Genomic DNA, 288,358 nt, shown 5'->3' with positions numbered 1-288,358 from the left:
CTTTAACGCCTGTTTCACATCGTAAGCGTCAGTGGAGCGTGAGCAGCGAGTGTTTAGTCTGACAGCGTTCACATCGGAAGCGTGATGATGGTCGACCACCATATTGTAAAGACAACATCTCCTGCTCCACTGACACTCGCGATGTGAAACAGTCTTAATAGACATAGCTGAATCGTCATTCAGGAATAAGATCACGTGGGCGTTTGAATCAAGATCAGAAGCCAGTTTTTAATGATTAATGGTGCAGCTCTAATGTAAACATTGCAAAATATTTTGCGAGGATATCGTCACGTTCTCGCAAGACCAGTCGGATCTCACGAGACACATCGGATCTCGTCACATCCCTAGTGTATGTGTGTGTGTGTATGTACCTACTTAACCATATTTTGGGGACAAATTTGTACCCAAAAGTGAGCTAAACCTGACAAAATCTCCAAAAACCTCCCTTTGGGGACATCCTCATTTGTAAAACCGGTTTTAAAATAAAGAAAACAAAGGTTTTTTGAAATTGTAAAAATGCAGAAAGTCTCCTGTAAGGGGTAGGGTTGGTGTAGGGCAATAGAAAATACTGTTTGTACAGTATAAAAACCATTATGCCTATGGGATGTCCCCATTTAGATAGCCAAGTAAACACGTGGGTGTGGGTGTATATATGTGTGTATATATATATATAAATATAAATAATATTATTTTAAAGGAAGTTGGGCTTCTATCTTTCCCAACTTCCTTTTCAGGAGAACCAAAGCATGACGTAAAAAAAAACAAAAAAAAAAAAACTGATTCTCTCACAGTCACAGAAGAGAGGGATAATTGTTAATGCTTAACTTACTTGAGTTTGTCCAGATGTTTGAGTGTTTCAGAGAGCAGCTTCACTCCTGATTCTCCTGGGTGATTGTAGCTCAGATCCAGCTCTCTCAGGTGTGAGGGGTTTGAACTCAGAGCTGATGCCAGAGCAGCACAACCTTCTGCTGTCACCATACAATGAGATAATCTACAACAACAAGTCCAATTCTTAAAATAATAAAATATATATACAAGATAATAGCCAACAGGGCTCTTCAACTGGCAATCAATGTGGCAAATCTGTGAACAGTCATTGTTATAAGGCTCTCTAAATGATTTTAATGAAATGATGAAGCTGTCTGATAAATGAGATTCTCTGTGCAAAACTCACCAGCGAGATAAAAAGAGTTTAGCAGTCATCAATTACTGGCCACCGACTAGATCCAGACCAGAAAGTGTATCTTGTCATGCTTATAGGCCAGCATTAGGCATAAATATTCAAACACATTTTACTTAAGTGTGTAAAACACCATTGAACCTGCAGGTAAACATTCAGTTTGGTTCTTCGTGCAGCTGGAGAGTAAATTTTATGTGTTCATTACTGAACATCTGCTGAAATACCTGCGAACTGCTCTGACTTCAGTGAACAAATTCATTGTCTCTGCAGGACATTTTTTCCTGATTAAATAAAACGTTTATAGGAAAAAAAGAGGAATGAAAATTTATTTTACTTTTGTTTAATTGTTTTGTTTATGCAAAATAAAAGCTCTACATTAGATGTAGATATTGTATATTCGGTCTTCAAATCAGAGCCTGTTGTTCATGCCCAGGTCTAAGTACAAGTGTAGAGGTGACCGTGCATTCTCGGTAGTTGCCCCCAGACTCTGGAATAAATTACCTGTCACAATTAGACTTGCTCCCTCTGTATCTGCTTTTAAGTCTAGCTTAAAAACATATCTGTTTGCTAAGGCCTATAATGTGTATTAATATTTTCTTGTCTTACATTTTGTTTTATCGTAAGTGGTGTATTTTACTTTTCTCTATTTTTCTGTTGCTGTAAAGCACATTGGACAACAATGGGTTGTAATTAATAGTGCTATATAAATAAATTTGACATTGACATTGTATCAGATCTTTTAAATGCTCTTCCTCAGTGTTCCTCATTTCTAAACAACAGCGCTAAAATGATCAATGATCAATAAACTTCAAAGTAAAGTTTTATTATAACCCATTTTTAGTTAAAGAGATAGTTAATGAGATTTCCCCACACTTTCCATTGTTTTACTTCAATGAAAGGTTAGAATTTTGTTAATTTTTTAAATTAAAGATCAGAAGGATTCACAATGCAGATTTATTTCCACAGCTGTCTTTGCTCATATTTACCAAGGGTGACAATATTTGTGGAGGGCACTGTATGTACTCAGGAATACTCTACACTGTGAGTTAAAAACCCCATTAAATACCTCAGTATGTTGAGTTGACAGTTTGGACTCCTCAGTCCAGCACACAGCAACTTTATTCCTGTATCCTGAAGATCATTGTGACTCAGGTCCAGCTCTCTCAGGGGGGAGTTTGATGATTGTAGAGCTGAAGCCACAATTTCACAGTGCTGATCAGTAAGATTACAGCTGGCCAATCTAAACAGGGTAATGAAAATCAAAACATTACATAGGCACTGATTAAATATAGTGTGTTAATTGTAAAATACTTTACTAGGACCACTTTATTAATATTGGGAAGGGCCTCCAAGTGCTCTCACAACAGTATGAATTCCTCATGTCATTAATTCCACAAACAGAAACCAGTGTTTCCCCTGCCATTATATTACAGGGGCACCCCGCCCCCCCTTGAAGGTCAAGTTAATTTTATTTAATTTTGTTTTCTCTATAGCCTATATCCAGTCATAAAAACAGAATTTACTGTAACGCGGAATGTCACGGAATTTGTAAAACTTTAAATTAATTAATCAAAAGTAGGTGATTACACAAATATGGACTGGTATCTGTAAATATAAATATATCTGTAAATAAGCCACAAAACGACTATTTAAACATGAATCCTGCATGTTCTGCGTGTCTGTTAATGAATGGCGCAGACACACGGTTTCGTTTACTACAAACATACTGAACATGCGCGTGGCAATTGTGTTGATTTCAGCGTCTGCCGTCTCTCTAAATGAGGACATACTGTAAAATACATGAACATCTCCAGAACTGCTCTGAGAGTCACTTCATGAGCATTTTACAGTTTCATTTGAGTAAAAGTAGTCTCATATCAGACAGAAATTTAAAAGGTATTCACAGCAACCCATCAAAATAAAAGTTCGGTTTAACTTGAAGACACTGTGCCAGAGATATTGTTCAGCAGAATGTACATAATACTACTAATACTATTAGTACTACTACTAAAATTATTAAAACCTTTATTAAAAAATATTTAAAGGAATAATCACACAACATTTCTTCCATGTTTTATTGTTAATTGTAAATCTCCTTTGTTTGTCAAAAAATAAAGTTTGATTAATTTTCTATTTTTTAATTAAATAAAATTAATGTATTATGCCTTCATTTGTTAACTGGAAAAATTTAAATACACAACACGGAATTTCTGAGGAAAAAAAAAACATTTCATAAGGCTATTTTAAGAGTAAATTTGAGAAAAAATAAGTTTTTATGCATTCAAATTATTAGACATGCTAAAACAGAATTTGGTAACAAAACATATGGTGAGAAAAAATAAAACATTTCATAGGGCCCTAAGCATGTATTTTTTTTTTTTTTTTTTTACTTTTAATATATTGATGTGAAATATATAATGTACAAGTTTCATGATTTTAATTAGACATGCTTTTTGATTAATACAATTTAAATTAACCATTAAAAAGGAGTCCAGAAAAATCAAAACAGAAAGAACTGAATTTGGAAAAAACATAAAACGGAATTTGGGAAAAAATTTAATTTCATAGGGCCCTACACAGGTGAGCACACTTCCACCAGCGCACAGAGAGCGCGACAGAAAATGTGTTGCATCAAATATGCCACCCCCCCCAAACAATCCAAAAACATTGCTTTGAGATTCTGATCCATAGTGACATGATAGCATAATGCAATTTATGCAGATTTGTCAGATGTATGTTCATGCTGTGTATCTCTCCTTCTGCAACATCCCAAAAGCTACTGAATTCAGATCCGATCATTGGGAATACCAGTGAAGAACAGGGAAGTCTTTGTCGTGTTCATATAACTTTGGCTTTGTGCCATGGTACATCAGGGTGTCTACAGATATGAACAAGTTAGATTTAAGACCTTTTTAATACCACCATATGTAAAATTTAAGACCAAACCTGTGAAGGAAATACACATTATATTACATACGTAAATGTAATATTTAATGTGTTTTAAATGTCAAAAATGCTATTTATTATTACGATATACAGAGAACTTTTCATATCTGCAGACAATATCCCATACAAAATATCCCTCAAAAGCTCCACATCAGCAATATTTTTGGTGGTGTAAATGAAGCAATATTTTCATCAGTTTTCTATTCAGCATTTACATATTTAAATCTGCATGTTTTTAATATTTACCCCAGGTTGTTATTTACCTCCCTAAAGTCCAATATTTTTTAAACTTATTAAATGTATGCATCATCTTTCATGTCAAATTCTTACAACTGATGAAGAAATTTAATACACACAACAGCTGTTAGCAAACAAATTAAATTTGCACTACAAATTTACAACCGCAATAAATAATGTTATGAGATTAATGTTTCAAATACATTTTTTTGAATATACAAATAAGATGTTGGTGGAAAAAATGCATACTTTTAAACTAACTAAAGCACCAGTAGGTGGCGGCAAGTCACTTATTCATTCAACAGATTCATTCAAAACACCGAATCATTCAGGAACAAAAATGCTTGGAGAATGTGCAACACTTCTGATCTTTGTTTGGAACTATTTTCATTGGTGAAATAGAACAAAACAGTCAATATTCTGTCTGAAATGTAAGTAACTACTTAACTACTTGTTTCTTGAGCCAAAATCAATGTAACGTATTTAGCAAAATAGGCCCCTTGTCATGGTATGTTATCAGCATCATCATCATGTTATAAATAAACTAAACATTTTGAATTTTTACCTCGGTATGTTCGTTCTGTGAGTTTCTTTGTTTGCCGTTATGCTCATTTGATTTGATTTCTCCACATAAGTCTCTCACAGAGACAGGCAGCATGAGCCTCAACAGCGCAACATTGATACCAGAAATACACTATCCATAATCGCCGTTTACGCTGAATGTAATAAAATGTCACTTAAGTTTTAATCAAGCTATTTGTCCCGTCGGGCAAGTAAAATCCTCGAGCAATTTTTCAGTAAACTTGCATTAACCCATTTAAAGCAGCTAGGAGGCTTGTCAGCGAGCTGGTGGTATTCGACCTGCATTCTGCGACCGCAACTCTCTCTGATGACGCAGTAACTACGGGGGTCCTTCCGTCTGTCCAATGATTGTAAACAGTCACTGGGTCCGTCAGACTGGTGAAACTTTTGCGGTAATGAGACCGAAGATATTTAAGACCCACTGAATCTGAATTTAAGATATTTTAAGACTTTTTAAGGCCTTTAAGCAAAAATTTATTTAATACATTTTAAGACTTTTTAAGGCCTTTAAGCAAAAATTTATTTAATACATTTTAAGACTTTTTAAGGCCTTTAAGCAAAAATTTATTTAATACATTTTAAGACTTTTTAAGGCCTTTTTAAGCAAAAATTTATTTAATACATTTTAAGACTTTTTAAGGCCTTTAAGCAAAAATTTATTTAATACATTTTAAGACTTTTTAAGGCCTTTAAGCAAAAATTTATTTAATACATTTTAAGACTTTTTAAGGCCTTTTTAAGCAAAAATTTATTTAATACATTTTAAGACTTTTTAAGGCCTTTAAGCAAAAATTTATTTAATACATTTTAAGACTTTTTAAGGCCTTTTTAAGCAAAAATTTATTTAATACATTTTAAGACTTTTTAAGGCCTTTTTAAGCAAAAATTTATTTAATACATTTTAAGACTTTTTAAGGCCTTTTTAAGCAAAAATTTATTTAATACATTTTAAGACTTTTTAAGGCCTTTAAGCAAAAATTTATTTAATACATTTTAAGACTTTTTAAGGCCTTTAAGCAAAAATTTATTTAATACATTTTAAGACTTTTTAAGGCCTTTAAGCAAAAATTTATTTAATACATTTTAAGACTTTTTAAGGCCTTTAAGCAAAAATTTATTTAATACATTTTAAGACTTTTTAAGGCCTTTAAGCAAAAATTTATTTAATACATTTTAAGACTTTTTAAGGCCTTTAAGCAAAAATTTATTTAATACATTTTAAGACTTTTTAAGGCCTTTAAGCAAAAATTTATTTAATACATTTTAAGACTTTTTAAGGCCTTTAAGCAAAAATTTATTTAATACATTTTAAGACTTTTTAAGGCCTTTAAGCAAAAATTTATTTAATACATTTTAAGACTTTTTAAGGCCTTTAAGCAAAAATTTATTTAATACATTTTAAGACTTTTTAAGGCCTTTAAGCAAAAATTTATTTAATACATTTTAAGACTTTTTAAGGCCTTTAAGCAAAAATTTATTTAATACATTTTAAGACTTTTTAAGGCCTTTAAGCAAAAATTTATTTAATACATTTTAAGACTTTTTAAGGCCTTTAAGCAAAAATTTATTTAATACATTTTAAGACTTTTTAAGGCCTTTAAGCAAAAATTTATTTAATACATTTTAAGACTTTTTAAGGCCTTTAAGCAAAAATTTATTTAATACATTTTAAGACTTTTTAAGGCCTTTAAGCAAAAATTTATTTAATACATTTTAAGACTTTTTAAGGCCTTTAAGCAAAAATTTATTTAATACATTTTAAGACTTTTTAAGGCCTTTTTAAGCAAAAATTTATTTAATACATTTTAAGACTTTTTAAGGCCTTTAAGCAAAAATTTATTTAATACATTTTAAGACTTTTTAAGGCCTTTAAGCAAAAATTTATTTAATACATTTTAAGACTTTTTAAGGCCTTTAAGCAAAAATTTATTTAATACATTTTAAGACTTTTTAAGGCCTTTAAGCAAAAATTTATTTAATACATTTTAAGACTTTTTAAGGCCTTTAAGCAAAAATTTATTTAATACATTTTAAGACTTTTTAAGGCCTTTAAGCAAAAATTTATTTAATACATTTTAAGACTTTTTAAGGCCTTTAAGCAAAAATTTATTTAATACATTTTAAGACTTTTTAAGGCCTTTAAGCAAAAATTTATTTAATACATTTTAAGACTTTTTAAGGCCTTTAAGCAAAAATTTATTTAATACATTTTAAGACTTTTTAAGGCCTTTAAGCAAAAATTTATTTAATACATTTTAAGACTTTTTAAGGCCTTTAAGCAAAAATTTATTTAATACATTTTAAGACTTTTTAAGGCCTTTAAGCAAAAATTTATTTAATACATTTTAAGACTTTTTAAGGCCTTTAAGCAAAAATTTATTTAATACATTTTAAGACTTTTTAAGGCCTTTAAGCAAAAATTTATTTAATACATTTTAAGACTTTTTAAGGCCTTTAAGCAAAAATTTATTTAATACATTTTAAGACTTTTTAAGGCCTTTAAGCAAAAATTTATTTAATACATTTTAAGACTTTTTAAGGCCTTTTTAAGCAAAAATTTATTTAATACATTTTAAGACTTTTTAAGGCCTTTAAGCAAAAATTTATTTAATACATTTTAAGACTTTTTAAGGCCTTTAAGCAAAAATTTATTTAATACATTTTAAGACTTTTTAAGGCCTTTAAGCAAAAATTTATTTAATACATTTTAAGACTTTTTAAGGCCTTTAAGCAAAAATTTATTTAATACATTTTAAGACTTTTTAAGGCCTTTAAGCAAAAATTTATTTAATACATTTTAAGACTTTTTAAGGCCTTTTTAAGCAAAAATTTATTTAATACATTTTAAGACTTTTTAAGGCCTTTAAGCAAAAATTTATTTAATACATTTTAAGACTTTTTAAGGCCTTTAAGCAAAAATTTATTTAATACATTTTAAGACTTTTTAAGGCCTTTTTAAGCAAAAATTTATTTAATACATTTTAAGACTTTTTAAGGCCTTTTTAAGCAAAAATTTATTTAATACATTTTAAGACTTTTTAAGGCCTTTAAGCAAAAATTTATTTAATACATTTTAAGACTTTTTAAGGCCTTTTTAAGCAAAAATTTATTTAATACATTTTAAGACTTTTTAAGGCCTTTAAGCAAAAATTTATTTAATACATTTTAAGACTTTTTAAGGCCTTTAAGCAAAAATTTATTTAATACATTTTAAGACTTTTTAAGGCCTTTAAGCAAAAATTTATTTAATACATTTTAAGACTTTTTAAGGCCTTTTTAAGCAAAAATTTATTTAATACATTTTAAGACTTTTTAAGGCCTTTTTAAGCAAAAATTTATTTAATACATTTTAAGACTTTTTAAGGCCTTTTTAAGCAAAAATTTATTTAATACATTTTAAGACTTTTTAAGGCCTTTTTAAGCAAAAATTTATTTAATACATTTTAAGACTTTTTAAGGCCTTTAAGCAAAAATTTATTTAATACATTTTAAGACTTTTTAAGGCCTTTAAGCAAAAATTTATTTAATACATTTTAAGACTTTTTAAGGCCTTTAAGCAAAAATTTATTTAATACATTTTAAGACTTTTTAAGGCCTTTAAGCAAAAATTTATTTAATACATTTTAAGACTTTTTAAGGCCTTTAAGCAAAAATTTATTTAATACATTTTAAGACTTTTTAAGGCCTTTTTAAGCAAAAATTTATTTAATACATTTTAAGACTTTTTAAGGCCTTTAAGCAAAAATTTATTTAATACATTTTAAGACTTTTTAAGGCCTTTTTAAGCAAAAATTTATTTAATACATTTTAAGACTTTTTAAGGCCTTTTTAAGCAAAAATTTATTTAATACATTTTAAGACTTTTTAAGGCCTTTAAGCAAAAATTTATTTAATACATTTTAAGACTTTTTAAGGCCTTTTTAAGCAAAAATTTATTTAATACATTTTAAGACTTTTTAAGGCCTTTAAGCAAAAATTTATTTAATACATTTTAAGACTTTTTAAGGCCTTTTTAAGCAAAAATTTATTTAATACATTTTAAGACTTTTTAAGGCCTTTAAGCAAAAATTTATTTAATACATTTTAAGACTTTTTAAGGCCTTTTTAAGCAAAAATTTATTTAATACATTTTAAGACTTTTTAAGGCCTTTAAGCAAAAATTTATTTAATACATTTTAAGACTTTTTAAGGCCTTTAAGCAAAAATTTATTTAATACATTTTAAGACTTTTTAAGGCCTTTTTAAGCAAAAATTTATTTAATACATTTTAAGACTTTTTAAGGCCTTTTTAAGCAAAAATTTATTTAATACATTTTAAGACTTTTTAAGGCCTTTAAGCAAAAATTTATTTAATACATTTTAAGACTTTTTAAGGCCTTTTTAAGCAAAAATTTATTTAATACATTTTAAGATTTAAAACTTTGCAGGACGTTTTCATTTACTTAGAGCTGTGTTACACACTGCATGAAAGGTGATTTAAAAAAATCATAATAGGGGCACTTTAAAAATACCGTTTAGTTATTTATTTGTTTCTTGTTTTATTTAAATAATAGGAACAAAATAATACAATGTGCTCATGTTTTGAGCACTGTTAAATTTGCAAAAATCTGAGTGAGCAGCCCTCAAACCAGAACACAAAGCTGCATATGGCTTAATTCAATTTTATGTCCTCAGAAATGGTCGCGATATAACAATTGACCGCAAATCAATTATTTCTTTTGTAAACAGAACACTGTACTTCATTTGTGTCCTAATCCATATTTGTTTTGCCATACCCCCACAGTTCGCCAATTGTCACACTGACCAGCACAGCCATAACTGCAATTGATTATGTTTTATGCTTGTGAACACAAACCCAGAAAATATTAATCAAACCTCTATCACAACCTCTTTCAAACTATGTTTGTATTGCAATATGATGTTCACACTCACACAGCTTTTCTGCAGTTCCTCACATCAGGTACCAGTCTCCTTTTGCCCTCTTTTGATTTGATGTTGTACTTATTGAAGTCTAGCTCATCCAGCACCTCCTCTGACATCAGTATCATGTTTGCCAAAGTTGAGCATTGTGCAAGAGACAATTTTTTTCCTTTTTGTTTTAGAGTTTAAAAATGCCTGCATTTCTTTAACAACAAAATTATCCTTCATTTCAATCAACAGTGTGACAGATTCATCCATTTTTCAGGACTAACATCGTTTATTTTACCTCATTTGAAATAATACAATGTGCTCATGTTTTCACTAAAATTAAGAAAGGAATTTTAAAAGTTCATTGATTTCTTAATTCGAACTCATGTATCTTAGCCCAGGTCATGTGCAGGAGTACTATAGTTCTTTTTCAGGTTAAATGGAGACAGATAACAAAATATGTCCATGACATATATTAATTATTAAATGTAAATTTTAATTTTAATTTTTAAATTTTAATTTGTGATATTATATTAAATATTAAATACTGTGACAACAATGACATTCAGCATATCCACATGTGCTTCCACTTTTAATGCTCCGATGCTCCGAAAGTAAACTCTCTTCTTTATTTTATGGTAATGTAACATATAATTCAGTAATATAAATAATACTGCACAATAATAATACTGTTAAATTTGTAAATCTAAATTACAGTGTAGTACTGTGTAGCAGAGTAAAACATAAGCACAGGGTCACTGTCTTGACATTTACTATGCTGCTTGAATTCATTCTGAATAACAAACACACAAGTTCATAAGTATTAAATTTGCTTCTGTGAAGATTAATTATTTTATCTAGTTTATCTTTGATTATAGACCGACTGCAACAAATTTATCCACTACCACAGCCCTCAACGAGCCCAACGGCAGAGCACAATACGTGAAGGAATGAATTCAAGCACCACTTAGCAATAAAAGGCTGCAAATACACATTTCTATTGTTGCCGCCACATTCTGGTTGAGTAACATCTGTATATGTACTGTAACAATGGATGGTTTATTTTAAATGACGTCCTGGATATTGGATTATATGTTTGTCTGGAGCACTTTGTTGCAGAATGTTTGTTGTAAACTAGGCACAATGTAATGATATAAAGATGAAGCATCCAACTAATCTGACAACAGCTACATTGCAAAGTGTAAATGAACTATTTTACAATGATTTGTCTGTAAATAACAGACAGATAACAGGTTTTAGCTCTCTTCTCTCCTCAGATTCTTTCAGGCGATACTGGAAAAGTGGGACACTTATAATGTGTATATACACTTATAAATGTAATAGTTCATTTTCCTCATTTAAAAAAAAAAAAACCTAGACAGGGAACTGTACTTGAAATGAACATATTGGACAAGTCAATGTGAAAGCCAAACCTCAGTACGTTGAGTTGACAGTTTGGACTCCTCAATCCAATGGAGAGCAGTTTCACTCCTGAATCCTGCAGGTGGTTTCTACTCAAGTCCAGCTCTCTCAGTGGGGAGTTTGATGATTGTAGAGCTGAAGCCACAATTTCACAATGTTGATCAGCGAGATTACAGGCTGTTAAACTGAAAAGAGGGGAAAACTTTGGTTAAAAGACATGCTCGTATGCTGGTGTTTCCATAAGATTGCAAGACTTCCATGACATAAGAACTTCACCATAAACTCATTCTTGACCATTCCCTGACTGGCCTTCTCTCCTCAGGAAAGTCCAGCCAATAAAATAGATGTGATTCATATTTTATGAACATCATGTGTATGATGCTTCACTAATTTTGTTTTTTTCTTGTTTATACAGAACTTTATTGTACATAGCCTTATTAGCCAAGTGTCATTATAAATATTTTCAATAAAATGTTTTCCTAATAGAACTAATTACATAAACCAGTTCTATTGACTTGATTATATTTCTCCTGTGGGAACATATGTGCTTTTAATATTTCCAGTCTATATTGTTCTCATACTGCATTACATACAATCATAGTTTATATGCAAGGCTGAACTACTATCTGTGTCTGTTAGAACTGAAAAACAAGTACATGGTGCACCCGGGAACTGGGACGTATGCCAATGCTTGAGCAGGCAGAGAGAAAGATATATGTAGTTGTGATTTCTATGTTCTTGGCCACTTCTCATGGGCCACTTCTCATCTGACACTAGTAAGCGACATTAATAAAAGACACTTCATATCCACCCCAGACTCCCTGTATTTTCATTCATGATCCAACACCCCGCAAAGATAAATGTTTCACCATATATCCCACTCTGCACTTTAAGAGGGCTGTGGGACACAAGCTGAACAGAGCCCACCTCTTGTTTCAGATCTTCATAATTTCTCCCAATGGTCAGAAAAGTTAATTTAATTAATTAAAGATCCTGGTCAATGAGTGATGAGTGGTCAATGATCTTCCAACTAGGGGTGTGCAATATATATCATCTGCGATAATATCATAATTGTTGTTTTAACGATATGTAATTTGACATTATCGAGTATTTTGCAAAAACCAAACAAAACACCTACAGAGTGCACGCTTACATTATGTGATGAAGTCTAGACTAGAGCGCGTGCGCATTTACGAGTGTGTTCTTTCACTGCATGATTCAGTCTATTAAAATGCACTAAGAATGATCACAAAATTCAAGATATGGGGCAGAAAATGTATATGTGTGTATGTATACTGTATATATTTCATATCACACGAAGAGTGACGATTTTTCTTCAAAAATAAACATGATTACAAATGTGATATTGATTTTATACAACAGTTCAATAAACAATAAGTTAATATTAAGAGACTTGCGTTTTAGACACCATATTGCCTGTTTTTGCTCCATTTCACCGACAAAAAAATAATTCCAAACACAGCCACAGCACTTATGTCTCTGAGCATCATGAGAGAGTTTAGTTCCTGAATGAATCAACCCTTTAAATGATTCTGTTCAAATCGCAATGACTCACTTATTTACAGTGACTTACTGTCACCTACCGGCGATTTTAATTTCACATTCAAAGTATCTTTTCATTTTAAAATAATTTCAAATATCAGTATTCGATGTTTTATGCTTAAAATATTAAAACATTATGCATTTGTAACTGCAGGTTAAAGCACTCCATGTCCCTCTGAGCTGCATTAAACAGTTTGTAAATGCCACTTCAGATGCAACTTCTGCACAGATTAATTTTTGTTGATACTGGTTTCATTTGTTTGGTAACAGCCTAAATATCTTATTATTCTAATTGACTGATTAAATGTAACAATTTGACTCAAAAGATGCACACTTTTAGAAAAAAAAGGCTTTATTAAAGGTAAAATTGCCCATGAAAGGTAAAAATCTATTTAAACTTTTATGAAAAGATTAATTTCTATCACTAATGTGAACTGACCACACAGAATATGAAGAATATCAAAAAGTGCACACTTGGCAAAATATCATCTAATTATCGTTATCGAAAAAATCCCCAAAAATATTGAGATTTTTTTTTTTCAATATCGCACACCCCTACTTCCAACATGCTTTCAGTTGTGTGCTCCTATTCTATGACACATGGTAAATCAAGTAGGGATGCAATGATTATAGATTTTGTTGGTACAATTATAGTCTGAGGAATAATCACGGTTACACGATTATTACGATTATTATGCATGTATTCATTTCACAACATAAAATCACATAAACACTCTTTAGATATTAAAGTGTTATTGATTGCTGCCTTTTGAAACAGAAATAACACAGTAAACAATAATACAGCACAAAAAAAAGTACATCTCTCCTATTGGAATTAAAAAACGTGACCTCTGCTCTGTAAACATCCATGTCATTATTTCCCTTTTGAAAATAACGAATGGAAATAGATCACAAATGTATTTGGTGTTTTCATTTTGTATATTCTTTCTAAATTTCTTTTGGACCTGAGGTACAGAACTTGGAAAGATGGTGAAAAATAAATTGACTTATGAATAATACTATAACAGGGATGACTAATATTAACTTTATCCCACAGAGGGCACTGTTACTAATGAGGGGAATAAACTAAACTATTATTGTAATCAACTGTCATCCATACTTATTCATTTTAATAATATTTATTCATTTTACATATGGCCTGAGAAAATGTCTATTATTTTGGTTTGTGAGATCGAGATCGAGCTGCCCACACAAACATTTAGGAGGACAGAAATGTGTTGTCAACGCTGCCCAGCGACTTTCATTAATAAAATAGCTTATAGAGACTGGATCGCTACATTATATTAATCAGCAAAGAGGGGGTAAAATGACTGTTTAAATAACTAAACTCAAATCTTCATTGCTTAAAGTGACGCGCAGATGCAGGTAGGCTAATTCACACACGCGCTCGCGCTCTCTCTCTCTCTCTCTCTCTCTCACTGCACTATTTCATCTCTGAAGCGGGCAGAATGTTAGAGCTAACGAACTTCGCGTCAGGTGGTCCTTGCCTTCACGTCGTGCATTAAAATCATTTACTGCACAGGAGAACAGGTTGGCTAGCCGTGCATTATCCCTTATGTATTCGCTCTTTAGCAAATTTTACGGCACTATTTAAATGACGCCTGGTCATTCTTGGTGTATGCGAAATGGTCCCACACTATCGACTTCAGTCATTTCTCTGGTGGAAATAAAGGATCACTGTTTGGTTCCTCTGTCATAGTTAATCTAGTAGCCTCCGTGTCTCTGATAAGCACGGCATTTTAAGATGGTGCACCGCTAGTGTAACTTTGTTTTCGTTTTGCTCTTGTTTCAACAGTTCCATTCCGTGCAACAGAAACACTCGGTGTAGCGGAGCCTTTACGATTAATTAACCGTGACGTTTTAAAGCACGGTTAATCGTAAAACCGGTTAATCGCTGCATCCCTAAAATCAAGACCTGTTAATCTGAAACATGTTCCAAATGAGAAACAGTGGCTGATTGGTCTCTACTAGTCCTGTCAAAATTAACGCGTTAATACCGCGTTAATGCAAATTCATTTTAACAGCACTAATTTTATTAACGCGCGATTAACGCAGCGCGCATCTTCTGTTTGACCCGTGGCACTAGCCTGTAGTTGGAGAAAACGATGGAGATGCTGACAGTGTTGCCAACTTAGCGACTGTTCAGATCCCTTTAGTGACTTTTTTTATTTTCTTTTTTTTCCAAAAAGCGCCTAGTGACCAATTTTTAGGGTTTGCTCAAACCTTATTGAGTCTCTGAGACTCGCTGGTAATGCCGCGTGAGCGTGAGGTCTCTCTTTCCCAGCACGTACTCTTTTCTCTCTGCATCTGCTCTGTTCAGTGAACGGCTGAGAGGAGCTGCGCTTTCAGTTGAAACACAGATATTATGTTGCTTCTCTAATTTTACATGGAAGTATAGCTGAAATCACAGCACAGCTATTGTCTTTATCTTATGTGTAGCTTATTTTATTTTATCAGACGACAGCTCGATTATAAATCAGGATTTTTGTGCAGATTAACATCTTGGAAGGGAAAGCTGGTTATGCAGTCTTAATGGGTCACGTTTCAGTCACTATTTCATATTCATTCCGTTGTCTGACAACAGAAACAGTAAAATATATCAATGAAAACAGTTTTATTGAGAATTTAGCTGCATCAAAATACAGTATGTGGGCACAGAGAGGCAAACAAATGTAATAATAAATAATAAATGTACATGTTTAGAAGAAGTGAGCTGCCCTGTCGTGCGAAAATGTAAACAGATTTGTGTATGTAAATTGCTCAGTGCAAAGAAAGAGAAGTAATAGGAACCTGGTATTTCTATGTTATTTATTTTCATGTGTCTAATGAACAAGTTCTTTGAAAAACATCTATGACCTATGAAACATGTCTACTCTTCATGCTCTATGTTAACTATGGTTTCACTATTAATACACATATATTGCATAAAGCATCCATATTTGTCCATGCCAATGTTGATTAGAGTACTAAAAACTTGAAAAGTATTAATTTAAGGTGCATTTAAAACCGCTAAAAATGTGCAATTAAGTTGCGATTAATCACGAGTTAACTCATGACAATCATGCGATTAAATATTTTAATCGATTGACAGCCCTAGTCTCTACACATTGCCCCAACCCCCCATACCCATCCGGCACTGCCACTCGGTAGCACACACACAGAGTACGTGTGATCACAAATCTCGAAAGTGAAAGTAAAAAACGAGTGTGCATTCAAAAGCGATTTTAATGGCCCACATATTAATAGTGGCTCCCTGATGCCAGCAATATATATACAGTATAATTACCCAATTATATAATTGCGAGAGAAAGTACTAAAATATATTTTTTCCTCCCATCTCGTACTTATTCCCTTTAGGGGTTCAATAGTACACATCATTTTCTTTCCGAACACAGTATTCGGATTCGGCGAGGTGCGGGAGGAGGGGTGAGGGGAGGAACTACGTTGCCAGCTCAACATCGTGATGTCTGTCAGCCATTGGCCAACGTCTATCGTGCCAACCCTAGTGTCATCATCATAAAACAGTAAGATCCTGGAAAACCTATAGCTTTAGCAAAGCAGCATGTCCTGTCACTCTGCGAGTATTATCTCATGCTATCTTACATTGTGATTGAGCTAATTTTAATCAAGACCACCTGCTCTAAATAAATATATGCAATCTACTATGGTTTTCATATGTTTAGATACAAGCTAAAATGTGGCGCAAAAGCCAAACGTATATACTGTTTACATGTGCTTCGACAGCACTTGGTTTAGTCTGTAACTGAAGCAGTTTATTGTATTCTATCAGTTTAAAGTGTTAACAACCTGAAAACCAATGAATTTTTCATTCAACAATGATGCTGCTTAAAAAAAAAAAAGGTGAAAGTGGAGAAAAATATTAATATAGTATTTTCATTACAGTTTACAATACTGGTTAACTAAAATTAATAAGATAAATTCTTCACTGGTCTAAAGTGTTTTTTCTCCCAGTAAAGGATGCGCAAATGAGACAGTGAGTATTTGGAAAAAGAAACAAGAGACCCCTTATTTAGTGGAATAACTTATGGAATACTGTTAAATTTGCGAAAATCTGAGTGACCAGCCCTCAGACCACAACACAAAGCTGCATATGGCTTAATTAAATTTAATGTCCTCAGAAATCTCTCCCATTCAGCAAGAATTCAAATGTTTCCATGGTCGCGATATAACAATTGGCTGCAAATCAATTATTTATTTTGTAAACAAAACACTGTACTTCATTTGTGTCCTAATATCCATATTTGTTTTGCTGTACCCCCACAGTGGGCCAATTGTCACATTGACCAGCACAACCATAACTGCAATTGATTATGTTATATGCTTGTGAACACAAACCCAGAAAATACTCATCAAACCTCTATCACAACCTCTTTCAAATTATGTTTGTATTGCAATATGATGTTCACACTCACACAGCTTTTCTGCAGTTCCTCACAGCAGGTACCAGTCTCCTTCTGCCCTCTTTTGATTTGATGTTGTACTTATTGAAGTCTAGCTCATCCAGCGCCTCTTCTGACATCAGGATCATGTTTGCCAAAGTTGAGCATTGTGCAAGAGATAAATTTTTTCTTTTTGTTTTAGAGTTTAAAAATGCCTGCATTTCTTTAACAACAGAATTATCTTTCATCTCAATCAAGCAGTGTGACAGATTCATCCATCTTTCAGGACTGACATTGTTTTTTGTCCTCGTTTGAGGTTTTGAATTATTTTCTTGATGCTCTCTGGGTTGTTCTCTGTGTGTAACAGTACATCCTGTAAGAGTCTCTGATTGGACCCCAGTGAGATGCCATGAAGAAATCGAAGGAAAAGATCCAGGTGTCCATTTTCACTTTTCAAAGCTTTATTCATTGCTTCTTTTAGAAACACATCCAGAGTAATATTCTCACACGGAGTTCTGGACTTTCCTGTCAGAAACATTTTCAGAACCTCACTGTTCTTGTGTAAATAGCAGAAAAACACATACAGTGCTGCAAAAAACTCCTGAAAGCTCAGATGTACGAAGCTGTAAACTTTCCTGTGATAAATCACAGATTCCTCCCTAAAGATCTCAGTGCAAATCCCAGAATACACTGAGGCATCAGTGACGTCTATGCCACTCTCTCTCAGGTCCTCCTCATAAAACATCACATTGCCCTTCATCAGCTGATTGAAAGCCAGTTCAGCAAGTTTCACAATAACTTCTCTGTTGGACTGCAGGAGTTTCTCTGGATCTCTCTCTTCATACTTCTGGTTCCTCATATTTGTTTGAATGAGCAGGAAGTAGATGTACATTTCAGTCAGAGTTTGAGGGATTTCTGCACTGAGATCTTGTTTCAGGATGTTTTGAAGCACAGTGGCTGAGATCCAGCAGAAGACGGGTATGTGGCACATGATGTGGAGGCTTCTTGCTCTTCTGATGTGTGAGATGATTCTGCTGGCTTGATGCTCGTCACTGATTCTCTTCCTGAAATATTCCTCCTTCTGAGGGTCATTGAATCCCTGAATTTCTGTCACACGGTTGATGTAGTTAGAGGGGATCTGATTGGCTGCTGCTGGTCTGGTGGTGATCCAGATGAGAGCAGAGGGAAGCAGATCTCCTTTCATGAGGTTTGACATCAACAGACCCACTGATGAAATCTCAGTCACATCAGAAACTTTCTGACTGTCTGAAAACATCAGTGAAATTCTGCTTTCATCCAGACCATCAAAGATGAACACAACTTTACATTTATCATAAATCTTTGAGTCCAGATCTTGAAGTTCATGATGAAAGTCAAGCAGAAGCCTGTGAAGACTGTACTGATGATCTTTAATCAAGTTCAGCTCTCGAAATGTAAGCACAAAATGAAATCTACATCCTGATTGGCTTTTCCCTCGGCCCAGTCCAGAATGAACTTCTGCACAGAGACGGTTTTTCCAATTCCAGCGATGCCTTTAGTAAGAACAGTCTTTATTTTGTCTTTCCTCTCTCTTCTCATCTCCTCACATCCTGGTTCAGGTAAAGGATTAAAGATGTCATTGCAGTTGATTGGAGTGTCTTGGAGTGTCCTGTAACTTTTCTCCATCTGTAGCACCTCATGTTCTTCATTCACTCCTTCACTCTCTCCCTCTATGATGTACAGCTGTGTGTAAATCCTGTTCAGGAGAGTTTGATTCTCTTGTAGTTTGACTCCCTCAAATAATCTCTCATACTTGTTCTTCATGCTGGTTTTGTGCTGGTCTTTGACTCTCTGCAGATCATCATGCACTGGTTGATGAGAATCAAGCTGCAGAGCTGCTTCTGTGTCATGATGATTGATGTGGTTCTGATAGTAAGAAGATGTGAAGGTCTGAAAGGTCACATATCTGTTCTGGTCAGCGCTCCAACCACTGAAAAGATATTAAGCAAAACAGACAAAAAACAAACAGAAAAGGCTTTTATCAAAACAAAGAAAATATTTCAATGAATATTTCAAAGATTTTTTTTTTTTTAATTTTTGCCATGTTAGGATAGGACAATATTTCAAACAGGAAGCAAAGTGGAGAGAGAGAGGGGGTCGGGATAGGGAAAGGTCCGCGAGTCGGGACTCAAAGTGCAATGGTGCTCTACTGCATGTCAGTGCGCTGCCACAAGGTTACTGGCGCCGATGATAAGCTCATTTTGTGGCCAACAGATTCTTCTTATTACTTTCAATATTACACTGATGCAGAAATCCCACTTTGCCCCTTCATTTTTGCATAATTAGACAAAAAGGGAATATACATAAAAAAGCACACAATAGCACTATTTAACGAAGTATATGCATTAAGCCTATTGACTTTTTCTTTTCAGTTTTCTTTCTTTATATCATGATTTTAATTTTTTTAGTACTGTATTTGCTATAAAAAAAAAGAGAACATAATTTCCATTTATTTTTTCTGTCTAAAGAACTTTATTGCAGAAATAAAATAAAAATGCAACTATTTCTCTCTTGTTAATTATGTGTACATTGTGTTCTTGTGTTGAAAATCTCTCTCTACATGAATATACTCACACAGGATCAAAGGTCACTGCTCCATCACTGAGATCAGGGGGCTGCAGTGGAGAAGCTGCTCTCTTTCTCTTCTTGCTGATGGTACTGAGAAATATAAAGAGACAAAAAAGAAAAAAAAAGAGAAATATTGTTTTTCTGCAAATTATCCGTCTGCTCCAATAAATTTACATCAAAACTGATGTGAACAGGTCTTGTTAACCTACGGTTGAAAACTAGGAAAAACATGAAAATTAATCTTTCAGACTGGGATTAACTACTTTCTCCACGCAAGTGCTGTGCCCTCTGTGCCAGATGCTCCGTGATGCTGTGTCGGGGAAAGTTACTTTTACAAGTAATGCATTACAGTATTGTATTACTCCATAAAGTATCTAATCACATTACTTAGTTACATTTTATGGAAAGTAATTAGTTTTGTTTGTTTGTATGTTTTATTTGACAATTTAAAACATAATACAAAAAAAAGTCCAAAAAGACTAGTTCATACACAAGTTAAGTTACTTTTGCGTTACTTATTAAATCTGGGCAGGGCTTGCTTGTTTGTTTTTAATATATAAAGTTCTATTTTTGCCAGATGTAAAAACCCTTTCACACTAAAAGTCAAATGAATAAGCCTCAGGCTGAAGGAAATGTAAATTTACATCTGTACAGTTGAAAGCAGGAGAAGAAAAAGTCCAACAATCTTAAGCAATAAAAAAAAATGAAAACCAAATGTTATGTTTATCTAAAGTAATTTTTGCTTATTAGTATAGTTGAATAGGATCATCGAAGGTCAGCAGTGAAGACACTGGTTAAATACATAAAGTACATTTAAAATATTTAATTATTGCAGGTTTGCGCCATATCCTGAGTTTGCATTTCACTGTTTTTATTCATTTGAGGAACACTGAATCTGTTTTTGCACAGGTAAGACAGGGCTCTACACTCATTCTTCCCACTGGTCGCTCTTTTGCGACTAACTTTCTCAGTTGCATCACACGAGCACATCATTTGGTCGCAATATTTTTTTCTTTTTTTCTTTGCTACAACATTGGATTGATCAATGTATGCTGATGAACTTTCATCATAGTTTATAGTTATATGGTAACGAAAGTGGTTAACATTTATCCCGTTCTTTTTCATCTGTAGTATTATTTGCGGTTTGAATTTTGTGAACTGAAGTTCCTCGTTTGCTATGTTATAAGCCGGGCTTCGGAATCTTTCGCTTTCAAATTTGCGATCTTGTCACGTTTTACAAGAAAAGATAATTGTCTGTTTTGGTTACACCTTACATCTATACACCTTTCACTTTTTAAGACTAAAACAAAAGATGGATTTATTGTTATTATTAATTAAAAAGCACAACAACAATAAAACAGTAGGCTACAATGATAAACAATCGGCAATCAGCCTTTTTTGTTTGTTTGTTTTATTTCAGCCCATCTCTGTTCTGGACTTGCACAAACTGCATTGCAATTATTTTCCAAAATGTCAAAATCTCATTTATGTGGAAATATTATGAAGTCTGTAGATGGCTGTTAAGAGAGGCCAGAGATGCTGAAGACGGGCGTAACGTGAAAAATACTGCAGCAGGCAGAGCAAGCTCACCGTTTGTGATGCGCTAAATATTGGAAGAAAATCCTAAATATTGATTTGGGGGTTTATGAATGTGATTCGGAAGGGGAACGGACTGTCTTCAGAAAAGCTTAGATGGTATTTTCTTTTCATCTCATCATAATGAATATTGAAGTAGTGTATAAGCACAGTGCTGCTTTTTTTTTTACAGTGGTAACCAAGGAAACGCTGCTATCGCTGCTGTTCCATAAGTGCCACCTGCTGTCAGAGAGTGAATCTGCGTTCTCATTTAGTCCGTCTGCTTTTTTTGTTTCGTTCAGTCATGTTTTATGTAGCATCATTTCACAAACCTTTTTGCAAGAGTACTGTAATTAAATGATGAACTAATATTAAATAATTGTAATTACAGATTTAGGTTAAATTAACATGTCAGTCTTTTTTTCCCCCTTCTTTGTAGGGCAGAAGTAACTCTAGCAGCAAATCAGTCATCTACATCAAAAGCTGCAGGACAGCCCAAAATTCAGCCCAAAACATTTGAGAAACGGATCAAAGAAAAAAGAAACAAATACTACAGTTTCAAATATTCTGTATGTTGCTTAAAAATAAAATATATGGTTTAAAGCGAAAAAAGTTCTCTTTTCTTTCTGGTTTTTATTTTATTTTAAAAATACTGTGATAGAGTGAAGCTCTGATATATCTGCTTAAGGTTATCATACCATTAAAATCTCATACTGGCCCATGCCTAATCTATATCATCAGCTCTGTTGGCCTAGAGAAGCAAAATGTATAACAATTTTGTAGGAAATTTGAAACAAAGAAGGGATATGACTACAAAGAAGTCATATTTTCCCTTACAATAATCAAATATAGCAGAGCAGAACATAACAGGCACTATTGTGAACAAGATAAAAGGTCATTTTCAGTTTCTCAGAGTATATGAACTGCTGAGAGGGGTGTGATTCCCAAACTGTTTGACTTGACTTGGACTCGTGAACAGCTGACTCGAGACTTGACTTGGACTCGTGACTCATGAGACTCGTAAAAAACGCAAGTCATTTGGTATGGGAGTTTATATGATTGTATCTCTGAGGGGACTTGACTGTCTTTAGAAACGTTTAGATGGAATTTTCTTTTCATCTTGCCTCCGTATAATGCATATTAATGTAGTGTTCATAACCTCAGCGCTGCTTTGTTTACAGCGGCAACCAAGGAAACGATGTTTAATTGATGTTAAAGTGCCACCTGCTGACAGAGAGTGAATCTGCATTAATTCAGCCCGTTTTGTTTCGTGCAGATGTTTTATGTAGAATAGTTTCACAAAACTAAAGTCAGACCATTTTGTTTTGGCTTCAAATTTCGAAATTATACAATCCAATTTAGATTAAAAACTAAATACTGGATGTATGCAACCTCTTTGTTTGGATTGTGTTGTTTAAAATACAGTGGTTGCCTCTAATTTTAAATGGAAAAAGAGCCTTAGTTTGTTTATATGAGATTTATTTCATTTGTGTAATTAATTTGATTAATTGGGCTTTGTTTTAAAATTTAGTTTTGTTGTTTGACATTATTTCAATTTTACAAAGAAATGTGCAGCATTTGATCTGACAATTAATAAATGGACACCCTTTCATTTCTAATTTGTCTTAAATTTTGTTAAATTATTTTTTGTTGTTGTTGTTGCTGAGAAAATCACATCGTGAAATCAGTATTTCAAAACTGATTTGCCTCAATAACTAGCTGAAAGAACTGTTGCTAATAAATACAGGTGCATCTCAAATTAGAATGTCGTGGAAAAGTTTATTTATTTCAGTAATTCAACTCAAATTGTGAAACTCGTGTATTAAATAAATTCAATGCACACAGACTGAAGTAGTTTAAGTCTTCGGTTCTTTTAATTGAGATGATTTTGGCTCACATTTAACAAAAACCCACCAAATTAGAATATGGTGACATGCCAATCAGCTAATCAACAACAGGTTTCCTGAGCCTTCAAAATGGTCTCTCAGTTTGGTTCACTAGGCTACACAATCATGGGGAAGACTGCTGATCTAACAGTTGTCCAGAAGACAATCATTGACACCCTTCACAAGGAGGGTAAGCCACAAACATTCATTGCCAAAGAAGCTGGCTGTTCACAGAGTGCTGTATCCAAGCATGTTAACAGAAAGTTGAGTGGAAGGAAAAAGTGTGGAAGAAAAGATGCACAACCAACCGAGAGAACTGCAGCCTTATGTAGAACCTGGTTGAAAAGAACACACACATATAATCTCAACTCGGCACATTCCACGGAGTTTCAAAATTAACAAATGACCAACACAACGCCACAATTCTCACAAGTGTCCGGCCATACTCTCCTTATCACCTCGAGAGACTCCTAAACCACGATAAGTTTGAGGATGAAATGACCGCGCTACATCTGCATGGATTTAAGAACAAAGAACTGCTTACTGGGAGAGGTTCCAGAGTCAGAGCGCTCGCGATACTGCGACCCCCGCTTACCATAAACTACACTTCTGATAAACAAAAACGATTGACTTATAGCTTCGTCTGAGCTAAGGAAATCACCAGAGCTACACAACGTGACACTCCTAATGAACTCAAGACCTCATCTTTGTTCTCGCGCCTTCCAAAGGAATGCGCTCTTTTTCTCTTCTTATGCAAAGAACACCAAAACTCTTGTGGACTTATCAATCAGTAAAAACTGCTGCTATTAAAGCAATATACTCAAGAGACAATATATATTAATGTGGTATTTTATGCCTTTTTAGATTGCTGTGGTTATTAGGACTTAGGATATTTTAATCTATGACTTAACCCGTTTAGTAGGTAAAAATATAGGTATTCGGTATGACAAATACCTTATGCTTGATATTGAATTAGAGCTTATTTTTATAGCAATAATGTGATAAGGATGAATGTTCACTTTTAGCATCATAAGGCATGATTATAACACCTTATAGAAATCTGCTAGGATATTTCCTCCATGTGACATATTTATTAGCAGATAATATATGCACAGAATGAGGCCGTGCGGGACGGGGCTCTGCCCTACAGAGACAATGTGATTGGATCAAACAGTGAATGGGATGGACTCAAAGCAGTCCGATAAAAACAGACACCCAGCTTTGCATAGGGATGGAAAACTTTGGTCTCGCCTCACTGATCACGCTGTGAAGCGCCTATCGATTTAACATCAGGTCGGTCATCTAAGACTTCAACACACTGTCAACTTCTGACCAAAGAAACTTGCAAACCCTGAAGCAGCGCAAGAACTTCAAAGCCTTGCCATTCGCGTGCTGCCAGGAAGCCAACCAATCGTAGAAGGGATTCCGCCAGTGACGTCACGCGACAACGACACATCGGCAGCCAAATCAGCCTTCGGGATTCCCTCAAGCAACCACCCAGAGAGCAAGCCAGCCTGCAACTCATCTTAAAGCAAGTAAACAAACAAACAATCTCCATGTCTTGCTGAGCTGGTTTGAATTAATCTTTGAGTAACTGCTTTCATCTTGCCAGAATGTGTGTATGTGTTTTGTTAGTATTATATCATAGAATAGCAAATAAACTCTCGTTTCATTTATAAGGAATGGTCTGGTGCCATGATTTTCAAGTTTGAAATTATTTGCCAAAGATTTTGTTACCTGTGCTCTTTAATTTACCCAACCAATTCTGTATTATTGTCGTTGCCACGAAATAAACCAAATTGCTAAGATATACTGTTTTAATGCTTGCTGGACGAGTCATTAATAAGGTATAAATTATACATTTCGATTAATATCAATTAGTCAGATCAATATCGAATCTGTACGATTCAATTACCTAAAGCTAAAATTCAGAATAAAGCTTAAATAAAAGTTAATTCTATTACACTTATGAGGATTGTCAAGCAAAATCGATTCAAGAATTTGGGTGAACTTCACAAGGAATGGACTGAGGCTGGTGTCAAGGCATCAAGAGCCACCACACACAGATGTGTCAAGGAATTTGGCTACAGTTGTCGTATTCCTCTTGTTATGCCACTCCTGGACCACAGACAACGTCAGAGGCGTCTTACCTGGACTTAGGAGAAGAAGAACTGGACTGTTGCCCAGTGGTCCAAAGTCCTCTTTTCAAATGAGAGCAAGTTTTGTATTTCATTTGGAAATCAAGGTCCTAGAGCGTGGAGGAAGGGTGGAGAAGCTCATAGCCCAAGTTGCTTGAAGTCCAGTGTTAAGTTTCCACAGTCTGTGATGATTTGGGGTGCAATGTCATCTGCTGGTGTTGGTCCATTGTGTTTTTTGAAAACCAAAGTCACTGCACCCGTTTACCAAGAAATTTTGGAGCACTTCATGCTTCCTTCTGCTGACCAGCTTTTTAAAGATGCTGATTTCATTTTCCAGCAGGATTTGGCACCTGCCCACACTGCCAAAAGCACCAAAAGTTGGTTAAATGACCATGGTGTTGGTGTGCTTGACTGACCAGCAAACTCACCAGACCTGAACCCCATAGAGAATCTATGAGGTATTGTCAAGAGGAAAATGAAAACAAGAGACCAAAAACTGCAGATGAGCTGAAGGCCACTGTCAAAGAAACCTGGGCTTCCATACCACCTCAGCAGTGCCACAAACTGATTACCTCCATGCCACGCCAAATGGAGGCAGTAATTAAAGCAAAAGGAGCCCCTACCAAGTATTGAGTACATATACAGTAAATGAACATACTTTCCAGAAGGCCAACAATTCACTAAAAAATTTGTTGAGATAGTGAATTGGCGGGTTTTTGTTAAATGTGAGCAAAAATCATCACAATTAAAAGAACCAAAGACTTAAACTACTTCAATCTGTGTGCACTGAATTTATTTAATACACGAGTTTCATAATTTGAGTTGAATTACTGAAATAAATTAACTTTTCCACGACATTCTAATTTATTGAGATGCACCTGTAGAACAAAGACTTAAGACTCGACTTGGACCTCAGACTTGTGAACATGTCTGTTGTGATCTCATGTGAGTGACAGATTGTTCTGCCCTCGCACCTTTGATAATAACAATAATAATAATAATAATAATAATAATAATAATAATAACTAATAATGCGTTTCATTTATATAGCGCTTTTCTGGGTACTCAAAGCGCTTTACATGGAAGGGGGGAATCTCCTCAACCACCACCAATGTGCAGCATCCACCTGGATGATGCGATGGCAGCCATATTGCGCCAGAACGCCCACCACACACCAGCTTACAAGTGGAGAGGAGACAGAGGGATGAAGCCAATCAGTGTATGGGGATGATTAGGGGGCTGTGATGGTAAGAGGCCAATGGGCAAATTTGGGATTTTTAATGACCACAGAGAGTCAGGACCTCGGTTTAACATCTCATCAAAAGGATGGTGCTTTTTGTCAGTATAGTGTCCCCATCACTATACTGGGGCATTAGGACCCACACTGACTGCAGAGTGAGCACCCCCTGCTGGCCCCACTAACACCTCTTCCAGCAGCAACCTAGTTTTCCCAGGAGGTCTCCCATCCAGGTACAGACCAGGCTCAACCCTGCTTTCACAGTAAAGGATTCACTCTTCCACACACGCTACACTTCAGCACTAGAAAAAAAAAAAAAAAGTTTGTCGTCTAACACTGACAGTGGGAAAAGTACATCTTATCTCTTTTTTTAATGAAAGACACCTGGCCTAGTAAGTGTTTTAGGCATACAACTGAGGGTGAAACTGTGTGTCTGTTAGTGTCTGTGTTACAAGATGACAGAGGAAGGGAGAGATGCTTTCTGGGAGGTGTTTTGGTGACCAGATGGGGAAAATATGACATACAGAAAAGCAGATTTGGAAACTAGCTGGGTCACACAAGTGCCTAAACGGAGATCTCCAGCTGTCATGCACTAATCAATGGAGATATGCTACAAAGATGACCATGTTTGCCTACTTTTCAAGTAAATCTATACCTGATCAGAATCATGAATCCTGAAGTAGTGATGTAAATTGCTGATTGCTGATAGGGCCGTGACGGTGGAAGATTTCTTCACCACCGCAGTGGTAATTGACCAACTACCGACGGTGACGCTGTGTTTATATATTATTTATAAAACGGTTAGTTCCATTCCTCGATTCTGATTGGTCAGCAGTTGTGTTTTATTCACGATACAACACGGCTATGACCGCTTCACCCAACCGTTCTGTGTATCACTGAGCAACACCCTTAGCAACATAAACAATCAATAATATAGCATCAAAACGGTTTCATTTATTATGTATTTCGGCAGAATTAACTGTTTGTTATTTATTTAATGAAGTATGAGGGACCCCTGCTAGCGTTATGTTGCATCTTTCGTCCTTAATTTTGAGACCCTGCCCTTCCCCGTCTAATAAACACTTCTCATGTCGAGATATGTTGATGTGTGTGCGGTGCGCCTCTGAGTGAAAGACTGCAGTTTCCGAAGTGAGGAGGGAATACTACTGTATTTATTAGTTTTCTGTTTCAGGTATGATTCTGTATGTCCATCAGTTTACACTGTAATGCTTGCAAACTCGCGTGGTGCCGCGAATCGGTCTGTTTTAAACTAAAAGACTGAAAACAGACGTATCCTCATGCTGAAGAGATAAGCAGATGTTAATGAGAAAATATTATATATGGTGTTAAAACAAACGACACAGCGGATGATAAGACCTCTGTTTTTATTTAATCTCCATTAGATGAGAAGCATGTTCGGAACATTCTCTTGCCGTTTACTGTTGCTGTCAGGAACTATTTTTTAGTGTAAGGACAGCATTTAACAAACTTCTCAAAAAAAGTAACATTTCAAAACATAAATTTATGGTTTTACTATATTTTTTTTATTGTATGGTAACCGTTTTATAAACGCAATAAGGTACTCGAGGCCGTGCTATATCGTGAATAAATCACAGGTGAAGGGGTTGCAGGCACTCGGCTTCGCGTCATGCCTAACAACGCCCTTCAGCCATGATTTATTCACGATACAGCATGGCCTCTCGTACCTTATTGCTTATATATATATATATATATATCTTTTAAATATAATTTTGAAACAAAAAAATTAATAAATGCGGGCACGGCTCAGACATCTATTAACAAACGTACGTGTTTATTATAGCACTTCCGTCCGTGAACAAATCTGTATTGGCCTGATAACAATTAGAACGTAAACACTAATGCTTAAGCCTACCTTGGCTTTTATATAATGTTCGATTTAAAATTCCTTGACAGAAGAACAAACATGTTGATATTGTCCGGTTTAAGGGAGGACCTCAATGGTGTTACGATGTTTCCAGCCGCACTGAGGTTCAGATGGTGTGCTTGTTGCGCAAATACATTTTAAGCAACTGTGGCCAGGTATCTTGCTTCATTATTCCACCACCAAGCAAGCAGGCCTTCACTGGAAATGCTTAAGGAAATGGAAACGGCATTTATGGTGTTTGAGGTAATTCGTGAATTTTGTGAATCAACAGTCTAAATAAAAAAATGTTCAGCTAAATGGTATATGCTATAAATACCGAATTCTATTGTAACTGTAACTATTATTGCACTTGCATACAAAACTTTGTATTTTATGCTTGTTATAGAGTGTGTGACGTCACACGCATTACTGCCGGTGGCAATCAACCACCTCGGTGGTGACGCGGTTGTCATGGAGACCATCACAGCCCAAACTGCTGCTGTATGTGATGTGAGCAAAGCGGCCTATGAACTCCTTGCTGAGTGTTGAAACTGACTTCTGCTATTAAAGGGGTGGTTTACTGCTTTTTTTCTTTGCTTGATTGTGTTTATGGGGTGCAATATAACATGTCTTCGTGTTTCGTTTGTTAAAAAATGCCTTATTATTCATATATTTCACCTTTATTGTAAGCCGCTTTCTCCTCTGTCATTTGAACAACCGGTTGACTTCCTGTTTCTGTGAAACCACTCCCTCAGAAACGGGCGATGGGCTCAGATTGGTTAGTTGTGATCGGTGTGTTGTGATTGGCTAAACTGCGTACTGCACATTGTCCGGAAACTTCACGCCCATTACCTTCACGGGCGACAGCTGCATGTGCTGCGGTCAAATGTAAATAATGGTGTCAATATTGCTGTATCAGTTTGAGCCAGAATCAGACTCAGAAAGCGGTGAAGAGAGTCAAGCAGAACTTCCGCAAGCACGGCTCTTACAAACGTTTCTGAATGAAGTTTGCTGTTGTGATTACATATCATTTTCTGAAGTTTGTACACGTTTGTCTTATACACACAAAATAGCCTCGAACTAACTGGCTACTAAAACCAAACAGCGTTGGCTTGTGTTTACGTTCTTGATCAAATCGAAAAATTACATCAAAGTATACATGGAAAATACATTTACAAAATTAGTACATAATTACAAATTCGGGTCCAAAATGTTTGTACGCGTTTGTCAAAGACACACGAAACATCATTTAACTAACTGGCTACTAAAGCAGCGTTGGCATTTGTTTACAACCTTGATAAAACTAAAATATTACGTCTGAAATTATACATGCAAATACATTTAAAATTATGAAATCTTACTTACAGGTTGTGGCCCAACAACTGCTGCCTCTGGTTTTAAAGTTGGAACCGCTCCATGTTTTAGTAATAGTTTCTGCATTGATCTCGTGTAGATTCTGGAAGCTGTCTTCCGTAAAATGCGCAGCGCAGAGAGCTAAATTAGATGGGCTTTACATTAGGATTGTAATTGTCAGGAACATAATCAAACATAAATTTTAACCATTGTTGACGAACTACAGCATCTGTAGGAAGCCCGAACACAGAAGACCTGACAGCTGGGTGAAAATAACACCGTTTCGACGGCATGACTACAACTCTCCACTACAACTCTTCCTCTTCGACACAGCCGCAGAACATGGCCTTGACCCCTTTTTTGCATGTTCCGGAGGGAGGGGTTTGATGGGTTTATTACGTATGCAACCCGGGAAGTATCTCGTTGTAGTCCCATATGAGTCATTTTTGTAGGCATTAAACTTCCTGATTTTTAAAAGACGATATCTCTGCTTACGTTGAACTTTCAGCGCAGCAACTTTGAAGATACTGTTCATGCACCAACAGCAACATTACACACCATTTAAAACGAAAAAAGTGAAATCGCAGTAAACCACCCTTTTAAAACTGCAAAGAACATTCTTTTGCACTTTCAGATGCAGTCAAGCTTTAAGTTCTCCTGGGTTTTCTGCCAAAATAAAAGCTTTATGGTTTAACATTTGAAAGCAAAGAAATTTACAGCCATAAATTAGTATTGCAATTTTTGCAAATTATTATTTTTATTATTATTATTATTATTATTAAATGGTCTTCATATTACATTACAATAGGGAGTGGTTTCATATCTTTTTAATATTATTATTATTTTATTTAGCTGATCTCATACCTTATTGTTGTTTCCACTTTAGCTGAAGCAGGGGCGTAGCGTCTGGGTATGCACATGCATATGGGCCCAGGCTGACTGGGGGCCCGCCGAGGGGGACCTTTTAATTAAAATGAGGTTATGAATTCATGGCCATATATAATTTACATAATTTCTTGTGTGCATTTGTTATACTGCTGCTGTAAAACTGCGTAATTTTTTTTTTTTAAACTACTGTACGTGCAAACACTGCATTGCCACGGCCAAATAAAATAATAATTAATAATTAAAAAATAAAAATCACTTGTGTGAGGCTGTATAATGCGTTGCTGTATATAAAGCACACAACGAAGGATTAAAGAGTTCTCTAATAAATCCAAGGACAAAACACAGGGGGAAAACAACAACCATACAAACATAATACTGGACAGAGAACATCTCGGTTACGTATGTAACTCTCGTTCTCTCTCGTGTACTCGCCCTCAAGTAGCCAGTGAATCAGAGAGACTCCTCGGTGTCTCGCTTGCTGCGCCATTCCCCTCTACGGACCGGATACATACACTTATTCAGCTCTTCAGTTCAGTTCCCCCACAAGGCGAACCCTGTGGAGTTCCTCTGTCACCCTCGGCAGCCGGACGTGGCGGAGCTTCCCAGGTGAAAAACAAGTACACTTCCATAATATACTTAAAGTGCTCTATTTTCGCGCACTAATTTTGTACTTAATATACTAAAAATGATCCTTTTAGTACTTCTTAAGGTCAACTTTAGATCAGCTAAGTGTACTCAACTGTGCTATTTTGAGACACCATGAATATGAACTAAAATGCACTTTTAACATACTATCTTTGTATTTAAAAAATGTATTTAGCTACCACTTGTAGTACACTTGAACCCATCTTTCATACACTAGTACTCTCAAGTGTACTACAAGTGGTAGCTAAATACATTTTTTAAATACAAAGATAGTATGTTAAAAGTGCATTTTAGTTCATATTCATGGTGTCTCAAAATAGCACAGTTGAGTACACTTAGCTGATCTTAAGTTGACCTTAAGAAGTACTAAAAGGATCATTTTTAGTATATTAAGTACAAAATTAGTGCGCGAAAATAGAGCACTTTAAGTACATTATGGAAGTGCACTTGTTTTTCACCTGGGTTTGAGAGTAAAAAAACAAAAAAACATGTTCATGTTTTTTTTTTAACTCTCAAAGCTTTGGAACCCACTGACCGCCGTTATATGACTGACAGACTGCAACGGTTTGAGTTAAAAATCTTCGATTGTGTTCTACTGAAGAAACAGTCACCTACATCTTGGATGCCCTGGGGGTAAGCAGATAAACATCAAATTTTCATTTTTGGGTGAACTATCCCTTAAAGAGCACTGTACTTATCGACAGAGTTCTCAGCTCTGCAGACTGCAACGGCTCAAAGGGAGCCCTCTGCAATGCCGTAAGCACCAGAGGGAGCTCCCAAGAGGGTACTGGGTTAGGGCAAGGAGGATTTAGTCTCTTCGCGCCCCTCAGGAACCTGATGAACAGCTCGTGCTTCCCCAAAGACTCACCGTCTACAGGATCGTGATGTGCGGCAATTGCGGCAACATACACTTTCAGGGAGACAGCCTTTGCTCCAACTCCTCCTTGAGGAAGGAAAGCACAGCTCTGATCGGGCATCTCCAGGGTCTTCCCAGTGAGAAGAGCACCATTCAACGAACAGGTTCCACTTCAAGGTATAGGCCACGTTCACACAGCAGAAGAATACGGTTGTCAGTCCTGTATTTGAGTCCTTAAGACGTTAAGTTCACACAAAGTTTGGTTATTTGACAACCGCATTCTGTAACCAAACTCACACCTGTAAATTTTCAGGCATTCTCGGAACACATGCTCTGTGTGAACGGAACAGGACTGGACAACTAGTTGTCCGTCACATCACACAGTAAGAGAGAGCCGCTCTGCCACACAAACGCGCGTCTACCGTGTGTTACGTGTTTTCGGTAACCTACAGTGACGGAGAAATGAGCTGAGTTTCATCTGAAAGTTTTAGATCCAGTCAGTTTTCCACCGGAGCCGCTCCCCTTAGTTTTTTGTTCTGTGTGGGATTCAAATACTCTGCTCTCCACCCAAATTTAAAAGCTGCTGTGGCTTAATGAAGATTTGATGAAAGAACTCGCGACTAGATTGGACTCTTGTCATGTCAGAAGTGATCAAACTTTCAGTATTTCTTTGATTTTACTTTGGTCAGTGTCGCTATGGTTACTGGTGAGGAATACAGGCTTGACTCCTGTTGCACGTTCATACAGACAGTATTCCAAACACAACTGTAAGCTGCTGTGTGAACGAGACATTTCAAGACTCACACCTGTAAGTAAATGCGGTTGTCAATCCCAAAAACTGACAGTGTGAACATAACCATAGGCGCGCCTCGTAGAGGGTGCTCTTGCCAAAGTGATGGTGTCTCCACCGCCTGGGGTTGATCACCTAGGACCTCAAGGAGAAATCGAACATGTGTGGAGCCAAGTAATCAAAAAACCATAGAAACTAACAAGGGAAAACAAGCAGGCATACTGAAATGGGAAGACTGAACCAAAGCAGAACTAAACAGAACTAACACGTAACAAGTTGGTAGCTAGCAAGATAAAAAGACGACTTTTCCAAACGACTTTTTTGCCCCCCTGAAGTAGGTGCGTGCCGCCGGAAGGGGACTCCATTTGTAGGGACGTTCCAAACAAAAGTGAACAACTGATTCCCTTCACGAAGGGCCCTTCCAGACGTCTGTTAGCAAAGGGAACATGCAATGGTCACTTCACGGAAGTGATTTCCGTTTGTGATCATGTGATCTTCAGGTAGGAGATCTTGTGATGTGTTTTAAAGCAAAGTTGGTGTTGATTTTCGACTTCACATACAAACGCAAGTAGAATAGGCTAATTAAATTTGTCTATTTTAATGTAATACAAAATATATTTATCAGTAATAGAACGTTTTAAGGGTTAAGAAAGTTTAGTTTGAAAAAGTTTAATGGTAAATAAGACACAATTAGACAATATTTGAATAAAATAATAAGAAGAAGAAATATTTATTTGCAACAACTGATGAATTACTGAATGCTGCACACATGCACTGCGATGTCAAGGTAACATCTGGTCAGTCATTCCCTTCACCAAGGGGATTCCAATCGCTTATTCCAGACAGTAATGCCCTACACCCTAAAAAGACACTGCCCTTCGAAGGGAGTAGGGCATAGGGATGCTCACTTCTGTTTGGAATTTGCCCTGTATCACAACTGTATCACATCTATAGCTTTAGCGACACTTGCACCGTTTTAATTCTTTCTATCATTTTAATTATCTTTTATCAAAAGACTATCGAAAGTCACCATTCTTTCCATTGAGAAGATACATGAAGCCTTAAATTTTACACCACAGACATTGTGGATGAATTTGCCAAAAGAAAGGCCCAGAGAATTAAATTAAATAAAACTAAAATAAGTGAGCCATTTTTTCTTTATTTCTGTGTTTTGGCGATTTGGACCACTGTGTGTTTGGGCCGTGTGTTTGCAAGTAATTTAGTATATATGGTGGCATTTTAGTGCCATAATATTTTTGGAATAAAGTCAAAATTAAGAGTTGTGTTATATTGAGTGAATAAAGTTAATTAATCTGAAAATTCCACCTACTCAAAAAAAAAAAAAAATAAAATAAAAACCTCTGTGGCTAACTGACTGATTATGAAAATAAAACAACATTATCAAAATTATATTGTTGCCATTTCTGAGGTAAATGTTATGCTATGATTGCTTTTAACTATTCACAAGCTGTTTTATTGACGATTTTTTAAACACTGATTGATCGATTACGAGACATCCGTTTTATTAAGTTGTTATGATTTTTTCAGGTGAATACAATGATCTCACGCCACATTAAAGAGTGGAAAAACACATTTATTGTTTGTATTTCATAATGAAATTGACAATTTAAAGGCTAAGATTTGTGTTATATTAAAAGTAACAAAACACATTTATTGCGATTATTGGGTGGCTGGCTCACTACAAATAATGAATAGACTTGAAAGCAACTAAGCATTTATACACAGCTGTTTTATTTACCTGCAGAAAAGACAACAATAAAGAGCATTGGAGGCCACATTAACCTATAACATTTGGGGGGGCCCATACAAATATGTTTGCATATGGGCCTGGGGTTGATTTGCTACGCCACTGATAAATTTCTTAGCATGGTTTTCATTTCAGTGATCATGCAAGTAGGTCAGGTATTTAGGTAACTAGGTATTTAACTAGTTAAATGACTCTAATGAGGAATCTTTATTATTATTATTAAAATATTAAAGGAGAAGAACCTCAGTAAGTAAATCATCATTTAAGAAAAAAAAGAAGAAAAAAAAAAAAAGAAAATCACATCCATTCTCATGATACTCACTCAGGGTCAAAGGCAACAGCAGGTCCATCACTGAGATGAGGGGGCTCAAACATGGATCTGTTACTCTTCACAGACACACAGCTGAATCCTGGAGATGTTGCTCTCTGAGCATCAACATCACTGAGATAAGGGGGCTCAAACATGGAGTTGTTACTCTTCATAGACACACAGCTGAATCCTGAGATGTTGCTCTCTGAGCATCAACATCACTGAGATAAGGGGCTCAAACATGGATCTGTTACTCTTCACAGACACACAGCTGAATCCTGGAGATGTTGCTCTGAGCATCAACATCACTGAGATAAGGGGCTCAAACATGGATCTGTTACTCTTCATAGACACACAGCTGAATCCTGGAGATGTTGCTCTCTGAGCATCAACATCACTGAGATGAGGGGGCTCAAACATGGATCTGTTACTCTTCACAGACACACAGCTGAATCCTGGAGATGTTGCTCTGAGCATCAACATAACTGAGATAAGGGGCTCAAACATGGATCTGTTACTCTTCACAGACACACAGCTGAATCCTGAGATGTTGCTCTCTGAGCATCAACATCACTGAGATAAGGGGCTCAAACATGGATCTGTTACTCTTCATAGACACACAGCTGAATCCTGGAGATGTTGCTCTCTGAGCATCAACATCACTGAGATGAGGGGCTCAAACATGGATCTGTTACTCTTCACAGACACACAGTTGAATCCTGGAGATGTTGCTCTCTGAGCATCAACATAACTGAGATAAGGGGCTCAAACATGGATCTGTTACTCTTCACAGACACACAGCTGAATCCTGGAGATGTTGCTCTCTGAGCATCAACATCACTGAGATAAGGGGCTCAAACATGGATCTGTTACTCTTCATAGACACACAGTTGAATCCTGGAGATGTTGCTCTCTGAGCATCAACATCACTGAGATGAGGGGCTCAAACATGGATCTGTTACTCTTCACAGACACACAGCTGAATCCTGGAGATGTTGCTCTCTGAGCATCAACATCACTGAGATGAGGGGGCTCAAGCATGGATCTGTTACTCTTCACAGACACACAGCTGAATCCTGGAGATGTTGCTCTCTGAGCATCAACATCACTGAGATGAGGGGCTCAAACATGGATCTGTTACTCTTCACAGACACACAGCTGAATCCTGGAGATGTTGCTCTCTGAGCATCAACATCACTGAGATGAGGGGCTCAAACATGGATCTGTTACTCTTCACAGACACACAGCTGAATCCTGGAGATGTTGCTCTCTGAGCATCAACATAACTGAGATAAGGGGCTCAAACATGGATCTGTTACTCTTCACAGACACACAGCTGAATCCTGGAGATGTTGCTCTCTGAGCATCAACATCACTGAGATAAGGGGCTCAAACATGGATCTGTTACTCTTCATAGACACACAGCTGAATCCTGGAGATGTTGCTCTCTGAGCATCAACATCACTGAGATGAGGGGGCTCAAACATGGATCTGTTACTCTTCACAGACACACAGCTGAATCCTGGAGATGTTGCTCTCTGAGCATCAACATAACTGAGATAAGGGGCTCAAACATGGATCTGTTACTCTTCACAGACACACAGTTGAATCCTGGAGATGTTGCTCTCTGAGCATCAACATCACTGAGATAAGGGGCTCAAACATGGATCTGTTACTCTTCATAGACACACAGCTGAATCCTGGAGATGTTGCTCTGAGCATCAACATCACTGAGATGAGGGGGCTCAAACATGGATCTGTTACTCTTCACAGACACACAGCTGAATCCTGGAGATGCTGGAGTGTCAACAGGAGCCCCCTGCTTTCTCTCCTCACACACACTCATTTTACATGCTGCTCTTCTGCTCCTCTTCTTCCTAGAAAATAAACTTGATTTCAGGCCTGTATGTGGAAACAGAAAAATGAAGTTAAGCGTAAGCTCTGTTAGAAAGGCTCTAATGGCACGTCACTATATAAGCACTGCACTCACTGTTTCATTTTTGCAGTCGTTGCTGCTGACGTTCCTACTCAGTCAGGGAAACTAGCTTGAAACTTTAGCCCGGGATTTCATGGTTCATAAAATTACTGACATTTAATTTAAATTTACCTTCTGTGATCGATTGCGTAAAGGGGGTCCCTTTAACGATTCCAGCTATTTTATTAATATTATGCAACAAACTAATCACACAGTAAACATTTGCAGTTGTTTGAACATCCTACTATGATGTAAAAATGATGTAAAACCCGTTTTCCAATAAAAGAGAATATTTAATGACGTGTTTTTACTCATTCACATCCAGTGTTTGAAACAATTGCCCATTGTTATCTGATATGGCTTAATTTCATGAGAATTAATTATAGACCAATATAATATTTTATGCTGTTAAAGACTGTTGTTTGCATTATAATTTCTTGTAAAATGATCCGATGTCTAGCATACTGTTAAGCATCAGTTGTCTAATCATCATATGTTTGTCTTTGTTCCTTCAGTCATTATGTTCTATCAATATTAATTGCAAAACGTGTTCAGCATTCTCCAACAAATATTTTATATTTTCATAAAGTGCTAAAGTGCTAAAGTCATAAAATGAGCAGGACATTTTATTTAACGTAGCTTATGACTTCGGCAGGCATGTATCATCATACAGTGCCTAGAACTCTCCAGCGCCCCACAAGTGTCCAGTAGGGGTGTGCGATATTGGAAAAAAAATTATATCTCGATTTTTTGGGGGGATTTTTTCAATAACGATAATTAGACGATATTTTGCCGAGTGTGTTATTGTGCTGATATCTGACTACCATGGACAGCTGCAGTTTTTGATATTTTTCATATTCTGTGTGGTCATATTTTTCATATTCCTTTTATGGGCAATTTTACTTTTAATAAAGCCATTTTTCCCTAAAAGTGTGCATCTTTTGAATCAAATTGTTATATTTAATCAGTCAATTAGCATAATAAGACATTTAGGCTGTTACCAAACAAATGAAACCAGTATCAACAAAATTAATCTCTGCAGAAGTTGCATCTGAAGTGGCATTTAGATGCATTTACACACCGTTTAATGCAGCTCAGAGGGACATGGAGTGCTTTAACCTGCAGTTACAAATGCATAATGTTTTGATATTTTAAACATAAAACATTGAATACTGATATTTGAAATTATTTTAAAATGAAAAGATACTTTGAATGTGAAATTAAAACCGCCAGCAGGTGGCAGCAAGTCACTGTTAACAAGTGAGTCATTGCGACTGAACCGAATCATTTAATGGTCGATTCATTCAGGAACGAAACAACATCTTCATGTTGCTCAGAAACGCAAAACAGTGCTGTAGCTAAAAAAACGACAGATCATTTTCATGTTTTTGCCACAAAATTACATTTTATTATGTACGGACAGCACATACTCTCTCTCCCGCTCTCCCTCCCTCACAGACTCGCATACATTTTTTGCACACACGTTAACACATGTTGTTAGCGCTACTCTGACGAATTTATCAGTAACGTCAACTTAAAAACTACATGACTTCTCACAAGCGAGGTAACAATGGTGCTGTTCATGAAGAAAATGAACTTAAATTTCACTAATAGTAGAGACACTGCTGCCGAACACTTTTAAGAGATGCACAGACTCACAGAGGTAATCTCTCTCTCTAATAACTAAGATATTAACTGCAGTCTGTTATCAACGGCTCAAGCCTCCGTTACTAGGTTTAAAATGACGTTTTGGAATTAGCAACGAAGGCATTGTATGAGATGCAGAAAAAATGAATCCTACTCGTTTTAAGTACAATGTGCATGTGTGAGGGGTGGGGCATGGGCATAATAAAGATAATGAAAATATTTGAAGACTGTTGTGAAAATGAATGTTAAAAATCTAAATATGACATGAAAACATGTCTATGAAAACATGAACACATGATTAGAACACTTTTAGATTATGATTATGTTGCAGCAATTTTGCATCTAAAAAGGAATAGCTGCCTGAAATGAAGCTGACTTTATGCCAATAAACTGAAGCCCGTTCTATGACACTTCCTATGATATTAATCAGATAACTTAGATACATAACATAGATGTAACATTACAACTTGTATCTGCACAAAAGGATGCAAATGCCAGTAAACTTTAAGTTACGTGCTATAGCGAGAGAGTGAGAGAGAGAGAGGGAGAGAGAGAGACTTCTACCTCGCAGAGACATGCCACAAAGGATCATCAACGCCATTAACACAGAGATGGCTAACATCTGTGCACCAATACCGAATGTTCACATAGCCAAGCATCAGCAAATCACACATCAGCATCTCTACGACCATATCCACATCCACCGAGAGAGCACGAGACTGTTTGCAAAAACCATCAAGGCATCGACCCTGAACAGCCCTCAGAAGACACATCCGGACCGTGAGGAGAGAGCTGGGCAGCTTCCCGGCAGCTACGCCGCTGTAGATCAGACTCCACTGACCTCATCCAGATAAAAAACATGCTGAAAATTATATGTGATAATCTATTAACTTAAGCACACGATGGGTCTATAGTCAAGAATGATCATTATTTCTTAATGACTTGTTATTTGTTTATTTATTAACTTATTTGTTTTGCTTATTTAATTGTTTATTTTTGTAACATTTGTAAAATGGATCCACTCACTGTATTTCTCTATATTCTCTATATTACCTTTTTAATTGACTCATCTATATATTTACATGATTGTGTCATGAACTCATACATTATTCTGGTAATTACAATAATACTCAAAGTCATCGTTTAAAATCACATTACAATATTCAAGGGATGTTCTCTTCAGCTTTTGGGGAGAAAATTACTAACTCTGATTTTGTTAATATTGTATATAGTTCAGATCAGTGGGGATTTCTTTAAGACTGCAAGCTCAGCTTCCCCTATAATGTCAAAAAAATTAATGGTAAAATATGTACTATTGTGTTAACATTTTATTGACTAAAAATGCGTTAGAACACGTTCATCTCGAAGATGAGTTCGTTCAGAATCAGCTACATACAGCAGGTCGCTGACTCGATTTCCTTCTCATACATTCCCGGAGCTTCAGTGTATTTCTCTGTTGAAGCTGAGCGTCCGTCCATTGACTTCAATGGGGCTGCTTTGAACAGTTTTTTTCAGCGCTTCCAAACTAGACGGTCATTGGATAAATGCTGCGATTATGTCCCGCCCCCGGACGCTCAGCGTCTCTGGGGGTGAATGGAGGAGTGGGCTGGCCTGGACTCCGGGCTTCTGCGTGATGATTGGAGGGTCTGTATCTCCTTTTGATTGACAGCGATTGTGTACAATAAAAAGTCGCTGACGCTAAAGCTATTCGAGCTCAGTCCCATCGCGACTTTGCACTTGGTTCTTATCAATCATTATATATATTTTTTTATTTATTTATAATGTTATGTTTTAATATACATGCTGCTAACTCGGAAATTTCAAGATATGCGAGCAAAAAATGCTCCTGACACTTAGGCAATACGACACGAGCAAGAGTGCTGTTTTTGTTTCGTTTCTGTGTTTGATCCAAATCCGCGTCGATTTGGGCGAATCACTGATTCACTGAGCCATTCATAAAAACAGTCATTTGATTCGCTCCTGAAGGATTCAGCCGTTTTGAAAGAATCATTTGAATGACTCAGTGATTCAATCACGAACGTCTGCCACCTGCTGGCCGTTTTTAAGTTTCCCGTCTAAAAGTAGGCATATTACATTATTTTCCAACATATTTCTATATTCAGAATTTAGTATTTAAAACATTAATCTCATAACATTATTTATGAAATTATAAATACGGTCTAAATGAATAAATGCCACATCTAAATGTCACTTCATGCAGCTTCTGTGCATTATTCAGTGCTAAGATGAGTTTTGTTTAGATCATTTCATGGATAACAATAGCCAGTCATTCATTCACATTAAGTATTCAGAGAATAATATTGTCTGTTTTCACTTACATCTATTTATTTATTAAATTTTGATTCATTTTGTAGAACTGAATTATAAATTAAGCTGGTATAGTATTGTAAGACATTTTTATGGTATCGTGACAACCCTATTATACACCACATTCTTTGTTTCAGTTTAACCTAATTCTCACATTTCCTCTGTCGAGTTTAATATCTTTTTTTTTAGATTGTTTGTTCATTCATTCATTCATACAGTAGGCTAGGCTAGCGTCACTGGAAAAGACGCCTAGTTGGTACGAAAGGGTCATAGAGCATTTTCTTGAAAAGGAACGTAGGGCAGGATTTACGTATAAATAAATGGACAATTTTTTATGATGTAGGCCGAAAATGAGCTTCCCCTCTTTGAAAGACCAGCAGCCGCCACTGGTTCAGATATAATTATATTACTTAAGACGTGGAGTCGTTTAAGACTCCAAATCCTACACCCCTCCAAACTACAGAGAGCTACGTATACCATCAATCAAACAGCCTAATGTTAAAAACGGAAGAGATTCAGGAGGAATCATAGTTTGGTTCAAAAACAATCTGTGGCAGTATATTCAGTCTGTGAAAAAAGGAAAAACACATATTTGGATAAAACTTAAAAAAGAGATTTTGTGTTTAGATGAGGACCTGTACCTATGTGCCACATATATCCCCCCACGTGAGTCGCCTTATTATAATGAAGACATCTTCTCAACTCTACAGTCAGAGATCATATACTTTCAGTCTCTAGGCCCAGTGCTGTTAATGGGGGATCTGAACGCTAGAACAGGGAGAGAAGCGGACTACATTAGTTCAGATGGAGATAAATATATTAACAGTTCACATACGTACCAACAAAAACATTTTACTAAAGCACGACAGAATTATGACAACACAGTAAACAGACATGGAAAACAGGTCCTGCAGCTCTGCAAAAGCCTGGGTCTAGGGCCTGTCTCCTATCTGGGCAGCAGCACAGTAGATTACACCATTACGGATCTAGACCAAAGTAAAATCAACTATTTCACAGTGATGCCACAGCTACCGTTTTCAGACCACAGTCACATAGTCCTCAGTCTCAACCAGTCAGTGAATCCTCTGCCATCTTCAGAGCAGAAGGTCAAACTGTACCCCCTCCCCTCCAAATTTATATGGAGTAAAGACAGTCCTGCCCAGTACGAAGCCGAGCTCCACAGCACTCATGTGAAGAACATGATAGACTCATTTCTACTGACTTCATTTGGTGAAGAGAAGAAAATTATCAATTTAGCAACAGAACAATTAACTACAATTTTCTCTACAGTGGTCAGAAAAGCCCTGAGAAAAAGAAAACATTACAGATGTAAAAAGGAAATTGCTAAAGCTGGTTGGTTTGATAAAGAATGCCAAAAACTAAGAAAAGAATTACGATCACTATCAAATAAAAAAAACACAGAGACCCTGCAAACCTACAAACACAAGCCACATATCAACAAACCCTTAAAAGTCACTGCTAATACAGAAAAAAGCTGATCACATGAAAATAAAGCTCAACAAGATTGAGGAGGCAGTCCATCAAAATTCTTTTTGGGAATTATGGAATAATTTAGATAAATCCAGAGAAGCTAAACACATTCCCATCCACGACCCAAACATCTGGACTGAACATTTCGGAAAACTCTATTCACAAAATGAACCGACCCTTACCCAAAAACATCTGACCTCTGAACTACACGACCTAGAATTCACCATTAAAGAGCAGCTAAACCATCTAGACAAACCCATAGCATTAAATGAACTAATAGACAAAATGAAATCCCTAAAAAATAAAAAATCCTGTGGCTTGGATGGAATATCTAATGAGATGCTGAAACACAGCGGCTCCAAACTGAAAGATGCTATTCTGAAATTATTCAGTCTCTTACTAAAATCAGGACACTTTCCTGAAATCTGGAAAGAAAATCTAATAACTCAATATTTAAACAAGGTGAGAAGTATGACCCAAACAATTATAGAGGCATCACAGTCAGCAGCAACCTCAGAAAACTATTCTGCTCGATTATTAATGACAGATTAGTTCAGTTCATTCAAGAACACAAAATTATAAACAACTGTCAAATTGGATTTATGCCTAAACAAAGAACATCAGATCACATTTACACACTCCACACTCTCATACAAAAACACGTTACGCAGACAAAACAAGGAAAAATATTTGGTTGCTTCATTGATTTCCAAAAAGCCTTCGATTCGGTGTGACACGATGGACTTTTCCTAAAACTTATCCAGAGTGGAACAGGAGGAAGGACATATACAACGGGAACAAATGCTGAGTCAAAATCAACGACAAACAAACCGATAATTTCAGTCAGACGAAAGGAGTCCGTCAAGGCTGCAGCCTCAGCCCGACTCTATTTAATATCTATATTAACAAACTGGCATCAGCACTTGATAAGTCCTCTGGTCCTGGTCTGACCCTCGAGGGCAGAGAAATCAAATGCCTCCTGTATGCAGACGATCTTCTGCTCTTGTCTCCTCATGAAGAGGGGCTGCACCAAAGCCTCTCCATTCTGGAAAAGTACAGTAACGATTGGGCCTTACCGATAAACATGGAGAAGTCAAAAATCATGATCTTTCAGAAAAAGCCTCGTCTTGCTGACAAAAAATATGAGTTCACAATTGGAGGAACAATTCTTAATCACGTCACCTGTTATAATTATTTGGGTCTGACGATCTCAGTCTCTGGACAGCTCAATACTGCAATCAAAGATCTGACGGATAAGGCACGCAGGGCTTTTACAGTATAAGACGACCCCTGTTCAAATTCAACCCACCCATTAAACTGTGGCTGAAAATCTTCGATAGCATCATCAAACCCATTCTCCTCTATGGCTGTGAAATCTGGGGCCCCAAATTTAAATTAAACTATGAATCATGGGACAAAACCCTGTTGAAATTTTCCACCTTGAATTCTGCAAAAGCATCCTGGGAATTCACAGAAACGCCCGAATCTCGGCTGCAGGGCAGAACTGGGCAGATTCCTCTGCTCTCTGAGATCCAGAAGAGAGCAGCGAAGTTCTGGATCCATCTTTCAGACGCCGACAGATAGCTGCCACCACAGTGCTTTCACTTATCGGCAGAAACACCCAGAGACTGACCACTTTCACTATTTAGTGGAAAAACATCAACTCAATTCCACAATTCAGTTAAAGAATTCACAAATTAAAGAAACAGAAAAAATAACCCAGGAAGAATACATTCATGATTGGCAGCAAAAAGTAAAGAAATTAACTTACTTCCACAGTATAAAATCTGATTATAAATTAGCGCCATACCTGAGCAGTATTAAAGAGTATGGTCAGAGAAAGCTGCTGACGAAGTATCGTCTGAGTGAGCACAGTCTGTGTGTGGAGACGGGCCGACACAAGCAGAGCTGGAGAGCCAGAGAGCTGCGACTGTGTTCTCACTGCACTGAGGGACTCGTAGAGGACGAGCTGCACTTCCTCACGGAGTGCAGCAAATATAAACACATCAGAGATGCCTATTTCAAACAAATAGCTCTAGTTTCACCTGAATTTAACCATAAAAGCAACTTAGACAAACTCTGTTATATTCTGGGAGAAAAGGAAAAGTGTATCCACCTGGCAGCGCAGTATGTGTCCTCCTGCCATCAAATGAGGGACAAAGGCTGATCCCCCCTTTCCATTTATAACTGCTCTCTGTATTCATTTAATCATTTATTTATTTTTTAATTATAATTTTTTTTTTTTTTACCTACATGTATATGGACATATGTGTTTCCTCATGATTTTATTTATCTGTATAACATATGTATTGCTTTGGCAACATTGTGATGCTACACAGTCATGGCAATAAAGCTAATTTGAATTGAATTGAATTGAATTGAGAGAGAGAGAGAGAGAGAGAGAGAGCTCTCCCTCCATTATAAAAGCTGAAACACGGGCAAGAAAAGCAGATCGAATTTACTATAGATTTCACATTCTATAAAGTTTTCATTATAATGCTTACGGCATTAATGTTTATGGCAGATTTGTGCCATATTTTCATCAAGTGACTCCTGAAATCGCCTGCGCATTTTTGAAGTCATACGAAGTACGAAAACCATTTTAATTGAAGCATTTGAGCATAAAACTGAACACTGGTAATATGCAGTGCATTCAGCATGTTAATAAATGTTAAAGGGGTGGTTTACTGCTTTTTTTCTTTGCTTGATTGTGTTTATGGGGTGCAATATAACATGTTTTCGTGTTTCGTTTGTTAAAAAACGCCTTATTTTTCATATATTTCACCTTTATTGTAAGCCGCTTTCTCCTCTGTCATTTGAACGACCGGTTGACTTCCTGTTTCTCTGAAACCACTCCCTCAGAAACAGGCAATGGGCTCAGATTGGTTAGTTGTGATCGGTGTGTTGTGATTGGCTAAACTGCGTACTGCACATTGTCCGGAAACTTCACGCCCATTACCTTCAGGGGCGACAGTTATGTGCTCCGGTCAAATGTAAATAATGGTGTCAATATTGCTGTATCAGTTTGAGCCAGAATCAGACTCAGAAAGCGGTGAAGAGAGTCAAGCAGAACTTCCGCAAGCACGGCTCTTATAAAACGTTTCTGAATGAAGTTTGCTGTTGTGATTACATATCATTTTCTGAAGTTTGTACACGTTTGTCTTATACACACAAAATAGCCTCGAACTAACTGGCTACTAAAACCAAACAGCGTTGGCTTGTGTTTACGTTCTTGATCAAATCAAAAAATTACGTCATAAAGTATACATGGAAAATACATTTACAAAATTAGTACATAATTACAAATTCGGGTCCAAAATGTTTGTACGCGTTTGTCAAAGACACACGAAACATAATTTAACTAACTGGCTACTAAAGCAGCGTTGGCATTTGTTTACGACCTTGATAAAACTAAAATATTACGTCTGAAATTATACATGCAAATACATTTAAAATTATGAAATCTTACTTACAGGTTGTGGCCCAACAACTGCTGCCTCTGTTTTTAAAGTTGTAACTGCTCCATGTTTTAGTAATAGTTTCTGTGTGAATCCGGCATTGAACTCTGAACTCTCTTGATTCTGGAAGCTGTCTTCTGTAAAATGCGCAGCACAGAGAGCTAAATTAGGATTGTAATTGTCAGGAACATAATCAAACATAAATTTTAACCATTGTTGACGAACTACAGCATCCGTAGGAAGCCCGAACACAGAAGACCTGACAGCTGGGTGAAAATAACACCGTTTCGACGGCATGGCTACAACTCTCCACTATAACTCTTCCTCTTCGACACAGCCGCAGAACATGGCCTTGACCCCTTTTTTGCATGTTCTGGAGGGAGGGGTTTGATGGGTTTTTTACGTATGCAACCCGGGAAGTATCTCGTTGTAGTCCCATATGAGTCGTTTTTGTAGGCATTAAACTTCCTGATTTTTAAAAGACGATATCTCCGCTTACGTTGAACTTTCAGCGCCTCAACTTTGCAGATACTGTTCATGCACCAACAGCAACATTACACACTATTTAAAACGAAAAAAAGTGAAATCGCAGTAAACCACCCCTTTAATATCCCAACGGATCCTATCTTAGATTAATCAGATATGTATGTAGCTAAACCAGACATCACTACGTGACTTTGTAGCCATGCTTCTCTCTCTTCTCACGTATATACTTTGGACCACAGGCTGTGGCAAGCTAAACTCAGAGTTTAGGGTGCCGCCCAAAGTGCTGCTATAACCAATCAGAAAAAAAAAATAATAATAAAAAAAATAAATAAAAAAATCACAATCATCGTTTTCATGATCGATCGTCGCTCTCACAGCCGAGTACTCGATCGCTGTTGCACTTCCCTGTTCCTTACTTATATTTTTGCTTTCTTTCATCATAAAATATAGTACGTTTCTCTTGACTAGCCACTGGTGGTGTTTTTAATTGTTTTTCTACTATATCTTTGGCTTAAGTCTTCACAAATACTTCCCATCATATAACTGGCCTATCATAGCCTTTCATCTCTTTGTTCACAAGCATGGCCTATCGTGGCCATCAGGTAAGATTGATTATTGTTTTATGTAACAGGGCAGGCGGTTTCCTTCAGAGATATTTTCACACCAGGCCGTGTTTTGACTTTGTTTTGTTTGTTTATTCAATGAAATCATTCCCTTACAAAGTTTAATCATCACATTAAGCCATATCATGATTCTTGTCTTTCCGTCCTCAAGTTTCAAGACATCTTGAAATTATAATAAAGTCTTTTATTGTACCATTTAAGTCTTTTTATGTCCTTAAATTTGAAGTGACAATGACGATTAATGACGATTAAGTTTTTGCGTGGGGGAAACGACACGTCAGATTCATGACATTCCATTTTTAGTAGCATGAAAAACAAAATTGTTATTCAATTTGGGATTAAAACATACAGAAACGTGCAACAAACATTCCCCATCACTGAAACAGATGATTTCAAGTCTACCACTGAATCTCACCGTCTAGACAGCTAAATGAGTTTCTTGTTTAGGCTACATCATTTCTGCACCGTTGTTTATGATGAAAGTGTTGGAGAGAGTGCAGAATACATTCAGTGAGCGCATGATCTGAACACAACTGTAGCGTTTTGTGGATTTTTCCTCACTGGTGACTAATCTAAACGCCTCTGAATGGCCATTGCATCCATGCGCTCAACACTAACGTGTGTGATTTGTTATAATGCTCAACGCTGGGGGAAAAACGTGCATAAAGAAATCTGCATTGTGAACGGATCTAAATGTATGCCGCAATAAACACTTTTCATTCATTTTCACATTTCACTTTAATAGCAACAGTCTTAAAAGATTTAGTTTTACTGAGCAGGAGCATTTTTGTTTACCTTGTATGTGACTCGAAAGCGCAGACTCTTCCATGAAAAAAAAAGAAAACAGACTTTACAGGAGGCTACTCAAGTATTTAGTTTTAACCATAATTTGTATTTGTTGTTTTCAAGCCATCACTGACTGAAGCAGCAAAAAATGATGAACTATTCAGTAAGAAAACGAATTATTATGAAACCAATGCAACTGCATTTAAGCACTTTCAAGCACTTTCTCCAAAATCCAAGCATTTTTCAAACCTTAAAAACACTACATTAAAATTCAAGCATTTTCAAGGAATTCAAGGACCCGTACGTTATATTAATGCTTTTAAAAAATATTTTCGGCCTGCCAGTATGTCAGTGAATTTAAACTAATGCTTGCATTCAGAGTATAGGTGCGTGCGTGCATGTGTGTTATTTGGCCAAGTGCCACTAATGTTGTGTTTTTGTAATGTTAAATAAAGGAGTTAATATTTAAGTATTATTGTTATTTTTTCCTGTGGTATCGAGTATCGTGTACTGTTAGTGGTATCGGTACCGACTACGAGATTTTTGGTATTGTGACATCCCTACTGTAGGTTGAAGACAGAGAAAGTAATTTAAGAAAATACTTAATTGCATTTCACATACATTAGATTACATCACATGTATATATCACAGTTATACTACATTAAAATTGTTACCAGAAAAATGTTTTGCCAAATCAACAAGAGCTCTTGAGTGGAGCTCCACTCGTCCCTTAAGTCTGTAGCCAGCCCCTGTTGAAGTCTTCAGAAATCACCGTTAACAGATGAAAGGACAGTACGAGCCTATCGGACATTCAAACTAATGTTTTATTGTGAATTTGAGATTGAGTTTAAGAATGCTGTATCATTTCCGTTTGTGTAGGCCATGATTTTCAAGCTGGTTTGGCGTAAGGCCTATTTGATAAAAACGGAGAATATAACGGCCATTAGCGCGAATGTTAAACGTATGTCTAATATAAAACTAATTAACCGCAGTGTTGAACTTTTAGATGTGTTTGATTAGGATTGGGGAGACTCGCACAGAAAGCACAAATTTACAGGCCTAGAGTCGGGAGCTGTCCTAACAGCGCTGCTCTCGTCTCTTTATCAGCAGAATAAACGAGAAGCATCTTTAACGTCTTTGAGTTCAACAAACGGTCTGTTTAGACGCGAAATGTCCTTATTGATATTACATCCCAATGAAACGTTTTAACGAACTTACCTTTACATGTTATCTAGTCTTTGGATGCGATCGCTTTCGGTTTCTCTTTGAGTCACGTGACTTCAGCTTCATTCAGCGACGCACTGAACGTGATGACATATGAATCCATGCTACGTGCTATGTCCCTGCTACAGGTGTAAATTAATCAATAATAAAAGTTACAAATGACAAACAATAACAATCACAGTATTTACTCATCTCAAAAGCAAAAATCAAAATAAATCACTTTTTTAACTGACAGATAAATTGACCAGTGAATTAGAGCAATGTGAGACATGTGATGTTTGTGATGTATTCATGCAATAAAATGTGAATTTAAACTGTGAAATTACATTTTAAAATATAAAAAAAAGTCCTATTTTACTCATGGCTTTTCAAAATATAGTGCATTGATTTGGAACACAATAATCTTGTTGTGCTTCAGATGATGAAAACAGTGAGTTCAATAATAATACTTCCAGCAGAGTGATCTGATCTCACTTAATTATCCTAATATTCAAGACACATGGAATCATTGAATAACACCCATGAATTACATTCAGTAGGCCTTTTAAATTAAAAAAATACAGTAGTAACAACATGACTCTGTGGTTGCTAGGGTGTTGCTAAACAATAGAGTAGTTACTAGGCACTGAGATGGTTACTTGATAGATTAATCAATATTTTTTAATAGAGGGGGAAGTTAACAAGTCTGGATGGCAGACAAGTTTAGAATAAAATATCTGACCCGTCTAATATTTCAGCATTGTTAGAACTGGATTACTGCATGGATTTAGTCATTCATTCATTCATATGTTCAATCATTAATTATGTATTGTCTTGCCAATAACCGGTCTGAATTTAAATCGCTGCTTAAAACTCACTTGTTTTCAGAATGCTACCTTTCTTAAGTTGATTTCTGTTTATTATGTTATGTAATCTATATATTACTCTATATGTCCGATTTTCGAATTACTTTCTGTATTATTGTTTGATGTTACTCTCACACTTCTGATGTTTATTGTAAAGTGTCCTTGAGCTCTGGAAAGGCGCTATATAAATAAAATGTATTATTGGGGAAGTCGTGGCCTAATGGTTAGAGAGCTGGACTCGCAATCCAAAGGTTGCGAGTTTGAGTCTCTGGCCGGCAGGGATTGTAGGTGGGGGGAGTGATTGTAGCGCTCTCTCCACCCTCAATACCACGGCTGAGGTGCCCTTGAGCAAGGCACAGAACCCCATAAATGGGTGCCCACTGCTCCAGGTGTGTGTTCACTGCTGTGTGTGTGTGCACATTGGATGGGTTAAATGCAAAGCACAAATTCCAAGTATGGGTCACCATGCTTGGCCGTTTGTCACGTCACACTAAATTATTTAATTGTTTCTCTTTTGTACTCGTAGGCTCTGACATCTACTCTGTTCATCCTGTCATAAGACTACAAGGAGTCCGGTTGTAAAGGAGGTAAGACATATGTAAAATCATTTGTTAAGATATTGTTTAATTCTGCCTTTATTTATCTTCAAAGTAAGCCTTGTATCCAAGATGTGGGTTTTCATCTACATATTTTCTAATGTACCAACAGGATATCCTCGCTGTCAGCTTTTCTTCAACAACAAAATCCAGAGCAGCCTGAAGAAGAAAAAAGTTCATTACTGAGTTACAGGAAACAGCAGAACATGAAGAACTGAGGAAGCTGAAGAGTGACTTCACCTTTGCCAGGTGAGCTGCTACACCTTTACCCCTGTGTGATTCAGGAACCTCTGTAGAGATCAGCTCCACCTGCTGATCATGACTGACAGTGTACTTCAGGATTGCGCTACTCACTGCTCCTGATTCACATGACAAGGGAAATTTTTATTATATAATGTCATTGTTATTGTTGTTATTGATACACAATCACGTGGAATTTGAATCGAGCCTAGAGTCCGTCTAATAACCTAGAGTGCTGACTAACTAGTGGTGAGCACGTTGTGAATCATCTGTTTTGATGGTCAGAAATGCTGTCTAAATAAGCAGCTCACTGTGTTTTGAGAAACAACATGGAAAAAGTCATGAAGCATTTGAAGCATGCTCAAATTTTCTCTTACCGCCGCAGTCAACTGTGAAACGCTGATTCTGTCTATCGTGTATCACATTTGTATTCGAGAAGTTAGTGCATCCACAACATGTGCCTTTGCTGAGTCGCTGACTGTTTTTATATCCTTGAGTGAACCGACAGATAACGCTTTGAGACGATGTGTAGCGCGCCATGATGGGACGCCACCGAACCGTAACAGTCCAGGGTTGCCAGGTTTCCTCAGCAAATCCCGCTCAATTGCTACTCAAAACTAGTCCAATCGCTTTTCAGTGGGGATTCCCGGTAAAAAATCGCGTTCCGGTGGGGTAAAATACACGTTTTTTGTCCCCCTGATAAAAGTCGCATTCCAGGAGCTAAATATCACGTTCCTGGGGTCGATTCAACCCGCGGACATGAAAAACATCCCGCGGAAAGAGTGTTAAAGTAGCCCACTTCCGCGGGAAAACCGCGGACTTGGCAATACTGCAAGAGGAGGGTGCTAAAAATAATATTTATTCCTCTCACCAACACCATCTGACCAACACCAATGAATTACTGCCTTAGATCCACACATGACATATTTAAATATTACATATGCATTTTAAATACACTAGGAATAAAATAATAAACTAGATTAGATAGATAGATAGATAGATAGATAGATAGATAGAAATTTCTAATTTGAGCACTAGGCCTACAGCACAGTGACATATTCTTTAATTGTATACAAAACCTATAGGCCTGCAGTTTTTTTTTTTTATTATTATTGTTTAGACACTAAAAGTGGTACTTGAGGCACATTACATGCTTTAAATTCAGTTTGTTATTGTAAAACAAACTTTGCAAAACTGGCATCAAATGGGTTCTATCAAATACCAACAGATAAAAAAAAAATCAATTAGTGACTGACTCTGTTAGAAATCTTATAATGGGCCATGTTTGGATCTTCCAACTGTACAATAATACAAACACAAACCTCAAAAACAACACAAAAATGGGTCACTGAGCACAAAACCAAGCTTCTGCTGGCCGTCCCAGTCCTCTGACCTGAACCCTGTAGAAAATGAGTGAACTGAAGAGAAGAAGCACCAACATGGAGCTGGGAATCTAAAGGGTCTGAAGTCTTGGATGTCTCCACCTGTAACGCTGGAACTGGGGAGGAAGGATGTCATTAATTTTCACAGCCTTCTTTGATCATATTTACCAAGGGTGCCGATATTTTTGGCCATGACTGTATATATATATATATATATATATACACACACACATTGTCATTATTGAAGATTTAGTGCGGGAGATGGAACTAAATGAGTACAGAGTTATTCCAACGGTAAGTTTACCAACGATACCTTTATGGATTTTACCACAACCAAACATTGATTTATTCTTATTGGAAGCAAGACAGGCTGCAGATCAGGAGTTACTAGAGGCAGAATTGACAAAACAATATATTGGGATTAATTATGAACAGTATGTTCAAGTTTTTACAGATGCATCTAAGAATTCACAGAATGGTCAGGTGGGGGTAGCGTATGTTATTCCAAGGTTGAAAGTGTCAGGAGGGAAAAGAATATCAAATCACGTGTCAGTGTTTACAGGAGAGTTGCTAGCAATTTTGATAGCAATGAATAAAATATATGAAATGGGGATAAATAAAACATTAGTATGCTCAGATTCAAGTTCAGCTTTATAGAAACCATCACAGAAATTCCAGTGGTTTCCATTAAAATACCATTATAAACCATTAGCTTTTTGCAGAAAAATCATTATAAAATTCATTTTTGTAATGATTTTACATTTTTTCCAATAGGATTTAACATCCCACCAATAGAATCCATCACATACCAGTAGACACCATTATAGTTTCCATTAAAACCAATACAATTCCCATTAAAACCATTACATTTTCTATTGTGTTTTGGGCAGGATTCAATTGTTTTTTTCAGCAGGGATTGTTTTGGAGATCCTTCAGTTATTATATATGTTGCAGCAGATAAATGGTTCAGTTCTTGTGGGTTCCGGCACATACAGGAGTGGCAGGGAATGAGGAAGCAGACCAATTAGCTAAATAAGTAATGACAAAGAAAAATATAGATATGCAAATTCTGTATAGTAAAGCTGAATTTAAGTCAATCATTAAAAAGAGGACAAATAAAAATTGGCAATTGTTTTGGGATAATGAGTTAAAAGGCAAACATCTACATTCAGTACAACCAATGGTAGGTAGAGGAAGGAATTCAAGAGGGAGAAGAAAGGAGGATTGTGTTCTTTCAAGACTAAAGTTGGGACATATTCGAATTCAACATTGCACATAATAGAGAAACATCCAACAGGACTGTGTGATTGGTGTGGAGTCAGAGAAACCGTAGAACATGTACTTATTCAGTGTAATGGATATACGGAGGAGAAGTAAGCTAATCGATGAACTTCAAAAGAACGGTGAGCAGTAAGTAAAGTTAAAAGAGATTTTGAATCCAGTATAGGAGGTGATAGTCTGTTAATACAATTTCTAAAAAGAACTCAGTTAATTCATAGAATATAGATTATTATTATTATTGTTATTCCTCTTCTTTGGGCTGTAGATGGAGGAGCTGAACACGCAGCAACATGGAAAGCTTGAGTCCTGAAAGGTCTGGGAAAAGGGAATTCAAGTCTCTGATCCATTGCTTCAGTAGATGGCGGTAATGCTCAATTTGTGATTGCGAGCTGCCAACAAAAAACCGAAGAAGAAGAAGAGCCTTATAAAGATCTGTTCGTTATTGTATTAATGTGGAAAGAACTGTTAACTTTTCCACATAATGGAGTCAGTCATAAAAATTAATCAAGGTTTTTCGTTTCTTGTTTTTTTATTTATTTATTTATTTTGCTGCGAAACTGATTGATGTGTTAACTGGTGATTTGTTGTTTTAACATTTAGCGGATACTAAATGGGACATACGCCATAAAGTATGGAACTACATCGAAGTGAAAAACCTGGCCTGTTTCCCTCGACCTGTGCACAACAGAATTCCCAATTTCAAGGTAACCTTAAGATCAGCAAAGGCCCCCTAAAGAGCAGACCGGGGCTACACAATTTTTATTTACACACTGGTAAATATTTCTCAGCGACAGGGTAGGTGCTATTTGTAGACGGTTTAGAAACAAACCTGACTACTCAAAAATAATCTTTTAAGTAAATAATTTAATTTGAGCTGCAGAGTGAATCGGGTCGACGCTGTCCTCATACAGTTTATGCTATTTTCATTTCGCAACAGTTTGAAATACAAAATGGTTTCTAAAGTTAAGAAAAGTATAAACATAAAAAAAATGCATCTAAACCATATTTGTATTTCAAATACAGTTGCCTATTTAATGGCTTTTCAGCAAAAAAATTAATAAATAAAGGTTGAAACACAAAATTATTAATGAGCAACAGTAATATACATAAAACAACTTGTATATCTGAACAGAATTTTGTAACAAGGATTCTGTGGACTGTTGGTTTAGGAAGCAGCTCATGCCTGTAACAGACTCACAGATCTGCACAAGTTTAGATTCAGTGATCAAAGTGAATACGGACAGACCTCAGGAACAAGCAAGTTCCAGTGAAGTGATATTTAATCCAGTACTATCCCCGAATTCAGGGTGCACTGGAGGCATGTGCCAAGGTGTCACTCTTAGAGATCTTCACCAGTGCCGCTGTGGTCAAGGTAGCTCCTGATAAACCACTAGAGGGAGTTCGACTAGCTTCTTTGCAGGTATATTGTTTATATTGCTTGCTATCAACTGCATTTCACATCAGCCTGTGTGGTATTCTGCATTGTATGTATCATTTTAACAAAAAGAATTGACTAATACTATGGCATATTTCATATTCCATTTTATGTTTGATTGTAGGCAAGAAAAACATTGCTTGTTCCAACACCTCGGCTAAAAACTGGGTTATTTAACAGGATCATTCCACCAAAAGGTGCAACCAACAAAGACCTGCGTGTTTGTTCTACGTCTCAGGTGAAGTCGTGTATATTCAGATGTTGTATGATGTGTTGTGTGTCTGCAGTCCCTTACATCGGTTTCAGCTGACAGACTCTTTGTGCTTCAGGGTATCAAAGAGTTCAGTGTTCCGGTCGGGTTAGAAGACGAAGTTCAGGTGGATCTTGTCGTAGTTGGATCAGTGGCTGTATCTGAAAAAGGTAACTCTACATCTTACGACAACTTGAGAATTGCATCTTATCATAATGCAATGATGCTATCTAATGTCAATAGGCTACAGAATTGGAAAAGGTGAAGGCTTTGCAGACATGGAATATGCTATGATGGCATGCATGGGAGCTGTGTGTGAATCCACTGTGGTTGTCACCGTTGTTCATGATTGCCAGGTAAGCAGGGGCGGACTGGGACAAAATTACAGGCCGGGAAATCCCATAAACCCACAACAAAATTTGAAACCACAGACAACAATATTTTTTGTATCATCATCATCACATAAAAAAAAGTTTAAATGCCTAGGCTGAGGCTGTGTAAAATAATTCGAGGTTATCACTTGAACTTCCATTTTCCTTTTTAGTCTCTTCATTTTCTCTGACATCTCTCTGTCCTTTATGTGTATGTTTACTTTTTTCACTAATTTATTTCATCACATCTCCACCTTGTTGCAAACTAACCACCTCATTATAATTTGTTTGCACATAGTCTACTTTTATTTGAGAAAAAATTAAGTATTACATTAGCAGATGCTTTTATCCAAAGCGACTTACAAATGAGGACAATGTTAAGGAAACAAGAATTCTGCTCTCTAAGAAAATCCTGAACAGAATGTCCTGAGCTGAAGTTAACGTGCAAATATGATTTTTTTTTTTTTTTTTTTTTATCCTCGCATTTTTCACATTTAAGCTGATTCTGTGTTTAGGTTGTGGACATTCCAAAGGAACTCATTGAAAGTCATGACCTCACAGTTGACTTCATTCTAACTCCAACAAGAATCATAAAAACTGAATGCACACACCCAAAACCACAAGGCATCATTTGGTCAAAGGTATGTGCATCTACATCGTCTTAAAACGGTGTGACTGTTTAACTTTTCAAGGCTTTTAGCTTGATTTCTCTGTGTGTGTGTTAATTGTTTAGGAATCACCACTGTCAAAATGCCTTTTCCTATAATAATGCAATGCTAATTGATTATGAAGCGGCGTCCAATCACCAACATAAAGGCAAGACAGTGGAATCCTCCGTGACTCGTTCGCTGTCGGTCATCAAAGAGTTTTTACAAAACTTTTACAAAATTTTAATTTGCTTTTTATTTTTTTTTAATTAAACATATGGAGACGTGATACAAATCATACTGAAGCAACCCGCTGCTCGCCCATTCCTACAAACAAACAATCCGCCACATGAAATAAAGGAAATGAAAGTGATCACCAGTGCACCCTTGTGACAGTGAATGACCAACAAGAAACAATAACAAATCAATGCTCCTACAGATTATATGTTTGAAATGCTAAAGAAAATTGTGGATGCTCAGTTTAGGGAACAAGTCATTGCTCGAGAATTAAAGCAAAAGTGATGAAAACTAGTAAGTAAATGAAGGTGGCACAGACAGAAGGCTGTTCTTATGTTACAGAACACGCGTGTTAGTTTGCAGTCGGCTGTAGTCTGTGCGGTGTGTTCAAGCGCAGCTTTTTGGTCCAGACGCTGCCGATGCAAGGTGACAACACCTCTGGCTTTTGTCGCCACTAGTTCTTTGAAGTTGAGCTGGCACTGGATACGGATAATTGGCTAAACCTAAATGCTCTGCAGTGAATGTACCCCTTATTCTGAATCTCTTATTGGGATGGAAGGCAGGGGAAAGAGTGAAGGACACCTTTGCACCTGAGATGACTTGAGTATCATATGTCTGACTGTTCTCAAGGAGAGATTCTCTAGCTGTCCACTGAGTTTGAGTTACTGTGCTGCATTGTGAAGTAAGATGGTATTCTCTGAACCATCGTCCAGAATGGCATAGGTCTTCAAAGTACATTTGCCATGGTGTAACAGCATCTTGCTGAGTTTCAGGAGAACTTTGCTGCCACCTACTGGACTATCCAGGAGTAGCATTTGACTCTCCTGTTGTTCAGAATCCTTCTGTTGCAGACCTGCTATTTATAACATGCAGGGCTGTTAGATGCTTTCCCATGCAAACTTTACATGTGGCTTTCATTCTGCACTGGGCTATCTGATATTTCCTTCCACACCTCCAGCATTTTTTGTCCGCTCACTAGTTAACTTTGGAAAATTACTACACTGGTTAAGAAAGTGCTGTTTATTGTCACAGTAGTGACAGTACACAGACCTGCCAGGGGTTTCTTTCTGTGGGGTTTTTGCATCTGTTATGCTTGTGGACTGCTCTGCACCATACAAAATGGCAACTGCCTGTGGAGAGTATCTGCATGGCTTCGGGACCTCTTTCTGCGAAGCACCACAAGAGGATAAACATACCTTTTGAAATTGGCCCGAACATCATGAGGCAGTTCAGCTACACTGAAGTGGTTTATTTGTTATCCTGAATGCCACTCTGAATATTAGGGTTATGCATTAGTTCTGTAATGCCAGATGGTGGGGCTGTCTAATAGTGCTCAGTCAGAGATTTCATGGTGCAAGTATAGGTATAATGAGTGTTACTACAGGAGTCTGTGATTTAGAAGGGCCTCAAATCTCAGAATCTGATATTTGAACTGTTCTGTGGCATCGTGTGGCAGCAAATTCTCAAGTGATATCTTCAGCTGAGCGAACTGTCATGGGTCCTCTGATGTAAAGTCAGGAATGGAGGGTGTAGGACCTCTGAATAGGAGGTGTACAGCCATCAGGGACGAAGTCTTTGAATGGGTAATGAAACCTTGTGACATAATCTGGCCATTCTCTAAGTCTAGGAACAGGTGAGGGGGAACGATAAAGCATCCATGGCTGGTGTGGGGCATAATTACTTTAGCCTTTTGGTCTGCATACTGGGTATGCCCGGGTCATATGTTGTGACTGAGGATGGCTAGGGGAACTTGAACGATAGGGGGCACACCTGCCCTCTGTCAGAGACCTAGATGGCAGAAACGCTAACCTGTTCATCATCTGGAGGCTTAGAGCATTCATAGCCTGTCCATGAGTTATCAGTCTCTTTAGCAGCCTGTCCACTGCCATCTGCAATGAAGGACTTGAGATCGTGGAGCTGGTATGGGTGTGGGTTTTTGGACAGGATGCTGTAGTTCATACATGGCCGAGGACATGCTTGTATTACCTTTCCACGAATCAAACTGATTTAATCAGTCCTGGCTGATTATTGGCACTACGATGGCCATCCTGAGTTTTTATGAGGGTTTGATGAGATGCATGGGATGAGGCAGCTTGAGGCCTTTTTTTTTTTTTTTTTTTTTCTAGGGATGTTTGTAGCTAAGGTTAACAAATTAGACCTTATTGTACATGTTACCAAAACTTTTATAAGGATTTTTAAAATGATTTTAATGATCTATAAGCATTAGTGAAATAATTATATAAAACTACATTACCAGTACAGTACACACTTATTTTATATATTTGTTTGTCATTCTAGCTAATGGATCTGATCAGTAAATGATCAGGCTTAAGATTTCCTATCCTATGAGTCAGAGCTAGGGTAGGATATATAAAACTTTTAGTGATTTGTATAAGATTTTATAATTATTTTAATGCTCTATAAGCATTTCTAAAATAATTACATATCAACTGATTCTATGCATTTATTTAAAGAGCAGGTCATATGGTTTTTTTAAAGTGTCTTAATATTGTGTTGGAGTCCCCTACAACAGGTTTAAATTCATCTAAGGTAAGAAAACATTGTAATTATCGCAGAATATACATTTAATATTAGAGTCATTTGTCAATGATTACAAAAGGATTCGTTCAAAGCAGTTGTGAGCTTAAGGTCTGTAAACTCCTCCCTTCCATAAGCCTATTCTGCTCTGATTGGTCAGCTGGCCAAGTTTGTTGTGATTGGTACAAAGAGGAGTACATGAGCAAGTTAGCGAGCACTAAAGCACCTTTGCATAAAACGATAATATAGTGTTCCAATCCATTCTTAAAATAATGGCATAAAAACATTTTGTTTAACACTTATGCAAGAAAATTGTGCGCACAGCTAAAGTTTAGCTGCTAAACTGTAAACACTTAACAAAACAATAATGGTGGATACATTGGCCGAGTGTTAACATGACTAATTAATGAAACCGTACAGTTTGTAAACCAACAAAAGGTTGTGTGCATTGTATTGCTGTGGTGTCATGGGGAAAAATAATAATTTAACCAACTGATCCTTCACATCATCTTTCGGCAATGAAACATAATGTAAACACTAACTAGCGGAAGTGTTTGTGGGTAGGTCAGAGTGTTCGTATTTCACAGGCAGGCGGGGATTATGCAAATGTGTTACCTAGTGACGTATACTGGTAACAGGCTGAATATTCAAAAATATTACGACTCCTTAAGGCGGCTCAGAGTTGACTCTTTCTTTTGAGAGACAATATCTTTATTTATCATGCACTTTTTGAACAACTTTGCAGACTGTTTACATTGAAGGATAGCTAGGTTACAAACTGCAGAACAGGTATTTTTCGAAAACCCATATGACCTGCTCTTTAAAAAATGGAGAATGAGATGAACAAGATTAGGGTTAAAAGATTTCTTATTTTATGACTCCATCTCGTGGACAACATTAGTATTACAGCCTTCGTCTGTCAGCTGAAATGTCTAGTAGTTTTTAATTTTCTGTTAGTTTTTAAAATTTTCTGTTGGCCCTGAGCATTGCAGATTTATGAAACTAAGCATATTTCCTCAGAATGACCATATGAGAAGTTCTGAAGAGTTTGGATAATGCACTTTAAAAATAAGAAAATTACTCTTATCTTTTTACTCTTAAATACGGTTTAATAAATTGCCATGGCAACACCGTTCAAGATATCCAACATCCATTTGCAACTTAGCATTTTCAGTATCTTTGCATTGTGTAGACAAAATTTGATGTGATTTGCATGATGGTCCTAGGAGGAGTATGTATTTATTAATTTATAGCCTGATTTGCTTCCTGTTGGTCATAGCTAATGACTGTAAATTAGAAAGTTGTCTGGCTCGAGGAGAACAAATTGTTCTGTACAGAGTTTGGTGACTGTAAAAAAACAAAAAAAACAACCCCTCCCTCCCACACTGCTGTCAAAAGGTGGCGCTACAAAGTGTCGTCTCCATGCACATTTCTTAGCTTTTGCCAGTGTCTAACTGTCCTTAATAATGATTTGTGTGTCAAGTTTCAGGAAGTTCTAAACCTGTTAAGTGCCTTAAAAACACCTGAAAAGAATATTCAAGGTTGACACGTTGCCATGGCAACAGTATTTAAAATATCAAGAGTCCCTTCACACTTTTACATCTGCCAGGTTTTGACATTATTTTGATGAAGTTTGAAGCAAATGGAGTAAAAATAAGAGGCTGATGTCAAAGCATTTTGAAAATGGCACACTTCCTGCTGCCAGTTGGTGGCATTATCCGCTTGTTAAGTCTGACGTCACACATCACCGCTTTTGTGGCCAAACGCTCTATTAGATACCACGAGAAAACAGCAAAAGGTGCTAATATACACTCACAATGTGATCTAATACTACCAAAAAATTAGATTCCTAACCTCCATACCGAAATCCCAGATAGCCAGACAATGAAAATATAAATATAAAAATTATTTGTTGTTTGCCGCTTCACCATGATAATCCGTTCAAGATATAAAAATCCCATGGCAATTTTTCATCCTCAGCAAACGAAAATCCTAGGAGTATTGCAAATTCTAGAGCATGCACTTTTCACAAAACCTTGAATAGCCAACTTCCTGAAAACTGTCAGGCTTGATGAGTTCAATATGTGTGCAGAGTTTCACATGTATATGTGCATCCTCTGTGGCATCCTAATGAGTGCAGAATCCAACATGTGCCAATTTTCAAGAGTTTTTGAGTGTGTTAAGGACCCCATAAAGCCCCGGATAGTTGGGAAAAGAAAAACAATAGGAACTTGCGCCTCTAGTGATGTGTGCCGTAATAAACAAAGCAATTCCAAGAGGGTCCTCGCACCATTGGTGCTCGTGCCCTAATAATATAAAGTAATTTTTTAATAATCGAGGTAAAATGTTTCAATTAATCAAGATTTAGATTTTAGGTCATATTTTCCAGCCCTACCTTAACAGCCCAACCTAACTAAACAAGAAAAATAAAGCTTTATTCAGATGATCGCTTCAGATTATCTTAATTATAATAATTTACTAATGCTTTCAGTTACACACAGGAATACTGAAGAAAATACCCATTCTGAAGAAACTAAGAACACTGGAGCAGGAAGCTGGGGAAATGTGCTGCTTTAAAGACGACTCCTGCTAAAGAAGATGAAACTAAGAAATCCAAAGAGGTGAAATGGCAGCTTAATTGTCAACATAAATCTGAGCTGCAATGTGAATATTTAGCTTCTGAAGATAACACATGTGCTGGATTTGAGTGCAAATTTCTTAAAAGTTCTGTCACTATATGCCCGAGCTGGGCTACGTGTGAGTGAGTTGAAGGGCTTGCTCAGAGAACATGAAGCTGTTCCTCTGAGAATCAGCTGGCGGGGGACAAAGCAAAGAGCGTTCCTGCTGTACGCTGATGACACTGATGCAGAGCACACTCTCGCCACTTTTCAAAAGCTCTCCATTAATGGCCACACCCTACATGCTGAATGTGTCAGAAGTAAGGGGCCAAAGACCCTGAGAGGATACCAAACAGGCTGGTAATAGACTCCATGCTCCTTTTGGAGGATAATGTTTTTGATCCAGAGTTCTGTTCTGTACACCTTTCTAAACAAGAATTAAAATTATGCATAAATGTCTTGTATGCTTGCCATTGGCTCACACAAAGAATCTATAATATAAGGGAAAAAATGTGTCATGAAAATGTGAGTTTTGCTAAGGCCTGAAGATAGTGTTTTTAAAGTGTCTATTCTTATGTATTTCTTGATTAGATAAACAGTGTTGGGTAAATGGGTATATTTTATGATATAAAGGTATGTTTATGCGTGTATACTATAATTGTATTGATAGTAGTTCTGTCAAAATTAGCACGTTAATGCAGGCTATTATTTATTATTATTATTTTCGGAATAACAGCGTTATCTAAAATATTTAACGCAGACTTTTCAGACATGCACTCCACTTTGCCTCAGTGACAGGTGTTAGTCAAATGAGCGCGGAAAACGATACAGGTGACGGGAGCTTCAGTAGAACAACGGTGATCTGCGATCAGATGAAATTTTGTCAGACCGTATGTCAGTAAAACGAATCTTCCCGTCCTGTCAGCCGTTATACTGTGCTCGTAGCACGTGCTTATCAATTGCAACCGCAAATACAGCGGCATGTGTTGTAGCCTGTATCATATAGCAGCCAAATAACTTAATAACCCAACTTCTGTGATGTCTGTTAATCAAAGGACAAAATAAAAAAAGAGGGAACCAATAACCTTTTAGCTTTGATTCATCTATATTTAATTCAGTGTTAATTATGGCAGGCATTTTTGATTAAGTCTTAGTCTTTATCTTGAGACGAAAATGCTTAATAGTCTTAGTCACGTTTTAATCATTTGAGTCTTTCAGAGTTTAGTCGACGAAAAGTCATTGCATTTTTGTCAACTTTTAGTCATTACTCTATATCTCATCTGACCGATTCCCAATCCGCAGAAAATTTATCGGATCGATGCATTCCAATTCTGAATGCTCTAAACTGGGTTTTCATTAAAGCTATGTCAATATTTTTGTCATGAATCCTGTCCATGGACTTACATCTGCTTGCCACCTGAGGTTGCTCTTCCGTTACATTGACTCTCACACTACATGTCACTCCAGACTACAGACTTTTTTTACTTTTGCAAGGCACTGTGTATGTGTGTGTGTGTGTGTATATATATATATATATATATATATATATACACGTTTATAATGAATTTGTGTTATTTGTCCATGCATTTAAATTATGTAATATACATAAATTATAATAGTATACATTGTTTTTCTTGTAATACAATGTATGTATATTTACAAATAAAAAATAATTTATTTGACAAAATACAACCATGTGAATAAACAGATCATTGACTGATTTGTTAATTTATTCATTGTTATTGCTGGTATTGATTAGTGATGTAGTAATTTATTAAATATTTCTAACAGGAAAAAGTAATATTTATTAATATAATAAATTATATTAGCGCATCAGCTCTTCAGCACGTGATTAATTCTAGCCAATGAGAGCTGGAACTCTGCTTCCTTAATGAGCTGTCATTCCGGATTCAACTGATACCGCTCAGCTCTGCTCAACCAGGTAAGATTTTTACATTTCTTTGTTTAATTTCTGAATTTTCTATTAAAATTGGTAAAATTCGTTAAAATGGTTGTCAGTTAAATTACACATATTTTAGTGTTTATTTTGTTTGAGTGTTGCTTGTCTCGTTTTTTAATGGCCGACTATCCTATTTAGATCGTTTTCTGAGGTAAAATATCCTTTAAAAGTGCACATGAATTCATTAAATTAAATTATTTTACGTCCATTTTGGTGTTAATTTGATTTATTGTTGTTTTTCCTTTGCTGTTTTGCTGTTGTTTTGATTACTTAGTAAAATGGAGCTAAGTCCGTATAATGTCTTTGTTATAAAGTCCTAAACAGCAACATAAACGAGGATTTATAGCATAATACAATACCTCGGCTACACACGCTTATTAAAACTTGTTACATTTAGCGTTAATGTATGGCTGTTCATAACTGATAGACATCGGTTAACTGACAGGTAACACGACAACTTCACAAACGATATACATTCGCTTAAAGATTAGTACAAAGATAGTCATATTACTGTCATGTTAATGGTACTTAAAAATAATAATTATAAATATCTTTGTAGGAAGAGTTGCGCGTCTCACACACGAGAGAGAGAGAGGTCAGCGTAGCATACTGTATGTACCCATAAAGATGGTCACTGCCGAATGTAATTAGCCATCAATAATTAAACAATTAATTATTAAAATATATACTGAAAGTAAAAATATAGCCCAGGAAATAATATTAAGGTAACTTATTAATGTAATTATGATTTCTCTTGACTGTATAGTAGCATGTTCATTCATACAAACCTATGTAATATTTGACTGATGCATTTTTTTTTCTCCCTTTTCCATTCTCAGATATTATACCATATATTAAATAATTTTTTCAACTTTAGTTTGAAACCATTAACATAATGTTTGTCTTCTGTCTTCTTTTGAGTATTGATTGCCATCTCCTGATTGAGAGTTTAGCTCCAGCCCCAATCCTGTACTGCTGAAGCAGCTGATCAAGGTCTTCAGGATTACCACAAACAGCCAGGCAGCTGTGTGGACAGACCGCAGATAAACTCTGCAGGATGCTGGTCCTCCAGGACACCAATGTTGTAAGTGATCAACCTAGCAGTCATCCTGCATCTCTTCTCAATTTCACTGATTGATTTTTTCTCCATTTGGTTTGTGTCAGCTGCAGATAAAGAGCCACCAGGAACAGGTCGCTGCATCTTTTGTCATGTAAGTAGTACTAAGTACATTTACATTTATTTGAAGCTGCATATTCATGCATCAAGTTAAAGTCATTAGTAATTTCTTAAAGTGAAACTTTTTCCAAAAATGAAAGTTCTGTTATTTACTCACTCTCGTTGTTTCAAACCTTTATTACCTACTTACTGTATTACAATAATAATCCATTTTCATCTGTGACTCAGACATCCTCTTGGGACATAGTCTCAAACCGAATGAACACAAAAGAATATAGCCAGAATATAACTCAATCTTGTGTTAACACCATATTTAATTATGGGGATTGATTTATCTATAATTATCTATAATATCTATTTACTGTTCTGATGTAGTTATAATTGGTCATTGTTCTGTTTTATAAAACTATTCAATATTGTACTGTTCAATAGTTTGGGTCAGAAAGTTTTTTTTTTTTTTAAAGAAATTATTTGTATTCAGCAAGGATGCATTAAATTGATAAAGCGGCAGTAAAAACGTTTACAATGTTGCTCAAAAATTCTATTTTAAAGGGGTGGTTTACTGCGATTTCACTTTTTTCATTTTAAATAGTGTGTAATGTTGCTGTTGGTGCATGAACAGTATCTGCAAAGTTGCTGCGTTGAAAGTTCAACGTAAGCGGAGATATCATCTTTTAAAAATCAGGAAGTTTAATGCCTACAAAAACGACTCATACGGGACTACGACGAGATACTTCCCGGGTTGCATACGTAACAATCCCATAAATTTGCATCAACCCCTCCCTGGGTTGCCAGAACATGCCAAAGAGGGGGCAAGGCCATGTTCTGCTGCTTTGTTGAAGAGGAAGAGTTATAGTGGAGAGTTGTAGCCATGCCGTCGAAACGGTGTTATTTTCACCCAGCTGTCAGGTCTTCTGTGTTCGGGCTTCCTACGGATGCTGTAGTTCGTCAACAATGGTTAAAATTTATGTTTGATTATGTTCCTGACAATTACAATCCTAATTTAGCTCTCTGTGCTGCGCATTTTACGGAAGACAGCTTCCAGAATCTACACGAGTTCAATGCTGGATTCACACAGAAACTATTACTAAAACATGGAGCAGTTACAACTTTAAAACCAGAGGCAGCAGTTGTTGAGCCACAACCTGTAAGTAAGATTTCATAATTTTAAATGTATTTGCATGTATAATTTCAGACGTAATGTTTTAGTTTTATCAAGGTTGTAAACAAATGCCAACGCTGGCTTTAGTAGCAGTTAGTTAAATGCTATTTCGTGTGTCTATGACAAACGCGTACAAACATTTTGGACCCGAATTTGTAATTATGTACAAATTTTTTTAATGTGTTTTCCATGTATACTTTATGACGTAATTTTTCGATTTGATCAAGAACGTAAACACAAGCCAACGCTGTTTGGTTTTAGTGGCCAGTTAGTTCGATGCTATTTTGTGTGTATAAGACAAACATGTACAAACTTTTAAAAAATTATATGTAATCACAACAGCAAACTTCATTCAGAAACATTTGTAAGAGCTGTGCTTGCGGAAGTTCTGCTTGACTCTCTTCACCGCTTTCTGGGTCTGATTCTGGCTCAAACTGACACGGCAATATTGACACCATTATTTACATTTGACCGCAGCACATGCAGCTGTCGCCCGTGAAGGTAATGGGCGTGAAGTTTCCGGACAATGTGCAGTACGCAGTTTAGCCAATCACAACACACCGGCCCAACTAACCAATCTGAGCCCATTGCCTGTTTCTGAGGGAGTGGTTTCAGAGAATCAGGAAGTCAACCGGTCGTTCAAATGACAGAGGAGAAAGCGGCTTACAATAAAGGTGAAATATATGAAAAATAAGGCGTTTTTTATCAAACGAAACACGAAAACATGTTATATTGCACCCCATAAACACAATCAAGCAAAGAAAAAAAGCAGTAAACCACCCCTTTAAACAAAATGCTGCTCTTTTAAAAACTTTATTCAAAGTATCAACAGTAAAATATCACTGTTTCCACAAATGAAGCAGCACAACTGTTTTCGAGATGATAAGAAATGTTTCTTGAGCACCAAAACAGCATATTTTAATAAGTTCTGTTGGATTGTATGACACAGAAGACTGGCGTAATGGCTTCTGAAAATTCAAATTATATATTTTTAAAATATATTAAAACAGTTATTTAAAATTTTTATATTTCATAATGTTCACATTTCATATTGTTATTCTGTATTTCTGATCAAATAAATGTAGTTTTGGTGAGCATAAGAGACTTTATTATTAAAAAAAACATTTCTAAATCTTACCGATCCTAAACTTCTGCATTTTTTACATGGCCATAAATAAATGAAAGTATTCGAAATGTATGACTCTTAATTTATTACTATTTCTCAATTACCGTACAGCCCTCAATGCTGCAAGATCCTCATATATCTCTTCTACTATTAAGATTTCCATGTGCAGGCCCAAATCTGTGGTTTGCTATGGTCAACAAACTCACTAACCCTCCACATGTTATTTCTGGCTCTGAGGAGCTTGTGAATAACTTTTCTCATTACTTTTCTGACAAATTGAAGTCAGTCACTGAATCCATTTCCAAAGACACCCCTCATACAACTGACTCAAATGTTCACTTGATGTCACCTGACTCGGCTCACTCAACATACTCTCTTTCTGCTTTAACTCTCACTACTTCTGCTGCCATAAGAGATCTAATTGTGAAGTCAAATTCTACATCCTGCCAGTTTGATCCTGCACCTACTGTTTTGCTTAAGATGTGTGTTCATGAGGTTGAACCTTTCATAACACACATGATTAACTGTAGTTTAGCATCTGCCATTGTTCCAGCAGAATTAAAAATGGCTGCGGTGACCCCCATACTTAAAAAAAAAAAAACGGTTCTTGACCATCTAGACATGAACAATTACAGGCCAATCTCAAATTTATCATTCTTAAGTAAAATTCTTGAAAGTTGTGGCTTCACAATTAAGATCTTACTTAAATGCTAATGGCCTTTTTGAACCTTTTCAGTCAGGATTTCGTTGATCACATAGCACTGAAACTGCTCTTCTTTGTGTGGTCAATGACATTCTTCAGTCCATGGATTCTGGGTTAATAAACATCTTGATTCTTCTCAATCTAAGCTCTGCATTTGACACAGTCGGCCATGAAATACTCATCTCTCGTCTTTCTGATATCGGTATCACTGGCTCAGCTCTTTCCTGGCTCATTTCCTACATTAGCGATAGAAAATATTATATCACCATACAATGGTATAAATCTACCATTGCTCCAGTTTCACAGGGTGTTCCTCAAGGTTCAGGTCTTGGTCCACTTCTGTTTATCATTTATATATATCCACTTGGTGACATCATACGCATGCATGGACTTCAATTTCATTGCTATGCTGATGACATTCAAATTTACCTAACCACCAGCTCTGATAGGTCATCACTGCCCGACTCACTCACTGCATGTATCAGGGATATCAAGCACTGGATGTCCTTAAATTTCCTTAAACTAAATAATAACAAAACATTTGAAATATTTATGATTGGCTCTGCAGTCAAAAGGATGGACCTGTCCTTTGAAATTGACAGGGTTCATGTTAAGCCTTCTTCATCTGTCCCTTAAGCTTGGTGTCTTATTAGACTCATCTCTATCTTTTGCCTCTCACATTTCTTCTGTTGTTAAAACCTCTTTTTTCCATCTTCGTAATATTGCACATCTTCGATCTTCTCTAATTCTAGCTGATGCTGAAATCTTAATTCATGCATTAATCACATCACGTCTGGATTATTGCAATGCGCTATTTCTTGGTCTGCCTAAAAAACATATTGCAAGGTTACAGTAAGTTCAAAACACAGCAGCAAGAGTTCTCACCTCCACCAGGCGTTCTGCTCACATTACTCCTCTACTGCATGATCTTTACTGGCTACCTGTTGCATCACATATTCATTTTAAGATATTACTTCTAACATTTAAGGCATTAAATGGTCTTGCGCCTCCATATCTGTGACCTACTGTACTCCTCCTCTCCTGCCCGGTCCCTCAGATCATCGGAGCTTGGTCTTTTGTCCATTCCTCGTTATCGGCTGTCCACTGTAGGTGGTAGGTCATTTAGTGTTAATGCTCCTAAATTATGGAATTCGCTACCCCTTACACTTTGTCTACCTTCAAGACTCAGCTAAAAACTTATCTTTTTAATTTGTATTTTGGATAATGTGGCTATATTTGGCCTTATGTGTTTGCATTGTCTATTTGGGTGTGCAAATGATTTGTATAGCACTATGTAAAGTGACCTTGAGCAATGGAAAGGTGCTATTTAAATAAAACCACCTTCTTCTTCTTCTCACATTTCCCTCCAAAGTGTGGGCATACTGTGACGTCTATTGGGGCCCTAGGTACACATTTTCGGCTGGGACGCTACTTGGCAGGACCAAACTACATTTGTTATTTGTTAAGGACAAATAGAGGGCATACTTTTGGCCCACAGTATTCCCACTCTTTCCCCATTGTGTCCATACCCAGCCCACAGTATTCCCTCACTTGCCCCACTGTGTCCACAGTAGAGGTCTTCTTGGGTCCTAAAATCTGTACCTGACCCGAATCGACACATATAATTTCTTACCCGAACCCGACGTGCATAAATATATATTTTTGAAAGATCGACCCGACACAGACCTGATGAAATTAGACCCGAGTCCGACCCGACCGCATTTATTTTCGAACCCGACTGGACCCGAATGTAAACGGCATTGACGTGTGCACAGCCTGCAGCCCCGCATTGGTCCGGAAAAATCCCGGGGTCCTGCTGACTGATTTGGCCGCTGCTCCATTACTTTCATTCAGTTTATTTACTTATTTATTAGCCTATTACTTTATATTTTTGCCTGTCTGATGGATACATGTTATTTCTGAAATTCTGAGTTTGGCTTTCAATTGTAACCAGTGGATTTGAAATATAAATGTGATTTAGTTTTATAAAAATTAAATTGATAGGTTAAATCGTGGATTTGCTAGTTTTGTCTGCAACGTTATTTACCTCATCTCCGGTGAAGCGCTTCTGCACATAAAAAAAGAAAAGCCTTGCATTGACACGCAGCGTAATGAAGTGGATTTTCCTGATGGATCTCATATCTGTAAAATGGATTTCTGAGATTACAAACGTATGTTCCTTTTTTATTTGCGTTTCTCAAAAATGAACTTAACATGAACGCACAAGTAGGCTACGCATCCGGGAAAGTTTAAAAGAATTCGGGTCTAATCGGGATCATTTGGGGGTCATTTGGGAAAAGCACATTTATTTTAATTACTCAAGAACCGAGGCTGCTAATACCGAACCCGACCCATGTCCGAGGCACTCGTAGAAGTTTTGGACCCGAACCCGCTTGGGTCTCAGGGTCGGACCTCGGGTTTTGGGATCCAAGTGGACCCCATAGTCTAGCAGAGTGGGCCCATAACATGCCCACACTGTGGGCTGGCCCCCAAAGGGGCATGTTTGCTGGGATGTGATGTCAACACAGTGCGGAACAATAACAGCAGAGGACGCTGTAATGCTGTTTATTCATCGGTCTCATCTGACCAACACCACAGAACTACAGCCTTTCATCCTTTTTAAATATTACCTATGAATTTTAAATACACTAGTAAATAAAATGATAAACTTAAATAGATAGACAGATATTGATTTCAGGTTTATTTGTTACTTTTTCTCCAAACAAGAGCAGTTACAGCAAATCCACAGTCATACTGACCTGATAATTTTCTTCTAATTTGAGCACTACAGCATAGTGACACATTCTTTAATTGTATGCAATGTAGATAAGCTCTAGTAAAAACCCATTGTCCTTCAGTCATCAGGCGTCTCTACAGCTGCAGTGTTTCTGACTCCTGCTGCCATGATGGCGAAAAACAGGTTGGGGAAGAGAGATCTGACATAAAGAGCTGCTTTAGGGATGGAGCGGGCCATCAAAATCTCCTTCTTCTTGCTGCTCAGCGTCTTCAGGAGCTCAGTAGCCATCTCTTTAGGGGTCACACCAAGGGACTTGGCTTTGAAGTCTGCAGTTTCCAGCCAGTGTCCAAACAGAAAGTCCAGGGCAATTTAGTGAACAAACAAATAAGATGTTAGGAGGTACAAACCATGTACAAAGGCATTATGATCATATCAGTAGGGCTGGGTATCGAGTTCCATACTTTTTAGGCACCGACTGAATTGCCTTGATACCATCGAGTATTAAAAAACGTCTCATCGTACGGTACCAAATTTCGATACCTAAGGGGCTAATCTCATCAACATCAGTGAGCCAATAAGCCTGCAGCACTAGGTGTGTTCGACTAGAAGCGGTGCGACGCAGATCGATCAGTGTTTGACATTCGCGAGAGCAATTCGAAGGCGTATGGAACAGTCTGCTCTCTATGGTACTGTAATACACCAATCGGTCCGCATCAAGTCGAACACACCTACTAGTTTACACCGGTTACACTCAGAGATGTGGCGCAAACGTGAGGCTGTAGTGTGAATGTGTCCCAGCCCCCTTAGATGTAAGGCAATGAAAATGAAATGAAAACGATCCTCGTCACACTGGCGTTTCCACAGCGTTTCAAGCCGGCTTTCCACTAATTCTGACAAGCGACAGATCGGAAGTCATTCATTTCCAATGGAGAGCGCAGGAGCTGCGTGGAATTCCGATCATAATCATATGCAGATGTCTGTTCATTACACGACCGAAAGCGCATTACGTGACCATTTACGCACACTGTAGCATCATGCTACATAAGACAATAAATAAGATTTATATTCCGCTTTTACTCAAAGCTCATTTTAAACCACCACCGAGTGTTTGTAATAACTTCCGATTGCCGTCTATTAAGTGTTTTGACCATGTAATGTTGCTGAAATTAAATGTTATTGTCAGAGCAGCGATCATGGAAGAGAGAACACAGGCAGACAGCGCTGGGAGCTGCTAATGCTCATCAGTAAATCATGGAAAATTAATAGAAATTATGTTTCTGTCTGAGCTATGCATTTTAAAACGAACACACACTAGTATAAATGCAGCCTAACAGATGTGTAAACCGAAGACTATTTGAGCTTTATTAATACTATTTGCACTGATTTATTGTGTTGGTTACATTTTGTTCCTTTGTGCAGTGCCTCAAGAGATGAGACTTGTGTCTGTATAAACATCAACAAGCTGAAAAATAAAACCAAAGTTTTTTTTTTAGATAATGTAATCTTGTTAAAATTGATTTAATAAAATTGATATCAAAAAAAGTATCGTTCAGGAACCGGTAATCGAAGTCAAGGTATCGGTATCGATATTGGAAATGTTTGAACGATACCCAGCTCTACATATCAGTGAAGTCGACTCACCTGTCCACTTGGATTTTGCTGTGATTTCATCCTCTGAGTTTGTGCTGGGAGTTTTTATGAAGGTGTGGTTGACGGTGCTGATGGTTATCCCATATTCCTGAACCTCAGCCCGCAGACAGTCAAAGAAAGCCTGAACGGCGTGCTTGGAAGCAGCATCTGAGAAACACAGATCTTACACTAAATATTCAAGATATTTTGATATATTCATTACTGTTTATTAGTGTTATGGACATTTTTATATTCAGCAACATAAAGGTAAACTAGTCACAAACACTCACAGGTGGCGCGGAAAGGCACTGTTAATTTCCCCTGAATGCTGTTGACTAGAAGAATGTGACCTGTTCTTCTGGAGATCAGTGATGGGAGAACACCTGTGACGATAAATATATAGTTCAGTCATGAAACTCCAGATGGCACAGGCTGACGGGTCTTTTCCAAGCAATCTGCTAGAAATCACATAATTTACTACATGGCACAAGCTGATTGGCCCCTTTTGTATCTTCATCCACTGAGCTATTCAGCATTTAAATAGTCTGGTTTAATGTTCATTGTAAGCTGGTCCTTCTGAAACCCTCCACCTCCCCCAGCTCCACCTGTCTACAACTACTACCGGACTATTCATGAACATATCTTACATGCTCACAGCAGTGTGTCTGTATGTTTAGCTATTGGAAGTAGCAATACTTGCTCAGCAGCAGCAGTATAGCAAATCCAGTCCACCAAAACAAAAATTAATTGACATTGTCATATCCATGAACATCCTAAAACTATTCAGAGAGTTTGATTGAAATACTCTGGTGTTTTACCCTTAACCAGCGTGATCGGCCCAAAGTAGTTCACATCCATGACGATCCTGTCCATCTCGAGGGACAGACACTGTACAGGAGCCTTCACCTTCATACTGCTATTGAAGATGAGAACATCCAGACAGCCGTAACACTCCAGGATCTCCGAGATCACCTCAGGAACGCTCTCCATGTCACTGAAGTCCAGCTCCACTAGTTTGGGCGGAAATGTCTAAGCGGTAAAGTAACACAGAAATGACACACATCTCCCCACATATTACAACCAAAATCTTAACGAATACATTTCTAAATGTTTCAAACAATGTCCAGTCATATTGTTACTGCACTCACAAGTGTTGGATCTGATTCACTTATCAGCCTCTCAGCTTGAGTCTCCAACTTTTCCCAGTTACTTCCACAAAGGATCAGTCTGGCTCCTCCGGTATGGAAGAGTTTTGCACATTCTAAAATGATCACAATGTAAACAACTTAGTTTAAACAACAAATATGCAACCCATCTGCAAACATATCAACATAGTCTCACAAGGGCATTTATTTTAGAAGAGACCAGTCTGTCATTCCTTTCCTGCACTACATTGTATGTCTCAATGTGATATAATGGATATAATGAAATGCATCCTATATATTATTTTCAACATCAGATTCCATTCTGTTAGTAATTCCTTTTAAATTTATGACATCATCCTCCAGGAAGAAACAACAGCTCAAACACTAGTAAGTACTGAAAATATATTTGATATCAAATATTTGTTAAAACTACAGGAATAGTTGTGAAAATATTTCAAAAGATGATTAAAAAACAATTACTGACGCACTCATAACTCTCAATACTTCACTTCAGTGACTTTGTGCTATATTTTTTATCCTGCCAAGTTGTAATAATTAAAGTTAAGATCATATTTCTAAAAGGTCTAATTTACCCTTTTATACTTCCTTAAATGACAATATATAGCTGGCATATTCATTTTTAGGTTACAGAATTGCATGGCAGCAATGATCCAGTTGTTCTGAAAGAGCAGCACCATTTCCAAGTGTTGACAGCGAATCTGTAATCAGCACCACTTTGTTCCTCACAGTTGTCTTGGCTAAATGCCTGAGAATCAGACTGTAGAGATAAAAGACACCAGCTGTGACCACCACCACTGAGAGCACAAGCCAAACTGAGGTCACATCCAGCCTCTGAATAAGACATTAAAACAGAAAAAAAAAAAAAACAATGCAAATGCAATAAAGTTACTTAATGGAATGATTACAGAAAAATACAGAATTTTCAAATGGGTCATATAATTTTGAACAATTTACTTCAAATTGTTTTAATATAATATACAGTTTCTTACCATAATGTCACTTAAACCCGTGGTGATGTTGTTTCAGTGACGTTAGACCTTAAACAATGGGAAAATTACATACATGAATATGAATTAAAGCCATTTATAAAGCATTATAAAGTTGACTTCACATCAACTTTCAAACTCTGTTTTTTACTGATTCGGAGTTTAGCTGTTAAAACTGGACAGATTATATGAGACCTGAACTGAATTCTTAATGCATTTTACCTTTGTAAATCAAATTAGTAATGATTCGGTCATTTTTAATTACAATAAAACTAGTTCATTTAGAAAAGCACATTTTTAGGTTACCTAGAGATATTTTTGATAACCTATACATTATATTAAACAATACCAGTTTGTAAAGTCACAAAGTGAAACGCTCTGAAGTCTATCAGGATGGCTTCATGGAAGCTCTGTGTTCACACTATTTGAGAAAAGCTCTAAATATATTCCAGCCTAGAATTAGCCAAGGATTGCCAGCCTAAATATGGATTGCAGGACTGACTAAGAAACATACAAACAAAAAAATCATTACAAATAATATTCAGTCAATATTAACAACAGTGAAATAACATGTTTTGAACACAGGACAACAAATCTACACAACTAGACAGTGCTCTGGTATTTATTGTTGTTCATCACTCACCTCTAACATGAGTCTATAAGCACCTCTGATGTAAACGGGTTTTTAGCATTAGCCATCAGTGGTTGTGATCGTCTCCGAGTGTCTCTGCTCACTGCACAGCTCTGAACACATGCACGCATAAATGGCAATACTGCAGGGTTTGAGTGCTTTTATTAGCACACAGCTGAAGCCGTCCTATGCTGTATTCATAGCAGCCTGGGAAACTGTTGTTGAGTTTCTGGAAGTAAAGCTTTAAATGGCTTGAGTCTTTCATATAAACTGAGCAAGCCCCAGTTAATTACCCATATTATATGATCAAAAGCTTAAAGTTGATGTAATATTAACAGAGATCAACTGGAAGAAAATCTCAAATCTGATGTGTCTACATTTTTACAGATCACATCACTAGACTTTTCATTTATTATAACCAAAAAACCATTCCTCTCTTTAAGGGATGCATCTCACCACTCTTTATGAATTATACTGTAAAAAAATTAGTTGTAATTAAACAAAGATTACTGGAGTATGTTTTACAACAAAATACTATTTCAGTCTTTCAAGATTTTCACATTTTAATTCAGTGTGTTACTTGCTGTCTTTGTAATTAATTGTGAAATTTACTAGAAATTTCTTACTGAAAATAAAAATTGGAAGTAAATCCTACATCAATTTCCCCCTTGTTTTGTTCTTAATTCAATGGAAGAGTTTAGCAGTCAGCTTTGATCATGTGAATATTTCTTAATTGTTTTTTAAATGGCCTCTCTCTATAATTTGAAAATATTCTTAAATAGCCTCTTGTATTTATACGAGTAATTGGAAAGTTAAATTTAGCCAGAAATAAAGAATACCGCAATATTGTAAATAAATCCATTTGAATCTGAAGCACTTTATTATTATTTTTTCTTTTTCACTAACCAGTGTTTAATATAACAAAATATTTTTGTATACAAAATATTTTGCTTATGGAATTTCCAGTATCAGTTATCAACAAAAAGGAAAGATCACATAATTTCCAATTTCTGAGAAATTCCAGAATGAATCCAGATCTTTAAAGTAGACTGTTATTAGTCAAAGATAGTAACTGAAAACCCCACTATTTTTCTGCAGATTTCAATGGGCTCTCAAGGTCAAGTCTTCTTGCAACATCTTAAATCTTTCTATTTGGGGTTGAAATTACAAGTTTATTTTTGGCTATAATTATGCCCAAATATTTAACCTGAGATTTAGCTTGTCTATTACAAATGAAAGGTGTTAACATTTAATAATAATTAGCTCACTATTATCTGCTATGGAAACATTAACGGCATGTCCAGATATAAGTTGTATTCTCTACCTAATTTTGAAATCTCAGTTTGTGTAGTTAAACAGCTATAATTATGTGTTTCTTCCTGCTTGGAAGTAACAAGATTGTAGACCAATCGCAAGACGCGTACCCGCTTGTAACTGTAACTGACAACAGTCTCGGCCAATCAGAATAACCGCAGTACACGCCCACAGCGATTAGACCCGCCCACACGCCTGACCTGCAGAGAGAAGCGTTCTCGTCTCGTATCAAACGGGATTGATTTCCTAAACAAACACGTCCTCTTCACATGGTGCCATCGCGTCAGCGTTATCAGATGAGAAAGCGGAAGCTCTGTAGCGGTCACCATCAGAGCAGCGGCTGTGTTTATTAGTTATTATTGCTCATATGACCGCCTGCTCCGTCAGGTCTGATCATGTCTGATTTCGAGGAGTTCGAGAAACAGCTGCACGAGAATCGACAAGGTAAAGACATCCGCAGCGCTCAGTCCTGTGTGCAGGTTTGGCTGTCAGTCTATCAAACAGCTGCCTTTCATGCCCCTCATGCACATAAACAACAACGACTTTGACGAACGATGAATATATGATGCAAACTGTCACCAGGCAGCTGAGTTAATATAGCCATTTTGCAGTCACTTTATTTTTATTCTTAATATATAACATTTAAACTGTTTGCAGTGTTGTCATCTGTCACTCACATGCATTTAATCATAAAAACACACATATTAAAGATTAAAGAATGCATTCCTTGGCCTATATTATTATACAGCACTAATTTACAATATTTGCACACATTTAAAGCTTTTACAGTGGCCCGAAAAGTCATATTAAAATATGAATAAGAATTTCATTAGATAGGTAACAAAATATCTAATCAAGTGTTACCTGTGTGTCAAATGCAATAGGATATTTTCCTCACTTTTCAGTTTTTGCTCAATGACTATTAATTAATTGATGTTTTGGTGATTTTTAGTAGATGTATGAGGTCAGTTCTCCTCAGATTCACAAAGGTGTCCAAGCAGAAGAACCACAGCTTTACATAACCACATTTACTATCACTAATTGCACAGTTGTCATTTTTATTAATTTAGCTTGACTTGGCAATACAATTTATTAAGACATACTAAAACAAAGTCAGATTTTGATAAAAGTCACCTTATAGAAATGGAAAAGGCACCGTTTTATGGAACGGCCTCCCTTTATGATAATATCAAGTGTTGCAGTTTATGTTATGTTCACAATGACATCTGAAATAACATGCACATGATATTGAGCTCTTTGCATATGCAGTCAAATATAATGAAAGTAGGCCTTATAAATGTATAAACAAAACGGATACAATGTGCAGTTCTTTCATAAATAGGTAAAAAATAAACATATGACATATGGTATTAAATGCATAATTATTATTATATTATATTTGTAATCTAATAATAATGTTATAAACAATCCCTTTGTTTAAATAAGTAAAGCATAAAACAAGTGAAAAATCTCATAGACTTCGATTAAAATAGGAACTCGGGTCATATCTAGAGAACAGAATATCTTAGGGACTTTTGACTTGATTTAGTAAGCAGCCACTCAGAACAGCATTGCAATACATTAACCACAACTAGTGATGAGAGAAATCAACCTTTTCCAAGCTTCGAATCAATTGAACCAGTTGCTTTGCAAAATGATTTGCTATTTTTAAGCACTCGAAACGCCACACGCTAGTGACTCCAGCTGGTCAAAACTGTGTAAATGCACCAAAACATGCATAAAAACTGCTTTTACAAACCCATTGCAAATGTTTTATTATATCAAATGCAATAAACGAATCATCTGATAACAATAAATATAAATGTCTGTATAATATGTGTTGTTTTGTTATTAAGTTGTGGATTTTGCATGGTTTGTTTTATGTAGAGCTTAGTTAATCAGGCCAAAAAGGACCTACTCTTTCTTTTAATTACACAAATATCTGCTGGTTCAGTGATTCACCACTAGGGGCGATCTCAGTAAGTTTGCATGATTCATGGGTTCACAGAGATGTGATGTAAAAAAGCCTCGTTTACTTAAATCATTTGACTTTGTCTGTTTGATACGTGCTCCGAACCACTGGTTTAAAACAAATGATTCACAAACTTTCAAAGCTTAAGAAAACGTTGTTTTAAAAGCACCCATCCATCGCTAACACCCTAGCAACTGCATGGCAGGATCTTGGTAACCTCCATCATCCCTCTATGATTGTGCTGGTGACTTGCGCAGGGAACTATCTAGGTATTTTTTCTAGATCTGGATGAATGGCAGAATTCTGTTTAGAATGTGCTGTTGACTTCAGCATGTAACGTTATTCATGCAGAGCGAGAGCGGGAGAAGCACAAGCGAAGGAGTCGCAGTAGCTCTGCTGGTCGCAGTAAGAAGCAGCGCAGCTGGAGTAAAGACCGAAGCAGTCGCAGCAGAGGAAAGCGCAGCCGCAGTCGAGAGCGTAAGAGCCGAGACCACAGGAGCAGCTCCAGAGATCATAAGAAACACAGGTGACTGTAAACAACACGCTACACCAGCCTGCCATCGTCCATCACAACCACAACAACACTTGCTTATTGAAGTTTGCAGCATCTTCTCTAGGCACTGATTTTTTTTTGGGTTCTCAGTTATTCTCCACGCCGAACAAGGAAGAAAAAGGCATGCAAGTATTGGGACGTTCCCCCTCCAGGCTTTGAGCACATCACTCCAATGCAGTACAAAGCCATGCAAGGTGCAGTACGAGTAATTCAATATCACAGTAAGCGTACATGTCTTGATCACTGGTCCTTCTTTTTGTTGCACATGTGTAGCTGTGCACTTCTGATCTCGCACAAACACATGCAGAAAAATTTCAACGCAGCAAAGAGGGCAGGTGCAACGTGTAGGGAAAGAAACTAATACATTAACAGTTGTCTTAAACTTAAAGGGTTACTCCACCCCAAAATGAAAATTTTGTCATTAATCACTTACCCCCATGTCGTTCCAAACCCGTAAAAGCTTTGTTCGTCTTTGGAACACAATTTAAGATATTTTGGATGAAAACCGGGAAGCTTGTGACTGTCCCATTGACTGCATAGTAAATAACACTGTCAAGGCCCAGAAAAGTATGAAAAACATCGTCAGAGTAGTCCATCTGCCATCAGTGGTTCAACCGTAACGTTATGAAGCTATGAGAATACTTTTTGTACACACACAAAAAAAAACAACAATTCATCTCCTCTGTGCCAGCATAGCATCATTTTGGAGAATATCTGCTGGATGCAAGCAGCATACGCTGTTCTATCAGCCACGCCACAAGGATACGTCTTCTACATTTGTTTACGCTTTGATTTGAACGAAAACAGTGTATCCTTGTGGCGCAACTGACACAGAACAGTGTACGCAGTTTGCGTCCAGCGGATATTTTCTATAAAATACAAAACTTTTCCATGCAACATTTGAATGGAAAAAAAATCTTCAGAAATACTCCTTTTGTGTTTTATTGAAATTAACAGCATAGTGTTGGTGTGTCATAAGAGTAAGTAACACTCAAAAAATAACTAATTAAAATAAAATAAAATTTAGGCTTAAATTTAAGATGTATGTTTTTGACTAAACTATGTGATGCATATTTGTCAGGCATACATAAATGAAACGTGTAAGAAACAGGTAAGATTTAAAAAGCACTCAAAAAACCCATGGCATACTGTGTTATTACTAACTATTGTCATCGACTTGATTTTATTTAAATAATCAAATTTTCAAAATGTATTTATTTGATTTGCTTAGAATCTGCATAAATCTGTTCATTGTAAAAACAATTACATTTATTCCTGTAAAAGTATGAATATGGTTAAATATGGCTAGCTGTGGAAGAAGCAATATTCAGTTAGTTAATATGTATGAGATAAAAGAAAATTTGATTTATTGATAATAAATTGGTGAATAAACCTGGTTATTGTGTGCTTAAAACACATTCAGATTATTTGTACTATCACAGAAATCTTTCTTGTTTCATTTATGTATATCTGACAAATATGCATCACATTAAAGGGTTACTCCACCCCAAAATGAAAATTTTGTCATTAATCCCTTACCCCCCATGTCGTTCCAAACCTGTAAAAGCTTTGTTCGTCTTCGGAACACAATTTAAGATGTTTTGGATGAAAACCGGGAAGCTTGTGACTGTCCCATTGACTGCCAATTAAATTACACAAAATGCGTACGCTCTTCCGTATCAGCCGCGACACAGGGATACGTCTTGTACGTCGATTTACGCTTTGATCTGAATGCAAATAGCGCATCCCTGTGTCGCGGCTGTGTCGCAAGCCTCCCAGCTTTCATCCAAAATATCTTAAATTGTGTTCCGAAAACGAACAAAGCTTTTACGGGTTTGGAACGACATGGGGGTACGTTTATTGGTTTATTCTTATATTAAAGCTGTTTAATCAAAGTGGATGGAAATTTTAATGCAATTGAAATACATCTTAAATTCATGCTTAAATATTTAATGAGTGTAAACAATAAAATAATTGTAATTTTTGGTGAACTACTGCTTCATTAGTTGTGTTTGTGCTGTAGCTGCTGGGCAGATCCCCAGCATTGCTCTACTGGCTACATCCACTAATGCTGGTTTGGCAGTTGCTCCCACACAAGTGCCCATCGTTGGCAGTCAGATGACCAGGCAAGCGCGGCGTCTGTATGTTGGCAACATCCCCTTCGGTGTCACTGAGGTAAGCGTCCCAGAATAGTGCATCGCAAAACATGTTGTTTGTACAGCTCAGTTATCATCCTGTTGTGCATGATAAATCAGCTTTTTCATCTGAAAGTTAGCCATGAAAACACCTGTTTGTTTTTCTTTTCCAGATGAGTTGTGATAGCTAACATTCTCAGTTTGCCTTCCTGTACTACAGAATTAATGTGTGTCTTGATGCAAAGAGTTGTGTCAAGTGTTTCTCCATATTCAACTATGATAATGAAAGACATTTCTCTCGGAATGCACTGCCTTTGTTTTTGTGTTTTAGGAGTCTATGGCTGAATTCTTCAATACTCAGATGAGACTTGCAGGACTGTCTCAAGCTCCCAGCAATCCTGTGCTCGCTGTGCAGATCAACCAGGACAAGAACTTCGCTTTCTTAGAGGTGAGACACAGATTTCACTCACTTAATGCAACCTCAAACTCATCTGAACTGTTTCAATGCATAACAGCCTGCGACTCACCAAATGATAGAGAATATAGGAATATATTTCTATAAAATAAGAATATTAAAGGTGAAGTTAGTAAAGTTGCATGCATTTCCAGTGTAAATTGGTCCATAGGAATCCATAGTTTTAATTAAAAGTCTTGTTTGCAATCCCTTTTTGCTTAGCAAACAACTAATCCATAGTCCTACTGGCATAAAAATATATTTTCATATTGTTGTTCTAGACATTTCCATGTTGTGCATTTTGAAAACACAATAACATTGGAAGCAGAAGACAACTAAAGCTTTACCAAATCCTCTGAAATGAGGTTGAAAGCAGCCACTGAGAAATGTGTTGGTGATGCACAGGAAAACATTTCCATTTAATGAGACTGGGATACTTAGGGCTACTCTTGAGTGAAGCTGACTGTCTGTCTATCTTCCACAGTTTCGATCAGTGGATGAAACCACTCAGGCCATGGCATTTGATGGCATTATCTTTCAAGGACAGTCGCTGAAGATCAGACGTCCACATGACTATCGCCCTCTGCCTGGCATCTCTGAGCAGCCTGCTTTTCATGTTCCAGGTCAAGGCTCTTGTCACATTCTGTTGTTGTTGTTTTTTTTTATGTCTGTTTTAGATCACTTGAGTATTAAACTCTATAGAACTTTCAACAGCGCTCTTGACTTTTTTAAAGTCTGCAGTTTATGCACCACTAGCAGCATTTCAATGCATTGTTTTCCTGGATTGAACAAAACAACGATGTGTCAGTTTGGGGTGGGATCACCTGTCTCTCTGACTCGCCCCAAACTGACGCCATAGGTTGAGTCAGGCAAATTCATTCTCTGCCAGCAGGAGGCGCTTTTGTAGCGGCAAAAATAGAGGTTTCCTCGGTAAAGGCTGTACACAAAGCAGTGCTGCGCTCATGAATGCTGCTTTATTACACCGTGTCTACTCCGGACGCGAGAAGCGCAGCAAAATACTCGACAGTAAACAGCTGCCACGTTCTATTTATGACATATTAACACAAATTTCAAATGATTTTCAGTGGTCGCTTTGTCGGGTCCAGTGTAGACAGACTGTTGCGTCGGGTGTAGACACAGTGTCAGGCATTAAATGCAAGATGAAATGAAAAGTGACATTGAATGTTTTCTGAAGAGAGTCGGTTTCCTTCAGAGATACAGTGATATAAAAACACCAGCACTGTGTTTTGATTTTGAAACGTGCAGTGCTCATATTTATTCAAAAGTCAAAGCCTTTTGGAAAATCTCTTTGTGGCGGTCAGTTTTGATATTGTGGCGGGCCGCCACAAATAAATCAATGTGTGGGAAACACTGTATTTTATTGATTGATTTGATTGATTTGATTTTTCAGTGCATTAAAATCCTGATGTCTTTTGTTTTCAGGTGTTGTGTCCACAGTTGTGCCGGACTCCCCTCATAAACTCTTCATTGGAGGTCTGCCAAATTATCTCAATGATGATCAGGTACAATCGAACTTGCTAATCAAAGAATGAATTAATTGTTAAGACACATTTACAGCCAACTATTTGTGTTTAAGGGCATTTTACACGTATCAGTATTTTCCCATGTGTCTTACATCTTTAGTCACAAATTTCACCAATAATATCCTGAAGTAAGAAACATAAACAGGTTGGAAGTAACAAATATTTTTCCTAAACATTGATCATCAAGACATGCATCATTTATTACTTTTTACATTATTGTAAATGTCTTTACAGAGACCTATATTCTGTGGTTGTCTACACTACAACAAAGAGTAGCCGAATTAACTGACAAATTGTTTTTGTCAGTACATGACCAAAATTGTGTGTGGAATTAGTACATATTATTTTATTGACGTACAGACAGCCTGTAGCTGAAATCCCTCTAGTGTAACTCATCATCAGCCATGACACTCAGATACATTTTAACCTAATAGTTAGTTCATTTTTTAATTTCTACCTTTTGAGACCACATTGAAATAGTGAAATAGATATGTGATAACATTTTAGCTACGTTCACACTGCAAGCAAATGTGCCTAATTTAAATGTTATGCTAAAATCCATTCCAAATTGTTGACTATAACAAAAGTATACCCATAGGCCAGGTTATTCTGCAATTATAATAATTTTTGCCTGTCCTTCATTCACTTTGGCCCAGTGTTTTTAATTGTTAAATAACAATAAAAATAAAACTATGTAATTGAAATTAAGCCGAAATAATATAAAATAAAATATATTACACTGAAAAAATTTTGCCTTATAAACTAAGTGAAATGATAGTTAAAGTACTAAAATTACTAAAACTGAAATTCATAAAATTCATTAAAAAAAATCTATATATATAAAAAAAAACAAGACAAAAATGGCAAAAGCACTTAATAAAATTACTAAAAACTTAAACTAAATGTGAAATGAAACCTGAAAATAAAAAAAGAGAAGCTAATTCAAAGTATGAATAAATGCTATAGTAGTATATAAATAATATTAAAATAATTAACACTGCTTTAGCCATTTGGTGACGTTGTGATTGGCCCTGATACGCTGTACTTTATTAAACTGATATGGAGGTTTCATGTCAATATGTTGCAAAAAAGCGGCCTAACTTCCTGTGTCAAATTCATTGATGTGTTTGATTATTTGACTCAAATTTCTAACCCCTTAATCTTAAAATGGTGTGCCAGACGTTTTATCATGCATTCTAATGTCTGTCAGTGCACAATAAAAATGTGAAGATATGCATATAATATTTTATTTTTTTTTGCTCCACACTGTCATACAAAAAAAACAGATGTGTCAGATGAGAGTGATTTGTATGGAAGCCCGTTTCCGCCACTGAATAAAAAATTAAAAAGGTAATTGCGACTTTTTATGTGATATAAACTTGCAATTGCGAGTTAAAAAGTTTCATAATTGTGAGATATAAACTTGCAATTCTGAGAAATAAAGTCAGAACTGCAAGATATAAACTCACAATTCGCAATTTTTCTCGCAATTTTTTTCTCAGAATTGTGAGATATAAACACGCAATGGCGAGTTATAAAGTCAGAATTGTGAGATATAAACTCTTAATTCTGAGAACATATCAGTCTTCCCCTTATCAGACTTTATAACTCACAATTCTGAGAATATAAACTGCGAGATACAAACTCGCAATTGCGAGAAAAAAAGTCAGAATTGCGAGTTTTTATCTCGCAATTGTGACTATAAATCGTAATTCTGACTTTATAAGTCACAATTGTGAGTTTATATCACGCAATTCTGTGAAAAAAAAAAATTGAATTGTGAGATAAAAAGTCGCAATGACCTTTTTTTTTTTTTTTTTTCAGTGGCGGAAACGGGCTTCCATAGATTTGGGCCACATTCAGCTGCAGTGTGAACAAAGCTGATTAGACTCTTGATAGGATCTGTAATTACAGCAACAGTTAAAGATAGAAAAAAATTAAGTTACAGGTGCAGATGTAAGTAAAGATAGAAGTCAAACACCATATTTCAGAGGTCTGCTGCAAAAGTTTCTTGTTTCTGTTGCAGACACTACCGAGGGGGTTTGGGTAATGGTGCACCTCATTGATCTAATTGGAATGTAGCTAAACTAACTTAATCAATTGGAGCTTAATGTACCCTGGTATTCATTTCTTTCATATTCTCATATATTTTCTTTCTTGCAGTCACTGTTACTGCTTTGAAACTCACAGCTCTTTCATTTTTTGTTCCCCCACTTTGTCCCCCAGCTAGGGGCCCGTAAGATCGTTAAGTCTGCGCTCATAATTTGTTCAGTAGTTCTGATCTACTGCTGCCATGCCAACATGTAACACAAGGCAAGTAAGACATTGCGTTCCTCACACGGATGCACCTCCTGTCAGCAGGGACCCTCCCCTCGCTGTCCTCTCTCTTCCTTCACTCTTTCGGAGTGCGAGCATCATAAAGGGGCTCTGGGTAACCGGGATGGGCTTTTGGAGGAGTGTGAATGTGAAATGTTTGGAAAGGTTGACGCAAATTCAGTTCTACAGTATGAATATAACAAACGGGGAAGTGACTTAGAAGTCCCATCACAGTGATGTTGGACCACCTTATGTCTACTGTAGGGCTCATAGTGACTGGTCTGAGTGATTTGAAATTTGGAGGGGAAAAAAATGACTTCCTGAAACTTTATTTGTAAATGAGTTTGAAAAAACTATGTTTTTACCATTGCATGCAAAGAAAGGACCTTTCTTTATGAACTTTTCTTAAATTATTTAGTATGTGGTTGTTTTAAGGGGTGCTCACACTAGATTTCAAGCATGTAAAATTTTTCACTGCGACGGACAAGATAAGACATCACACTTTGTGGTGCCTTTTTTTAAAACATAAATTCAACATCATAATTGAAAATATGCCTAATGGAAACACGTAAATTTCACGAAAACTCTCATATATCGCAAGTTTTGTGCAAATCTGTAATGGAAACCTGGCTACTGAAAACCTCCAGCTTTAAAGCTTGTGTTTGTGTTTTTTTTTTTGTTTTTTTTAACTAAGAGGTTGCGCTGTGACATTCTTTTGGTCACACATCTTAGGGCCAGTTTTACTAACAACTTGTGCTGGCGCAAATTGTCTTTTGGTGTTAAAATTGTACTGTCAGGTTTAACTAAAGATGTGCAGTGAAGAATTATATTGGGACACAGTTATTTTTGCACCTGACCTTATTGAATATGCATTTGTAGGAGTTTCCCTTTCAGACGCAAAAGTTATGGGAGGAGAATATTCAAATGAAAACCTGTTTTACTAACATTTGCGCTCGTCAAATTACTGGCATTTGCGCCATTATTTAACATCCAAAAAAGCATGTCTTAAACTATTTTGCGCTTGAAATGGCTGCAATTATTGTTGCTAGGAGGAGGCACCGCAGAGAACAGAGAGCGCGTGGTAGAAGGGAGAGGATTTTTTTCCACATGTATTAATTTATTTTGAAAGCCAGAAGAGCATATTACCTGAACATATCGTTTGCCAAGCCATGTTATTTTTTATTTGCTTCAGGTAATAAGACGACTTTGAACCCTCAACTAGGAGTCACGCAATACCAGGTCTATCAAAACTTCTAGCGACCCTTAATTTTTGGCCTCCGGTTCTTTACAGTGTGCTATGGTTTCTTTATTTCTTTATTCTTTATTTGCGATTGCGCTAATTTGCGCTGCGCTTGGTATTTTGCGTTGGTCGATATGCAAATGAGATGTTGCGTCTGTTTTCTTTCATTTGCGCGTTGTTAGTAAATCACCCACAGAAATTTTCCCTCCCATCGGCGCTGTTTTGGAATTGCGCTCTCGTGCTAATTTGCCCTGTTTAGTAAAACTGGCCCTTAATGTTGTACAAATTTGCAACTTTGTAAAAACTCTGGAACGCAGCAAAATGAAAAACTTCTCCACATGAACTTGAGATTCTGGTGTCACATTCGTATTCACGTTCACATTCGTATGAATGGAAGTCAGATGAATGAAGTGTAGCGTGACGCCCCTTTAGAAATATAACTTTACTGAATAAACAGATAGCATAAGTCATTTTCTTCTTTACATATGTTTACTCAGTGATTATTGTAATGTTGAGAAGGACTGGAGTGAAGACATTAGAATCCTCCCTTCTGCATTCAGAAAAAGAAGGGAACATTAAAAGAATGTTTTCTTATGTTATGAACATGTATGCTGGTGTATCTATGTACTGCAGATGTAGAGCACAACAGCTGACTTCTTCAGTGGCTTGGTTACGGTTTCTATTCATTTCTCCAGAGGAATTTAAAATATTCTTTAATAAAGTGTAATTAAAGTATATAAATTATAAAAAAAATTATTAAATACCAAGAACTCATTGCAGGGTAGGGTTGTATTGTTTTGACAAAAAACATTGTTGATTATTGCTCTTGATATTGTTATAATGATTATTAATGTTGATTAATAGAATACAGTACATAAAACTTATTTTGTTTGGAAATGGCAAATCATATTCTAGCTACACAGACAAAACGACTAACAAAGAACCGTTCACGCATTTTATTACTTCTAATGAATTAAAAAACTTAAGATTTCACAAAACAAAATGCTTATTCAAACTGGGAATAAATTGTGTACAGAAAGTGAGGAAAGAATGTTCCCCATCATTGAAGTGGTTCATGACTTCAGTCTAGCGCGAATTCAGCACTCTTACAAAAACCCTCATTATAATCACTGAAGCTGTGTACACTGCAAAATGATTTTCTTACTTACAATGTATCTGCACTTTGTTGGTTATGATGAGAGAATACATGAGTGTGCAGAATTCAGTCAGTGACCGCTGGCACTGAACAACGCTTTGGCATATTCAGCTGTGACTAATTTTAATGCCACTCATTGGCCATTACATTTTTAAAGGGACAGTTCACCCAAAAATGAAAATTCTATCATTAATTACTCACCCTCATGTCGTTCTAAACCTGTAAGACCTTCATCTTCAGAACACAAATTAAGATATTTTTGATTAAATCCAAGAGCTTTCTGACCCTGCATAGACAGCAAGGGTCCTACCACTGTCAAGGCACAGAAACGTAGGAAGTAGTGGTACTCACGATATTAGCGGCAAACTGTACCAGAAGAGAAGTAATCACTGAATAAAGTCATTATTTTACTTTTCTTTGCACACAAATATATTCTTGTAGCTTCGTAAAATTACGGTTGAACCACTCATGCTACATGGACCATTTTAACGATGTCCTTGCTACGTTTCTGGGCCTTGACTGTGGTGGTACCCTTGCTGTCTATGCACGGGGCTTGTCTGCTGCTTGTCCCTTGAAGCATCTCGATTGATTAAACTATAAGTATAAAATATAATGGATTTTAAAGGCATAGTTCACCCAAAAATGAAAAATTCTGCCATAATTTACTCACCCTCAAATTGTTACTAACCTGTATGGGTTTCTTTCTTCTGCTAAACACAACATAAGATATTTTGAAGAATGTTGGTAGCCATTGACTTCCATATAGTATGGGAAAAAATGCTATGGAAGTCAGTGGCTTCCGTCATCTGTCTGATTACAAACATTCTTCAAAATATCTTCTGTTGTGTTCAGCAGAAGAAAGAAACTCGTATAGGTTCATGACAACTTGAGGGTGAGTAAATGAGTACATTTTTATTTCTGAGTGAACTATCTCTTTTAAGTATATTGCAAAATATTTAGATATTTCATTACTTTGGCAATGTAGGGAGACTGATTCCCTCATTCTTTATGCCTCATGAGAGCAGGCAGCCGCTGCTGAGCTCTTTTGCTGTGATTTTTGTTTCCACAGTAACAGAGACGTGTCTGATTGGTGATCTGATGAGTAGTGTACTGTAGCTCTACACTGTTAAATAGTTTTTGAAGCTGAAAGCCACAATTCAGTGTAATTATACAGTTATACATTATTGTTTAAAAAAGAATGATTATTTCTCTCTGGAGACAGTGAATGTGAAGCAGCTGTTGTGCTCTATTGGCCCTGTCATCTAGTACAGCCCTATCCTGGGTTTAATGGACATGTAGGGTTTGAGCTGCAGCTGCTGTTGTGTTAACATACCTGTGCGTCCTCGACTGTTGTGCAGGTTAAAGAGCTCCTGACATCATTTGGTCCTCTCAAAGCCTTCAACCTCGTGAAAGACAGTGCCACATCACTGTCCAAAGGCTATGCTTTCTGTGAATATGTGGATATCAGCGTCACTGACCAGGTAAATGTTCAGATTCAAGTATTAAAGGAACACACCATCATCTTAGTGTACATTTATCATTATTAGTCGATGCACTTATATTGAAAAGTGAAGTAAAATCTCTTTTATTTTTTATATATTTAGCAGTTTAGGAATGTTATTATTTTATTTATTTATTTTTGCAATATTATTCTCATGACAATTAAATGCATTTACTTTACTAATTCTCATTATTTAAATGATTTTATTTTATTTTATTTAAATTCAGATTTAAAAAAATTTTTTTATGATAGTATTTCTTTTCCTGCCTTAATGCTGATTTGAATAAAATAATTATAGTATTTTTACTGTAATACATTAAATAGTGTAAAAAGAAAAATATTAAGAATAATATGTTACAAAAACTACATGTAAAACTACAAAACATCCATATGCATCACAGTATTTACTTCCTTTAATTTATGCTGATTTGAATAAAATGATAATAGTATTGTTTTACTGTAATACATTAAATAGTGTAAAAAGAAAAAAACATTCAGAATAATATAAGTTGCAAAAAAAAATCCTACAAGTAAAACATCCATATGCATCACAGTATTTATACTGCCTTTAATTTAGGCTGATTTGAATAAAATAATTATTTTAATTTTGTCTGTACTACATTAAATAGTGTAAAAAGAAAAATATTAAGAATAATATGTTACAAAAACTACATGTAAAACTACAAAACATCTATATGCATCACAGTATTTACTTCCTTTAATTTATGCTGATTTGAATAAAATGATTATAGTATTGTTTTACTGTAATACATTAAATAGTGTAAAAAGAAAAAAACATTCATAATAATATGTTGCAAAAAAACTCCTACAAGTAAAACATCCATATGCATCACAGTATTTACTGCCTTTAATTTGAATAAAATGATAATAGTATTGTTTTACTGTAATACATTAAATAGTGTAAAAAGAAAAATATTAAGAATAATATGTTACAAAAACTACATGTAAAACTACAAAACATCTATATGCATCACAGTATTTACTTCCTTTAATTTATGTTGATTTGAATAAAATAAAGTATTTTTTTTCTACTGTAATACATTAAATAGTGTAAAAGAAAAACATTAAGAATAATATAAGTTACAAAAAACTCCTACAAGTAAAATATATAGTTGTACTGTTTTGCTCAGGCGGTAGCTGGATTACATGGCATGCAGCTCGGCGATAAAAAGCTCATCGTCCAGCGAGCAAGTGTGGGAGCCAAGAATGTCAATCCTGTAAGTGGCAGTCCTCAGCACTTCAGCACAACAGTTCTTGTCACTGACAGCAGTTATGGCAAAAATCAAGACATTCATGAAGAATGCATTGCCAATTACTATATTATATGGCCAGCATTGTCCTATTAATTGTGTCAGAGGTCCAGTCTTAAATCTTGTTTTCTTTCCATGCAGACCGCTGTTGTAGAGACGCCCGTCACGCTCCAGATCCCAGGACTGCAGAGGGTGCAGAACTCAGGCCTGCCGACGGAGGTGCTGTGTCTGCTGAACATGGTCATGCCGGAGGAGCTGCTGGACGACGAGGACTACGAGGAGATCCTAGAGGACATCCGTGAGGAGTGCTGCAAGTATGGCACTGTGCGCTCTATCGAGATCCCCAGACCTGTGGATGGTGTCGAGGTGCCAGGCTGCGGGAAGGTCAGTCATTACAGCTGGAGAGAGGAGCACCACGTTAGACTTCTAGAGTAGGAAATAAGCTGAAAACAAATGCCTATGTTAGAGAATGGGACATTTTGAAGAATCTTTAGCAAGCTCTTTTCCAGTTTTTGTGACCACATTTCTCAAGCTCCAAAAGTGACAGTTTTTTTAGCCATTTGGAAGCATGACAGCATCTGTCTTCACTCCCTTTTATTATATGGAGAAGAGCAGTCCAGATATTCTTCACTTTTTGTGTTTTACAGATGACTTATAGTTTTGGAGCAGCATGAGTAAATGCTGACAAATTTACATTTTTGAACGAATTAGGATGTTTATTTCTTTACTTCAGTTTGCAATTATATAGCCTCATCTTGAATCAGTAGCTGTTTTCATCACCCTGTTTTTTTGCACATTTTGAAATATCGCATCAGAAACGAGTGTTGGAAAGGCCAAATTTCGAAAAAAAAAAACATTCGTTTGCAAAAAAGTTTTACGCTCACTTGAGGTTGTTTTTGATTTGTGAATCATGGGAGGTGGAAATGCATTTTGCGAATAAATTCCTCAAAAAAAAATCAAAAAAGTCACTTGACTTTGCGTTATGGGATGGCATAACCTGACTAACCAGCAGACCGATCTCATTGCACAGCATCCGAATTGTTGTTATGGTCATTCTGATATTCCTGAGCAAAGTCTGTCGTCAAAGTATTTCTGTATAATTGCCTCCCAGAACTATCTTACATGACGCAAGTAATTTATTATATATGAAAATTATTATATTCAGTGGCCGCTTCTACTTTTCTTAGTGATATTTAGTGCCAGATTGTCAGGAAGTGACAATTTTGTTCTCTTTGACTCGTTTAATGGAAACCGTGCTTATTCGTTAATGTTTTAGGCGATATTCCATTTTTGTGCGTTAAGCTAAATTCGCAAATTTGGATGGAAACCCGGCTATTGTAACTTATTAAATTAATGATAATTAAAAAATTCAGCTCGTTGCCAAGGCAACAGTTCTCATTTTCATTTAGTTTAACTTGATGTATTAAAATAACTAAAAGTGGAACTGAGAAAAACGAATGAATAAATAAAACGACAAAATTACCAATTACTTTAACTTACATTTTTAAATATACTAATTATTAATTAAAACTATAATAGTTTCTTCAGTGATATTAAAATAACACTGTCTACATTATCTTCAGTCTAGATAATGGCTTGTTTTAAACAGAACTCTAAGGCTTGGTTAATAATAGCAGTATTTTTTTCTCTGTTGCAGATATTCGTAGAGTACGTGTCTGCTGCAGAATGCCAGAAGGCCATGCAGGCACTAACAGGACGCAAGTTTGCTAACCGCGTGGTGGTCACGAAATACTACGATCCAGACATGTATCACAGACATGAGTTCTGAGGACAGACACTGATCATCTGGAGAGAGACCGAAAGAGCTGTTTGTGCCATCGGAGTGTGAAGTTTTAATGATCTGTATGTAGTTTTACACTTATTATCTTCTACTTTCACTTCTCAGTTTCTTTTCTGTATTGAAATAAAAAAAAAATAGATTTGAGTAGCCAAGTAGGAGATATTTTTAGACATCTAATACAATGAAACAGTGTTAAGCAATCTCTTCCATGTGAAGGGACGTTCATACGTACAGTGATTTACACTAACGAAGTGACCAGAAATCAGTATTTCTTAAATGTAAATTGGCAATTTCCAGAAGCAAGCAATTGACAGGCAACATCATGTGATGTGTGCGAAGAAAGAAAGGTTTAGTTTTATGCAAAAAACTCCACTGTTAGGAGTGAAGACGCTAGACTTTAAGTAATATTTGAATCATTTAACCACACATGCACGTTCACGGTTCTCTGATGTTTGTTAATGGTCACATGACATGCAGGTAAACTAATTTTCTATTTTTAGAGTTCAAGTGTTTGACCTTGATTTTTTTTTTATATTTAAATCATTTTATTATTCAGTTAATTTAATTAATTATTTGCTTTTCATCATGAAGTTCATTCACAAACCTCAAATTGGGAAACCCTGGCAAACTGTTATGTTTAATACACTTCATGATGTTGATAACAAAGAATGGAATAAGTTTTCTTACGAGTTTGGAAAAAGTAATCTAAAAGTAGTCAGAATACATTATCTAACACGTGTAATCCAATGGATTACATTACAAACTACAATTTACGTTATGTAATTTGTATATAGTATACATTATATGCCCCTCTAAAAATGATAAATTGTCCATTTATACTGACATCTTATATTTAACTAGCAGTTTCCATCACCATTTTCAAAAACCACTTGTGCTTCCCAACAGTAACTTTGGGGCATTGAGTAGGAACCCCAGTGTAAGCACAAATACTGCCACTCGATGACCTCCAGTGATGAAATCGCTGCATGTGTGAGGGTGAACAAGTTTTTGTCCTAGGCAGCTGCAACCATCAGCGGCATTATATGACAAAACATTTTGTTGGCCCCGCCCACAGTGAAATCTCATTGGTGCAAAATCCTGCATCTTATAGCTGCATTTGAACCATCAATTTTGTTCTAACTGGCTGTGATTTTGGAGCTTTCTGAGGACAGAAATGTTACTTGATATCTTAAACTTATGTTGTGCCTAGTTAGAACAAAGAATATCAAAATAGATATAGATGTAGAATAAGACTGTGAACAACACTTAAAAAAAAACATAATTCACAGAGACTTGTTTAACTCTGACATGTGCTTTTGAAAATAGACAGTGACTGAGTTTTATTATAACAAAGCTTCTGCTTCATACCAGTGACAGCTTATTAATGTTTTAATGAGGATCAGTCTCACAAAATATGTCTTATTTCAAAAAACTTTTTCATAAAGTAAATGAATCCTTTAATTAGTCGAAGTACTTTTTTATAAATAGACTGTTGTTTTTCTTTCCGCATTATCCTGCCGAGAATATTATTTTTTTCTAAAGGTGATAAGAATTGAGGGTTAAAATGTTTTGTTATCATCAATGCCAAAAAATGTTTTTTTTTTTTTTTTTTTATATAAAGTATTATTTTATTTTGGGGCTGAAAAATTATCCAGATTTCATGAAATTCACCCTTAAATTGTCAGTGGTTTTGAAATACTGCAAATAGATACAGTATATTAATGCTGTAAAGCTGCATATTTGCACATGTGCTCATGTGTTTCCTCTATATATACTTCAGGTTCGACGAAGGAAATTTTCTATTATGTTTCAAGATTTCTTAAAAACAACATAGGGTGCTTTGGACAGCTGCTCCTGCCAGAATGTATTTGTTCTCATTGGTGAACTGCAAAAAGGTTGATATTTCTTCAAAGATGTCAGAAATGATTACATTTGACAAGATAACACAGTCTGCTTCTCCTATCATGAAGAAAGCAAAAGCCCTGACAGAAATGCTTACATTGTGAAAATATGATCTGACACAACAGAAATTCTGTTCCAAGTTTTCTCTATTTCTCAATCTTAACAACCCAGTGTGTCAGATGATGACTTACACAACAAACCCGTCATTTCACATTCAGCTAAAATGTGCTTAAATAGCTCAGTTTCTATGGCTAGTGCTGCCTCTGCCTTGCCTTCAATAAATGACATGCTCTTTAGTGCTGTCTGTTACTCTGTTGTCCTTGTAGGATGTTTCTGATCTTGCTCCAGTCACATACTTTGGTATGGAATAACATGAACACAGACAAACTGAGTGAAATATCCCAGTGCCGTTGGACTAAATATCAGCACTGTTGGAAGGCTAATCAGCTAATGGCATCAAGAACTGGAACTAACTGCAGTATAATGAATATTATTCTATACAAATATTGAAACGATATCAACAGTGAGTGAGTGCTCATTTACACAGGACATCCATAGAAAGCTAATGCCTGAAAATGTGTCAGGTGACAACAGTTGCTAAGGAGGATTGGTCAGTATTGTTTTTAATGCAGTCTGGTCAAGTTGATGCTCTCCGTGGTACTGAACTCCAATTAAGTTTGGAATACACTATATAACTAGCATCATACTTTTATGCTACTTACTGTAAATGGTTATAAAGAAAAACTGGGCATCATACACTAAATGACTAAGGATCACATGCTATCAGACTTTCAAGTCTTTCCAAACACAACAAACTCACACAGAAGTGTGTGCCATGTCTCTAGGAGATGCATGACAACAGAAAACTATTTGCATCTGCATTCAAAATCAAATACTTCTGAAATATGCCAAAAGAGTAGTATGCTTGAAGTTGTAGGCGAAAAGTACCCGGATGACCTAATACTTCCAAGCACGATTGTGAAGTGCATAGTCAATGGTCACTTTACTATCCCATGAGGCCATGGGAGAAGATTTATGAATGGTGATGTAACTGACGCTGGTAGGTCTCATGACGGTAACATTATGGCAGATGTACTACGTCTGAATTTCTTAAATACTACCCACATGCATACTATTTAGAACATACTTTTTAATATAAGAACATGCTTTTTTAGGTTGTGAAGTAAGTTCAAATTGAAATGTAGTATCTCAACATATAAAACATATCTTCTGACTGGACAGAGTCGTAGTCAGAAGCTAAAAAATTGCAGTTGTGTCCATCAGACACAAGCAGTTATGTTGTTTTGTCAACTCTTGACTGCCCAAAATCTGTAGACTGGCTTTGAATTTAGTCAACTAGCGTCGACTCACTCAGACTATAGATCTAAAGGCTGGAATACGCTATACAACCTTTGCCTAGATCTTTGCCCTGATTTACAGTCTGAACAAGTTGGCGCTAGTTGCCAAAAGTCAGAGCCAGTCCAATTGTTTAGCTTTAGATTATGAATTCAAACATGTTTGATATTTTGAGCTGATTTTTAAAACATGACTTTTATATCTGTGTAGTGTAGTGCATGATCCTCAGTCGTTTAGTGTATGATGCCAAGTTTTTTTCCTCTGAAACTATTTTTCTGAACACATGGTGAAGACTGACACAGAAGAGAAGTTGTTGTTGTTTTGTTTTCTTTGCACATAAAAAGTATTCTCATAGTTTCATAACATTTCGGTTGAACCCCTGATGTCACATGGACTATTTTAATGATGTCCTTACTACCTTTCTGGGCCTTGAACGTATCAGTTGCGTTGCTGTCTATGCAGGGTCAAAAAGCTCTTGTATTTCATCAAAAATATCTTAATTTGTGGTCCGAAGATGAACGAAGGTCTTATTGGTTTGGAATTAATGACAGAATATTCACTTTTGGGTGAACTATCCCTTTAAGCAAAAGCCGTGTAGTGGTCCACATCTTCACCTCTTCAGCTGAAGTGAGATGAAAATCATGAGAATAGATTACTTTTAAATATATTTTACATAGGTCAACTTTGTAATGCATATTCACCCTAGTGTATTTGTTTGATCATTTCAAAACGAAATGGCATTATTATGATTTCTAATCTTTCACTGAGGCCCATCTTGCAGTATTTTATTCCAGCAGGAGGTGGTGCCCTGTTCCACCAGTCGCTGTTCTTGTCTCTTTTTCACTGTGCTGCACCTCTCACTGTGTCACAATATGCTGTTCAAAGGTTTGTTTCTCTTTACAGCACAGTAGGTCAGCCACTCTGGCATTCCAGTACCAAACCTGTCAGCGGCAGATGGCCGGCATCGCTCCGAGACATTTTCACAAATGTCAAGGCATTCAGACTTTGTGTATTCAAGTCATATTTATTTAGTGCTTTACACAACATGCATTTTCAAAGCTTTGAAGTAATAAACTAGAAAATAAGTTGATGTTGCAATATTCATCAGTTATGAAACATTCAATTTCAAGCAGCTCAACAGAAGACAGTAGTCTCATTATTCAGCTCAATTTAGTTCAGCGTTAATTAATTTCAGTTCAATAACTGTGTCAGTGTTCATCAGTTATGAAACAAATCCAATTCAGCTATAAGCAGCTCTAAAGAAGACAAATAGTGTTAGTATTCAGCTCAAGATTTGAAACAAGAAAATAAAAATAGATAGAATTTGTTTGGGTTAATTTGTAAATGAATAGTTCATCCGAACATGAAAATCATCTTCCTCACCCCATGTTTTTCCAAACTAATATGACTTACTTTCACCCATGGAACACAGAAGATAATTAGGCACAATGTTTATGCCAAGTCAAATCAACAGTGAGCCCTGTTTAGCCCAAAGCACACTGCATGATTTTAGCAATCCTATAAAATCACTGCTGATCACACTGTGTGACTTGGATCTAATAAACTTGGGTATGACATGCATGTAGACTGTACGATGATTGACTCGTACGCTACGACACACATTAGAAGAATAAAACGTCATCAGCATGTGCTAGTGGTAAACAAAAAGAGCATAATAAATCACACTTTAGCAGTTGTATTTTTTATGTGTGCTGAAAAAAAAAGTGGAAGCGGCGAAAGAGGAAGGGATAAGAGCTTGAGGTAAGCAGTTTTCGCGCCATGTTGCATTGATTTCATGTTGCATTTTTATTGGTTGGTCAGTAAATGTAGATCGTAACAGCAAATACACTGCGATGACCATGCTGTATCGTAGGCTATTTTTGGTCGCAAGACCGTGAAAACGGCAGTCTTTGAACCTCTATAACTGTACGACATAAAGCCCGAAACACACCCGATTACACTGGCATCGTGAAGCAATCGTGGCAATTTCTGATTCGCTATGATTGTTTCACGATGCCAGTATTTCGTCTGGGACAGCTGACAATCGTGCAGTGTGTTTAGGGCTTAAGAGGAAGCCACTATCACAGAAATTGGCACGATTGTTTCACGATGCCAATCTTATGTCTGGGACAGCCAGAAATCGTGCAGTGTGTCTCAGGCTTTAAACTGGAAGCTATGACAGAAGTATCAGATTACAGAAATAAAATGGTTCCTGAACTGTCTCATCTTAACATCTAGTGCAAGAATCTCCAACACTATCCTGCAGATTTCAGCTCCAACCCCAATCAAACACACCTGAAGCAGCTAATCAAGGTGTTCAGGGCAAATTGATAAGAAGTGTTGGAGCAGGGTTGCAACTGAAGTGTCCCCAAATATCAATCCGATTGAGCATCTATGGGATGTATTGGACCAACAAATCCATGAGGGCCACACCACACAACCTGCAGGGTTTAAAGGGTCTGCTGCTAATGTCTTGGTGCCAGACATCTTGCCCTGGAGGGCCAATGCAGAGTTTAGCTCCCACCCTGATCAAACTCACCTACCTGTGATTTTCTAATGGTCCTGAAGAAATTGGGTTGGAGCTAAACTCTGCAGGAAAGTGGATCTCGCGAGCCAGATTTGAGGATCACTGTTGTAGAGCATAGGTCTTCAACCCTGTTCCTGGGGACCCACTGTCCTGCAGAGTTTAGCTACAACCCTAATCAAACACACCTGAAGCACCTAATTAAGCTCCTCAAGATAGCTTGAAAATACAAAGGCAGGTGTGCTGAAGCAGGTTGGAAATAAACTTTGCAGGACAGTAGGTCCACAGGAGCAGGGTTGAAGACCTCTGTTGTAGCGAGTGTATGGTGTGAGACTCCAACAGCAATGCAGTGTTGATATACTGCACCGCAGTGCAAACCTGAAGTGAAGCATACCAGAAAACACATCCTTAGTGCCTTAAAAGTGTACTTTTAAAAAGTTACTCACATTATTCACATTCACTTGAATCAACATACTCACTGATGTACATGTGGAAGAACAAAGAAGAACAGATGCCTTATTTCTTTTGAATGGAGTACTTCACTCTGAATTTGTCAAATCCAGACAGCTCAAGTACAGTGTTTCTCTCCTCAGCTTGCCATCTGCACTTCAGTCGATAAATATTAAATCAGCTGTTAACAAACGATAAAAGGAATAAAGTGAAAAATCCCACAAAATCTTGATTCAAAAGCTTGATAAAAGGTCACCAGTTTCCACTGAGCACCTTTTGGCATTTTAATAAAGATTTTGTAGTTTTCTCCCCCCTCTTGACCTAGTTTGCAAGCTGTTTTCCTCGTCTCGGATTGTTCTAGAACTTACCCACTTCAGATTTCTCAGCCTTTGGCACGGAAGTCTCAGCTGTGTTTGATCAATGAAAGACAACGATCCTGTCTATCATGTCACGTGTGTCATCTCTCAGCAGCAGCAGCAGCATGACAGCCAGCTCTCCATGAGGTGGTGCTCGCAGAATAAAGACATGATTGTGTCTTTTCAAGCCTCCTGCGACGCAGCACAAGGTCTGCATGTGGCAGATGGGATTTAAATGAGAGGATGTCCAAGCCTGCACTGGGTCCATCGTGGATTGATCCTGTATTTGTGAGCAATGTTGAATCTGTAGTTCCATTCCTACTCAGTTTAAAAGACAGAGGGTTAATATTCTGCCTCCATGGCCCAAATGCATCACAACTCACCATTGTGACTCATGTTATTTTCATGCATGAAACATACTGTAAAAGGAGATGTTGGGCAGAATATGTTTTCCATACAGCAAATGATTTATACTGCAAAGCCCAAACCAATAAAATTGCTTTGTGTGAGGAACAGATCCAAATTTAAGTCTTTATCAAGGAAGTTGTCAAAGCACTTGCTCTTGCACCATTGGACATGTAATGGTAGATTTGGTGTCAGTGACACAAAGCAGCACTGAGAGCCCTGACTGAGGGGAAGATTATTGTGAATCTGTTTTTAATCTCTCTCCTTTTTTTTTTTTTTTTTTTCCTTCACAAAAAGCTGTCCAGCAGATTTTTAAATAAAGCACTGACTCTTGAGAAGTTGGACAAAACGGTGCAATATTGAAAAAAATAAAACCTTGTACTCAGACAAAAGAAACAAAAAATGTACTAAGCTACTGAGCTATGCTTTGATGCAACATCCCAACTTTTGTCTTTCATCAAAATGTGCTTTTTACCTTGCCTTCACTTATTTTGCAATCAAACAAACAAGATGTTTTTAACATTTCGAAACATTCTCATGTTAGCAGACAGATTACATATTCAGACGTGACCAACAATTCCTCAACAAATATAAAATACCACAATTAAATATTATCAAAATATTCATCTGACAGGTGACAGACCTGAATTTGTAGTCTTTTTAACTATTAAATAATTTTAATGAATGTCTGACGGTGTTGACAAAAATTGGGGACACAGCTTTGAAACCCAACCCGATCTCATGAAAGTGCGTATAAATAGTACGCCAAATAAAAACGAAAACTCGTGGAATTGATACGCAAAAATGGACTTTGGCGTGTCTATTCTATGCGATGGGTAGGATTAAGGTTGTGGTGTAGATGCGTATCATATGTACGCGAAAACTGCGTATCATCCCTGCTAAAAAAAACAATAGAACCCTGCCCAAAACACAATAGAAAATGTAATGGATTTAATGGTTATAATGGGAATTGTATTGGTTTTAATGGAAACTATAATGGTGTCTACTGGTATGTGATGGATTCTATTGGTGGGATGTTAAATCCTATTCAAAAAATGCCCAAAACACACTACAAAAAGGAATTTTGTAATGGTTTTACTAGAAAAAGCTAATGGTTTATAATGGTATTTTAATGGAAACCATTGGAATTTATTTGATGGTTTCTATTGGGCTTCTATTGTTTTTTTAGCAGGGATATGCACTGCAACAAATTTCGTATCATATGCACACGAAAACTGTGTATTATATGCACGCCAAAAAGTAATTTTTTGCGTATCAATACCACAAGTTTTTTTTTTTTTTTTTTTTTGGCGTAATATTTATACGTATTTTCATGGGACGCGTGTCCTTGAAAAACAACTTTTCTATGATATGAGATATTATCAAGTGTTGCTTTTGATAAAACAAGCTCTTTTTCATAATTAAAAAATATTTTTATCCATTTTATAGCATATGCATGATTGAACCCTTCTCTGTGGACACACTGTTGTAGATGTAGTGAGAAGACAATAAATGTCATAGATTTGATATAATAATGATCAAATTAAATTGAAGGGGAATCATTGTGTTAAATACATTATGTTTAATTCACAATTGAAAATACTTTCATGTTTAAACCTATTAGCAGTTACAATTGCTGGACATGTTTTGTCCCATTTCTCAAGAATCAGTCAAAGCACATACGTTATGGTATTTTTATAAGATGGTACAAGTTTAAGGTACTTTTAGAGTGTTTTGTTTTTCAGTCCCCATTCACGTTCATTGTATAGGTAATAGAAACTTGGACAGTCTGCCTTATATCTCCTTTTCTTTTATAAAATATTTTTATTTAGGCATACTTCATCCATCATAGTCGTCACCATTTTTTCAACTTCATGCCGTTCCAAACCCTTGACTTTGAAATCTTTGAAACACAAATTAAGATATTTTACTGAGATTTCTGTGCATCCATTTAAAATGTATTCCAACAAATCTTTGACACTCAGAAAAGTTAATAAAGTCATTGTAAATAAAATAATCCATATAAATTGATCAGATTAATCTAATCTTTATATGATTAACAGATTAGGGCTTAATTAAGGCTTTTATTTACATGTAAACATTGATAAACACAACAAATATGGTAAACAGAAACTCAAACGTGCTTCTCGAAGTGCAAGAAGTCAAGCAAGTACATTTGAGCTTGCATTTACCATATTTGAACTAGTCGATTTATCATTATATTTATGACGCTTTTGGAAAGTTTTCGTATAATAGATTTTTTAAAATGGAAACACAGAAACCTCTCATATTTCATTTTCATTTGTGCTCCGGAGATTAACATCAGTCATATGGTTTTGAAACAACATGAGGGTGAATAACTAATAACAGAATTTTGGTTTTGGGGTGAACTATGCCTTTAAGAAACTGAACAGGCAGTTTCAGGGAGAGAAGATGAAGAACTCTTTCCTGCAAATGAGAGCACATACCTAATTATTAGATAGTGATCCTTCACATTATGCATTTATTTTACAGAAAAATGCCGAAACGACAGTAAAAGACAATGTTTTAAACAGCAACAGAGAATACTTTGTGAGGAGGCCTCCAAACTAAGGTGATGACTTACTACAGCAGCATCTCGTTGTCCCTGTCACATGCATGATAGAGTGCTGGGCTCGGCACGTGAGACCAAATCTCACACGCCTGTTCATCTCCTGCCGTGCTAACTGAAGAACCCCGGATCTTGAAGGACAGCTCCTCCCATAGCACCATCCTGTGTTGTCTATGTATCCGGCACATGGCAAAAGCTTCAGGAAGAACTGCTGCCAAACGCAGAGCTGCAAACGTGTTAACCTCTCCAGCTCACATGTGACAGCACTTGCCTCAGGTGCCGGTCTCTCTCTCTCTCTCTCTCTCTCTCTCTCTCTCTCTTTCTCTCTGTGCTGACTGATTTCATGCTGTGGCTTTAAACAGCCCATTTAACAATATAATCCTGTTTTATGTTATACACAAATAACACTTTTGTCTGTTTTCTGTGAGTCATCCTCAGGAAACGCTGCCATTTGCACCCCATTTCTGTCCTCATGACTTAGACTGTTACAATTAACAGGTTATGCAACTTAGTCACGTTATTTGATAGATTTGGCTCGGTGTAGTGTGTAAAGTACTGTAAATGTTAAAATAATTAATAATCTGAATACCTTCCAGTTTGCATTAGTCCAACATTAGTTTTAATTAGTTATTTCGAAAAATTGATTACATAATATCTTAATAAATATATGTATATTTAAATTTAGTGCGGTCAAGCGATTAATCGTGATTAATCGCATCCAAAATCATGTTTGTATTTATATATACATAATAAACATACACAGAACACACACATATATTATGTAAACAAAAACTTTTATTTTGGATGCGATTAATCGTGATTAATCATTTGACAGCACTAATTTAAATATAATTTATATCTTATATATAAAAATTTTTATCTTACTGTTTATATCTAAAGAGTTGTGATTGGGAGTCATCAGAAGTCATTATAACTGAAAAATATTCATACTTGTTGACCACTAATTCTCTTATGGCACAGTTACTTCATTCCTGTAGTGGGAAAAAATGACTTCTTGAAACCTGTTCAAATGTTCAAAAAGACAAAATGGCACCATTTCCTGATCACGACCCTTGTGCGCTACATGGGTGGAGTGTCACAATTGGCCATTAAAGCTATCAGACGCTTGTTTTCAGTGGAAGTAGCTCTTTCACAGAGATTGCTCATTGTTCTTGGCTCCTGAGCGGTGAGAGTTTGTCCCAGAGGGAATTGCTGTAATTTGGGGACTGTTTTTTGAACCCGTGGGTCTGAGACGAGGAGAACGTGTTTCTTCCTTGGATTCCATTGTTGCTGGGCGCCACATAAACAACAGACCGCCAGCGTCACAGTCTGTCTGTCTGCCGCTCACGAAAAGCAGCCACGATATTAGCGGTCTCATTTCCTCGAGTGCTTTTCCACTATCCAAACACTCATGTGCCAAGGCACCATTATGTAACATTTATCTTTATCAAATCTATCACTGGCAGTGAGCAAAAGCCCAAGGGACGGCTTTTTCATAATCACCAGGAGAATATGCTTCACAGCAACGTAAATGAGAGGAGAGAGGAACTGACAAGTAGTGAATTTTGCACTTGGCCGATCAGGATTGCAGTCATGAGTTAATGGGCATTCGGAGTGCAGTGCACGCTGGGGGATTGGGTCTGACACCTTGATGGGACTGAATTACAGCCGTGCGACTGGCCGATGACAGCGACGCTCCGGGACACGCCATCAGAGCTAGTCACTCTCACACTGAGGATTTACCACATAAATCATCATCAATTTAACCGACAGTCAAAGCCACAAATCCATTCAATGACTATTACTGGGAATTCCTGACTCTTGTAGAAAAGTTTTAATAGCTGAAGGTGAAGTGTGGTGTGTCTTTGTCACCCTAAATTCTCTATAGGGGCTTTCGCAGTGGAGGATCCTTTTCATAGTTCCTAGAGCTGTTGGTGGAAGTGCCCACTTTTTGGCATGTTTACACCACAGGAACTAGAAACGTATTTAGTTCTAGGAACTTCGTTTGGGGGAAGTAAATTAGCTACTTCAGAGTAGGGTCTAAAACAGCTCTATAGGAACTACTAGTGACGTAAGTGTACACTGATTGGCCAGACGCATACGAAACACCGGCTACCCGGCATGTTTAAAAAGCCATGTAAAAATATTTACTCCACAAACATGGAACAGCGATAGTGGCATTTACCTGTTTTCTGCAGCGTTGTGTTCTTTTCTCAGCCTTGATGATTGTAAATGCCGCTAATAAAGACGTCACTATTGGACACTTCAGAGTTCCTGCTGCCGGTGCGAATGTAACCAGGAAAACGGTATGAGGGGGAAACTGGTTCTCTAGGAACCACCATGCTGGCTAGTTCCTAGAACTGAATTCTTAGAACTACATGGTGCTAAAGCCCCTTATATATGTTGGTCTCTTGTCTGGTCTCCATCAGTGTAAGCCCATTTAATTATCTACTTGCAGAAAATATTAAGTCTGATTGCTCAAAAAAATGTAGAAGCAAACCTGTACTCAACAATTCATATAACTAACTAGATTTTTACACTTAAAATGTAAAAACTATTGAGTAGTGATTGGCCTAGCAAAACTTATCGGCATCATGTTGGCAGCAATGCCATAGAAGAACCATTTTGGGTTCCTCAAAGAACTTTTCAGTGAACAGCTCTTAAAAGGACCATTTTATTATTCGATTGATTGATTGATTGATTGATTGATTTAACATTTTAATAATCTGAAGAACGAAAAGATTCCATGGATGTTAATGGTTCTTCATGGAACCATTGATTCCAGTAAAGAGCCACTGTTTTTCAGAGTGTACATACTAACATATAAATTCATACTTTTATTCAGAAAAATTTCATTAAATTAATATTTAAAATGAATGCTGTTCTTTTGAACTTTGTCTTTATCAAAGCATCCTGAAAAAATAAATAAATAAATAAAAGTTTAGACAAACATAAGCAATAAAAAATGTTTTCCACAGATAATGGTAAGAAATGTTTCTTGAGCAGCAAATCAGCATATTAGAGTGATTTCTGAAGGATCATGTGGCACTGAAGACTGGAGTAATGATACTGAAAATTCAGCTTTGCATCACAGGAATAAATTACATTTTATATATATTAAAACAGAATGGAACTCACAGCCTTGGTGAGCGGAAGAGACTTTTAAATCTACCCCAAACTTTTGAACAGTATACAAAGAACTGAAGAAGAACAGAGATGATTTCAAATAGGACTTCAGACAGAAAGAGCAGTCTGGCTTTGCACACACAATACAGTATTGATTCTGAAGTGTTTCGAACAATGCAATCCAGCACAGCGCTCACCTTGTACTCCATGTGACTGTTAGACGGTGTGTACTTACTGACAAAAAAGACTTCATCATGCGTAAGAGCAATGGAGAAATTCATGTCACGACACATTGACACGTCATTGTTGTTAAGGCCAGTGGCATGCACATTTAACAGGTGACTTCACAGGAGATGTCTTCATCATTCAAAGCAGAATCTCTCTTTCCAAAACATTAACTTTGTTCTTCTTTAACCATTCTTTGGTAGAATGACTTGTGTGCTTGGGGTTGTTGTCTTGCTGCATGACCCACGTTCTCTTGAGACTCTGTTCTTAAACAGATGTCCTGACGTTTTCCTTGTTCCTTGTTTCCTTTAGAATTTGCGGCTATAATATTCAGAATTCATTGTTCCATCAATGATGGCAGATTGTCCTGGCCAAGATGCAGCAAAACGGGCCCAAGCCATGATACTACCACCACCATGTTTCACAGATGGGAGAAGATTGTTAAGCTGGAATGCAGTGTGTTCTTTTCTCTGAACATAATAGCTTCTCATTTAAACCAATAAGTTCTATTTTGGTTTCATCCATCCATTAAACCTTTCTCCAGTAGTCCTCTGGCTTGTCCACATGATCTTTAGCAAGCAATTTTCTTTTTGGAGAACAGTGGCTTTCTTCTTGCAGCTCTGCCATGCACACCATGGTTGCTCAGTGTTCTCCTGATGGTGGGCTCATGAACATTAACATTAGCCAATGTGAGAAAGGCTTTTAGTTGCTTAGAAGTTACCCTGGGAACTTTTGCAACCTCGCAGACTATTACACGTTCTGCTTTGGAGTGATCTTTGTTGGTCGACCACTTCTGGTGAAGGTAACAGTGGTCTTGAATTTCCTCCATTTGTACACAATCTGTCTGACTCTGGATTTGTGGAGTCCAAACTCTTTAGAGATGGTTTTGTAACCTTTTCTAGCCTGATGAGCAACATCAACTCTTTTTCCGAGGTCCTCAGTAATCTCCTTTGTTCGTGACATGATTCACTTCCACAAACATGATCAGACTTTGACAGATCCCTGTTCTTTGAATAAAACAGGTCACGTACTGACATTTGATAGTCACTGCAGTGACAGAAAACACCTCTGCACAGATGGACTCTAATTTCAACTTTAATGATATGTAACACTGGATCATTTAGAAAATATAATTCTCTCACTTGTTTGATTCGGTTCTCTTTGTCTACTTTCAGGACTTATATGAGAATCTGATGATGTTTTGGGTCATATTCATGCAGAAATATAAAAATTCTAAAGGCTTCACAAACTTTCAAGCAGCACTGTATGTATATATATATATATATATATATATATATATATATATATATATATATATATATATATATATATATATATATATATATATACACATATATATATATATATATATATATATATATATATATATATATATATATATATATATATATATATATATATATACATACAGTGGGGCAAAAAGTATTCATTCAGCCACCAATTGTGCAAGTTCTCACACTTAAAAAGATGAGAGAGGCCTGTAATTTTCATCATAGGTATACCTCAACTATGAGAGACAAAATGAGGGGGAAAAAAATCCAGAAAATCACATTGTAGGATTTTTTAAGAATTAATTGGTAAATTCCTCAGTAAAATAAGTATTTGGTCACCTACAAACTCTCACAGACCTGTAACTTCTTCTTTAAGAGGCTCCTCTGTCCTCCACTCGTTATCAGTATAAAAGACACCTGTCCACAACCTCAAACAGTCCAACTCCAAACTCCACCATGGCCAAGACCAAAGAGCTGTCAAAGGACACCAGAAACAAAATTGTAGACCTGCACCAGGCTGGGAAGACTGAATCTGCAATAGGTAAGCAGCTTGGTGTGAAAAAATCAACTGTGGGAGCAATTATTAGAAAATGGAAGACATACAAGACCACTGATAATCTCCCTCGATCTGGGGCTCTCACACCGTGGGGTCAAAATGATCACAAGGACTGTGAGAAAAAATCCCAGAACCACACGGGGGGACCTAGTGAATGACCTGCAAAGAGCTGGGACCAAAGTGACAAAGGCTACCATCAGTAACACACTGCGCCGCCAGGGACTCAAATCCTGCAATGCCAGACGTGTCCCCCTGCTTCAGCCAGTACATGTCCGGCCCGTCTGAAGTTTGCTAGAGAGCATTTGGATGATCCAGAAGAGGATTGGGAGAATGTCATATGGTCAGATGAAACCAAAATATAACTTTTTGGTAAAAACTCAACTTGTCGTGTTTGGAGGAGAAAGAATGCTGAGTTGCATCCAAAGAACACCATACCTACTGTGAAGCATGGGGGTGGAAACATCATGCTTTGGGCCTGTTTTTCTGCAAAGGGACCAGGACGACTGATCCGTGTAAATGAAAGAATGAATGGAGCCATGTATCGTGAGATTTTGAGTGAAAACCTCCTTCCATCAGCAAGGGCATTGAAGATGAAACGTGGCTGGGTCTTTCAGCATGACAATGATCCCAAACACACCGCCCGAACAGCGAAGGAGTGGCTTCGTGAAGCATTTCAAGGTCCTGGAGTGGCCTAGCCAGTCTCCAGATCTCAACCCCATCGAAAATCTTTGGAGGGAGTTGAAAGTCTGTGTTGCCCAGCGACAGCCCCAAAATATTACTGCTCTAGAAGAGATCTGCACGGAGGAATGGGCCAAAATACCAGCAACAGTGTGTGAAAACCTTGTGAAGACTTACAGAAAACATTTGACCTCTGTCATTGCCAACAAAGGGTATATAACAAAGTATTGAGATGAAATTTTGTTATTGACCAAATACTTATTTTCCACCATAATTTGCAAATAAATTCTTTAAAAATCCTACAATGTGATTTTCTGGATTTTTTTTTTCTCTCATTTTGTCTCTCATAGTTGAGGTATACCTATGATGAAAATTACAGGCCTCTCTCATCTTTTTAAGTGTGAGAACTTGCACAATTGGTGGCTGAATGAATACTTTTTGCCCCACTGTGTATATATATATATATATATATATATATATATATATATATATATATATATATAATGCTGGTCTTTGAAAGTCAAGACAAATTCATTAAAATACTTTAATACAATTTTTAAACCTTCACACTCCACAAATCTTGAGAAAAACCCAAGAAATCAATATGATATTCACCGGAAAAGATTTGGTTAAGTCAGTCCAAGTTCAGTATACAAAATATAAGCCAATATTCATGTCTGCAAAGTGGTGAAAACATACCTTCATAACTGTGAAAATAACACAACAGAATGATCTAACAGGCGCAACACAGCTTTGCTGTTTTAAAGTGAAATATTTAACAAATGCACAATGTTCTTCTCTTTTGAGTTAGTTCCATTTTTCAAATCTGATTTGAAAGTGTTCCAAAAGTTGAATTTTCACTGTTTCTATCAATCTATTTGCTTGAGTTTGTAAATTCCAGACCAGTCCAATCTTTAAATCCAGTCTATTCCACACCTGTCTGTTTTTTGGTGACACACAAAATAAATGGCTATGGTCAATTTTTTATTTATACAGAATCTTAACATGAATGCTGACCAAGGTGCTTCACAGTAAACAATAAAAAGATAACAAATGCTTTGAAACCGCAGTATTTTCATTGGTGAAAGAAAAAAATATGCATAAAGCAGTTAACCTTTTGTGGACTACTGATACTGTTTAAATAAACGAGGACTGTGATTTTATGGAGGACTTGGAGTCCTGCATAATCTATTTAGTCAAGCACACATGCATGGACTATATTATTAGGCTCAACATAAGCCGCCTTTGCTGACAGTCCTCATCCCGTCATCTGAGCTATTCAGCACACACACATAGTGAGTCAGGATTTCTGTATTTTCTGTGCAGGACATAATTAAATGTTCTCAGATAAAACTGTTAAAGCAATCCCCTTCATGGCCATCCGGTACAAAGCAACAATAACTTAGTTACCTGCATTCAATTTCTGATGCTGAAGCGTTTTCGCCGCCTCTGGTGTCCTCACATGTTTTCCACAGATTTCACTGAGAAATCTTCCTAGCCTTAGATCACTTTACTCAGTTTAATATCAGGCCACTGCAGAGTATGAAGGAGCTGATTGAGTGAATGGCGCATTATAGCGATTAATCGGAGTAATTTGGCGCGAGTTAAGCTGCTTTACATCCCTCACATAAGCAGAACGACAGGCCTCCACAAGGACACATGGATATACAGGCATACATACTGTTTATATAAGTATTCTGCTATTATATACACACATATACATTACAGACTACAATTCTGCATATTACATATTTATCTTTAGATTGAACATGAATTGGGGCGACCACCACTAACTGTATGCTACACTGTTACAGAAACTATATCTCATTAAGCTTTTGAAAGAGAGAGAGAGAGAACTCTAAGAAACATTAACCATTGTAAAAGTGTGGGGTTTATATTTAACAGGTACACTGTAAAAAAAAAAAATTTGAGCCAACTTAAAATTTTAATGCAACCAACTTGATTTCTTTTTTTTCAACTCAAGATTTTTGAGTTTGCTCAACTTATTTTTGTGGGAGATTCTCAAATTTTTGTTGTATAAACAAAACGACAAGATGAGCAAACTCAAAAATCTGCTGAAACTGGTTGCCTTCCAATTTTAAGTTGGCTCTACTTTTTTTTTTTTTTTTTACAGTGTAGATTTTAAATTAAATCCTCATTTGTAAGTCACCTTGGATAAAAGCGTCTGCTAAATGACTAAATGTAAATATAAAATGGACCACGGTTAACTGTAAATGAGTTATTAAATTATTAATATTTAGCAAAAATATTTTTTAAACTTTCAGAGCACTTTTATACATTTTATTTAATGTTCATTTTAATTATTTCAAAAAAAGATTTTCTTAGTATTTTTGTCTTGTTTTCTATAAACATCTAAACATGTTTGTATAAAGATACATTTACAAAAATCATCAAAAATCATGTTTTTGCTTAAAAAAGAAAAAAAGATATATATATCTGCTAATGGGGCTAGAATAATAATCCTGTTTTCCCTTTGATTGAGATATTTTTCTTACCCCATTGGCAGATATTGTTTCTTGTTTTAAGCAAAAAAAGTCAATTTTGACTTTTATTTATTTATTTATTTATTCAGAAAACAAGACTTAATAGTCACTTCACTTCTCAAGTAAATGTCGTTATTCAAGAATGTTTAGATATTTATACTAGAAACAAAGACAAAAATACTATGAAAATAATTTTTTTTCAAAATCATTTTGGAGGCTAACACCACTTAGCACACATTTACCTCATTATTATCTATATGATTAATTTTATTTCAGTAACCAGTTAGGTTGCTTTCTCTCTAGTTGCCTGTTTTTATTGTATCATCCACAAATTCAGGACTGGGGGGTCCAAATGTAATATGCATCCCTGCCAAATCTTTCACTCTTTTCAATCAATTTGTGGCTTCCAAATCTTGTAAATAAAGCGGTTTCTAATCTTTAAATAAATTCATGTTTTTTTGTTTTTTTTTACATTTCTCTAACTTGTAACATTTTTACCAGGAGGAGATTATTTTTTGACAGAAAAGGTTTGAAAGTTCATCTTGATAATCCAATTATAACCAGACCATCTCCCTACCCTATAATTTATCAACATAGGTTAGTTTAACTACAAGTGTTCCGCACCTTGACCAATGAATGACCATGATTTCAATCACAAATTACATGTTGAGAGTTTTTATTTTTTTTTATTTTTTTTAAGGTATCTTAACGTTTCCAGCATAATAATTCCTACTAAATAAATATTTATTAACGGAAAATATATTTTCCTGACTTTTCCATTACCTACTTGTCTATGCCTGGAACAAGTGGATATATGTCCAGGTTTTTCTTGACTAAGGGAACTTCATGTTATTATCTCTGTCTGTTCCTCATGTCCTGCGTCTCTAAGCACCTCCTAATGCAAGAAGAAATCTGTACGGAGACAGAATGCACCGACCTCAGCGATTCATCGCTTTCTTTTCTGATTGGGCGGTTTGCTCAGCGGACTGATACATCGCTGTCTCATTCTGTCCTCTGATTTGTTGAGTTTCGCGGTGGGCGTGTGCAGCGCTCCCTCAGTCTGTTCTCTGATTGGTTGATAACGCGGTGGGCGGGGACAGCGCTGTCACTACAGTCGTCCACAACCGACGGAGAGACAATAGGGCAACAGCAGTCGCTCTGTCAGACGCATCAGCGCGATGTGCACAAGAATCAATATTAGTACATCAAGGCTTTAAGAAAATAACAGAGAGGGCAGCAGAAAAACATTGCTCCCGATGTTCTAGTTGTCAACACTGGCCACAACGGAATGACAGCGGGGGTTTGCGCATCGTTTGTTCCTTAAAAAGGTAGGAAACATTGTATTTAACACTAATATAATGTAGCATATAATAAAGCTGTATATTGATACGCAGTGTCATTTTCATTTGCCATTGCATATCCAGTAAAAACCGAGAACTGCTATTTTAAAATTAACATTTGCATAGGCTACTGTTTAGATACTGCAAATGCCTCAATAATGCATTTCTTTACTTCTTAAGTTTATATTTTCATGATATTTATTATAATAACACATTGCTTTGTTTGTGTTGCGTTGCACATGTAAACAGACAGCAGCATCCAGTTTTTCTCATTATTGACATAAAGGTCTCAATGCAGCTGAGCCCATCACTGTGTAATCTGCATAGGAAGCAATCCACTGAAGAACAATAGGCTGCCAAAACACATCTTGAGTTGCTGTTAGGCGGGTATGACCCAGACTGAAGGCATGTCATTCCAGCAGGTTGTCATGTATAAATGTCAGTTGCATATGAAAGGCAGATGTTTGTTTGTGTGTTTATCTGTTATTTTTATTTTGCACACATGTATAGCCATGTACACGGACACCTACGTGCATGCTCACACAAACCCAAAGAGCTGAAGTGTACATTCAGTGCACTCATTGAACTGAATGTCTTCACACTGCTTTCATAACAGGTATTGTCTGGACAGGATTTTGCAGGACAGATGACAGCATGTTTATATGCAAGCTTCGTGAGTAATAGGGTGTAGGGTTAAACCAGGACAGATGTAATGCCAATATATATATGACATACAATTTAGCTTTTGAGATTTGACATAGACACAATACACAATATATACTCATAACTTTTCATTAAAAGTATTTTTAAAAAGAGGTTTTCGGCTGATGCCGATAAGCTCAGAATGGCCAAAATACATCTAATGACACGAGTCTCTCACTAGGTGTGACTATTCAGACACACACAGCTCTGTCCTTTGTCTAAATGGGCGTTATTTGAATTCCGACATCTGATATCCAAAATTTCAGCAATCTTTTGGAATAGATCAGGAGTCTAGTTATATATATAGTCTTATAGTCATATTTAATGAGGTTTAAATTGAGGGCCACATTATTTCATCCTGTGAAGTCCTGTAGTGTAAATTTCATAAAACACTGAAAATGACATTGCAATATTTTGGTCAAGCAACCTTGATCAGACCTGCTGCGATGTTTGACATAAGTATATGTATCAGACCTATAATGCAACTAGAAAAGACCTTTCATAGCATTTGCACAGAGCCATGCAAATATGTGCAGACAGTGCCATTCGTAAACCAGTTTGCTTCCACTATCTCACGTATTTGCGAATGAAATAATAGATAGCACATTCAAACGACAAATGATGATAAGTATTTATTTAATAAGAAATAAAAAGTCTTTGAATTAGTATCTGCCAGGAACTGAATGGATTGTTAAAAGTGGCTGTTAGATATCAGAATGGAGGCAGGTGGCTGGAGCGGCTGGTCGAGGGTTGAAAAAGTAAGGGGCTGTTCACACAGAATGCGTTTTTCCATTCCAATGTGCTACTTTTCCATTATTTTTCTATGTAAACACGCACTAGATGTGTATGAGCGTTGCAGTCGTGTCTTGCGTCTTTTGCAGCGTCTCACACATGAGCGTCAAATTTTTAAGAAGCTGTGGCAAGTTCAAAGAATTTCAACTTTTACACGCAATACCACTCATCAATGTCATTCATTTCCAAAACAGGCGTCTCACATTTTTAAACACAAACTGCATCCCAATGATGCACTTATAAACTATGTACTTATGTACTCAGCCATGTAGTGTATGAATTTTATAAGGTTATTTTGTCATTAATAATCAGAGTCTGATAGACGTAATTAAAGCTGCGACAGTTGATTGCATGAAGTGTTAATTTTTTCGGTTAAGTGCATTATCCGGGTGCATTTTTTTTTAGTGTGAACACACTACTCACACTATTTATACAACAAAAAGTGATAGAATAGTGCACAAGTACGCGATTTGGGATGCACCCACAAAGACGCATTCCTCCCTAAAAGGGAATTTTTGGCATCAGCTAAAAGGAAAGAGGCGGAGCAAATTATTCATCTTTTGATAAAAGATTCTTAAATAACACCAGGAACATGCATAAAGAAGTAAATATGGTCAATTGCATGTTGACTTTAAGCTTGTGACCTGCCTGTGTCGCCTGACCAGCGGGGAGTGTTGTGCTTGCTGTGAAAGCAGCAGAGATGTCTATGGGACCAAGCCTCGAGCCCTTGGTGTCTCTGCTGATCTGTCTCCAAGCGTGAACACAAAATGCAGAGACTTGCCAAGCCCACTGCCTTTGAAGTGCTTCATAGCACTGTGAGCATTGCGTGTGTGTGTGTGTTTGTATGTATGTGCAGGACACAGAACCAACACAACCAGCAAACAGACCAGCACTAACAGGGCTTATGGGGCTCTCTCGAAAGTCTCAGAAAGCTCAGCACTGTCACAGATCACAGTAGAGCGTGCTGTTGCAAAGTGTTGGACTAAAAGACGAGCAACAAAATGGTTTATAAGAAATCGAAGGTGCACAATAGGACCTGGGAAGATGCAGTGGGATGTGATTTCAAAGCAACAGATTTAAAATGATTGTTCATCCACAAATGAAAATTCTGTCATCATCCCAGGGTCAATGGGGTCTGATGTTGTCTGGACTCCAGCTTTCTTTAAAATATCTCCTATTGTGTTCCACAGAAGAAATGAATGCATGCAGGTTGGGAATGACATGAGGATGAGTAAATGATGACAGGGATTTCATTTTTGGGAGAACGATCCCTTTATGGATTGGAAAAATTAATAGTTGTCCAAGATTCTCTGGACGTTCCAGATGTTCATTTCCTCTGCACTCCTGCTACACGTGATTGGCGTTGTGATTAATGGTAGAGGGATTTGTGCTGCTAAACCATTGGACAGGCTTATATATCTACCGTCCATACACTGATTACTCCATAACGCCAATGGCAATTTCAATCTTGTTTTGAACCCTGTCTCATTCTGTTTTCATTACAGAGACTGATGGTTTTCTGAAAGTACACAAAGTCCTAACACCATTTCTGTTTCCACCGGTGGTTTATCTGTCTGCTACTCGATTTCCATGGGAACAGAGTATATAAAATGCACTGTCTTCCATGCTGACATACAAACCAAGTCTGTTGAGTGTTTGCTGTCAATATCTGTGCAGGGTTCTCATGTTCTACTGTATGATGGAGTGAAAGGGTAGCAGCTTTTGCTCTGCACAAATACAAATATTAGGATTACCTGCTCTAGGGAGCGAACTATACCCTTGTAAATAAGAGTTGTGCTTCCTTGTATTGAATGTGTACTTTTAGTGTACTTCAATTTTTAAAAGAATATTTTTAAAATACTGAACTGTCAGATAATATAATGAAATAAAAGGCCACTTAAAGTACACTTTAATGACTGTAACACACACTTAAGTACACTTTTAAAAAGTAATATCATGTTAAAAATTGTGTTAACAAAGCACATTCAAAGTACTTGACTTTAATTGTGACTGTGGTGTGTTAGTTAACGTTATATTTAAAGTAGACTTCATCATTACAAATCTGTAATCACAAATATATTTAAATACATGACATACAAGTTTTAATAGAAATGTCCATGTATAGTTTAATTTAACATAAATGTTTAAATGTCAGTACATCCAGCAGTACACTTTAACCGTATTTCATAAACAATAGAAGTAATTATGAAACTACATAAAGATGTACTTAAGTGTGTCAAAATCCACTCTTAACTAATTGAATTTATATGCATTTATAATACAATTTCATTTAGTTGCAAATATCACGCATTTAAGTGTATAAAAACATTACATTCAGTTTGCACTTAAGTATACTATTTTAAAGTACCGGTATATTATTTCTGTAAAAATTTACTTAAAAAAAAACATATACTTCTTTTATAATGGCTTTCAATATTCCCATACTCAATTTTATACCACAAGAACAAACATTATATTTAATAGCTTATAAATGATATGTTATAACAAAGAGGAAATAGGTTTTAACATTTTTTATTAAGTGTGAGTGATGATTTTCTGTGAAAAGAGTTGATCAGTGGTTGCCAGAAGGTTGCTATATCGTTACTAAGGCATCTGAGTGTTTTGTCTATGTGTGTGTGTGTGTGTGTGTGTTGGTTGCTATGCAGTTATTCGGATTGTTGCTAGGTTCCTAAGTATGAAAATTCCCACCCCCAAGGCTCTATACAGCTCGGGTCCCTCTGCCAATATAAGTCTATAGGATTTTTTTCTCAGCCATTATATTGTCCTCCAGGCAAAATCTCAAGTCAGATCGATTCAAAAAGTAGCAGCACACCTCTAAGCTGCACAACTTGACCTGTCATTCATGTCAAAAATTATGTTTACAGGTTGCTTGAATCCTTAACCCTAAATATGATGCTTAAGGTTGTACAGGAGTTTTCATTCTTTCATTGGAATCATTTCTCAATGGCCGCAGGTTGTAGTTGTACAGCTTATACAGCTATGCAGCATACGTAAATATTAAGTGCTAGTGCTCACCTCTGAAGGAGTTAGATGGATATTTACAGTGCGAGTGTTAAGTGCGGTGGCCGTGTGAGCCCATACAACATTGATTAAGCTGTTTGCAATGATTATTACCTTTAAATGGCTAAGCACAGGAATTTGGCAGCCACTTCATCTCTGGCAGCATTGCTTTTTCTGTAGAAGCTGGAGGAGGAGAGCCAGAGAAATAAATAGATGCACAAAATGATAAGGAACAGGTCAACAAAGCACCGGCCTCGGAATATCGGTAATGGAGAACTGCATGAAGAAAGATCTGGTACAACATGCCACATTTACTCAAGCGATGAGAAACTGTGTGGGCTGTTGTCTGTATGTCCACTGGAAAGAGTTGCTTTGAAAACGACATCCAGCCACTGGTTATTATACTGTTATTGGGCATATGTTGTTCTATCTATCTATCTATCTATCTAGTTGTGTTTGTTCAAATGTGAGCTGGGGCTCTTGGGAGTTGTAGTTGTCATGAGTGTTTGTCTGAAGGGAGCAGCTGCCACTGAAGGCTTCAGTTCAGGATGAACAGGTGTGCAACTCCCTAGCAACTACTCAAACTCTTCAGAAACTGCCTAGCAACCACACAGTGAATACTTCCAAACTATATAGTTGGTAAAAAACAGTAATAGAATGTCCAAATTCATAGTATTCAGAAAACAGTAGGCAAAAAGTACCTGGAAAACCAATACTTCCGCCCGGATTCAGTGGACACGTTACTATCCCATGAGGTCACGGGAGAGGATTTATGAATGGCAGTAAAGTGATGAAACTGATGCTGATAGGTCACATGACAGTAACAACATGGCGGTTGTAGTACATCCGAATTTGATTCATACTACACTAAGCAGAACGTAATCTTTTGTGAAGTTCAAATTCGAAGTGATTTCGGACGCATCGAAGTACGCTTCAGCATTTCATTTCGGAAATGCTTTTGATGTTTTCTCTTTGGAGAACGACTCTTATACACATATCTATATCAAACTCATACTACTAATTTCAGGGATTCACTTTGTTTACATAATGTGGTTGTCACTCTCGCTCATAAGTAAATTGTGTATAAACTGAAATGAATTGAGCACTCCATACATTTGTTTTCTGCTCAATGTTTCCTGTCAGATCAAGAATTTCTTATAACTGACACAGTCCTCCTTTCATCTTTTTTGTCAATCGTCCATCCTTGAGACTGGAAGTAGAATGAGCTAGTTTTGTACAGGGGGTTCAAAGTGTTTGATGAGTAGCCAAAAATAAGCTTTCCGGCAGCTCCATACTCTTTCTCTCTCTCTCACACACACACACACACACACACAGAGAGACATTTTCAAATTTCCACAGATGGTGTCACTGAACAGGAAGTGCTGTCATCCTGTCTCATTCAACACATTCTTCTCTATTAATGAGCACTGGCAGGCCTGAGGTGCCATCAGGACTGTAAATTCATTCAAAAATTTCATCAGACAGACTGTTTATATTAGCAGAAATTCCATTGAGCATTCTTCGAGCAGGCCGTTATGAAATCTAATGTCTCACGACATTCTAATTTTGTATTTCACAACATTCATAATGCATTTTATACTGTATTCTCTCATATGCTAAAACAACAGATGTTTAGAGAAATAACAGTATGCAAAACTACAACTACTACTACAAAACTTTGCGAGTTTGCTTATCCAAAAGCGCACAATTTTAGTGTGTTGGTTATAGGCAGATTTTCATAATAGACCAATAAATGCATCCACTTGGTCAATTAATAGAAGGTCATTCCGACTGGTGTCAGTTCTACTGCTTTGTCAATGAATAATGCACATTTTCTAATATTGTATATTACACTGTAAAAAATACATGTTTAAGTAATGTAAACAATTGTGTTTACATCTTTCGTAGTATTATATGCATTTACTAAATTTTTATGTTTTTTTATTATTATTTTAATTAAGTTGCATATAGTGCATCTTAGCCAAAAACTATGAAATGGTGTTATGCAACAGGCTAGTTTGCACTCTAACACCTTTTGGAGAGGTTTTGTGGTGCGGAAGTAAATAGCCCTATGGAACTATGTGATTTTAGCGTTACAAAGGGGATCGGTCAGGGTCTGTGTGCTCTGATCTTTTGTTCTGCTCAGTTCCTCTCATACGTTCTCATTTCGGATACAGCCTGTGATGTTGTGCACATGAAAGAGCCTCCACACAACAGAAAGAAGATCAGTGAACTGTAGGATGCACGAGGTTATATAAGGACTTGTTTAGGAAGCCCCACAATCTCTGTAACTTTGATGTCGGTGATAAAGTGTGTGTCCAATGCAATCATATTCCAAAGCCCAAGGCGTGAAATTGATTATTTTATCATGTACTTCAACAATCTGCCCTTCTTTTCTACTTTCCTACCTTTAGATTCCTAAATCAACACTGTTGTCGTGGAAACTGGTCCCTCCGTCTCTGGAATAATGAGCTCCTCGCCCCACATGTCCCGTTCCTCCATTGACATCCTGGAAGAGCTGCAGCTCATCACTGCTGAGAACCTGGAGAAGCTGGACTTTAATAAATACTATGAGGTCATTAGGGAGCTTGGCAAGGGCACCTACGGCAAGGTGGACCTGGTCATCCATAAGACCAGAGGTAGGTTGAAGGAGATGGACTGGATGGCTTGGCTTACAGGCCTTAGTTAGGAAACACCAAATACATTTTGTCAGGAATGAAAACGAGGCTGTGAGGGAAAGAAGTACAGTGTGTTTGACACTGGGTGCCAATTGTTCAGCAGATGACGCACCTTTCTAACCCCCTTTCAGTAGACAAAAACCCCAATAAAAAAGTTTTGAAAATTGCATGCGACCTTTATACAGTGTATGCTATAAGTCTGTCCCTCACAACCTTGTTTTCATCCATGTAAAATTCAATGTGGCGCATACCCTGACTATGGCTGTTTGATAAAGTTGTATGTTATTCAAATATTATATATATTTGAAGAGTTCATTTGCAAAAACAGATAACTTATCTGTTCAAAAACATGTTTTTTTTTACTGCATTCCAATTAATATCAGTCAAATTACAGTTGGGTTGGTTTGATTAAATAATAATAACTAAAAAAAATTTGTTATCTGTTTTTGCAAATGAACTCTTCATTTATATTTTGACTATGTTTCATATCTTTCACCTAAATATTAATTGGTGTGTAGGACAAGCAATTGGGATATGAAAGAGACCTCATTTGTGGTTTTCTTTTCTGTGGGAAATGTTCCCAGTCAAACTGACAAAGAATGTTTGTACACAAAATGAAATCCACCTACACTTACAAACACAAACAAGCACACATTTCTCTCCGTCCTGTGAAATCGTGCATTATTTATCAGTCATCTGTCATATTTTCAAGTATCAAACGATTACTGCAGCTCACAGCTATTACGTGCACTTTCACACTAGAGCTTTTGGAGTGGACACGAGTCCATCTGACATCGAAGTTTAGTTAGTTTATTGTGCAAAAATGGTTTCATGAACCCGAGTCTGGCATGCAGTTCATATGAACTCCAGTACGGTTCAGCAGACAAATTGTGCCATTATGCCATTCTCTATGTAGCATTTTGCTAGCAACTCCAAGGGACTTCTTCTAAGTTGTTGTAGCTTCAGTTGTAAACAGATGCCACTAGTAGTAATGGTTTGCTAGCTCAAAAAAACTGCAGTTCAAGAATCAAAAGTACAACCCAAAGACCTGCAGGAGTTTGTTTGGAATCAAACTCAATAGCCTTACTATTACAGCATGTCCATATGCTGTTCTCCCATGAAAAATTAGCTGGCGAAGCTAGTCAACCAGTGCTGATGAATGACCAAGGAAGTCTTGCTGGTTTAGCTAATCAAGAAACCTTGTTGGAAAACCAGCAGCCTATTCTGAATGACAACATACTGAACGACGATGACATTCATACCTAAAAACAGCCTTCTCCCAGTTACATTTTCAGCCTCTTTGAAGATGTCCACAAGTTTCGGTCAAGAAGTTATGTTTACATTTCTTTTTGGACGTGTAGTGATGCTCTCCAGCCTATAAAGTGCCCCTGTGCATCCTCCAGATTTCAAAGAGATGCAAAACACACCATCTGTCAGCATCCAAAATCCCCATCCATCTACACCTCATTTATTATTCACTAATAACAAGTACTGGCCATACTAAGAGGATGGATGCTGCAGTGCACTGTGGGGGCAGTTCCAGGAATCCACAATCCTGCTGGCCTCGGCACAACTCGTGTGTTGTCATAACATTTACATTTCAGGATATCTGCTCCAATACCTGACATTTATTGCATGTACTATGTATTATGGGATGCCCCTCAGAGGAAGAATGTGTTTACCAGCTGGGATATCACTAGAGGAGTAAATTGAATTTGTGCCGTTTTCCATTTGTATTTTGCTTTAAGCATTCTCCTCTGATCTTGACAGTTTCATAATGTTTGTGGGAATACTCAGACTGTAATTAAATGCTGAAACCCAGAGGTCACAATCACAGCAGATGTTTCAATCTATATTCCAGTGTAATCATAAAAGTTGCCAAAATTGACTTTTTTGCGTTTAAAATGTCCATAAACTATTGAACACAGTATCTACCGCTCAGGGTCATGTACCACTTCAGTTCTCTATAAATGAGAATGACCCCTCTCTTTAATACTGCATTTCATCCAAATGTGGGATACTCCTACGTCTGGCTTGTGACCATTTCAATGTTCTATTGCCTGATGTTTGTGTAAGGAAACTAGATGTCTGTGCTAGCGCTAACACGGACATCTCCTAGCAACAAAACTGCAGAGGATAAACGATGCGTTTTTTTTCAGCAGGTGTACTGTTATCAGCAGAAAGGATCATTTACCGTGTTTTACACACCTGTTCATTCAAACGTTTATATTATCATGTAATGTAGGAACTTTGACTCATTGGTGCATATCATTTGCTTAAAAGTGAATGTTTATCATTAACTGAGGTCATACACCTGCAACTTGGCGAAATGAGGATTGAAAGTCTGAGTTAAAGTGGTGTTAAATTACACTTTCCACAAAGTGGTACACTACTGATGATATGTCATACTGGTGTGAATATCTAGTTTTGGCTTTTCCTCTTTTTCCTTGTTGGCGGCTACGGTGTGAATTATTATAGAGCTGGAATGTTGTGTTTTTCCCCAGGAATGCAACTACTAAGTAGACTTATCTTCTTCACCATAGTCAAGGCTAGTTGTGTGCTAAATTGTTAGGGGTTGTAACACCAAGCCCTATTAAGTAAACTAACTTTTCCAACTGCAACCAATTATCATTTATAAAAGTCATGATTTAATAGGTTCTGATCAATTAAAAAGCCTTTTGGCTATGTAAAAAAGAACAAGAATGAGATTGCATTCTGTGTTCATCTGCAAATGGTAGCACTACAGTTCTCAATAAGGTTCCACCTACTGCAGTGCCAGATTGCCTGTCATCTGCCTGAGCAGGTGCAACTGTCGGCTGTGCTTATACTGAAGGTCCTTTGTGAAGGCCTTTATCTTAGCTGCACAGACAGCTTCTGCTATCTGTTGTGTTATGTAATAACAAAGTTGGGGGCGGGGGTTCCTCTTGCCATTTGACCTTCCTTTCAAGTGCTCAGCAGCTGCTAACCCTCTGCAGTGTGTTATGCAAAGGACCTCAGTAGTGACTTTCATTCAAAATCTCTTCAAAATATCTTTTTGTACAAGATGTTGACGAGACCATGTGAATGACAATCACAGTTTGTGTCATTTAGGGATGAGTAAATCTGAAAGATGACGCCTCAGACTGGCAGTAAAATATTCTAAATCTTGCACGACAGTCTCTGTGAAATGGATGTTCAGAAAACAGAAATTGATGGAAATGCAAAATCTAAAAGTTCTTCCCTAGATGCACCTGGTACCTTTTAAACACGATTTTGTTTATCGACGGGCTGATAGAAACCCATCTGTGGTAGAGACACCCTCCTCATTCTACTGATGGAAGTCATTTTATGCACTAATGCAGGGGTGGACAACATTGGTCTCGGAGAGCTACAGTCCTGCAGAGTTTCGCTCCAACCCTAATCAAACACACCTGAACCAGCTAATCAAGGTCCTCAATTCTAGACGTCAAGATCCACTTTCCTGCAAAGATTAGCTCCAACCTGGATTAAACACACCTTCCTGCAAATTTAGTAATCCTGAAGAACTTGATTAGCTTGTTCAGGTGTGGATATTGAGGGCCAGAACTGAGAAGCCCTGGTCTAGCAGGTGAGTTTTCATCAAAGTTGGAGCAAAACTCTGTAGGACTGTGGCTCTCCAGGACCGACATTGACCACTAATGCAATAAAAAGTTTTACTGTAAGGAAAAAGTGCTGGTGGGACTGATGCCGCTACATAATACAATGAGTTTACTGCAGTTGAACAATGCAGTTAATCAAACTTGTGTAGCTAGAAGCGTTTGCATACTTTCATGGCCTAATACTTTCAAATTTATTAGTCAAAAGAGCTGTTCCCTTGTAAATTGGTTTCCCACATTAATACATGACCTGACATTGTCTCGACGTGACATTTAAAAGAGCATGTTCAGATCTTGCAAGTAGGCCATTAGCTCTGTGTCAGCGGCAGAATGATCAGGAATGCATTAAAAGCCAAGCGATGTTAACCTCTCCCTCTCTCTTTTTGTCCTCCAGGCACGAAAATGGCCTTGAAATTCTTGCGGAAGAAAACCACTAAGCTGAAGAGTTTCCTACGCGAGTACAGCATCTCTCTCTACCTGTCACCGTGTCCTTTCATCATCAACATGTATGGCATTGCCTTCGAAACTGATGAATACTACATCTTCGCTCAAGAGTATGCACTGGCAGGCGATCTCTTTGACATCATTCCTCCCCAGGTGAGACTACAACAAATTGCTATATAATCGACATATATTATAGATATATTCATATTGTGCTACTTGTACATATGCTTTTGCAGTTGTTTGAGTCCTAAAAGAAGGCATTAAAATGATTCTGTTCTAAACTGAAAACGTGGTTCCAACATTGTAATAAATTCTACATTCTACAGTTTTACATTTATAGAAAATTTAAATTGTTGGTTGTTCTCGCTGGTCCAATGGTGTTGCTACAGTAAGTCAACCCAGGCTCATTAAAAATACGTGCATGTGACGACATTTCTGCAGCACCGATATTATGTACCTTATTGCACGTTTCATGGCAGTTTCAAGGTGTCCATTGAGTGGCACTAAAACACACGACCAATACTTCATTGTGGCCACGTTTTTATTATGTTGGTACAGTCATGTATTGCGGCAGTTCACAATTCAAATGTCCAGTGAGTGTTGCTAAAAGTTTAATGTTGGAAAATAGCATACACCCTACACCTAACCCAACCCTAAACCTACCCGATAGTGTTAATAAAAGCAAAGGTGATATACAAACACATTCTCTGATGCAACAGTGCTATTTTCTAATCATGCTTTTCTAATTCCGTATTCCTTCCGCTCTCCTGTGCGTAGGTTGGACTGCCGGAGAACGTTGCCAAGCGGTGTGTGCACCAGGTGGCGATTGCACTGGATTACCTGCACTGCAAGAAGCTGGTGCATCGTGACATAAAGCCGGAGAACGTCCTCATCTTTGACAAGGAGTGCCGGAAGGTGAAACTGTCAGACTTTGGCATGACGCGGTGTGCTGGCTCTCCAGTGAAGCGGGTGAGCGGAACCATCCCGTACACGGCTCCAGAACTGTGCGACCCCAGCCGACAAGAGGGCCTGTGTGTAGACTACAGCACTGACGTGTGGGCCTTCGGTGTGCTTCTGTTCTGCATGCTCACTGGGAATTTCCCCTGGGAAAAAGCACTCCCGACTGACGCCTTCTACGAAGAGTTTGTGCGCTGGCAGCATCGGCGGAGGCGAACCAGCGCGGTGCCTTCACAGTGGCGCCGTTTCACTGACGAGGCGCTCCGCATGTTCCGCAGCCTGCTGGCCATCGAGCAGGACCGCCGATGCTCTGTCAAAGAGGTCTTCAGCTACTTCAACCACTGCTGGATGCTCGACACGGAGAACGGCAACACGACCCATGTCTCTGGCGGTAACGGCAACAACAGCGCGGTGATGAATGGCCGTCAAGCTGAGCTTAGCTCTTCTTCCTCTGAAGAAGATGAGTTGGTGGACCGTTTGAAGCAGCAGAGCTTGTCGCCTGTGTGTGGGGTAGCTAAAGGAGGCATTGTCATGGAGCCAATGATGGCGCACTACTCCTCTACGTCCACGAATAGCCCTGCTTCCTCCACTGGCTACGAGCGCGTCTCCCGTGATAACAATGGCAACAATGGTCGAATCCTAGTCACGACACCGATTGAAATATGTGTGTAAAGAGGTCACTGGCATTTACCTACCTTGCACATATATTTGGGATGACTAGATGACAATAAGGACTCAAGTCCTTGTGAAGCAAACGCGTCAGAGGAAACGTTGGTAGCTGACGCACAAGTGCTCAGCATCCCAAGAAGAGCTGACAGCTTGAAACTCTTCCTGATGACGAGTATCTCTGAGGGAATCTGTAAGACAATCACCAGAGTCTGCAGATTGTGTCTCAACCACGTTTTCCACATATAATTAGACCAAAAGTAAAGCAACTTTAGAAGAATAGAAAAAAAACTCTTTTCAAAAATATGAAGCAATATGTTGATTTTTTTTAGCAAAAGTGATTGTCAAAAACGATTAAAAAAAAACTTTGATTTGAAACATGAGAGGGAAAAAAACAGCAAAAACATTTCATGTGGAGACTTACGTGGTTTCAGAAGCACAGTAGGAACTGTGTTGGTATTGTTTCGTGCTTGTGCATCCCTGTGGTCAGTGGATATGACTTTGGAAGCGTATAGGTTACTTTATAAGTGTGTTGTATTATTCATTTTGGTCTTGACCTTTTTGTTATTTATTTAATATTGTAGCATTACAATGTTAAATTATAATTTGCAGAGAATCTGCACTGTCAAATGTCAGTTTGCTCACTATTAAACCAAAACTGGCAAGAAAAGATCACTTGATTTCAGAAGACTGTTAGGGAGGTTTGAATGGTAGATTGAAAAACTCCTTTTTTCTTAAGTAACATATAGATACAATCCATATACAGCAAGTAATTCCTCTCTGTCTAGGAGTACAATACTTGGCCCTTGTTGCAATCAGAAACAGTTCTTTACAGGGCTGTGGGTGTACCACAAAATGCAAGAGTGATTTAGACATGATGGCTACCAGAAACATGCTTCAAAAACCATTCAGCCACTGTGTGTTCATATGTTAATACAGTAAAGTACAGTACCACATTATGTACTTTACATTATTTCCTCTTTTTGCATTCTTTCTGAGCATTATGGATGGAGTCCTGATAGCACACGTATGTCACTGAGATGTCAGTCTTGGATTCTCTTGGAGAAGTTTCTGTTGGATGTTAGATTGAAATTTAGCCAATGTTTTTTCAATGTGAGGTTTAGATTTTTATATATGAATTTGCGTTAATCAGATGTTTGTAGACAAAATGTGATGCTTAAAAGAGCATGTTATGCTTTCCAGATCTGCAGTGTTCTCTTTCGTAGATGTCTTGTTGATGTACATGTGCTTACTGAGTGAAGTTTAAGGATTTCTCAGGTATACCATTCACTGTGTAATATTTAAGTCAACATGAAATCGATATTTAACCTATTTACTTTCCTAATACACATTCCTAGCCTTACTGGGCACTGACCAGTGCACATTATTCAAAACATAAAAAGAGTTTTCTTCCAAAATTTCTGCCACTAAACTGATTTTCTTTTTTGATGACTTTCCCCTCCAACCACTTATCAAATTCAGACACTTGTCAGAATAGATTGATTCAGCCTACCGCCTGATTAAAATGTCAAATGATGGTTATTATTAGTAAAATTATTTGTGAAACAGTTTCAAACACCATTTCATGTTGTCTTTAACACCTAATTTGTTACTTGATGCGTAGGAAGGATCTGTTGAAAATGTCATATTTATGTTTCATGATGTCTAAAAAAATGCTGCGATGGTCCAAAAAAAAAAAAGGTCCAGTTGTATATCTGTATAAGATCTTTTATTTGGACCATTAATTACATATAAAAATGTTACCAGCTGCTAAACCTGGTATAATCTGCATTTAGATTTATTAAAATGTCAATTAAGTGGAATGTACCCTATTCCACAACAAGTCTTGCGCAATTTAAAAAAAGGGTTTTCATTTTTTATTTAATATTTATAAATTTTATTGTGACATTTGTTCAATTTCATACTTTTGTTTGAAGAAAGGTAGCAAAAGAAGTTAATTTGTTGGAACTCTTTTAATCTTGTGTTGTCGACAATGTTTGAAAGGGTTTTTGCATGGGTATAACAGAAAACCAATGTAAGGGATGGTATCTACTTTTTAGAATTGTGACAATTATTGTGTAGTAATATTTTAATCAGCACAAGTTGCATAACTTAATAAAAGTTTCAGTGGAGTCAAAAAGGACAACGTGAAAGGACAAAAAAAGAAGTTTTTCAATTCTTCATGTGCAGAACATGGAACTTATATGGCCAGCCAACAGTTATGGGGCATTACAAAACATATTGATGCGCTCACAGACAATAACCATGAAGAGGCTGGAAGACATTTTAACCCTGCAAAAAGTATGAAGAAAACAAGTCAAATGTGAAAAGTTTTTTGTTAAAAGGACAAAAGCAAAAACAGACATTTTAATGTGTTGTGTTTTCCAGAAATATTTGCATGAATCAACATTGCTCTGGAGAAACATTGTAGAAATAAACACCAAAAGTACTGAATGATGTGGCTTTTGTGTCTTTTCTGAAGCAATGTTCCAAATGGTTTTCACATACGAATCGTCTTATATGCTCGGCTAAGATTCCAGTTTTTATTTTTTTTAAATGCTCCAATGCAATATCTTTTTCATGCCTTACCATACTAATCTGACTTCTTATCATCCTGCTCCTGATATCTGAGGGCATTTCACTCTCTTTACCAGTCAAAAATCTTTAAGTATTGCAGTCCTGTTAATAATAATCCTCCTCATCCACCACCAATGTGCAGCATCCACCTGGATGATGGGACAGCAGCCATATTGCGCCAGAACGCCCACCACACACCAGCTTATTGGTGGAGAGGAGACAGAGTGATTAAGACAATCAGTGTATGGGGATGATTAGGAGGCCGTGATGGTCAGAGGCCAATGGGCAAATTTGGCCAAGACTTAGGTTATACCGCTACTCTTTTTCGAAGAACATCCTGGGATTTTTAATGACCACAGAGAGTCAGGACCTCGGTTTAACGTCTCATCTGAAAGAGATTCTATTTAATTTGTTTATTTTAAAACATGTTGAGTTAAGCAATATTTGCATTCATGACCAATGCAGTTGTTGATATCTATAGACCAATGAGCTTGCCAATGAGCTATACTTGCCAGAAAATGTTAAACATAGTTAGTTTGCCATTTTTTTCCACATATTTTTAGGCAAAAACCCTCTTTCTGCATTGATTCTATTAAAGTGTAGCAGTGTATTGTGTCTAAGAGCATTTGTTTTTAAGCAGCAGTGTGAGTAAAGATGGCAGCATCCTGGTGATGCAACTACCATTGAAATGAATGGAAAAGCTATTGGATAGATCTCTACAGGTAATATAGACTCTTCTAATGAATAAAAATGTATTAGTTAAGTAAATATTTAAATGTTTTCATTATGTTACTTTTTAAATAAATCAAATAATAAGTTAAATCTACATCCACATTTTAAAGTCCGTTTTTTTTTTTTTTTTTGAAAATGTGAAAAAGTTCTCATGTTATTCTTCTGGTAGATCATTTTATTAGCAAAATATGCTTCCACTCACTAGTGCATCCAGGTTTGGTCTAAAGGCAACTGGCAAAATCTTTTGCCACAGGACCAACGCCTTCTCATGGCCGATTCGTATGTTTTGTGAAACATAACTGGCTAATTCGTACAACCTCACTCATACGATTTTGTACGATTATGATTTTTTGTACGAAGTTTAGGGCCGGGGTTAGGTATATCCTTCATATGAATTTCTACAAATTTGCCACCTTGCAAAATAGGCTACTTATGATTTTTCACAAATCATGTGAATATGTTCAAATGAGGTTGTACAAATTCGTATGAATTGGCCACCTTGTCAAATTTGTACAAAGGTGTGGTCCTTCATACTAATTCCTACGAATTTGTCACTTTGTAAAATACTTGCAATTTTTCACAAATCGTATGAATTCATACGAAAGTGAGGTTGTACAAATTAGCCACCTTGTCAAAAGTGTAGTTGGCAGGATGGCAATTTTGAGTGGAATGTTTTGCAATCTTTGCAAAAAGATCGTACACAGTAACATGTACATTTAACAACACTATGAAAGGGAAGAGCAGACACAACAATAACGGTACAACCACAGATATATACAGGTGCATCTCAATAAATTAGAATGTCATGGAAAAGTTCATTTCAGTAATTCAATTCAAATTGTGAAACTCGTGTATTAAATAAATTCAATGCACACAGACTGAAGTAGTTTAAGTCTTTGGTTCTTTTAATTGTGATGATTTTGGCTCACATTTAACAAAAACCCACAAATTCACTATCTCAACAAATTAGAATACTTCATAAGATCAATAAAAAAAAAAAACATTTTTAGTGAATTGTTGGCCTTCTGGAAAGTATGTTCATTTACTGTGTATGTACTCAATACTTGGTAGGGGCTCCTTTTACTTTAATTACTGCCTCAATTTGGCGTGGCATGGAGGTGATCAGTTTGTGGCACTGCTGAGGTGGTATGGAAGCCCAGGTTTCTTTGACAGTGGCCTTCAGCTCATCTGCATTTTTTGGTCTCTTGTTTCTCATTTTCCTCTTGACAATACCTCATAGATTCTCTATGGGGTTCAGGTCTGGTGAGTTTGCTGGCCAGTCAAGCACACCAACACCATGGTCATTTAACCAACTTTTGGTGCTTTTGGCAGTGTGGGCAGGCGCCAAATCCTGCTGGAAAATGAAATCAGCATCTTTAAAAAGCTGGTCAGCAGAAGGAAGCATGAAGTGCTCCAAAATTTCTTGGTAAACGGGTGCAGTGACTTTGGTTTTCAAAAAACACAACGGACCAACACCAGCAGATGACATTGCACCCCAAATCATCACAGACTGTGGAAACTTAACACTGGACTTCAAGCAACTTGGGCTATGAGCTTCTCCACCCTTCCTCCAGACTCTAGGACCTTGGTTTCCAAATGAAATACAAAACTTGCTCTCATCTGAAAAGAGGACTTTGGACCACTGGGCAACAGTCCAGTTCTTCTTCTCCTTAGCCCAGGTAAGACGCCTCTGACGTTGTCTGTGGTTCAGGAGTGGCTTAACAAGAGGAATACGACAACTGTAGCCAAATTCCTTGACACGTCTGTGTGTGGTGGCTCTTGATGCCTTGACCCCAGCCTCAGTCCATTCCTTGTGAAGTTCACCCAAATTCTTGAATCGATTTTGCTTGACAATCCTCATAAGGCTGCGGTTCTCTCAGTTGGTTGTGCATCTTTTTCTTCCACACTTTTTCCTTCCACTCAACTTTCTGTTAACATGCTTGGATACAGCACTCTGTGAACAGCCAGCTTCTTTGGCAATGAATGTTTGTGGCTTACCCTCCTTGTGAAGGGTGTCAATGATTGTCTTCTGGACAACTGTCAGATCAGCAGTCTTCCCCATGATTGTGTAGCCTAGTGAACCAAACTGAGAGACCATTTTGAAGGCTCAGAAAACCTTTGCAGGTGTTTTGAGTTGATTAGCTGATTGGCATGTCACCATATTCTGATTTGAATTGAATTGGTGGGTTTTTGTTAAATGTGAGCCAAAATCATCACAATTAAAAGAACCAAAGACTTAAACTACTTCAGTCTGTGAGCATTGAATTTATTTAATACACGAGTTTCACAATTTGAGTTGAATTACTGAAATAAATGAACTTTTCCACGACATTCTAATTTATTGAGATGCATCTATAGGTTTTCACAGTCCACAGTTTTCACAGTCCACACTACTGGCTTTTGCAAATTTATCTGCTTGGGATAGCATCTTCAAAAAGTTCTGTTTTCGCTGAACAAAAACACTGTCTCAGTGTAGACAAAAGGTGAAAACGTAGAGAAAAAAGACACGTTTTCAAATGTATCTGGATAGATAATTCATTAAACTAAAATATGTATTAAAAAGAGATCAGAGTTGGTGAAGACTAGGGCAAGTGCTGATCAATTCCCTTACAAAAATTAAAGTGACAGAAGTGAGCTGACTCATTATGGGATGCTAATGAGAAACAAAGAGGCGATGTGAGAAAGAGCCCTAGAAGACTGTGTGTGTTGGTCTGTGCTTGGTAGTTTAGTTTAACCCTAAAACAAACATGAAAGGGAATAAAAACGTAATGATAATATCTTATTTGCTGTGATTTGTCAAAGATTTGCTGGAAATGTTTGACTAAAGCACCAGCTCTAGTACTTCTGCCATCTGGACGGCTCAGACTGCAAGACAGAAGCAGGAAGACAAAACAACAGCTATGGTGTACATTTTGTTCCCACGATTCATGCTGGATAAGAAGAGAATGTATCAAACTCCCACCTTATTACCATCCCTCCTCTTTCACACCTCAGAGCCAAACGCGGTTTCACAAGATGAAATCGTTAAAATCACAACCTTGTGGTGCTTTTTTGGACATCTAGAGAGGTGACTCAGTGGCTGTTCTTGCACAAGGAGGATTTATATGGATATGAATAGAAGATCATGTTTACTGTCGACCATCTAGCAGTGGGAGGTATACAGCCTGGTACAGACAGAAAGAACAGCTTGATCTATATTCATCCATTTGGTTTTTCATGCTTAAAGCTCAAAGCGGAACTCCAAGATCTCGATGTCAGCCTCTTTTAAAGCTTGCAAAGGCTGAATTCCAGTGCAGTTTTCTGGTGGCCAGAGCAATTCATCAGACAGTGATGTAAACTATTTATGTGTGGTAGCATATGGCTTTTAAAGTGATTCACACCGAACACATGGCGAAGCATGCTGATTTGTTTGATCATCTGAGCACAATCAAAAAATCTTTTGCTGCACCATATTGGAGCTAACTAAAACAAGCATCATCATTACTATTTAATGAATTATGATTACTATATTATTATAAAATTTGTGGAAAATCTAGAGAACATGACTGAAATTTGTCAGACTGTAAGCAGCTGACAGCCGCTACAAACCCACATAGTAAAGATCTTATTCCTTATCTTGTTTTAGCTAGAGTTTGTATCAACAGTTGTATATTAAGCTCCACTCCACTCAGAGAAAATATCAGAACCTAGTTTCTGTTTCCCGTTGCCCTGGAAACACAAAACTACCTTCCCTTGTGAAAAAGTGTGCTTAAATGCACTGAATGTGGTGAGTTTTCCACCATTTATGAACAACGCTTCCCCGCCATTGACAGAATTTTCCAGCTCTCCATGTTTGCACTGTTATACGGTAGGAGGCGCTATTACACATTTTCTGAAAGACTACAGAATCTCTGGATCAAAACAGGGTGAAGAAGAAGCAGAAACAAGCAACAGCACAGGTAAGCAGATGCATATGTAAATTAACACAATCAGCAAGCATTAAACAGCATATAAATCCAAACTTCCTAATGTTACCAAATGAAATACATTTTTTATGAAAATGATCAAAAATGCTGGTGGTGACTGGTAACTTTTTTGCCCTATTTGACATTACATTTAAAGCTAATATGTTAAATGTACTAAAACTCAACTTCATCATTACAAATGTGTAATTACAAATATATATATATATATATATCATATCATAAAAATCTGACTTTTTCCGTCTTTAAGTGCAATATTCGGGTCCCCAGTGCATCTACCAGTCCAGAAAACGTGAAAAAGAACAATCCAGTAAAAAAATTTTGGTAAGCGTTTCTCTGCAAGTTCAGATTTCACCGTGACGTAGTAAGGTGCCGCCATCGTGTTTTCGTAAGCGACAATGGTGTACCAGTTCTAACTCTATGGCGAAAATTCGAGCCAAGCATGTTAACTTTTCTGTCGTTGGCTGCACTTGAGCGCAGAACACTATTTAGAGTCCCAGCCTCAGAGGAGACAAGAGAGCAGTGGATTTATTGATTTATTTACTGTATATTATTCTGCTGCCACACAGATCTAATATAAACATGCCATTTCTTTTAAGCTGTTTTCCTTCACAGACATAACTGACTATTTTTGTAACTTGTGTGTTTTTAACATAAACTTGGGTGTATTTAACCATTTTTTTTTTTGCAATAAGACGTGAAAGAGAACTTAGTTTAGTACTCACATGCCATGTGACAGCCGCTTTCTGTGCGCGTGCTTTGCATGTGTGCTCTCAGAAAACCCTATATCAGAAGTTTAAACTAATATGGTTTAAAATGCATAATTTTAGCGTGATAGATATGATAATCAAAACCAAACAGATGTTTTTTTGCAGAATATCTGAGGTATGAGCTGTAAGGCACAGCCCTATTCTGGAAAAGGGGGCGCGGAGCAGCAGCTCATTTGCATTTAAAGAGACATGCACAGTGTTTCTGCTTTACTTAAAATAGGCATTTTCAAAATTATGTAATAAATGATCTGTGCGATATTTTTAGCTGAAACTTCACAAACACATTTTGGGGACATCTGAGACTTGTATTGCATCTTCTAAAAAGGGGTATAATAGGTCTCCTTTAAACTAAAATTTTCATTTAATTGTAAATAACATACATTTAAGCGTATGCAAACACTACATCAATTTACATTTAAGTATAAAGTATAATATTTCTATACTCTTTTATGCACTTTTCCTTCCACACAGGATACATCACAACAAAATTACAAACTTATTGCTAGACTGTTTACTCCTACATCACTAATTAATAAGGTTGAGCAAAGATCCTTAGCCACCTGAGAGAGATGCAAAATGTGGATGATCCAGAAAACCTTTGGGCAGCGCTGCAGATTATGATAAATACTGTTGGATTTCTGGGTGCTGAGATAATGTTAACGCCCAGAGCGAAGGGAAGCCGAGCAGAAAGAGAGCCAGCCATTAGCTGCAGGCATCAGCCATAAAGCAACTTTACGCAGGCGTGACAGATCCTGCGTCTCATCTCTCTCTCGCTCTCTCATCTTCTCACGGTTAATCTTTGAGATAAACAGGACAGATTAGTCAACACACAAGCAGATAGCACCAATGCTGTGCTTGAAAAGTAAGGCCATCATAACCTTTCCACTCTATTAAACCTGATATGTCAAGAGTTAGGAAATTACTGTTGCCATTTGCTACTTCTATGATTAGAAGGAAAATCTGATATTGGATGATTTTTGAGTCAATTTACTAATTTTGAATGAGGAAACATGCTTTTGCTACAAAGTGTATAGCGCCTACCAAGAGGAGCTAACTGACCATGCAAACAGAAAGATTGATCTTCTTTTTAAATGTACTATAGAAATGTGCAAGGTTAGTTGACTACAATTGCTAAAAACATAAATGCTGCTGCTATAGTTGACTAGTAAAAATTTAGTCTTTTTAATGTTTTAAAAATAATACATTACTTTGAAAAGTGGATATCTGAAGTGGAAAACATGTTTATTTCATTTCACCTCAGATCTCGCATGCATGCATTTTCTTCATGTCACTTGCTGTAGGCTGAGAGAAATGTCCACTTGGAAGATATTGGCAAAGTTTGAGAGCATATTTACCGATTTAAAGGGGGATGAATGAAAGGGAACTGACTTCAGAAAGGTTTCCGTGATATTTTTTCATAATACCTCCAATAATGGCTAAAAAAATTGTTTATAAAGGAAGCACTGCTTTTACAGAGGTAACCATTGTATTTCTGCTTGCTCAAAAGTGCCACCTACTGTCAAAGAGTAAATCTGGATTTTCATTCATCCCGTCTGCTGCTTTTTTGCCATCAGTGTTATAAATTTTAAATATTTGATGGTAAATAAAATCAATTTGGATAATAAGTTATCTGGAATAATTTTACATTTTGATTCATAATTAAAGTATTTCAAATGGGTCGCATATACACACAATGCTTTTGATTGTCTTCTCATTACTTGTAGACTAGTCAACTAGTTGGTTACAAAATTTCCATTTAAACATCAGTGAAAATAGTCGTAGCTCACATCCCTAGGAAACATTGGCTGTTTTCCAAAGCCTGCCCTGCAACTACTGGCTTCCAGATCAACCCCAATTTGAATTTTTATTACTTTTAAATCAATAGAAATTAAATGAACTATTAAATAATTTAGTTAGTCCCCCCACCCCCACCATGTCCATGACAGATAGAGGTAATGCTGCCTTAGTGTATTCAAGATGACCTTTTGGATCAGATTTTATGTCTGCCTATAATGTCACTTTATATATTAATGCTGTTTAATGTCTTATTATATTATATCGTTTTTAAATACATGCTATAGAATGTTCAAATGTTCTCACTTAGCCAGGAAAATCAGATCAAATCTAATTATTAGTTCATTCTTGGACAATCACAGAACAGAGCTCATCTGCAGGAGCCCGATCAAGGCTCACATAATAAGTAATAGGCACAGTCAGGTAGAGGCAGAGATCTGAGCAACACCAGCGCTGTTATTGGATCAGTGAATTCACACACTGCTAAGAGACAAGCACTCTATTTCTACCACAAACATAGCGGATGTCAGCAGGGACCTTGGCAGCCTGGTACAGCTAGGGATCTGATTGGGCAATGAGGGGGATGAGTCATAAGATTTGACTATAGGAAAAATAAGGACATATCAGAGACTATTCAGACTGTGAATAACAGTTAATGCTGGACTTAAATTAAGGCCAGCATTATTATTACTAAAGATTTGAAAAAATGTATAACCACACTACTGTGTAACTTAGTCCGGGTACAGGCCATACTGAATTTTACGCAAATGAAAATAATGCTGTGTGAAGGATAGATTTGGTGCGCATTGTATAAAGATCTTTCTATCTGTTTTATGGAGTTGTGTCATTTGAAAAGCTGAATAATCAGTATGTTTTGAACAACTGTACAATCCATTGAAAAAAAACAAACAAACAAAACTGTATTTCTTTCTTCACCTCATTTTCATTTCAAAAACTAAATATGGCACTACTACCCTGATCAAGTCTATTATTTTTCCAATTAGGCTAAATTCAAATTTTGCATTTTTGGGATTGGGATTGACATGTTTAGGGGTTCAACTGACCATACTTGATTTGTTCAGGTCCCAATTCATTTATTAGTTGCAAAGTTTAACTGTCATGGAGTAATGCAGGTGTTTCTAAGTCTTGTCAATTTAGCCATTCAAGCAAATTTGAACCATTCAAGCGCAAAAGAAGGGAATGACAATCTGTTTTCTGTGGGCACAACCTCAAAGCATGGACACCTTTTGAATCAAAATTTAATTCTTACACACTTATTAATAATATTTGAACTTTATCAGTTAGCAGCTAGCAGTTTTTGCTGGTGTATCAGCAAAGTATTCTTAAAGTAATAAATGGAAAGCTGCATTTTTCTCACACCCCCATTTATTTATTTATTTTTTGGCTGATACAAAAGGTACTCTCACATTGTATAATGCGACAGACAGCTATTTGTCCAGTCCGGTTCCATTCACACATCAGGGCTTTACCGGAAATGTGATCTTGAAAACTTAAGGGTGTGAGTTCCGTTACTGAATGCGGATTGCACTCCCATAAATAACCAAAATGTGTGTGAACACAACCGTATTAGGGAATACAGGACTGGCGAGACAACCATATTCTGCTGCTGTGTGAACTTGGCCATAGTGATTTGGACTAGTAACCATTTAACTTTATCAATCACCAAGCAATACCATGGTAACATCCGAGCAGTTGGAGAGTATTGCAGTAAAAACCACTCAAAACAATTTAGCAGCTGCAACAGAATGCCCTATAAACCGCATAGCAACTCCTCTCAGAAAACCTTATCAACTGGATAGTGACACCGCTGCAACCACCCACATCCCTGTAGCATTGTGATGGTGAGTTTTTCCAGGAGTAAGTACCACTCACAATGTAAATGTGTGCAGATGCTGCTGTTTATTGCGATTCATTTAACCATAACAGAAGCAAAGACAATCTTTTCAAGAAATGCTCACACTGCGGTCTGAAGGTTGTTTAGCACCACCACCAGGTCAAACGTGCATCAGCACAGCAAGCCCAATCCCAAATAAAGGATCGTGACACAATTGAGTGATAGGAATGTAGAATAAAAACATTTATTGAAACAGAACTCGAAACATCACAAGGCATCAGGTGAAATGGAAAATCCTACAGATGCTGTGACTCCTTGATTCCCAGGCCACGAGTTGCAAAATATAACTGAAATCAGATTCATATTTAAAGCACCCTGTAGCTGTTACAAACATCAAATTATAATGTGCATTTACTGCATTTATACAAGGTGCTAAAACACACTCTGTCCTTTTAAAGGAGGCTGTTCATTGGCAAATAAATACACACCTATGCATTAAACATAAATAGAAATAAATATGTTCACATAATAGTGCATATGGTACCACTGGAGGAGACTAGTTCATTCAGCATTTCAGTTTTATGTAATAAAGACATCGCTGTTACAGAATGGACAATTGGTGTTACATATTTAATGAACGAGACACTTAAGTGCATATAAGAATAGAATTAAGGAGAAAAATCAAGCACTTCTGCTCAATACGCTTGTACTGTCACTTCAAATGAAATGAGGCTCTCGTTTTTATCTCCACTGTTGGTTAGATTTCCGTACCATTGTAAAGGGTTTTACAGGATTTAGCCTGAAGCCGACGGAGATATTTGGCCTTCAGTAAACTTAAATGAAATGGAGATGTAAAAATCTGCTGTGGAATGCAATGAAAATCATCCAGCATTGTCCAAGGGTTAACAGGTAAAAGGCAGCGGCCGTCTGCAGCACAGACAAAGCACATCCAGTCCCGAACATTCAACTGCCTGAGAGTCCATGTAAACACTCAATGTGTGAAGTACTAATTCAAATGGAACAATCTGTAAACACATCAGGGATCCACTCCACAGCCAGATAACCCAACATCTGTCGACGTCTACCTGCAGAGGAAGATCAAAGAAAAATGAAATATCATTACACCATAAAACACAGCTTTAGTGTTTGAAATGATCATTAATGCTGAAAAACTGACTTCATTAAATCTGTAGCTGACACCAAACAAGAACAGAGTTTGTCAGACTTGCATAAGAAGTGTTAGTGTTTTCCAAACCTGTTCCTGGAGGCACACCAATGCTACACATTTTCAAACAGGTCCTAATTAAATACACCTGATCAGCAACTCGTCAGCTCGTTAGTACATGCCTGGGTTATGTTTAGGCACAAAATGAAATTAAATGCATTATGCCATTTTCACTGTTACTTGTTTTTTATATATCCCAATTTTCTCATTGCCAATTCTAATTTCTGTAATACAATTACAGTAAAAATACTGTAATGTGTGGATTTGTATTAAAAAAATCCATCTATCAAAAATTCTACCATGATCTATGTATACCTCTGATAATACACCGTTTTAGCATTACAGTAGTTTTTTGCACATGAGATTTGGTGGCAGTGATGGGTGTACTGTTTTAGCAAGAAATTCATTACTGTAATATGATTTTTTTCTCTTGAAAATGCAATGTAAGGTATTGCTCTTTACTCTAATTTTTCGGTAATTTAATTACAGTTACTTCTGATGTAACACCATTAAATACTGTATAGACTACAAAAAATCCACTACAAAAGTGGATTTAACGTCAAAATGTAACATTTGATGTTAAAATGCATGTTTTTAATGTAACTTTCTCCCTAAATACTTCAAGAATAATTCAATGATCCTAATAAGTCCTGCGCACATTTTCTTTAAGCAAAATATAACTAATGTCATTCTTCTGATTTTGAAGTGAAAAACAAAAAATAAAGTTCTAAAGGCAAAATAAAACGTCTAAGGCCTTTGAGTAGTGAGATACTTGCAGTAAAATACCTTCAAAGACATATCAGCACCTCCCAAATGTCATCTGTTCTTCAACCTGCTAACGCTCATTCTGGATGTTTTATTCTGAGAAGACAAAAACATGAGTGATCATTATCAGCAGTGAGGATGATGCAAGAGGAAGACAATAAAGCAGAGAAACGCAGTACTGCAGTCTATTATGCAGCAAACTCATGTCATTTTCATAACTTAAACTCATTGTTTCTGAGAAACTCCAGCTAAAATAATATCTCTGAGTCACCTTGTGCTTCGGGCATCTTATCGTGAAGTTCTCCTCATTGAGTGCACTGCCTGTGGAGATACAACAGCGCAGATAAGCACCTCAACAAGATATAAAAAACAAGTATCAATGCAACAAAACGGAGATAAGTGAGAATCTCCAGAACAGCTGGAAATGGGAAACAAACTGATGCCTAAACCTGCTAAAATCTCAACAGCGCTTTTCACACTGCGCTTAAACCCGGGTTATTGTCGTTCTAAACCCCACTTTTAACCGCAGGTAAAAGTATGAAACCCTGCTTCAGAGCACAGTTAGCACTGCTTTCGTTTGTAATGGGTTAAAAATTATGTGGTGTTAGAATGTCACAGCTAGATGCTTAGCAACAGACAGCCAATTGTGCGCCTCGTATTCATGTCCTGTGTACAGTCACAGAAACAGTGTGTGTTGTATAAACAATCGTTTCATCTTTTGTGTGCATATAAAATGGTGGTCGAAAACGCATGAATTGAAGTGAAGAAGAGACTGATTTATTCTTACATTCACAGTCCACTGAAAAGTCTATTTAGGAAAGACCTGATGGAACAATCTGTAATAATACGAGGATGTGCAATTCTAGAGCATTTACTTAATCAGATCGCAATCAATGACACTGACAATGCAAATATGCAAATAAAAAAAGAAAACTTAGGGTTTAGGATTGTACACTGTGAAGCGTCAGCTTATGAATACCAAGAATGAATTGTTACTAGTATTACGTAATAACCGGAAGTACCGACCCAGTGTTACAAGCTTGGAGAAGGTGGAATGTTCAAAAGTTGTATGTTTAATGAAACTCATATGTCTTTGTATCAGTTTATCGTTTAAAATGGTCCATTCATGTGCATATCCTGGATGTTTAAATCTTTTGAAACCTAAAAGATTTTTTTTCCGCTAGGAAAAAACGTGACCTTTCCAATATGATTACGTACTGTGTAAAGTCGTGGACACGCATTGAAGAGCTAGTGCAAGACAAGCATTTGTGGTTAAAAAGTATATACATTTTCTTTTCTTTTTTTTTTAAATAAAAATGTAAAAAAAAAATTCACAACATGAGACTCTTATTCCTTGGCTGGGATTGTGTAGAGCCCTTTGAAGCTGCACTGAAACTGCAGTTTGGATCTTCAACCCGTTGGCCACCATTGAAGTCCACTATATGGAGAAAAATCCTGGATTTTTTTCCTCAAAAACCTTAAAGGGTTAGGTTCACCCAAAAATGAAAATTAGCCTGTGATTTACTCACCCTTGAGGCATCCTAGGTATATATGACTTTCTTCTTTCAGACAAATCATAGCAGAGTTATATTAAAAATCGTCCTGGCTCTTCCAAGCGTTATCATTGCAGTGGGCGGGTGTTTTTGTTCAACAGTCCACAACACGTCAAATAAAGCGTGCGCATCCATAATAAAACGTATCTCACGCCTCTGAGATATGCTAGTCTCACGAACAAAGGAAGCAAAGGAAAACCGGTCTCCTCTTGGATTATATCGAAATCCTCCGACATTTTTCTTTACAAATCCTCGGTTTGTGCTTCTAATTCGTGACCGGCCTTTTGTTTTGTTCACTAATAACGCAACGCCGACGTCCTGTGTCATCCACCTGGACTGCTTCCGCTTATGACAGTTAGATGAAGTGAGAGAAAAGAGTTTATTATGTTTGAAATATGGATATTTTTATCTTACAAAAACGCATGGATTTGCTACAGGAGGCCTTTATTCACCCCGGAGCCGTGTGCGGCACGTTGAATTATGGATGCGCGTGCTTTATTTGACGTGTTTTGGACTGTGTGACAGAAACACCCGCAGCACTGCCATTATAAAGCCTGGAAGAGCCAGGACCATTTTTAATATAACTCTGATTGGATTCGTCTGAAAGAAGAAAGTCATATACACCTAGGATGCCTTCGAGGGGGAGTAAATCACAGGCTAATTTTCATTTTTGGGTGAACTAACCCTTTAATTTCTTTGCGATTGAAAAAAGAAAGACATGTACATCTTGGATCACATGGAGTAAATTTTCAGGAAATTTTAATTCTGGAGTGAACTGATCCTTTAACCCCGGATAAATTATGAGCAGTATGAAAGGTGAAGCAAGGGTGAACCCAGGGTTAACTATTTCAAGTGTGAAAATGACTTCAAACAGTGGTTCCCAAACCCTGTTTCTGAAGCCCCTCCAACAATGCATGTCTTCTTAATGAAACACACCTGATTGTTGCATCAGTGCATTAGTAGAAACCTAGGCTGCATCTGAAAGCTGAAAAATGCTGCCTCCACAGTTATGTGTTAACGTAAGCAGCCAGTTGTAACTGGTAAGTGCAAGGCTTCTGGTGTTATTCACTTCCACTTATTTTTAGTTGTAAAAATAGGTTGTTATGTGGCTTGATTTTGCAAACTGGCATTTTTTTCAATCACAGTTTTACTGTTTACTGCACTTTGTTATCCTTCTAGGTATTTATCTACAGCGGCCAATCAATTGGAAGTCTCACACATCCTCAAAAAATAGCTTACTTTCCCTTTGCAAAATAAAGTGTGTATAGAGCTACGAAGGGACGTCCAAATCCAAAGATCTTGTCACATCAAGTCTACTGAGGTACCTTCATATGATCAATTTTTGAAGGCAGCATAAACAGGTCATTGCCTATGATATCCTGTGCGTTCATTTTCATAACAATTGAACTAAAAATAAAACGCTGCCTGAAAGTTGTGATTAGTGGTCAGTTTATGAGTCAATTTATGTTTTGAACAACTTTTTTTTTTTCTACTTTTGATGTCATATTTTGATAAAATTATTTTTATAGTAATTTAATATTCACCTAGTTATCACCAAAGAACTCTCTATTTTATTGTAGATCATGAGACCATTATGCTGCCTCAGAAGTCTGCCCGAAATCAATTTCAGGAGGTACCTTTGTACCTCATTGCTTGATAGGGCAGCAAGTCAACAAGCCAGCTGCCTAAGCCTTTGGACACAGCCCTGAAATGCATTTGAAACATTTTTTTTTCTTTCTTTTTTTCAGAAGAACCATCAGTGCAACCAAACTGACACTGTAGTTTTGAACAATGTACATTGCATTATTTTTGGTTTCCGTCTGCATGGTCTCAAGAGACAGAGACAGTACAGGCAAACTGATGAGCATTACCTGACTGCAGGGCGCAGGGGAAGTGGTACTTATTGGGGCAATCTTTGAAGAAACATCCCAAAGTGGCACCAACCCGGTGACAATGTGAACACACCTGCAACAATCAAACAAAACAGCACTTTACAGCTTCAGAAGATTCAAAGGCAGTGTAATAGTCTATAATAGTCAGATAATAGTTTTTATATGAAATAAAGAGACAAAAATCTCACAGCATCTGTCATACACATATTTAACCAAAAAGAAACTTACAGAAGAGGATTAGGGCCAAGTGTGTAAGAGTGTAATATATATGTATTATATATGTATGTATTTTAAGCTTATAAAGAAACAATGTCACAATGTATATATATATATATATATATATATATATATATATATATATAAATAAATAAAAAGAAGGATAATAAAAATCAGCTCAAACACACAAAATATAATTTCTTTTGATATGACCCAGACATTTCTTCATTAGATTCACTGTGACAGGGGAAAGGAGGAGACTTACTGTTCCTTGCGCAAGCTAGATGGCTTCCTCCAATCCGTATAATTTCCCTTTTTTCTTTACTATCACTTTTTATCAATTTAACTTATTCCTTGCTGAATATAAGTAATAATTTCTTTCAAAAATAATGAAGAAAACTATTTACCAACCCCAAACTTTGAACAGTAGTGTATATTGTTGAAACATTGGAACAATGTCACAATGCAAAAAAATCTTTATAAATAAACAAATAAATAAAACAGCACCCCTTTCATAATGCAAAATATAATTTCTTTTGATATTTCGGGAAAAACACGAACCAGACATTTCTTTATTAGTTTCACTCTTGACAGGGGAAGAGAAAGACTTACTGTTTCTTGCGCAAGCCGGAAGGCTTCCTCCAATCCATAGAGTTTCCCTTTAACCAAAAAGATGCCTGCCGTCCAAATGCTACAGTCCTCATGTATCCAGTGCTCACTACACACACCAGACTCCTCAATGCTCTCAGAGCAGTTCTCCTTCCTCTGCCTTTTGACAGACTGGGATGCACCATCCTCCAAACTGTAGACTGAGTCCAAATCACTGCAGTCAGGTTCCTGCTTTTGGGCAGGAGGACTGCTGTCAAATTTACAGATGGCCTGAACTCCACTGGAGTGGTACGGCCCATGCAAGTCCCCGAGGCCTTCAACATTGCCAGCTCTTCCACACAAACAGCAGAAATGCCTGACCTGCAACCTAGCGTCAGAGCCAACACGGCCCAGCTGTAAACAGGACGTCTTTGGGATGACCCCCGAGACCACCTGCTCCCTGCACCCTTTCTTTGTCGAATAAACATCCTCTTCCCTAAAATTGATGATTGTACAGGATGAGAGCTCCATGTGAATGTACGGGGCGAAGCTGTCTGGCCTGGTGTCTTTCTTCTCTTCTTTGTGGTTTGCATATTTTAGTTTGATCTCCGGCTCTTGAGGTGAAAACATGGATGAAGGTCCAGATGATCGAGGTTTTCTGCGTCTTCTCTTTGCCGTGCTTGTTGCCGATTTGCCGGCAGGTGGCGCTCTGATTCGCTTAGCAGGTTTCTTGGGTTTGGCTCTCGGTTTGGGCCTTGGTTTTGCCCGTTTCCTGCTCTTCGAAGCCGGCGTTTTCTGTGGACGGCTTGACGTTGAAGACGAAGCCCCACTCTGTGGAGACTTGAAGACGCTTGTGTTCTCGGCATCTGAGGTAGATGGGAAGTTTTTGGGAAAAGCAGCATCCATGTCTTGATCGCTTTCTTCTGGAGATATGGGAATATAGACCGACTCCATCCACGACAGCAACGACTTGGATTCAGAGCCGGCCCTGTCTTCATGGGCTTCAAAAACAGGTTCATCCAGGGCATAGAAATTGTTCACATTTTTGGGAGAGCAGTCCATTTCTTGCTTTACGATGGAATTTCTTTGTCTTCCACAACTTCTCTCATTAACTATAACGCTCCGAGTTCGTAAGCGGCAGTTCGGCGGTGTCTTGCATCTGGAGTTGCTTACTGGCACCTCAATGATGTCACTGTCATGGTCACTAGAGATGTATTCGATGGAGCATGGAGATGTTTTTTTAGCGCCGGAACATTCGGATGCAAGCGTTTCGATGGCAGTTTGCTCAAGCGCTGAGCTGGTGGAACGTAGTGTGTATGCAGCCGCGCTGGCGCCCTGAGGTAAACACGATGAGCCCTTAGTTTGTGACATGCCTGTGTCACTCAAGTATGTTTTACTACAACCGGTCAAAATGTCTTGTGGATGCGTCTCTAATACATTGTGCGCTAACCTTCCTCCCAGTGTGCTTTTTTCTAAGACAGAATCTGCTGTTTTGTGACATTTTTCCGTTTGCGTCAACATATCGTCCATTTCGACACTGTAATCACTGTCATCTGTAAACACTTGGTCTGTGGGTGGGCACTGAGACAATATCTGAGCCACAGATGGCAAGCCATTGATCAGTGGTAAAGGTATAGAGTAGGGGCCGTGGGATGATGTGCCACAAGTCCTTGTCCCATGATGCTTCGACCCTGGTTCTGGGTGATCTGGAGAATTCGGTTTGCTAGGCCGAGTGATGTACCGAGGCTCGGACATGTTAATGCTCTTGCTCCCTGAGGTAATGCCACACCAGCTGGGCTTTTTCACCAGATCCAAAGCCTCCATGGAGTTTGTCTTTAACGGACTCTGCCTGCAACCCACGGACAGATCCAGAGCTGAGGAACGAGACTCCTGAAGGTGCATGACATCAGCCTGGTTAAGAGGGTCCATAACTGAAAGAAATCAAGAAAATGCAGGTGTCAATAACCTGGCCAATGTGGACTCTGCAGACTCTGGTAACTGTACTATTCTTCTATTATTGGATCTGAGCGCTGCTTTCGATACAGTAGATAACCGCATCCTGTTAAAAAAAGATTAAATCTTTAGGATGGCATTCGTGATACTGCATTCGATTGGTTTGCATCGTATCTCGCAAATAGGAGTTTTTCTGTGGAAATTGGTGAATTTTCATCAAGCTCAGTTCCCATCAGTTGTGGGGTACCCCAGAGCTCTATTTTGGGTCCAATTGTATTCTCCCTATATTTGCTACATCTTCGTTTTATATTTCAGTCTCATAACATTTCATATCACATTTATGCAGACGATACTCAGTTTTATTTCCCTCTAAAATCAGGTTCTGATTCAGTGTCCCAATTGCTGGCTTGTTTAGAGGAAATCAAGAATTGGATGGAAAACAATTTCCTTCAGTTAAAAAAAAAAAAAAAAGACTGAAGTTATTTTGTTTGGCCCTCCAAACCTTTTAAATAATTGAGCCCTACTCTGGGCCCCTTTGAGTTATTCATGCAATCATTTAAACCAGGCTGGATTACTGTAATGCTGTTTACGCTGGAATTAACCAGTCTTCACTTTATCCACCCCTAAGGTTATCTTCTTTTAAATCATCTCTTAAAACATACATTTTTTTCCTCAGGCTTTTGCTTAACTTCAAAACACCTTTTTTTTCTCTCTCTCTTTTCTTTGTTTGGTGATGTTTTGTATTATTTTGTATTTTTTCTTTTTCTTTTCTTGATTTCCTGTTTTTATAATTAGTATTTACTGATTTTAAAATTTAAATGTCCTAATGCTTTTTGTTAGCTGATTTTTTCTGATGTTTTGGCTGAGCAGCACCTTGGTCAAAACATAGTGCTTTTAAGGTGCTATATAAAAAAACCTGACCTTGACCTTGGCTCTGTTGGTGGAAAAAAAACAAAACAAAACAAAAAAAATCTAAAAATAAATAACATAATAATAATAAAGTCATCAAATTCAGCTAATAATTTATTAACCTGAACAATATGGACTCTGCTGGGTATATTACAATATGTTAGTAAAGTACAAAATCAACATAGTAAAAGAGTAAAAATAAGTAAATAAATAAATAACAATAATAATATCAGTTTATCCTCATCTAATTAGTATAATAATTTTTAAATATTACCTGCCCAATATGGTCTCTGCTGGGTGTATCGCAATGCGTTAATAAAGAAGAAATCAACATAGTAAAGTAACAATATTAATAATCATAATAATAATAAAATAATCACATTTAGGACTTAACAGCCTGGCTTATCACAATATGTTAATAAGGAAAAATCCACACAGTAAATAAATAATTAAATAAACTGGGCAACATAAACTTAAGTAAAATAATAGAATAAACAAATAAAATAAATAAATAAAATGCACTACAAGATGCACTACAGCCATGACATACATTTAATAATTAAATAATAATAATAATTAAAATAAAAATAATAATTACAACTTTAAGAATGTTACATCTGTATTACTGTAATACAAAATAAATAAATCATGCATAACTATGCTAAACACTGATTCATACTAAGTCGAGGAATCATTATAATATAATTTCTTATAGAGCTCAAATGTGATCCAGACATGCTAGATTGACAGGTTTTCAATATTTCACCAGAAAGTAAACTTAAAATAAAGTGCTCCTTAAAAAAAATACAATCTCTTCTGATTGTGGTCCCAAAGTGAATCTGAAAGCAAACGCATCTTACAGACTGACACAGATTAAAACACAAACACAAAACAAAGTAGTTCTGTATGTCCATATGAATAAATATGAGGCACAATAGTACCTGCTAATACTGTTTATATTGGTTTTATGAGTTGTAGAGCGCCATGTTGTGATCGATCTATTGATTGATATTGATGAAGTCAGAGGCTGACTCACTACCACAGCTAACGCTAACCAGGTGTCAATGTAACACTAGTAGACACTTACCAAAGAAATAACGCGTCCCTTTACTACCCAGAGTTACTGAGCATGTTATCAAAGGCACGGGTGTTTAAAAAAATTAATTTGGTCTAAAACACATGTGTATTAATTATATAAAAGATTAAAACTACTGGCGTAAGCTGGACAAGGCAGTTCTTCTGTTTAACTGTGTGAATCCGTCTAAACATGGCGACCGGAATACGCAACACAATAGAAATGCTTTCAAAATAAAAGCGAATTAAACGGAAAAAATGGGCAATTTGTCATGTCTTGTTTCATAATTTGGCGTACTCAAATATAATGGAAATATAAGAGCATATAATGGAAAGAAAATACACACTGCCCTTCAAAAGTTTGGGACCAGTAAGATTTTTCATGTTTTTAAAATAAGTTTCTTATGCTCATCAAGGCCCTCTATTTGATCAAAAATACAATTTTAATATTTAAAATAACAGTTTTCTATTTCAATATAATTTAAAATATAATTTATTCCCGTGAAGACGAATTTTCCTCATTGCTGGAGACTTCAGTGTGACATTATCCTTCAGAAATCATTCTAATGCTGCTGATTTATAATCAATGTTGGAAACAGTTGTGCTGCTCAATAGTTTTTGGAACTTGTGATACTGTTTTTTAGGATTCTTTGATGAATAAAAAGTTAAAAAGAACAGTGTTTATTCAAAATAGAAATATTGTGTCATGCATTACTATATTACAAAGTTTGGGTTCAGTGATTTGTTTTTGCTTTTTTTAATTAATACTTTTACTCAGCACCGATATATCAAATGGAAAAGGTGATAGTAAGACTTGTATTGTTAGAAAAGATTTCTATTTTGAATAAATGATGTTCTTTTAACTTTCTATTCATCAAAGAATCAACAAAAAAAGTATCACAGGTTCCAAAAAAAATGTTAAGCAGCACAATTTCAATCAACACTGATAATAAATCAGTTTATTAGAATGATCTCTGAAGGATCATGTGTCACTGAAGACTGGAATAATGTAAATTCAATGCTGTGTCACAGAAATTATTTCACAATATTATTATTATTATTTTTCTGTATTCTTGATCAAACAAATACAGCCTTGATGAGCATAAGAGACTCCATTAAAAACATTAAAACTCTTACCGATCCCAAACTTTTGAATGGCAGTGTAGCTATATAAGAATGATAAATAGCTCAATTTAAAAGTTACAAATTTAAATTAACTAACATTCGTCAGGTCACTTATTATTATATACAATATTTTATATAAACATTTTACACATTACATATATATATATATAGGCCTGTATATTTCAACCCAAATCCACACTAATATACCTATAATTTTCAGTACTATATTACTGTTATATAGTAATTTATTATTTTTTCACGATTGGTTTTTATTGCATTCTTTGTTTCGTAATGCACATATCAAATCCACATAATTATGACATATCACACATTGTTTGACCATAAGGTTAAGTTTATTGCCATAGAAAAATAACAACAATCACAAAACATATCCCACTAACTAATAAATATTCACAAAATTAATGTTCTGTGCGAATCAACAGGAAAGAGACGAATATGCACTTATCAAATTCAAAGTGATAAAAAAAACAAAAAAATAGAAATGATCATATATTTATTTTCTGGTAAAAGACTACACCTTTAATTGCTTACTGTTCATTTAATACATCTTAGTGTCTTTTAAAATTTGATTTGTTCCCCGCAATCACAAATCAGCTTGGCATCAAGAGAATATGTCACATATAAAGAACTTATTACACGACTCTCTGAATTCCTTGATTCTGATTGGTCAACCACAGCATTCCACTCCATGCTCTCTTTCCTCACACATAATCAAATAATTTACAATCAAACTAATATGTTACATACATTGCTATTTATTCATTTAAGCAGAGTGGAATGAGTGGGATAATGTGCAGACGGCAAACATCTTTAGGGTGATACAACACCCCTCAACTTTACTTTGGGGTTTATTTTTAAAAAAAGGACTGGCTGACTGTAAATTTCCTTTACATACATAACATTTTCCTACATTTCAGATAATGTATCTGATTTCTGATGATCTGATTTGTGCGATGTGATACCACCAACCACCAAAGAATCAAACCTGCTTTACAGTACTAAGAGATTCATCTAGAAATTCCCTTTCTCAATACATTACAGTCCGTAGTTCGACAAAAATCAAAATATAAATCAAGTGCTGCAAGTGAACGCATACGAACAAAATAAAATGAGCCGAATTCACCCATCGATGTACTTTGAGTCCATTGTGTGGCTCTCTCGTATGGAGAACGGCCTCCACGCGAGCACCTGCAGGGCTGTGACGCACAACGGCACCACACACACCAGGTAAAACATGGCACTGTGCAGGGACTGAAGAGCACTAGGAAAACAAAGAGACAGACAATATTTCCTTCAATGCAATGGACCTTTTCCACCCCTAGAGGACGACAGACCATTGACTGCTTACAGTGTGAGTGTTATGCACCATTGTGTGAGTAAATATTTAAAAAATTCAGTTCTGAAAACATTGGAAAAACTTGGAATATTTGATAGGTGAAGTTACCTTGGATCTGCAGCCTTCTCAACATCTTTCATTTCTGCATAGCCATATTGGTTTAGAACCGACACGACCAGCATAGGAGCCAAAGACTGTGCCGGCTTTGTGAAAAGAGCGTTAGTCCCAAAAACCATAGACGAGAGAGGAGAGCTGGAGACATTTAAAAAAGTCATTTTTCAAAATCACTTCATTAAAAAACTCTTTATTACACTGTTTTTTTATTTTTATTTGAACAATGACCTAAATACCTGCGTTTGTATTTCTGCAGGTCAGAGTCAATGATATCAGCTAGAGGCAGATTGAAGAGACTGAAAGCCGCTTGAACCAAGACCCTAAAATCACCATCAGAGGGCAAAACATCACACATTCAGAGACAAAGCTGGGTCATAATACATTTTTTTTATTATTTGTCATTTAGTAGTTAAGTTTTTTTTTCTTTCTTTTTTCTGTGTAAGGTCATATTATACTATTTATGGCCATTTATTACCCACTCTATGAAAAAAAAGAAAAGAAAATTTGATTAATTATATGACCCATTTACAGTAAAACAGCATTAATAAGTGATTCAAGCTGCATCATTAGCTAAAAATGTTCATGGAAATATGTGTTACATTTATCAGAAATTAAATATTTTAGTAAAATAGTGCTGTCAAACAATTAATCGCGATTAATCGCATCCAAAATAAAGTTTTTATTTACATAATATATCTGTGTGTACTGTGTATATTTATTATGTATATATAAACACACACACATACAGCATATATTTTGAAAATAGTTGCATGTATTTACATGTATATATTTATATTCATATAATTTATATTATATATTAATATATTTAATATATAAACGTAACATATTTTTCTTAAATGTATACATTCACGAGTGTGTATTTATAGATACATAATAAATAACAGTACACACATATACTATGTAAACAAAAACTTTTATTTTGGATGCGATTAATCACGATTAATCGTTTAACAGCACCATAGTAAAACTATATATACACTGTAAGTATTAGGTTATATCAGGGCATTAACATGTTAATTATTAATACCATTTCGGTGAAAAACATGTGGAAAGTTAAATAAATAAATATTTTATAATTAAAATATAATTTCTTACATTAAACATTACAAATGTACTTGCTTGAAGTAGCTTGTTTGGTGGATGGGAAAAAGGTCCTCCTTAAACCGATTAAATATATGTAAGTAAATAAATACTATTACGCTGACTAATGTCAAAAGGTTTTTGTTTTTTTATATACACATCACCCAGCCCTATTCAGTAATACAAAAGAGCAAGTCCAGTAAGTATTAAAAAAGGCTTTATACTCTAATTAGTCAAACACATAATCTGGCCTACATTTTAAAACTTCTATTCACTAGTAAACACTGACTGTAACACTTAAATGCACTATTGTTCAAAAGTTTGGGGTCAGTAAGATTGAAAAAAAAAATAAATAAAATTAATACTTTCTTTCAACAAAGATGCATTTAAAAAAAAGTGATAGTAAAAGGCATTTATAATGTTACAAAAGATTTATATTTTAAAATACATTCAAATAACGTTTTGATTTTTCAGTAATAATAATACTGCTGTTTTTACTGTTTTTGAACAACTAAACATGTCACAAATGTGACATAGCCATTCTATCGTTGGAAGCACACATCTAGTTCTATCTTAACATATGAATTCCTTTATCCCAATGGAGGGCAAAAGGAACAGTATTGTTCTGTGTAATTACTCACATGTTGGAAGTGAGGAACAATGCAAGGAAATAGTAGTTGGTTGAACCCAGGAGTAACATGATCACAGCAGCTCCGGCCTCCACGTAGAAGGTGATCAGAATGAGTCTGTAGTAGCCAAACTTATGGAGCAGATTCTGGCTGCACAAAACCAACAACTGTAGAAGAAAACATAGAGAGGTTTAAAGATATTTAAGTGTTAGTTATTGTTTTTTGATTTGGCTCTTAGTAATGATGCGAGGCATAAAATGTTTTCATCCTTAAAACAGGGGTTTATTAAATTCCAACCAAGTATGAATGACAATATTAGTAATGTTTGCTACAACCAGTGTTGGGGAAAGTTATTTTAAAAGTAATGCATTACAATACAGCGTTACTCCATAAAAAAGTAACTTGTAAATAATTACGTTACTTACTTACTGTTAATAAAAAAAAAGTAATGTGTTGCTTTACTTTTGCATTACTTTTTCTCACCTGGGCTGGGCTTGCTAACAAAAAATAAATTCATAAGAATAAAGGTCTTTGCACATCGAGTCTTTGCGAAATTTTCGCACGTTAAAAAATAAATACGACTTCACGTTGTGTCAATCACATTTACATAGTGCCTCCAAAACTTTTTCGTCCGTCATAAAAAAACTCACAGATCAGGTTAGATTTTCAGCGTTTTTGCATCCGTAGCAAGCATTTTGATAGGAAAGAATGACAAATGCGAAAAAAAACGCTTACGAAAGTTTCGGACTCAGCAACCGAGGACCTTAACACTCTTATTATTAGCAATAAATAAAAAAGTTAAACAAATGTGATGTTTAACTAAAGTGATATTTGCTCACAAAGGAGTTTGCATTTTACTGTTTTTATTTATTTATAGGAATACTGAATCTGCTTTTGAGCAAGTGAGATTAAATGCATGTTCACATTTAGTCTAGAACTATAGTAACATCATGTTCACAACATCATGTGATTTCTCTCAACATGAAAACAACAGAGGTCTCAGTCAATAATTGGAAAACAAAGTAATTTGCGTTACTTATTTGAAAAAGTAACTGTAAAAAGTATTTTGTTGTAAATTTAAAAGTAATGCATTACTTTACTAGTTCCTTGAAAAAAGTAATCTGATTACGTAACTCGAGTTACTTGTAATGCGTTACCCCCAACACTGACTACAACTATGATGCACCTGAGGGCAGATGAATCCAGCTCCGTACATGATGCTCTTGGCAAGCGATGGCAGGACATCCTGAGGAATGAGGTGCTCTGCAAAAATCATGGTGAAGTTATTGCAGAACGCCACCATGAACACCTGGAAAAAGTTCATGATTACGAACAGCTGGAAGTCTCTGTTGGTAACGATCTGCCAGGTCATGGACATCACGGACGACAGCGAGAGCGGCGGCTTCTGAGGACTCTGGGAATCTTCTTCAGAGGTTTTACTATCAAATCGACTCTCGCTGTTGAAGCCCGTGTACAGCATGCAAACACAGGCCAATATGGCCACAACCACGCTGAAACCCTGGAAGGCAGCAAAGTTGTCCATGTTCTCGGAGATGAGACCGCAGAAGAGCACACTGGAGGAGCCCAAAAGAGACGCCACCTGGCTGTATTTAATCAGCCTCAGTCTGCTCTGATGGTTTCCGGAGATTTCTGCGAAGAGGGCGCACTGGGCTAGCAGCACGAATGTGAGCATGCCATCAAAAGCGCAGAGGGTCACCATGAGGTGGACGCCGCTCAGCCAGTCGTCCGGCTCGTACGTCCTCCACGGGAACCACGCCAGCAAGAAAGACAGACAGTACAGCGGGGCTCCATATAAGATGGAGAGCCTCCGCCGTGAGCAGCACTCCATACGTGAGTTGTCTTGCAAATATCCAAACAAGGGGTCATTCAGTGCATTCCAGATCATAAAGACAACCTGCAGAGACATAACTGTGGGATCTTTACAGGTCCAGATAATATTTCAAATAAGCATTTTGCAGATTTATATAATGTGTATGATAGCAGGATATTAAAATGAACTTGAAATGTCAGTAACACATATTATGTTCAATTCTTTGATTTGATTTTAACATGTTTGACTTTGTTCTTCTACAGAACATAAAAGAAGATATTTTGAAGAATATTGATAACCAAACAGTTTTGGCTACCAATACTAACTTTACATTGTATGGACAAAAACTAACCAACCAACCAACCAACAAACAAAAGAGACAGGTAACAGTTTATTCTGATAGTCCACTTTAGATGTTCTACTAACTATAAGTTACTACATATCAACTAACTCTCTTTAGAGCATTAGAAGACTATTAGGTTAAGGTTAGTAGAACGAATTGACATGAACTTGTAATGTTTCTTATAGTTGGTTAGAATGTCTGTTAGTTGACCATCAAAATAAAGGGTTAGGAGATATTTAGCAGACAGTCTACTAATACTTTAATGACTGCTAGTTAACATGTAGTAGCAAAGTTACTTATAGTTAGTAGAATGTGGACTCAAAATAAAGTGTTATCAAAAATACATTTCTCAGAATAACTTTGTGCGTGTGTGTGTGTATGTGTTCCACAGAAGAAGATAAAATCATACAGGGTTGAAACAAATGAAACAAATTTTCCATTTTTGGGTAAACTATCCCTTTAAAAACTGAAAGTTAGTGCTGATCATGAGCTGATTTAACCACAGAAACAAACTGAAAAAATGCCTCTGTTTTAGCCTGTGTGTTTGCCCAAAGAACCTGTTCCTTCCTTGATTTCTTATATATAGGGGTCTTCAGGTGGTCTTTCGGCCTGGTCAAGCTGGTTTGGGGTGGTTTTAGAGAGGTTTAGGGCCAGTTGAACATTATCTTGGCCAGGCTGGAAGACCAGCTAAACCAGTTTAATCTAGCTAAACTGGGTTAACTGGGTTTAAGTTTGTTTGCTTTTAATACAGTAACTTGACTCTTCATTTATGCAAAATATAGCATGTTCATAATGTTCACAGAAAATATTGCTGATGGACGACCAATTTTATATGCAGTTAAGTCGTTTACCTATAAGCTGAATTTAAACAAACTTATTTTTGAACATAACTCAATTCTCTCAAATATTTGAAAACAGAAACTAGGATTTATTGACTGGCAGGCTATCACAGCTTATGAAGATGGCAATATGACAGTATTTATTGATGTTCTTAATACTAGTTATGGCACGCTGGCCACAACAATGCTGACATTCAGAAGAACACTTGAGATATTGCTTTGCTGTAATATGGTCAAAACCTTCATGCATTCATATAAATATATGAATGGAGGTGTTTCTCTTATCAATTATGAAACAATTTCAGCTATTTGATAAAATCTGCAATACTGAAACACACCATCTCATCACTACTACGGTCCTCTCTTCACAGCTGAAGACATTCCAGTCAACGCTACTGACTGACAGCCCGAGGTCGCTTCTGATTGGCTATAAAAAGTGCTGGCCACTCCCACGACTCTGTATCGCTGTTTACAGAGTCCAGCGCTTGTATGTGTCATTTTTAATGCTTTATGAAATATATGTGGTAATAAAAACATCAACGTTAGTCAAAAACATTAACTCCCTATGGCAGTTCAGATTAATGTGTTAAAACCTATAAAAACTCACCTGTGACTGGTGGAAGGCTGTCTCTGATATTTTGTACTTATTTAAGAATAGCTTTACATAGTAGAAACTAAAAATACTGTTCATCATGCCAGCACCAAGCGTTGTCATGGAGTAAGCCAGAGCAGCTGGATTAGCAAAGTGCCTCATGGTGCTAAATCGGATGTTTGACTTGCTGGAAGTCAAAGTTTGTCCACAAAGGGCTTAAACTTAACACTATAATAAAACTCATGCAATCGCATCTAATTAGTTAATTCCCCGTATCTCGTCAAAACAATGTCGCCAGAAAATAAAAGCTTTGATTAAAACACTTAAGTTTTGAGTATAACCACAACTGAGCTCATTCAACTTAAAAACAGTGCAGTGCACCACTTCCTGGTATTCCAAAGTAGGCGTGGCTTATACGCAAATCGATCCGCTAGTAAGCCGTCATTGGACAAAACGCCTCCAAAGTCCCGCCCTCGGCCTCCTATTGGTCAGCGCAGAGATCCGTTCTTGTTGTTATCCAGTCTGCTCTCTAAAGCGGAGTCTGCCACGTTGCTGTAGACACCGGCTCACACCGCTAGGGATTGAAGCCGCTCACCGGCGTTTCTCCATCAGACAAAGGGCGCTGATGTCTTAAAACAGACGGGCAGAGAAACTAAACGGGTGATTCCTGTCGGCTAAAGCTTCACCTGGAGTCGAGATGCTGACGGACGTGATTGTAGAAGAGGAGTTTGAACGCAATGAAGAGGATCTGTGGTACAGCAGGAAGGATTTGGAGCATGGTAAGACTCGACAGTAATGTGTGCACTGCGAAATGACAGCATATGCGTGCTCTTTTCTATAAAAATAGTTCATTTGATTTAAAACATCACGTTTCTGTTGAACTGTCGGTGTACAGCAGCTAAGAAATGCGTGGTTGAGGTCGTTCAGCATCAATACGACGTGACTTTCTCAGAGGTCAGGTGAAATATTAAGGGGAAGCGATAGTGTTTGGACCCTGGGTGAAATGAAAGAGGAATTTGTTAACGAAAGGTTATCTGAAATGATAGCTCGGCCGTGTAACTGAAGGTCGCGCCCATATAAACCCTTTAAATGCGCACTCTGACGTCATCAGCCGAGGGTGATGATAATGATGGTCGAAACATGGTAAAGTGACACAAACATCTTGATTCAGCGCCTGTGTCCTTTGTTTTGATCTGATTATGACTGTTGTATTTCTTCAATAGGACTGTTAAAAAAATAAAAAGTCTGTGACATGTTTAAAATACTGTGATACAGTCTTCAATCCCCCTGGTACTTTGTAATATCTCTATTTGTTAAAATTGAATTATTTGTTTATAATTTGTATTGTTAACAAAAAAGAAAAGAAAAGAAAAGCACATTAATGTCACAGTGTATTGAATATGTGACCCTGGACCACAAAACCAGCCATAAGGGGATTTTTTTTTTTTTTTAAGTGACATTTATACATAATCTGAAATTTTAATAAATAAGCTTTCCATTGATGTATGGTTTGTTAGGATCAGACAATATTTGGTCGAGATACAACTATTTGAAAATCTGGAATCTGAGGGTGCAAAGAAATCAAAATATTGAGAAAATCGCCTTTAAAGTTGTCCAAATGAATTCTTAGCAATGCATATTACTAATCAAAAATGAAGTTTCGATATATTTATGGTAGGAAATTTACAAAATATCTTCATGGAACATGATCTTTACTTAATATCCTAATGATTATTGGCATAAAATAAAAATCTATAATTTTGACCCATACTATGTATTTTTGGCTATTGCTACAAATATACCCCAGCGACTTAAGACTGGTTTTGTGGTCCAGGGTCACATATTATTTGGTCATTTTTATATATATATATAAAATGAAACTTGTGACGAGTAAACCATTGGTTTTAAATGTTCAGACGTAAAAAATACAAATATATGAGGAAAGCTTTGAAATTTGTGTAATATTACATGGTGTTTAGCTAATGTCTCTCTTTTCTGCATTATTATGTCCATTATACTTGTTTTATTATTATTTAGATCTTAATACATTTTGTTATTTCACTGACGATAACTAGTTTCAGCATTTTTTGCATTTGGCATTCATAGCATCTTTAATATTTCTTTATATTCAAAGGACACATTTTAGTACTGCATGTGCGCATCAAACCCATGACTGCATTGCTTGCATCATGCAATACCAGTCAAGCTACAGGAACGACTAGTTTAGAGACTATTATTCTTCATTTGAATCATCCCTAAAAAATGATGCTATTGTCAGAAAGTTTGTTGTTGATCTGGACTGTGTTTGGGCGTCTGGTGCTGGACTTGAGCATTCCTGCCGCTGGGTTTGGCAGGATAACGCCCACCGAGTCTACTCAATGTTTACCGTTCTGTCTTCTCCGTGTGTGTGGGACAGATCTCCATTTGGCCGCCGAGTTGGGCAAGACTCTGTTGGACAGGAACCATGAGCTGGAGCAGGGCCTTCAGCAGATGTACTCCACCAATCACGAGCAGCTGCAGGAGATTGAGGTGACACTTCTCACACTGCTCCCAAAATCCACCACATCTGGTTTCTTTAACTCTTCCTCCATGGTGCAGATCTTATGTTGTATGGATTTGAAACGTCTTTTTCCAGGTCTTTGTAATGTATGAGTAGTTGACATAATGTATTTTTGTGATGGAGAAACAAAAGTTGAAGGAGAAAGCTGTTTAACTGGGATCACCTTGCAGGTACCTCATATGTAAAGAGGATTATTTTCATTTAAATCTTGATGTTGATTTTAAAACCATCCATGGTCACATTATCTGCTAACTATCCAATAAAAAGGCAGAAATGAGTTTAGTTTCACTGTCGCTGTACTCGTATGAACTCCACTAGTCTTTCCCTTCGTGGAAATGCGTAAACAGCGGGAGATTTCCTGTTTCATCCTCTTTCCTGGTCACGGTTAGGACGACATGCAGAGGGACTACTGCTATTTCTGAAACTGTAACTGTCTGGCGTGACACCAGTCATGAGATAAGACATTAACAGTGTTTGTGGTGTCCTGTTTGGCTAATGGCCTGGCATGGCAATACGCTCTTATGTAATTCACTTTCTAAGGATAATGTTTGGAGTGGCATACTATTCTCATTATTTTTGCCGTGTATACATAGTATGCATACTGTGAACAGATGGCATATGTTCTGTAAGCGCAGGATACCTTATCACATCTCATTTGCCAAAATTTTCCTACGTGTGTACAACAAAGCACACTGCATAGAATAATATCCCACCGTGCAATCAGCTTTATTTCATCTCCTAGTGTTTTAGTTGTCATGAATTACAAACGTGATCTCCATTTTGATTATCTGATCAGACAACCAAAAGATTTAGCCTAAACACATTGATTCTAAAAAAAAAAAAAAAAAAATTTAAGCATTTATTTTCAAGATGATAACTGGATGCCATGTTCACATGCATGTGACCAAGTCATCTCAAGCAGACTTTGTGGTCTAACAGAAAGACTTGATGTTTACTTGATCCTGGTTTTATAACTGGTTTGAATGTTTCAAGTATACGTCACGATATAATATTGTCTAGTCAAACATTGACTTGTCAGTAACAATGTAGTGGGAAGTTTGTAATTGCAACATGAAGTAACTCTTCCGTCTCTTGTAGTGAAACATTGACAAAAGAGTAAAGAAATGTTTACAAAGCCACAGTTGCATTAGCTTGTGAAATGTCATTGTAACTTGTGAAAACTGACCTGTGGTTTGCTTTAGAAACTTAACTCTAAATTTTGCTAATTTTCCCTGTTTAGTAAATCTGGCCCCAAATGATTAAAATCGTTAAAATAAGCTAAAACAACTAAAAATCAAGATGTTTCTTATTTTGAAAACTGTTACCTTTGAAGAACCAAAATTATGTAAATTAATCAAATATCAAAATGCCATGGAAAGAGCAATTGGCTCCTAAAATGTGTAGAGCCCTGAAATGTAATTATTTCAATTTTAATTTATTTTATGTAATTTACAGAAACTACGAGTTACCATAGGTCAAAAATCATTTTTAGTGATTATGCAAACAAATCGTTGAATCTATTCTGAATCGATTCTTTGAAATGGACAGTGTGAACGATTCACAGAAACTAATCAAAGATACCAGTCCTAAATTAACTTGTTTTATTATTGAAGTTAAGGAAAATAAATGTTAAACACATTGTCCAGCTCTAAAGAGGAATATCCATATTGATCAGACTTGTGTCTGTATTGCCTGTCGCAGTACCTGACCAAGCAGGTGGATCTCCTGCGGCAGATGAACGACCAGCATGCCAAAGTTTATGAGCAGCTGGACCTAGCAGCCCGAGACCTGGAGAAAAGCAACCAGAGGCTGGTGCTGGAGAACCGCACGGCCCAGCACAGGATCCAGAGGTGAGGACACATCCAGATCTCTCTGCAACAGCACTGAACTCTGACGTGCTGGAACATGCATCAATATATTGTTCTCTATCTGCAGTCTAACCGAGACCATAGATGGGCTGCAGACTCATATGGAGGGTCTTCAGAAGCAGATGGACGAGCTGAAGGCGTCTCAGTCCAAGAGAGATCTGGCAGCTGCGCGCCGCAGCCTTGGTGCCCAAAGCATGTCCTGTCTGAAAGAAATCTATGATCTGCAACAAGAAAAGTGAGTCTGGAGCCAAATGACGCCAACAAATCCCTATCATTCACATCAGCATTACGCAAACACCCATGCACTCATGTCTCAGCTTGTCATTGGAGAGTTCGACTTTGTGCTGAAGATCTTGCTTGCACTTGTACGTTCTGGTTTAGTAGGCAATACATCAACTTCAGAAGGAGATTTGTGTTTGTCAAGCCGTTTTATGGAGACTTTAATTTAGGTAGGGCCTGTAATTATGTTAAGGGCTTGTGGACTCATGCGGCACTGATTAAAGTGGATGTCTCTCTCTGTGACGTCCAGCTTGCGAATGACCTCTCTGATCTGTGTACTCCAGTGTTAGTACGTGCTGACTGGGCATCTTAAGGACCTCCAAAGCCAGACATCATAATCTGACCTGGCCCTTAATCCAGTAATCCTTGATCTAATCCATCAGTGCTGCAGAGGCTAATATGGAGCTAGAAGTAAACAGTGTGCAACAGGTCCTGTGATGCAATTAACAAAGAGATTTTCTGTGGATACATCTCAGAAAAACTCATTCAAAGAGGGTCATTTCATAATTACACGATATATCGGTGCCTTATCTGTTACTAGCTAACCATTAGAGTTTATATTTATTTGTGTGTGCTTGTTTTCCATATATTTGCATTTAAATTACTACATAGTAATTACGAAAGTTCAAAGTCAATTTTTAAAAACCCTAATCTTTAAAAACACTAATTTTTATAGCACACCTTCTCATAATGAATATCCATTTTACATAATATACATTAAAATTGTGCTGCCACAGAGTTCAGAATATATTTATAATAATAAAATGATTATTAAATTAAAATATTCACTTGTAGATAATATACATTAACATTATGTTGCCTACATTCACTTGTAGCATTTAAAACGATTAAATAACTACAGAATACAGAATATATTTATAATAATAAAATGATTATTAATTTATTAAAATATTCACTTACACGTTATTTACATTTAATATTGTTTTTCCTAAATTAACTTGTGGCATTTAAAATTATTAAATACATACTACAATATAATTAATAACTAATAAATAACTACATGGTACAAATTATTATAATAATAATAAAGTAATAAAATTAATTTATTAAAATATTTGTAAAATAATTAATGTTAATATAATAAAATAATACAATTTTATATTTTTCCATTTTATAATGTTAGTGTAATGTTAGTCTTATTTTATAATCTTGTAATGTTAATCTTTTTCTTTTTTTTTTCAGAGGTAATTTAGATTTTCATAATTCTCTCTGATCCCTAAATTTATCTTTGGAATTAAATGGCTCATTTATGCTTATAAGGCTTGTAAAGAATGTAAAGGCCATCATTACATGCCCACTTTCTTCAGTAACAGACTTTATGCAAGGCTGCATTACACTTACATGGGTTCATTTAACAAAAAATAAAAAATTCTGCCCTAAATTGTTCTGCTAAAACATAAACTTCAGACACTCATTTCTAATGATGAGATACTTTATATACATTGTGCAAAACATAACTTAAAATGATTTACAATCATATATTAAACTATATTAAGAACCACTGGGTTTGGAATTATACGTTTTTATACTATTTCCCATTTATTACGACTCTATTGATCACATATTGTTATTATTAACATGGTATCTTAATTTTGCGTATAGAATGCTTTCTGGGTGGCAGATTCATTTATTAAGATGGTGCTGGTCATCCTGCAGTTGTAGATATTTATTATGGAACCATTCAGTACCAGTTTGTTCTCCATATATTCTGTCATAATAAACAACTCCTGCAGAAATGGTTTCTCAGACTCATGCTCCTATTGTCTTGTAGGTACTTGAGCTCAGAGAGCCTGCAGGAGGAGAAGTCCTGGCCTGCCCTGGATGACAGGCATGTGGAGGAAGAGAACTCCACCCTGCAGCACACCCTCCACAACCTCAAGGTGCAGCTGGCAGCTGAGCGATCCCGGCGGGTGGAGGCCGAGCGCGAGACGGAGCTGACAGCGCAGGAAAACAACGCTCTGGAGGAGCGTCTGCATCTGCTGGAGGGAGCGCGCCGTCGACAGGCCGAGCTGGAGGCCGAGGTGGAGGAGCTACGGCAGCTGTGGCGCTCCGAGTCGTCCGGCGTAAGACTGACAGACGCACTGCTGCCCGACAGCGTTTTCTTCGGCATGGAGGAAAGAGCGGGGGCGGGGCATGAGGAGGAGGAGGAGCCGGAGGCGGAGCTTCTTCAGGGGAGGCGGCGCTGCAGCAGCGAGAGCTACGTCCGCGGGGCTCGAGCCGAGGATATCCGGCGCGGACACGAGCGCACGTGCATCCGCCGAGCTCAAGCGGTGAAGCAGCGCGGGATCTCGCTTCTCAACGAGGTGGACGCGCAATATAGCGCGCTACAGGTGAAATACGAAGAGCTGCTCCGCCGCTGCCAGCAGGGGGCAGACAGCCTCAGCCACAAAGCCGTCCAGACGCCCTCCGCTACAGCTCAGCGCCGCAAAAGTCAGGCAACCGCAACAACAGACACCATCTGCCTCGCAGACGACCTCCACCAGCCAGAATACAAAGCCCTGTTTAAAGAAATCTTCACCTGCATTCAGAAAACCAAAGAGGACCTGAGTGAGAACAGGGCTGGGCAGAGTCAGTGAGTTGGCAGTGTTATACATCTTCAGTGTAGTGATCTTCAGCGTGGCTTTGCGCTTCTGAATGAATCTGACGGACGTGTTGAGAGTTTTAATAGCGCCGTGGTCTTTGTGTCGATTGCACTATAAAACCTGTGCCTATACACCAAACCATCCACATCCAAAACCTGCAAATACGGTAGACCTGAACGGTGTTTTTGTACTTTTATAAGTCACGTGAGATGTGTGGATCTTTGCGATAAAGCCATATGTGACACCCGAGTGCATCTGTGCTTTGGGTTCGAAAGCACATCTTGATTTCGTAGAACCACATCTACAGTGTTTCTCAACCCTGGTCCTGGGCGCCCCCCAACACTGCACATTTTGTGTGTCTCCCGAATCAAACACACCTGATTAACTCATGAGCTCATTAGAAGAAACTCCAGGACCTGAAATGGGTGTGTCAGATAAGGGAGACATACAAAATGTGCAGTGTTGGGGGCGCCCAGGACCAGGGTTGAGAAACACTGGTGTAGAAGGTCAAGACTTAACCGTCCAATGTGCAGAGGGTAGACTAAATTATTATTATTAATGACTAACACAGTTAATCAATTAACTTAATGTAAATGATATGCCTGATAGCGTGAATCTCACGAAGCCAAGAATGAGAAGTTCCACACCAAAATCAAAATAAATGTTGTAAATTAAGCCTGTTTTTAGGACCATTTGTTTTGCTTTGTGACTTTATTTTCATGACAATTTAGCACATTGTATTATAAGTAACACATAAGAAAAATTCTGATTATTATCATGTAATTATCATTACAGTAATGCAAGAAAATTTTAGCTAAATTTGGGGCAAAAAAAATTATTACAGTCAATTAAAAACTCAAGGGCTTAATTTTCCTAATGCAGAATATCTGCTCTTTCTCAGACATGTTTTTGTGGGATTCATCTGATAAACCTTAAAAACATAAAAAACCTAACAAACATGATTAAGGAATTCAGTAGGACAATATGTAGCCATATTCTTTGAGTGTCTAGAAATTTCACAAGCAATATTAAAATCTTTTTTAAAATATTATTTAAAAGAAAAGACTGCATGTGATTTCAATGGCATTACTAACATTGATATTTTGAGGCAATACCGTTTGCTGCTTTTATAAATTGTCTGGTTACCTCAATGGTTAGAAAAAAAATAGTTTGAATTAGCTCATGTAAATATGCAATATGCTTGAAATTCTCACGTGACTTTGTGTGAATCGTATGTTTAGAGCAAATCGTAGTTAAACGTTTGGCAGCCACATTCGCTCGAGTTCCCAGCACTTTGTTTTGACGTTCATCTAAACACCACTGTGAAACTATGCACTTTAGAAGACAGGCCTGTGGTCAGTTTTGTTTTTGTTTTAGTTCTATTTTATTTATTTAATTTGTTTTCAATCATTATTGTTGTCCAGAGATTTTATTTATTTTCTTGTTTGGTATTCATTCACTGTTTTCCAATTTTTATTTTTATTTTTCTGTCGCCTGTGGGTTTAAGTCAACATTAGATTGTTACCGATGTCTTGATGGATATGAAGATGTTGAAAATATTGAAAGAGGGTGTTAGATAATGTATGAAGATTGAAGGCTATTGAACAGATGATTTGACTGAGTTACTTAAATGTTACACCAGCACAAAGTAGAGCATCTTATGTAAGTTGTAAGTAGTTCAATGCGGCTTAACAGTTGGTCAAACAATAGCTAATTATTGTCGGTTTATGTCTTTGATAACTTGTATTTCACAATCAAACCACGCGCTACTTAATACTCAATCAGTATCAACCATGTTCAGGTTCATTTTGTAACATTCTGAAGTTGTTAAATGCCTTGAGTTGGGCGGTTTAAGTAGGCTTAGACTTTTAAATAAATGTATTGCGTAGATGACTAGGAAAGTGACATGAAAAGAGAAAAAGAAAGAAGGAAAGTGTTTTTGATATGACTGATGTCTTAAATAGCAGGCGGAGATCACAGGGAAATGTTCATAGATGGACTGGTCCTGACAAAGAAAAATATTTGAATATTGTCTTGGGGGAGCAAAATATATCGTGGTGTTTTGCATTTCTGATCTTATTGCTTTATTTCAGTGAAAATGGTGCTACTATTGCAGCCGTCCCTGCGCTATGAAAGTTTGTTTTAGGCATAAATTCCTGCCCTTTTCAAATGCCATCCAAAATAATATGCTTCTTGGTCAGCGTTGTGTTAGAAGGCTACAGTGTGCATGATCAGATGTTAGTGTGCAGCAAAAATATAGCTCTTGTGCTCAAGATTAAAAAAAGAGAGGGAAAAAGTTTGTTTCTCCTCAGCAGTGTTCCTTGAAACTTACAAAGAGGTAAATTGACCAAATCTTAAAGGCAAAGCAACTATAGTTCTCTGTGTAGAATTGTCTTAACAATTATAGTTATGATATCTTGCAGGTAAAACAATCAATTTGTGATAACCACATAAAAATCGTGTTTATATATGTTGAATCTGTTACCTCTTCCGTCCAGAGTTGATGGCTGTTAAATCTTGTTTTACGCTGGAATCGGAGTTCAGTGTTTTAAGTAAAATAATAGTTTTCTACATTATTTATTACGTTTAATCAACTGCAGTTTATAAAATTTGACGTGTTTAGAGAAGGAATGCACAAATCTGGTTATTTACGTTACTGGTGCTGAATATGCAAGGTTTTTCTCAAAGATGCCTTTCTGAAAATCAGTGATCTGTGTATGTAATGGCATGACTAACATCTTACTTGGGTTATCCAGAAAATAAAACTCTATGAATGAACCAATTACACTTGTTCTGGTTTTATTTAACGATGACATATCCAACATAACCGATATTTTTTATGTCTTTTTGTATAGCTAGATATTTTATCATTGAGAAGAAATTACCTCAGAACAGGTTCGGGGCTGTGGACAATAGTAGGGTTTACTTTGCCGCAAAAATAGTGCGTAAAAGCTTCAAATAAAACAAAAACATCGTTAAATTTAGTAGTGTATTTGTTTTAGTATTTTATGACTTGTACAAAACGCGGATTGTTCACATTTGCATGGCTTATGTTGTTTTCTGATTTGTGGCGTCCTCTTGTGGTATATTTGGGAATGTTGATGAGGTAAAGTTTTAGTACCCTGCTGAAAAAACCAACAGAATCCTGCCCAAAACACAATAGAAAATGTAATGGTTATAATGGGAATTGTATTGATTTTAATGGAAACTATAATGGTGTCTACTGGTATGTGATGGATTCTATTGGTGGGATGTTAAATCCTATTGGAAAAATGCCCAAAACACACTACAAAAAGGATTTTTGTAATGGTTTTACTGGAAAAAGCTAATGGTTTATAATGGTATTTTAATGGAAACCATTGGGATTTCTGTGATGGTTTCTATTGGGCTTCTATTGTTTTTTTTTTTAGCAGGGTAAACCGTTCAAGAAAATACAATGCTTCAATAGCAAGAGGATTCACAGCACGTTTTTATTCAACTTGTTAATTTATAACTGATGATCAATTTTCTCATGTCACAGTGGAAAAACAACATGTCCCAAGTCTTAAAGACAACAGCCGATAAAGTATAAAGCAAAATCAAAGATTATATCAGTAGACACTTGCCTTTACAATTACAGCTTCTGAATCTGAATATAAAACATTTCATTGGCATTCATGAATGCCATGCATGGCATACAATTACTGCTTTAATGCTTCAAGTGTGTAAATGCTGTTAGTTGCTCCAAACCTTTTCAGACACCAGGGCAAATCAAAAATGTGTCACTTTGAACATTTATAATTTTTCAAACACACTATTGTTGCGTCTATGTCATCTGAGTTGACGTTGCTTGTGTTTTGAAATATGAACACATATGACACAAATGTAATACTTCAACTGATATACGAACACACTTGATCTCACTCACTCCACCAACACACACCAGCACAGTTCATATGGAGTTCATCAGGTGATACTAGAAACAATACTCTTTAACCAGTATAATGAAATGACAGAAGAATTATAGGTCACTGTAATGTGTGTAGAGTGTGTATTGCCTCTCTCTGAGTGTCTGCCTGCAGCATTGGTTCTTTCTGTCTCAGTATTATTATACTTTCTTTCAAACTGTACTTTCAAATTCATCTTGTTTGAGTTTCTTTGCTGAGGTAGAGACAAAAGGCCTTCATCCTGGTTCATCTGAACAAAATATATCTCAGTATTCTTTAATATAAATATGTAAATAGTGTTAACGAAAAAACAGTGTGTGCTGAATAAACCTTCCCTTTTGCACACATTTAGGAAGTGCAACTATACATACACTTAATTTTGTGGAAGACCATGGGCAAACAATCTTATCCATTAGGAGTAAAATAAATTGTAGAATTCATCAAAAACTAACTTTTCCAGCATCACAAACAATATATTTAATGTACATCACAATATGCCACCTGCCAAGATCACACTGCTTTTTCTTGCCTATTTCTAAATAAAAAAAGAAGCTATAAATAAATTAATTTTGGTCTAAGTACTAACAAACATAATTTTAAAACATAACTACTAGCAGTGATATACAGCTCTGCAGATTATATTTCAAATTTACACCAACCCTAAATCACACACGTCAGTTCTCTCAGGACTATATAGAAAATATATAATGTAAAACACCAAAGTTATTTTTGTTTCTGAGGTGGTGTGACGTTGTGGTTAAAGATTTGATCTGGTAGTAAAACATCGTGGGTTCAAAATAGGGGTGAGCGATATAGCAAGTAAATTAATATTTTTTTCCAGCCTTTTGGCAATGCAAATCTAAAAATAATCATCTGAATCAAACCCATTAGATTCAGAATGTTTAACAAAACTAAAATACAGTTAAAATTTTGTTTAATATAATCAATGCATGTTTTTACAATTTTTAAATATATCATGAATATAGAACAATAAATGGTACTTATAATAGATTCAAATTGTGGATGATTTTTTTTCCATTAAAAGTTTTGAGTGATGGCACAAATAATATATTTTTTTAATCGATTCATTGAACTGGACAGTTAATTAATTAAAATTTTAAGTATAAATACCTAAAAACATCTGTCTTAAAGTAATAGTTCATCCAAAAATTAAAATTCTGTCATCATTTACTCACTATCATGTTGTTTCAAGGCCATAAGACCCATAACACGGAAGCTTGTGTTCACGTCACAAAACTCACTGGATCTTGTTCATGAGGCACATTTATCACACCACTTCCATGTTTACTATATGTGATGCACTCTGTGTACAGTATGTGTGTTTATACACAAATAAAAGCCTAATCTGATCATCATAAAAAAAACACTGTATTTCTTCATAATACTTGGATGAAACTGCTCAGTTGATATGGATTTGTTTTATGATGCCTTTATTAACTTCTACGTTTTGGTTACCTGGACGTTCAGTGGAGGGACAGAAATCGCTCAGCTTTCATTAAAAATATCATATTTTGTGTTTGGAAGAGTTTATGGGTTCGAAATGGCATGAAAAGTGAGTAATTGGTGACTTTTTTCTTCTTTATAAAACTTAAAAACTTAAATAAAAATAAAAAGGATAGCACAACTGTGATATTCAGAATGTTGCATGATTATGAATTCACTATATCGCCCAGCCCTAGTTCAAACCCTACAAGTGATCCATGAGATTTCTTGGAAGTGAGACTGAAATATTGAAGCTTTTTATTCCAGTCCTGCAGAGCAGATCATGAAGGTGATGAATCCCATCAGGAGCAGCAGGAAGAGGTACTGTGTGTTCAATAATGATGCAGCTGAACGCGGCGGTCGGCTCCGCAGGTACTGATCCACCGAGTCGGTCAGGCTGTACTTCTTAGGACTGAAGCCCAGTTCTCGCTGTGCCTTCTCGATTTTAAAGGTGTGACTGACAGCAATGTTTCTCACCTGAGAGAGAGATGCAGAGGTCAGATGTCAGGAGTGCTGAACATGCTCAGATGTCTCTGTAATCTCACATCAGACATACAGGTCACATCCGTTCACCTGCTGCACACATCAAACACACAAACTTTCAAAGCAGAACTGAAGTGCCCTTAACTGTGCTGAATGTGCACTTGTAGTGTACTTCAAATCTTAGAAGCATATTAAAAAAAACAAACAAAAAAAAACTGTTCTTAAAAAGAATTAATTAAAAAGTTAAATTCATTAAAATGCTGCTTTGAGTGTGTACTTAAAGAGAGTGAACTGTTTTATGATGTTTCGTAACACACTTTACATACTTTAAAATACATTTTAAATCTGTCTGAGTAATCTTTTGTCATGCTTTAAAGTACACTTTTTTTTATGTTTACTAAAATACCAAAGCACATGTGTAGTAGCTACTTGATTATAATTTTACCTGTAGTGTTTTATTTGATATTACATTAAAAGTTAATATATTTTAACTCTACTAAACTGCATCTTCATCATCTAACACTAATGTGTAATTATATATATATATGACCATCCCTACAGTATAAATTCCATGTATCTCTTGTTCTTTGAAACCACAATAATGGGGAAGACTGCTGACTAGGCAATGATCCAGAAGACGAACATCGACACCCTCCACAAAGAGGGTAAGTCACAGAGGGTCATTACTGAAATGGATGGCTGTTTACAGAGTGCTGTATCAAAGCATATTAAATGCAAAGTTGACTGGAAGGAAGAAATTGGGTAGGAAAAGGTGCACAAGCAACAGGGATGACCGCAAGCTTGAGAATACAGTCAAGCAAAGCCGATTCAAACACTTGTGAGAGCTTCACAAGGAGAGAACTGAAGCTGGAGTCAGTGCATCAAGAGTCACCACACTCAGACGTCTTCAGGAAAAGGGCTACCAAGCCACTTCTGAAACAGAAACAACGCCAGAAGCATCTTACCTGGGCTAAGGAGAAAAAGTACTGGACTGTTGCTCAGTGGTCCAAAGTCTTCTTTTCAGATAAAAGTACATTTTGCATTTTATTTGGAAATCAAGGTCTGGAGTCTGGAGGAAGACTGGAGAGGCACAGAATCGCCTCAGCAGTGCCACAGGCAGATTGCCTCCATGCCACGTCGCATTGAAGCAGCGTAATTCGTGCAAAAGGAGCCCCAACCAACTATTGAGTGCATAATTAAACCTACTTTGGAGATCTTGAACATTTCTGTTTTGTAAATCTTTTTTTGATTGATCTTTGAGAAAATATTCAAATTTTTGGAGATACTGAATTTTTAATTTTCCTATGCTGTAAGTCGTAACCATCAGAATTAAAACACAAAAACTCTTGAAATATTTCAGTTTGTGTGCAATGAATCTAGAATATAAGAAAGTTTCCTTTTTTGAATTAAATGACAAAAAATAAAGACCTTTTCCATGATATTCAATTTTTTTTAGATGCACCTGTGTGTGTGTATATACAGTATATATATATATATATATATATATATATATATATATTACTACAATGGGTTGTTTTTAATGTTTTTAGACAACATGAGGAAACAGTGAGAGAATTTAGGTTTTCCGGTCAGCTATCTCTTTAAAAAGTGTCACTGTCAGGTTGTCTTGAAGCTGGACACTATGCTGAGAGATGGACTCTGGATTTGACTTCACAGATCGGATTCTGAGGGCTTCACATTTACTAATGGCTTTAATGACCTCCTTTTACCTGGCATTACTTTTACATAAAGCTGCTCTGTACCTGTGCTCTCCTGGCATGATGAAATGCCCCCACAGTCTCTCTCCCCTTACCAGCCTGCAGATTGGGTATCTACATGGAAAATCTCCACTGGGCCGAGAGCCAGAGCAGATGCCCCTGACCCAACACACACTGCTGTCTAGACCAGGGCCATAGGAGCCATCTGAAAAGTGTGTGCTGGGTGAGGGGCCACGATATAAACCTTACCAGCTTAGCTCATAAATATTAAATAGGCGATGCCATATATTTATCCAGTTTGTCCAGTGGATTTTCTAAGAGGTAGGTAAGTGGTCATTCATCCAAAGCTCATAATAAAAAATTTTAATCAGCTTCTTTAGGATCACTTTTAGCTTATCAACAGTTAAACATGTCTATTGTTAGGTAGTCCTTCCCTGCCCTACATCAAGTTGTTCAGGTCATCTCGGAGCGAGAAAAACAGTCTCTCAACTTTAAAACATCCGTCATAAACCGTGGTCTATTCTCCAAACCGACTGACTTTAAGAGTCGACCTCCAAATAATACCATGATGAGAACATGCGATGAAGCACATTAGTGCCATCTAGTGGACAAAACACCACAAAGCACGGTTTACACTTCTAACAGTCTCTCGAAACAATATGTGATATGAACATTGTTCAAAAAACATTGATATGAATAATAAAGTGGCCGACTATTTGGAGGTTCTGGAGGTTTGTTTGGTTTCAAATCATATACTGTATATTGTTCAAAATGAAGAGAAAAAGTAAATTAACATTTTGTAATTATGAAATGCTAGTGGTTCATAAGAGGTGGGCAGAATTATCTCTGACACATCTGAAATAAAAAACACCATTTAGATCAAATGTAATTTGTGTCTACTGTAAGTACACCACGTACATAAGTTGGGCATTTGTGTATTTTAAAAATACATAAAATAGCCTACTTGTGCAAGTCATCTTTATTTGGCTGCTGATTTCCTGTAGTAGCTAGTTCAGGCCTAGCATTGGGTGAGCTCATTTTCTGAAATCCTGCCAGGGGATTTTGGAAAAGCACTGGGACTTGATTTAAAAATAATACATTTTCCAGGTTTGAAGTGTTCAGAATCGAGAGTCAATTCCAAAAGCTGAAATGAATCCACAGAAGAGCCTCAGTCAATTAAAAAAGAATGCCAAAATTCAATCTGCTATCATAAAAAGATAATCCAGAAATAAACTGTTCACACATTACTTAACTGTTATTAGATAGGGTTCTATATTTGTATTGTCTTGCTTATAATTGTATTTGTTAATCTGTATTTATTATTTATTATTCTTTCTATTCTTTTCATAATTAATACTATCAATTTAATTTAACTTTATGTTTTTGTACTAAATTTCACGCTATATGGAATGAGATTATGCCTTCATCAACCCTTCATCTATAGTCATATCTATATCATTAATAGTCTATAGTCTTATCATTAAATGTGACTTAAAGGGTTACTCCAGCCCAAAATGAAAATTTTGTCATTAATCACTTACCCCCATGTCGTTCCAAACCTATAAAAGCTTCGTTCGTCTTCGGAACACAATTGAAGATATTTTGGATGAAAACCGGGAGGCTTGTGACTGTCCCATTGACTGCATAGTAAATAACACTGTCAAGCCCCAGAAAAGTATGAAACACATCGTCAGAATAGTCCATCTGCCATCATGGTTCAATCTGAATTTAATGAAGCGACGAGAACACTTTTTGTACTCAAAAAAACCCCCCCAAAAATAATGACTTTACAACAATTCATCTCCTCTGCGTCAGCATAGCGCCATTTTGGAGAATATCCGCTGATCGCAAACTGCGTATGCTGTTCTGTGTGAGCCGCACCTCACAAATATATTTTCTACGTTTATTTACGCTTTGATCTGAATGCAAAAAGCGTATCAATGCGGTGCGGCTGACACAGAACAGCGTACGCATTTTGCGTCCAGCAGATATTCTCCGAAATGGCGCTATGCTGACGCAGAGGAGACGAATTGTTGAATAAAGTCATTATTTCAGTTTTGTTTTTTTTGCGTACAAAATGTATTCGCGTAGCTTCATAACGTTACTGTTGAACCACTGATGGCAGATGGACTACTCTGATGACGTCTTTCATACTTTTCTGGGCCAAGACAGTGAAAATTGTTCGGCAGTCAATGGGACAGTCACAAGCCTCCCGGTTTTCATCCAAAATATCTTCAATTGTGTTCCGAAGATGAACGAAGCTTTTATGGGTTTGGAACGACATGGGGGTAAGTGATTAGTTACACAATTTTCATTTTGGGGTGGAGTATCCCTTTAAAGGAATAGTTCACCCAAAAAAGAAAATTACCCCATGATTTACTCACCACTTGTATTGTATTCGTCTGAAAGAAGAAAGTCATATACACCTAGGACGGCTTGAGACTGAGTAAATCATGGGGTAATTTTCATTTTTGGGTGAATTGTCCTTTTAAGTGCCCAAAAGTGTCCCATTAGTTTTGGAGCCACTGAATATTCTGTAAGATTTGGATCAGAAACAGGGATGGGGATTGCCATTGTGTTTGATATACCCATTTCCTGGTTTCATTTACTTGTGTGTGTGTGTATGTGGGTTAAGTGTGTGTGTGGGTTTCTTTCCTCAGTGCAACTTCTCTTGTCCATCTCAAACTCAAAGATCCAGCAAGGAGCTGGTATCTCATGTTTTATTCACAATGCAATCATCAAACCTGCCGCCATCTGACCAGAATCGCCCCTTCAGCTCATGGCTTCTGTTTCTCATGACTAATGCATGACACAGCACCAGTCAACGCCCAGCTCTACTAACGCAACTCTTTCTTGCTCTGCCTTTATGCCAACTTGTTTGTCACCCTTAACTACCCTCTCAGAATCAACTGTGATATTTAAACAGCTGGAGGAGACACAATGTGTTTCACAGATATCATAGAGATGCTCGCTCATACGATTTATCAGAGCTGACTAATTACAGAATGTAAACTCCGTTCATTAAGTTGAGTTCAGGATTACTGGAGCTGCTGTGCATGTTAAGGAGAGTTTAAGGAAGTACCTATGGTGATGGTAACCTAAGATGCCATACTCAGGCTATAGTTGCCACCATGACACCAACATCTTCAGTGTATCTCACACGCATACATCTGGCAGTAGCAATATAACTTAAATTATAAAATATCTCGATATTTTGTTGATATATCTTAATATTTTTGCACCTACCAGTTCAGGTGCTCTTGAATAAGGTTAAAGATAAACTCTTCAGGACAGTGGGTCTCCATGAAGACCTCTGCTTTAGAGAAACCAACTTTGACCAATGAATAATGGTCTCTAGAAGATTTAATAAAGAAAAGGTTTGTGGGAAGCGTGTTCATCTAATCACGTCAATTGCAATGGATGAGTAAGCACGTATCATCAAACCTGCCTGATTATTTCATACCTCAATTTTTCCAGCATCCCTTCATTACTCCACTTGACCTTTGTATCTATTTATTGCTGAATTCAGTTTAGATCGTCCAGGAGCATACTTTAATCTCGAGTCAGATTCTCAAACATTAAACAGTTTAATGTGAAACCATAAAATGATCAAATAATAAATATCAAAGTTATTGTGACACTCACAAGTATCCAATATATCACCCAGCCCTATCTACTTGCATAAAATAAAATAAAAAATAAACAAAACTGCTTTTCACATGGCGAAACTGTGTTTAAATAGATTACTGCTCTGTTTACACTATAAAAAGTGATAAGTTGACTTAACTTAAAAAAATTGAGGAAACCCGTTGCCTTAACATTTTTAAGTAAATGATAATTAAAAAAATAAGTTAATTGAATTGTCAAGTTCACTTAACTTTTTTTTTTTAATTATTATGTACTTAATAATTTTAAGGCAACGGGTTTCCTCAATTTTTTTAAGTTAAGTCAACTTTCACTTTTTACAGTGTACCTATAATAGCGAAGGGAAACTGCAATGTCATGCTGCTCTCAAGATAGCATCAAAACAACTTCATTAGGAAAAAGCGATTAGAGAAAACTGTAGACATAATGCAGTGAAGGCAGGAGGAAACATATTTACCTCGTTTCTTGTCAGAAGTAATGGAATTTCCATTATAGGACTCAGAGCCACATGCAGTCGCTCCATCAAAATTGCTGGAGAAAACAAGAACGTGTGATACAGTTATATTTGCAAAACATAAAATAAAATACAATAAAATTTGTACATTTTAATTTCACTTTAGTCGTACCTGCCGAGTAGACCAGAGAAACAGGAAGGTGAATCAGTGGCCGACCATAACCCAGTCTTTCAAACTGCAGATAAATAAAGGTACAGTTCCTTAAAATAGCAAATAATTGTAATATACATGCATTAATTATAAATACTTGGTTTGATCGCTACTCACCAGAGGTGTCAACCATTCAAAGACATTGACAGACTCCCCATCATTGATAAAATAAACCTGTCCACTCTGAAAATCACAAATGCACAACACATTATAACTGATCTGGGTTCAAAACTGCTGATTGTAATAAGAAATTCAATTCTATCATTCCACACATACCGCCACAAATGCTTTATCTGCAGCGAGGGCATCTGCTGCTAAAACATGAGCCATCACCAGATTATCCACATGCACCCAGTTCATCTTGGCATTAGGGTCCCCAAAACGAAAGCTGAACAATCTCCTCTCCACATTCACCTGAGAAGAGAAGAGAATAAAAAAAAGTTTGTCTCTGGATTCGGCACTTAGACTTCACAGAGATAACAACACTCTCTAACTGAGGGATACAAGAATGTGAAAAGATTACATGAGGTATAAAAGACATGCATGTGTCTGTATGTACAGTGACAGCACAAGCACAGACAGTCGTGTGTCTGTATGTACAGGCACAGTTTAAAGCACAGTCTGTAACAAGAGCCTCTCACAGACTCCATTAATATTGTACAGCTCTGGGCACAGTGGCACAGCTGAGGCTGCAGAGTACAACTGTCTGGGACCTGTGTGTGTGTGTGTGTGTGTGTGTGTGAGAGAGTAAAGGAGGAAAAGGGTAAAGATGGAACAGGGATAATTGAGAGAGAATGAGAGGACTCACCATCACCCTGTGCAAATGTCTTCTCTCTTCAGGACCATAGATACCAGAGGGGCGCAGGACACATGTGTGAAGACGACCACCACCTCAAACAACAATACCTCAATATTACATAAGAAATTTATCAGTGACCCACATTATTTTTTCATATTCAGAAATAAATAAATAGATGCCTAAATATAATCTAAACAAGACCCTAGTTTGAGTCCTGGCTTGTGGTCCTGTCTACATAAAGGCAAAAAAATATTCTAAAAAATGCTAAATATAATATAAAATTAAACTGAATCTCAGTTGACGTATTTGAGCCTATTTTCTTTCTTTATTGTTTTTTTTTTAATTTTTTTTTTTGAATTTTAAGATGAAAACATAAACAGATCTCCATGAGAACAAAAGATACGAAAAAGCAACAGCTAATCAGTAATATTTCCTCTGGTATTTTCTGCTACAGAATTGACACAATACACAATATGATGGCACACTGTGTTTCAGCACCGGCTGATATATCTATTGTAGTACTTTTTTGGTCTTACTCACGATATCAATGAAATGTACAGTAATACTGATCTGGATGTGTTCAACAAATAAACCAGAAACAATGTTATTAAAAAAATAATTTCATACTGCTTCTCACTTTGTGTTCTGAAAGGAGGCGTGTGATTATTAGCACACAAAATAAGCTTCACGCCAGCTACAAATTCACTCAGTGCTTGGCTTTATTATTAAGCTTAGGTCTAAATTTAAAACTGGTCTGGTTGGCTTGGGTTGCAGGCTGTGGTCATTACTATAGCAACCGTTACCTCAGTACTTCATCAGCAGTGGACACACACACACACACACACGATATGAGCAGGGTACATGATACCACTTGCGCTTATTGCTATTGTGCGCAATAACAGGATCGACTTTAGAGACCAACAAGTTTCCATTTCCGTACCTTTTGTTGATCTTCTATTGGCAGCGAGCACCATGCGTTCAGCAATGGCTTTAGTCCTGGAGTAATGGTCTATGTGCTTGAAGAGAGAACAAACAAAACAAAAGAAAAACTTCAACAAATGACAAGACCTGATGAGCATTTCCAAACTACACAATTGCTTAGTTATGGGACATCAGCTCTAAAATGAAAATTCTCAAGTAAAATTACTCAGACTATGAAGTGTCCACTGTTTGTTACATATTATATTATATTACTAAAAGCTAGTCTTTTTCCTGCCGTCACACGTCAGTCAACCTCAGCCGAAAATGAGCACCTGTGAAATCTGAGTGTGTAAGCTGTACCGTTGTATGATTTATCAGATGTTATGTATTCATGTATGAAGTTCACTTCTGTAGCACTTCAGGCTTCATCACGCGAGCGAGGTGTCAGGTGGACTAATCTGATTCCATTAACCTTCCTTAACTTCAGTCTACTGTTCTTCAGGACAGTGAAGCGGAGCACACAGGAGCACAGAGATCATCAAACATGACACACTTATCCCTAGTGAAAGTCATCCACATCTGATGCCGCGATGCTCACTAATGTAACAGATCGGTTTGTGTTAATTAAAAATCGGATATGGGTGAAGGAAGATTAGATTTTCACATTTTCTGAAGGTGCTTCTCCTTACAACCTTAGATAAGACTTGGGTCTGATGCAGTTTATAATTTTGAATGTTTTTATACTGTGGTGAAGTATTTTGCTGAAGGGCTCACGGCTTGCTTTTTGCAAAGATCAAACCAGCATCTTGCGGTTATTAGCCCTGAGCCACCACACCAAAGTTAATTTAAAAATGGTCTTAAAAAATGGATGCTGAAATCACAGTTTCTCCTAGATGTGATTTTGTCTTTAGCAAAGGTGAAGTCTGGTGTTCAAAAAAGTCTCATATTGAACGAATCTCCTGATGTACCGATATGAACACTTCAGAAAATGGCTGAATGCAGAACAAATCACAACACACTGAGTGTCCGTCTCACCATGTCCAGCGGCACACAGGGAACTGAGTCTTCATCTCCATCCTCGATGGGCCGGCCAGCAAACGCCACATTGACTGTGCTGGTGTAGATGAGTCTAGAGATGCCCCGCTCCGTACAGACTACAACCACCAACCAAAACTAAATATTCAGCACACACTAATACTGGCCAAAATAGCATATTTTAAGTTACATTTACTTCTTATTCGTAATTTTTTTTTACATTTCTTTGCTTTGTCCTCTTTCTCAATTGTTTTCACTGATCTTGTCGCAATGCATTCTTTGTCCTTTTTACGAAATATACACACATGATCTGCATGATGGGCTTGATGCCTTCTTCATAGACAGCTCTCTATGTTTAGAACTGTATTTTGCTTTGGTGCTGTAATTTGTTTTTGAATACTGAATGGGCAATATTATAAATACCATTTCACTCATTATTTGAATAACAAGTCTAATAGTTGCAGTATCAGTGAATCAAATGTTGACAGCTTACCGTTTATGACATTGTTTGTGCCGCTAACATTGACTGATTCAATCTGCTTTTTCCTCAGCTGCAGAACATGAAAATACATGACCAGCATATTTAACTTATTGTACAGTATTATGACAGTAGTACACTTCTTCACACTTAGAATAATAAGAATGTGACAATAATACTCATGTTATATATTTAAAAAAAAAGAAAAAGTTTACCACATCCTGGAATGAATATCTGATTATCATTTAATGTGTGGATCATAACATGTTAGTGGCCATAATATACATTAACATGTTAATATCTTAACATAAAAAGAAAAAAGGCTAGAAAAAATACTAGTTCTTTGTTATAAATATTGCTATTAAGTGAAGATTACCCATTCTTATGAACATAAATACTTTAGCAAACAATTCTATTGATGTGATATGGCCTGTTTTATGCACACTGTTCTACCTGGATATACTAAAACTGTAATTCAATGCAAAATAGGGACTCAAGTAATGTTACAATCTAAATATATTTAATTGTATTTGTCTCTGTGTTTCTGTCTCAGTGATATAAACCGAACTCTCATTAGATGCATGCTATTCTCACTGACCTGTTCCGGTCCTGACATCCCATAGGAAGCAGTGTGATAAATAACGTCCACTCCCGCACAGATCTTATACAGGGCGTCATAATCCCGGATATCAATCTTGAAGTAAAACACAGACAGGTGTGCAAAATTATAACAATGCTTATTAAACATGGTAAATTCAACATGAAAGTTATTCATATCACTACGATCAATATATATATATATATATATATATATATATATTAATGGGACATAAATTGAATACAAAAATTTACAATTTTGGTTTCTAAATATCACTTTTAATTAATTCAAGCCATTTCAGTATTCAGTGTTTCACTGCACAAAACACTTTCTGGTTGGCAGAACAATAATCTCTGTTAGTGTACTTTTTTTGCATAGCATTTTTGCTAAGTAATAACATGTTGTGCGGCTGGACGCATCCTTCCACATCAAGGATGTGGGAAATGTTTTCTCATCCCTTTTTATTTTGCTATTCTAAACAATGATATTATTAGTTGCATTTAACATTGTTTTTTCCCTCCTGCTGTAAGACCAGACCTGGGCTGCGTTTCCTAAGTTGATCATAGCTCCATTGGGAACGCAGCCCAGGCCCAGAAATTGAGATTTATACATCATCGGAAAGCTGAATAAATAAGCTTTCCATTGATGTATGGTTTGTTAGGATCGGACAATATTTGGCCGAGATACAACTATTTGAAAATCTGGAATCTGAGGGTGCAAAAAAAATCCAAATATTGAGAAAATCGCCTTTAAAGTTGTCCAAATTAAGTTCTTAGCAATGCATATTACTAATCAAAAATTAAGTTTTGATACATTTACGGTAAGAAATTTACAAAATATCTTCATAGAACATGATCTTTACTTAATATCCTAATGATTTTTGGCATAAAAGAAAAATCGATAATTTTGACCCATACAATGTATTTTTGGCTATTGCTACAAATATACCCCAGCGACTTAAGACCAAGCTGGTTTTAAGACCATTAACTACAACATGGTTTTGTCAAGTTCTGTTTAACATGGCAGTTTCAGATTCACTTTCACGGCTCTTCCTAAAGGTTTCTCTGAGACACCCGAGCATGTCAGCGAAGAGTCATAAAAACTTAGTGCTGAAACTCGAGGACATTGTCCTGCATCACCTTGCATACTCTGCACCTGGCACCCATCTGCTTCTGTCACAGTCCGCTGCCCAACCGCCCCTCAACAACCCACCGTCCCTCAGCCCAATGCTCTCCAGTTTCACTTTACCTGCTGGAAGACAGCTCCATCAGGGATGTCCCAGGGCGGCTTGTGGAGATCCAGGAGTAAGACAGTAGCCCCTTGGCCTGCCAGAGCACGGCCCAGCCTGAATCCGAAGTATCCGGCCCCTCCGGTGACCAGCACCCTGCCGGCCCCGTGCCGCCCCTGCTCTGAGTCCTCCAGTCTGGCGGCCACCACACAGTTGGGACTGTTGCACAAGGCACCCACTGCCCCGTTAGCTCTGTGTCGAATCGGGGCCCCAGTGGCGCTGCGGGTGTGGGTCTGTCGGTGGCAGTCTAGCAGACATGCACAGGGCAGCTGCTCCACCTGACACAAGGACCTGTTCTCCTTCATAATGCACACGTGGGTTCAGATACCTCCACTGCGTCCAGTCTGGGGACGATCAGAGACAGTGAGAGTCTAATGAATGAGCGGCCGCTGTGAAACAGATCTGCCAATGAGTGAGTGAATGGATGCATAATTCACCTCTCCATGTAAAGAGGCAGATGTCAAACTTTTCCTTACACACTGGGCACTCACTTTGAAACTGTTACCAAAAACTGAGACATAGGACAACACACATCCCACAACTATTAGAATATAGCAAGATTTCCAATTGCACAGAAACGATCACTATGACTTGACCGCAGTAAAACTGCATAAAACCACCCATCCTCAGACTATAACTCAATTATATATAAATACATGAAATATTTATTAATTTAATAGGAATAGTTCACCCTAAAATGAAAATAAATAAATAAATAAATACATAAATCATCATTTACTCAAACCTATATGACTTTCTGTCAACTGTTTTTGTTCATATAATACAAATCAGTGAAGCCCAAAAAAATATTTGACCCCATTGTATGGCCAAATAAACAGACATTTTTCCAAAATATCTTCTTTGGTGTTCCACCAAAAAACACAAACAAATGAGGGCAAATATTAACCCTTCAAGAAAAACTGTAAGTAATAAATATGTTTAAAATAAACTATGTACCTCTTTCAAAAGGTTTGATATCTGTCTCTCTACCATTTTTGTTGACACATGTCATATATCTATGAAAACATGGTAACACTTTAGTACAGGGACCAGTTCTCACTATTAACTAGTTGCTTATTAGCATGCCTATTTTTAACATATTGGCTGTTTATTAGTACTTATAAAGCATATATGTGACCCTGGACCAAAACCAGTCTTAAGTGTCAATTTGTGGAAACTGAGATTTATACATCATCTGAAAGCTGAATAAATATGCTTTCCATTGATGTATGGTTTGTTAGGACAGGACAATATTTGGCCGAGATACAAAAAAATCTGTAATCTGAGGGTGCAAAAAAATCTAAATATTGAGAAAATCGCCTTTAAATTTGTCCAAATGAATTCTTAGCAATGCATATTACTAATCAAAAATTACGTGTTGATATATTTACAGTAGTAAATTTACAAAATATCTTCATGGAATATGATCTTTACTTAATATACTAATGATTTTTGGCATAAAAGAAAAATCTATAATTTTGACCCATACAGTGTATTTTTGGTTATTGCTACAAATATACCCGTGCTACTTTGGACTGGTTTTGTGGTCCAGGGTCACATATTCTGCATGACCATATTCTACATCCCTAATCCTACCCAATACCTAAACTTAACAACTACCTTAATAACTATTAAAGGGGTCATATGATGCGATTTCAAGTTTTCCTTTCTCTTTGGAGTGTTACAAGCTGTTTGTGCATAGATAAGATCCCTAAAGTTGCAAAGACTAAAGTCTCAAAACCAAAGAGATATTCTTTATAAAAGTTAAGACTCGACATTCAAACACGCCCTCACATGTCTACATCATGGTGTGGGGAGATTTGCAAAACACCGCCCAAATGTATACGCAAACGTAACTTTTATTCTCGCTGTAGTATTGTTGCTGCCGCCAGCGCCATGTCCTGGAGACGCTGTGTTTCATTGTCAAAGCGAAACTACTTTGTTTGGGCTTCCAAAAGAGGACACAACTAGAAATCAGTGGTTAAGTTGTGTTTACAACAAATATTAGTGTGTGTGCAGCGCATTTTACGGACAGTCTGGCGCTTCTGACTCACAGCCTGTAAGTACGTTTTCTTATTTAAAGAATTTGCCACTGACTATTCAAACGTAAGTTTTGAGCTGTGTAGAGTAGCGCCTGTTGTTTGTCGTTTCGCCGATCACAAATGTTTACGCAGCGCGATGCAATGCAACACGTAAAAAGACAGTATAAGTCATTATAATCAGTAATTATGTCCCCACTGGATGCAACAAATGCCTCGTTTGTAACGGGTTTTATTGTTTTTGTGTAGTCGCGCCGGGACACGGCATCAATACGGTTAGGGGCGTAACATTTACGTCACACGCTTGAGGTATTCGGCCAATCACAACTCACTGGATAGCTGGCCAATCAGAGCACACCTCGCTTCTCAGAACGATGAGCTTTGTAAAAATCGACGCGTTTCAGAAAGGCGGGGCATAGAGGAGCAACAATAATGGACAGTATGTGGAAAATAATGTGTTTTTTGAACCTTAAACCACATAAACACATTGCATTACACCAAATACACAAAATAATGTTCTTTTTAGCAACGTCATATGACCCCTTTAATAAGCAGAAAATTAGGAGTTTATTAAGGCAGAAGTTGTAGTTAATAGTTTGTTAATAGCGAGAAATGGACCTTAAAATAAAGTTTGACCAAAAAACATTTATAAAATCAAGGGATATCGTCAGCCTTCATCATTACGATTCTTTTTCTTTATTCCACAACACAGGTAAATGTGCTAATATTTCTGACACATAATATGACAGGTAATAAGTAATTCTTATTTGTAGTCAGAAACATCAGAAAAACAAAATGGCTTCTCTATTTCACACTGAAATTAATAAATAAATATGTAATACGCAAGATATTTACAAAATAAGCTGTCATCGCTACCATTGTATTTAATAGATGGAGTTGAGAGCCAGTTTGAACACTTTCTGTAGTCTCAATTCACTCTTAAATAGCTGGATTTGTTGAAATTTATAATAAATATTTGAAATTACTGATGGTGCTGACCAACACTGCAAGGTAAGTGTTAGTGAGAAAATGGAAGATGCAGGAGGTCATACAAAAACAGCTCTGAACATACTGAACAGATAAATCCAAAATAATTCCACATAAACTTTGATTTTACTACTACTAATAATAATCAGTGTGACTTTTCAGCAATGGCAGCATACATGTAAGAAAAAGGAAATATATAAATATGAAGAAACATCACCAACATTTCCAACACGTTATTGGAAAACAGTAATTGGGACCATTTTCACAATTTCCAGCACAAACCCACACACTGATCCAATAAAATCAAATACCCAATTGAATTTAGTGTATGTTGGTGTGACATATATTTATGGTTAAAACACAAGACCAAAAAAACCTTTTAGAACATACAAAATTACTTTTTTATGATGACTAAGAGAAATGAATGCCTCTGTAGGACAGCAAAGGATATTTCAGGTTTTTAGGGTCTTGGTTCCTTTATAATTTAAACAATTCCTATAAAGAATGTATGTATGAACAAAAACATAGCAAATAGAAAAAACATCACTGAATAAATCATATTAGTGTCAGTAGGTCACAAGGTATACCAAAACATTTTCATTTCTATAGAAAGTTACATACAACATAGATTTTTACTTTTTTTTTTTTGTGTGTGTGTTAATGTGTTACTATAATTAATTACTATATTGATAACAATAACTATGAGTATTTATAAGCAGCTACAAGAAAATAATTACACACCAAGTGTATTTAGTTAATTAGAATTACTCTGTAATTAGTAAATACATGGAAACATGAACTCTGCAAAATCACCCAGAATGGAAACTATAGTCTACTAGTTTCTCAAATACTGATATATTAATAATAAAACAATCAGAATTGCTCTAAAACGATACACCTTTCATAATAAGTAGCTATCGAATAAAAACAGATAAAAATGCAAATTTGAACTGTAATCGATATTACCAAATAGCCAGAATGTCATTAAATTTGCATGCCCTCGCTTTCTCTGCACCTGCACCCTGTTTTTATGTCATAATTGATCAACTTTAAACAGAAGCAAACGGAGTTTTTGTTTTACCTGTCAGTCACTGATCATAGGTGTGCTGTGTCCGTCAGCTGCGCGTGCATCGCCTCATCCCGCTGGTGTCTCTGATGATGTTCTGCATCTGTCAATCACCTGCGCCTCACCTGAGCGCGCGCGCTCCCATAAAACACCACACAGCAGCCAATCAGCAGCGTTCACGCCATAGCTTTTCGAAATCTAACAATATTCAGAAGAACAAGAGGCACAATAGGCTACATACGCGCACACTTTATAATAATACCTAATAATAAAAATAAAGTAATAAAAACCGACTTCTATGGACAAGTAAATTAAGACAGGAAAATACGTAAGAAGGCTAAATGTACTAAAATAACTAACATTAAACAACTTAGTATCAAAAGTAGGCCTAAAGGTCCATTTTAAGAATAGCCTATAGTTTATACGGCACAGCTGATTGTATCGATGGCAGCCACTCATCTCCTCGTGTCGTTACAAATCTGTATGAATTTCTCCTTCTGCAGATGGCAAATTAATTTTAGGTGTAATCCCGGTAATGTTGTTCATTGTTCGATTTTTTTTCTTCTCGTAACAATGCTCACTGTTTTGTTTTTATTTTATATTTATATTTATATTAAATTAGCATATGTGGAAATTTTCATCAAGGTAAACAAAGTATCAGTCTTATAAATCATTGTGTTGCCGATACACTGCATAAAAAATCAATCATACAACAGACAGACCATGATGCATTGATTTTACAAACTAATAGTCCACACTAAATAACATTTAATCACTGAATAGTAAAAACTAGCCTAAGTTGTCTTTCTCTGGCTCATGGCGTCTTCACTGGAGATAGTAATAATTATATTTCTGTATAAATAGGCTATTTATACTGAATGTTTATTTTAAATAAAATGCTACAGAACAATATATTGAATTCTTGTACATTATATGTATACTGGTTCATGTCCAAAACGCCATGATGATACCATACCATGATACTTTTTGGTATTTTGTAATATGTGACCTGTGTAGAGTGAAGAGTGTAGAAAATACCATGGTAATACTTTCTGGTACTCTATTATGTGAAACATATAATGTGAAGTGTGAAGAGTCTGGGCGAGTCTATCTTTGAAAACACATATTCAAAAAAATAAAATAAAAAGGTCGTTGTTACATCTAGGGCGCCCCCTGCTTCCCACCCACCCACCTTGCATGCTTTACCCTACTTCTAGCTTCAGGAGGTGCCTTGGGGACCCACCCCTCCAACCCCAAATCTAATCTAAACTAAAGAATTCAAGATCCTATAAACCCAGGGTGTGCACATGAAAACCAGGAACCTAAATGTAACCAGCGCTGCGCTCATAAAGAAATGCCCAGTATTTATAGCCAGGCTCAGTGATGTCACACTGACAAGCAAAATTCAAACAGCTGTATTGTTTATCCTGTAAGAACAGAATTTTTTTTTAACAAAAAGTTACAAATATAGCATATCAGTCAAATATATTGGTAATATGTATTCAAAATATATGCAGTTAAATGTATTCCACATTGCATATATTTTAGTGTCTCTGTTTTATATCATTTAGTAACCTTAGCCAGTAGGCCTTAGCCAGAGTAGGTTTATTTTTTAAATAAAGCTGTCATGATTTGAACAAGCGTGGAGATCAACGTCTACATTCCCTCCTGGTTCCTCGACTCCAAAATAGTTTCCCTATGAAAACAAAACACAAATCACCATATTAAAAAGTCCGCCAATCATTACACTAGGCCTGTGTATCACAGCATAAGCACTGAATGAGCACACGAGAAGTCACAAACCTGAAAGCTTTAGCTTGTTTCTGGAACATTCTCAGCTTCTCAATCTCTTCTGATAGTTTCCTAAGATCGTCCCCCTCAAATTTTGGAAGCACTGGGTCCTTTGATTCAGGACATAGAAGAATCAGTACATCATTTCAACAGAATCAATCTGCAGAAATGCATTTGAACATGTTGAAAACTACAAACCAAATTCAACATAATCCTCATGCACTGTAATTATATTTAAGACATGTTGAGCACTTCTCTTTAAAATCAACATACCGCACTGCACGGATCTGACAGGAGTTTTCTGATAAGAGCTGTATCTGTGTTTTCAGGAGTCTGATGGAATCGTCCTCCTGTTTTATGGGCCAGACTCTTCAGAAACTCAATGCATGCTCTGTTTAAAAATGATTGAAATGATAAATAGCTTTTAAAATCACTTACTGTAACATACACTTTCATTGCAACAAGTGTTTTTGATATAAGACACATAAAGTAAGCGTTGTTCATATAACATCTGTTTAGTTGTCTGTAGTGTATGTTCTGAACCCATCTAAAAGTGGATTTGTTTTAAATGCAGTCTGAACAGATGACATTAAGGTAATATTATGAGCTGGCTGATATCCAAACTTTTTATTACAGACTCAAGGTCCAAATTGAAAATAGACGAGGACTTGTTGAAATTGCTAGAATGTTGTGAATATAAATATATTTACTTATTAAACATATAAAATATGTTACTAAAACTACGTTTTCTGGGATTGGGACCATACAGTAAAATTGCCAGATTAAATACATACAAATCTTGACCAAGGATCAATACAAATGGCTACATTCATATGCAATACAGCATCAGAGTTGACCTGTCATGGCAGTTGACTGCAATGGTGTGGACGGTGAAGTCCTTCTCTTGTCTCAGTTTCTCGATCTCTGTCAGTATCAGACTGTGGCTGGAGTCACATCTCCCATCAGTGATCAGATACAAGCCCACGGCATCTCCAAAGCTACAGCCTGTCTGGATCAAAGACACATGACACACAGTCACACCTGTGCAGAGAAGAGGGCTAAACAAGTTGCTTTTGAAACAAAAGCTGCTTCACAGTGACAAACAGGAAAATAACAAGAACACAATGATGCAGATTTAATCAAATATGAGATGAAATCTCCAGTATAAATTCAGTGTTGATTTAGTTAAGTTCATTAATAACTGTGTAGAGTTCACCAATTATGAAATTCAGCTATTAGCAGCTCTACAAAAGTGTCAGTTCAATGTTGATTCAGTTCAGTTCGGTTCAGTAACAGTATACTGAAAAATAAATAAATAAATGAACCTAAAATATGTGAGAAGGCGCAGTGATATGAGAAATAAAATTAGGTCAAAGATAGTCATTACACAAAAATCTAGCCACAAAATGCTGCAGCTGACCAATCATTATCAGGTTTTCCAATGAGCCATGCAATAATAATAATAATGATATATAATAAAGTCAATATTTCAAGTACTGTTGCAAGTACCTGCAGTGCTTGTAGTGTGGAGGAAGCTCCATGAGTGCTGAGCTGATTCAACCACTGCACCGCCTCCACACACAGCTCATCTGTGGACTGAACCAATGCCGGCTGCCACATCCGCACCTCTCCAGAGAACGCCAGCATATTAAACCTGACACACACACACACACACACAGATCAGTCACTGAGACACCTGTCAACAGACCCAAATTCAGCATGTCACAAAAGCAACAGCCAACGATAGGAACATTTTCAGGCATGTTATTCTGGAAATACAGCCACATTTCCTCATTCTGCAGATACGGCGTGAGTTTGGGCCTGTTTGGTCAACCAATGGAAGACAGCTATGGAAATGATTTTTAATATCTCCCTCTAGAGCAAAAAAGAGTTTACCTCACGCTGTTGGCATGCAGCTGATCCCAGATCAGTAAAGTCAGCTCCTTCTGGAGCGCAGGGAGGCAGGGAGCCATAGATCCAGACACATCCAGCAGAACACAGACCATCTTCTCCAGCACCGATCCAAACATACGCCTGCTGCCTGCTCACAAATGGAAAGATTCACATGGCAGAAGAACGAGATGAAATAGGATCTCTTCCAAAACCTAGTGAGCTTCCATGCTGTCTGTTTTCTGCTGACTAAAATCCTCATCACGCTGCCTGCCTTCTGGAACAGCCTTCATGCCGCAAGAATCCTATCAACCCTTAAATGATGCCTTTGCAGGCAGATCACTATGTTTTGGAATAGAACCATACACTTTTTTAAGGGTCAGTCATCTTTTAAGGTTGTTTACGATGGATGAACGTATTGTACCTGTCAGTAACCACTCCAGTCTTTGGCTGTAGCGCTGCATCAGTTTCTCAGTCTGACTGAGGTACTGCTTTAACTCACCAGGAGTCAGATGCAAGTGTTTCACAGTCCCCTATATGAACATTAAGACATACAGCATACTAAACATGGAACCAACATGAAAAAAAGACATATTTTCAGTATCATGCCAGACTGCACTGTGCTTACATTGATCTGGACACTAGGGAATATGGCGCAGTATTTAGCAGACACTCTCTTCTGGACAGACGGCACTAGTTTGATGTGATGGCAGCATTCAGGTCCAGATATCAGCTTGTGAAGGTCCAACTTCAGATTCTTGATACCAAACCTTTTCAGCCACTTAAAGAATATAAAAAAATAAACACTGACTTAAAACAATCATTTGATCTGGAGCGTAATAGTCACAGGATAGGAGGATCCTATGGGCTAAGGTTATCAGCTAGGACAAAAAAAAAGAGCGATTTAAAAAAAATAAAATAAACCAATGGTACTGTATACAGTATAGTACCTGTATAGTACTAATATGAAATACAGTATAGTACCTGTTTAGTTGAACAGATGTCTTCATGTCTTGGTAGTTTAATAGTGGTGATAGACTTGCGAACACTCTTTGGTTTTGGATATTTCTTGAAGAGAACACCTAGATAAGACAATCAACACTATATGTCTCAATATGAGCCAGGAACCAATATGTGTGGATCTCATGTGCTCATATTTCTGGCTATGGCAAGATAAACATGGAAAATCCATTGCCACTAACCCAAGTTGCCATCTTCCATGAAGAAGACCGACTGTGACACCTTGGTTTTCCTCTGATCTGCAGTCCTTGACAGCCTTGCCGGTGTGCTGATATCAGCTGATTGAACTATAAAAAAAAGACCAATTAAATATTCTGAAAAAAAATATGAATGCATCATGAGTCACATAAATAGTCTGGCATTTAGTCTAAGAGGCAATCTGAGGATGTTTTAGACTGAGACAAATAATCTGACGAGGACAGAATGAGTTACTTGGAGAAGTATAGAAAGCAAAAGTAAATATATTTACATATATTTAGAGTATAAATTAAAGCAAACAGTTTGGATGGCAAATAGAGAGCATTTGGTGTATGATCTCTAATAATTACAGTCAGGATGTTAATAAGACATCACACCTGGTGGGATATCTGCTTTAGAGCTGTTCGGCCTCCAAGCCCAGCCGTTCTGTGCCAATCTGCTCTTCTGCCTGCTTTCCTGTTCACATCAGACATCATGATGAAAAAGCATTCATTATGAAAACATCTTTCTAATAAATCTTTAAAGGGATAGCTCACCTAATGTCATTCAAGACCTGTACAACCAGTGTGGGGAAAGTTACTTTTAAAAGTAAGGCATTACAATATTGCGTTACTCCATAAAAAAGTAACTAATTGCGTTACTTAGTTACTTTTTATGGAAAGTAATGCATCGTGTTACTGAGCTGGGCTTGCTTATTTGTTTTAAATAACAAAAATCCCAAATGTTATATTTTTGGCAACTGTAAAGGTCCTTTCACACCAAAAGTGAAATTAATAAACCTCGGGATGAAGGAAATGCTTCGGCCTCTGCACTTCAGATTTCTCAGCATGGGGACAGGAGAGCTGAGCCAGTCAATAAATAGGAAAATTAAGTAACTGGCATTACTCATTAAAAAAAGAAAAGAACTCTGATACTTCACTGTAAATTTAAAAGTAATGCGCTACTTTACTAGTTACTTGAAAAAAGTAATCTAATTACATAACTTGCACTACTTGTAATGCCTTACCCCCAACACTGTTTATAACTCAGTGTTTTTTGGCCATTACAGTGGAAGTCAATGGTCACCAAAACTGTCTGGTTATCAACATTCCTCAAAATATCTTCTTTTGTGTTCAGCAGAATAAAATAATACAGATTTGGAATAACATGTGGGTTATTAAATGCTGACAAAATTACTATCACTTTAAGTGTCCTACTGAAAAGACCAGTATAGACCAGCATGAATCTCAAAGATGGTTTTCATATAAAAATTCATATAAAGCTGCACTTAAAAACAACACATATCAACCAAACAATCTGATTGGTCGCTTTGCATGTCAGACAAATGGTCTATTCTTGTTTAAGTTCTGGTTCTTGGCTAGAATCAGCTGAGCAGTGAAAGTTGAAAAGTCTGGCTATGTGAAACTAATCACTGGTAAATTCTAAAGGATGAAGGCATTATTGATTACACTAGTAATGAAGCGTGATGAGAGCACCAGCACACCAGCATCCCAAACACAACGCATGCTGAGGACCAACAATGATAGCATTTCATACTGATGGTATGATAGGTCAAGCATAACATGCTCGATGGTGGGATGAAGAGTGATGGGAGTGATCTGACCAGTCTAGCAAGGCTGAGTGTTGTGGGTCGAGGAGATGGCAGTTTTGCTCTGGCAGTCCAGGTCTGGGGTTTGATGGATGGGGTACTCGTTTCTCCTGAACCCCTGTCGGAGCCCTTCTGGATCAGAGAGTCCACTAATTCAGAGCACTGCAGAAAAAAAAACATGGATGAAAGTCCAATATATGAAGCATTACATGTATTCTATATCAGAAACAACTGCAGGTCATGTGAAAACAACATGCTTGGAATCCAATTTATTTTGGTTCACGAGTTCGCCTGCCCATTCAGAACTGATGGTTAATGGTAAACAAACTTGGCTTGCTGTCCTCAATGGAGGCTCGAACCTGAGGCTCGGTTTGAGCACTGAGTTACTACCTAGAGGGAGAATAACAGGAATAGAAGAGGAGATGGGGAGGTGGAGGGATTCCGGTAGAATTGATGCTAGGACGGCGCAATGAGAGCTGCTTATATAGGCTCGTAATGATGATTGACAGGACTGGATGATTAGGCTCCTCCCAAACCTCACTTTTAATTCATTTAATGCATCCTCGCTAAATAAAAGTATAAATTTTTTAACCCAAAATATATAAACAGTAACGTATCTATTAAGAATTCATTGATTTACAGATTTCACTGTGACTTTAACAGCAACTGGACTTGATTGAATAGATGACAATGCAGTTCGGATGAGTAATGAAACATCTTCAGCAAATCCAGCTGTTTTTGAATGAACACAAAGTTCTGGACGAACCTTTCTAAACATCAACAACTGATCATTTCTTGCAGGTGTGCTTCAAACTTTTCCTTGGGTTCCCATGAATTACTTAGACACCGTGGACACAGGTCACGTACAGGTCATGTGAGAAAATCACCCCGAATGCAGTGCTCTGAACTCACCTTCTGAAAATAATTAACAGCCGTCTCCATTTCTCCAATTAGGGCACTGATGTCATCACTCTCCACGATGCCTGCAGGGAAAGACGAGGCAAAGGCTCATATTTTCCACTGCACACACACAAATTCAAACACAAGACTTCCCATTGTAAGCTGCACTGGGTTCAGGGACCATGTGTTGTACATATGAGCAGCACAACATCAGAGCTCAAGTAAACAGCCGCTCTAGGGACTTTTACACATGACCTCAGAACTGTCTCATCAGCTGAACAACAAAATAATACTTTGTTTTACAGTAGTTCCTGTAATTCTGTCCTACCTTCTACGTTAAACTCATCTTTCCTAAAAAGTCAGTCAGGTATCCTTCTGACACTCTCTTCTCACCAGTCTCAGTCATCCAAAGGAAGCGTCCGTTGCCTGCGTGTGCCAGGCCGCTCAAAGCCCGGGCGGTTTCGGTCCGGGTGGCGTAACGGGGCGGAGGGCAGCGGGCAGTGTCCTCCTCTCCGGTGAACAGGCACACGTGGAGATTCAGGTTTGTTGCGCTGCAGCGCTCAGACACATAATTAGTGACAGAAACCTGAGAATGAGAGTATGAAAAACACTGTGACTGCTATTTGAAGAAAAATGTGATGATACATCTGTGTCAAAATACAGAAACTACACCTTTTATATCTGAACAGCAGAGGGCAGCAGTGGCTGTCATGGTCATATTTGAAGGGTTCAACATGGTTTTATATGGAGGACTAGGAATAAATGATCAATGTAATAATTCAAACATAATATAAAAAAATCAGTTTTTAAATTGAGTAATTAATACATATTTACAACTTTAAATGTACACTGAAAAAAAAAAAAAATTCTGTAGTTTTACAAAATAATGTTGGCAGCTGTGGTTGCCAGAATAATTTTGTAAAAAATACAGAAAAACGGTAAACACATTTACAGCCAAAAACTGTACATTTTACAGTATACAACTGTAATTTACAAACAAGAAAATTTGAATGTAAACCAGTAAATTCAACAACGCACACTGCTATTAAAATCTGTTTGGTACTTTTAACACATTGACAACCACCATAATAATTCAGGTGGTAAAAGAGAAAGCCACATGAAGAATCAAATCTCATCACAGGTAGCTTCACCACAAGTAGAAGTATATACTAATATATAGAAGGTGCACAGAGTCATTCATGGAAACACAAAACACCATCGTGGTGACACACATGATACTTAAATAATGCAATAAACTTTCATTAAACAACAGAAGACGTAACATAAAGCCCAAATGTACATAACTGATAACAAAAACTATTAAAAAAAAAAACATGATTATTTAAACAAAATACTTACAAATGTGGAGTGTCAAGCAGGGAATTCTGGGAATATCAGTTTACAGTTTTTGACTGTAAATTATACATTGATTTGTTGTTTTTACTTCTAAAAACTGTACAATTAACAGCATTTTACTTTAAAATGACATGAAATGTCTGGTTAGATCTTTTACAGTTTTCCCCTGTATATAGTACGGGAACTTACTGTTTCCGTAGCATTTTTACAAAATTTTACAGTTAAAATTACAATTATTTTTTACAGTGTAGTTAAATGCAAAAATTAAACAATAAATGAATAAATTTATAATTGAATAATAAACCAAATTTTAAAAACACACTTTAAAACATTAAGTAAACAGTTTTAAACTGTCAATTTATTTTCCATTTCAAAATTACTATTTTTTTTATTGAACATTATTTTATTTGTATTATTTATATTAACTATATTTTTTAAAAAGTAAATAGTTTTAAATATGAGTTTAATTTTGTCCAATTGAAAGATTTATTTATTTCCATGTTTATGTTTGAATAACATTCATACCAAAACAAACAAAACAAAAACTTTACGGCTGTCTTAAATGTCTCCAAAATCCTCCATGTGACAATGACACATAGAAAGTTACCTCATATAATAGCACCACCACACCCACACCATTGTACAGCCAATGCTGTTAACTGAGTCCTATGAGAAACAAAGTGGTCTCAAGTGGGCACTTGAAAAAAAAAAAAAAAGAAAAGAACATTTGCTGAAGATTTACTCACCATCAGAACATCCAAGATGTAGTTTGTTTCTTCAATAGAACAGATTTGGAGAAATGTAGCATTGCATCACTTGCTCACCAGTGGATTCTCTGCAGTGAATGGGTGCCGTCAGAATGAGAGTTCAAACAGCAGCTAAAAACATCACAATAATCCACAAGAAATCCACACCACTCCAGTCCATCAGTTAACATTTTGTGAAGTGAAAAGCTGTGTGTTTGTTAAAAAAACAAAACAAATCCATCCAGCATTTTAACTTGAAACTGCTTCTGGACAAAATAATCCATAATAAATTAATAATAATAAGTGAAAAAGTCCATCCCCTGTTGTCCTATCACATCAAAATCCACTGACATAGAGAGATGTTTTTGACTGCATATTACTCTCCTAATTCAGACGAGATTACTTTTTCATTGGAGAAAGCAATGTGGAAAACTCATCTTTTACTCGGAAGCAATAGTTTAAAGATTAAAAACACCTTAATGATAGATTTGTTCATTACAAACACACACAAGATATTAACTCATGGACTGGAGTGGTGTGGATTACTTGTGGATTATTGTGATGTTTTTATCAGCTGTTTTTGGACTCTCATTCTGACGGCACCCATTCACTGCAGGGAATCCAATGTTGAGCAAGTGATGTAATGCTAAATTTCTCCAAATCTGTTCAAATGAAGGAGCAAATTCATCTACATCTACATCATGGATGGCCTATCATGAAAAGTCTTCCATTGGGCTGCATTCAATAGTTCTAAATCTCCTAACTCCGAAGAGTGGCACCCAATAAACAAATAAAAAAATGCTCCTGTAAACTCCACAAAATAAGTGAATGCCACAAGACACGTGATGGCCACTAGACAACAAATCCACATATTGTGCTCTACGTGTGACAGGACCTTGGCTCACAAGTGATTAAAATTAACTGTGAGTGTCCAACTAACCATATGTTGATCTGGCAAGCCGGTGGTGAGGAGGTACACACCTCCAGTCAGGGATGATTCTTCCTGCGCTTCCTCCTCTAGAGCGCGCCGTAGAGCAGCCAGAGTGTTACGACCCCCGAAACACTCCACCGCCTGAATCCACCTGAAGACACGCACATGATTTATCACCAAAAAGACATTTTCTTTCTAGGCTTCAATTAAACTCTAAACCCCGAGAAGCAGAACAGGCTATATTAGGAAATGCACACAGGCTGCACAGATTTACTGTTTTGGGATGAACTTCAACTGAACTTAGGAACAAAAACAATTACTAGAATGAAATACACAACTGAAATAGACTAAGTAAACACAGAATGAAATGCCTAAAAATGGACTGACTACTAAGTTTTTTTGGAGACCTGATAGATGTGATTTCAGTTTAGCAAACACTAATAACGAAAGGCCTTTAAAAACAGGAGGAGGAAGAGAAAATGAGAAAGAGAACAACAGACTGTGAAGTCAAAAGCACATCCTGTCGTCTTACTGCCAAACAGCTTGAAGGTTTTCATGGGTGGAGGGAACCATCTTCTCCTGCCATGACTTGACATCTGATCCAAAACTGTGAGGGACATTGACAAGATCACATACACAGTATAGTGAATGCGGCAGCAAACAGGAAATAAACTCGACACAGATGACGCATTTCAATTTTACATTTCAATTTTAAAGGGTGGTTAAAATAAACATTAAAATGAACCTCAAGTCAATGCTCTTATGCAAGCTAACTGTTAATGGCTATTCTCATTTACTTTCCATTTATATACAATCAAGTCTTGAAAATGCTTAAATTACAACACATGCATATACAGTACATCTTTAAACAAAGTTCAACGAGGTCAAAGAACATTAATGACCCTTTTAATAACACACGATGTGTGTATGTAAATGTGGCTCCGCCGTACAAATTGAGATTAATTAAATAGCAGGTAACCGGCTGAGTCATGTGACATAATGAAATGCTCTGGAGTGAAGCCGTGCAGCTGCTCTGCAGTATTAAGAGCAGGTATGTGCGCTGCGCTCTCAGGCAAAATCTATTAAGACTTCTATTTATGCCAGACTAAAGTAGATCGCTCATGACTATGCTAAAACAGGAGCAGACAACTGCTGAAGACTGGCGATAAATGGTACAGAGGCTTTCGACTGGGCCATTACTGCCTTCATTTCCTCTGTAACTGTGTGTGATGATGCAAATATGATTCTGTTATTAATAAAGGACACCGGCACTGATTTATGAAAAGCAATTTATGAATGTAATGTGTTTGTACAGGCACATGTGCTGTGGAAACTAATTCAATATACCCTTGCAAAATTACACTTTTAAAAATAATGGTCCCAAAAGGGGGTTTTCACAGTGATGACACAGAAGAAGAATTCTTGGTTCCCCAAAGAAGCTTTCAGTGAACAGTTCCAAAAAGAACCAAGTTTTCTTAGTTTGAAGAATTTATTAATCTGAAGAACCTTCTCCACTATTGGGAAAAGGAATAGATTCCAATAAAGAGCTATTATTATTAAGAGTGGTGATAATACTTTGATATATATCAGAGACAAAAATGGACTAGGACTTCAACACAGCCTGACACTTGTACCAGCCTAATAAAAAACTATTGCCTGCTGTATTATCTAGTTCATATATATATATATATAGGCCTATTAATTTTTCGAAACTGTTGACTATGTTGCCAGGATCCACCACCGCAGCTTAAATAGGCCGGTCAGATGATATCAGAATTTTTTCTCCTAATAAAATCTTTGTTTATTTACTTGGTATCTAAATGTGGGATCGACAGCTGGACCACAAGTTGACCAGTCCACCAAGAAAAGTCTCGTTCATTCCTGCTTGTACATGCACCTGATTTAAATTTTTTTTTTTTTTTGCTCTAGTGCAATGTTACTCACATCCATTTTTCTAACTGAAAAGTGTACAATTTGCATTTGTAAGAGCTGTTTTGCACTTGATTTTAAATAATACGAACATATCGTGCCATTTTAATGTATAGATGCAAATATTAGCTTTTGTAGTGTTCCTTTTCTGCAGACCAGACTGGATTCCCAATGAAAAGAAGACACATACACTACCATTCAAATGTCTGGACGCACCTTCTAATTCTTTAGTTTTGCTGTTGTTCATATTTTAGGATTAATACCACCACGAAAACTTTATGAAAAAACTAATGGATGTATGGGAATTAAATGTTAAATCAAAGCAATCTCTACCATTTGTGTAGATTCAAGTTTTGCTTTTGGGAAATGTGGATTATTTTTATGATGTCTGTATGAACCTTTTGAAGCTTCAAATGGAATGGATTTTCAATGGATGAACAGAAATCTCTCAGGTTTTATTAAAAATATCTTAATTTGTGTTTTGAAGATGAATGAAAGTCTTCAGGTTTGGAACGACATTAGGGTGAGAAAATAACAACAGAATATTCACTTTTGGGTGAACTAATCCTACAGAAAACTGTGCATTTTAGTTTTGTTTTATATTTGTATAGAGAATTGCACAACTTTAAGTAATTAAGCAAAAATCATTAGATTGAAAGGTTTTCAGATAAGTGTGTCCAAACTATTGACTGGTATATATAGAGGAAAATCTCAAGATATAAAATGACTTCAAGAGTGAAAGAGACAGGAGACTTTAGGACTAAATGACAAAGCAGATCACACTATAAATGAGTGAAAACCCCCCGACGGTGTGTTTGACCTACACGATGACATTGAAGCTGTGTTTATTAGCCAGCTGCTCCTGCAGTAGTATTCGCAGGGCGTGCTGGAGATGGAGCTGGTAGTGGGCATTCATCCCAGACATGTCCAGAAGAACCTGCACCCTGCATGGAGAAAGACATAGAAAGAGCAACTGAGGCACACAAACAAACTCCACAGCCCTGCATCCTCCTGGCCCAGCAAAAACATCAGCGTTAATGGATTTCCACCAAAGTTATAGGCTGGAAAACAAAGATCAATATTTGTCTTACAAGAATAAACATGGTTTGTGCTGACCACAATGCATTTTGTGTGGTGTGTTTTTCAATTACTGGCTGCTGAGAGCATTTAAAAAACCATTCAAACTATCGAGACAAGCAATGGACACTTCTGTTGTTGTTGTTATTTTGAATATTGTAGGGTTTAAACACTTCATGGGATTATTAAAGGGGTCATAAACTGAGAAATCAAAATTCCCCAGATCTTCTGACATACTGTATAAGAGGTCATTGTGCTATAAAACCATCCTGTAAGTTTCAGAACTCAAGACTTTGGTAACACTTTATTTTAAGGTGTCCTTGTTACACATGCTACATGTACATGTACCCTAATCCTAAACCTAACCATATAGTAAGTACATGTAGTTAATTAATATTACTCAGTACTTAAATGTATAATTACACTGTAACAAGGACACCTTAAATTAAAGTGTAACCAAGACTTTCTCATTAGTCTAAAAACAGCTTATATTGAAGGCAGTCTGCCAAAACGACAGCTTTTGGAATGTTCTACTTTATGACACAATGTGGCTAAACACCGCCTCTGCAGAAGAAGATCAACACCTGCTTCTACATCACTGCCTGTTTAGCCCCGCCCACCGATTTGTGCATGTAGTAGGTAAATGAAAAGAGCTGCAATCGCAGGTCTACACAGAAACCAAACAATAAAGATGCTCCGAAGACAACAAGACGCTGTAGTGCCAAGTTGTGGAAAAACAGTGTTTGCTTTGCCTTCCCTCTGATTTCAACATTCGTAAAGAGTGGATGAACTTTAGTTTTAATGAAGATCCAGACTGTGTCAGTAAGAACTTGGTCCTTTGTTCACTTCATTTTACCGTGGATTCGTTTACAAACAAGGCACAGTTTGACGCGAAATTTTCAGAAAGATTAAAACTAAAAGACGATGCGGTGTCGATTATACTAGATGCGACAGTAATGTTGCACCACACGAGTATGAGTAACTGTTTTTATTACGTGATCACTATTGCTTTGTCTTTTCTTACAGATCATTTGATATGAGTATTTATGCGTTTAAAGTACAGCAGAGTCAATTTATGAAGGATGTAGACTGTCAAACATACACAACTATTAGCCAATCGTAGCAATGGGCGTTTACTTCCGAGTCTACAATCCATCATGCCGATTCATGCCGGTTCTGATGAGGGGGGTTAAAAACAGAAAATATCTTATTACTTCTAAATTATGAAATTTTTTGGATGTAAAAATCTTGATAACATTACAAGTGGAATAAAAAAGGCAGATCATGACCCCTGTTTACTTTTGTACAATGAATTTTGGTACTCAAGTCCAGCCAAGAACTACAAGTGGAGTTCCAGTTCATAAGAACCAAACGCAGTGTTCACTGCTCCCTAAGTGTCTGTTGACAAAATTGCTATGCTAAAGTGTACTTCCAATTTTATGCTAAAGTCTACTTCTTTTTCACAAGAGATAAGGTATATTGTTCTCTGTGCCATCTACTGTGTCCTTCAGAACATAAATACTCCTTACTATTGTGAAGTCCACTTTGCAGGTTGCTGTTGAAATAATGGAAACATATCTTTACAGTCTAGAGGTTCTCACCTCTGCTCACACACGGTTCCCCATATCTGCTGGCTGCCCGTCCTGTTCAGCCACTGAACTCTCCTTTCAAACAGACGCACAGCATCCATGAGTCGCTTCTGAATGCCACACATGAAAGACGAAATAAAGTGTAAAACAGAAAATGTCACAGATTCTAGACTGATGGAGAAAAACATCCATTTAAATGCAACTTTGTATTGAATAGCACACATGTCCTTACTCTCTAACAGATATGATGTGTTGAGTTGTGACAGCTTTCAGTTAGGTAAATAATACAACATTCAGCAATGTTGAGTGTTCAGGTTTAAAGACATGCATTTGGAGGATTTTTTTTTAGAGCAGCCTAGTGGCTAATGCAGTCTTCAAGTCGTGATGGAAAGCATGAATAAGCAAGTGAAAATGTGTTTTGTTTAGTGCTGACATTGGAAGGGATGTGTCCACATCAAATACAGTGGAAAGCAACTCTCTAATAGAATGAGATGAATACCTGAGAAATCTTCAGTTCTGTATATCAGTATAAAAGCCCACACATGACATGCTGAAGAAAAAAATATATATACTGTATATATATAGATATTGTCACAATATAGAAACAACTTAAGAATTCACTTCCATGACTTATTATTTTTGTGGCCAATTACTAATTTGTTCCATCATTTTAGCTAAAATGTGGCTAAGTTATACAACTAATTTGCTCCTTCATTTCAATTTAGTTCAATTGTAGCCACAACTGAACTAAAACAGGGTAACGGATAAGTTCAATGTGGCCACAATTGACCTAAATGAGGGAACAAATGAGGATACGATTTTTTTCCCCCTGCATGTCATGTGTCAGGCTCCATATTTTAGTAATATGTGTTATACACAAAACGTATCAGCTAATGATTCACAGTTTGCTCAGAAGTAGGAGGTAACCTGGTGCACTTGAATGTGGAGGTTAGCCAAACGGCTAACATTATTTACAATTCTTGTAGGATTGCAGCTGGTTTTACATCGTTTCTAGTTGGTCTTAGAATGGTATATGGCATTTTTGGTTTATAAAATGTACCTGGTACTTTTGCACTGATGGAAGATCGACATGCAAATTCTTCACTGTCCCATCATGCCACTCAAACCGTACCATGACCCGCTGCAGACAAACACAGTGAGTTAGTTCAGTAAGTCTGCTGAACAGGTGAACAGATGGGCCTCAAACTAGATTCGTAAATGCAGCAGGACATGTTCATCACCTCATGAACTGTAGAGGAAACAGTCTTTCCCAAGATTGGCACAAACGTCTCTTGTGGAGAATAGGCATTACGAGCCAGCAGCTGATACAGATCCAGCTTCTGAGCTGCATGAACACAACTGTTAGCCAAGACTAACCACTCTGATCAAGGAGACTTGCCCAGCATATACACTGGCCAATAAACTGACACATGCAAATATGTTTGTAAGATTTACAGATTGTGCTTTTTGGTAATACCCTAGAAAATTTAGACCATCTTAAAATTCATTTGATATTTAAAGTCAATATTAAATAACAACTGATCATATTTATTTTCTTAAATTCCCAAGGATAAAAAAATTCTTGCCACATTTACTTTTCCCTTAGTTGAGTATTCGGTTTCATTCAGAAATATGCCATATGTGTCATGCGTTTATAACATTACAGAGGTGAACTGGGTTGCAAAGACTGTTTCATGTTGAAACTGAAAAGTGAACCCAACAGACATTCTTCTATCAGAGTTTGAAAAGGCACTGCATGGCAGATACCCTTCAGGCCGTGGGTTTTCAGCCATTCACTGGAGATGGTTGGTATCGGGCCTGTGGGTTGGATGCACAATGGAGCACTGAGAGCAGAACTTACAGGACTGAAGTCAGAAAGAGTCAGACTGTCCAAACCTGTGGAGATCTGTGAAGGTACAAATGAGAACTGAAAGTGAAAAGGTGAAAGTTTCCAGCTCTCATAACTGTATAGCATGTATTACAGCATAAACCAGTAGAAAACACTACATTTCACAAGTAAAAAGTGCCATGTTTTTTTTTAGACATGCACCATAGCAATAGCTTGTATGTTAGTATACTGTTAGTAAAGTACATGAATGCAGCATTAATATTCACCCTTGGAAAAAGAAGTACATTTTAGCATACTATTAAAAAGAGTAATAACAGACTTAAAGAGAAATAATATAATTTAAAAGAATATACTTAAGTGTGAACTGAATGCAATATCTTCTGACACTTAACTGTATATTAATTGCAATTATATGAAAATGCATTATAGTTTACATTTCAATTAAATGCAATTAGGTGAACTTAAGAGTGCTTTTTGACCCACCCCAGTAGGACTTAATTACATCTTTATATGTAATTGCTTAAATCTATTGTCTTTGAAATATGGTTAAAGTGTGCTGAGTTATGTAGCCTACTGTACCTATGGTAACTAAAATATACTTTAAAGTAATTTCAAACTTGTATATCATGTATTTAATATATGTATGTAACTACATACTACACTTTTGTAATAATTACTTTAAATATACTACCAAATAACTAACACACTACCGTAATTATAATCAAGTGCTATACATGTATTTTAGTATGTCAGTTAACACATCAAAATATATGTACTTCTTTAAAACACAAAGCATGATTATTCAAATATACTCATTTAAAATGCACTTTGAGTTAAAAGGTTTAATTTGACACTATTACAAAGTTTTTACAAGTTCAATGCACTAATAAGGGTCATTTCATGGTATGTATCACCACTGTATTCAAATCTCATATCATCACTCTTCCTCGATACTAACACAGTACTTTTCTGTGATTGTCTACAGAAGTATTTTAGTGTAACTGTTTGTAGGATCACCTCTGACTCAACAGTGACAGCTGTGTCTCCCAGTCGACCCTGACGCATGTTCTGAATTTGGGTAAGAACATTGCGAGCTGCTTTAATCTCCGCCCACAGCAGATCTATGTCTGTACTGCTGTCTACTACACCCTGTAGAAGAAAATAGAAAAAGTGGTCTCAAAAAGTGAACACTGATGGCACACAAAATCTCAAGGCAACTAACATCTGCAATAAAAAACTGCAGTAGCTTCAGTAACTTCACTTGTCTTCAAAATTGTTGCTCAGTCATTTTTAATCAACAATGTTTTGGTGCATTTTAAGGCCAATTTACACCGCATAGATAAATGCCAACAAACATGTGCAGTGTGAATTGGCCTTTAGTGGATGTATGAAGTCATATGATTTGTCGTTACTCTAAAGAACATTTTATACTTGATCCAACTTCATAAATGTACTTTTCTGTCTTGTCATTGAGCTGAAGTAAAATATTTAGTTAACTGGAAGTAAAACTAAGTTTTATTGGTGAAACTGAAACTATTTGCATCAAATCAAATGACAATTTTGCATTCTGTGAAAACCATATGACCACTAATGTCAACGAAGTTCGGTTTGAGAATTGTTCCCAGCATGCTTTGCTTGAGACTTAATGAGGAGAGTAAAAAAATATGAAATGAATTGTGAAAGATGAGAAAAGTGACTTGATAGTGTTTAATGTTCAATTATGTTGCAATTAATAGAGCCATTTAAATTACACTGGATTGCATTGTGAAGACGAGTGGAGCATTTGCTTAGGCTGTGGACTGGTACAGCGCGTTATTACAGTTTTGCTCGAAAAGCGTTTAGCACTTAGCATTTAGCATACTATGTTTATACTATTTATCGTGTACCATTTCTAGGTAACTTGTTAGCTACTTAGTACACGTCTATAATTCAGTTATAAGACTGTCAGAGAACCACATAAAATCATTTTGAGGGTACTTATTGGGTCACTTTTTTTTCAGCGTGATTAATATGTACAATTTAGATTTGTGTTTATCTGGATATTTGATTTAAAAATATGTAAAAATGTAAGCTAATCCAAATAGATTTAGTGATAATTTGTGGTATAATTATGTAAAAATATATTTGGTCCAAAGTACTTTTTTAGTTGGCTATAGAAATTTGATTTGGTCAAACTTCATTTTTTTCAGTTGAGAACTTCATAAAGACATTGTGAAGCTAACCCAAATTAATTGAGCGGTTTATTGCAAGTCTTCGGAAGACAGACGGTGGTTTTATATGATGAACATATTTAAGGCTTTTATTCACATATAAACATTGAACAACGCACATACATAGAGCACATCAAACATGGTAAAAGGCAGTTTAGCCATATTTGCTTGTCATGGTTGGACAAACCTCACTGGTTTCACACATCAAGTTCGATTGAGCAGATTGTGTTTCTTCAGAAGACTTGATTCTTATGGATTACTTTTAAGACATTTTTATAAACTTTCTGAAGCTTTCAATGAAGGGACACCAAAATCTCTCATGTTTTATTAAAAATATCTTAATTTGTGTTTCAGGTCATTTTGAAAGAAAATGTTTATTTTGGGGTGAACTATCTCTTTAAGTATGAACATGATCCACTTTTTTATCCATGATTCTTTTTTTTTTTTTTTTAAATAAAGCTTTGCTTGAAAAGTGTGTTTGACAAAATAAATGTCACTTTCCAATGTCAAATTCATATATTTTAAGTGGTTAGGCTTAAGTGTCCAAATCCTTTTGGCACCACTGTATGTAACTTAAGTTATTTTACAGATTACCATTGCAGCAGAAAACAGGTGATATCTCCCTCCGGAAACTGCTGCCATTTGTTTCACAGTCTCCTATGACAGGACACATCAATCAGTGACAATAATGAAAAAAAACATCTCACTACGTATTACATAAACACCAGTCTATGATACTCACAATAGCGTCAGGACTGCTGCAGTTGTAGGCAACCGCATGAACAGAAGGTGTTCGGTTTTGATTTAAAAAATCACATATAATGTCTACTGTCTGATCAGGGCTGAAAATAAAAAAATAGTTATCAAATAATCAGTATATAAGATTCCAATTATAATTTTCAATCAGTAACACAAAAAGAGTGCAAACAGTTCACCACACATTTTCCTTGGTTTCAAAGTATTTTTCCTATTCATTTTCTCCATTAACTTACTATTATACAGAGTTCTGAGTCAAGATCCAAATTAAGCCGCTGCATTACAACATTTGTTTTGAAGCAAAAAACAGCTGAAAGAGAGTGTAAAGAGACTAGATTACATGATTTGCAATGCTTCATGGGAGTGTGCTGTTAGGCTATTTATATCCCCAGATTGCACTGAGTTTTGTCTTTTACAGACAAATATAACAAGCACTTAACAACCTCACAGTTCATGGTGAATCTGTCTTGAAACTTTACATGCTATCATGTAAAATTTATTTCTCTATGGAGAAAATGAGAAGGATTTTACTTGCTGTTGCGCTCTATTATGCTGGGAGAGGAAATAGGCCTAGGCTGCCATTTTTAAACCATCTCCTTAGACATTACCAATTATAGCACTCAAACTATTTAAGGAAAATGGACTGCAAATATGTCTAAAGGCGGCCGCAAAAGTGAAGGAAATGAAATGTCTGTTGGCTCGAGTTAAGTTAAGAAACTGTGATTCATCACAGCAAGACAAACTCTCACCGAGAGCCGAGAATGATGAGTAGCGTGTCCAGCTCCGAGTGGGTCAGTGCCCTCTGTAGCGCCTGCAGGAGATCACAGCCTCCAGCCGCCCGGAGCTGTGTGACCCACGCACAGCACTCCCTGAGCCTGAGACAGCATGCTTTCACTCACAAAGAGTTTCCTGATTCCTGACTTTCAGCAAACTCATTCATTTTTCATTACATGTAGCATAACTGTAGCTATATTTCAAAAACCAGTGAGCTGCTTTCATAGGCATCATCATAAAAAAGCTCCAGACATGAAGACCGTTTCAAAAGCTAGGTACTGTGCTGCTGTCAAAGCTTCTTTGTTTTGGCCATATAGGAAGCGTGCATCTTTTTTCATATTTTTTGGTACAAACTCAGTGAAAAAAAATCCATTACGAAATATGAAGTGAGAAATAATGCTCATGATATCAATTAATGAATTAATAATTATTAAAATTGTGTAAAGAACAAGTTTCCACAAAAATATGAAGCAGTACAATTGTTTTCAACATTGAAAACAGTAAAAAATGTTTCAATGATTATGTGACACTGAAGCTTTGATGTCACAGGAATTTTTTTTTTTTTAACATTTATTCAAATAGAAAACAGTCACCTTAAATTGTAATATATTTGAAAGTATTACCATTTTACTGTATGTTTGACCAAACAAATGCCTTGGCGAGCAGAAAAACAGTAACAGTGAACAGTAGATTGAAATACTTAAGTGTAATTGACTATTTTACACAATATTTGGGTGTATATGATTATATGTATTTTAAATATATAGTTTTATGATTAGTATTGGACCCACTGATATCTGTACATGGATATTTGTTCCTATGGGCCAATAAGCCATCTGCCATACGGTAAAATTCCATCCGTGAACAACTGACAGCAAGATGACTTTGTATTTGCAACCATAGATATTCACATCTGCATTAGTCTTTAGCAGCTGATTTTCACAGGATTTAGTTTTTCATTAAAGTTAGAAAATTCTGCACATGATAAATTAAAAAGAATTTGTTAAAGCTCATCAAGGAACCCTAAACTCCTAAAAATAAAGGTGCTTCACAATGCCATAGAAGAACCTTTCTTGTCTAAACGCTTCCATAAAACACCTTTAATCTCTGAAGAACCTTTCTGTTTCACAAAAGGTTCTTTGTGGTGAAAGAAGGTTAAGAAAGTAACCTTCTTAAGAAGGTAAGAAAGAGATGGTTCTTTAAAGAACCTTTGACTGAATGGTTCTTTGTGGAACCAAAAATGGTTCTTCTATGGCATCACTGTGAAGAACCTTTTAAGCACCTTTACTTTTAAGAGTGCACTGTAGATATAGATAGTACATATATTCTAACAACCATAGGTTGCACAGTGTTGTGGAATTTTCCATTAAAAATCCATTGGTTTGTTAACGTGAGCGTTGAGCAGCATCTACTGTTGATAGTTCCAAAGATGGTGGCCACATTGTCTAGACTAGATGAATCAGAAAAAAGGTAAAAAAGTTTTTTACATTTTTCAAAAGGTACACAATAGGAGCTTTCGCACCGCATAGTTCTAAGTGAAAGTGAAGTGACATACAGTGAATGGAGGAAACTGTGATCAGAGTTGTTTTTTTTTGTGTGTCATGGGTTTCGTGATAACAGAGATGGATTGTAAACACACGATTTACATGAAAATCTGACAAAATCTCCCATGACAACTTGCAGTATTACAAATCATCGAGGCTGAGAAAAGGACACAACGCTGCAGAAAACAGGTAAATGCCGTTATCGCGGTTTTCCATGTTCGTGGAGTAAATATTTTTACATGGTTTTTTAAAAATGCCGGGTAGCTGATGTTTCGTATGTGTTTGGCCAATCAGCGACCACTTAGATCACTGGTAGTTCCTATAGAACTGTTTTAGACCCTACTCTGAATTTAGTTCCCCTAAAGGAGTTCCTAGAACTAAATGTACCAATAATGGGCCCTTTAGGCGCCCCATTGACAGCTTTTGTACCTTTCTGAGTGTATCTTCATATAGATAGCCTATTATAGTATCACTTTTAGCTTAGCAACATGCTAATGTCAACTCTATTGAAATCAATTGTAAGGTCAGTCACTCTTTGTGTGAGCTACCGCCCATACAGACTCTTCCAAATGAGTCACATATGAGGCTCTGTTTCAGTTACGACAGCTGCCTACAAGCGACTCATTTCATCACCATGTTTCAAATACAAATTTCTTGATGAATAATTCATTTTGAATGATGGGAGGCCAAAAACATTGTTTTAAGTGTGCATTAGAACCATGGCCTTTATCCTCTTCTCTCATTATCTCATCTCCCCGTTTCACTCATGTCCTTTCATCCTCTCCTCTTCTCTCTAGTGATTTCTTGGCATCTAATACAAGTACAAACTGTTCTCACATGTACCCACTCATCCCTCAAGACAAACCGAAAATAAAACAAGCAGTCTCTCTAAACAGACGCTAAGCATCCTAATGAAAATAATGGCCATTTCTGCAACCCAAAGGGCTTATATGATCACTGCCCCCGTATGAATTATGAAAATAACAGTGCATATTATCAATTAGCCATTTATAAAAAAGCTTGTTTGATTGAATAGCGGAGAGCAAATGAGAAGTGTGTGATCTGTGCTGTGGAAACTGGAAAATCAACGTCACCCACCTTAGAAGACAGGTATCTTGTGGTTTGTCCCAAAGGCTGCTGACTTCTGAGCTGAAGGACAGAAGATGCAGCTGTTTTTTGAAGCGCAGTTGCTTGTCAATGAGAGTCTTTGATGGGGAAAGTAAAAAGAAACCACAAAATGAGCAATGTAATTGATTTCATTAGTAAAACAAAGCATGCAGTTGAAACAATGACTCATTTGGGATCCTACTAAGAGCTCTCGCTGTAGATGTGCTAGCCTCTCTGTAGAGCAGTTCAAATCAGACGTGTCAACAAGAACTCCAACGCGGGACCCGTTGACCAACCCAAACACCTGACAGATCAAACCAAACCAACACAAGACGGCAAAGTTCTGCTTAAACATCTGCTTAAACCAGATTCATGGAGTGAAGATCTCAGAGATTCAATTTACCTTCCTGTTTCCTTGACTGAGCCACCTAATTTGATCATGGTACATCTCAATGGCACTGCAAAAAACACCTCAATTAAAAATTCATTGTTTGTTATCACATTAAAATGAAAAAAACAAACAAACATGTGCATGTGCATTCAGTAGCACTGAGAACAATAAAGCATCATTATGGCAACTGTGTAGTAGAGGAGATGATGCTCACATGTAAAGCTGTTCCTCAAAGTCAGCCAGTGACTCACTGCTGATGTGCATCTGTTTGCTCATCCCATCTCCTCTCTCAGATCTGACACACACACACACACACAGAGAGAGAGAGAGAGCACACATTACAGTCTGGTACCAGTTGGAAAAAAATTCACAAAGAACATGTCAGAGTCATATTTCACCAAAAGCAACAGAAAAAGGCAATGTTTTGCATAAAGAGAACAACCTATTTTTAGGACCCATAAGTTATTTTTACATCGTTGACCTTTTTAAAAACATTTCTCCCACAAATCATTAGTACTGTTTTCACTAACTTAGATTCCATTGTACTATAAATATTTGGACCCAACAATTACACACGAAAATATGAGAGCATTAAAACATTAGCATTCAAAGCACTAATGCACTGAATTAAAAGCATTAGTCATTGGTTCCAGCAATAGTTTTATTTATTTTTTTAATTGTGACTAAATATTTTTAACTAATTGACAGCTTACAGTCACAATGCACACAAGCATGACAGTTGTGCTTTAGAGTGCTTTTTGGTGTTTTTAATATTTTTTGACACATTTACATTTTTATATGTTATATGTCACAATTATTCTACTGTCTTTGAAATATGGTTAATTAGTACGGCCAAATGCATTGACAAGAATTTGGGGCAAAAATATTGAATTTGTATGTCATATATTTCAATAGTTTTGTAATTATACTTTTGTAATGAATATTTAGTACATTTAAAATATAGTAACATGAAATGTAACACACTACAGTTAAAATGACCTTACATATGCTTTAATTACTTAGTGTTAGGCAACATTAAAATAAGGGTATTTCTTTAAAGAATAACAAAAGTTGATTAAAACAATGTTTTAAAATGTACTTTTTAAATAAAATGTTTAACTTTTTTGACATTACAAAGTGTTTTTTAAAGAAATTTGTTAAAGTGTGCTCTCTTTAAGTAAAATTAATTTAATTAATATTATATTATGCCCAACGACAGTTTAAAAGAAAATACTTTTAAAATTTGAAGTATACTGCAAGTGCACATTCAATACAATTAAGCACACTTATTTTTCATAAGGTTGTGTTTTTCTTACTGTAAAAGAAGCCACACAATAATACCTTTAACACAATTTTCTATTAAATAATGGTAGGTTTACTATCTGTATTAGTTGTGTGTATTAAATCTAAAAGCATGGTTTATAATTTCATAAAAATACAATTTTGAGCTTGCATTTATTACTTTTTTACAGTTCATTTACACATTTTGACAGCTTTGTTAGTTATAACGGGAGCATTCTAGAATGAGCCACATCGCTCTGAGTGTAGACAGGGTTTAAGTCAAACAGCACAGGGTGCAATGAGTCTATTATTCTGTAAACTTACACATTAGCAGTGGTGCAGAGTGACAGGAGGTGAGAGAGAGACAGTCCACAGCTCTCCAGACCGCTCGACTCCAGCAACTCATACACACCAGTGTTATCCATCCGCTTCTGCACGTGCTCAATATTAACTCAGCAGTGTGATCACAACAAAAACAGTGGAACAGTCATCCGAGATGTAGATGAGTTTCTTCATCAGAACAGATTTGGAGAAATTTAGCACATGCTCACCAGTGGATCCTCACTAGTCCAAATCATGGATTTGTTTCACAAACATGTAGCTTTTCACTTCACAAGACATTAACTGATGGACTGGAGAGGAATGGGTTACTTGTGGATTATTGTGATGTTTTTATCAGCTGTTTGAACTCTCATTCTGACGGCACCCATTCATTGCAGTGGAGCTATTTGTGAGCAAGTGATGTAATGCTGAATTTCTCCCAATCTGTTCTACCGAAAAAACTAACTCAACAACACATTGAATGCCTATTCTATTCCTTAAAAATGTAATAATATTATTATTATATAACTGCATGAATAAATTTAGGTGAACAGGTGGTAATGAAGTACATTACATTTTCTCTGAAGACTGGTGGGATTTCCATGGAGGACTGATCACTCACAAAGCCAGACTCATAGGGACTGTTCTCCAGCCTACAGACCATTAAAATAAGATATGAACGGAAAAGAAAGGGCTCTTTATAATCTAGCTCAGATGAATTCAGAAACTGTTGTATAATTTTAGCACTTGACAGGTCCTGTCTTCTGCTCTATATGGAGATCTTCTATGGAGTGCTATGAGATAACAGTGCATTGTAATGAACAATGATTGAATCTTGGAGGATTGATTTCTTCATACTGCAATCACTCTTCTATAAAAAGTGAAATGCACTGCTATTACCTGAAGGTTTATGCCTGACTCGGCTGTAATTTCCGGCAGAGTGAAAAAGTTCTCATTTGCCTGAAATTATCATATGAATGTATCTCAGTATACTTAAAAATCCCCTAATGAGAGCGCTTTTCTTATTTTGTTTGTCTGCATGTAGCCTACAATACCATTCAAATGTTTTAGAGGAATATAATATTAAATTAATAATACAAGGTGGAATTAAATTGATTAAAAGTGACAATAAAGACATTTGTAATGTTGCAAAAGATTTCAAATCAATTATTTTGAACTCTCTAGTTAGCAAATAATCAGTTTTCACAAAAAATATTAAACAGCACCACTGTTTTCAACATTGATAATAATAAATGTTTCTTAAGCAGTAAATCGGCATTTTAGACTGATTTCTGAAGGATCATGTCAGTGTTGGGGGTAACGCATTACAAGTAACGCGAGTTACGTAATAATATTACTTTTTTCAAGTAACTAGTAAAGTAACGCATTACTTTTTATTTTACAAGAAAATATCTGAGTTACTTTTTTCCCATTTATTGACTGACAGTGCGCTGTGTGAACATGATGTTACTGTAGTTCTCTGAAATCAAAATTAATTAAAACAGTGAAATGCAAACTCAGAATATGACGCAAACCTGCAATAATTGAATATGTTAAACAACACGAATGTATCTAATCCCATTTTATTAACCAATGCCTTTGCTGCTGACCTTTGATGATCCAGTTCAACCATACTAATAAGCAAAAATGACTTTAGATAAACTAACAATTGTGCTTCGTTGTTGTTTTTTTTATTGCTGAAGAGTGTTGCACCTTCTTCTCCTGTGTTCTACTGTACAGACGTGAATTTACTTTTCCTTCAGCCTGAGGTTTATTCATTACACTTTTTGGTGTGAAAGGGCTTTTACATTTGCTATAAATAGAACTTCTTGTATTAAAAATATATATAAATAAAGTATATAAAAAGTAATGCAAAAGTAACGCGAAAGTAACGTAACACATTACTTTCCATAAAAAGTAACCAAGTAACGTAATTAGTAACTTTTTTAGGGAGTAACGCAATATTGTAATGCATAACACTGATCGTGTGACGCTGCTGAACATTCACCAATTAGCAACATTTTAAAATATATTATTATAAATTGTAGTAATGCTATTTTTACTGTATTTCTAAACAAACAAATGCAGCCTGGGTGAGCATAAGAGACTTCTTTCAAAAACATTTAGCCAAGAAAATCTTACCTTTTTTATTTTTATTTTTTTGCTATGTTTGCTAAAGCGCTTTTAGTACTGTAAGCACTAGGCTATATATTATTATTGCTGTTACCATTAGTAAATTATTGTGTAGTCTTCAGCTCATGTATTTTAATGTAATTTTAATGTAACGAAAGAAAGAAAAGGGGAATGAGAAAACGGAGTAGAAACGACCCAACTGTGCAGTAACTATGCTGTTTTGCAGGAAACAACGGTTACCATGGTGAAGTGTTGCAAGGTTATGAATGTTTACCTTCACAGACTCCGAGCGCTGGTTTGTACAGTACATCTATCATCTCTCGCAGAAATCAGTAAATGTCCTTGTTGGGTTCAAACCCGATAGTGACTGACAGCTGCTCTGTGTTAGGCGTCTCCATGGCAACCGACTCAGCCATTCAACGCGAGAGCAGCTCACGAGCTACTGTTGACATTATGTAAAAACATTTTCATAATCAGCGCTACTTGCTAAGTATCAGTTTGAATAAACGCTGAGCACTGAACCTCATTGAGAGCAGGTGTGCTATGCATTTGATGAAAAATCTTGAACATTGCAAGGAAGAAGATATTTAAACACTTTTTTTTTTTTTTAAATACATAATTTTACATATAAACTTTCTAATCTTATTATACAAAAACTTTTATCTATCTATGGATTTTTTTTCATTGTCTCAGTTTATTTATCATCACATTGATTTAAATAGGATAATCTTGCACCATATCAATATAAAAATGTAATGAAAAATAAAGTATATTCTATTAATTGTTATTGACAACACAAAGTGCATTAAATATTACATTATTAAGGTTTCCTAAATTGAGGTTTATAAGGGAACTGCAGGGGGATTGTGTGTTTAATGAAAAGCAAATAATTTAATCGTAATTAAAATGTAAAATATCATCAATCAAAATAAAACACTTACTACTTGTTTATGTGCATTTCATGCGACTATTAAAGTGAACCATGAACATGCAAAAGTTATACTTTATTATTAAAACATTTATTTTAATGTTATATTAATGTTTATATTAAATCTCAGGGGTACTTCAAGTAAATATATTAGGTAAAAGAGGTTCAGCTGAAAAAAAAAATTGGGAATCCCTACATGTAAATGAGAAATAATGTGAATTTGTGCAGTTTAATGTGTTTGAAAGACAAAAAGCCTTCCAAAGACATACATTATTTAACAACCCTCGGAGTGATAATTCAAATAAAAATGAACATTTGTTCATAGTTGATGTAATGTTGAAATGCCAAGAAAACACCTCTTACAGCTGAAATGATTTTTTGGTGAATCCAGTGGTCAAAGGGCTCAGTTTTTCTGTGTAATTAAGACCCACCTGACTAGTGACTGATCTCTGTGTGAACGACCACTAAACTGGAAGACTTTCTGAATGGGTATTAGTAGTAGGCCATTTTAGAAAGTAACATTTAATAGATGAAAAAGAGGAATTAGGGAGAATGAAATTATGAATAACTTATTGTTATTGATTCGGAGTATTTAAAACGTAATTTACTCTAATTACAAGTACTTCATTTTTGGAATCAGATTAGATGTAATCCAGATTACATGTAATCAGTTACTACCCAGCTCTGAGAGAACATTAGGTTAAAATAAATGAGTGAAATTATTACTATTATTATTAAAGTTAACATGTATTTTATTTGAAGTAGCGATCTCAAAGAACATTAAGAGACTTCAACAACATTGAAAAAAAAAAAAAAAAAGTAATTATTCCAAACATCGCAAAACATTGTTTAAAAGGAAGTGGTGGTATGAGGGATGCCCCATATTTAAAGGCACTGTAAGTGATTTCAGCAACTTCTGCTCGAGTTAATTAGATCACTCTACTTCGTCAAGCACACGGCCTCTTTCCAAAACCCGCCTCCAGGACCTGTCAGCCAACCCAATTTGAGGAAATGTGAATGTGCAAAAGCTACAGAACCCTTTAACATTACATGTCACTGAATTCAACTTGAAAAGGCTCCAAAAATGACACCAGCAATTTCAGGATTTTTAGTTTTACTTAAATGTCAAATACTGAAAAAAGGCTCCATGAGCAAAGGCTGGTGAGAGGATTCATCTCTAGCTCAAACAGGGGAGCAGGCCTGATGTTTTGAATATTGCAAATTTAACTAGTAGTTGCTAGGCAACCACACATCCCATGCTTCCAAAAATTACTCAAAACACAATTAGCCACAGATTCTTCATGCATGCAAAGTTTGGTGAATTTTCACCATTGGGATAGAAAGTAGAGCAATCGTTGCAACCGGACACCTAATGAAGTAAAGCTCAGTTGAACTCCAGCAGTTCGCCTTCTTTAATGCCTTTTATTGTATACAGTGAGATACTGAAACAAAGAGTAGCAGAGAAAACAGTTGTCTTGCCAGTAATACGGATCTGTTAACAGTAACTGTGCACGAGGACTGCTAACATCCTTTGATAGATAATACTGTTCCTCATACATTTGTTTCCTTCCCTTTTGAAATCATAAATAATAGCTTTTCATTACCCTATATGCACTTTTTTTCCATTTTATGATGGGTTTCCAAAAATATCCAAAGCAGAAGCAGTCTTTAGCACGGAAGTTGTCCACCGCGGGCCGCTGTCGTTCTCACAGTTCACATTAATTTAGGTCCCAGTGCGATACGAAGAGACATCTTTTGCCAAAAGCAATTGTACACATCTTGCCTGAATGCAGGAGGGAATTTCGTATAAACATTTTTATCAATTCTTCGATCCAAGAGTGTATGTTACCCCATATATTTACGAGAATCATCTAAAATTTGAATAAATATTTTATCTGTTCGCTCTCCCAATAATGAATATGAACGCTTCCGAGAAAAAGTGCAGTCTTTCAAAGCGTTAATGAAATTAATTTAGCAAAGAATGTAAAGGTGACTGTGAGCATGACCTTTCTTAAAAGAAGTGAAGAAAAAAAAAGCACATTAAAATAAAACGGAACACACACTTAAAGATTTCATGAAAAACAAACAAACAAACAGCTTGTGGGCAAATTGTAACCGTCGTATCACACACATCCATCATAAACAAACACTTCTGGTTTTGTTCCAATCTCACAAAGTACATTTTCTTTCCAAAAAAACAGGGAACCCTTTAAAAACAGAGCTGATGTAACACGCACGCATTCTTGAGCTCCTTTTATTCAGTGTCAGATAAATAATTTGCCATGATCGCAGCAATTGAATGAAAGGTCCGTGATCAAGGCAGAACATAAGTTACAGGGCACATATTTTGCCATGGTGAGGGAAAAATTATTCTGAATTGCGAAATACTGAGGTAAGGAGTTAATTTTTGTACATCTGTAGTGCTTCACCTACTGAAATGGCTATATCGCACAGTGCTCCCTAAATCCCAACTCATGCCCGTCGCATTCATACAACAAAAACATGTTTATGGCACATTAGCAAATCAAACCAAACAAGTAAAGGGCTCTGCAAACCCAGAGATCAAAACAAGAAGAGATGAGCAGGTGTAAAGTCAAAGCACAAACACATCCGCCTGTGACTGAACCGAACTCAACTCAAGTTGAGCTCAGGCGGGAGTTTATTTTGGTATGATGTCAGATTCAGAGACGCGTCCGTCAATATCTGAGCGTGTAACAGCGAGGCACAGCTTTGCAGGGTCCTGACCGGCAGTCCTGGAGCGTTCGCCTCATGTAGTGTGTGAGCAAAAAAGTTCTTAATACTGTTCCCTTTTGCCTTTTCCCTCTTTTGTAACAGTGCAGTGTCCCGGCCAGCTCTCTCGCCGCTAGAGAAAACGTGGGGAGCCCCCTCTTGTTGGACCGAGTGCCTGGTCCATAATATCAGTGCCCGCATTCTCCACCAGTTTCTTGTCTTTCCTCTCCACAAAGGTAGGGGGCGCAATTGTGTGAAACGCTGCAAAACTTAACCGAACAGAGGATAACAGAACTTTATTCCAAAGTAAAGTAGTACCGGAAGCAGCCGCTGTAGATGCGCTCTGTCCTTTCCGGACGGGCCTGCGTGAACTTAAACGCCCCCCGATCCTTTGGGTTGAAACTCAAAGGTGCAACATAAAGACAGCACGGGATTTACAAAGCACAGGTTGGGCGGAGGGGAGCACTCTTATGTAGTGTGTGCAGTAATCGTCTGTTTAGTTTTGCAGTTTAATGAGTTATTAGCATATACCACCACCCCCTGTTGTGGGCCCTTCTCGAGGAGAGCCGCTTCTTTCCGTTTCACTTTGAACACCCCAGCTGTCCCCGCTGGGAACGTCCCCTCAGCCAGGAAGGCAGACTTTTCCCGCAAACAGGAGCCCCACTATTGTGAAGAAGATGGAGAGCACGAACAGTACATAAGAGGAGCCCACCACTGTGTTGTTGGGTAATTTGTACGGTTGTCCCCCTACTTCATTGATGTAGAATCCTATTGGGAATATGAGGGCGGCCATACAAAACAAGATCACTGTAAAAGAGGAAAAAAAAAAAAAAGTGTTATTAAATAGGTGATACAGGAATTTACATACAATAATGAGGAAAAAAAACAAGGTTGGATGATCAACAACAAAAAACAACAATTACAGGGTTAAGCTAATAATGGCAGAAACAATCATTTAAACACGTTATAAGAATAGAACCATAGAATAAGTAAATATTCTACCAATATTTACAATTGTTGACCAACAGGGGGCTCCAAATTCCTTAGGGCGTGTTCACAAGCTCATTGTAATTTTGATAGGCCAAAGCAGTATCAAGATACAGTTAGGTCTGGCCAACATATGGATTACTCACCATGTACCTCGCCCTCATATATCCGTCATCATCTGACTTCATCTTAAAAAAAAAAAACAACAAAAAAAACAAAAAAAAAACCTGTGCTTTCTTTCCTTAACCTCTCCCTGTCTAGCTAGTATTTACTCTGAACAATGCCTGAAACTTTGTATTGCAAACAATTCCTGTGTCTATTTTCCTCTTTATAACGAATCAAGCTTTGGATAAAAACGTCTGCTAAATGAATAAATGTAAATGTAAATGTATTCACCATGATTTTAGTCCTAGTATAAAATTATGGGAGATGGTAAATAGCAATGATTTTGCATGTTTTACATTTAGCCATCAAGTTTCCTGAAGACTCAATCCTTCAATGTTCCTTCCTTGTTTCATGAATTGGAAGTATAAGCACATTATGAACGATGTTAAGAGTCCAATTTAAACTTTAGTAGTAAACTGTAGTACCATGAATCAGTTCAAACTGGCAACTTCAATGAACTAATTTATTATTTAATTACGGCATTTGTTGAAAATATATATTAATCAAGACAATTTGGAGCAAATACATGAATACTGAATATCATTATATGCAGATATAGAATCCAGTGTTGCGGAATATCTAGTTACATGTAACCGAGTCACAATTTAATTCCAAAATAAATGTAACTAATCTGTTAGTTAATGACAAAAAAAATAAAAAAAAAATAAAAAAAAGTGTAATTAAATTACAGTTACTTATGAAAATGTTAACGATTACAAAGGGGGTTACATCTGAATGTTTTCTGTAAAAAGCTAGGATACGTTGAATAGTATTATTTTGTTGCTTTTCCCGTTTTTGATGTGCACGATACCGCCATTTAAAAGCAGTTTAGTAAAGTATTGCTATTCTGATGCTTTTGATTGGTTCTCCTCTTTGAATTTGCAGTGCACCACGTCTGCCAATTACATCAATCTCCATCCGAAGGCCAGAGGGCGCTCTCACGCGGAAACTCCAAATACACCCCACAGAAGAAACCCAGGAAATGCCTATAGCGGTAGCTGGATAAACAGAAGATTTAACTGCTTTCATTGACTGAACGTAGGGCTGGGCGATATGAGCAAAAATTCATATCTCTGTATTTTTTGGCTAATGTACGGTATATATCTCGGTATTTTGTATTTGGATTAAACAAATAAAGTGAATGTGTGGCATACATTATGTGCAAAAAGGGTTAAAATCACATTACATTCTAACATTGTAACATTGCAATCTAAAAAAAATAATGCTTTAAAAGCAGAAGTTAAATTTACTAAGTTAAAAATGAAAATAAAAAGCACAGACTAATTGAGTAAAAAGGCTATTTTGATTACCCCATTACACTTTACAGATAGTGCTATCATACAAATACACTTACTTGTAGGTTTAAAATTCTACATACATCACATTTATTGTCCAACTACAAATATTTCAGCAAAATGTATATTTTAGTCATAGTTGTTGCGCTCCTATTTCATTGCGCTACGTCTGTTTGGCGCACATGTGCGCGGCGGCGCTCGTTCTGAATGAAGTCTGTGAAGTTTAGCGGAGAATCACAAAGCAAAAGCTCATGCACTTCTGACAGTAAAATGGAAACATTTCCATGGCTTTCTAACATTTACAGATGGAGAATATACCTGTGAAATGTAAGCTATGCATTAAGGAAAACAGCACGTCTCATACACATTAAACAGCGTGTCTCTTTCAGCGGCACACGCAGCCTTTCTGTCAGAGCATCTGACGGGCCGAGCGCGAGCCGCTTTAAACTTAAACTACAGGCTTCTATATCTTACGAGTTTTTTTTTTTTTAAAGCCCTTCATATAAAGCTTGTCACATGTTTAGAACAAATTGTATTATGCACTTTCTCTGCAGCAATAGGGAGCTGTGTCCTTCATAGAATATTTTCAGATGCGCTCGTATCAAACTATTGTATATTGATATTAACGGTTAATGATATTCATACCGTACCGCTTATAAAGAATATATCGATATATCGTAGAAACTCAATATACCGCCCAGCCCTAACTGAACGTGACTAATAAACACACGACTACGGCAATATATGGTTTATCTGAGTTCTTCTTATTATAATTTTCATTATAATAAAGTATATCTATAATCATAGCCTTTATCACTGCTTAGAAAACTATGAAATATGTTGTGTGCCTTATTCTGTGTAAGAAGCCACATCATCTCACAGAAGAATTTATTTCAAACACTCGGCTGACGTTATGAAGTGAGTTTGGAGTAAAGACATGCTATTAAATGTGGTATTTTCACATGCTTTCAGATAGAGCAGTGTTTACAACACAGAGCCATAGTTCACTGAGAAGCTACGCAAACAGCTGTCATTAATTGGAAACAATTTCATAATCGTACAATTATATCGTCTGCGATTTTTTTGCGTTGCTTGTCGGTGAACTACGGCTCTGTGTAGTAAAAGCTGCTCCATCTGAAAGCAGGTGATGGAGATTTACTACTAATCACAGAACCGGCTTTACTGACAAGATGCGTATGACAATCGCATTTGATTAAATCATACAGCCCTAAAAATAATTTGTTAGAAATTTTTAAAAATAATCAAATGTACTCAGTTACATTACTTTAATAAAGTAAATGAAATATCTACACTTTTTATCACATTTTAAATAAGGTAACTTGTAATTGCATTCCCAAAGTAACCTTACCAACACTGACAGAATAACTAATATCAAGAGGGTTGATTACTTTAATAGTAGATTAACAGAAGTCCATTTAAAGGTGCAGTATGTAATATTGACAGCTAGTGGATGAAATAGGTACTGCAGTCCAAATTCAAAATATCGAGAATTGTTTCTTTCGCCCTTTCCTCCTCAGACTTGATGCTCACGCAGGTTGCCAGATTGAGGACACACAACAGTAACTAGCGCAAATTACATCGGAAGCCGTCAAGCCTTGATGAGATTATTTATCCGTGTTTAAATATGCATCTGGTCACAGCGCTGTGTCGATGGATGCCAAGGCTTTTTAGGTTTGGTAGAATCTGCAAACTTTGACTCCGTTCGTTGGCTAGCTTCCATGCTTGAAATACGGTGTTTTCTCTGTTAACTAGCAACCCGGGGTGTCAAAATACTACTGGGTAAACTTGCAGTGGAAAAAAATAAAAATAAATAATAATAATAATAATAATAATAATAAAAAAAAAAACCAGACATTCGACACAGAACTCACATTTCAAAGTCGAATAACTGACTTTAGCATTGTTTTTCAGAGAAACAAGTAGGTGAACTTGCATGTTTCTTAAATTTCTGCAAACAAGTGGTATTTTTATGGTTTATGATGATAAAAAAAAAAATAATAATAAAAAAAAAAATGACATACAGCACCTCTGATACATGTTCAGTTCAAATCTGAAGATTGTCAAACCCAATTTATAGCCAAAATATGTAGGAGGACAAGTGAAATTTTCAACAAAAAAAATCTAGTCAGGCGTAACACCATGTACTAATTATGTGTGATGCTGCAAGCCTCCAGCAGCAAGCGGTTTCTCACTCCACACTAAATGTGAAAGTGCTGCGAGATGAAAATTTGGACTGTTGGTAGCGCTAGAGAATGAGAGACTGAACCTCCCAGCAAAAGTGTCACCATCAATATACCCCAGCCAAACTCTTTCCCATATGGTTCCTCGACCTCTAAATATAATTGCAGACCAAAGGACCATGTTGACAACAGCAAACCCCTGGAATGTCTTTTCTGAATCATCAAGCCTTTAAACCTCTGGCCCGTTATGTTTAAAACGGACCTCCACCCAACCAGAGTGATAACACTCAGCACGGGTTCATGTTAGCCTGGCAGAAAGGCTTTTAGGGAGATAAAAACAGACACTGCTAATAGATGCCTGAGTGCAGTCTCGGCTCAATCTTGCTGCCCATTAGCAAGATAATAGCATCTTTCAGCAGAATGCAGCGCTGCAATTAAACACGACGGCCTTGAGAGAAGTGCACTGATCTGACTGAGGCTCTGTGTGTCAGCATTAAGCTTCTGCCTTTGCACATTTATTGCATAAACCATTTTTGCTGGTCTCGGCTCTTAGACGCACACAAAGGAGAGGGTTAAGGAGATGAATGGCGACCAGGCTGCTGGACAAAAGGTCATGGCCACGGCGCAGTGTAAAAAAGGCACTTCCTGCTGTGGTAAATGCCAGTCTGCTGCTTTGGTCATGTGGTTAAAAAAAGAATAATATGTTCCATGAAAAAAGGGGTGCTTTTTTGAGCACAACAATGAAAAATATAATTGAAAGGATAGAGCGGAAATAGAAACGGGCTTTGGCCCTGACACCAGCACCAATTATGTTGCTAGCAGACCTGTCTGAGAGTATTTCTGGATTGACAGGTACAGAAATGCATATGGAAACCTACAATTTGGCTCTTTGTTTAATGATTCATCATAGCTATAATGTATATAGTCTAGTACACAACGAACTCAAAGCAGTAATGATTCTTTGAAGGGATGGACAAATTTTATCCACCACCGATAATCATTTATAATTTTGTATATACATGTATATTTTTTGTTTAAAAACATCATGCCACAAAAACCTGCTATATCAATAATAATAATACTAACAAGAACACCACATTTAAACATAAATATACACACACACACATACATATAAATGCAAATATTTATATAATAATAATAATAATACGACGACATTTAAACAAATGTATAACTAAATTCTCTATAACATGAATACAAAAAAAATTATATAAGCACACACACAATATTGTAATATCTAGGCTATAATATACAATCACTCATATTCGTTATAGGATGCAATATAAAAAAAACTATCATTGTAGGGTAAGATTTATTAATGCTCATGAATCAGACTGATATAGGAATTAATGGTATAACATTATTATAATTAATAATACATTTAATAAATTTATATATTTTATGATTTTTAAATTATATATTTTATTACGTTAACATTAAAATGTATTATAAATATAATAATAATCATCATCATCATCTTTAATAAATAAATGTAGAACTAAATGTTATATAACAAGGCAAAATTATGTGAATTGTATAATATCTATAATATAAAACAATCATCATATAGGTTATTGGCTGAAAAAATAACCAACTATTGGTGGAGGGTAGGATTAATATATGCTCATGAATGAGACTGATATGGGAATTAATGGTATATTATTATTATTTTTAATACTAATTACACACACACACACACACACATACATATAAATGCAAATATTTATATAATAATAATAATAATACGACATTTAAACAAATGTATAACTAAATTCTCTATAACATGAATACAAAAAAATTATATAAGCACACACACACAATATTGTAATATCTAGGCTATAATATACAATCACTCATATTCGTTATAGGATGCAATATAAAAAACTATCATTGTAGGGTAAGATTTATTAATGCTCATGAATCAGACTGATATAGGAATTAATGGTATAACATTATTATAATTAATAATACATTTAATAAATTTATATATTTTATGATTTTTAAATTATATATTTTATTACGTTAACATTAAAATGTATTATAAATATAATAATAATCATCATCATCATCTTTAATAAATAAATGTAGAACTAAATGTTATATAACAAGGCAAAATTATGTGAATTGTATAATATCTATAATATAAAAACAATCATCATATAGGTTATTGGCTGAAAAAAATAACCAACTATTGGTGGAGGGTAGGATTAATATATGCTCATGAATGAGACTGATATGGGAATTAATGGTATATTATTATTATTTTTAATACTAATTACACACACACACACACACACTAATAATTCTCTCCTTATAAAACTACTAAATACACTTATTCTAACATTATGCCAGCCAAGAAACTCCAAATGAACCGATGCTACATCAATCAGAGCATGCTATATTTTCCGAGTTATGAAGGCTGCCTCTGTTTTACTTTCTTTTTATTTAATGTCAGTGTTGTCCAGCAGTGGATTCTGGTTGAGCAACAAGTCTGAGCAGACAGCAGCTAATATTTACGTCTGTCCCCGCTGACGCACCATATGCTGAAGCTGACGCTAGCCAGAGCCACAGCTGCGGACATGACAGCAGACGTGGAGCCGTGATCGTAACCTGGTCAAGCTGGGCGTGGTGTGAGGGGACACAGGGGGCTTGTGTTACTCACACAAAGCTGCTCTTTCAGGTTCGGGTGGCTTGAGGCCAGTGACAGCCTTAGCCCAGACACCTGTGTTAACCCCACCTGGAGCCCAAACACTCATGCAATGGGCTTTAAATGGATTAGAAGCAGAACTTACAACACTGCTTGAGGAGACGCTTGTGGAATAGAAAACTAAATAAGAGAAATAAAGGTTTTCTAATATTTGCAGGTTATTTTTGTAATGCAAATTTGGACCACCCACTACATCAAATATGTATTACTATACTGTATACTATTACTACTGACTATTATGTGAACACACAAAAAAGATTTTAATAATGTTACTACTTTGTTTTACTAATTGTATCTACTGTTAATTTGGTTCTATGTTTTGTCTACGCAAATTAAAATAACAAAAAAAAAAAAAAAAAACTTTGTTGACCATGTCCATGGGAGCTGCTAACAAGAAAAGCTGTCAATTTAGAAATGTTGAGTTTGAGTTATATTACAGTTACATTATATAATAAATTAGATTTTTTTTTTCTCCATTCAAAATGTTTAAAAACAAACAAAGAAATGAAGGTTTCTTGTGAATTTCTTATTTTCTATGTACTCAATATTACTTTGTCCTCAATTCCCATTTAAATTGCCATCAATTAGTTAATTAACATTCATGAAATGACATTTTTGATGAGAACCCGTGATCTGTGGAATTAGTTGGTTTGTCTCAAACAATTTTTTCAACCAGTATAACAAAATTTTTGTTTTGTGGCGTTGCAAACTTTCGCTGTTTTTTTTGGTCAGTCTTCATAATGTAACCCCGATGGTAGAGGTTGTGATCCCAGCCTGAGGTGGTGTTCTTGTTAAGGAGCTGTTGCTCTTTTAAACGGCGTAACTACCGCCCACACACGGCGATAGAAAAAGACAAGTGAGTCACCGAGGTTCAGAGACGGTAAGCAGAACCTGGACAATTGGGACCATTTCTTTCCTGTTACCATGGCAACCATGCCACTACGTATGCAATTCTCGACGAAATGACTTCTTCATTCAGCAGCACCTCACTGGCATGTGCTGTCAATGCCACCCATTAGACGACGGAAAGAGACTCTTTCATAATCGCACTGAACTTGGCTATTGTGACACACTACAGTGCCGGTTATAGATTTTGGGCTTATGATTACAAAACAGAGACGACAGCCGTAATCAGGAACTATTTATTAAAAATAGCTTTTATTCGATACACTCAAGACTCTACACAATACCTCAATCCTACGGCTTGTTCAGGAGGTACTTTTCTAACTTTGTGTGCGCTTTCTGATTTTTTTCTCTTTTTTTTATCCCTCAAAGACTGAGACAGATGCCCGTGGATAAAAATAACTATTGTTCTTAAATTTTTAATAACTTTTGAACTGCAAATCCAATCTGAATGCTTTTTAGGAGATATCACATTTGTCCAACTTGGACATTCAGAGGCTCCGTAGTAAAGTGATGACGTCATCACATTTCCATCAGCATTGATTTGTTGAAAGAAACTTATGCATTTTTTTCCGCTGAGCCAAACAGGAATGATTGTTGATGCTTAGTCCCCACCCCATGCCCAGATTGGTTCAAACCGTTATCTATTCAACCAATAGGTTTCGATCCTTTAAACCATCAATTAGCATGTTTCTTTGGAAATTTGAACAAGTGCAAAGTTAAAGTAAAGCGCATCTTTGTCCATGAAAACAAAATAAAACATTTGCATGAGAACGCTCTCTGACAAAGCACAGAAAAAAACGTGACCAAGCACTTTGACAAAAACCAAAAACAAGGATAAAACCGTGGTACATATCGGATATAGAAATGGAATTTATGTTATGTTTTCGCATCGCGAGACACTGTCCTGGTAGAATCGATTCCGACGTAATGAAGTCATTATAGACCGTAATGAAGGAGCAACTTGAGACACATCTAGATTATCACAGAGACTCGAGGTGAGATCAACTGAACAATAGGCAACTAGACTACCAACTACTCGACAACCACATAGCAATGTGCTTAACATTTTTTAGAAAATCTTAGCAAATGTATAGCAACACCCTGCCGGTGCCAACAACACCCTAGTGCAATGTCTTTATAACAACTCAGAACATCTCCGCAACACCAGACAGTCGACGGTAGAGGTGACATTACATTAAGGTGATGAATCTGCAGCACAGTTACCCCATTGCTGCTTTCTCATTTTCCCTCAAACGCTTGTATCCTGAGAGGAAGTTTAAACTGAAGGGTTTCTTTATAGAATACACAAAGGATGTGTAAACTAGCTTGAGGAATAGAGAAGAAAGTTAATAGCGTCTCCAGTGAGCGAACACAACAGATGCTACACACATGCTGGACAGACACACAACACCTCAGCAGCGCTATTCAAGCCCAAACCACACAGATCATCCATCTCACTGACTGCTTGCGCGGAGGACTTTAAATTGGTCGGTGTTACATATTCCCCACAGCTGGAAACCCACACCTTATTTGATAGGATAAAACCAATGTTTTGTCAAGCGCATGTGTAGCTCCTGCTGAGAAAGTTATGTCTGTGAAATAATATGTTGATGCACATTTTTAGCTGTTTCACTGTTTTCTATAGAACCATTTGCAGAGACTCCTGTGCCATTGTTTGAAATAATTTCATGTCGGTCTACTATTGCGGTGTCGTGCTTTTCAGAAAAATCTGCCTACGGGCCAGTTATATATACTTAACTTCTACATTAAGTCTATTTCTGAAATAAACAACTAGCAGTTTGCCAAGGGCTTATTTTCAGATTTAAGTTAGACTAATCTACATTTTCATGTAACCAGTCTTAAAGAAAAAAAAAAAAAAAAAGAGGACAAAATTGAAAAGACTATTTTAAGTATTTCATGCAACTGGACACAAAATATACGGCCGAAAAAAAAAAAAAAAAAGTTCAACTAATCACCTCACACAAGCACTAGTCAAACACAGCTGTCTATTTTTTAGCCATCTAGAGTAGATTAGGCACAAAAACTGTATACTTTGGGTTTATGATATGCCACGCAATTACAGACAAAATGGGAAACTGCATTTAAATATGTAGTATGTAATATTCACAGCTCGTGGTTGAAATGGATCCTACGGTCTAAACTCAAAATATTGGAGAGAGTTTTCCCTCCCGCTCCCGCCCCCGCCCCCGCCCCCTCCTCCTCAGACTCAACGCTCACACGGGTTGCCAGATTGAGGACACACAACAGAAATTAGTGCAATCAACAATGGAAGGTGACAAGCCACACACTGAAAATGTCAATATGGCACCGGTACATATTCGGTATAGATACGTAGACAGAATGCAGATTTCAGTGCCTCAGTACGGTGCCACTTAAATGCCTGAGTGATCATCTATTGGTCATCTGGTTCTCTGAAACAAATGTAATCACCAGCACCGCACATGGAGAATAATTTCCCGACTGAGAAAATGCAAGTCGGAAAACTCTAATAATGCAAATCCAATCTTTGTGGTAATGCGAGTATCCATGTTGTTTTCATATTCTGACTTAAAAGCACAACTCGTGAAATGAGACCATCCGAGGATCGTGTGAATGCAACAACATTACACTTGCTCTGATGGCAGCAGGTACCATTAAGCTAGCTCAGCTAAACACGCTTAAATTAAAATGCCTAAAGCTAAACTTCCCTTGTAATGACTTGCAATAAGAAGCATTTCTAAACCTGTTGTCCAGCAAAAGAACATGGAACATAACATGTTTTTAATCCACAACAGGCAAATAACTTTCCTTTTGTGATCTGATGAGGCTTCATATCACAGAATGAGGCAGAAAATATGTTCTATACTGTAAAGTCGATTAGCAATGATTATAAATATACTTAATTAGTATGAAAATACCAGAGATGGCTTGAATAACACAACTATACATTGTTGCAGTCGAGTGTTTATTGTGTTTGTTTTATCACTCAAAACATTTATATCATCTGTTTATTCAGTTACAGGAATAGGAATGCCTTTTTTCATATTAGGGGTTTTCCTGGAGTATCATGAGTTCTGTTACTTCTGTGATGCATTTGTGGAGTTTCTGCACGAGGGCGCCCTCTGGCTTTCAGTATGAATGAAACCGACATTAAAGCTGCAGTCCGTAAGTTTTGCCTCTTTATCGCCATCTGTTTGAAACCTGCAATTGCAGTTATTTGCGGAATTATTTTCCTAACACGAGTCGTGCACCGGCACGGCTCCAGCGCGGATGAATCTAAAGTTTTAAGGAGTATGTGTGGCTGTCAGTCACCACACCGATTCTAGGCTAAGTCTTGGAAGTATGGCCCAATTAAGAATTTTCACCAGATATTGTCATCTGAACGAGTAAGTAACAAGTCTACCATTTCTGAGGAAAAAAGCAATACAATAAATCGAGTAAAATGTGTGTAATCCCACATAGGCTATCTGTAATCCAAGACTTAGCCTAGAATCGGTGTGGTGACAGACAGCCATACATACTCCTACAAACTTTAGATTCGGTGCACGACTCGCGTTAAGAAAATTCCGCAAAGGCCTTTTTCCACCCCTGGAGCCGTTTAATGCACGTTTTAATATGAATGCGTGCGCTTTATTTGACTGCATTTGCACTGTTGAACACTACCACCCGCCCATATCATTATAGAGCTTGAAAGAGCCAGGACAATTTTGAATATAATTCCGATTGGATTCATCTGAAAGAAGAAAGTCATATACACCTAGGATGCCTTGAGGGTGAGTAAAACATGGACAAATTTTCATTTTTTGGGGGTGAACTAACCCTTTAAGGCAAGAATAACGTTTTAAAAGTATAGATTTGGCACCAGTATCGTTAAAAACCCCCAAAAGATACCCAACCCTAACTATATGTGCCATATGCACAGGCTTTCTTCTTTACGCTCCATGTATAAGACTTAAAGGTGAAGTGTGTAGTTTCTGTACCCCTAGAGGTAGCAATTTGGGAATTGTTAGTTAAACAAATTCTCGCAATTCTGAGGGACATCACTGGTGTGCTGAAACTAACACTTGGGTCAAAAAAGGCAAGAGAAAAAACAGGAGGGTTGATTCAAACATGAGATGTGTCACTCACTTCCTGTGAAGGCGATCCATCTTGCGTATTTTGTGGCTTCTCGACGCCAGTGCGAGGCCACCAGTAGGCCACAGGTGACCGTGAGGGAGATGATGCCCATGATGATAAAGAAGAGTGTGGTGACCCACTCCGGAGGGAGTCGCGGGGGGATGCAGGTTCGATCTCGTCCGTGAATGGTCTGACATTGACGCACCAACCCCACAGTAAGAGCTCCTGGAATCAAATACAACAACAACAACAACATCAATGACGTGTGATTCACATTCAACCCGCATAACCTGAAGGGTGTTATGCAGGATCTGCTCTTTATCAGGAATGAAGTCCTGGCTGTCCAGTTATGGACTAAACTATAACATGGCACACCAGAGACAAACAAAAACAACATAGCCGTAGAGTATAAAGTTCAGAGCTTGTTTTCTACAGGAAAACACGCTGCACCTGTCAGACGCAGAGTCCCTGAGGCTGTGTCTGCCCCGCTGTACGATCAGGTAAGTAAAAAGCATTTTCAAGAATGACATTTACAATGCTGAATGCACACTGTTTTCTGGGCCAGGTACTGATATGAATAAAATAATATCATACCACTGTACCATTAGAATTTTGGTACCACAGTAGTTTAAGTGCCGGTTAACTATGGTTACTTTTCACTCCAGTCTTCACAGCCAGCTAAATCCTTACAGCAGCTTTACAGTCAGATCACACACATGGCCACCCAAACAGATTAACTAGAGATTAACCTGTAAGAGACTGGACGTTAACCTGTGGGCCTCAGTCACACAATCCAGTTAAGACCATACACAAGGTTTAATGTGTTAGGTCTAGAAGTTGCACTAAAAATTATGATTATGCAACTCAATTACTGCCATGGTTCATTTTTATGCGTCACATATGTTTTCTTTCCTACCTATATTTATGCATTTCATTCAATATTTATGCACGCAATTCAATTTGTGTATCTAGATATAACCGACATTAACAATTTCACTAATTAGAGGTGACAATTCACTGCCAAAGATTGTTCTACCAGGGAATGACCTGCTTAAGGGCAAAGTCCCAAAAACAATGGTGGCTGGGTTTTGCTGGATCAGTAGGTTATCCCTGTTGGCATCTGTTTTCACAGGCTGAACATTCAATGGACTCTTTTTCTGTTTCTGCGGTTCTCCGAAGTGGACGGTGTCATCGATAGTTTAAACTAATGGGAGACAACAGCAAATGTGATTTTTGCATTCCCATTTGCTCCAAAATCAAATGACTTTCCAAAAGATGAAGACGAAGAAGAAAAATTATAGAAGGACTGATTACGGAGTAAGAAGAAAGCAAGCTTCCATTGGCGTTTGTAGTGTGGTGATGAGGTAAGCTTCACTGTCGACTCCATAGAAACAAAGGTGTGCAAATGCAACTGCATTTATTGGTGGAGCAGAAATAACAGGGTTGTGAATTGTGATTTGTAACATGCTGGGTAGTGAGGACCTACCTTTTTACACAAGACCAAACGCGTTTTTTGCAGTTAGAGGCGCCTTTTTAAAAAATCGTTTTCTGTTGGCAGTGAGCATTCTGCGTGCTGTTTATGCGCCCCGGGCACCTTGTGTTTTTGCAGGAACGCCTGAGTGCCTGAAGTTAAAAAAATTAAAAAATTTAAAAAAGCAACTCTGAGCGGAAAAGCGCTGCACGTCATCGGTGGGCCTTCCGTTGTGGTGACGAAAGTTTACGGTTGCTTAGAAAGTCTGGAGACTGCAACGATGGAGGGCAAACTTTTTGGTGTCTGTCACGGGTTACCCGGAGCTGTATTTTTTAAGGTTTTTGCTAATATGACAGTTTATTTAACAGCAAAAACCAAAGATTTTAGAGCGCTCGCGCTATAATCCTTTGATTAGACTGACAGGACAGCTGATTTGGTGGTTGCCTAGCAACATAAAACCGCAGCACCCTGCTCTTTTTTTAAAAAAGTCACCAAAAGGGCAGTGCGGTGCGCTTCGTGTTTTCAGAACTAAAAATGCATTCGGTGTGATCGGGGCCTTAAGCAGCATTTTTGTAAGACGGCATCAAACAGAAAAAAAGTCTCTTTCTCAAGACTTAAAGTACAGGATATAAATAAGATATATTAGTGAATACATGCATTAAATGCATGCATACATAATATAAAGTGTTAAAACAATTAATAGCATACAGGTATAAAGCATCTCGTCACAGCACAACAAGCAGGCCTTCATCTACAATCCCATCCACAATCAACAACACACAAAGGCACAAGATTTAGTGAGCCAGTCTTAACACGTATGGTATGTTATTCATGCTTTAACAGTGTAAATTCAGGCCTATATCATTTAAGTCAAGTCTATGTTTAGTGCTGCAACAACTCAGACATTGGCAGAAGACAAGTTAAAGAAAAAAAATGTGAAAGACGAGCATGAGTTTGATGGAACAGCCAAGTTCTACTTGCTCATTTGCAGATTTCAGGCTTAAATTACTGTATTGCTTGATGTAACTAATAAAGTAATATATCTACCGTGTTACTTTATGCAATTAAAAGTGTTTTGCACCACCTGGAAGTGTGTGAGGGCTGTACACTAACTAACATATGCAACTCCTCCCAGTGTCTGTATCACTTGAGTCACTTGATCAGAAGTGCATCATGCAAACTCAACCAGGCGCCAAGACAGCCGAGAGACGGAGCACTAGACTTCACCATTCCCATGGCCTCAGGAAAAAACTGACTTCAGATAACGTATCACCGCAATACAAAAAACACCTAATTACACACACAAAAAAAAACATTTATTGGGAATACTGATAAGCTGGTAATTATTTTCTACAAGACTCCACTGTTAAAATACCCAACTTGATTGAAACTGAAGAATTAACATCATCACTAGCTGTGTTTCCATTACCCTTCAAATTCCACAAATTGAAATTGAAAATACGCCCAATGGAAACACAATTTCGCAAAAGCTTCCAAGTATCGCAAAAACGTTTTTAACGCTCACATGAGGTGGTTTTTCAGGCAATTCGAAAAAGGAATATTTTGCAAAACTGCAATAGAAAAGTTTTTTCACATTTACAGCTCACTTGGCACACGTAAAAGTCACATGATCATTCTTTAATGTATTATAACCTCCAAGAAACACCTCAAACGCGGTCACTCTCAAGTATAAAGGGGTTTCCTTTCCATTAATGCTTGAATAACCCCTTATTTACTTTGCACACGTCTGCAGCGCATTACGGCTTCCGACATGGCCACTGGAGCTAATCGCCATCACTCGAGTCAATGCTTGTGTTAACGCGGCGCGGCACGTTTCAGAAGTGCCCCAGACATGGCTCTCTGCACTGCTTTGCTAAAGATACACGTCTACGTCTCCTTTGATTAAAAATAATGGCTAATGCGGTGGCTGCGATATACATAAACCTACCAACATAAGTCATCATGACTTATCGCAAAAGGAAAAAATTGTGTGTTAGTCACATAACATCGGTTAATGGAAACATTGTCATTTCGCAATAGTTTTTTTTAAATCGACATTTAAAAAATATCACAAAAGTTTTGCGCAAATCTGTAACCTACTCATATACACACACTGATAACATTCATTCCATTTTATCCCAATTTTTGCAAACTTCAGCAAGTTTCCTGAAGATTCATTTCATGTGATGTGCTTGTATGTCCTTCCGAGTAAGACAGCATATCAAATGTAAACACATTAACTGAATTGTTTTTTGACACACAAGTGTTTGCATTTTTAGGTCTCACTGCATTTCAGCCTGACTGGGAGTTTTGTTTATGCCCATGCTGGCATGCATTTTGGCCGTCTTGAAGTGCGTAGGATTCCTCTAGTCTTTATCGAGCAGGAAAACAAGGGAGGCACTTAATCAGTTAAACTGACTCGTCACTGTTTGAGCTTACATCTGGTAGCAGTCACATTCTGCTGAGCTCTCCTCTGGAGTGAAATACAACATTTGCATGATTTTGATATCTGTCAAGCACAACAGCACCCAGAGCTCTGTAGTGATGAACGCGCCTGCTGGCACTGATACTCAGACTGGTGCCGCGCTGTCTGTGAAGGCCAAGAGCAGGTCTAGAGAAGCTGTAAGGGAACTTCAAATGCATCACTGAACCAGGATTCACTTAGAGGAAGAATTCACATTACGCCCTGGAAAACAGGCAGGAGATTGTGGAGAATCCACCAAAAAAACATCCTGGACATGGAAGAACTAAGGAAATCCTGTCCTTTACTCCACATACAGTAAAAATGATAACAACTCGCCACCTCTCCCAGTTAGACAGATTTTGTCTAACAGACTGTACCAAAATTTCAGGAATTGATACCAATGCCAGTGGAACGTCACAATTCCCAATACCAACTTTTTGGTGGATAGATTTTTAATGGATGGAAAGAAATCTCTCAGATTTTATTAAATATTCCCTAAATATCTTTATGTGTGTTCTGAAGATGAACTAATTATAGCCATCTAATTTGGCCTTTTATTTATTTATTTTTTCCCAGTTGAGAAAACCTACTTAGGTTTATATTGTTTAGCGTGCACAGTTCAGCACTATGGATTCAATTAGTTCAATAAAACAGATGCATTCATTTTGCTTCAGGCAAAATAAGTTCATCTGCATTACAAGCTCTAGAGGATTTTCACATTTTATAAAGCAAGAAAGTTGATTTATGCTCGGCTTTATCATCATGAGCTGTTACAGGGCTGCAAATGTAAAACAGAACTTCGAGTTTAAGCCAGAGTTTGATGATGGGAAAGAAGCATTTTGTCTTGGTGGGAAGAAAGCCTTTAAAGGGCTTGATAAAGACTAGTGTCTGCATCCGGTAAACATTTCCCTCATCACCCACCAATCCCCTGCTGATTCACAACTTCAGCGTCTAATTCCATCATTACAACCAGCTGGCACGCTATGGTACACTAACAAGAAAGACAACACTGAATCGCACCCGCAACTGCAGTTTAGACATTCATAGGGCACAAACTCACTGAGTCCTTTCCCAAAAACACATGCGCACACACAAAACAGCATCATTTAGAACAACACATCTGGATAAATAAACGTGGAGCAAGTCAGAGCACTGGAGCTCTGCCAAATTCCCAAGAAACCTTCACTGGAAACTAGAAATATACTATTCAGCAGAACATGTCACTGACTAAAACTTTTGTTTGTGATTATCAAGGAACATATGTCCTCAAAAAACCTACCTGAAATCAAATTTGGTAAATGTGCTTGGGAATATTTTTAGTAAATACGGAATTTTCAGGTTTCAATGCAAGTTCAACCAGCTGTGCCAATGTCCACCAGTTTTTTCAGCTTTTTCCTTAAAATAAACAACTTACAACGGAAACAAACATTCTATCTGGCTTAATATCAGAAACGTCAAAACTGTATTTATGCTCACAGCTCATCACTCTTTGACTCAATGCTCTCTGCCAACTGCACAAGTGGTCAAATGCACTTTGATAAAAATATGTGCATTATGAGTCCTTTAAGTGGAGTACTAATTATGAGCTCATGAATGACTAAGCAAAGTTGTACTCACAAGTGGAAAAACTCATAATTCACAAGATACAAAAGTTACAGAGTTGTGACAACATAAAGGGGCACGTATGAAATATGGCAGAAACACTGATCTATAATACCCATAATGGGCTTCATGTGAATCGTTCATAAAGCTGCTGACACCAAATTTTAGATTTGTGGAAATATTCGTATTTTCAAAATTCTATGCGAGACTTGTCAACTAAACAGAAATGCAGTTGCAAGTAGACACTGGACACTGAGATACTAGTTGAAATGTAGTCATTTTAAAAATGCATTATTTGGATATCAGAAGCAGAAAACAAATTAATTTCCTTTCAGCTCAGATCTTGCAAGCATGCTTTTTCTTTGTGTCACTAGCTTCGGGTTCAGAGAAATGCCAACTTGCAAGACGAGCAAAATGTGGGAGTGCATTTACCAGTTTAACAGGGGAAACATTATGAATGAAAGGGAACTGATTTTCTTCAGGAAAGCTTTGTTGACATTCTTTCCATATCATGCCTAATAAAATAGTGTTTATAAGTGCCGCACTACTTTGTTTACAGGGGAAACCATGGTATTTCTGCTTGTCCAAAAGCACCACCTACTGTCAGAGAGTGAATCTGCATTCATATTCATCCCATCTGTTGCCATCATTGTTGCAAATTTTAACCGTATGATGGAAAATATCAATTTGGATAAGCTATCTGGAATTATTTGTCATCAGCGCATTCATTACGCTACAGCAGACCGAGAGAGGATTAAATGCATTATTATTGTAATATAATGCACTTTGTACTGTAATGTTTTATCACCGGTGAATGAGACATGAGATAATCTGACAGCATTGCATTCAACCCTCCGCCAACATCGTCTCGTGTTGCTGTTAAGCCTCTGCTCTGCCTGTGTGCGTTCATATGTTTTGGAAGAGGCGTGGCTTTGGAGAGTGATTTGCAGGGAGGGTGAGATCTTATGTTTTCAAAGCTAGCTAGTTCTAGCCTTTCCAAAATAGTCTACCCTACCTTTAATTGAAAAATACTCATAAGCCACATGCCACTGGTGAAGAAGCTATGAGTGAGGGGTTTCTCTCACAATAAGTGGGCACTGCTTGCATGTCACTGAGAGATAAAGCGGTAAAGACTGGTAACCTTTGGGAGACTCCATTTCAACAGCAGCTTGACACATTCAGATACTCTGGACCACTCTCCTGTTCACAGCCTGTGCGTAAAAAAACAGGAAATGAAGCAAATGCATCTGCTTCCTGAGCACTGCTGTACTCTCATTAGTGCAGGCTGAGCAGCTCTGGAGATATGGAGCGCAATGGGGATGAGTCAAACAGCCTCTGAACCCTAGTGGGTGGAAAGCGGAGGCCGTATGCGGCGCTACAGGCTTGTTCTTTTTTAATGCGCTGAATTCTCTCAGACGCATACAGATGCATACACATCATGTGCCCGTGATGATCCCACAGTAAACACAAGGAAAATGTATTCACTGCTGGAAGCATTACAAGATTTTACCAAAACAACATTTGAAAAAAGATGAATGGGCTTAACAGTTGATGACAAATTACACACTAACAAAAAAGACAATATGGACAAACTATCTTGATGGACGAAATAATGCCAACACGTGGGAAACACTGGCAATATTTCTTTATAAAATCGTTTGGCCACCACTTGCCTTTAAGAGTGCTTTCACACTTGGTTTGATTGCCTGGTCCGAACCAGAGTTCGATTGCTCCCCCCTCCCTCCGCTGGACTGCGTTCATATTTTATTTGGATCCGAACTGCGGTTCATTTCCGTGATTTGGTACGATTGCATTCACATCAGCAGCGAACTGTACCCCAGACAACCCTTTTTAAGCAGACTCGGGTATGGTTCGCGGGTGTGCACCCGAATGCGCACCACAAGTGCTAGTGCGAAAGCGCCCTAATAGAGCTTCCAACCTTCTAACAACTGATTCGTACGACATCTGAACAGTCTTCAGTTGAATGTCAGAACATCTGCCAATTGCTGTAGAGATGCTGGTGGAGGGAATCTGCCTCTCACGCCCGTTTCACACCGCAAGCGTGAGCGGCGCGTGAGCAGCGCGTATTTTTTTCGGCGCCCATGTTAACAAATGAGTGCATTCACACCGGGAGCAGGAGCGTCGCGTGAGCAGCGCTGCAGCGATGGTTTCGGCACCGAGTCTATTTTTGCTGCGCCGCTCACGCTCAATTAAAGTGACAGCACACTTTTGATGGACAAAATAAATATGATCTCACACAAAACGTGCTAAAAATGCACAGAAATGACAGAATAAGCATGTCTAGTGTGTTTTAAGACGAATTGGAGTATGTCAGGAAAGAAAATGAACAATCAAAAATATGTATAGAAGATTTACCCATTTTAACTTTTTTCATTTTTAATCGCCATAAGAAAATTATAACTTAAAGCATTTTATCAAACTCACAACGAACAATTCATCTTGCTCAGGATCGTAAATTACAATGGAGTAGGCTATATACAGTAGGCCTACATAAGAAATTATTCATTCATTATTGACAGCTTCTATAAGAAATGGAGATTATGGGTAAAAGTATATATTATTAAAAAAATTAATAAAAAAACAGTATAAACAGCACTTTCTATATTTGAGTATGACTGAAACATCATGACAGGAGCTGTTTTTGTTGTTTACCATTTACAAGCGAATCCCCAAGACTTCAAAACTTCCATAAACAAAAAAGTTTATAACTGACCAACTTCTAAAAACAAATTTATAGTTGTCTTCGTAAAGAAATATGTCGCTTTGGAGCCGCTGCTGTGACGCTGAACAAACGCTTCCAGTGTGAATACTCTGGCGAGTCTGACGCTGCAGTGACGCTGTAGTTACGCTGACGTGACGCTGCCGCGAAGCTCACGCTTGGTGTGAAACGGGCGTCACTCTCCTCTTCAAAACTGCCCACATTAGTTTGTATTCAATATTCAAGTCAAGTGACTTGTCTGGCCAGGGCAGATGTTGAAATTCATTTTGGTGCTCCAACTGTCCAGGTTCTATTATTTTGACACTGTATTTTTTGCATTTTGACAGTGGTGTCTGTGATTAAACTTTGAGCAAATGTAGCTCTTTCATAGATGTTGGCTTTGCAAGTCCTCTAAACAGCTAAACGGGCTTCCATGATTTACCCATTTTTAGAAGTCTAACAAGTCACCCATGGCTTGTAGAACAAACTAGATAACTACACTGATACACAAACTAGACACTACAGACACCAAAAGCATAAGAGAATAAAATCACAGGATTTCCCCCCCCACTGTAGCCTGCACAAATGTTATTAATCACTTTAATAATGGATTTTCATATTATTTTGTCCAACCTCTGTATATCATGCATAGTGTTGTCAAAAGTACCAAGTGGATCCTGAAATTGTTAAAATGTGACGAAATAAGACTTTATGCATCACCAGTAGAACCAAGTACTAACTCTATTTGGTACTGCTGATTGGCATGCAGTTCATACAGTACCATGCGTATTTGTGTTTGCCCTCTAAAGAGCGACTAAAGAGCACTGAGCATTGTAGCCAGTCTGTTAAGCTGTTGAAATGTTTGTATCAGAATAAAAATGCAGGACTAGATTAGATTAGATCTAAAACGCTGCTTAAGAGTACAGAGGAAAGTATTGGTTAGTATTAGTGAATATCATTCAAAGGTAATGCAAAACGTTTTTTCATGTGTTTTTTTTTTTTTTTTTTAGAATTAAAGGGTTACTCCACCCCAAAATGAAAATTGTGTAACTAATCACATACCCCCATGTCGTTCCAAACCCATAAAAGCTTCGTTCGTCTTTAGAACACAATTTAAGATATTTTGGATGAAAACCGGGAGGCTTGTGACTGTCCCATTGACTGCCGAACAATTTTCACTGTCTTGGCCCAGAAAAGTATGAAAGACGTCATCAGAGTAGTCCATCTGCCATCAGTGGTTCAACAGTAACATTATGAAGCTACGAGAATACGTTTTGTACGCCAAAAAAAACAAAAATAACGAATTTATTCAACAATTCGTCTCCTCTGGTTCAGCGTAGCGCCATTTTGGTGAATCCCCGCTGGACGCAAAGTGCGTACGCTCTTCTGTGTCAGCCGCATAACGGATACGCTATTTGCGTTCAAATCAAAGCGTAAATACACGTAGAAAGTGTATGAAGAAGAGCGTATGCACTTTGCGTCCAGCGGGGATTCACCAAAATGGCGCTACGCTGAACCAGAGGAGACGAATTGTTGAATAAATTTGTTATTTTTGTTTTTTTTTGCGTACAACAAGTATTCTACAAAAAGTAGCTTCATAACGTTACGGTTGAACCACTGATGGCAGATGGACTACTCTGACGACGTCTTTCATACTTTTCTGGGCCAAGACAGTGAAAATTGTTTGGCAGTCAATGGGACAGTCACAAGCCTCCCGGTTTTCATCAAAAATATCTTCAATTGTGTTCTGAAGACGAACGAAGCTTTTACGGGTTTGGAACGACATGGGGCTAAGATTAATGACAAAATTTTCATTTTGGGGTGGAGTAACCCTTTAAGTAGTTTTTGTGTGTGTGTGTCATTTTATAATACAGGTATACATCTCAGCAGCTTTAAATTACATTTAAAATAAAACTGTATTATCAAAAAAGTAGCACTAGTTATAAACTATAAAGCCAGAACATTAAATAAGGAAATAAATACGGTCAATCTTGGAGCAGCAAGACTCTAGAAATGCTTGCTGCAGGTTGAACTGAGTCAGCGAGATGGGCTTTATTTTCTCAAGCAGCCATGAGTCAGTGGCATAAACAGACCGGCCTCATCACTTTTCAAGAGGTCTGTCTCTTTCAGTCGCTTATTATTCCTTTCATGTATTCGGATAAGCATTGCTGAGAGCACGTCAGTCCTTTTCATAAAAACCTCTTCCTAAGAGCTCCTCAGTATGTAGCTCAACGAATTACAATGAACTGGACAAAATAACCAGGTCCACATGGAATCTGAGCCTTAAGAAAGCTCCACGGGTTTTCGCAGAACCGGAACGCTGGGCATTCACAAAAATCTACTAATGGTCTGCCCATTTCGCATGCTTGTTCACTAAATATTTGGCAGGGCTCTAGACTGCGACCATTTTTTGAGAATGTGCGAGTAAAAATTTGCCGTGGTCGCACAGCTCCAAAGTGCCTGCTTCATACAGCGCGCGCTGCAGAGCCGCGGCACATTGTAGCAGGAGTCAGATTTCACTGATTACGTAAAGAGCCTGGTTTATACTCGCCGCGTCAGCACGAGCACGAAGGTGCGCGCCACGGATGGAGCGCAACGGAGGATTTGGTTTTCATGCTAAAGTAAAAGGCCGCTTCTTAAACCAGAGAAGGTGAACATGTTGGTGTTCTTGTAGAAAAAAAAAAAAACATGCAAGTCCTGTCAGCGACAGCCAGTTTAGTTTTACTTCTCTTTTTGTTTTTGTTTTGAAAAGCTTGTTATCTTTGCTGTTTACCTGAAGTTACGCTATGGAGGCTTTCCTTAATTTTTTTTAAATATTATTATTTATTTGATTCCTCAGTGTTTGCTAAACATTCTGTCATTTATTAGTCTGTATATAATACAGCATGTGATGTATCCTATGCCATAAATGTTACGCAAGCTAGTTTGTTAGCCTACTGTTTTATTGTTGTTGTGCTTTTTAATTAAGAATAACAATGAATCCATCTTTTGTTTTAGTCTTAAAAAGTGAAAGGTCTATAGACGTAAGCAAAACAGACAATGATCTTTTCTTGTAAAATGTGACACCAAGATCACGAATTTGAAAATCGCGTTCAAAATCGAATGCGATTCATCTGCGATTTTGAACGCGATATTGCATAGCTTGTCAGTGAACTACGGCTCTGTGTATTAAACGCCGCTCCATCGGAGAGCAGGTGATGGCGATTTAATGCCAATTACGGAACCAGCTTTACTGATAAGATGCGCGTGACAATCGCACGCGATTAATTGCACAGCCCTAGTCTACCCTACCTTTAATTGAAAAATACTCATAAGCTACATGCCACTGGTGAAGAAGCTATGAGTGAGGGGTTTTTCTCACAATAAGTGGGCACTGTTTGCATTTCACTGAGAGATAAAGCGGTAAACACTGGTAACCTTTGGGAGACTCCATTTCAACAGCAGCTTGACACACTTATGCTTTCAATGGCTTGCTCAGTTGGGAACATTCATTTCTAGCGATTATCGTCGATTTGATTACAGATACTATTCAAACTAAACTGAGCTATACAATGACATCTCTGAATTCAATAATGAAATGCCTTTAACTGAAAATTGAGTGTTTAATCTTATCATTATACATTACTGACACTATCCTCTAATTTGATACTGTTAAGTGCTTTGACACAATCTGTATTGTTAAAAGCGCTATATAAATAAAGGTGACTTGACTTGACAATGCTAGCTTGCTATTGCTAGCCTTTCCAAAATCGCCTACTCTACCTTTAAATTAAGTACTTTGGTCCTCCTTTCAGTTGCACTTTATGTAACACCTTTTCTTAAATAGCAGGTGGTTCATGTCAAGCGTTTGTGAAAATGCATGTCAAAAGACCTATATGGGATTTTAACTTAATAGTATAATTTAAAATAAAGCACCATGCTGTAAATTTGCCTCTGACAACTTGTTAATACTAAAAGCTATCAACACTTTCACATGAGGCAAAAATGGCATCTGCCACTTCAAGGACTGTGCCAACATCAAGTAAAAAGTTCTGCAAACATCCTCCAGTTTAAAATACACTTTCATATTTTGTCCACGAGTCAGAATTCTGCATGAGCAAGTGCTTCAGAAACAGTGGGAGGAAGTGGCATTTCTAGTCGGGCGCTTATTTTTCTGCAAACAGAAACAGTACTGTTAAAAATGCCGTCGACACCTCTAAAACAAGCTCCAAACAATCAGCTCCCTGCCTGGAGAGTGAAATGAGTACTGTAGGCTGTCACACGGAGACAGTGAGCCAAATTAATCATTCCTCTCACTCCGAGTGTTTCTCTGGGAATAAAAGGCTCTGAGGGCTTTTTTCATTTTGTAAATGTCATGACCACCAACTCGTGTTTTGTCCCTGCAAGCTCTTGGGTTCTCAGTCACGGGTTGAGCTTGAAGGTCTCCGCTGCATAATTTCCTGTCTTTGCCATGACTCCTGCCTGTGAACTGTAGCGTTCTTTTGAAAAAGTGAACAAATGCAAACATACCATCCTTACAGCTGTCTCACTGGCACCGCAGATGTGAATCGGAGCAGTAAATGCCAATCAAAAAGATTTCCTTTTTTTTTTCAGCTAGGGTTTGAGGGGACAGACTGGGTGTCTGTCTGGATGGCCACATTCCTGTCAAACAGCATAATGAGTCTGAGATGAGAGCAACAGGGAAGTGAGGTTTAATTGCCCTTACTGACAGGCCTGACAAGGTGAGAAGGCATGTTAGACCATACTTTCAAGTTACATGAAAGAATAAAATGTTACTACATTTTCTGCCTAGTTTTTCATTTAGTAAAAGTCAGGGCTAATTACAAGCCAATGCTGATAATCTCATGTGTATACGAGCACAGACTTATAGGTATATATGCCATATATATATATATATATCATTTTGAACATCTAAATTACTCTGCTGCTGTTGTTCTTCACCCTGCTGATGTTGTAAATGTGAAATCCAGGGGAATTTAAAAGGCAAGCATTTTCAAAGTCTCTGCAGGTTGACTCAGTCTGTGGAGATCTTGCTTTCACAATGGCAAGGTGTTGCTATACTGTTACTACGGTGTTCTGAGAGTTTTAACATGCTGGTATGTGGTTGCTTTCTAGGCCACGCCAAATAAAGCCTCCTTTATAAATGTCTGATATTTTAGTCTCTCTATATATGCTTGTGTCCCTCCCTCAAAGCAAGTAAGGGATTCTTACCACCCTTTATATAGTCCACCAGGTGAAATTTGTTGCAAGTCTAATCGTTTGCAACAAGCAACAAGATTTGAGGTATCATTAAAGGAACAGTTCATAAAAGAGAAAATCTAATGACAATGTAATCACTCTCAGGCCATCTAACATGTATATGATTTCTTCTTCGGAACAGATGTGGAGAACTGAAGTGAATGGGTGCCGTCAGAATGAGAGTCCAAACAGCTGATAAAATCTTGCAAAGTGAAGAAATTTTTAATTGTATTGAGCGAACTATATCTGTAGCACAATTGGTGTGAGACAAATTAAGTGCCAAAGTTGAATAATCGAAGTTAGGGTTTTATTTGATTCAAAAAACTATAAGCATAATAATAGCAAACAAAAAAGACAACCTTTCTTGAACTGTGTGAAAATGTCTTTGTGTGCCTATCAACACAGGGAAAAATAAACAAATAATGACAGGAAGAAAACCCTTCAACCATTTAGTCAAAATATCCAGAAGTAGATCAAAGACAATTTCTCTGAAAGAGCCCAAACAATGTCTCATCAGCCAATTATTCTGCCTCATTCTGGTCATAGACCACATCAAAGACAGGGCAGGGACTCTACAAACACTTTAATGATTTTACCATTCACAGGAAGGAAACAATCTGACAATGGCTCACAAAGGAATCCATTCAGTTTACGGAATTGCATGCAGTCACGTATTAAACAATGAACTCTAAATTCTTCATTTGGCAGCTAAAAGAACAATCTGACACACAAACAAATAAACAGACAAACAATTCATCTATGAGGGCTTTACAGTATTGTTTTCATCAAGTCCTTCTTTGATAAGGGCATTATGTTTCAGTAAGTGATTCATACAAAACGTTAAAAAAATGCACCCAATAATAATAATAATAACAACAACAACAATACCACTGGCTCTGCACCCCTTTACCTAAATTCACTACTTCGGACCTATGTGCCTCTAGAAGCTTGCGTTCTGCAAGTGAACGATGCATTATTGTGCTGCATCCCAAAGAGGCACAAGATCACTTTCACAGACTTTTACATGAACTGTTCCCTCCTGGTGGAATGACCTTCCCAACTCAATCCGAGCCTTAGTCATCTTCAAGAAACGGCTAAAAACACATCTCTTCCATCTTTATTTGACCCTCTAACTCTAGCATCCTCTATTCTAATTCGGTTTTACCTACGTCTTCTTTGCATCTATCTGACCCTCTATAGGCTATATAAACCTCCAAATAACTGGCATTTAAATAATGCAAAAAATCATACATAGCGCATACAGTAACGTACATATTGCATATAATATTAAGTCTAAGATCTCTGAGTGTGTGTGATCCATCATCTACTTTCATAACAGTATTAAAAAGGACTGCAAGATGACAGTGTGTTGTGTAACTCTTATTTTGAAATCTCTAATGAGAATCATCACTGAGAATGAGTACTACAAAACAAAATGAAACTCAAATGTAAAGCAAACACCTGAATACATTACAGTAATGAGAATTTAGTGTGGGTGGGGGGTGTTGTGCAATGTGCTAAATTGTCATTTAAATAATATCAAATAATACAGTGGATCTTAATGTCTGATTAATTTACTTTATGAAACAAGTGTGTGTGTGTGCACTGATAAAATACTGAAGTAAATACTACAGAAAACAAATGTAATTTCTACATTAAATAATTTAGTTCAGGCAAGAATTTAAATAAAGAGTAAATTCAATATTAGTACTCAATTTAAGCTTGTAGAATTTAAAGTTTGAACTTATAAGTATATTTTACTTGGAATTGTTTGTTATTTTTACAAATATTAAGGAAATATCAACGTCATGATCCTGTTGTTCCCATCATGCACTTGGGCATGAATAATTTAATAATTTTTTTTTTTGCTGTTTTCGAGATGTATTTAAACTGTTTTGTGTTTGCTTTTGTTGTTAGGTTAAGTAACTTGCTGTTTTGTGACATCTGGAGTTCATTTTCTAATCAAAATGACCCATTCATACTCAGACACCATTCACTGATTGTCACCACCATCGTGTATCATGTGCCAAGTATTCAGGTCTCTGTGTTCATTCAGTTAATAACTATAATGAGTCAACATATTACCTTAAAATGAATAACGAACAGTCTACTTGTTTACATACGTGCTTGTAACTTAACCACATGCTTTATAAGCATTTTTTTTTTTTTTCCAGTGCTATGTTGTTTGAGTAAAGTTCACCACCGTGTCTGAGTGAAATGTACTTGAGTATTGCAGGGTAAACTTAAAATAATTAAGTAGAAATTACTCATCAAACTCTACCTGGCCATGTTAAATTTACTTATTTCCTTTACTAATTTTAGATGACTTAGTTAAGTAGATTTTACTTAGTTCCGTATTTAAATTTAGTAAATTTAAAAGTAAATTTAACTTATTTTTTTCAGTGTGTGTGTGTATATTATATATATATATATATATATATACATACACACACACACACCATGGAACAACAATGCCTACTCCAGACAATAAGAAAGCCTCAGACAAGTGGCCTAAATGAATTGGATAGGAAGCATGTGCTAAAACTCCTTTCGCTGGATGGCTGAGGAAAGACACAAAGGAATATGTTCATATGGCTGCTTGTTTTAGCACCTGATTCACTGCTGGAGCATTTGACGTGTAAGAAAACAACACAAGGCCAGCGATTCTTGCTGAATTGAGTGGATTGTGCTTGAACCCCTGCTGACCCACTTACTAAGCAGTCATGCATGCTGAACAAAGAGCAGCTGTTTATCAACAGCCCGCTTGCACATGGACATCTGAAGACAGTCATGGGTTTAAATGTTTAATAACGGTGTAGGTGTCCTCGCTAGGCTGAGAGCCACATAACACTGCTACATAACCAAAACAGAGCAGTTGAACATCTAGACATGGAGGAACTGCTAAAAATGATTTCACCTAAGCATGTATTGAGCTTCATTTGTTTAAAGGTTTGAAGTTGGATATAGTGATGTTAGTGTTCAGATGACAGTGTTATGTGGTTAAACGTTACAGAAGAATCACGATGCAATTTTTGACTGCAATGCTTGATGGGCCAAAATGACCTTTTTGGTCACTCCAGATCCCTGGATGATTTTAATATGATTTTACAGTGAATTTACTCAAATTAATTTTAAATGACTGACAATATTTAAGAGTTGAGCTTAAATTACGACAAAATAACTACACATTTTAGATTTCAATTAGATTAAAATGTTTCATATTTCATAACATGAACAAAATGTTTGGGAGCTAAAAAAAAGAAGACATATTTACTATAGATGCCATATTGCAACAATGGAAAATATTGAGTATTTTTAGTATTAAGGCCTGAAAATGAAACTTTAAATCATGTGAGTGACACTCAATATTGTTTTCATTAAATAACAATATATATATATATATATAAGAATCAAAGGTTCATGTGATATCTGAATGCGCGTGAACTAATGATCTTTTCAGCATTATATAATCATGTTTCTCAATGACATTAATGCAAGTTTATGCAACGCAAAATCTAATGCAATCTCAGTAGAAAACAATTATTATTATTTTGTCAAAATCTTGAAAACAGATGGGTAAAAAGTGGGTCTACGAACATGAAATGCCTGTTTAGAGATGCACACAGCTCGCAGCTTCGCTGTTCCCAGATCTGAAGACATTATAATACAAAGTTACCGATCTCATCTCTCACCTGCTGACTCGCCAGTGTTGATCCAGTCCGGATTGGCAATGCTCGCTATGGCAAATATATCCGCAGCCAGAAAGAGACATCCTGAAATAATGGTGAGTTTATCCATCTCAGGTGTCCTGGACTCTGATACAGGAGTGAAGAACGGAGCTAATCTCTCTACGGCTATCAGCAGCAGTCAGTAAACAGGACGGTCCCTGCTCGAGTCTGACTGCATGATACGGCGCGATACGATATGGCTAGGAGTCCAGCAGCCTTGGAGAACAAAACAAACTCCTTAAAGATCAGGTTGTGTGCCTGATCTTCCTCCCGATGCGAGCTCGGGGCTGATGCTCATCCTCATCCTCCTCGTATAGTGACTGACTGCGGGGCTCTTCTGTTACTAGCTAACTTAGCAGGCTACAGATCCTCGCGGTTTGTTTGCCATCCGGAGGGCCTGCTGCCGCTCGCCGTCCACATATCCATCGCGAAGAAGCTCTCGACTGCGGGAACTGAACAGCGAACGCGTTAAGACAGCGACTCAGAGCCGTAGAGGGCCGTTTTCATCGACGGTGTTACGGTCCATCTTTCTCCTCAGCTGTACGCGCATCTGCACGAGCGCCGCCGCATCCTCCTCAAAAACCCGTCAAAATCCCGCTGTGTCGCGCGAGCGGTCGTTAAACGGGTGTATGTGGACCGAGAGGGCTGCAAGACGCCGCAGAAGCATGAGAAACAGTGGTGTGTAAACGCAGCTCTCGCGTCTTTCCCAATGACATCAAGCGAAAACCCCCACGCAGCGTCTCTCTCTCGTCAGACACAACAGGCCTGCGAGATCTCGCTCAGTCGCTCTCGCGAGACTTCGGGTGGTTACCGGGGGGGTCTGGGTCTGTGATGTGTGTGGGCATCATCAACATCCATGAGTGCTTCTATAATTACCCGCTTAATGCACGCAGTGATTTCAAAATGCATCGGTGAACAATACATGTGTTCTGTAATACAGAGAAAGGGATCGTGACATATTTATTTTAAGAATGAGCAGTGGGGTCCAATAACCTGAGATCACAATGAAAAAGCGCTTATTTTACGTCTGTTTTAAATACGTATTCTTATTAATCTTGTTAAATGCAAAATGTGCAATTACTATTTATAAGCACAACAATTTGAGATAACTTACAAAAACGTTCATTGAATTTGAAAATGTAAAAAAAAAAAAAAAAAGTGAATTGAATAATTTTTTTTTTCTAATGTATGAAATACAATAATTGTAATTAATCTATATATTATGGTAAATGGAAATGGTCAAATGAACAGCAGCGTTAGTGTTTAAATCATACAATAGTGCCATAGGCTATAATTAATTAACCTTATTATAAATACATAATATTTTGTTTAGCTATGAGCAAAGTATGTTATGACTGATCCCTGACTAGAGATGCATTATAAAACTAAACTACAAATGTATATTAATATTGTAATATGTATAAAATCTTTCTTTCTTAATTCATACATATCCTTTGCTTAAGCAGAACCACAAATGAAAAGGTGGGAATGTTTTTATTTTCTTCTGTCCTTGCACCTAATGTGCAGCTCACTGTCTCCCTCTGCAGGCTAATGGAAGAACTACCTGAAGCAATGGTTCAGAAACCATGATCCCACAGACGACTCTTCAGGGGAACGATGAAGCAGACAAGGAGTATTTATCACAGATAGATTTGTTTTAATGAATGTACATCAGATATACAGTGAAATGGACGAGACTGACGCCTCTGCTCCAAGTAAACTGTTACTAAGGACCAGACTTCATGATGAACGGACCAAAACACAACTGTCGACAGCAGTCAGGGATTCATACAAGTTTAAGAATGTTTTTACACTCAAATAAGCAGCTGCACAATGTGTGCACTTTAGACTGGGACTTTCTCTCACAATTCATCAACAAATGGTGTGTTTGCCAGATGTCCACAACAGGACATGGTCTTCTTGCTCTCAACAAACTTCTTTGCAGCCTGTGGAAAATAATAGAGAGAATTCTGCTGTCATACATCATCCAACAGTTACTGTATTTTTACTGCTTTAACAGTTTCATGAGGTAAGCTAACAATCAATATTATTGGGAACATTGAGTATTCATAAATATGTCTGTGACGATTAATTAGTAGCTCAACCAGCAGAGCATGGCACTAGCAACATTATGGCCATGGGTTCAAGTCTGAGGTAACGCATGAAGTAAAAGGTGTGTAACTTGAATGCAATGTAAGCTGCTTTGGATGAATGTGTCTCATAAATATAAATGTAATATTCGCTGATGCTCTCTTTTTACCTTGATCCTAAAAGAATAAAAAAATAAGACAGCACAGCTGTTTTCATCACTGATAATAAATCTTTGTTGAGCAGCAATTCAGCATTTTAGAATGATTTCTAAAGGAAAATTTTGCTTTTCATCAGGAATAAATGACATTTTTGAAAAATTATTAAAATAGTTCTTTTAAATGATTAAACTATTACTGGTTTTACTGTATATTTGATCAAATGCAGCCTTGCTGAGTATAAGAGCCTTTTTTAAAACATTTTTAAAAATATTACCGTCCCCAAACTTTTGAATGGTACTTTTATTTTTTTTTTTAGCATTTTTGCCTTATGATAATAGGACAGTAGTTCGACAGGAAGCGAAGTGGTAGAAAGGGGGACAGGATCGGGAAAGGTTCACAAGCCAGGACCTGACCCCCGAAATGGTATAATGAGCAACCTAGTAATGCTTTTATAATCGGATTGATGGCTCAATTGGACTGATAAACCTTAAAGGTCTACGGAGAGTCAGAAAGCTCTTGGATTTCATCAAAAATATCTTCATTTGTGTTCAGAAGGTGAACAAATGTCTTACGGGTTTGGAACGACATGAGGGTGAGTAATTAATGACAGAATTTTCATTTTTGAAAGAACTAACCCTTTAATCTAAACTTTAACTTATTATGATTAATAATGACTTACTTTGACAACGTCACTGGAGGTCACCGAGTCGATGTTCTCCGTCACAGACTGTGGTGAGCTGTAGGCGCCGCTGCTCAAAACCTGAACTCCCAGCTCCTCCAGCAGACCTTCTGAACTCTCCAAAGACATCAGATAATCGGTCTTCAGCTGGGTCCTGAAAACACAACACCAGGTCCTTCATTCAACTGATGGAAACAACAAACATGACGTCAAAACTGACACCAATTACTTTCCTAAAGTGCCCCTATTATGGATTTTTGAAAATGACAGTGTGTAACACAGCTCTAAGTGAATGAAAACATCCTGCAAAGTTTTAAATCTGAAAGTGCACCGTGTATATAAAGTTATTGTCTCTCAAAACAAAGAGTCGATTCTGAATCATTGAAACGAGTCATTTTTAAAACGAATCCCAAGCCGTTTTATGTTGACATCAACATGAAACAATAGCATATTGCCCGCCCACTTGTTGGTCTTTTCGCATTGGTCTGAATGAAAATGCAAATTCATTCTTTGCCACTAGGTGCCGCTGTTTCCCTGGTAACGCCGTACACAAAGCAGCACTGCCGTCACAAACACTGCTTTATCAGGCATTACAGGCGAGATGAAATCGGACCAATCACTGCAGATTAGCGTCACACAAGGGAGGGGTTTGGAAAAATGAATTGTTGAGCGAATCGTTTCGGAGCCGTTTAGCAAGTAAGGTAAAAAATTAATGCATATTATAAGAAAATGAAAGTGTTTTTTGACCTTGCATGCATGTCGACCTGTTGCTGGGGACTCCCAAAACCAAAATATGAACCTTTCATAACCCATAATAGGGGCATTACTCCAAATAAAAAGCAGCACAAACTCGCTTACAGTATTTCTGAACGTCTACTGTAGCCTACAGTTTTATAGAAATACTTCCCGATTAATTCAAAAAGCACTGCTTATATAGGAATGCATTATGGGTGTTAAAAGCTTTGGCAGTGGCGTTTCTTTCAATCTGCTGACTGGCTGGTGCTGATAGACTCACTTGGCTCTGGTGAGGTCATCTGCAGTAAGTCTTCCTTCAGCTACAGCTGTCACCTGTGCCATGGCTGCATTGATCACCTGCACACAGAAAGAGATCAATGCAGATGTCAATCACTCACATCACACTGTCAGCACTAAAGGAACAGTTCATCCACAAATAAAAACCACAGTCACTGTACGGAAAAAAAGAGCTTAAATAATGCCAAACAGGTTTAGAGCAACATCAGAGTTTACATTTTTGAGTGAGCTAGTCCTTAATCAAACAACTATCCCTGAACACTCACCTCGTGGGCTGAGTCTGCTTGTGAGATGACATATACTCCAAAGAGGCCAGAGTCAGAGTAAGTAGCACTGAAAGCCGTGGCCTGTGAGGAAGATCAAACAGAAACATCTAAGCTGTAGTGAGATCTAAACATCCGTACTCCGAGGAAAGTGATCGCAGATGACATGTACTCACATCAAACGGCTGTGCGGTGGCTTTGGCGATGCCCTGGCTGAGTTTGCTGGTGATGTTGGATCCTCTCTTGACGTGTGGCCCAGCACCCAGAAGCCTCTGCAGCACGCTGAAGGCATTGGCCTCTGCAGAGCCTGCCGCGGCTCCTTCACAGGCCAGCAGAGCATGCACCAGATCTCCACCGCTCTGCACACGCAGCTCACCTGCACACAAACACCATTCAATATGATCACCAAATCAGTCAAGTACTGCCAGGTCAAATTTAAAAGTACATATTTTTAAGGTCTAAACACACACACACACACACACACAAAATTACGTAAACAAAGAAAATCAAGCCTATTTTTGGACCATTTAGGTTTTATTGTAGCGTGACTTTTTCATGACAAATTTGCAAATATGTTTTACACTTTAGATTCTACTTAAAGTAAAAAATGCAAAATTATGCAAAAAAGTGCTGCTGGGGTGTAAAAAGTCCATAAATCGGTGCTCTTTAGATACGGGATTCTTTTGTATCATCAAAATACTCATAAATCCAAGGCATTCGAGTAGTGTGAAAAAATTTAAAAGTTTGCCTTGGATTTATGAGTATTTTGATGTTACAGTAAAAATACTTTTACAATGCATATACTAAAGTTCTTATACATGACATTTCTATTTAAATCAGTATAAATTCAAAGCAATATATCAAATATAACCACAACGTGTAAATAGTTAAAATCATTTTATTCAATTTTATATCAATAATATTCCTTATTGTGGTAATAAATATTTTTCTCTTTATTCAAAATATGATATTGCTTTTTATTAATTTTGCCATAAAATATGACCCAGACATGTTCTTGACAGGTTTTGTTTTATTATGAATAATTATTCATTGAACATTGGTGTCTGCCATTTTATATATAAACTTTTCTAACACTGGTAATGTGGTTTTAGACACTCTTCTTTGCTTTGTATCTTGGAATACTCAATTCATCTATGGTACAATCACTATAACGCATGGCTCCTCGTGGCATATTTCTTTATTTTATATGGAAAATGTTTGAATCAGTGACTACAGAATGGATTGCTTTTTTAAAATTGAACTAAAAACTAATAATTTGCATAAAGTTTTACCTTCATTACAGACACAGATCAGACATTTCATCAGTTCATCTCCCTGTATGCGTCATGCAGTGTCGGTGTACTCACCGCCGCGGTAAACGGCTTTAGACCCTGGTGCACCTGTCCCTGCATGGGTACTGAAGAACTGCTCGCCAACCTTCTTCAGAGCAGCATGACTGACGCCTTCACAAACAGAGATTCAACATGATCACGTCTAACAGGAGACAGTCACACAGACAGCCCTGAGTAAGACAGCTACATTAAAGTGATGCACTAAACTACATGAAAGGCTATTTTTTACTTCAAGTAGAGCAACCAGACCAACCAAATCTTGACCAAGTAGATTTAAGTATATTAAAGACATGATAAACATAATGCAAGACATAAAATAAAGTGAAAATCTACTTAAAAAGAATAAAATTTTGCACTTATATTCATAAAAATAATGTCTAAAATTTATTTATTTCATTTAATAACTTTTTGGAGAGCAATGTGACCTGGACATCAGATTCACCCATTTTAAACTTGCCCACTGGTACAGTTATTAGGAAAGTTAACTTGCCAAAGAAAAAATGCCTTAGAATCACTATCAAAACGGTGTTTAATTTTATAAGGCCAACAAAACCTCACAAATATACCATAAATTCTTGATATCTTGCTCAGCCCAGCAACATAACAGAGTGCTGCAAGAATTTTTGTAGGCCAAAACCTGGAAACAAGTTCTGGCTCCATAGTCCTAAAGTCAATATTTTTTTTTTTCTTTGGTTAAATGCCTGAAATAAGGTCTGTGGTGAACAACACAAGATCAAAATATTTTTTTACATTTTATGCTACATCATAAAACATACCGGTAATAACCAAGCAGGCAAACCCATCTACTCATTAGTCCGCTTTCATAGCCTTGTTTTCTATAGTTGTGCTCTTGCAAACTATTCTAATGCAAATCAAAACCAAGACTGAAAGTGTTGTTAAAGCTTAGTGATGGTGAAGTTGAAGTCATTCAGCCACGGTGCAGTTTGTTTTTAGCCTCCGTTTAGCTTTTTATTTCTGCCAATTTTACTGAAGCTTCAAAATTCATTTGTGTTCATTTGTGAAGATTATCATGTTGAAAAAACATGTAAGAATCATAAACTTTTGCCGGTCATGGAGCTTACTTTCTACAATCACCTAAAAGCCAATGGAAAAATCCTACTGAGATTTTGTTGAGGTAACGAGGGCGATGCAAACTTCCAGGTTGGCCTTCAAAATTACGTGATCATTGCAGTGCTCTATGCAAATTCATGACAAAGACTTACCTAATCCAACGAGGGCCATTCTTGCACTGGTGTAATTACTGGCAAAGAACTGCTGCAGCTAGAATGTAAAAACAGAAAGAGATGTGTTTGCATATATGGCTCAGCTTAAATAAGGTAACATTATGAGACAGAATTGTGAAATGATCAGAAGCTGCTGTCAGTCACTTACAACATCAACACTAAACTTCCCCACCATGTGGTCTGGACAGTACAGAGAGTTGGATAAAGCGTTCTTATATGCAGCTTCATGCAGCTTCTCCAGAACACCTGTGAGAGACAAAACACCTCATATCAGCACCAGATGCTGCAGAGCAGAGTCTTCACATTCATTTATATGAATGGGTGTAATGTACCAATCTGTGGACTCTGGTCCGCCACGGCCTTGTCTATCTTGACCCTCGCCGAGAGGTCAGACAGCTCCCAGGGTCTGAAGTCAGGAGCAGTGCTCACATTGACCAGGTACTCTATGACGCCGTCACTGCACAGGAAACACATTCACAATGCACACAATTCCCATTTCATTTTCAAATCTGAATAATTAAAATCGCAATTTTTAATATGAATATGTTAAAATGTCATTTATTACTTTGAATCAAGCATCATTACTCCAATCTTCAGTGTCACATGATCCTTCAGAAATCATTCTGATATGCTAATTTGCTGCTCAACAAACATTTCTTACTATTACCAATGCTGAAAACGGTTTTTACTACTTAATATTTTTGCTGAAACCATGATACATTTCTTACGATTCTTTGATCAATATTTGAAATAGAAATCTTTGTAACAATGGAAAAGCCTCAACTGTTACTTTTGATTAATTTAATGCATTCTAACTGAAATAAGGTATGAATTATTATGAATTACAGACCCCAAACCTTTTAACTGTAGTGTGTTTTATGTACATCGGGTCTTAGGTAACACTTTATATTAAAGACCAATTCTCACTATTAACTAGTTGCTTATTATCATGCATATATTACTAGCATATTGGCTGTTTATTAGTACGTATAAAGCACATTATTAGTATGTTTATTAGTACACTATTCTGCAAGACCATATTTTAGATCCTAAACTTTTAATAATAACTATTAATAAGCAGTATTTAGGACAAAAGTCATAGTTAATAGTGAGAATTTTTGTGAGTCTGCAGTGAGTTTGTTATCTTTATTACTACAGCTCATTTACTACAGAGATACTCACAAATCATCCCTTAGACAGTCCAGAGAATAGACCATGTGCTCCCTCGATGACGTCACACTAAAAAAATTAAAATAATGTTGAGAGAAATGTTTGAGAGTGCAATACATAATGTGTTTCAAAGCAGTCATGTATAAATATGAAACTGACCTCAAACTGGCGCCCACTGCCTCCAGACCCCGACAGATCCTGAATGCTGACGCACCTTTAGTGGTCTGAAACACAGCACAGATTCATTACTACAAAACCTACCAAAAAAACATCAAATTCAGATAACAAGTAGTTAACTTGTTTGATTATATGTTTATTAAAACTATTTCTAATTGCCCTGAACATACTAGATTGCTTGCTAATCGCAGGATGTGAGTGACACCAGGTTTTCTGCAGTCTCATAGCGACTGCCGGCTTTCACGAACACACCGATTTTAGAGATGGGCGAGTAGTTCTCCAGAGAGGCGACGAGAAGACCGTTGGGAAGCTTGGACACCTACAGAAAACGGTATTAAGTAAGTAAAAGTAGTGGGTTTAAGCAGTGATTTGAACTGAAAGCATAACATTATACATCCATTTCCATTACCTGGACGTCCTGGGGAGTGAGGGCTGGTGCTGCTGCAGGTTTTCGGGTGACCAGAGGTTCAGTCAGTGCCTCGCTCCTCCTGGCGACGGCGTAACATCGTCTCTGTCAAAAACACTCTATGTGAGTAAACAGGGTCTCAAGACTAAAGGCCATTGCACACCGAATCCAAAATATTCGCACGTTGAAAAATAAATACGACCTCATGTTGTGTCAATCACGTTTACACACTGCCTCCGAAACTTTCGTCCGTCATAAAAAATTAAAAAAAAAATCAGACCAGGTTCCATTTTCTGCGTTTTCGCATCCGTAGCAAGCGTTTTGATAGGAAAGGATGACGAATACGATAAGTACGAAAAACGCATTGTGGGTGGTGCTGAGGTATTTGATCAACAGATGAGCCCTGTAATGTTAAAGACAGACCCTTCGCTATACCTCCACTGTATGTTTGAGATCTGAAGGCTTACTGTAGCTTCAATTCTTAGTCATCACCTTATTTTGAATCTTATCCTGTTGTGCGGTTTATCACACCTAGATATTTCTGTAAAATATATCCACCTTTTTCCTAGCGAGCCTGCTGTGTTTTAAATTATGGCAGGCACTTCTGGTTTGGGGGTAGTTTCACTCAAAAAGACTGCAACAAATCATTTTAAATCATAAGACTGCGCTAAATAACCGTTATCTGTCATTTTGACTGAATGGGCTGGAAATTATCATTAACTTTCTATTTCCAGAAGTCAGGAGAATAACGTTACATTTGGTATATTAATGTGACGTGATATAACAGCATCAAATATCTATAGAAAAGTTCTTTTCAGCCTGCTGCATTATTTTCCTCCTGATTATTTTCATTTTTCCTTTGTATTCTGCTGTAAGAGCTAAATGAAAGAAGACAACATATACTGTGTATTTGTGGTCTGCTCCCGATTTAATTTACGATATAAACCATGAATAATTCCCTGGAATGCACTAAAAATCTTTAATTTTTCTCCTCAAATCTCTTTCCAGGTCTCTTACTATATTGACTATAATAATTTAATACGTCTGTAATATTGAGGATACAAGGAGGATCTTTAGGCGTTATTCATGGTATGTTGAAAGTAATTTGTTAATGCTTTTTCACTTTTAAGTGTCCTTTTAACAATCGATGGTTGAAGGGTGAGTAAAATAATGCCACCTCATTGTACCCAGTTTTTGAAAATGTTTATTATTGCGTTCATGGAGCGAACCTTTTGCTGATTGTTTGCAGTGTAAATGGAAGTTATTCCCAAAATTTGCACAAAGCGTCATGGGGCGTAGGAAAAAGGTGGACCGCAGTACAAATTTCCCACCAATTAATTTTTTTCAGTCATATGGGATTACTGGATAAAGACTGCCCTCAAACAGAATAGTGAAATTCTTTAAATTCACTATATAAACACCCAAACTTTACTTTATTTACTTATCAATGTAGACTTCCCCAAACCTGGAAATCACGACTTTAAATCTCTCTGACATTCACAGGTTTTCAATGACATGAGAAGCATGCTGTGTTTAATCTGAGCGTCTCATCCTGGACAGAGACCGGGTTCAAAGGGTCACATGTGTGAAGGTACAGTCCACTATGCCATGACCTTCATCACAGAAACACACCAGCGCAGGGGATTTACAAACAACCACCACCGGAAGAGCCACCGGGATTCCCCAGAACAGACGCCTCTGGGGTCCCTCTGAATGACTGGCGTTTATTTGAGGTTTTCCAGCGTCCAGAGGAAAGTTTACAGCAGCTGGGTGTCAAACACCGGCTCATAAACGACACTAGCAACATTAGCCTGAAGCCCCGCGTCGAGACGTTTCTAGTGACCCTAAGAGGCTCGTATGTATTTGAAACACGACATGTGAATAGAGAGGAGAAAGCAGCGCAGACTGAGAGAAAGAGGACTCACGGAGAGATGAGAGAAACCTCTGAACCCCGTCATGACTCCGCGTCTCTCCTTCAGTCGCTGGGAAAGACAGTTATGGCCGATCCGAAGACCTACCCACAATCCACTGCGCCTTGACGCGACACACCGGAACGACGCGCTGTTTAATATTAATACTCACAACCGGCGCAACGTCATAGAATGTCTCTGAACAGGTTCACGCCCACTTTTGGGGGAAAACAAACCGCCATACAGCATCGGATCGAGGAAGTGGACTAACCTTACAACATGCCAAAGAGTTGTTGTGTGGTTGGGTGCACCAATAATGTTTGTAAAAACCCAAATTTAGCCCAGGCTACCTGCCACCATCATCCATATCTTGCTGTTATGGAAATATTATGTATTACGGATGATGCTATCGAAAGCGAAGCCAGGCTAGTTGTATGGCTGGACAGAAAAGTGCACTCAGTACTCTAAATATAAGGACATAATATATACATTTAAAGATGTTTACTTTCAAATGAAGTAAAATCATTCACTGGTTTACCTGGTGATTAGATTAGGTACGAGTAAATGTCCGGCAAGACACCTCTGGCCACTGGGTGGGGTTGTTACACCAATTTGACGCTGGGATAATGAGTTTTTAAATTGACCAAATTAAGTTTATGGATGTATCTTTCACGCTCTATGGCAGGCAGGGTGGACATATAATTACTTGACATGATTAATCCTAGTGATTACTTAAGTTATTCACGTCTGTCGGCTGTGTATGGACGTTGCTTTTTGCCGCTATTTTGTATTGAAGCCTATGGGAAGTCTAGTTTGTTTTCCCCCAAAAAGGGGCGGTAACGAAATTGACAGTTAAATTCCCGGATGTGCCGGTAGTGCGTATACCATAGTATAATATACGTAGACGCCTCATAGACTGACGCTGCCTATTGGAGCTGACGTACAGCGCGGCCGCCATCTTGGATGGGTCTCCAATGCGCCCCTCCAGCATTTATTTCTACTGAGGAATGTGTATCCCCAACTACAATAATCATAACTCCCCGAATTTTTACCGGATTTTCACACGGTTTGGTTTGTTACAAACTGCAGAGATTTAGTTTTTTAGATTTAGACGCTGTCACACATTAAAAAATACGTGCTTTCATGCTAAAAGACTTTGTATTATGCTCTTTAACAAAGACATATGGTAGGCTATGGCATATTGATAAATGAATGAATTTTATATTTTAATAAAAAAACAAGTTTGATTGTTCATTTGAATTTATTTCTCTCTCTCTCTGTCTCTCACGCACACACTCAAACACACACACACACACGTGTGAAAAGAACTTAAAATAATAGTGGAAACAACTTAAAATACGCCATAATGTTTGCTCATAAAGGTAAGAGTTATACATCATTTGGAACTGTAAAGGGTCTACTTTTATTTGTGTGCATTCACAATATAAAAAAACATTGTGCTTTTATTAAAATAAATAGGAAAACAGGAAAACAGCGCTTGCCGTCTCGTCTTGAACAGGAGCGCTTCACAATGATGAACTGAAACGAATTGAGTCACAAATATGATAAATATATCTATAGAAAGCTTTAAATTACTACTTTAAAACGAAATAATTCAAATCGAAAACAAAAACTCTTTCATTATGTAATCCGTAAAGATGCATTTCTCTCTAAAGGCTCGTCCAATGAGGAGATGGCAAGTCATTTTTCATCACCGTCTAAAATATAAAAATAAGGAAAAGCCTAAAACAGGCCCGATTATATTTTTTCTGATTTTTACGTTGCTCTGCTCTTAATTCCTTAACATTTAAAGGGTTTTCTGCAACGAAATTTTGTCTGCATGATATGTGAATTATTTATTAGCCTATTTTTTTATCCATGCAGCAAAATGCTTTAAAAACAGCTGTAAAAATTACTTTAATCCAGATGATTTTAAAGAACTTTTCACTATAAATTTTACGGGTAGATAGTCGATAGAAATACGGCTATAATCTACTGCTGAAATGTTTGCGGGGCAAATCTCAGGTCAGTCTGAGCGCTCGTGGTACACACAGTGCGTCCAGCCGTACACCTGCAGGCGCCACTGACCACTTGACACAAGCATGAAATGATGTCCCCGAGTAAGAACACATCCTCTGAACGTTGAAGAACAGAAAGAAAAACAGCAAGAGACAATGAGAGAGAGTACCAGTTCCTGCTGTAATAATGTTACACGTAAGTAACGTTAGTTACGATGACATAATATTATAAATGGTAAAATAACCAAAATTATTGTTCAATCTTACTTGTGAAAGGTAATCCCACGCGATCTGGTATCTGCGCGGGTTATTGCAACAGTAAACTGCACAAAATACGGGCATAAATTGCTCGCTCTCCGTTGACTCCGCTGCTATCGTAGAGCGAGGAGACCCAAGCATGTCATGAGGCGTATACTAGGAAAGAGCAAGACATGTCAATGCATTTTTTAAAATCTAGATCTAAATCTAGATACAGTATCTAGAGATACAGAAATATGTCAATGAAAATATTTAGTGTTCAAAACTGCTTTGTGGGGAAATGTAGCCTACTTTTTGGCCTCACTGAATGTACTAAAGAGGATGAAAAATACTTTTATTTTTAATTTACTTATAATTTTGCCCAAATTTTACAGTCATAAAGGAACGTTAAAAAAAACAAACAAACACACACACACACACACACACACACACACACACACACACACACACACACACACACACACACGTGTACGTATATATAAAATCAATTAAATATATTGTAAAGTTCACAAACTTTCAAAGTATTTACAGCTTTCTTATTCACAGAGTCTCTGATACTGTCAATATAGCCTATATACATATTTCAGTCAACAAAACCATAACATTAAGTTTTTTATTGGTATATATACACTTATGAATGTGAAATTTGGTCAACAGAATAAGTAAAATAATTAAGTAAAAGTACCGTTCCTCTTGGATAGTCAGTAAAGCCAAAGAGTACATTTTCCCAAAGGAGTGAAGAAAGTCTTAAACACTGAATATTTTCGCTAATAATATTTTCGGACCTTACACCATAGTGTAACTGAGTATGTACAGTGCCAAAATAAGTGTAAGGCAGTTTCCTCATGTTCATTAAATTTTTGTAAATAATGATTTGCTGGATAAAATCTGTGAATACGCTTATAATAAACTTCTTTCATTTTATTTCAAAGGTGATATTTCTGTGGTAACAACCACACTTTTTTTTTTTCTTCTAGCAAATCAATTTTCCGTTCAATAAAGAGACCCAATGAGACGAAACATAAGACACACTTTGAACTGCGTCGCTTCAAATCGTCTGATCTCGCGGTCTCGTTCTGATGACGTCCGTCGACGCGCCAGCAGCAGCAGCAGCAGCACGAGCTGTTATTACGCCCGTTTAACTTTAAACTCCGCAGCGGGCCGCTTGTCCTCCGTGAAGCACACGCCGAGAGGACTTCTTGCGTTTATCTCTACAGACATCTAAACCACAGCTTGCAAAAATGGTAAATATGTGTTTCATAATAATCACAGTTTTTATCTAGCGGTTAGATGTCGATTAGACAGAATGTGTGTAGTGCGTGCCTGTGTCTATCCGTTCAACACGTGCTGCTGTTTTCATTTGTATGGTTGGTTTTTATGGGATGATTTTACACTCGTGGTGGTTATAAGTAGTTTTCTTGGTTTAAAATGTCTTGGTTAAAAACTCGTGGCGTTTTAATGTATTTCATGAATGTAACTCAGTAAATCAACCCACGTGCGACACATGTAACATGGTTTACAGCAGCCGCTGGTTTGTTTTGAGCCATATATGTTTATACGATATTCATGTAGCACCTCATATGTTTGTCTATAGTCAGTGTAGAGATCTCCCGTTTTCATGCAGATTAGTTAAGGTTAATTGTAGCAAACAGAACTGTTGGGACGCATAGAGGCACATGTTGATGTATTAATTCACGCTTGTAGTCTGTATTGTCTTTGACTTCATAAATGCTGGTCTCTTCCAGGCTGAACCAGACGTGAATCCTAAAGCTTATCCTCTAGCTGATGCCACGCTCGCCAAAACCATCCTAGACTTGGTTCAACAAGCGGCCAATTACAAACAACTGAGAAAAGGGGCCAATGAAGGTAGGTTATAAACATACTAGGAACTGTGATTGTAGACCCATCAGAAGTCTGGCTGCACGGGATGCGATTTAATTTTCTTGTGGATTTGTTCCAGCCACTAAAACCCTGAACCGTGGCATTGCGGAGTTCATCGTGATGGCTGCCGATGCTGAGCCTCTGGAGATCATCCTTCATCTGCCTCTGCTGTGTGAGGACAAGAACGTCCCGTACGTGTTTGTGCGCTCCAAGCAGGCCTTGGGCCGCGCGTGCGGGGTGTCCCGGCCCGTCGTCGCCACCTCGGTCACCATTAAGGAAGGCTCTCAGCTCAAGCCTCAGATTCAGTCGGTGCAGATGGCCATCGAGAGACTGCTGGTCTGAGAACTCTTCCGCACATCTGCAGTTTTGTTTTGCTTCTCGTCTGTCATTTCCCACCTAAATTGTCATTTTTAGTTATGATTTGTTTTGTGTATGTTAAGTTTTAAAGTGTTTACTTGTCACTCTGTCATTTTGCCATTGGACGAGCACATGTACATTTATATTAAGGAAAGAAAAATATAATAGCTGTTTTTTTATTATGAGAATTAAGTTTGTTTGACATGGTAGAACATTTAAAATAATAGTTATGAAGTGTGTATATATATATATATATATAGGGATCATTGTACAGACTTGTAATAAAACGCAAACTCCAGGATACAGATGTGCTGCATCTATACTATAATTATACTATAATTACGTGCTTCGCTAGCGATTGTACGCTATTGTTAAAAATGTTGGGTTCAGTCAGTTGTTTTTGAAAGAAATCTCTTAGGCTCTCCAAGGCTGCATTTATTTGATTAAAAATACAGTAACAATAAAATTGTAAAAAATTACAATTTTGATTTTATATTTTAAAATGTATTAAATTGAAGTTTTCATGTTAAAGCTCAATTTTCAGCATCATTACGCCAGTCTTCAGTGTCACATGATCCTTCAGAAATCATTTTAATTTTAATTTTTTAATTTTTTGCTGTTCAAAAAACATTTCTGATTATTAGCAATGTTGAAAACCGTAGTCCTGCTTCATATTTATTGTGGAAAATATTTTTTTTTCAGGATTCTTTGATGAATAGTAAATTTAAAACCGCAGCATTTATTTAAAATGTAAATCTTTTGTGACACCATTAATGCCTTTACTGTCACTTTTAATTAATTTAATGCATCCTTGCTGAATAAAAGTTAATTTCTTTAAAAAAAAAAAATTGTACTGACCTTAACGGTTATGTAATGTGTCAGAATTGAGATCACATCACAAATAGAGTTTTACATACGAGAGAATCCAGTCTGATTTCAGATTGTAATAAGAACCACACATTTAGGAATCTGATTCACATATTGTATACATATGCATGAACCGCTTGTCATTTATATTATTCCTTTTTAACTCCGTCTTAGCTAAAGAAGTATTTAAGAAAAGCAAACAAATAATGAGTCAAGGAAAGATTGTAAAATTGCAGCTGTAATTCATTCTTCATACTGTGGACGATCAAGCTGAACACATTGCATTGTGGGATACAGTACCCAGTGCACTGTGCTCAGTTGTATGCTTAACATTTTGGCAAATGTAGAAGGTTATTTGGGTATACATACATACTCTGCACAATATGAAGACTAATTATGGTTTTAAAGGGATAGTTCACCTTAAATCATCATTTACTCACCCTCAAGTTATTCCAAACATGTATGAATTTCTTTCGTCTGTTGAAAACAAAATAAGATCATTTGAAGAATGTTGGTAACCAAACAGTTTCTGGTCCCCATTGACCAGAAACTGGTTACTATCATTGTGTGCTCAATAAAAGAAAAACTCATACATAACTTGAGGGTGAGGAAATGACGACATAATTTTTGGTGAACTATCCCTTTAAAGAAAGTCAGTTAACATGTTTCAGTGTATCTGTGCAAGTAACTCCATAAATCTCAACAGAAAACTTCTAATAAATACAAAAACAACAACAAAAAATCACCATACAAAAATTACAAAACATTTCACTACAACACTGTTAGAGAACAAAGTACTTTTACAAGTCACAATCATGAGGTGCTCAGCGCATGGAAGGAACCCTGTACGTCACTTGAACATCACATTGAACTGATACTGTGGAGACTCTGGGATGGCGGCTCTCTCACACACACACACACACACACACACACACCACAGATCTCAATCCATCCAGCCTCACACCGTGGCAGAGGGTCAGACTGGAGAAAGCATAGCTTATGACATGAGTATTTTCTGAAGACCCTCCAGCATTTGGGTCGGACCTTTTCCGTTCCTTAAATAGCTCTCGTGGAGCGGGGCTCTCTGAAAGCTGCCCCCTGTCTTTTGTCCCGGCCGGCAGTGATGCAGGTGGAGCCCCGGTTCTCTCAGTCCACGGGAAACTCCGTCTCCAAGGCAGTGCCGGGGCAGCTGCCCACGTGAGTGTCCTTCCGGAGCTGCAGCGAGACGCAGCTCAGCCAGCTGCGGCTGGTGGGCATTTCTCCGACGAGCTCCCAGCGGTCCGACTCTTCACAGTACCGCTCTATAGTGTCATGATACCTGCAGGGGAAGTCCGTTCGGTCAGAAACACTTAATAGACAGCGAACATACAGTTGTGCTCAAAATTATTCATACCCTTGGTAAATATGATCAAAAGAAGGCTGTGAAAATAAGTCTGCATTGTTTATCCATTTGATCTTTCATTTAAAAACGATTAAAAAAGTCTAACCTTTAATTGAAGTAAAAAAAAAGTGAAAAAAAAAACATTACAAAATTCTTATGATTAAAATATCTAATATGAAGTATATTCCCATTCATATTTGTATTTATCACACCAGGGTGACTAGGAACATGAAATTGTCCACCCATGACTTCCTGTTCCACAGGATTATAAATATGAGGAACACAAAAGGCCAAATTCCCTTAATCATCCATCACAAGGAGTAAACCCTAAGAATATAGTTCAGATGTGCAGCAAAAGATTGTTGAACCTCACAAATTTAGAAAGTGGCTGTGAGAAAAGAGCTAAAGCATTAAAAATCCCCATTTCCCCCATCAGGGCAATAATTAAGAGGTTCCAGTCAACTAAAGATGCTACAAATCTGCCTGGAAGAGGACATGTCTATATTGTCCTAATGCATGGTGAGAAGGAGAGTTTGAGCGGCTAAAGACTCTCCAAGGATCACAGCTGGAGAATTGTACCATTTTCACCATTTCATTTTATTATACCATCTTCAGCTACGTCTAAAGGATCTGGACTACAGCTGCTGAGAAGATCTCCAAGTATATTGCACAAAACAACAATCAGGACTTGGAATAAATGCCTTTACACTATTTTTATTTGATTTTTTTCTTTCACTTTCTTGATTGCTGGAATTTGTGTTTTATGATTCCTTTGGGTTTCTGTTGATTTTTCTATCCATTATGTACCCTGTTTTAATGAGACTGTGTGGGTGAGGGAGGGTCGAGGGGAAGTTGAATTGATATGTGCTTGTATGTTCTTATCACAGTTTGTATACTGTTATTAATTAAAAGAAATTAAAATAAAATATACAAAATGCAGTTTATGACCCAGCACTGTAAACAAACAAACAAACTATTAATTATTAAACTATTTAACTATTAAACTATTAATTTCCAAGAAAAAAAAAAAAAAAACTTCTGAAAACTTTTTTCCCACCCTTTATATGTCACAAGCTTCAAATCGGACTTGATTATTTTTACTTGCGCACACTGCACACATATAGAGTTTCTCACTGTTTGCACACTCTCTTACACGGTTTCTTTATTTGTTTTTAACAGCAGAATTACTATTTATCCATTTCTGGATAAATATACATATAAACAGTGTTGGGCAGTAACTAGTTACTAGTAATTTAGTTACTGTAATAATATTACTTTTTGCAGTAGTTACTTTTGATGCCTCAACCCTGCTGATTTCAAATCTAACAATCAAATAATTTATTTATTTTATTTTCATAATTTTCACGACTCACATGCATGTGATGTCCCCAGCGCAGCAGGCAAGCTCAGAATATGGAAAAGCTTACATTCAGCAGATAGAAATATTGCTTTATATTGATTTTGTCAGGAAAAAAAGATCTGTTGTGTAAGTTGTGGCTGTACTTTACTCTGGCATTACATCCCTCTGATCAGCATGTGGTACATTATATTAATATAATAAAAAATATTTTTGGAAAATTAAACAGTTTCTTACATCTTTCTTTCATGTGATTTGATAAAATACATAATGAAATTTAATCGCATATGGGTAACGGAAAAATTACTTCAAGCTACACATGACAATTAATGAGATGAATACAACACTTCTACCTGAATGCCACTATCAATCACTATTGAGTGTTTGTAATAACTTCTGACTGTGATCCAATGTGGATTTTGGTGATTCAAATGATGAGGCAGAAATATGTTGTTAGTGACATTCTAGAAGAATTTTATCTGGAAGATACACAGTTACAACTTCTGTGGGGCGTGAATAAAAAGTAATGTAACTAGTAGTGTAACTAATTACTGTTGCCAGAAAGTAATAAGTAACAATATTACTTTTGAAAGGAGTAACTAGTAATATATTACATTCTTTGAGTAACTAACCCAACACTGCATATAAACCGCAGTGCCGTTCTGCTCATATTTATCGCGCAGTAAAAATGCCGAATCCGAAATCCGAAACAAGAACTGGTGGGAGGTTGTCCTGTTCCACTTCAGTGAGTGAAAGGAGAGTTTTATAAATGACAGCACACACATTTATACAACACTTTATTCAAAATGAAGAACCGCTCGTTCCGCACATCATTATGCTATTTCTGCGTCATTGCACATGCGCAGTCCTTTCAGTTTCGGGGTTCAATCCGATCAAGTGTTTACATGCGCTCTCAATTGAATTAGAAAAGGAATAAACCACCCCCTTCAATCGGATCGAGCTCAATTGGATCGATTAAGGTGTTTACATGAAGGCTTTTCAGTCTGATTGAGCCGTCAATCCGATTACAAGCAGATTATTTGGTTGCATGTAAACGTAGCCAGTGAGAGCTGGACATACTCAACTTCTTTGAGGATGGGCCAAAACAGCCAGTAGATGGGCTCTAGTGTAGCCTCTCTTACCTGTCCCATCCCTCCTCTCCTCCTAAAACATAAATCTTTCCATCCACCACCGCCACGCCGGGTCGATAGCGTCTCTCCTTCATTGGAGCACACATGGTCCACTTGTTGGTCTTGGGGTCGTAGCACTCCACCTTATCCGTGTTCTCGGTGGAAGCATGCCAGCCGCCTAGAGAGGAACAACTGTGATCCACTGCTCTACAGGATAAGACTCAAACAAATAATGAAATAAAAGCTTCCATATTCACCTATGACGTATATCTTGCCCTTCAGGATGCAGGCAGCAGATCCAGAGCGGGCGATCTGCATGGGTGCCACCTCGGTCCACACGCATGTTTTAGGGTTGTACGCTTGCGCCAAGTTTGTGCCGTCGCCATCTTCTAAAACAGCACCACCTGTGGTTTCAGAAGGGAATATTACCAAAGTCCCTTTCAAGGAAAGTCTGTTTACCCGGCGGCCATATTTGCAATGCCTCCGGGCAGCTCAAACATGACCAAGTCTATCTAAATGAATGGGGGAATCCTGAAATCTCAAAAAATGTGCTATGAACTCACAATTAAATTACATTTTTCAAATCAGCAACAAAATTTGAAATTAACTGCCCCATGAATGTTGTTTCTTATCCTCAAAAAGCTTATTTTTCAAGCTAGACCAGTCAATGCGCATACGTAGTCCCAATGCGCTAATGACTGTGCATGCACAACGGCTGGTCCAGCCTCAGGTTTCTATGGGAACCGGAGCTTCTTAAGCCCCGTTCACACCAAGAACAATAACTATAAAGATAACGATATTAGCGTCCACACCAGTGGAAGATATCGTCTGTTTATTCCAAGCGCACTCGCGTCTGCCGCTTTAAATTCTCCAGCTCAGCAGGATGGATTCTGATTGGCTGTCAATGTTTGTTTCGTTCATCAGCTGGAAAAAAATCGTTCTGAAAGTGATTCCAAAGATATCGTTTCTCTGTGCCTTTATCGTTATAGTTGTGGTGTGGACGGTGCTATTCTTTAATATTGAGAATGATTTTTAGAACCATATCTTTATCGTTATCTTTACAGTTATCGTTTTTGGTGTTAACAGGGCTTAACAGCCTCTGCAGTGGCACAATGACTTTACCAATCAGCGATTGGCTCTTTCATTTAGAAGGCAGGACTATTCTGCCATATTGCACATTGCAGTTTCTCCCATTCATAAGTATAGAAGTGAACCGTCTTTGTATTTCTATAGTCTTTAATATTACATATCTCTTGAAAAAAAAATCATCAAATAAAAAAAGAAAAAAAACTGATGATTTGCAAAAAGGCCAAGTATTACCTAATTTCATGATGCTGAGTACAAAAATCAGTAAAAACGTTCTATTATGTACAGTTTTTCACAAAAAAAATCTGTGAAATGTTAATATTTTAATATGTAAAACAGGCACTATTAATGTAATCAGCATCCCAAAATGAGTAATAAAATATATTGGATTGTTATAGTTATCAATCATTCAGATATATTCTATTTAAGAATATTGAGAAGCATGTCATTTTTGCGCTACTAACATTGATTGGAAGTGTAACCAGCACGCCTTTTAGATATTTATAGTCTATGTGCCAGATTTACTAACAGCTTGCGTCAGCACAAACCGTCTTTTGACATTAAAATAGTACTGTCAGGATTTACACAGTGAAGAATTAGCGCTAAAAAGGCACGGACAGTTATTTTTGTACCTGTATGCATTTGAAGGAGTTTCCCTTTCAGACACAATTTATGGGAGGAGAGAATTCAAATGAATCATGCAACGCGATTTACTAACGCTTGCGTTTATCAAATTACTGGTGTTTGTGCCATTATTTAACGCCCCAAAAAAGCATGTCTTAAAACAGGCGGTAATTTGCGCTGCTCTTGGTAGATTGCGCTGGTCATTATGGAAATTATCTGTATTTACATTATTTTCTGTGGTAAACAACATCAAGCCACATGCTGTCCATACAGGTGTATCTAACCTGGAATATTCTGGAATCTAGCTTGCCGGTGAACTACGGCTCTGTGTATTAAATGCCGCTCCATTTGAAAACAGGTGATGGAGATTTATTACTAATCACAGAACCGGCTTTACAGACGAGATGTGCATAACAAATTGCATGCAATATATCGTGCAGCCCTACTGGAATCAAGCGTTCATTCTACAACAGTGTCTGGAGCTTATGTTAGAGCAAACCTGTTACCTGTCACATAGAGTAATCCATCCAGCGCCACCACAGCCGGACTGGTGACCGCCATCTTGACCGATTCCATAAACTGCCATGTGTTTGTCTGAGGATTATAACACTCAACAGAGTCCAGACGAGAACGGCCTTCCCAGCCGCCCACAGCGAACACATATCCATCCAACATCACCAACCCTGAAAAACAGCACAACGCTCTTGTAGATTCTTGTTTATTTACATTTTTGAAACAACAGGGTCTTGTTTGTTTCCAAACAATAGGGTGAGCTGAAATGCTGTGTTCCATCCAAGTTGGATGTGGGATAGTCCTACTTAAGTCCGCCAATTTCTGAACATGAAAGCATTCAGTTTTCTGATATTTGGAAAATGATGTGAAAATCAAAAATGGCAATGCTACCATTAGCTCTGCAGGTGTTTTACAGGCAACAAAAACATTTCCTTGCAACCAAATTGAGGAGAATTGTTCTAAAGGTGTGTGAACAGAGGAAACATTTGCTAAAAGGTTTTTATTATGTAACTTTGACACTTTGGAAACCCATCTTTTGGAACTGAATGGAATGCAGCATAAACCACCTGCTCTTTTGTAAATGTTTATACAAATTTGGTGGTCCTTACCCAGTTCTGATCTAGCCACGTTCATGGGTGCCATCTCTGTCCAGGAGTCAAAACACGGGTCATAGCGCCACATCTCTCGACTGGCCGAGCCGTCTGGAAACTCACCGCCAGCCAAATACAGCATGGAGCCTGAATAAACAAACGCAATTCAGACCAAGAAAAACATGGCATTTCTGACCACTGGCACTTAAAGGCTTGGTAAACAGCTCATTTACATTTTAAAAGTTTGGGGTCAGACAGATTATTTTTTTTTAATAACACTAGAAAAGATTAGTTTTTCTAATAAATGCTGTTTCATCAAAGTATCCTGAAAAAAAAAAAAAATTGTACCACTGTTTCCACAAAAATATTAAGCAGCATGTCTGATTTCAACATTGCTAATAATAAGAAATGTTTTTTGGGCGGCAAATCAGCATATTAGAATGGTTTCTGAAGGATCATGTGACACTGAAGACTGGAGTAATGATACTGAAAACTCAGCTTTGATCACAGGAATAAATTATAGTTTAAAATATATTTAAATAAAAAAACAGATATTTTTTAAATTATAGTAATGTTTCAGAGTTTTACTGTATTTCTGATCAAGCAAATGGAGTTCTGGCATGCATAAAAAAATAAAACTCTTGAACAATAGTGTAAATCTCATGATATTCAAGTATTTACTTGCAAACAGTTTCCTAATTTTTCATGCAAGTATACAGTAAAAATCTACTTAAAACAGATATGTTTTCACATAATGAACACAAGGATAATATTTATTCATGTTCATTTATATGAACCAATATAACAATAGGGCTGGGCGATATGGCCACAAAAACAACAAAAAAAACAATAAATCAGTCGATATCAATTATTATCACGATAAATTTAAAATTTTTATTTCTTTCAGGTTTAAAGGCAGATTTTTGCTCCTAAGCGAATGTTGTAGAAACCAGACCATTAATCATGGTTTTAAACAACTCTTTATGGTCAGACAAAACAAATTAAGAAAATAATCAAACAAAATAACCCTCTTAATAGAAAAATTTATTTCTTAGTTTTTGCATGTTAAGTGATATTGTTTCAAATCATGAAACAGGTTTGTGTTGCCTGACTTTGATGACGCGTATCAAAGTTTGCAATATTAATAATGCTACTTTATTTATCTCTTAGAAACGCACATTTGACAATAGCTTGAGTTCGGATTCAGATGTAAATTTACGTTCATTATCACAAACAGTAACATCTATAATTGCAACAATCCCATTGTTATATGGTGAAACTAGTGCTGCCAACTGATTTAAAAAAAAAATCTTAAAATTTTAATAGAACTAGGTGAAACAATTACTCTTTGACCACTGGTCTTTCATAATAACATACATTCAGATCACGATAACCACAGTTAAAACCAGACATATAGCACCTTAATACGACAGTAAAAATATAACTAAATGGTTTCTATTTATGAAAAACAGTAATCTAAATACATTTAATATAAATGCACAAAAGCTATAGATTAAAATCATAAAAACCCTGCAATTATATTCCACTACTCCTTTAATACATTGAATACATGTCTATATTACTAATATAATAAAATTATATATGATTATCCCACATTTCTGCCATAATACCATGATTACCAGTTAGCGTTACTACAGTAAATCCATGTAGACTCAAAAGCCTTCTGACTGTATTATTGTGCAGTTTTTCTCCTGTTTGTCAGCGCGGTTTCATCCGGCTTTAAACTAGTTTAAATCACTGAGTCATTTGTGTTCTTCTATGCATGAATATATAATGAATACACCGCCAGCCCTATTTATCAACTAAGAACATCACTGAGCGACTGACTCAGGAAGTTGAATGTCACACGATGTCACATCCTCAACACACTCACCAGACACGACTAAGCCGTGTTTACTGACAGCGAAGGGCAGGCAGGCCAGACTCTTCCACTGGCTGGTGAGGGGATCGAAACTCTCCACGCTGCGCAGCACAACCTTATCATCCTCTCCTCCTACGGTCACAATCACCTCAGCTGTGCCTGACAGAGACAAACACACAGCAGCCACCGGATGATTACAGTCATCAAGACACGGGGCCTTCTCCAGATGATGCACCTCAGTTCGTGTTGGTTGAGAGAATATCAAGAGCAAATATAAGAGCTATGAATTTCTTTTGGATTTCTTTCAGAGCTTCTATGTTTCTATGACTATTCTGAATGTGGGAGGTAATAAGGAGTAAAAATACACATTAAATATTTGTTCTCATTCTAATCACTCAGTCGTCAATGGTAACAAACTTCATTTAGCTCATCCTAGCGGTCTTATAACAATGACAAAAAAACACAGTTAAAAGGGGATTGGCTCAGATGTAGCTGACAGTGTAGAAGTGCCCATAAGGCATGTATAAGTCGTTGTAGCAGGAATGGTTTAGCGATAGAGAGACTGCGGCCACCTGTTGAGCGTCGAGGTCGTGCTCGGGGGCTGTACAGCTCTCCTCTGCGGTCCTGCAGCAGTAAATAGTCCTTGGCCTCAGAGATCAGCTTCTGGCACTTGAGCGATTCCTTCACAACATCCTGAGTCTCGATGACGTCGTGAATGTAGTACGGACTGATGAGGGGCAGCCTGATGTGCTCCAGAACCTGGTGATGGGAGAAACCTTAAATCTGCCAAACCAATTGTTTCAATCTGAAAAGTGCAATCTATTAAATTCAATTAACAAGTAATCTACAACCATTAAATATGTATAACAAGTATAATGTATTATTTTAGTAAATCATAGGGCTTGTTTTGTTTGTTTTATGGAGAGCCTGAATAATGAGGCCAATAAGTGACTATGAACTTATCCTTTTTATTATAAAATGTCTACTAAATGAAAACTTAATTCATTTCAGTGCAGGATACAATCCAGCATAGCTACTCAATAGAATACTTTATCCCATAATGCAATAGGGTGACGCAGAGGAGAAGAATTGTTGAATAAAGTCGTTTAGTTTTTTTTTTTTTTTTTTTTCGACATGAGGGTGAGTAATTAATGACAGAATTTTCATTTCAGGGTGAACTATCCCTTTAATACATACGGATTACTTTTATGTTCATGAACTTTTTGAAGCATCAAAGTTTTGGTTGCAAGAACTTTCAATGGAGGAACCGAAGTCTCTCAGCTTTCATTAAAGACATATTTGTGTTTTGAAGTATTATGGTTTTGAAGCGACATGAGGGTGAGTATAACCGAATTTAGATTTTTGAGTGAACAGTCCCTTTAAACAAAATTATGAGTAATAGCGAAAATGACACTTGTCTTGGCAAACGCTACTAAATCAGTCCTGTACATTCAGAATTGCTTTACATACCAATGAGATATGCAATGAACTTTTCTCAAGAGCTGTAATTAAGGTCTAGTCTTTAAATAACTGCATAGCAACAATGATATATAAACACGGCAATCCGACCCCATCCAATCAGGGCTAGATTTACGTTTCTCGCACATCCCTGTGAAGTGACTGTTTTCTTCATAATCATAGCCTGTACAGAGCATGTGACCTTTCACAGGCTTAGTTCATCAAAACACATAAAGGCGGCTAATCCCAGACATCTGCTGGAGCTCTATCACTGACACGTGAGAGGAACCCACTCGCTCGACTGAGATCATAATACAAACCTCCCTTAGAAACACGACACAAAAAACCACCAATACGTGGTGCATGCTAACACAGTGTCTAACCAGGAATAACACAATAAAATAAGGGAAATGTTATTTTGATTATACTATCTAACTTGGTGTCCCAAGAACAAACCCTTAAACCCAAAGTACTACATGTTGTTAAGCCAAAAGTCCAAATATCAACTAGCCATTGATGATTTATAATTAAAAGGGTCATGAACTGAGAAACCAAAACTCCCTTAATCTTTTGACATATAAGAGGTCATTGTGCTATAAAAATATCCTGTAAGTTTCAGAACTCAAAACTTTTCAATAGTCTAAAAACAGCTTATATTGAAGCCAATCTGCCAAACGACAGCTTTTGGAATGTTCTACTTTATGCTAAACACCGCCTCCACATAAGAAGATCAACCCCTGCTTCTACATCGCTGCCCGTTTAGCCCCACCACTGATTTGTGCATGTAGTAGGTAAATGACAAGAAAACAAGTCTATGCAAAAACCAAACGATAAAGATGCTCCAAAGACAGAAATATGCTCTGCAGTGCCAAGTTGTGGCAGTGCTTGCATTGCCTTCATTCTGATCCCAACACGAGGAAAGAATGAATGAACTTTACTTTTAATGAAGATCCAGAGTGTGTCAGTAAGAACTCGGTCCTTTGTTCACATAATTTTACAGCGGATTTATTTACAAACAAGGCACGATTCGAAGCAAGATTTTCAGAAAGATTGAAACTAAAAGACGATGCTGTGTCGAATATATTGGATGCGACAGTTATGTCGCAACACACAAGTGTGAGTAACTGTTTTCATTACGTGATCACTATTGCTTTGTCTTTTCTTACAGATCATTTGGTATGTATTGTGTTATTTATGCATTTTTAACCTAAATCACAGCAGCGTCCAATCTATGAGGAATGAATGTATGCTGTTACTTCCGAGTCTACAATCCGTCGCCTATTCAAACAGAGCGTTCTGATGAGGGGGGTTAAAAACAGGACAGAAAATAGCCTATTACTTCTAAATTATGTTTTTTTGCATTATAAGTAAAAAACAAATAAAAAACAAAGACAGTTCATGACCCCTTTAAAAAGAAGGTCACACTACAGTTTTTGTTCCACCGACTTCCATTCAGATGCACATAAATGCTTAAGACTCATGAATGCAAGCTCATATCAAAGATGTTCACAGTTTGGTTTGGTCAACTCTGACCAGCTAATTCATATCACTTGAAGAGTGATACTTCACAGCGTGACTTCTTAGCTGAATTGAAATAACACAAACTAGGTTTGTAGCATTGCAGGAAAGTGGAGTAGATTGCATATTTCCACATTTTGGATTTCTCATTATTTGCCGTGTTGAATTTGCCGAGCTCAAAGTCTAGTGTGATTGCAACATAATTCTTAAAGTATTACTTAAAAGGAGAAGAGTCGATCCTTAGATAACTAGCACTGGTTGGGTCTCTTAAGACGAGAACAAAGACGTTAATATGGTTCATTACTGACCTTCTCAAAGCTCTGTCTGCGTGAGGGGCTCTTCTCCAGCCACACAACGGCCGCCTCAAACACAGTCTCCTCTTTTGGCACATTTAGATGGTCACTTGAAATGATCTCAGTCAGTTTATCGGCACAAAGAGACAGAAACTCCTCCTGATGAGGCGAAACAGAAGAGAAAGAAGACATACATTTATGAGATAATTAACTTTTAAAAAAATTCAGGACAATTAGAATCCTCATGATGTCACCCATTTATAATTAAATAAGTCAAGGTTCAGCCTTGTTCAAGGTTCGATAGGTCACATCTTTTTTAAACTGAAAACTTCAGAGAATTTCCACAAATCACACCGTTTTCTACATGTCTCTTTTTTCTTAAGTTCACTAGTAATGTTAGTCCAGGGTTCTTGTCTATTTACACTGATAATACCAATAATTGCAGTACAGGATACAGTGGTAAAAGTGCATTCAAAATGCCCCTGCACAATTAAACTATATATATTGAATTAATCATCTTCAATTACACCCACTGATAAAAAAAGGGTGCTTTGGGCAATTTTATGGCTCAGGGTTTGAACAAAAACAAAGGGTTTGTGAAATAAAGGCTCATTTAATTTAACAAACATTTTTCATTCTACATAGTAGACACTTGTTTTTTTTTTTGCACATTCTGTGCTGATTTTAAGGGGAATGAACGTAAATATGGTAAAATGCGTGCCCATTGCTGGAAAAGTTCATGTCTGACCCTGACAAGGACCTGCTGTGGTAACTGACCATCACTTTAAGAGCTCATCTAAAGTGTAATGCTCCTGCGATCAAGCTTACCTGTTGGCAAACGGTGCTGAAGTGCTGCTGGATGTATTCCATGCTGCGCCGCTCCAGCTCTCGGCACGAGTGCGCCTCGGCGAAGCAGTGAATACCCACACAGTTTATCTCGTCCATCTGGCGCTCCATGAACCTGCAGCAGGCCTCCCGCACCGCCATCACGTCCAGCAGATTGGCGGCCGCCAGGAGCGCCTGCACGTTAGCCTTGGAGATCACCACCTCGGCCGTGTAGGCGTAGCTCACCAGCATGCCAATCATCTGGGGCTCCACTCCGTTGATGGCCACCCGCTCCTGACGAGACTCCATCAGGTCGGTGGAGAACATGGCCTGCGCCAACAAAACACCACAATGTTAAGCATTGATTAGGGAGTTATTGATCCATGAAGAACAGTTTAAACGTATATTAATAATTTAATAGACACAATAATAAGAGATACTTAAACTTTACTCTTCTATACAAGCAGAAATCTCGAATTCAGATTCGCTTTTTAGGTTTTGTTGCATTTTAGATTAATATACACTACCAGTCAAATGTTTTTGAACAGTAACATTACTCCAGTCTTTTGTGTCACATGATCCTTCAGAAATTATATTATGCTGGTTTGCTGCTCAAGAAACATTTAGTATTATTATAATCAATATTTAAAACAGCTGAGTACATTTGTTTTTTTTTCAGGATTCTTTGATAAATATAAAGATCCAAAGATCAGCATTTATCTGAAATAAAAAGCTTTTGTAACATTAGTCAGTATAGTCAGAAATTATAGAAATGAATACTTTTATTTAGCAAGGATGATGATAAAGACATTTATAATGTTAAAGATGATTTCCATTTCAGATAAACGCTGTTCCTCTGAACTTTCTATTCACCAAAGAAACCTGAAAAAAAAATTCTACTTTCAACATCATAATAATAAATGTTTTTGAGCAGCAAATCAGAATATTTGAATGATTTCTGAAGGATCATGTGACTGGAGTAATGACGCTAAAATTTCAGCTTTGAAATCACAAGAATAAATTACATTTTAAAATATATTCAAATACAAAACAGTTATTTTAAATAGTGTAAATATATTTTACTGTACTTTGGATCAAATAAATGCAGGCTTGGTGAGCAAAAGAGACGACTTTAAAAAAATATTAAAAATCTTACTGTTCAAAAACTTTTGACTGGGAGTGTATGCATTTTATTTATTCATTTTTGGCAATAATTTTCAATTACATCCACTGATATAAAAGGGTGTTTTAGATCTATAAACAAATAGATCTAAAACAAAGACTCGCTTAATTTAACATTTAATTTTCATTTAACATAGACACAGCACCTTTTTTTCTGTGCTGAATTCTCTGGAATGGAGTGGACCTAAACTTATTACTTGGGAAAACAAAATTTTCAAAAATGAAAATATCTGATAATGTTTTGCCACTGGCTATTATTTAGGTCAAGAACTAATCCTACCAGGCAGCCTTTTGACAGAAACAATGACTATTACCTGAAAATAAGAGCTGAAGGAGGCCAGTACAATGCGGTGACAGGGAAACTCCTGCCCTCCGCAGCACAGAGTCACATCACAGAAAGCGTTATTGAGCCGTAAGCTGTTCAAGCCTTCCAGCACTTTGTTGGGATGGCGCGCTTCCACAAACACATAGTCTTCACTGTCCAGAGAGGACAAGGGGAAACCAGGGTCCTCCACACAGGGAGACGGAGGGAGTGTGGAGGGGGACGGAGAGGTGGCCAGCAGATTCACAGCCATAATTTCCATCTCAACACTCAATCAGGCTGACAAAACAACAGAGAAGCTCATAAAGATCACACGTGATTTCCAGCAGTGTGGTGTGCAATACGTCATATAAAACTATTTTAAACAGCAGTGTCTAATCTGTGTAATAATAAATATGCAAGTAGTTTTTTGACTTCATATAATTTGAAAGGCTGCATGAAATTTTGTTTGTAAATAATTAACTATGCGTTTTATCCTAAAAATCATAATGTTAAAAAGAAAACTCTTAGACCACATTTTTTGTCAAGGAGAATAGGAATACAAATAGTATGTTAAAAAGAAAACATATGATAATGAATTGTTATTTTTGTCATTGTAACAAATTCTACATATTCTAATAATAATAATTAAACATTCCAATATTAAACGCATTCCAATATAAATAATTAAACAGTATCTAAATGTAATATACATTATGAAATACATTAACATTTAACTTTACTATATCAATATAAATATACTCTATAACAACGACAGCAGGTATAATATTAAACACATTAACGACCTGTCAAATGCAATCAAATGTGAATCCAGTTCAAATCATTCCTGTTATTTTGGGTTATTCTTACGATAATATAAAGGGATAAAATGATGTGGTTGTGGTGTAAATATAAAGATTATTAGATGCTCAAACGTCAAAAACGCTGTATAATAAAATAAAACACGTAAGGGAGGAGTTGACTGCTTAATGCCGTTAGTATACATTATGTCTGCAATAATCTACACGAATAATGAGTGACAACAGAGCCGGAGTCATTGAAGCGGTAACGACACACATCCGAAAACGACAGCAGTGTGATCTTACCAAAAAACATGTCTGTGTTGATATCGCAGCTCAAAATCTTCATATCTTCACCTGTAACTGTTTATGAAGAGTCGTGACGCCATGTCTTCTTCTTTAAAACAGACTGAGGCGCAGGAATGACCAGAAGAAGCATCAGCGCCACCCATCGATCCGGAGGAACACTGAGGGCGACCCCATGCGGCGAGATACTTTTGTAGCCATTAGTTAACCCATTTAATCTTGTGACCGTAAACAAGTTTTTCATTTATAAAGCTCATCCACATTGCATTTGTGCTCTAGTATCAGACTTTGATGTACTATTTCTAACCCATTTAAACTCATCTATCTATCTATCTATCTATCTATCTATCTATCTATCTATCTATCTATCTATCTATCTATCTATCTATCTATCTGTCTATCTATCTGTCTGTCTGTCTGTCTGTTTATCTGTCTGTCTGTCTGTTTATCTGTCTGTCTGTCTGTTTATCTATCCATTATCTGTCTGTCTGTGTATCTGTCTGTTTGTCTATCTATCTATCTATCTATCTATCTATCTATCTATCTATCTATCTATCTATCTATCTATCTATCTATCTATCTGTCTATCTACACAATATTTGTTATAAAGTGATCAAGAAAGACAAAATCAAGTGTATAATTGAAAGAGTAATTGTAAAAAATGTATAATTTTTTAATCATACAAATAATATATCTTTTTATTTTGTTTGTTTACTTCTCATCTATACATTAATGCTGTGTTTTGGGAGATATTAAGTACTTTTGTACCCGTTTACCACAAAAATCCTCAATTACACCATTAGCTTACATGTGAAATATTAAATTGTTATGAATAAATCTCATAAATGATGATCTAAATTTAATTTAAATTGTTTCTGGATATTGATCTAGGTGTTAGGTGTACAATACTGCCATCTGGTGGTTAGAGAAAAACTTGTGGAAATCACAGATTTTGAAAGAATAGTGTAATGACCATATATATCCAGCAGAGGCCCATAGAGAGCCATTCATTTTTCTGGAAGTGGTCAACTGCTCCTCTCAACTTTTCTGATATATATTTTGTAATCATATATTGAAACATTATAAAATACATTAAAAACAGTATTTTTCCCAAAGGTTAGAATTTGTTTTTGTTTGTTTGATGTATTTTGAAGTGCTCGCTTTTGCAATAATGCCACAAAAATTTTTTTTACATAAATGTAAATAAAATCAAAACGAAGAAAAAAAATAAATAAATAAACTAAAAACAACAACTGCAATAAGCAGATATGAATGGCGGGTATGTGTGTAAGAGAGTGTGTGTGTACATACGTGAGTGAGTATGCTCGTTCCACATTGCATTTGTGCTCTAGTCTCAGGCCTTCATTTCTGTGTGAAATTTTTCAGACCTATGCTGGATTTATTATTATTTTTTGACAAATTTAAAAAAAATATATAGATTTTTTCGTATTTCCCATTCATTTTCAGACCATATTAGTAAAAAAAAAAAAAATACATACCTTCAGAACAACCGAATCAAGCCCTTTTTTATTTTATTTTTTTAATGTGAATACAGATAGAAAATGTTGAAAAGTCACCAAATCTTATTCCACTGAGATGAAGGGAAACATTTTTTAACTAAAGAAAGTTGATTGAGGTCATACTGATCACAATACTATTTCTAATCCATTCAAACTCATCTATCTAATGTTTCTTATCTATCTATCTATAATCTGACTTCATCTATCTATCTATCTATTTAAAATTCCTATCTATCTATCTATCTATCTATCTATCTATCTATCTATCTATCTATCTATCTATCTATCTATCTAATATTCTTATCTATCTATCTATCTATCTATCTATCTATCTATCTATCTATCTATCTATCTATCTATCTATCTATCTATCTATCTATCTATCTATCTATTTAATATTCCTATCTATCTTATTTAAACTTCAGAGTTCATCAAATGAACACCTTCAAACTGCAAGCTTTTAAAACTACATTTAATAGGTCAGACTTTCTTAAGCCAACTTCAAAGTTTGTTCACAAACTTTATTTGTCTATTTGTTTATAAAGCTCTACAAACCGTACCGACTGATGTTTTAGAGCACTTCCTGCAAATATGGAAAAAAAATAAAGGGTCTCAATTAAATACGTGCAGTTTCACATGATTAGTGCAAATTGTCACATGACCAGAGCAGTTTATTTCCTGTGTGCATAGACACTTACTACTTGAAATGTAACACTGTAAGTGTTTTTTTTTTTCTTCTTTTTTTTCAGGAAAATCAATGTAATATTTTTTTTTCAATAATATTTTTGTTTATTATTTAGAATTTTTAAGAGATTTTACAGGAGTATTTAATTTTTATACAATTTTAATGAGCTATTTTTTTATTAAAATTAATTAAACTGAGTATCTTCATTTTTGGGTCACACTTAGTTTCTTTTTTCAGGAGAATCAATTTATTATATTTTTGTTCAATTATATATATATATATATATATATAGTTATTATTATTATTATTTAGTTCACTGACTTCACATTAAAAAAACTTGGTTCTTGGTCCCGCTGTGTTGCCCCATTAGAAAAATCCTGGAATTGCCCCCTAGTTCCTTTCAAAACTGAAAATGAAAATAGTTACTTTTTTTCAAAGGGTTGATTTACTTTTGTTGAAATATTTTAAATCATAAGCATCTTGTATTGAGATTCTTCTGTTTAAATGCACCTTCAGCAGCACTGATTGTGTAAATGATAAATGCATAAATGACTGTTGATTTAACAGGTCTTGTGCAATGTAACTTCTGGTCTCTTCATGGTTTCTTTCCCAATCCTCAAGAGTGATTGTGTCAAGTGTTTGATCTGACTGGAGGTTTGCTCTATTCAGTCCAGCAGAGGGAGACAATCATCATTCAGGGTCCGTGTACGTTTTGATCATTTGTTTTTCAATTTGAAATTAAATAAGCAGAAACCAGAAAACGGTCGTTTTTTTGTTCAAAAAAACGAAAAAACAAGATTTTGGCTCGATATTCGTTTTTTTGGTTCACAAAATATATATAAATGTGTTTTCTTTGCTCATATAAATAACGGGAGTTAAGCTATGTTCTATTTGACTCAAATGTAAAATTGTTTGCACATGTAAAATATTGCGCGTTGTTGTAGGACCCAACTGTCGGTCGTTCTAGTTAGTGGCCTATCGTATATTTGCCTTGTCGTTTGGGGACTAAGCTTTAGTTTTTCGGAGGGGGTAGGGATGTTCACCATGTTCTCTAGATTCTATACTTTAACCTTTTTTTTTTTTTTTTTGGTCATACACTACAATATGGACATGTATGTCTTAACATACTTAATGTGATGTCTTTTAATGTCAGAGGCTTAGATCATCCAATTAAACATAAAAGAATCCTTACCATCTTAAAAAAGGAAAAGGCTGATGTGGCTTTGCTACAGGAAACCCATCTGTCCAGTGAGGAGCATAAAAAGCTTAAAAGAGATTGGGTAGGGCAGGTTATTTTTCAAGTTTTACAAGTAATAAGAGGGGGACAGCAATATTAATCCATAACAATCTTCCTTTTATATTTAAAGAGCAATATAATGACCAAGAGGGTAGGTATGTACTAATACGTGGAACACTTTATGGTCAGGAATTCACATTTTATCCAAAGCGACTTACATTGCATTCATGTCTCGGCTCGACTTTTTCCTCTTACCCCAGGTTTCTCTATCCTCTGTTGTTTCTTGTAGTATAGGCTCCATTCTTATATCAGACCATGCACCTGTCTCCCTTCGGCTATCCCTGCATCAAGAGGTGCATCCAACCAGGTACTGAAAATTTAATTCTTCGCTTCTTATGAATACGGAAGCCTGTAATAATATTAGACAATGGCTGGAACAGTATAGGCAGGATAATGCGGCCTCCCCTGTCACTCCTGCAGTGATATGGGACGCAGCTAAAGTAGTGATTAGAGGACAGCTGATCTCATATACATCCGCAAGGAAAAAATCTATTACTGAGCGAAATTAACAATTGAAGAAGGACCTTACTTATTTAGAACAACTTCATAAACAATCACCCATGGAGATAAATATGAAGAAACTTAACATTGTTAGAAATAGCCTTAATTTACTTCAAATTGAGCACACCAAAAAAACTTTTAAAGAGGGGTTAGTTGATATGGCCGATATGACTTAAGTTGTTAAATTTTCAGTCTCCACAAAGGATGATTGTGATGCAATATATTTTAAAGGGAATAAAAACATTATGAAATTTTATATTGTTTTTTCAATAAAATTGTTTGTTTGGCAGTAAAGAGAGGGATAAGAGATGGTTATAGCTCATTTCACATGAGGAGTAAATATCATTCTAAGTTGGCTTCATATATGATGCAGATGCACTGGCTACTTATGCAATTGTCAGTGTACTTGTTGGTGTGGGTTTCCCCCTTGTTCCTATGAATTGAATTTGAATTTGGAAAAAGAAAATTATCAGGAAGTAATGGACCAGAAATGAAAAGAAGGCCACATATTCAAATCATTGCATGATTCTAAGTACGATACTTGCTCTTATAGTTACGGTCACTTAACAATATGTGTGCTGTTTTAAGAAAAACCGAAACCTAAATGATATACTATATATGTATATGTATATGTAATATATAAACTTTTCACTGTATATTTGCATTAATTAACTGGCAGCAGCTTCACCTTCAAAGTACTGTTTATTTTTAGTGTATTTAACTGTATTTAGAATTACAGTGTAGAAACCATTGTCCTGTAAATTAACTAAAACACTGGCAGCATATTTGCCTACAGTTTACTGTTCTTTACAGTTCTTTACCTGTATTTACGGTGGCCAAGAAAACTCAACACGCGGCAACTTCAGAAAACATGTGCAAATAGAAAAAGCACTAGCACTAGCAAATCAAGAAAACATCTTCATCAATTTGACAGCATGTGCTGCAAATGCTCACAACACAACCGAATAAAGAATTTTATTTGCAGTGCGTTTCTGTATTTGGTTGTGTTGTGAGCATTTGCAGCACATGTGTTGTCAAATTGATGAAGTTGTTTTCTTAATTTGCAGGTGTTTTTTCTATTTGCAGCGTGTTGAGTTCTCTCGGCCACCGTATATATTAGTTTATAAACTAATATTTACAATGTGAACATATTAGTACTCAGAACTTCATTTGAGTCCACAAAAACAAAAACAAACAAACAACAACAACAAAAAAACTATTCAATGCCAAGTCTTTTACAATCATAAAATCTTCAAAAACATTCAGTAAAGGTTTTAGGATGCAATGGGAGCAGCAAGAGCAGCCAATGGGAATCTGTGGGAACTTTGAAATCTGTGAATCTGAACTTTCAAACTTCAATCTTTTACAACTGCTTCAAACTTTCAGGCTAATCTCAAAGCCAATCTCAAAGTTTGTTCACAAACTTTACTCATCTATCTTCTTCTTCTTCTATTTACACATTCTATTTACACTAAGTGAAAATAGCATATTTTATTAGTGATAGATGTTATTTACACTAAGTGCAAATAGCGATGGATTTTATTTTACCAACTATTAATTTGATTTAAGTACCAAAGACAAAAGTACAAAAAAGGCTTTTTTTTGTTGTTGTTGAAAATGGTCATGTAACTTTGTTTGTTTCTGTGTTCTTTTAAACTTTCAGTTATAGTGACGCTACAGACTTCACAGATGTGTCTTTAATATAATTCAGGAAGTTGCAGACTTTTATTTATATAGCGCTTTTCACAATGCACAGTTTCAAAATAGCTTTTTAAAAGATAAATTCATAATGTTAATGTTTATAATACCTTAATGCCTAATAGTCCACATTAAGCAGTTTAGAGCTGGGTGAAAAGATAGTTAACATTTTGTGATTTGCTGTATTAAGACTCATTATGTCATTATATATGTATGCAGGATACATGTATAATACTTGTTAGTTTATTAATTATGCACTGATTCATTATGAAATCTGTAAAGTTTTGGTTTCATTTTGGTGTAGTGACAAACTCAATTAAGATTAGATGATGTGTATCACTGCCATGATTAAAATGATGAATATTGGGGTTTAAGATCATTAACAGATGTAGCTTAATAATATCTGATCAGTTTTTATCTAAGAGATTGTTTTCATTTGTAAGATATGGGGTCCTATCATACACCCAGCGCCAGGCGTGACAGTTTTTTTTTTTTGCTAGTTTCAGCCCGACGCAGTTATCATTTTCATGTTTTGCGCCATGTTGTTTAAATAGCAAATGTATGTGCGCCCATGGGCATGCTGGTCTAAAAAACGAGGTGTGTTCAGGCGCATCGTTGGTGCGTTGCTATTTTGAGGCAAACCACGTCATTGACCAACTAAAACCTGGTCTAAAGTCAATGGCGCAGTATTTAAAAAAATTTTTTATTATGTTATTTAAAGAGTGTGTTAGTATAGGCGGGTTCACAACGCGCGTACACTCTGCTTATTACACACACAGGGACGCGCAGCAGCACACAAGCATGCCAAATATTAAAAATGAAAGGATTACAATGTAAAAGCTTATTATTGTGCAGGCTACATAAACATAAAAATACTTACATGTCTGTCATAATGGATAGTCATTGCATGTATCAGAATTAGACTACCTATATGCTCGCTCATGAGCAGATCCGTTTGCCCTCTGGAGACGTTCAATCTTTGCACTTGCAAATTCCACAGTGTAAGTAGCGAATCCGCCATGGTGCAAGCGCAACTGGCTCTTAAAAGGAATGGGAGATGAGACTCTGATTGGTTTATTGCATGTTATGCCCAAACCCACCCATTACTCATTAAGAGAATAGGGACAACCCTTTTGGACCATGCGCAAGGGACACCGACTGTTTTTCCCGGATTTAAACTAGCAAAAGTGGATTTGGACATGCCCTAATTGCACCTGCGCCTTGCGCTTTAGACCATGTGCTTAGATCATTAAAATAGGGCCCATGGGCTTCAAAAATTCTTTATTCTTTATTTCAAATGTTTAAAATTTGTTCAAGTTTTTTACCCACACATGTATATTTCTGCTGTTTTTGAAATAAACTTTTTCAGGATATTGTATATTTTTGAATAATCCAAATAAGCATTACATACCTATATTGGAAATGGTTTATGCAATGTCTTTCTTTCTTTCTTGCTTGTTCAATGAACTATACAAATTTAGTACGTAAGGCACTAACAGTTTACAGGTGACAGTAAAGAGGGTGACTCTGAAAAACACCAGAAGAAAGAAGCCCCAGGGTCTCTGCTCACCTTTGTGAACATCTCATAGTCCTGCTGCAGGGAGGCATGAGAACTGCAGATGTGGCCAGAGCAATAAACTGCACTGCACTGCATTTTCTGTAATGTAAGAGACCTAAGACAGAACTGCAGGGAGTAAACTGTAAATATAAATAAATAAATAGTAATAAAATAAAAAATACAGAAATGTTTATCTTCTGGGAATGTTTTCAGCAGCATGTTTTACTTTTGTTCCCAGAATGTTCTGCTAAAAGGTAGAATGTTCAGCTAAATGTTCTGCTAAACACATTATAAAACTGTTTTGTGAAAACCCAATCTTTAAGCTCAAGCTCCAATGTCATTAACTCAGAAAACAGCATTACCAACTTCACTCACGAACCAGTTTTACTTTATTTCTGTTATTTGTGTACAAAATTTCTTATTGAGAATTAACAGAGGTTTAGATATTGATGTTTTATAGAAAATAATAGTTTTGTTTGATGTCACCACTATGGTGATCAGTGTTTTATTTATTTTCAAATTTAGTTGTTCTTTGGCTGCTGTAACTTTGTTTGTTGTGCAAAAAAACAGCAAGAGAAAATGTGATAAGGTGATGCTGGTTACTTGTTGATGAGAAAGATAGAATTATCATGTAGTAGTCTGATCAACTGATCGCTTTCAGAGTTTAGTCTATGTAATTAGACTGTTTTAAATGATTCACTATAATGTGTTCCTGCAGCATGATATTCAACAGTGTTTAATCAGATAAGCAGTAGAATTTTAAAATCACATTTTACAATAACATATTGAACCACTGAATATCTTAGACGCACACAAACATCAACAATCAACATATGAATCTCAAAAATAGTGACATGCTTTGTGCTGCAATGCATTCTCGGAGCCATGGATTTTTGGATTTTTGTATGATTCACCCAGAGTGCATTGCAACATGAAGTGTGTCACCATTTTTGAGATTCATATGCTGATTCTTGATGTTTGTGTGTGTGTTACTGTCAAAGCAATGCCGTTTAAAGGTTTTGTGTGTGTGCGCACGTGCACAGTGTGTGTTTGTTTAAAGGCAGTGGCTATTTGCACTAAACGTAAATAGCGATAGATGCTAATAGTGATTAGATTTGCTAAGTGCAAATAACAATGGATTCCGATACTTTATTTTTAACTTTTCAATTCATTTTTTCTTTCAATTAATTTCCTTAATTTTTATTAAAAATAAATGCTTTTCTGATGTGATATGAGATTTGAAAAGGAAGAAAAAAGTTTGGCAAAAGGCAGATTTGAACTTGGGTCTATCACAACAAAAACGACTACGGCACACACTTTACCACCTACCCCATTGGAGATGTTGTAAGGTGACCATCTTTTGTAGTGTTGCCTAGCCCAATCACACATTGGTGGGTGGAGTTAGTGTAAATAGCCTCTGCCAACAACACAGGCTATTTGCACTTACTCTGTTTAAATCTTTGGGATTATCTGGTTAAGACATTGCTGGTTCTAATAGTGTAGATTGATGGAGTTTCTATTTTAAATTAATACCATAGAGTAGACTGGTGTAATAATTCTTTATTTTTTGGATTCAAATTAGACCAGTCTGCCACTTTGTAACTGACTTTAAAAAGTTATGACCAGTTTTGAATATAAATAAATTAATATATAAAATAAATTGGTTACTAACTTTCTAAGACTAATCTAAGCAGTTTATAGAACTGGCCACTGGGAACCACTGCATTAGGGGAGGAAGAGCAATTTCCTACATGTTTTCTTAGTTTTGGAATAGTCTTCTCAAACACACTGTATGTAGTCCAGACCGCCAGCCTATGTACAGCTGAATTCTCCTAGTCTCATTTGAATCCTGCTGCAGTTTCTTCTTTCTGCAATCTCTTTATACATGCTTTCCTTGTTAGATGCACTATCATCCTTATTTTTGGATGCCCATCCTGAGGTGAAAATCATCAGTATTTCACCTACACAATGCAGGAAGTGATGGATCAGAAATAAGGAAGAAGGCTACATATTCAAATCATGACATGAATGTACAGTTATTTGAAGTGAGATTCTTGCTCTGATAGTTACGGTCTCTTAACAGTATGTGTAATGTTTAACTAAAAACCGAAACTTCCTCTAAATAATATACTTTGAGTAAACATACGTGGTGGAAGAACTTAGCAAAATGCGTTGTCCCATGCCACATTATTTCCATTACTTTCTTCTGCTTTTATATCTGTTATTCATAGTGAATTAATGAAATTATTTATTTATTTATGGTAAAAAAAAGAACATAAATAAAAACAGAAACATGTTGAATGAGTGTTCCTCAAGGGGGAAAAAATAAATAAAACTGCGTAATATTATAAAAGTGTTAATGAAAACATAAACATGGCATGGGGGCAAATAAATAAATACATACATACATACATACATACATAAATGTCAAAGTATGAAGCCAAAAACCTACTTGAGTTAAATAAAAAAAAAAGAAGAAAGTTTGCACATTCAAAATGACTGAAGTAAAACATTTTTTAGCCTTAAAATGTCGAAATCATGTGACAGTGGAAAGTTTCCCTTTAATGTATCTTTTATACATAACGTTTGCAAAGCAGCGGTGATGGAAAAAGTACAAAAAAATTGTACTTAAATAAATGTATTGAGTACAAGTAAAAATACTGAAAAATAATATGACTCAAGTAAAAGTAAATAAGAAGTGAAAAACTACACTTTTATGTGCATCTGATTGACAGAAAAATAATGGTTTATCTGTCAGTCAGATGCACGTAAAAATGTATGTGGTCTTATTCAGTATTGTTGCTAATGTTGAGGTTATTTGAGCTTTGTACAGAGTTTTCTTCATACATTTAGTTTAAATGCATTGCTAAAGAGGGCATGCTTTACCATTCAACTGACCTGTGTGCACGCATTCATAGGCACTTACATTGTTCTTGCTCTGTGCATGCAATAACTGTGTCCATCTATTAACCGTGTTTTCTATTTACTTAAACTGCACTGGTAAAAATTACAATAAAAATTACAAAATTACTAATTAAAATCAGAGCATACCTCACTTATATTCACTAAAATATTGAAACATTAATAATACTGATTCAAAACTCTAAAACCAGTGATAAAACCAGTGGTTTTGCAGCCAAGTCAGACCTGTCTGTTATTGCCTGAAGCACAGGGCTCTACCGCAGTAGGTTGAAAAGTGCCCGTCAAACGCCAGCTTGCCCTCTTTCTCCATCGGCACCTTTGTTGTTTTTGTACTTGTACTTTCGTTGAAAAATAAATGTGGCAAAGTTGAATTCTTTATTTTTTAAAAATAAAAGTACCACAATTTTATTATACTAAAGAAAGTAGAAAAAATGGAAAAATGTACCCAGGTACTGTAACAAAAGTATTTGTAATTAGTTACTTTCCACCTCTGTAAAGCAGCCTGTCTTTTAAGGCTGGAGGACCTGTGTTAAACCTTAAATCCTGTTACCAGAAATAGTTTGACTTCATACATTTTTGTCATTTGTTAACTTTGTAGACTGCAGAATCATGTAGTTTAAAAAGTCTAGCTATAAAACTTAAATATTACACATATTAGCAGAAGCCTGGTGTGAAATGATTAGTAACCCTGTCTGTACAAAGTTAAATTTAAATCATCTCATCTCAATCCCCATACAGCTAATATGCACTAAAGATACAGTATGTGTTGGTGGGTATGTGTGAACATATAAGGAACATATACAGTATAACTGGAACATACTGTATTATATTATTGTACTATATAGTACTATATAGTCCAGTACAATGCACATTTTTCTTCATAATTATTTGCTTTAAATTTGTCAAAAAATAATCATAAGACTCATACAACTCATATGTTACACACACTCTCCTGTCTCCCTTAAAAGTTAATATATATATGAGTATTTGTTTATTCATTAATTTAATTTAACCAGAAATAAGGAAGAAGGCTACATATTCACATCATGACATGAATGTACAGTTATTTGAAGTGAGATGCTTGCTCTGATAGTTACGGTCTCTTAACAGTATGTGTAATGTTTAATGAAAAACCGAAACCTCCTCTAAATAATATACTTTGAATAATCATACATGGCGGAAGAACTTCACAGATTATTTTCATTACTTTCTTATAACAGGCCATTATTGAATCAACACTGATTCAATGTTGACATTGATTTTTCATCAGGTTTTTTTCACCCTATAATAATGTTATTTCACTGATGAAAAGTCAAACAGTTGGACATAAAATCTATCTTTTTTTAATTTTATTTTTTTATTAACATCAATTAAATCACTTACATTGAATCAACATTGAAACAATATCAAATCAAACTTGCTTTATGTACAGCAGGATTCTATACCAGTAAGTCTTGTCCATTTGCACTTCTTTCAAGCAGAGACCATGTAAAGCTGAAATTAACATTTGGCATATTTACATTCACCTGTTGACAGAGTGTTTGATGCATAGGCCACAATTTGTTCAACACCATCTGACCTGACCTGAGAGAGTATGGTTTCCAGACTATAGTAGTCAGAAGAAATGTGGAGGCAATGGTGTGTAGTGTGAGGAGAAATAATGCCAAAGCAGGGCAATTGTTTTATGGCAGTAAAACTTTGTTTAGCCTCTTTTGACCAGCTGAATCCACTTGGATCTTATAGGCATGCACACACTAGAGCTACAACGGTGGCAAAATTAGGAATAAACTTACTGTACCATGACATAAGTCAGAGTAAGGAGTGCAAAGTTCATGCATCAGAAGGTGTTGCCTGTACGCATGACTCATAAGGAAGGAGACTTTCCACTGACAAAGTATGACCTAAGAACAACAGGCTGTAAGCTACACTTGTCTTTATTGAGCTGCAAGCCAGCAGCTTCTAGTTGCTGCAAGACCGTATGAAGTCCTTTGTCGTGTATAGACATGTTACATCCATGGATGATTGTCATCCAGGAAATTTTCAACCCCTGACATCTTCTGAAATGCCACAGGTGCTGAAACCAATCCATAAAGAACGTGACAAAAACAGAACAGTCCATGAGGCCATGAGATCATGACTGTCCTGATAAGAGGTAGAGAAAACAGCAGAACCTTCTAAAGCAGGGTTAGGGTTAGTTTGTCCATGTCTGGCAATGGAAAAGAGTCCATGCTGCTTTTTTTGGCTCTCTGAGGTCAACACGCATCCTAATTTCACCTGATTTTTTCTGCGTAACAACAATTGTTGACACCCACACTGTAAAACTGTGATGTGAAAAAAAGGTCAAATTCTAACAGTAACATACCGGTGTCAATTAAAACAGTAATATACCATATAAAGCAATGTATTCTGGGTAATATTTGTTGTTTTTGATAAAGTAGCTGACTGCAATATAACTATGAATTATCAGTGTTCAGAGTCGACACTCAGAGGCTACACCCTAATCACGCCATACACCCTCATTCACTATTCCCTACATTAGTTTACTAATATAGCCCACCTGACAGAGAGAATCCAGAGACTGATGAACACCTGCTGTTAACAAGCAGAATCACTGAAGAAAAGAGAAACAAGAGAACTATGACTGAAATTAAAAGACATTCAATCTCTCAAGATCTCAGCATCATTACTAGCTTCACTTATTATTAATACATTTGACTTTATGTCTGTCATATGTTATAGAAGTTCTCATTGAGAATTATCAGAGATTTAGATGTTGAGGTTTTATTGAAAATAATGGATTAATTTGAAGTCACCATTATTGAGAACAGTGTTTACTTTTCTAGGGCTCTTGACCCTTGACTTTTCAACTTCACTTTTGTGTGTTTTTGAAGCACATTTGTTAAGAAAAGCCAAGAGAAAATACAGTCAGGTGATGCTGATTACACATTGACAATCACATAATCTTCACTTGAGTGGCCAGACTCACTTATTTCATCCAGAGTTTAGTTTATATTGTATTTTCTTATGTTTATGATAGACCAATATCATTATATCATCAATATTATGGCAATTAGTTGTTGTGAAGGATTCTAAAAACACATTGTGCACTTTGAGTTATTCTAACACTCAGATAAACACAGACATCAAGAATCAGCATATGACACTCAACAATGGTGACATTAAAAGTTTTATGTCACAATGCATGGTGGGTACCAGCACAGACAAAACTCGCCCATGATTCCCAGCACGCATTGCAGCATGAATAATTTTATCATCATTTTTGAGATTTATATGCTGATTCTTGATGTCTGTGTGTGTTTGACTAATACCTTTATGGCACATCTTTTTGTGAAACGTGTTTGAAAACTCTTTGTAACTGACAGTGGTGTTGTTGTTTTTGTTGTGTTAATGTAAAGTTAAAGTGCATTAACAACATAACTTCCTCAATAGGTGAGTAGATGCAATCAATCAGATTGCTACATGATGATTAAATAATCTTCAATAGTTAATCTACATCACAATGAGATGTTTGTTTTCTTGGTTTTTTGGTTTTATAAATATGTTACAGCAGCCAAAAGAAAAACAAAACAAAACTAACCCTAAGAATTCAAAGGCAAGTAGCCCAACCAAAGTAAATACTGTTCATCATAATGGTAACCAAACATTTTCAATAGAACATCAACATCTAAATCTCTCTAAATTTCTCACTAAGAACTTCTGTAGACGTCTAACAGAAATGAAGTGAAACTGGGGGTGTGTTTCCCAGAGCCAACTTTTTAATGAAATGA

General features: G+C 36.8%; 14 protein-coding genes, 1 long non-coding RNA gene and 1 pseudogene across 26 annotated transcripts; 5 read left to right on the top strand and 11 right to left on the bottom strand.

The window, feature by feature from the left end:
• The window catches only part of LOC131536622 (NACHT, LRR and PYD domains-containing protein 12-like), a 43,113-nt pseudogene extending 7,732 nt beyond the window's left edge, over positions 1–35,381 (bottom strand).
• A 718-nt stretch (positions 35,382–36,099) lies between these two features.
• On the bottom strand, positions 36,100–51,700 carry im:6904045 (protein NATD1). Of its 2 annotated transcripts, none has more exons than XM_058769646.1 (4): positions 51,274–51,700; positions 50,897–51,015; positions 49,210–50,815; positions 36,100–37,099 (listed from the first exon to the last, which is right to left on the bottom strand). In XM_058769646.1, the coding sequence occupies exons 1-3, from the start codon at positions 51,434–51,436 to the stop codon at positions 50,696–50,698; spliced, it is 402 nt and encodes a 133-aa protein (XP_058625629.1). In that variant the 5' UTR covers positions 51,437–51,700; the 3' UTR covers positions 36,100–37,099; positions 49,210–50,695. The 2 variants fall into 2 exon arrangements, with proteins under 2 accessions (XP_058625629.1, XP_058625630.1); XM_058769647.1 differs by lacking the exon at positions 36,100–37,099 and adding an exon at positions 46,112–46,233.
• Positions 51,701–53,911: 2,211 nt separating this feature from the next.
• On the top strand, positions 53,912–63,259 carry mthfsd (methenyltetrahydrofolate synthetase domain containing). Its single transcript, XM_058769135.1, is given in 10 exon segments — positions 53,912–54,068; positions 54,160–54,263; positions 54,866–54,979; positions 55,119–55,232; positions 55,324–55,414; positions 55,488–55,600; positions 56,131–56,256; positions 61,529–61,594; positions 61,596–61,780; positions 61,782–63,259. Coding segments are annotated over 10 exon segments (1,179 nt in total). The 5' UTR covers positions 53,912–54,040; the 3' UTR covers positions 62,020–63,259.
• A 6,542-nt stretch (positions 63,260–69,801) lies between these two features.
• On the bottom strand, positions 69,802–75,382 carry dhrs7ca (dehydrogenase/reductase (SDR family) member 7Ca). Its single transcript, XM_058769136.1, has 8 exons — positions 74,945–75,382; positions 74,305–74,352; positions 73,990–74,146; positions 73,298–73,410; positions 72,968–73,178; positions 72,440–72,532; positions 72,162–72,317; positions 69,802–70,846 (listed from the first exon to the last, which is right to left on the bottom strand). Exons 2-8 carry the CDS (start codon positions 74,305–74,307, stop codon positions 70,638–70,640), a joined length of 942 nt encoding a protein of 313 aa, XP_058625119.1. The 5' UTR covers positions 74,308–74,352; positions 74,945–75,382; the 3' UTR covers positions 69,802–70,637.
• Positions 75,383–76,439: 1,057 nt separating this feature from the next.
• LOC131536297 (splicing factor U2AF 65 kDa subunit-like) lies at positions 76,440–94,467 on the top strand. 3 transcript variants are annotated; one of them, XM_058769130.1, is made up of 11 exons: positions 76,440–76,690; positions 78,570–78,744; positions 78,862–78,965; positions 80,795–80,946; positions 81,238–81,354; positions 81,845–81,983; positions 82,804–82,883; positions 88,975–89,097; positions 90,251–90,355; positions 90,530–90,772; positions 92,046–94,466. In XM_058769130.1, exons 1-11 carry the CDS (start codon positions 76,642–76,644, stop codon positions 92,175–92,177), a joined length of 1,419 nt encoding a protein of 472 aa, XP_058625113.1. In that variant the 5' UTR covers positions 76,440–76,641; the 3' UTR covers positions 92,178–94,466. The 3 variants fall into 3 exon arrangements, with proteins under 3 accessions (XP_058625113.1, XP_058625114.1, XP_058625115.1); XM_058769131.1 differs by having other exon boundaries at positions 90,269–90,355; positions 92,046–94,465; XM_058769132.1 differs by lacking the exon at positions 90,251–90,355 and having other exon boundaries at positions 92,046–94,467.
• On the bottom strand, positions 90,724–99,189 carry LOC131536302 (uncharacterized). The gene is made up of 3 exons (XR_009269909.1): positions 98,790–99,189; positions 98,451–98,602; positions 90,724–90,831 (listed from the first exon to the last, which is right to left on the bottom strand). It is a non-coding gene; the product is annotated as an uncharacterized LOC131536302 (long non-coding RNA).
• Positions 92,167–126,811, top strand: unm_sa1261 (un-named sa1261). Of its 2 annotated transcripts, none has more exons than XM_058769134.1 (4): positions 92,167–92,251; positions 118,423–118,647; positions 122,695–122,897; positions 123,522–126,811. In XM_058769134.1, the coding sequence occupies exons 2-4, from the start codon at positions 118,476–118,478 to the stop codon at positions 124,371–124,373; spliced, it is 1,227 nt and encodes a 408-aa protein (XP_058625117.1). In that variant the 5' UTR covers positions 92,167–92,251; positions 118,423–118,475; the 3' UTR covers positions 124,374–126,811. The 2 variants fall into 2 exon arrangements, with proteins under 2 accessions (XP_058625117.1, XP_058625116.1); XM_058769133.1 differs by lacking the exon at positions 92,167–92,251 and adding an exon at positions 111,257–111,481.
• Positions 126,812–136,276: 9,465 nt separating this feature from the next.
• si:ch211-165g14.1 (uncharacterized) lies at positions 136,277–146,424 on the bottom strand. Of its 2 annotated transcripts, XM_058771545.1 has the most exons (7): positions 146,246–146,424; positions 145,433–145,451; positions 142,321–144,227; positions 141,472–141,565; positions 138,319–138,368; positions 138,069–138,143; positions 136,277–137,142 (listed from the first exon to the last, which is right to left on the bottom strand). In XM_058771545.1, exons 3-6 carry the CDS (start codon positions 144,223–144,225, stop codon positions 138,099–138,101), a joined length of 2,094 nt encoding a protein of 697 aa, XP_058627528.1. In that variant the 5' UTR covers positions 144,226–144,227; positions 145,433–145,451; positions 146,246–146,424; the 3' UTR covers positions 136,277–137,142; positions 138,069–138,098. The 2 variants fall into 2 exon arrangements, with proteins under 2 accessions (XP_058627528.1, XP_058627527.1); XM_058771544.1 differs by lacking the exon at positions 145,433–145,451.
• Positions 146,425–147,698: 1,274 nt separating this feature from the next.
• mfsd13al (major facilitator superfamily domain containing 13a-like) lies at positions 147,699–154,567 on the bottom strand. The gene is made up of 6 exons (XM_058769988.1): positions 154,179–154,567; positions 151,745–152,473; positions 150,571–150,725; positions 149,065–149,148; positions 148,823–148,966; positions 147,699–148,639 (listed from the first exon to the last, which is right to left on the bottom strand). Exons 1-6 carry the CDS (start codon positions 154,323–154,325, stop codon positions 148,498–148,500), a joined length of 1,401 nt encoding a protein of 466 aa, XP_058625971.1. The 5' UTR covers positions 154,326–154,567; the 3' UTR covers positions 147,699–148,497.
• A 148-nt stretch (positions 154,568–154,715) lies between these two features.
• On the top strand, positions 154,716–164,255 carry cdr2a (cerebellar degeneration-related protein 2a). Its single transcript, XM_058769992.1, has 5 exons — positions 154,716–154,942; positions 156,580–156,692; positions 158,425–158,573; positions 158,659–158,826; positions 160,663–164,255. Exons 1-5 carry the CDS (start codon positions 154,861–154,863, stop codon positions 161,465–161,467), a joined length of 1,317 nt encoding a protein of 438 aa, XP_058625975.1. The 5' UTR covers positions 154,716–154,860; the 3' UTR covers positions 161,468–164,255.
• Positions 164,256–164,397: 142 nt separating this feature from the next.
• On the bottom strand, positions 164,398–183,781 carry sdr42e2 (short chain dehydrogenase/reductase family 42E, member 2). 5 transcript variants are annotated; one of them, XM_058769990.1, is made up of 13 exons: positions 182,640–183,781; positions 178,970–179,043; positions 178,493–178,876; positions 177,245–177,340; positions 176,662–176,719; positions 176,169–176,287; positions 175,153–175,228; positions 174,222–174,304; positions 173,690–173,827; positions 173,531–173,596; positions 173,375–173,438; positions 173,206–173,279; positions 164,398–167,379 (listed from the first exon to the last, which is right to left on the bottom strand). In XM_058769990.1, the coding sequence occupies exons 3-13, from the start codon at positions 178,835–178,837 to the stop codon at positions 167,161–167,163; spliced, it is 1,338 nt and encodes a 445-aa protein (XP_058625973.1). In that variant the 5' UTR covers positions 178,838–178,876; positions 178,970–179,043; positions 182,640–183,781; the 3' UTR covers positions 164,398–167,160. The 5 variants fall into 5 exon arrangements, 2 of the variants coding, with proteins under 2 accessions (XP_058625973.1, XP_058625972.1); XR_009270102.1 differs by lacking the exon at positions 178,970–179,043 and adding an exon at positions 172,350–172,457 and having other exon boundaries at positions 167,247–167,379; XR_009270101.1 differs by lacking the exon at positions 178,970–179,043 and adding an exon at positions 170,068–170,247 and having other exon boundaries at positions 167,259–167,379.
• A 243-nt stretch (positions 183,782–184,024) lies between these two features.
• Positions 184,025–210,415, bottom strand: vwa3a (von Willebrand factor A domain containing 3A). 2 transcript variants are annotated; one of them, XM_058768404.1, is made up of 32 exons: positions 210,280–210,415; positions 208,447–208,525; positions 207,876–207,982; positions 206,485–206,565; positions 206,283–206,337; positions 206,082–206,183; positions 205,871–205,977; positions 203,204–203,329; positions 202,441–202,540; positions 202,293–202,355; positions 200,506–200,637; positions 199,407–199,545; positions 198,881–198,984; positions 198,700–198,780; positions 197,652–197,749; positions 195,798–195,917; positions 193,577–193,651; positions 193,054–193,195; positions 190,405–190,597; positions 190,024–190,094; positions 189,127–189,273; positions 187,901–187,979; positions 187,508–187,612; positions 187,290–187,387; positions 186,934–187,086; positions 186,730–186,838; positions 186,312–186,456; positions 185,925–186,069; positions 185,273–185,424; positions 184,689–184,806; positions 184,428–184,525; positions 184,025–184,320 (listed from the first exon to the last, which is right to left on the bottom strand). In XM_058768404.1, exons 2-32 carry the CDS (start codon positions 208,474–208,476, stop codon positions 184,281–184,283), a joined length of 3,315 nt encoding a protein of 1,104 aa, XP_058624387.1. In that variant the 5' UTR covers positions 208,477–208,525; positions 210,280–210,415; the 3' UTR covers positions 184,025–184,280. The 2 variants fall into 2 exon arrangements, with proteins under 2 accessions (XP_058624387.1, XP_058624388.1); XM_058768405.1 differs by lacking the exon at positions 203,204–203,329.
• A 1,920-nt stretch (positions 210,416–212,335) lies between these two features.
• On the bottom strand, positions 212,336–244,098 carry mosmoa (modulator of smoothened a). Its single transcript, XM_058771521.1, has 3 exons — positions 243,245–244,098; positions 226,071–226,283; positions 212,336–214,470 (listed from the first exon to the last, which is right to left on the bottom strand). The coding sequence occupies exons 1-3, from the start codon at positions 243,348–243,350 to the stop codon at positions 214,286–214,288; spliced, it is 504 nt and encodes a 167-aa protein (XP_058627504.1). The 5' UTR covers positions 243,351–244,098; the 3' UTR covers positions 212,336–214,285.
• Positions 244,099–244,914: 816 nt separating this feature from the next.
• LOC131538050 (cytochrome b-c1 complex subunit 2, mitochondrial) lies at positions 244,915–253,933 on the bottom strand. Its single transcript, XM_058771846.1, is given in 15 exon segments — positions 244,915–245,226; positions 246,209–246,362; positions 247,224–247,300; positions 247,507–247,587; positions 247,680–247,879; positions 248,871–248,966; positions 250,079–250,136; positions 250,248–250,345; positions 250,432–250,556; positions 251,282–251,338; positions 251,429–251,493; positions 251,617–251,654; positions 251,657–251,765; positions 251,856–251,957; positions 253,778–253,933. Coding segments are annotated over 15 exon segments (1,377 nt in total). The 5' UTR covers positions 253,811–253,933; the 3' UTR covers positions 244,915–245,142.
• Positions 253,934–257,089: 3,156 nt separating this feature from the next.
• On the top strand, positions 257,090–258,577 carry snu13a (SNU13 homolog, small nuclear ribonucleoprotein a (U4/U6.U5)). Its single transcript, XM_058770591.1, has 3 exons — positions 257,090–257,282; positions 257,784–257,904; positions 257,999–258,577. Exons 1-3 carry the CDS (start codon positions 257,280–257,282, stop codon positions 258,259–258,261), a joined length of 387 nt encoding a protein of 128 aa, XP_058626574.1. The 5' UTR covers positions 257,090–257,279; the 3' UTR covers positions 258,262–258,577.
• A 786-nt stretch (positions 258,578–259,363) lies between these two features.
• Positions 259,364–274,546, bottom strand: si:ch211-256e16.3 (kelch-like protein 20). 2 transcript variants are annotated; one of them, XM_058770589.1, is made up of 11 exons: positions 274,390–274,546; positions 273,297–273,583; positions 271,804–272,130; positions 270,991–271,134; positions 268,279–268,465; positions 267,719–267,865; positions 265,843–265,971; positions 265,228–265,404; positions 263,269–263,415; positions 263,024–263,189; positions 259,364–260,461 (listed from the first exon to the last, which is right to left on the bottom strand). In XM_058770589.1, exons 2-11 carry the CDS (start codon positions 273,564–273,566, stop codon positions 260,290–260,292), a joined length of 1,866 nt encoding a protein of 621 aa, XP_058626572.1. In that variant the 5' UTR covers positions 273,567–273,583; positions 274,390–274,546; the 3' UTR covers positions 259,364–260,289. The 2 variants fall into 2 exon arrangements, with proteins under 2 accessions (XP_058626572.1, XP_058626573.1); XM_058770590.1 differs by lacking the exon at positions 274,390–274,546 and adding an exon at positions 273,129–273,178 and having other exon boundaries at positions 273,297–273,436.
• Positions 274,547–288,358: the final 13,812 nt, after the last annotated feature.

The sequence above is a fragment of the Onychostoma macrolepis genome, chromosome 03, assembly GCF_012432095.1.
Source record: "Onychostoma macrolepis isolate SWU-2019 chromosome 03, ASM1243209v1, whole genome shotgun sequence".
Taxonomy (NCBI): Eukaryota; Metazoa; Chordata; class Actinopteri; order Cypriniformes; family Cyprinidae; genus Onychostoma; species Onychostoma macrolepis.
The sequence above is the reverse complement of the archived record's forward strand: the minus strand, read 5'-3'. Positions and strand labels throughout refer to the sequence as shown.

Excerpts from the sequence above, each read along its gene's own strand:
- im:6904045 (XM_058769646.1), bottom strand. The coding sequence starts at position 51,436 with ATGGCGCGCTACACATCGTCTCAAAGCGTTATCTGTCGGTTCACTCAA. Across the intron at positions 51,016-51,273 it reads TTTCACAGTTGACTGCGGCG|GAGCAGTGAGTAGCGCAATC; the intron begins GTAAGAGAAAAT and ends CATGTGAATCAG. Across the intron at positions 50,816-50,896 it reads TAGCAGCTCACCTGGCAAAG|GCTGCTCTGGATTTTGTTGT; the intron begins GTGAAGTCACTC and ends TTTCTTCTTCAG.
- dhrs7ca (XM_058769136.1), bottom strand. Across the intron at positions 73,179-73,297 it reads GTGAATCAGATCCAACACTT|ACATTTCCGCCCAAACTAGT; the intron begins GTGAGTGCAGTA and ends TTTACCGCTTAG. Across the intron at positions 72,318-72,439 it reads AGTGCCTTTCCGCGCCACCT|ATGCTGCTTCCAAGCACGCC; the intron begins GTGAGTGTTTGT and ends TGTGTTTCTCAG.
- LOC131536297 (XM_058769130.1), top strand. The coding sequence starts at position 76,642 with ATGTCTGATTTCGAGGAGTTCGAGAAACAGCTGCACGAGAATCGACAA. Across the intron at positions 89,098-90,250 it reads ATATCAGCGTCACTGACCAG|TTGTACTGTTTTGCTCAGGC; the intron begins GTAAATGTTCAG and ends TAAAATATATAG. Across the intron at positions 90,773-92,045 it reads AGGTGCCAGGCTGCGGGAAG|ATATTCGTAGAGTACGTGTC; the intron begins GTCAGTCATTAC and ends TCTCTGTTGCAG.
- unm_sa1261 (XM_058769134.1), top strand. The coding sequence starts at position 118,476 with ATGAGCTCCTCGCCCCACATGTCCCGTTCCTCCATTGACATCCTGGAA. Across the intron at positions 118,648-122,694 it reads GGTCATCCATAAGACCAGAG|GCACGAAAATGGCCTTGAAA; the intron begins GTAGGTTGAAGG and ends TTTGTCCTCCAG. Across the intron at positions 122,898-123,521 it reads TTGACATCATTCCTCCCCAG|GTTGGACTGCCGGAGAACGT; the intron begins GTGAGACTACAA and ends TCCTGTGCGTAG.
- si:ch211-165g14.1 (XM_058771545.1), bottom strand. The coding sequence starts at position 144,225 with ATGGACCCTCTTAACCAGGCTGATGTCATGCACCTTCAGGAGTCTCGT. Across the intron at positions 138,369-141,471 it reads CCCCTGCGCCCTGCAGTCAG|GCAGTGCACTCAATGAGGAG; the intron begins GTAATGCTCATC and ends GTATCTCCACAG. Across the intron at positions 138,144-138,318 it reads TAAGATGCCCGAAGCACAAG|AATAAAACATCCAGAATGAG; the intron begins GTGACTCAGAGA and ends TTGTCTTCTCAG.
- mfsd13al (XM_058769988.1), bottom strand. The coding sequence starts at position 154,325 with ATGAGGCACTTTGCTAATCCAGCTGCTCTGGCTTACTCCATGACAACG. Across the intron at positions 152,474-154,178 it reads CAGCCTTCCACCAGTCACAG|GTTGTCTTTATGATCTGGAA; the intron begins GTGAGTTTTTAT and ends ATGTCTCTGCAG. Across the intron at positions 149,149-150,570 it reads TTGTTCCTCACTTCCAACAT|GGTCTTGGTTCAAGCGGCTT; the intron begins GTGAGTAATTAC and ends TGGTGATTTTAG.
- cdr2a (XM_058769992.1), top strand. The coding sequence starts at position 154,861 with ATGCTGACGGACGTGATTGTAGAAGAGGAGTTTGAACGCAATGAAGAG. Across the intron at positions 158,574-158,658 it reads GCCCAGCACAGGATCCAGAG|TCTAACCGAGACCATAGATG; the intron begins GTGAGGACACAT and ends CTCTATCTGCAG. Across the intron at positions 158,827-160,662 it reads TATGATCTGCAACAAGAAAA|GTACTTGAGCTCAGAGAGCC; the intron begins GTGAGTCTGGAG and ends ATTGTCTTGTAG.
- sdr42e2 (XM_058769990.1), bottom strand. The coding sequence starts at position 178,837 with ATGAAGGAGAACAGGTCCTTGTGTCAGGTGGAGCAGCTGCCCTGTGCA. Across the intron at positions 173,828-174,221 it reads GACATTTGCACAGGGTGATG|GTGAATGTGGAGAGGAGATT; the intron begins GTGAGTCCTCTC and ends TTCTCTTCTCAG. Across the intron at positions 173,597-173,689 it reads CAGATAAAGCATTTGTGGCG|AGTGGACAGGTTTATTTTAT; the intron begins GTATGTGTGGAA and ends TGTGATTTTCAG.
- vwa3a (XM_058768404.1), bottom strand. The coding sequence starts at position 208,476 with ATGGAAATCCCACCAGTCTTCAGAGAAAAT. Across the intron at positions 187,980-189,126 it reads CACTCAGCCTTGCTAGACTG|GAAAGCAGGCAGAAGAGCAG; the intron begins GTCAGATCACTC and ends TGATGTGAACAG. Across the intron at positions 186,457-186,729 it reads ACTGGAGTGGTTACTGACAG|GCAGCAGGCGTATGTTTGGA; the intron begins GTACAATACGTT and ends ATTTGTGAGCAG.
- mosmoa (XM_058771521.1), bottom strand. The coding sequence starts at position 243,350 with ATGGATAAACTCACCATTATTTCAGGATGTCTCTTTCTGGCTGCGGAT. Across the intron at positions 226,284-243,244 it reads CAACACTGGCGAGTCAGCAG|GAGCTCTTACTGTGGGGTTG; the intron begins GTGAGAGATGAG and ends ATTTGATTCCAG. Across the intron at positions 214,471-226,070 it reads ATGGATCGCCTTCACAGGAA|TGATCTTGTTTTGTATGGCC; the intron begins GTGAGTGACACA and ends CCTCTTTTACAG.
- snu13a (XM_058770591.1), top strand. Across the intron at positions 257,905-257,998 it reads GAGAAAAGGGGCCAATGAAG|CCACTAAAACCCTGAACCGT; the intron begins GTAGGTTATAAA and ends GATTTGTTCCAG.
- si:ch211-256e16.3 (XM_058770589.1), bottom strand. The coding sequence starts at position 273,566 with ATGGAAATTATGGCTGTGAATCTGCTGGCCACCTCTCCGTCCCCCTCC. Across the intron at positions 267,866-268,278 it reads ACGACCTCGACGCTCAACAG|GCACAGCTGAGGTGATTGTG; the intron begins GTGGCCGCAGTC and ends TGTCTCTGTCAG. Across the intron at positions 263,416-265,227 it reads TGGATTACTCTATGTGACAG|GTGGTGCTGTTTTAGAAGAT; the intron begins GTAACAGGTTTG and ends CTGAAACCACAG.